We start from the raw sequence: 282,941 nt of genomic DNA on the forward strand, positions 1-282,941 counted from the left end.
CCCTTCTAACCCAAACCACACTGTGATTTTGTGATTCTGTGCACGGCTGTGTTCTCAGTCTACTTGAAGGAAGGTGCCTGTGGGTTCAGTACCAGTGGATATAACACAATATAAGAACTGTTTTTCTGTATCACTGACATTACAGTTGAAATACGAAATGAGCTCCATGTGGCAGCAGCCAAAGAAAAGAAAAAGGGAAAGAAAAAAGAAAGCCACTGTCCAAAAGTTTCAGTTATCCCTTGAAGCTATATTACAACATATACTGCTCTAATTGAATCAGTGTGAGAACTTTTCCCCTCCATTGAGATCAGTGCACATCTCTGTCCACTTTTCCCTGGAGATGCGCACATTTGATGCAAAGATGTGCTGGGGACACCCACACCTAGTATAGGATCTTAACAGTCCCTTTAATGCTTTAACTGCTGAAAAGGCAATGCCAAAATCCATTCTGATTCTCTCCCTCTTCTCTCCCCTTCCTTATAGACTTAGCACCAGGGTATGATGCAGGGAAGGTTTGTCTGGATAAAGTATACTAGGTGTGCTCTGAAGACATGATAGATTAATTGGTCATTTCTAGGGAGCTTGTTGGAATGAATCAATACATGTTAGAAATACTGGAGGAGTCTGTAAAGAGCCATTTGCAAGGCTGATGGTGATGGAGAAGGAATGTGGTCTTGATGCTGGCCAAACTCCCATTCTGTTATCCCTGCATGTACTAGTGCTGTTACACAGCACAGAAAGCAAAAGCACCTAATGCCCAAACACACGTCTGTTCTGTAAGTACTCACATGTGTGAAACAATACGTGATCCACAAAACCATATGGCTCTTGATCAAATACATGGGATCAAGTTGAATTATGAAGACTTTGAAAAGGTCCGCACTTTAAATGTACACGACTCCCTGAAATGTCCAGCTAAGTTTAGTGTAACAATTAAAACCAGACAGATTGTCAGGATGCATAGACCAGGGGTAGAGTTAATTCAGTATGAAAGAAGTGAGTGACTAGGAATGAGAGAGAAGAGCAGAAGCAGCAAGGAGCAGTGGAAAGTCAGAATGATAATAAGGGGGGTTAGGGAGAGCTAGGAATAAAAGGGGGAAAGAAATAAGTGAAATAAAAAGGAGAGAGAAGAAAAGTAAAGAAAGGGATGAGATAGATAGGAAAGGGAAGGAGGGAGGCAAGAAAAACATTGACACTTTATTGTGTAACCATGCAGCTTTCACTTTAGGAGAACAAAGCCTCGAGCTGACTTAGAGGCGACTACTTACATATTGAAAGTATGTAGGAGGGTCTTTCTTTGATGGTTGTATATGTACACCCATATAATTATATAAATAAAATTACAGATATTGCAGTCTTCCTGGGGACCTTGTGCTGTTCCTTGGGATCACAGTTTTCCCCATGCTGCCATGTGCCTGGCAGCAGCAGTGCCCTTCCCATGCTCTGCACTGGGATTTCTAGTTTGGTTTGCTCTGTGTTTCTGTCCTGCCTCCTCAGCGCTGGGAAGGGTGTTTCTGGCTCCCATCTTCTGTGGCACTGGGGAGATGACAACCTGGTACAACCTTGGGGCTTTGCTGCACCATCACTGCTGTTTGCTGTCACTGTTGCCTTGTGTTGATATTCATGGCAACACTTTCATTTTACACTGGCTGATCCAAATTGTATCAAAAGTTTTATTGTTGGATTAGTTGTCCTGAGGTTTTTACATTGTTTTTTTGCCATGTCTGTCCCTCTACATGCAAGCTGCTAGTACAGGGGCATAACTCTTCTAACTTTTGGGGGTTAAAACAGTCGTTGAGTGGTATTTAAATGTATGTACATATGTATGTACGTACATATGCATGTGTCTATCATCTATCTATCTATCTATCTATCTATCTATCTATCTATCTATCTATCTATCTATCTATCATCTATCTATTTATCATCTATCTATCTATCAATAGTTTAACAATGCTGAATACTGATCAGAATCTATCTGCCTCCTGTAAAACAGGCCCTTTCTTATTTTAACGTCATATCTTACCTTTGGCTTGGGATCTGCTGTACCATCAGTTACATATCTTTGACTAATTATACTCATGTCCAATAAACTGTGCTCTGTTCTTGTATGACGGATAACACACTTGGCAAGCAAAAATTGATTTGGCATGATCACCCATCAGGCTTTAGGAAGGCTTGTCTTGGACAGTGATTGATTTGCTGCTGGATGTCTATGGGGGAGTGTACCCATATAGCTGGGCTTACACTGATTGCTAGTTTTGTCTGAGTCATTCCAGCTCCATTTTGCTTTGTCTTACAGGTTCTCCCCAGGGCGTGAGGGTCAGGCTCCTTTAGTTTTCTTCTGTACACGGTAGAGAGCTTCATCTTCTCCAAAGGTATCCTCAGACCCTCCCATGATTACATTTGTCTCTTGTCACTCTAGGGTGGACACCTTTTTGAGGGGTCCCAAGGGATCCATGTGTTTGTAGTTCAGTGATGGACGCATTATTCCCTGGGGCTGTTAGAAATAGCACCTCTAAATTTTGTTAGTGACCTGTGTGCTTTGCTCCTGTGCCCAGCTGGAATTGTTCAAATCACCTTTTCTAGGGTACAAAGTTTTCTAGTTTAAGTGTGGTTCACAGGTTCATTAAACATTGCATAGTTAATCTGTATTTTTTCTGGGGAAGAAATGAAAGGCTTCCAGCCATTGCTGGGCCATTTCTGAATGTCTTTTCTGCTGTTTTGGCTAAAAATCTGAGTTAAATTTTGCTGTTCTCCCTCATCATTTCCCTGTTTCATTTCTCATCATTCTAATAGTCCTGTTATGAAGAAAAGAAACAGAAACATGGATGTTTAACACTTAACAATGTCTTATTGTCTCATTGCTTTTGGAAAAGGGAATGGAAGAGGAAAAACCTCCCATATGGCTATAAACAAACCAGAAGGAAGTGAGTTCACTAGCCACGGGAAAGCACAGCTCTCCTGCAAAGGAGGTTTTGATTTCAGTTGAGGGGAAATGCAGCACTGCCCTGGTGGTGCTGAGCAGTTCTATTCAACTGCAATGCTGAAATGTCAGGAAGCCCCAAGATATACCCTGTGTCCCTTGGGAGCAGTCATGATGAAGATGGTGATGAAAATGGCTCATAGTCTACCAGCGTGAGGTCAATGGCAAATTCCTATTGAGTTCAGTGTTGTGTACTTGGGCTTGATAAGGAGAAAGAAATGCTATATCCTGCCTTTTCAGAGGTGTCATTTTTAGTGTCCACTTGAGTCTGATCTATTCTAGTCCATAGCACCTCCCCAGTTATTGCTTTCCAGCTCTTTAGAGTCTCCTGCCTTGTCCATGTTGTGGGTATTCCTTTATCTTGCCCTCAATGCCTGTCTTGCCTCTGGGCATTATAATGACATAGAAATGCAGTTGGGTCAAGGGCTAGGCATCCCCAAGCCACTGGATATCAAGGTTGTCATCACTAAATATAATTAAATAGTGGAAGTTAGAACTTCTGAGGTGGTTAAAAGGATGGATAGTGTAAAACATTTCCCTGTGTTTTAAGACAAGAACAGAAAAAATGAGAGAAAAATGAACAAACCAACCAGATAAAAGCTGCTTTGAGAGTCTGAGGTGGAATGAAAGCATCATTGGAGATGAAATGGTTAAGCAGCCTCCTCACCCCAGTCTACAAACTTAGTGATCTCTATGAGAACAGCAAATAAACAGCAAATAGCTACATGAGGTAGGGCATTATGGTCATTACTGCCTAACACAGCAAATGAATCATATCCTCAGTTTAGAGCCTCAAGTGGGTATAACACCATCACAGCATGGGCTTTCTTGGGGATATCTGCAATAACTGTCTCAGTGTGACTAGAGAAAGGCGTTGTAATAGATTATTTAATGCCTCAAGTTTGGTAAAGCACAAATATAATTGAGCATCCTAACTTTATTCTCTTCCTCCAGAAGATGGCAAAAGTTAGCTGGACTTAACACAGAGAGATGGACTAAAATGTTTGAGGATTGCTTGTGCTATACTCCAGTTTCAGGTCACCACTTGTTTAATGCTCCAGATGGAAGGGCTGATCCCGAACCCACCGACAGAAGCTTGCTTGGAGCAATCAGCCACCCCACCTCCAGCTTGGCAGCACTGCAGCCACTAATACAGCATATATTTTGGCTAGGACAGAGTGGAGAACTTGCATCTACAGAGGAACCTTGGCTAAAAAAAAGAAAGAATGTATAACCAATATATAGAAAGAAACATTATTTATAGATAGATAGATAGATAGATAGATAGATAGATAGATAGATAGATATAGAAAGAATTGGCAACAAGGATTTTTTTTCCCAGCTCAGCAAGGAACTCTAGAAAAAGGAAAGAAATACAACTAATAAAATCCAAAGAGACACATAATAACCTTTTCTTTCTTGTACAGTTAGTTTATTTTGTTCCTACATTTAGCTGCTCTGGCAGTTTATAGTTTCAACATTAAGAAAATGTGAGAGTACATGAGTAAAGAGATATGCTGAAGTTAAGAGGCTTCCTGCCAACAGAGATGGAGAACTGAGGACTGCTTGTTTAAAGGATGCTCCTGAGGTGGTTCAGCTTAACCCGGTGCTTATCCCATGGTGGAATCCTAATTAGATTCCAAACAAATTTGTCCTCACAATTTCTTAGGGGTTTTGACAGCTGCTGCAGCTCAGTGATAGCTCAGTGATTGCTGCTCTGAGAGGATATGTGCCCATGCCCTTGGAATAGAGCAGTTGGCCAATGAGGAGGACGTTTGACACCCTTGCAAAAGCCAACCCATCAGTAAGCTGTGGTAACAACGCAAGAGCCTATGACAGCTATTATCCTTGTTAAATGTCCTCTAAGAGGAGGTTGACTTATGTCCCTAAGCTCCAACTGTCTTCTTAGATACCTTGCAGCAGGGCAGGACCAGAGGTGCTGCATGATCTCCCACCTGAGCTGCCTGGGTGTTGAGTTTTGAGTTTGGACAAGATGCTGCCATTTGAGCGTGCATTTTCTCCTTCAGACAATGTTCAACCTGTCAGTCACGTTGCTTACCAACCACAGTGGGGTAGTGATTGTAGCTTAGTGATGAGAAAATGTTCCTGTCACAGCTGATTTCTTCTTCAAGGTCATGTCTGTATTATTCAAGTCAACTGGGAGATTTTAAGTGATTCCCTGTCCCTCCACTCCCTGAGAATATGCAAATTTATCAGAACAAAACCTTTGTTGGTATTTTTATTTATTTTGAAGATTTTTTGTATGTCAAGATATTCTGTTTCCCATCCCAAAGCAGGAAAAAATCTTGTTATCTCAAATTTTTTGTCCGATTTGTGTTTTCTGGGTAATACAAATGTGCAGGACTACTGCCAACTGCCTGATTTTAGCAGCATGAGAAGAAATATCAGCCATTGGGAAAGACTGTGCACTGCTTCCATTTGAATGACTCAGCAACATTAATTGTCAAGACCTAACTGGGATCAGGTTGGCAGAGTCCTGCTGCTGAGTTTGAATCCCACCGGCTGCGTCATCAATGGCTTCCCTAGCTGTGCGGCAGAGGAAGCAGTGAGACAATAGGTACAGCGGTAGGAAGCTTTCTAGCCTCACCCCTGCTTCCTCCAGGCAGCAGGGGTATTACCTGCTAGTCCACTCCTCTCTGCTGGGTTCACCTTCCTATAATCCCTCCGCTCCAGCAGCTGTGGTTTGGATAGAGGGAGTCGCATTCATAATCCTGCAGAGACGAGATTGTTCTCGAGGTATGTATTTGCCCCAGTGCACTGCTGCAAGCTCTGAAGAAGCTGTTGCAGCATTAATAGCTCTCCTGCTACCAGATGAAAGGATAGTATTCAGACTTAATAAATCAACAGATGTTAAAGCAACTTCTGCCTTCTCTGTTATAATGCACATCAACAGGAATGTGGTAAAGTGCTTTTTTGTACTGCTTAGAATCTGACATTTCAGCACATCTTGTAAGTGTGCATTAGGAGAGTGGAATGTTGCTATATTTGTACTTGCAGATTTGGAATGAGAACAAAATCTGGAGAGATGCAATGTGCACATGGAATATTTTCCAGAGGGGCTGAGGCAATCCAGCACAGTGCAGCTTGAGCTGTCCTGAAACTTCAGGCTGCAAATGCAGGGAGACAGAGCACATAGTGATTCTGAAATGGAACTGAAACCTGTTGAAACCCGTAGCTGCTTCTCCAAACCCTGCTAAATACAGATGCCACTGTAAAATACAGAATTAAGTGCTCGATTTTTGCAGTTATGCTCAAACCACATTGTTCCTTTATCTTGTCTCTGAGTATCAACCTTAAACAGGGGAGATTGAGATTAGACATTAGGAATAAGTTCTTCACTATGAGTGTGTTGAGGCCTTGGCGCAGGTTGCCCAGAGAAGCTGTGACTGCCCCATCCCTGGCAGTGTTCAAGGCCAGGTTGGATGGGGCTTGGAGCAACCTGCTCTAGTGGAAGGTGTCCCTGCCCATGGCAGGGGGTTGGAACTGGATGAGCTTTAAGGTCCCTTCCAACTCAAACCATTCTATGAGCCTGTGATATCAGTAATGGCCCTCTGTCTGGTCACTTCAGAAGGAAGCCTTTGCTTTGCTTGCAAGTGGTATTTGTATGTATTTATTTACTGCTGAGACCTGGCAGGACTGTGATGCAACACTGTCTGCAGTCATGGTACTGTGCATGAGCACAATTTCTCCCCATGCTTCTATCAACTGTTTTCTGCTATACCCCTTCTTGCCTACCAGCAAAGTCTCTGGAATCACCCCAAGTCTGCAGTCAGCAAAGCTGCTTTCTTGTATTAGGGCAATAATAGGCACTATTAGGCACTAATTTGCCTGACCAGCCTCACCTGGATACTCAACCCCACCCCTACCTAGGAGCCTTTTGTCTCACTCTGGAGGAGTTAGTTTTGCTCTTAAGTTATGTAATAGGAGTGCTGGTCTCCAGCCATGGTTCCAATGTGTGTCTGGCTAAGAACAGAGTTGACATGGACCCCAACATGCAGAATGATGTTGCAACCTGGCCTCAGTCTTGCTTTATCACTATGAATGTGCTCTAGGGACCTGAAGAGGACAAGCATGTTGCGGGAATGGTGAGGAACCAGCAGCTTTGGCTGCATTGCGGCATGGAAGACAGGCTTTGAGAGATAGGCCTGATGTTTAACTTAGCTTTCTTGTGGAAAGAGAGTGCTGTCCTGAGACAAAGAAAAGGTATAAGGTGCAGGAATGCCTTCCTAAGTTTGTGCAAAGAGTGTCAGTGTATCCTAGCAGATGAACATGTATTGCAGAGGCAAAAAGGTAGAATTCTTGTTTGCCTTCCCCTGTTTTCTAGTACTTCTCCTCAATTATCTCGCTTGAATGTTTCTTTACCTTTCTCAATTATCTCGCTTGAATGTTTCTTTACCTTTATAGATTCCCTCCTCTGTTCCTGTCTGGGTTCTGATTTGTCTTTTTCAAGAGCAACATCAGCTTTCAGGTCTCCTCTGCTGCTTTTTCAATCACCTGGGCTTTGCTGGCAGCGTTCTTTCTTTCCAGCCGGGGCTGCCTTTACAGTTAGCGTGCTTTCAAGGAGGTGCAAGATCTTGTTTTCTATCCTTCCCCCTTAGGCTTTTCCCTTTGATGGCAGAAGCTCAACTGAGCCTACAGCTCCCAGGGTGTTTCCATTGCAGTTAAGCCACTTCTCAGGGCACCTTGCCCCATGGCTAAGCTACAGGAGGATATGTTTCTTCCCTTCTACAGTTTGCAGTGCTGCAGTGGGACTGCAGCCAGCCCCAAGTGTTAGCTTAAAGGTGACTAAAAGGAGGTTAAACCAGAAAAGGCTACTGCTACAGGTTAACCATGGACAAAGCGAGAAAGGCTTTGGGTGCTGCTGGAGCCTGGATGTTGTAAGAACGTTTAACTATTTCTTTAAGGAATGGGTGGGTAAGAGCACCTTGTTCCTGGTAACAGAGACTTGGGGTTTACCCCAGAGACAAGGGGTTGCTCTCTTGGTAGACTTGGATATGTAGCACTGAGCACTGTTTTGCAGCTTGAATGTTAAGAAAAGAGCCAGTTAACCAGTTAACCTTGGGTCGTTACTGAGTGCTCACCAGAAAGCAGCTCACCAGCTGCTGTGTCCTGCAATGTCTCTGCCTTTGGACCATTAGGGCACTACAAATGTTGACCTGAAGGAACATAAGAGGGGGCTGTGACCGAGGGACCTTGTGAAGGAACAAAACTACCTGTCTGCATCTCTGCTGTAGTCAGCTATGTGGGAGCTGCTGTCCCAGGGTGTGGAGCTGTTGGACACAGGGCAGTGCCTGGTCCCTCTCAGACATTGCTTTATCATGTCTGTGCTTCTGTTTGTAAAGGTGAATCTGCCTGGGTTGTTCCTGTGCTAATGCGTATCTCACAGGACCACACAGAATTGTTAGTGTTGGAGGGGACCTCTGGAGATCATCCAGTTCAACCGCCTGCCAAGGCAGGAGCACCCAGAGCAGGTGACACAGGAACACATCCAGGCAGGTTTTGAATGTCTCCACAGAGAGGGAGACCCCACGACCCTCCTGGGCAGCCTGTTCCCGTGCTCTGCCACCCTCAGTGTAAAGCTCTTCCTCACGTTGAGGTGAAACTTGTTGTGTTCCAGTTTGTGGCCACTGCTCCTCATCCTGTTGCTGGGCACCACCACTGGAAAGAATCTGGCACCGTCCTGGCACCTGCCTCTGAGATGTTTATGTGCACTGATGAGGCCCCCTCTCAGTTTTTTATTCTATTTGCCTTAAGCTCTCTGAAAAATCATTCTGCTTCCAGACTGTCTGTGCGGCGCTGAGCGTGCTTTCTGGGATGTCCCACACAGTTATTTTGCTATTTAGGCTGGTTTGGAGTGTTGTTTCACACAACGATTCTGTGTCGAGACTTGTGTGTGTTGGCTGAAAAGCTCTGTACACTCAGTTATCCAAACTGTCCTCTGTTCTGCTTTGAAATAGTGACTCTTGGCATCAGAGGACCTTCAGGAGATTTCATACACTCATAGAATTGATCAGATTGGAAAAGACCTTAAAGATCATCAAGTCTGAATGCTCCCCCAGTTCCCACCACTAAACCATGTCACTAACCAACTCTTCTACACGGTTTGTGAACACTTCCAGGGACGACGATTCCACCACGTCCCTGGGCAGCCTGTTCCAATGCCTGACGCCCCTGAAACCAGGGCTCACCGCACATCGGCCCCGGACACCGCTCCTTGGGGCGCAGCACTGCCTCTTCTGTCCGCCAGGTGGCGCCATAGTGCTCGCCTCGGGCTCCTCGTCCGGCCCCAGTCTCCCGATGCTGTAACCTTAAGCCCCTTAAGAGCTTTGCTCCCTCCTACCTCCTTGTATCAACAATGCACAAGGTTCTCCCACTCTGCTTCCCCCTTTTCTTAACTCTGATTTCTTAAGGCCTGTTACACGCAGTCTGCAAGGCTTGTGTCAGCTCTGCAGTGGCTGCGTTAGTCAAACACACAGCAGATGTCAGCGTGGTACAAAACTTGGTGTGTGAATAATGAAAGAAGTTGCAAATGAGAAAGTTAAACAAGAAAGCAGAAGCACAGGGAGCTGCCAAGCTCTGAGGCTGTATTTGTAAAGTGTCTGGTGTAGAGGAACCCTGACTCTGCTTGGAGCTGCCAGACAGCAAAAGTACTCTGAGTCTTAATGTTTCATGAGGTCTGAGGGTGTAAGAGAATCTCAGGAACAGGCAAGTATTGAGGTTGTTGCTCACACGTTGTAGGTACACACTAGTCCAAGGAGCAGGTGTGGTCCTGAGGGCATTGCTGCCAGCTTCAATGGAGCTGAGACTTCAGCAACATCTTTTGTTGGTGAGAAATCAGGTGTTAAGATACAGCACTCATGAATTGCTGCCTCCTGGGTATGTCGTGCTGCCTTTGCCCATTGCTCAGGTCCTCAGACTGCCTGGCATGTTCTCTAAGGGGATTTAAAAGGATCATTTACAAATACCTAATTTAATGCTTACTGCCTTTACTCTGAGTCTGATCTTTTTGGGGTACAGAGGAATCTCAATTTAAATCTCGTGGGAGTGAGTTCCGTAGGTTAATTGTGTGCTGTATGGAAAGAGATTGTGTAATTTAAAATGCTACCCTTCAAATTGTATTGAAATTGTCTTGTATCATAGAAAGGGGCTAACCAGTCAGAGGTGCCAGCAGGGACTTAAACAATATCGGTTAGTGTCAAAACATGTTAAGTATGAACAGGGCTTGGGTTACTATCCACTTACTTTAATGCCCAGACCCTCTCTAGAGTCACCTTAAGTTTCTGTGTGAAGAAGTATTTCCCTTCCTCAGATTGATTTTTCCAAAGTTTCCATTTCCTTGCATATTCTTGTGTTCAGGCATGAAGCCAGTCTCCTATACTGACCTTATTCGTTCCAGGGCATGTTTATATCAAGTCTCCTCTTGCTCACTTCTCTGTCCTGAAAAGCCCTGGTCTTTCAACCTCTATGTTAGTTTTCCCAGCCCTGTATCATTAGCATCTCTGTGAAAGTGAAGTAGCCATTGAGGGCTGGTGTTTTAACCTGAAGCAGGCAGGGCTGTGGTCTCCCTTCCTTCCTAGTACCACTCGGCACTGTACATGCTTGTTTCCCATAAGCTGTAAGAGTAGCTGTACAGTTTCACATAATTACAGCCGTACAGTGCTCACATATCTCAGGTTCTTACAAAGAGCTTTAATGTTTTCACTATCCGATACCTCAGGCATTCAGACACCTTATTGCCATCTGTGACCACAGCTCTGCGTTCCCATGAAGGTTTTCCAAAGCTGTTTGCAGTAATACCCAGGTAGATTTTGCATTTGCACCATTAACTGGGAGCAGTGATGTCTGAAAACAACCAGGCGTTATTACTTTAGTAAAGTACAATTATCTCTTAAAATGCCCAGACTGGCCTGCCCTTTATTTTATCCCCTGTAATTGAAATTTGGCTTGAAGTGTTTCTAACTACAGCCAGTAAATAGAGACAAGCCCCAATCCCTCAGTGTGAACTCATTCACCCATTGTCCAACAATGTCTGCAATGATTTATTTGATGACTGTTGCTTGGCCATGTACAAGATGGGCTGAGCAGTGGAAATTATAATCATTAAGACAAATAGGAGTGCTGATGAAAAAGCAGGTTCAGCTATTGCTGAATGATTTGGGGAGTGTCTGAAGTGACTGTATGTTGGAGGTTGAAATGGGTGTTTCTCAAAGGAATAGGAGAGGACATCAAAATGCGTGTCTTTAAACTAACTGGCATGCAGATTTTGTTAGCCTTATTTAAGGTTATACAACAGGCCAGCTCTCAGATGTCATGGAATTTTGCTTGTGTAATGACTGGGTTTTCTTCCTTCCTGAAGTTTGTCCAGAGAAAGTAGGGAGCAGCTATCAGTGAGCTTACAGTAATGCTCCGAGTAGAGGGTATGGCCAGCACACATGAAAATAAGATAGCATTATTCATTATAAGAAGTGGCAAAATCTGGTCTGTAGATATCACGGCTATTTTTCCACTTATACAGAGTATTGGTCATGTGCCAATAGAAAAAGCTGCCAATTAAAACCTTTATCGAAAGGAAACCCTGTTTGCAGCCTGACAATAAATGTTTTCCTTCCCCTGAAATATGTGCTGAACATCCTTAAAGGAGACTTAGAAGAAGTGGCCGGTGGGGTTTAACATTTTGTAATCACAGGGGTTGATTTGTTAATGCTTTCACACTTTGTTCTTTAATAGATGAGCATTGTTAACTAATATGATTCAGTTAAAATGGTAATTAAACACTGAAAACAAGAGATAATGTACTGCAGTTGGATAAACCTATTAAAAGGGAATAGTATAACTTTAAAATGCCAACAGCATGAATTCTTTGTTGGTTTAAAATTCCTTTGCTGTTCTGCCCCTTTCTTTGTTTCTTTATGCTGCTGTTTTTTCTTGTAACTGAAAACATCAGATGACCACTGGCAATGATTGTGCAGCGGTGCTGCTTCCCAGGATGTGTAGCTGCAGCCTCTAAGCCCAGTGTTACGGCAGCAGTCGGCATCCACGTGGCCGATTGTTTAGCAGACATAATGGTGGTGTATTGATGTATTCCTAAACTTGTTTTTCAGGATCTGGGACTGCCTGCATATCATGAAACTCACTGCTTAACAACAGAAATAAAGCACTTGTCATGCTGCAGCGATGCGTCAGTGCAAAATGGAATTTGCAAGACTAAAGTTTACGCGAGGCAACAACAAAATCCACTGTGCCATTCTGTTGGGCAACAAAGGTGATTTGTTATGCAACATAATGAGGACTTGTGTGTGATAGACGGCAGTGGCACTCAGTTACAGGGCGTTGACATCAACAAGCACATGCAGCAGGCAGATCTAAGAGAATTGCTATACATAGCAGGGAATTCAAAAGCTTTGTTGTTATTACAGGGTGGTTTTTTCCAACTTAAAAACCACAGAGTAAACAAACACTCTGGGGCCAGCCCTGCAGTCCTTTATGGTCTGGGTAGGACCTTCCTCGTTTCCTTTTGGGTTGGTCTGTGTCTTAGACTTCACTGTCAGCATAAGGGCCACAAAGTCAGGGCTCACAGTGTCATGCATTTGTGGCTCTGACACATTTGGCACATCTCCTGCCAGCCCACAGAATGGCAAGGGAAGAGCGAGTGTAGGGGAAGAAGTAAGATGCACTCATGATGCTGTTTACTGCTGCTCAGAAGCCCATGATGCCTAATCCCACACTGGGATTAGCTCCACTGCTGTTGTTAGCACATACACTCCTAAAAGCCAATTATCCTTCCTGTAGAGAGTGAATGCTCATTCACCAATTTTGCAGATATCCTGCCAACAGGTGGGCTGTGCACACAGATGGGAATAGAGCTATGGCTATAAGCAGTGAGATTCACCTGCTTTGTAACATCACCTTTCAAAACAAACCTACCTGCTGCTGTGATTGTGCCTCCTGTTTATGATGACTTTGGCTGCACTCTGCCTCCAGAGTTGGGGCTAGACCCAAAGATCCTGTTTGCTGACATTCCAGTGCTGTCTCACACATGCTTGTGTAACTCACTGTTGGTTATGTGTTCTCCCGGCCCACATGGAATGTTTCCCTTGTTGTTCAGCTGGAAGAGAGAGTCAGGGAGCAATCTCTTCCAGAGAGCTGCAAGCGAGAATCTGCGATCAAGCTTCACTGATAAAGGCATGCAGGAGAAATACGGAATCAAGACTGTGGCCCGTGGTATGCAGAATAGAGGACTAAGCTGCAGTTGTGTTGGTAACCTTTGTCCTGGCACTCTGTGGGCTTGGTTCTGTTTCTTCAGCATGGATGTAACATTGTACCTTATGCATGATAGTCTGGAATGGTCATAATCAAGCAAATAGTTGTATCCCATGACTGCTGTGTTATTCTGGAATTAATGTTTGCTTTTTGCTTCAAACCATGGTCAAGCCTAGTTGGCCAGATCACATTAGGGGAAGCTGGTCCTGTAGAAAAGTCGAAGGCCCTCATTCCCTTGTGTATTGTGCCTTAAGCATCACTCAGTGGCCGGATGTTGGAGTTGTTCTGACTGTGCCAGTGACTCAGCAAGAGCCTGATCTATTACTCAAGCAAGAGCATAACTACTTAGGACAGTTACAAAGGGTAAACTATTCAGTTAGCCACAACCTTGGTCAAGCTACTTTACCTCTCTGTGGCTTACATGGAAATATCATTACTATGAACTTACTCTATGGAGCTTGAGGGTTTAACCAAACAGACTGAAATAGCTAACGAAAAGTTATAAAGCACAAGTTGCTTTAATAATTTAGTGTAATGTTGGGCATGACACATGGGCCAAGGTATTCAAACTAATATGTGATTGAGGAAAAACTTTGCTTTTGGTGCCAAACAGGCACTTTTACTCCATTTCCAGAGGTGCTTCCCCACATTATAAGGCAGATGGGGTTGTTTGGCCATGTTTTACCTGTGTATTCTTTTTTTCCCCTCACAGTCTCTTGAACAATAGGACTCTAGTCCTGAAGGAGATATTTTAGGAGCCACCATGACAGAAATATTTCATGATGATACTGGGGGTTTTTGCATTTAAGAAATGCAATTGCCAACCGAAACAATGAAGTTAAGACTAACCAAATTAATATTGCATCATAAGAAGCAATAAGATTCCATACTGTGAGGATAAGAAGCAAACAAACCAACCCTGCCTTTCATGCAGAAGATGCTATCTTCCATTTGCATAGATATTGTATATGTAATTATAGCCATCCTTAATGTGTGATGCTGTTATTACAGCCCTTGTGATTCTGTAGCATTTGGTAGACCTTATAATGAAAGAGTATAAAAATATCCCAGGGACGCTAGAAGGCATTACAATGACTTTACAGGCAATGACTGTCTTAAAGTAAACCCCACAAGCATCCTTGCTTCTTCACAGGGAAACATCTTGCTGGCATCTGGCAGTACGAGTGACATTTTGCATCAGGAAAATGCTGCTAGTGGGACAGCCTGGATGCTGCATATGGAAGGCTCACAGGTGAGTAAGCCGGATGGCTCACTCTGCAGTGTGAGTGCAGCACGTCCTTGCATTCACAGCACTGCTTCACTCAGCCTCAGGTTGTGAGGAGCCACATGCGAACAGCTGGAGTGACTGATGCTGGGGATTAAAGTAATTTCCTGGGGCTTCCTTAGCCACTCTTTCCCTTTTGCAAGTGAGCACCCACTTTCCAGCACTGCCAGCACCCAGAAACACTTCTGGCAAGCTTGCCCATCCCCAAGATCTCTATGTTAGAATCTCTTTCTTCCTCACTTATTCCTTCACCTCCTGCCCCTGCAGCAGAGGATGCTCCACTACTTTCTCAGCCTCCTTGCCCTGTTCCGTGGAGTTCATAGAATCACAGGACTCTGTGTGGTTGGAAGGGACCTTAAAACTCATCCAGTTCCAACCCCTGCCATGGGCAGGGACATCTTCCACTAGAGGAGGTTGCTGCAAGCCCCATCCAGCCTGGCCTTGAACACTGCCAGAGATGAGGCAGCCACAGCTTCTCTGGGCACTCTGTGCCAGAGCCTCACCACCCTCACAAGGAAGAATTTCTTCCTAATGTCTCATCTCAATCACCCCTCTATTAGTTTAAAACCATTTCTTTTGTCCTAAGTGGGTTCTGTGTTCCCTTTCCAGCACTACTTGAGTCGTGCATAAGATGAAAGAGCAGGTCAGTAATGTTAAGCCGAATGTGAATGTTCTATACGTCTCACATATAAAACTACCCAGAACTTGCACTTTTTCCATCAGCAGCTCACCAGAATATGCATAAGTACAATTGTGTAAAAAAAAAAATTGTTTAGAAGGATTTTCACATGTGAGCATTTAGACTGAGATTTGGTATGGCAGCAGATGGATAGATGGAGTGGTTTAGGCCTTTCAAGGTACTGTATTAGTGTCAGGCTCATCTGGGTCGAGGTGGCATTTGCTCTTTGGCAGTAAACTTGCCATGTGATTGCTCCCTGTGTGGATGTTTTTCATGCAAATGGTGTATCTGTAGTGCTGTAAATCAGTGTTGTGCACTGACTGCACCTGGATAGGCCTTTTCAAAATCTAGGAAATGAGTCCCTGGAAGGATTTCATTTTAACTGTTAAAAGAACTAGAAATTAGTAGATATTCCTTTAATCTGCTTGCAATAGGGACTGCACCATGTGAATGTCGGAGGCAAGATGAGGCTCTCAAGGATTGGCAGGTGACCAACCAACAACTTCAGCTGACCAGACTGGTAGTTTTTGTATTGTAATCTAAACTGAGGTCAAAGCAGGTGTCTTAGAGGTATTGACTAAGTGCTAGGGCTCGATAAGTGCTGTGAGTAAGATGGAACTTTGAATTATGTGCCTTGAAAGTCATAACAGGTCAAATACCTAATGAAAAATTAAAGGGTGAAATTAGTGGGAGCAAGAGAGTTCCCACCAGAGCAATAACCCGGTCCCTGAAAGCAGCCGGCAGCCTCTGCGGAGGCAGTTAGCATACTCTCTTCTCGCAGCTGCCTGCATCCTCTTCTGAGGCTGTGCCTTGCTTAGTCTTTGTTTTGCTTGCTGTCAGCAGAGGCTGATTTGAATGTGGCCTGAGTAAAAACAGTTAGAATCACAGGATCTGCATCAGAGAGAGTTCCGGCTCTGCTTTCAGAAGTGGTCATGCCCATTGCTGACAGCAAATGGTTCTCCGCTAGTAGTCAGTCATCTCACAGCTTGGTCTTACTTTTGTACTTGTTAGCTATAGAGCAAGAAACACTCGGAAATCTGCTGCATTCATAATGTGTGAAGATAACCTACTGACAAGAAGATGTTTGAGAGCTATGTGCCAGTTTTCCAGTAAAGAATTGAAACTAATATTATCACAAATAATTTTGCCCTAATGGCTGCATGAATAAGAAATAGAAGTAAGATGTAGCTGCAACCCAATAGTTCAGGTAGAAATTAACTGGTAATTAATATGAAAAAGTCATTTGCATTATTTTTAAATGCTAAGTATTGGCAATATAATCTCCTCAGTGGCTAAATTAAAGACTACAATACTGCTTTTTCCTCCAAATGATGATATAAGAATATATAAAAGCTTGATTAATGCAGTTAGTTTATAAGACTTGGGCAAGCAAGAAACATGGAACAACGCAAAGCCAATTGCTTCTGGACTTTACAGGTCCATCAGGACATTCTCAGTGCTTATCAGGAAATAACTAAATAGGTCCTGCTCCCTTACAGGCTCAGATAGTGAGGCAAGATCTTTTTCCATAAGCCTTCTTCCAGGAAACTCACCCTCCCCAAGGTGTGTAATGAGACAAAAAAAGCGAGAAGGATACGAGGCAGCACTAGATAATGACCAGAATACAAAGATCCTGGGAAATGATGAGGGAGAGGCAGGGATTGTCAGGAGCTGAGGAATGCTGAACAAGCTGATAAGTGACAACTAGGCGAGATGAAACTGTGGTCAGGACTGCGCAAGTTAGGCCGCGCAGACAAGCTGTCTGCAGGCTGAAAAGCCCAGCTATGGTAGTGGACAGTCAAAGTAAGATTTCTCCACAGCAAGGGCAAGAACTGAGTAAGTCAGACATGTTCCTGAAGTACCTTGGTACTTAGTTTTGCCCTTTCAGGGGATGCTTGGGTGCCACAGCTGTGCTGAGTGCATGGGGAACAGCCTTTATTGGAGATCATTATCTGTGCAGGAATGGCTGATGGAGGGTGGAGGAATAGAAGTATTCTCCATGCTCTATGGGAGGAAATGGGAAGTTTGGATTTAAGAGCTGTCTTAGGGGTACTCAGTAAAGAATTAGAGCCAGCAGTGCCTTTGTTCTCTGGGATTTGTAAGGTGACATATTGGCTCCCTTGGCATAAGTGGTCATACTAGGGTGTCAAAAGGAAGTAGAATCCTTTCAAAGTGTGGTTTAACCTGCACATGCAATAAAAGCTGCTGGCAAAATTGCTGTTCAAAAGGCAGGCATGGAGAGCTATACCTCATGGAAAACCTGTCAATTCTGATGCAGATACAAACTCAAAAGCACCAACAGTCTCTAAGACTTACTGGTAGAGAACACTTTATAAGATCCCAATCGAAACTGCTCCTCCCTGTTCTTTCTCAGCTGCTTATAGGAGTTTCATCATGTCGGCTGTTGATTTATATAGGTGTTAGGATATGTGCCTGAATTTAGATTCTGAAAGGACCACTTAAATGATACAGGAGTAGTGTTTTTTTGGTGCTGAAAGAAACCAACAGGATTTATTCTGTTTTCCTTTAAGAAGGCAGTTAAGTACAACTTGTACACAAGTACATTGGGAAAAGAAGGAAATGGCATGTTTGCCCAAGGGGAAGGGAACCAGCAGCCTGCAAGAAATGCCAAGGAAGCTACTGCTAGCTGGGGTTTGTTCTCTGTTGGTGGAGAGGGAGGGCTTTGCTCATCCAGAGGAATGGGGGGAATGAAGAGCTCTGGCACTGAGCATCCCCAGGAGTGTGGAAAAGGAAGCTCCAGGTGGAGGCTGCTTTGGGTTCCTTTTTTCTGTGACATTGGCTTTCCTGCCCTGTTCAGACCCCTATTTGTGACCAGCACAGCTGTAGGAGAGGGTTTGGAGTTGTTATTGTTCATTGCAACCTATTGCCCCTACCAAGCATTAAAAGTGCCAGGGGCTTGGAACTGAATGGCGTTGAAGGTCCTCTGCAACCCAAACCATTACATGATTCTAGATAGCGGGGTAACATTTAGCATGACTCGGTATTTCATTACCAAGTGCAAAGTCACGGCTGTAAAAGCCCATGCTTGTAAACCCTGGGTGCGGGCCTGGGCGCTGGCCTGGGCGCAGGTAACTTGTCCTCCTGGGGTACCCACAGGTCTGTGTTTGCAAGCAGCGTTCCCCCTTGGCCTAGGGCGCTCAAGGCAGGCAGCAGAGCTTCGGGAAAGTGCTTGGAATACCAGAACGATCTGTCCCGAATCCCTTGTGAGAAGCCGGGAGCCCTGCCGCAGTCCAGTGCAGCGATAACCTGACGGTTTAACTGTGCCTTTCCTCCGGGGCCGCGCCGAGGAGGAGGAGGAGGAGGAGGAACAGAAGGAGGAGGAGGAAGAGGCGGCGGCCGGTCTGTGGGCCGGGCAGGCTGGGCCAGGACGGGACGCTCTGTCGGTGCGAGCCTGCGGGGAGCGCGGTCCCCGCCAGCACAGCGGGTAGGACAGCGGGGCTTGTTTCCTGCGGAGCTCGCTTTTGACCTTCCCCTGATCCCTTCCTGCATTGGGAGCCCCAGGGCGGCTTTCCTTGCTGGCAGAGCGCCGGAGGGCATCTGTTGCCGCGGTGGCAGAGCTGAGCCCAGCCGGCTCCGGGTCCCGGCTCCGGGCTGAGTGGGTTCCGCCGTGATCCGCTCCCCTCTCGCTGATACCTGGGGCTTCTTCATCTGCGCGGAGCTCTTGTCTCACTGCAGTGGATGCTGGTTGAGTGACTTCCCAGCCCTTCTCGATGGTTATTTCTCTCCTCCCCCGAGGCGCTTCTGGGGTCTCTTCCTATTTTCGGAGGGGATGAGAAAGAGGGATTGAGATTGAAAAAGGTCAGATGCTGCTGGTGCATCAGAAAGAAACCAGGGGAAAAGGAACCAAATCCGCGGAGATGGGGCTGCAGAGGCTTAATTTACCAGAAACCAACGGGAACAGGGCCTCCAGCAGGGAAACTTTCAAACCCCAGGGAAGGCAGGCGGCTGCAGGCAGTGGGGAAGTGTGCCTAGCAGCGTGTCTGAGGCCAGCACTCCCTCCTGCCAGCATGTGTCAGACCGTTTAGCGTGTTAATGGGAAGAATTCACCAATTAAACAACATCCCATCTTTTTGCGTTTCCTTCAATGTTTTTCACATGTGCTGTCCTGAACAGTAACATCAAATATTTTTTTTTATGATGTGGAGCATTAATGTTGCCTGTCTTCTGTAGTCTGTTTTCCTCAGCTGTGATTAATCACCCTGTTTTTTTGTTCCAATTAAGCTGCTCACTCAGAGCACTGAGACAATCAGTGTCTCATCATAGGAGCTGGTTTCAGAATTGTCAGTTTGTCTTGGGTTCTTGGTAGACCAGAGGTCTTTTCAGTTTCAGGCTATTGTATTTTACTGGCAGTTGTAAGGGACTTTACTTGAGTCAATGATCTGTTAAAGCATGAGCAGGCTGGGAGGGGGGCTCATAAAAGCAGAGCCCTGATTGCATATGTGCACTTGGGTTTACTTCTCGCATCCTGTAAGAGAGCTCAGACAACTACTGAGGCACTATGGGCTATCCACTGCCCTTGGATGAGAATCTGTATTAAAAGTTTGAATGTGATGTTCCAGTAATAGGTTTTGTACATTAAGCACAGAGATCAGTGAGTTAATCTTTGACATTGTCAGGACGATGCACAATGTTCCCTCGTGAGCTTAGTCCCTTTTGGCAAAAAGAGAGGACAAGTGCTGGAGCTGAGATGCTTGAGAAGGGGAAGAAATAAAGGAGGAACCTAACTGCTTGCAGTTCCCAGGCATGGGAGGAGGCTGGGGCCTCCTGTGTCCTGGTGTGTTTTGCTCTGTGTTCAGCAGTGAATACCCAGAAACAGTAAGGAATAGATCTGATCGCCACGTGCATTATTTTGCAGGAAATTTTGAAGCACAGTACTTTTGCCAACATTTGTGGTATATTTTTTTGGAAGTTTTGGATACTTTTGATTGACAGCTTTGACTCTGCATCAGACTGGCTTTCCTGGTGGGGCTCTGTCACCATCTCCCTGTTGGATGATCAATAGATGTGTCCAGGGTGACTGAACCACAGCTCCAGCAAGACACCCTTTCAAACCTAAGTTTTGGTTGGAAAACAAAGTAGTAGATCTTGTGTTTTTAGCAATAAAACATGAGTCAGTGCCTGCTTTTAATGGAAAGCTTTTTTCAGTATTATTTTCCTTGGAGAAAGCCAGAATTGTCAGTAGAAAAACCTCACGAAGCGAGTGATTTGAGCAGCCCTGGGCAGCAGTTATTGAAATCCAGTGTTCATAGAGGGATGAGAAATGAATGCAGTTGGTCTTGTCTGTTTCTTGCCTTGACAGCATCCAGGAATGAAACATCATCCTGGTGTGGCACTTTCTTCCCTAAGAGTAGGTGGCCTGTAGAAAACCTTACACTTGACTCCAAAAGCCTGCATCGTGTATGTGGGAATACAACCCCCTTTCCTGCCTTGGTAGATTTTGTACTGTTTGTGTACTAGTTACCTGGTTGCTTGGCTAACTGAGCAATGAGTAGCCAGGTTTATTTTCCATGTTTTTTGGGCATATATGAAAGGTTTTTTAGGACCTGGGAGTTCTGCTAGGATGCTGTGTGCTGATTCAAGTGCAAGGAAAAATGTCATGAGCACATTCTAAACTTAATGACTATGGATGCATATTCTGAATAGTAGGTCTTATTCTCTGCCCTGTGTAATATTCTCTAACTTGGTGGTGAATTTCAGCAAAACTTTTCTGGTTCATCCTGCAGGAATCACGTTTAAGCCTGTCAAAGAGTGTGGCTGGGAACCTTTTTTTGCAACATCTAAGCATCAGCAGCCCTGAAAACAGTATCCTTGATAAAATGAACCTCATCTATCAGCCATTGTGTTTTTTTTAATGAGAGCAGTTTGCCACCTGCAGCTCTGTGGTGTGTGTGATTTAATTTTGGAGATATTGTAAATGTGAATAAACAACCTTCTGACCTTCCTCATTTCCATCTTTTGCTTTATTTCCCATTTCCTTCTCTTCCTCTTCATCCTCTCTCACAGTTCTGTGTCCTTGCAGACATTCCTTATTGCTGACTTGAGACATGTTACCAATTGACCATTGTTTCACAGCTATTTCAGACAACAGGAGGAAAGGGCTTGCATGGTGAGACAGGTAGCCTTCAGAGTTTAATGAGCACCCCCAAAATAGCACAGTCAGCTAAGCTCTGAGGGCATCAGTACTCTTGTTCTCACCCTCTGACTCCTGAGATTTTGTGGTGGCTCAGCAGAGCTCAGTGGCAGAACCCTGTGTGTATAGATGGCATCAGCTTCTCCATTTCATGAATAGAATGGACTTGAATAGAGAGCTGTAAACACTGACATCAGAATTCCCCAGTGACACTGTGATCCATGAACTCATCAACAATCCTTGACAAGGTAGGGCTGGGAGAGGTAGGTTTGTTATTATTCTCCATGGAATTTTCTCGGATAGAGGGAATTCGTGTTCAAGGCGTGAATACTCGGTATTATACTCTTTATTAATTACAATCAGTCAAAAGAGCATTGGCACTGAAGCTTCTGTGGGAGGGTTGTTTGTGGACTATTAATTATTTTCAGTCTGCTTGACATGATGTGAAGGATTATTAACATAACCAGTCTTGCAGGTGGTAATAAATTCAACAGGCATTACTCCTATTTCTTAAAGAGGTTGCTTTTCATTGCTAATAATCTTTCACATAGCTTCCCTCTTCGAGCTGACACAAATTCCTTTTAGGGCTCACCTAAACCTTGTAATTTGGCAGGAATTTAGGGTAGTTTATTGAATTCAAAATACAATTGCTCCTCCCGTTACTTAATGTAGTGACCAAAATTAGGGCTTTAGTTTCGTCTTGTAGAAAGTAAAACGTTATTACATTATCTCAACACTGCAAAGTTACCTTCCATTAAATTCTGTGCCTTTCCAATCCATCTTAAGGGGAAGACCATGTCTGTTAAATCACAGGAGAATTTTTGTCTTCTCTTTCAGTTAAACACCTTCCCCCAGCAATATGGCCAGGAGGACCATTGTTTCCATAGAATCATAGAATGGTTGGGGTTGGAAAGGACCTTAAGATCATCTGGTTTCAACCCTCCCACCATGGGCAGGGATGCCTCACACTAAACCATGTCATATTTTCAGTTGTTCCTATATGTTTGCTTTCAATATTGAGTGTAGCAGCCTGAATCATGAAGGTCAATCTGAGAAGGGACTTAATGTTGGTGAAGAGGATGCATGCATTTTGGATCAGTTTGCACTTCTGATCTATCTACAGTCTCCTTTGTTGTATTACTCTCAGCTCTGACATAGTATTGTCAGCATATGCATAAGCATTATGTTGCTTTTATGGCTTTGAAGGGCGTTTTTTTGGTGAATATATATTAGTTTCTTGCTGGAACTAGTATTCAGGTTGAAAGGGAAGGCCAGCTATGTAATCTTACTCATTTTACTGCCTCCATTGCATGTATTGAGGTAATTTCCAAGCATACATTTGCTGTCTGGTACCGTACTATATTGACTACTCAAGTGTCCTTTGGATTCAATGGCTTTTGAAAATGGAGCAATAAAACACAAGTTCATGAGAAAGTAACATAATAATGTGAATACCTATCTATTATATTGATTGAAATCTATGTGTGAGAAAGGTTAGCCTTCTAATAGCCTAAGTAGAGAGCTATTTGTGTGTATCTGTAGGGTCGTGTCCCCTCATGTTACCTTTATTAATAGTAAATATCTTTTTCCTCATTGAGCGGGTATGGTGATGGTATATCTATGGTTAAAGGAGATTAATCTGTTCTTAGTTCAGTTACTCACTTGTCTTGGCATATCAGATAGGTGAGGATCAATTCATATGTTTACAAGTACCCAAGCTGTTTCATGATGATAGCACTACTCTTCTGACAAAAACATACCTTTCACTATCCCACCCTAACAGCCCTTGTATCAGTGTCTTACTCTCCCCAGTCTAAACAAAGCTTTGGTGCTGCTGTTTGTGTTAGTTTTCTCTGTAGACACAATTTTGCTGTTTTTTAAGTTCCACTGCAGTCTGCCTTGTGTTGTTCTTTCAATACAGATGGTTTTGTGGGGCTTGAAAAAAGCTGTCATGAAAAAGATTGTTTATCCTAAGCTGAACTTCAACACAGCCTTAGTGCTTGGTGCAGACTGCAGGGCATACCCTACAAGCAGTGATGGCATGCGTCATCTCCACAGATCCCTAAGTCTTTTTGATTGCAATTAGATAGAAACATGTAGCAATGTAAATAATTGCTTATATCTCTCTTTTCTATGTGCCTACACAATTAAAATGCTGCAGACGAGTAAATATTGAAAAGGAATATCTATTTCTTGGCTTGAGTTTTAACTCAAGTAACATTTCAGTGGCAAAGAAACTTCTGCCATTCATATGTGGTGCAGCAGGTAACAGTGTAAGGTGTAGTTTAAAATGTCAATTATAGAGCACAAAGAGATAACTGAGAGACTCTGGTAATGTCAGTGCACATTACAGGGCTTTGTCAGGAATATGGGTGATGTCAGAAGTCAGCAAAGTGTCCTCTCAACTTTGTTTCTTAAAATACAGACTCAGATGAATTACCTTTGCCCTATAACTAAGCTCTCTAAGTGAAGGAGAGCTTCCTCAGGAGAGCTCAAACCTTAGTTAATACTATAGGGATCTTTCTTACGAATGACCTAAATGGCTTTTATAGTTCTCCTTTTAATTTTTAACCTGCTTGCTTGTTTTCAGGCTTTTCAGCTGCACGCTTTACTTACAGCATTTGTGCTCTGGTTTTGGTGAGTGAGATGGGAACACAGAAATCCCACATTTCATGTTCCCCAGCTGCACAGCCAACATATTATTGTTCCACCTGTGTTGGCAGGGATTTCCTGTTTTAGAAGATTAATTAGACTTGAGTAACTCTGAGTTCCTCTAAAAGAAACGATTTTCCTTTCCTGTATGGCAAGAGAGATTGCAACCTTCTGAGGCTGTAAACTTGTTCATACCTACTGATGAAGCAGTTGGTACCATTTACAGATACCTAACTGGTTTCAATTCTGTTCGGTTACATGGGCATAAATCGGAGTAGCTGCTGTGGCTTCCTTTACCTCTTTTAGAGGTTGTCCTTGTAAGCCAGTTTTCTGTCCAGCTAGAAATTTGCCTCTTGCTCTTACTGTCTCTTCTTTCCAAGTCAAAAGTTGCTATCTGTATCTTACTACACCTCAGAAAACAGCTGCCCTGCTTGACTTGAAAGCTTTAGTTTGGCAAGTGTGCACAAGTGGGGTTTGAACCACAGCCTGGTTTGCATGGCCCTGAATTTTCATGTAGAAGCTGTTTTCACTCCTTTCTGTTTATTCCTTCTCTTTTTTATCCCCCAGTTCAGTGTGTTGAGTGGCTAGCACTTCTGTCTCACCCAGCAACCTTGTCCTGGTGTAGTTCCAAAAGTCAGAGGGTGAGGAAATGGCCTTTTTCCTTGTGAATTTTTCCTCTGACAATTTTTCTCAGTCATGTCTACAGTATTAAGTTCACATATTTCTTACCTTGTTATGAAGTGTGTTTGAACACAGCTTGCTTAGGAGATCTAGATTCTGCCTTTTTACTCATTTTGTTGGGAGATCATTGGAAGGGTGGTCCTGTTTGTTTTGGATATGGACATTTGCGTCCACATACACAGCTTGTCTTTGTCTCCTAGAGGTGCACTGTCAGAACCGCAGCGCAGTTACTCTTGCTCTACCAGTGTCTGAGGAAGCTGAAGGAGCTGGTAGTGACTGTGCCCCTGGTAGGCTCTTCACCTTTCATAGCAGGGTGAGATCGAACTGTGTAAAGAAGGTGGTGCCAAAGCCTGATCCAAAACAGGACCCGGCAGATGGATGAGACACCTGCAAAGTGAAGCAGTGGGGACGTATCTTTTAAACAACGTCTTTGTCACTGACATGGACAGTGGGATCCAGTGCATCCTCAGCAATATGCCAATGACACTAAACTCTGTGGTGCAGTCAACACACTGGAGGTAAAGGATAGGATCCAGAGGGAGCTGGACAGGCTGGAGAAGTGGGACTGTGTGGACCTTACAAAGTTTAGCAAGGCCAAGTGCAAGGTTCTGCACATAGGTCGGGGCAATCCCAAGCACAAACACAGGCTGGGCAGACACTGGGTTGAGAGCAGCCCTGAGGAGAAGGACTTGGGGGTGCTGGCTGATAGGAAGCTCACCATGAGGTGGATTTAGATTAGACATTAGGCAGAAGTTCTTCCTGTGAGGGAGGTGAGGCGCTGGAATAGTAACAGAAGCACATGGCACATGTGAGATGTTCTTATTTTCTTCACCTCTAAAATACAAGTCCCATTGTGGGATATTCTGTTACTACAGTTATTTTGAGGCACTGACAGGGAGGCATAGGCAGGTTGGTTAAGATAAAGTAACTGAACCAGAACCTGCAGCAAGGCTTGGTGAGTTCAAATGTATCATAAGAAGTCAGCCCCATCCCTTGGGATTTCTGCCACAGATATGTAAAGGTTTGTGCATACTTCCTAGAACTAAAACATCAAAAATTATCCTGAGCCATTTAAGCTGCATCTGATAGTGGCTTTTCCCAGTGTAGTTTGATCTGTGCTTTAAACTGGCAACACAGGACAGGTGACATCATCATTTTAAGCAGTCTAAGATGTTTGTTTTTGTTATTGTTTTTTCTTCCCATGTTTTTTATTAATGGTTGGCTTCGGGAAATCAAGATGGGAAGGTCTTTCCATAGCTGGGAACGGCTGGATTTCCTGAGTGCCAGAACTTGCTGCATTATATCTCTGAGCCCAACATGTGGTTACAAGTGAGCATGAAGTCAAGATGCAGTAGGATGGGAAGAGTGCAGAGGCAAGGGTCAAGAAGGTATAAGAGGAAGGAAAAAAAATGAAGGTGATGGTGGATCCTCAAAAATTAATAGGAAATGTGGAGAGAAGGGAAGGAGCTTGAGGGACATTGAGATTTAAATTTTTAATTTAGGCACAAGCTATAAAAATATATTCATATATCTCTGACATGACTTTCTTTGAAGGCAAGCAAGGTTTTCCATGAATAAAACTCTTTGCTCCTCTCTCTGACCTGTCATACTCAATCTTTTAGAAGAGTTCGGATTTAACAGCAGCTGTAAGAAGGTACTGGAGCTGGTCTCCTGATTCTACCCTAGCATCCGGAACCGGCACACCAATTGGTGATTAATAAAAGCTGTAAGAAGCAAGGTGGTCTCCGTGTGCCATGGACACTTAATTTACTGTACGAGCAGCAGAATGAGATGTTGCCCTGTTATATATCTCCTCAAGCCCAGATCTAGCATTGTTGATTCTAGCCTGCTGTTAATTTGAGATTAAGAGAGAAAATAATTCTTAACAGACACTTAGGAAGTACTGTTTGAGAGCTGTAACATTTCTCCTCCTCCTGCTCTGCGTCTAGGTGAAATTTTGGCTAAAACCCAGGCTCTAGTGTGTTTTTTCCACTGTGTACTTCATTTGTCACATGCGGTTTTAAGGACTTGGACTAAAAGCTGTCAGAGCAGCTAAGAAAGCTTTTCTTTTTTAATCTGATGTAACAAAAATCATTTGATACCAATTTTAAACCTCAGACTGACAAAAACTGGAAAAAACAGCTTGACAAATGACCGGCCTCTGCCAAGTACCTTTGGAAAGGCCACACTCAGCCAGTCAGTTTGGAGAAACAATGTGGAAAGAAACAGAGCTAAGCTAGTTCTTTAAGAAGTGTCTCCTTTAATATCATTACAGTGTAGGTTGGGTAGGAAAAACTGAAAGGAAAAAGGTGAATTTGAAACCTTGGAAAATCATAGCCAACTAGATGGAAAAGCTATAAACAGATGGGATGGTTGGAAAAGGGCAAAATGTACAGAACCTGACATGTGCTGAGCACAGATAGATTTGGAAAGACAGTTGAACTCAGCAGGATTGCTCATTTGTCTAAGGTTACATGTGTGAGTATGTGGAATTGATCACTAGAGCCACAGAGTGCAAAGCTAATTGTGACTCTGTGCATTAAAAAGGCAGATTGCTAATTATGATACTCAGCATCTCAGTATCTGTGAAAGAACTTTAGATTTCATTTTAATATTTATTATTACATAACAAAATTATTGTGTAATTAATAGTCATTATCTATTTATTATTTTTGTTATTATTATTTTAGTATATGTCAAAACAAATCAGATTTAGAAAATTTAGGAAAACATTCTGTGAGGGTGGTGAGGTTGACAGAGGTTGCCCAGAGAAGCTGTGGCTGCCCCCTCCCTGGCAGTGCTCAAGGCCAGGCTGGACACAGGGGCTTGGAGCAACCTGCTCTAGTGGAAGGTGTCCCTGCCCATGGCAGGGAGTTGGAACTGGGTGAGCTTTAAGGTCCCTTCCAACCCAAACCATTCTGTGATTGGATGAACTTGAATGAAGCAACTGCAGTAATGCAGAACTGCCAGTGAACTTGCTATGGAGCCATTCATTTGTAGTTTTCTGACTTCAGCAGCCTTAAATCTAACCTTAATGTGTTTGTGTGCCACCATGAGGCACCCTGTTTGTGACAGAACTTCCCTGTGCTCTCTGAAGATCTGTGCTTGGATGCTTGTTAAGAGTTATCTCACTGGGGTGTGATTTCTTCAGAGTTTTCCCAGAAGGATTTCTTTCAAATCCTTTGTTTCAGGGTCAGTGTGCAGTGTGGGACGCCAGTTTGTCCTTTGAAACAACAATCCAGAAGCACCTTTCAGGTATATTTTAGCAGGGTGTGGAAAACCAGTATGATGCTCAAAGACTATTCAGCATGTTTAGTGCTGGAAGGGGCAGGCATCCAGAGGAGTTGTTACTGGCTGCAATGAGAAGCACAAAGTATCTTTCGCTGAGTCTTCCTATGTTGTTGTTTAACTCCAGGTTTACACAGGGCAATCAGCTCCACTTCTTTATCAGATACTAATTAGTGTCTGTTCATATTTTTTCATCTTTGGAGGGAGGTTGTAACCTGATCCTTAACAACTCGAAATAACCAAGTTTTTAATAGATTTCATACGGGCAAACCACTATAGAACTGCGTATCTATTCCCTGAGCTGTTATCGTGGGGAAGGAGAGAAAACAGCCATAGAAAATCATGCTCAGTTTGTCAAGGTATGTTTATGGTAAATGCTAATTTAGCTAAGCATTATTAGTTTTTAGGTTTGCATAAAATTATTAAATCAGGAAGTATAATGGCATAATCTTCAAAAGTAACTATCCTGTAACAGGACCTTGTTTTCCAGATCTATGTGTATTTCTTTTTAACATGTGAAAAGTGGTAGTTTGAGATGTGACTAAGATTAGAAGAGATGAGGTATGCACGTCTCTAATACTTTATTCAGAGGAATATTTAGCATTAGAGTCAAGATTTAAAGGTTAAGTACACATTTTTTAAGTGAAATTATTAAAGCAAAGCACTAATATTAAATCATAATGTTTTCAGAGGTTATTTTGGATATAAAGAAATTGGCATAAGATGGTTTTGAAGTTTACAGGCAGTTATTTCACAAATAGACATTTTCTTTTCCACTAATTCTTCTCTCTCTGACCTCTCGTACTCAATCGTTTATAAGAGTTGCAATTTAGCAGTGGCTGTAAGAAGATATTTGAACTGGTCTCCTCATTCCACCCTATAAGAAGATTTTTTTTTTCTTCTAGTATGGCTGTTCTAAGTATTGGATCCATTTAGTGTTAATGGCACTTGAGAACAAAGATGGTATTCTTAAGGTGCATGAGAGCTGACGCTTCAAACTTTGTGCTCTTGTGAGTCACCCCTTGGGTGACATGGTCTAATGTGAGGTGTCCCTGCCTGTGGCAGGGGGATTGGAACTGGGTGGTCCTTTCCAGCCCTAACTATTCTATGATTCTGTGTTCGATTGACCCTAACTGGAAACTGTACTGGGCAAAAGGAATTTTAAATACAGTTTAATGTAAGGATGTGTTTGAAGTTTTTGTCTAAATGTTTCTGTGTTTGTGCCAGTTGTATGGTGGCATTAGAAAGGCTGTTGGATTTGCATGGAATAGTTAAAGGCAGTGTGTTCTTGTTAATGGCATTACACCATGCTTTTCTTTAGCAGCTCGCTGCAATTTAGGATGCAGATCACTGCAGTTGAAATAGGCTTCCCAAAGATCCCTTCTTGAAGCTCTGTGAGTTACTGTACCATGGTGAGGACACATATCTATGGGTAGACAGGTATGTAGACATTTCCATAATCCAGATGTGTATGGGCTGTTATTGTCATCTGGCCTTGGCCTTCCAGAGTCGTCATTCTCTGTGGGATGAGTGTCCAGACTCCCTGGTCCCTGGCAGGATGTGGTACACAGGACTCATACAGAGAGGGATAGGAGGCTGTACTGCTGCCCAGGGGCTGCTGTAGTCCTGCCAGAACCTGCTGACAACAGCGCCGTGATGGATGTTAGGCTGAGCTCTGTCATTCCTCGCATGCATTAAAAGACAGAAGATCAAATTGCTGTGAAGTTGCAGGGAGGTGTGGATTTCATTGATCTATGCATGTGTGCACTTTGCACACCAATAAAGCCCCTCTTCTTTCTGTCTGCAGCACCATGTCATGCTTTAGCCCACTTGCTGCTGGCGCAGAGGCTGTGGCAGATTCCTGCCTCTTCCCCAGGACCCTGCAGAGATGTCTCTGGGCAGAGCTGGGGGACATGTGTCCTGTTTGCAGATGATGATGGTGGAGGGGAAAAGGAGAGCACAAATGCATTTCTTTTCCTGTCATCCTATTTCTCTGGTGTCTCCAGCATAAGAAGGACTTGTTGGAGCAAGTCCAGAGGAGGCCACAGGGATGATCAGGGGCTGGAGCACCTCCCGTATGAAGACAGGCTGAGAAAATTGGGGCTGTTCAGCCTGGAGAAGAGAAGGCTGCGTGGAGACCCCAGAGTTTCTAATACCCGAAGGGGGCCTACAAGGGTACTGGAGAGGGGCTCTTAATCAGGGACTGTAGTGACAGGAGAAGGGGTGATGGGTTTAAACTTAAACAGGGGAAATTCAGATTAAATATAAGGAAGAAATTCTTCCCTGTGAGGGTGCTGAGGCCCTAGTGCAGGGTGCCCAGAGAAGCTGTGGCTGCCCCATCCCTGGCAGTGTTCAAGGCCAAGCTGGACAGAGGGGCTTGGAGCAACCTGCTCTAGTGGAAAGTGTCCCTGCCCATGGCAGGGTTTGGAGCTGGATGAGCTTTAAGTTCCCTTCCAACCCAGACCAGTCTGGGATTCTATACCTGAGCTTTGGTGCCCTCAGTGCCTTGACCTGAAAAATAAGCAGCTTTTCAGTTGAATATAAGTTCTTGCAAAGTCTAGAAGCCACTGGTACTTCTAAAAGTCCACTTAGTCCTGGCAGTAATGTTCTTAGAAGTCTGGAAATTGGTAGTTTTATTAGTCTTTGACACACACACACACAAAAGTTATTTCACGGAATAGAGAATTAATACTGCAGTGAGTTACTCTTTCTCAGGAAAGCAGCAGTGGCTGGCCAGAGTTTTCCCCAGAGCTGTTTGTGGATGGTTTGGTGTTTCAACAGTTCCTCTTCTCTGAGGGAACCAAAGGCATCATGGAAATATTGTTCAAAACCTTTCATCAAAACACTCCTACTGAGCACTGGCATTCCTGTGATAGCTGTAATGCAATCATTAACTCACTGCTGTGGTACTGGAAACTGTTTTCTGAGCAGGACAGGCTCATTCTGGTCTGGTTTTCGCTTTGTGCCTGTCCTGATCAGCCCAGACAGAAAAACAGACCCACATCAGTTACTGAGGTGTGCACAATAGTTTTTGCCGTGGTGGCCATAATTTCTGTGTCCTTATGCTTTACTGTCTGTGAACAGCCACTGGTACCAGAGCTGCAGTTATTGTACATAGGTGGGAAGCTGACTGCAAGCTGGTGGCCTTGGGGCTGGGAGCTGTGGTATTCAGTACTGCTAACCCGTTCTCAACCAGGTGTGGCAGATGAGGCTGAAAAGGCTGCTGCTGTAAGCAGGGGGAGAGAGGGTTTGGAGGAGGTTGTTCTCTGGTATTAATGCTTTCCATGTATTGCCCAAACAGGAGCACATTTCTCAGTACCTGCAGTTTGTCTCTGGGAGCAATCTTGTTGAAACTTAATAATAAAGCCCGGGGAAACTAACTTCACTTGTAAGGAAGTCTTCCAAAACCTGTATTGGAGCCAAGGGATCAGCAGTGTAACAAGTTGTTAATCTCCTGTTTTTTGGATGTTCTTAGCTTGTGTTATGCCAGAAGACTCCATGTGTGCCATGGCTCATGAATTCCTATCAAAGCCACATTAAAAAAACCCAACCTGCCCCACAACTCTCAGCCTGTGCAGTTAATGGACATTAAAAGAAACAATTTATACTTGGAGAAAGTTGTAGAGAATGCATGACTTCACCTTTCTTAACAGCTCTCTCCAAACTTTTTGCCCAAGCACTTTTCAGAGTGGATTTGGTGTTTTTTCCTGGTAGCTCTTCAGATCCTTGACCCTAGGTCAGGTCTCTCCTACAGAAATCCATTTGGGAAAGTCCAAATTGCAATGGAAAATCCCAGATATTTCCTTTGGTAGCTCTCCTTTGGGACTAATGGTTCTCAGTCTCATGGAGGTGATTCAGGAGCTCATCTCCATCCCAGTGATGTTTTTACTTTTAAGCACATCCCCTTTTGGCTGGTTAGCTCAGAATGGCATTTGTCCCTGTGGTGGAGTGTTGTAGACAGTGAAGGAAAAGGAATTACTGGCATATGCTGTGCAAACAGTGTGCAAGCCTAAAGCAATACTGAATTCCAAGGGGATTTCCTCTTCCAGTTTAAAAAGGACTGTGTCTTCTCAATACTATGTTCTCACACCCTTGGGAAAAACATGTGACAATACATAAACCAAAACTGGGGAGAGGGGACATACTGTTGGCCAATTCATGATGGGAAGCTAGGGGTTCATGTAAAACATCCTTGGTGGTATGAGAAGAACCCAACCTATTTCCAATTGGAATTTGTCATTTGTCCTTACCAGAATTCTAATATTTTTGGGACATAAAGTTACTCCACTGTGTAGGCTTTAAGGCCAGGCAGGGGCTTTCAGAGGACATCTCAGAGTTAGGCTTAATTAGGTAAGTTTCAAGGGTTTTAAGATCTTTATTGGGGGATAGGGGAGGAGGAAGATTCCAGTCAGTGATTGGTAGGGAATCCTAGAGTGGTTTGGGTTGGAAGGGCCCTTAAAGCTCATCCAGTTCCAGCCCCTGCCACAGGCAGTGACACCTTCCACTAGAGCAGGGTGCTCCAAGCCCCTGTGTCCAACTTGGCTTTGAACACTGCCAGGGATGGGGCAGCCACAGCTTCTCTGGGTACCCTGTGCCAGCGCCTCAGCACCCTCACAGGGAAGAACTTCTGCTTAATGTCTCATCTCAGTCTCCCATCTGTCAATTTAAAGCAATTCCCCCTTGTTCTGTCACTACGGTTCTTGTCAAAAGCCCCTCTCCAGGTTTCTTGCAGCACCCTTAGGCACTGGAGCTGCTCGAAGGTCTCCCCTTCAGGAGCCTTCTCTTCTCCAGGCTGAACCAGTCCAGCTCTCTCAGCCTGGCTCCAGAGCAGAGCTGCTCCAGCCCTCGTAAAATCTCCGTGGCCTACTCTGGAAATGCTTCGTTATTTCGAAGCTTTAGGTGCAATGGAACTGAGGAAGTTGTTTTTCCATTATCACAAAGGGAAGCAATACCAGTTAAGCCGAGGCCTGCAGCAGAAACAGTTACTGGAAATGTTTTCATGTTACTTAATACCTTGACATGCATTATTCAACTTGTGTAATGTCAGCTGGGGTGGAGCAGGGAGGAATGGCTTTGCAGAAGAATTTGTTTGCTCCCCCTGGAATATTTTCCTGTTGATAGCTACCTTCTCTGGCAATAAGGTACATTCCAGGAATAATTAAAAAGAAAGAAACCACTCTTCAGCCACATCTTTATGAACTTCTGGAATGTGCTGTCTTGCAGAGTGACCTAACCTTGTCCAGATGGCTAGCCCTTCTCTGAGCAGTGATATCCTGCCAGCCTTTCTTCATTGTAGAACAGAATGGAAGCAAAAGCCATCTATGAGCCCCCTGCAGCAGGACAGCTACAGTAAATGGTAGAACCATTTAAATTGGATGCAGTTCTCAGGGGCATATGCAGCAAACACTCTTCTGAGCAAGCTGCTTAAGCACATGCTTCAGTTTTCCTGATGTGACTAAAGGACTTTCTGAACTGCAGCCAAAAGGGCTGTGTGTTGGGAAAAAGGCAAGAAGAGTTTGACTGTTCATATTAGCAATGTCACAGCGATACAGCAGAAGAGATTGGAGGCAGAGACAGATTGTGAAGCGTGAAGTTAAGCTGGCATCTCTCTGCTTCCCTCTGTGTTTACTTAGCATCCTCACAGACAGTAATTTCATGATTCACCTGCCGAATGATTTGTTTCGCTGACAAAGCTGTGATAAATAGAGACTTGGCATCATTTCCATAGTTGTTGGATCTAAAGGCATATGAGTCATATAAATGAGGCTTTCAGACTTGTTGTGATAGATTGCCAGACAGAGTGGGTGAAATGCACACATATTTTGATCTGGGTAATCAATAGCTGAAAACATTGTTGTAAAAAGCAACTTAGCACGAAGTCTGGAGTTTCCAAATCAGTAAGGCAGGATTAATTTGTTAGTTTTGAAAGTAAGCATAACAATAAGAATACACTTATCCTCACATGCCCCAACTGATCTTCTTTTGGCGTCTACCCAGGTTTTGTAATGTTAGCTGTTGTGGACCGAAAACTGAAGATGATGCATGTGTAGCTCCAAGAAACTGCTTAAAATGTAGTTCCTAGAAATAACACAAGTCTTCCTGATTCAGGATTCAACCCAAGGTTGTGCTGAGTGTTGTGAGATGTGCTAGTACTGTAGATGCACTACTAGAATGCCTCCTGCATTGGCTGCGCACTTTCTGGATGCTTGTCTGAAATGTGTCAGAATGCTGTTTTTTCTGAGGCTGGGACTCAGGGCTCCTGATCATGTGAAGTGAAATTAATAGAGCTGTGAGAGAAAGTGTTTCTGATTGTTTCAGCAGAGCAATGAATATTCTTGATTCTCACTGATTTCAGTGTGTCTTGGTGACTCTGCACTGATCTTAGTGTAGGATAAGAGTTGTGTAACAAAAGGACATTGGTATGATTAGATGTTCATGAATTAGTATTAGAGAAGTTTCTAGAAATTTGAAGCATCCTTAATAAGAAATCTATAAATGCCTTTGGAATGCCTGTCTGCTAGATATATGTATTTTTTATAGTCCTTTTAAAAATAGGAACTCATAAATAGTATTAAAATTGTAGCACACTCACCACAGGGAAGAAGTTAAAATCTGAGATTTTTAAATAAGGAATCCAAAATTAAAGTCCATTTGTAGCTAAGAATTGGTATTTTCAGAGGAGTGATGTTGCATGTAGTCTTGTTTTTCTTGTACTTGCTGATTTTTAACATTTTGCATGAACTTTTTCAGTTTGCCCTATATGTAGGTGTAGACAGATATGGATAGTACCTTTCTAGTAGTGTGTAATAATCGAGGTTGAAGTTATCCTGGTTTTCTATGGGCTAGCGAAGTGTTAATGAAGTATTTCTGTTTTATGGTAGCAGTAATACATCACATTTGCTTTTATCTCTTTCTTTGGTTGGCACATGATATATAACTTGGGCAAGATAAAGAAAGATCTGTTTTTGAGCAAGTCTTTCATGGTCCACAAATGGCACATGACTAAATTCAGAGTGATGTTCCCGTGTACTGAAGGTCACTAAACGTATTTGACTCACAGGGTAACTACGTCCGTGTAATCTGGGGGCTAAAGACTCTGTGTTTTCTGTCTTACAGTGGTTCTATGCACAATGAAGTCTTACTAACTGTGACTTACACCACTGTGACTGAACAATGAACTTCTCTAAGCAAACTTGACATAGCATCAGTTGAAAGTCTTCTGTAAGGCCAAAATGAGAAATAACAGCATATTTCATATCTATAGTAATTAAAAGATGTGATAGACTCAGTATTATTCATGGTCATTATGAATTTTCATGGTTATATCTGTTCTGTGACCAGAATAAGACAGAAAGGCTAACTGGAAGATAAATATGTAAAGAAGGTGGGAGAGAGATGGGCTTCTTTGAATCATTTGAATTCCAGTTCCTGTAATGAATCCCTTCTTAGTCATTGCCTCTGGCTGAGAATAGTAATATACCATTAACCCAAGAGATGTAAAACTGCTGCGCTGTGCTTGGAAGGGTGTCAGAAACTCCTCTGGTAAGGATGAGAAGGTCTTTTATTGCCTTTTTCAATTGCTGGATAGCCTAATCCTAGTAAGCATTATAACAAAATGGAACTACTGAAGTAATTGTGAAGCCTGATGTTTGACTTTCATAATGAACATATGGCAAAGATGAACTGCTAATAGAGCTGTATCAAGGCAGGTACAGCAGCTGTTACACTGGAAGTGCTAACACATTGCAACCTGCTGGACATTGAAGCCTATTTTTAGCAAAAGAATAAATAAGCCGGCTGTGCCCTACTTTTTGTCAAAATGTGTCATGGGATCTTTATATTTGATTAGAAAAGTCAGCAGAAATAACACAGGGGAACTCAGTGCCTCATCTGAAACCTGGCAATTCTGACAATCCAGTGCTGCTTTCTATTACACAAATATGTTAATGCTGGGTATGAGGTGAAGTCCATAAATTGGGCAGCAGAGGTAACAGCTGGTGGGAGATTTGGCTATGTGGTGTGTGAGATTACATGTGGGCACAAGTCCTGGTTCTATTAGGCACTGGCTATTCAAGATGTTTTTGATGAAAAAATTATTTTGTAGTCATGAATAGAACTGGTTTTGCAAAATCTGTGTTAAGAAACTGGAAAAGTTTTAGCTGTGCAGAGATATTATACAGTACAATACAATGATGTACCTTCTAGGTGTAGGTTTACATCGCAGGGTAGGAGAGTTCTGTTCCCAACTCTTACTGCACACTTGCAGCCTCAGTACAGAGGGACTCTCCAATCCCCCAGTCCCAGGTTTAGGGAGCCAGAGAAGCGGTCATACTCTGCAGGATAACTTACAAAGCCAGAGCTCCAGAAGGAGAGATTTGGTGCATTAGGGCCTCTCTCCGATTTGGACCTACTCATGCAGCTTGCCTGGGTGGCCAAAAGGGGAAGGAACTGAGCCCACTCATTCACAGCAGGGCTCTGTCTGCCCTGACGTGTGAATCAGCTGACCTGCTGCCACTTCTGGTGTGTTACAGAGTCAATGGAAGGTCAGGGAGCTTGAGTTCCTCCAGCCTTCTCTTTCAAGTGGCTTTACATCATTGAAGTTAGGCTTAAAACTTTAGGATGAGAGGCCTCTGACTGTAGGAGAGTGGAAGAGTGAAATGCCAGGATGCTGAATATTTGGGTATCAATGCTGCTGGCTATTTGAGGTGCTGCTGTAGGTAAGAGGATGGTTTGCCTTTCTGGCTTCCATACATATGCTGTAAGTTCTCAGAGAACTTTTCCACTGAATTTTACATGTATTAAATAACTTGGTTTAGGAAAGCACTGTTAAAAGCTGCTTGTTCTTGCTGCAGGCTGTAGCTTCATTAGCCGAATTCAGCATCTGTTTTGTCTGACATCTGCATTTGCAGTCTGGTACTGAATGTCACTCAGTCCATTATTTGCTGCTGCCTCCCCCTTCACTGGAGTCAGTGTGAGAAACAAAGAGAAGCTTATTATAGATGTACATGCTGGTGTAAAGGCAGGCAAGGAGAGCAGCATGCTGTACAGAACCACCTTTGAAGGGACTGTTACTCTTCTGAAATTGAGTGTGTTCTGCTGAGTTTTTCACCATGCTGTTATCAGTGCATCCTGAGAGGCCCTAATGGCAATGGCCAGCTTTGATTTCAAAGATTGGTCTAACATCTGCAGATATGGGGACGGTCCAATCCATCAGGCCAGCTTTTATTTATCAGCTGAGACTGTTACAATATCTGGATCATACTATCCACGTACTGTATCTTCTCTATCATATCATTTACTTTTAGTGTACGAAATTCCTTGGGAATATCAGTATTTGCTTTTTGGGAGATTAAATATAGATTTCAATGGTTAAACCTGGTTCTTGTGACTTTTTTCCAAACACATGGCTTGAAAGACTCACACCAAAATTATCTACTTGCTGCTTAACAACGCTTAAATTCCAGGGACTAAAGAGAGGTTCTGTCCCCCAAAATGGTAGCAACCTACTACCTCAGGTAACAGGGGACATGTTTTTCTAGTGTAGATGAAGGGATTTAAAATGGGGCATGAAAGTTGTTTTTTTTTAATTCCAGGTAAGCTATTTTTTGGATGTTATAATTCAAACTGGCTTTTTTGTAGTGACTACTGAGGAGACTGTCATGTTATTTTTTCATACACAAGATGTTCTAAAGCCTTTTATTTGGCAGCATGCTGACAAAGGAATGACCATGCAGTGTAGAATGACCATTATTCTGCCTACCATTGCTCACATAGTTTTGAATATAACTTATTTTTTATTATCATTTTTAAGAAAAGAAATATTCATGAGAGATTCTCATGGTATTCTGTATTCACCACAAAACATTCCTCATCAGCTACACAAAGCTGATTTGAAGATGTTGCCATTGTATCCCAATATCGGGCACTAGCAAGTTGCTATGAGCATTTAAGTCTTGTGAGCAAATATTTCTAATACTCAGCTGTGTTCTGGATTGTTGTCCTTTATTATTTACTAGCTTGAATGTTTTTCAGACCAGCTTTTTCTGCGTTAGGCCAAACATCCTTCACATGGCATTTCCACTTAGATTTTCTTTCTCCCTCCATCCGGGTCCGCTGCCACAGCTCTGTGATGTCCATAGATGCACAGATGACTTGTGTGTTAGCTCCTTCCTTCTGAGCACTCCAGTGACACGGTGCTAAAATAAAGTACACCCAGAATGCTGAAAATGACCCATTTTCAAGTGACCAAGAGTGTGCCCTAGGTGTACAGCTGTTTCACATGCAGACATGACTCAGATACAGCCTTTTTCGACAAAACTCTTGTTATTCTGACAACACATGTAACAATAGCCTGGGGGGCGGGGGGCGGAGAATATGTAGTGGAACATTGGTTGTTTTGTGAAGGGGGGTGGGAAGAGAATCTAAAGGTAAGGAAATTGAAAATTAAAATTACAGTTAAAGCCTTGTTTTTTTTTTCCATTGCCACATGAGGGTATAAGAAAGTTTCTTTAAGATGTTTCAAGATGAGTTCCTTATTCATACTGCACACACCGTCTGTAACTCCATGTGTGATAAGAGCACGAATAGCATGCAAGTTGATTGACTATCACCTGAAATACGTTGATAAGTACTGATTGAGATCTCTTTGCTCCTACTGCTAAATACTGATATTGTATTTGGAGGCATTAAAACACAGAATGGAGAAGAAATTTGAAGTCAGTGATTACAGTCCTACAGAAAAACTCTGTGTGGGCAGATTTCATTAAATGCTATTCATAGATACAGCAGAAATAGTCTATAGAAGACAATTTTTAAGTGCTTGGGGCTTTACACCTGATAGATACTCTAAGGCACTGTTATTAAATAGAGTAGATGGCAGTGCAATAGATAGATTTCCTTTTTAAGTTTCTGGATTGTAGCCCTCAGCTCAGTCTAGTAAATCACCCACATAGTTGACTTACGCTTTACAAAGTCCGCATTGGGTCCTGTAGAACAACAACCTCAAGTTGCAAGATCCAGAGCCAGTAGCTCTTCTCTAAAAAACACATTAGCTATTGTTTCCAGGTACAAACCCATTTGTCATCAGTGAGGCCAACTAGCAAGCCACGATGTGAATACCTAGGCAAGACTATATGGATATTTAATGTCAAACCCACAATTATTAGAATGGTTTGAAAATGGGACGTTTCTGCACTGCTGAATTTCATTAATACCCTATTTTTCAGAAATGTATTTCAGTAACAATGTAAACTTTAAACAAGAGTCAATGTGTTGAACTAAACTTCATTATATAGAACACAATCCATAGAAATGATGTCTTTGTATGATCTGTACAAACAAGATCATAAACAAGTTTCATTTGAAAACTATTGGCTCTTGCTTCCAGGAAGAAGGGAAGTCAAGTGAAGTTACCACAGCGGTATGAAGCAGCAGCAAGACATTCAGAAACAGTGCCTGTGGTACTGAGTGGCCTCAGAAGAACTGGTTAAAAGCAGGAAGGGGAACTGTTAGTTGGTGCACACAACTAGACGGGCTGTGAAGGCGACTGACACACGGTAGGCAAGGCTTCTTATTAACTTCTGCCCTTCCACTGAGATTCACCTAGATGCTGTGTTGTGTGCTCACTCTTAGTGCAAAGAGTGCTGAAAAGAGTGGATAGATCATTGTCCTTCCCATAAACTTCCAGTCAGTCCTTGTTGTAGTGTGTTGGTTTGTTTGTAACAAACACGTAAACATCCCTTAGATGTTTTCTAACAAAGATTTAATGAAGTTTTAGTGCCTTGAGAATCGGGAAGTGAGCTTGATGAGGAAGTAGATTGTCCATCTTTCTATTGTCAGAACTGGAATAACTGGGAAAATGAGCAGAGTGAAATAGAGAAGACTAGTAATACAGCTTGATTATTAGCATAGGGATGTTAAAGTATGCATAATATGATCATACTCTTTGAATGTGGACAGGGATATGCTATGCCTCGCCCTATTTTCATTAAAGGCAGTAGGAATATTTCTGCTGATTTCAGTGGGTGGGGACGGTGCTAGCTGCATGCAAAACCAAACTGTTTCATTACTGGTTACATTCTACATTGTGTTTCTTTGATTGCTTCTTTGAAAAAGCCACCCATTTTTTACACATACCCGTTTCAATGCAATTATTCCTAACAGCTCAGCACCAAGGCTCTTAAAATGAGTCTGTATCACGGAAATCATTGGCAAGGAAATAAGCTGCTCTAATGAGGTCTTCCCTGCTGATTTCCAAAAGCCACTTAGCGAAGTGGCTCTTTGATGAGCCTTTTCCAGCGTGAACAGAACGACTGCCTCTTTCAGTCTCCTAGACCACGCTCAGCCCCCTCTTACCGCTTCAGCCGGGCTGCAGGAGGAGGCGCTGAGGCGCTTACCCCCGCGGTGCCCGGCACTGCGAATGAGGAACGTGGTCCCGGAGCGCTAAAGGAGCGGGTGAAAGCAGATGAGCGGCCGGGGAAACCACGGTCGGTGCTGAGCCCCGCTGGAGCTCGCAAAGGGGGATTCCACCGCTGGCTCCGCGGCCCGGGACTCACCTCCCCAAGGCCGGCTCCGGCCCTCACGGGAAAATGGACCCGGGAGCGCCCAGACGGGGCGGGGACGTGCCGCGCGATTGGCCGGCGCCCGAGGTTTGATACTGAAAGCTGCGAGCGGATTGGTGGCCCGCCTCCAAGGGGGCGGGGCCGGGACCCGCGGGCGAAGCTATCGCCTAGGTAACCCCGGCACCGGGGCCGTGCGCTCGGAGGACGTAGCAGCGCGGCGCGGCCGCTGCCGGTGGCGGCGTGAGGGAGCAGGCTCCCCGCTAGCGCCAGGGCCGCCGCGCTGGCTGCGGGCGGCGGGGGAGACGGCGGCGGCCGCTGCTGCACGGGCAGGTGGGTGCGCGACGGCAGGCGGGCGGGCGCCGCGCTCTGAAGGGGACGGGACGGGACGGGACGGGACGGGACGGGACGGGACGGAGCGGCGGGACACCCGCGGGCGGGCAGGTCTGCTTGGCCGGGAGGGCGAGGTGCGGCGGGGCTTCCCCTCGGCTTGTTTCGGTGCCTCCCCGCCCCGCGGCGCCGAGCTCCGCAGGAAGAGGGAGAGCGCTTCTCGGCTGCCGCCCGTTGCGACACGGGGGTTGCTCAACCCGGACGGGAGGCGCTGCCCTCTTCCCGGCGCGGGGGCAGGTTTCGGCCGGCGGCTGCGGCCGTTTGTCAGCAGTCGTGGGGAGCGCGGGGCCGCCCTTTGTGCGTTGCGCAGCGGGAAGCGACGGTTAACGGCCGCCGCAACAAGTGGGAGCGGGCGACGGGGGGTGAGGGGTTGGGCAGCGGAGGAGCCCGCCCTCACGGCCCTTGGCCATCGCTTTGTGGTCTTTAAGGGGCGTTCAGGTTATTCGATGCCCCCGGCTGTTTCCAGCTGAGTTTCCGAGCGCTGTTTCCGTCCTGAACCGCAGGAATCTGTGTGGAAAAAGTGGTGTTTGTGTGTTTGCAGTTGGCTGCTTGTTCCGTGTGCAGCCCGCGGGGCGTGGAACGCGGGGTGACCGCTTTGGCCCTGTGGTGCCATCGGGTAGTTTCTCAACAGGCAGCAAAGCTCTCCCATAGATGAGGGCTTGTTTCTGTGTAAGGGACTAATGCGTATTAAAAGTTCCTGAAGGAGAAGGGGAGAACTTCATGTCATAATGGCCTGTCCAGCATCAGTGTGTGTGTTGCTGGGTACCTTCTAAAATCCAGAAAGCTTAGTGGGGCTTTTTTTGCCAGAACTTTAAGCATTTACACTTTCCCTGTCATCAGATACATCGATGCGTTTTGTTTGTTTGAAATTGGCATTGTAGCCAAAGTAAGTGTTCTGTATTCTCTAAGTCAGTGCTGCTATTACACTGTTGATATTGGGAATTATTCAGGCTTTGTAAACTCCTGACACTGAGGATTGCTAGGAACCCCAGTCACACGTTATTTATGTTTTCAGGCCTGTAGTTCAGGGTTCAAGGTTACGTGAGTACATGAAGGGTATCACAGAAATTTGACTGGCCTGTGGTCTGTGGCATTAGCTAAGAGACCCCTACAACTACAGGTCTTCAAAGATCAATTAAAAGGTGAAGTAAAACATTATGACACACTTGCTCTTAGGAAAATTGCATATAGAGAAACACTGGACACGCAGATGCTTGGCAAAGGGTTGTGTAGTGGAATGCATTAAGGTGTCTGGGGAATCAATCAGCAGATCACTTGGACACTTCGATCTGGAGGCTTTAGTTCAGTCTGGTGATGGTTTTCCAGGCTTTGGAAGTTTCATGCTAGTGAGCAGTGCTTTTCAGAAGAGTGAAAGAAAGAAAAGGATTATTGGACAGAAACTGTTGGGTAACTGGTTTTCTTTTGCCTTTTTATAAAGGCCTATCAGGGATATCAATAGCATCAAGACTGTTTTGTTATGGATTGACTGGGAAATGTGTTTGAGTGGAGGTTCAGCCTGGAGTTGAGTATTCTTTAAGAGTCTTTTAAAAAGGAACTTCCTCCGTATATGGTCTTCAAGTATTTTTGTTGATGCCTGTTTAAATATCTGCTTTTCTTGAATAAAAATCACTTCCGTTAAGCCAGGTTTCACTTCCTTGGAATATCTGATGTCATACACTTGCTAGTTCTCCAATTGTCTATGGGCCTTTGGCAGAACTCCAAATTCTAGCGTAGGAAAGCCTTAAAAAAAGAAAAAGAAAGGAAAGAAAATCTTTGGTTCTTGTGCTGTAGTAAAGATAGAACGTATCCTGCTCTCCTGCCCGACTTCACTGCTCCTTTCTCTTTCTTGCAAGTTAAACATAGAGTCAGTAGGCTTCTGAAATGTTGTGCATGTTTTAAATAGTTGGCATATGTCTGCAATATGCTCTGTTTCACAAATGTGAAATTTAAACCCCAAATCCTGTGAAAACACAAGCTGCCAGAATGCCATATACAAGAGGAGGGTGCAGGAAGAACACTAACTGGTGTGACTTAGGAGTGGGGTGGAAATGCAAACTGGTGGTGTGTTTCAGTGACCAGAGGCGCAGAGTTCAAGTAGCTGAAGTACTTTTTCATAGGCCTAGGTACACATGGATGCTTTGCTTTTAGCTTTCTAAAAGTTGCCACCAATTAACTTACCTGAAAATCAATATGTGGGTTGCTCGGTTACGGGCTATGGGATTGTATTTAATGCAAAGTCCAGGGAGCTGCTTCTGCTTCAGGTGGACTTTCTGACTTGCTGCTCTTGGCAGCAGCAGACCATGAAGTTCACCCTCTTTCACAGCTGGCAGTTGTTGTGAAAGCCGTGCAGGAGAGAAAAACCTGAAATAAGCATTATTTACAGTTACATAGGAGAATTTGCTTGGTTGGGATTTTTTTAGCGAATGTGTATTTGTACTCGGGTACTCTTGGAGCATGGACACACATAGTGTTCCATACTGCACCTTGCATCTCATTTCATTTGCCTCAGATTATGATGACATTGAATTGTGGAGGGCTAAAACAGCATCAGTGTTAGTGTCTGAGTGCATTAAACAACTTGTTTTGTGGCAGTGTTGTTAATCATCGCAGTCAATCACCATGTGAAAGTTTCAGTATGGTTTGTTTTGATAACTAAATCACATCTGGTGGCAAAAATTATCTTGCATTAGAAATGCAATGTCTTTTAGTAGTTTAGTTTTAGAAATCACGATAGCAACTTTTAAGCTAAAGTTTTGGGTTGGTAAGGTGTATACTTAGGGCTCACAGTTAACAGCAGGTACCAATGTGACGGTTCTGTCAGAAATCACAAAGCAGGGGTTCTGCAAGGTGAAGGTTACATGTATTTATGTAATGCCTGAAGTACCAGTTAGTTTAGGCACAACATTGACTAATCTGTTTTACAGTCGGCCAGTTTTACATGGGTAAATATTTATATCTCAACCTCTGGTGGAACTAAATTCAGGAATGTGGTTCCATTTACATATATTAGAGTGGCAGAGTGAGGTCGTTATGTGCAAATGCTTGTGGATATGTAGCTACCAAAATAATTGAATTTACATATTGGCTTCAGAAGATGAAAGAAACAAATAGTGGCACTGATGTGTCAGAAAAGCTTCCTTTGAGAAGCAGGATTGGAGCAATTATACTGTCTCCCACTAAGAATCCCTTTTTTTTGGGTGGGGAGGGGTATGTATATAGTTTATTTTTTTGGTCTTGGCAGTTCTAGGTAGCCAAAGTTGAATTGTTAGCTACAGAATACAGCCTTTCCTCACTCTAACTGTTTGCACATAGAGGATTCAGGCAGTCTTTGGGTACCATCTTTGCTACTTCCACTTCACTGCTCTGGCTGTAGGGGAGAATGCCCCAAATCTGTTTTAGTTGCATTAAATAGGAGGCAGGCAGGCAGGGAGGGGGGCAGCTGTGAGACTTTCAGTTACTCAGTTTCTTAGAATTGTGAATTAATTGAAGTTGTGAGTAATTTTGTGTCTCTGGAGCTAAATCTACATATGCAAATTATATATTTCTTTTGGGTATTTTAAAAGAGCACAAGACTGATGAGTTCTGTAATTTTTCTCTCGATGCAAAATATACTTAATAAAAACTTGCTACTTAGAGCTTTTTTCTTTTTTTTTTTCTTTCAAAATTGTTGAACTTGCATATGCTTGGTGAGATTGCATTAAATTTTCACTACGAAACTGTATTGTAAAGGGTGCTTTTCTGATTCTAAAATAACTTGCTATTATTTATAGAAGTTATTGTGATGTTTAGAATAGCCTTATGGGTTCTATAACAAAATACCTTTATCAGAGATATCAGCGTCTAGTTTTGTGCTTGTGTAACTTCACTGTACATGTTGTAATACTGAATGGAGTGACTTGACCTGGTGGAATAGGTCTGCTTCTAAAAATAAAGTACATTTAAGAGATGGTGAAGAACTGTGACTATTACACATATAATGGCTAAATAAATACATTCCCCATCCCTTCCATGCCAATTGATTGGGGAAGATATATTCTATAATAGGACACCCCCCCCCCCCCTTGTCCTTGTTGTGGGTTTAATTTTTGGGCCTATGTGTGTTGGTATCTTTCTTCTTTGTGTAAATTCACTGGTAAGAGAGGAGAGGGTTGCAATCCTGTGATTTCCAGTCTCTTTCTGAGACCCAAATGATCAGTGTGTTCTCATGGCTGTCTTTTGGGGTTCACTAGGACAAGGGGGAATGGTTTTAACTTGACAGAGAGGGGAGATTGAGATTAGACATTGGGAAGAAATTCTTCCCTGTGAGGGTGCTGAGGCACTGGCACAGGGTGCCCAGAGAAGCTGTGACTGCCCCATCCCTGGCAGTGTTCAAGGCCAGGTTGGACACAGGGGCTTGGAGCAACCTGCTCTAGTAGAAGGTGTCCCTGCCCATGGCAGGGAGTTGGAACTGGGTGAACTTTAAGGTCCCTTCCAACCCAGACCGGTCCGGGATTCTGTGACTACCAAAGGTTTGGCCTGAAAAGTCTAAGCTTTTCACAATGTGTTTCTGAGGCTTCTGTTCCCAGAATTCTTGGATTCAGAGCAGAAAGCAGAGGCTCTTGTTCATGTGTTAATTTGGAGCGGATGAACATTTTTAGGTGTTGTGGAGTACCTTAGGAACAGCTTGCACTGTTTGCTTTGGCTTTGGGTCATTCCTGTCTTCCCCTTGCCCCCAGGCGCCATATATCCACTGGATTAAAAAAAAAAAAAAAGGACTATGAGAGCATTCAATGGGTTAGTTTATGTACATTTGGAGTTTGTATCAACTCTTTTTGTCAGTTAATAAGAATTAACGAGAATATTGGTGTGTGTTTGCTTTTATGATATAGTACTGTTATGTAGCATTTGCTGGCTTTCAGTGTTTCTTGAAAGCGCTTTGCTGTCTGAATGCAGAGAAGGTGTCTTTAACAAAGCAATGAAATACTTCACAAATAGGCGTAAGACCAGTCAGTTGTTTATGAAAGTTTTTGTGTGGAATGTGCAATAGCTGGCATTCTGTAGGATTGACCTGACATTTTGTAAGAGGCTCACAGTCCTGCTGTCAAGTGGGCTTCTGACAGGTTTAATGTGGAAGACCTGTGTTTGTGTGCAGCTGTAGAGTACTAGAAGCAGTTTAAAAACCAGAGTAGGTAGGTGATATTGTGAAAAGTACCTAGGAAATAGAACAACCAGTAATGTTTGTAGTGCTTTAGGTTCTTGTGGTAGCTATCTATTGAGCAATGTCTTTTTTATCTTGTATAAATAAGGTGCTTGGGAGATGAATTTTGATATAATTGCGTCATTTTATTTCCTAAGAATGAAAGATGATTATTTCAAAATGTGCTATGTTGTTTTCAGTCAACAGTTTGCTGTTCACAAGTATAGGATGGTAATAACAGAAAAACATAAAGCATACCTGATTCAAAAACCTGATTACATTTGTGTTGCTACAAATAACCCCCCCAAAGACTGCTTTCAAGTACTGCAGTATGATGGTTTTCTGTAAGGTAAATGTTGTCAGTAGAAACTCAAAGCTAAGTACAAAGTTACTGTGGTACAAAGAAACACATAAAATGTCATTTTGAAATTGGGCACTGTGTTCTCTTCCTGATTGGCTTCATGCCTGAGAATTCCTTCCTCTGTTGTTGAAAAGCACTTTGGTCCTTATGCCTGTACTTTTTTCCACTTCATGCACCTTTCGGTATTCCTGTGTTTCTACTTTTTTTTTCTTTTCCTTCTTCTTTCTTTCTTATTATAGTCTGTTATTAATGTCTTATTCTTGGCTTATTCATTCTCCCCAGATCCTCCATTATTTCCCTCCCAACCCTCAAAGACATTAAGGACCTGTGTGTTAACCATATAGGAGTTTTCTCTCTGTTAAGTGTTCTGACTGAGTGCTGGTTCTTGGAGGCATAGGCTAGTGTTCCTCGCAGTGCCCTGGAGGGGTCCTGTTGTGAGGATGTGTGTTAGAAATAATTCATGCTTTATGGAGTATAACATTCTGTAAAAGTGAATCTGCAGAATAAGGGACTTTCGGGTGACAGCTGAGGGAGGGAAGGAAACCAGTAGTCATAGACGAGGTCCAGGCTAGGAAATGAGTGGACTGCTATGGCACGGGTTCACCAGAGAGATGAGGGGGTTGGTGTGGTAGAAATTGTGATGTTTGGAGGCCAGCTGTTAGCTCCTGTACATTTCAATACTTGAAGATTGCTGGCAATATCTAGTGTTGAGATGTTGGTTTTGGTGTGTGGTTTGAGTTGTGTTTTTGCTTTTCTTTCCAGATGGACTTAAATGGGTGTTGCTAAGGCAGGCAGGGCCTTTGGGATTCTCACAGAATCACAGAATCACAGAATCCCAAGGGTTGGAAGGGACCTCAAAAGATCATCTAGTCCAACCCCCCTGCAAGAGCAGGGTAACCTACAGTACATCACACAGGAACTTGTCCAGGCGGGCCTTGAATATCTCCAGTGTAGGAGACTCCACAACCCCCCTGGGCAGCCTGTTCCAGTGCTCTGTCACTCTTACAGTAAAGAAGTTCTTCCTGATGTTAACGTGGAACTTCCTATGCTCCAGTTTACACCCATTGCCCCTTGTCCTATCACTGGATATCACTGAAAAAAGCCTAGCTCCATCATCCTGACACCTACCCTTCACATATTTGTAAACATTGATGAGGTCACCCCTCAGTCTCCTCTTCTCCAAGCTAAAGAGACCCAGCTCCCTCAGCCTCTCCTCATAAGGGAGATGTTCCACTCCCTTAATCATCTTTGTGGCTCTGCGCTGGACTCCTTCAAGCAATTCCCTGTCCTTCTTGAACAGAGGGGCCCAAAACTGGACGCAATATTCCAGATGCGGCCTCACCAAGGCTGAGTAGAGGGGGAGGAGAACCTCTCTTGACCTACTAACCACTCCCTTTCTAATGCACCCTAAGATGCCATTTGCCTTCTTGGCCACAAGAGCACATTGCTGGCTCATGGTCATCCTCCTATCCACCAGGACCCCCAGGTCCCTTTCCCCTTCACTACTTTCCAGCAGGTCAACCCCCAACCTGTACTGGTACATGGGGTTGTTCTTCCCCAGATGCAAGACTCTACACTTGCCCTTGTTAAATTTCATCAAGTTTCTCCCCGCCCAACTCTCCAGCCTGTCCAGGTCTCGCTGAATGGCAGCACAGTCCTCTGGTGTGTCAGCCACTCCTCCCAGTTTTGTGTCATCAGCAAACTTGCTGAGGGTGCACTCAGTTCCCTCATCCAGGTCATTGATAAAAATATTAAACAGCACCGGTCCCAGCACCGACCCCTGAGGAACTCCACTAGTCACAGACCTCCAGCTAGATTCTGCGCCATTGACCACAACTCTCTGCCTTCTTCCTTTCAACCAGTTGTGTGGTGCTCTGAAAATCATTTGGGCTTGGAGTATTTGTCTTTCTAGCCTTTAGTGCTGAATTTCTTCCTTTTGTTTCAGCAGATACAGAGAAGGACCTCTGAATTTACAAACTAGTTATCTTTATGCTCTGCTACGGATGCAGTTCAAGATATTAGTGAAGATATTGGTTAATATCTTTGTTGAAGATTGGATGAGGGCATCAAATGCACCCTTAATAAATTCACAAGTGATACCAAGTTGGGTGGGAGTGTTGATCTGCTGGAGGGTAGGAAGGTTCTGCAGAGGGGTCTCTGCTCAGAGCAGGGCAATGAAGCTGGTGAAGGGCCTGGAGCAGAAGTCTGACGAGGAACAGCTGAGGGACCTGGGGGTGTTCAGTCTGGAGAAGGCTCAGGGGGGACCTTATCACTCTGTACAAGTACTTGAAAGGAGGATGGAGCCAGGAGGTGGCTGGTCTCTTTTCCCAAGGAACAAGTGATATGACAAGAGGAAATTGCTTCAGTCAGGTTTAGACTGGATATTAGGAATGGTTTCTTCCCCAGAAGAGTAGTCAGACATTGAAACAGGCTGCCCAAGGCAGTGGTGGAATCACCATCCATGCAAGTGTCCAAAAACTTGTAGACGAGGCCTGTAGTGATATGGTTCAGTGGTGGATTTGGCAGTGCTGGGGTAAAGGTTAGACTTGATAATCTTTAAGGTCTTTTCCAGCCTTCTGGATTCGATGATATTTAAGGAGGATTGTCTGAGTCATAACCAGGGATCCTCTCAGTAAAGAAGAGGTATTTCATACACAGACAGCTGTAGAACAGAGATAGTGCGTATATGTGTATGCAGTCCATAGAGGCATATGAAATAGCCAAATGTCAATCAGACACAGTAGAATGTAGGTCCTGTTACTATTTCATGGAGATCTACAACACAATAATGAGTTTAAACCTAATAAAATAAATATTTGTATATTTAGTTGTAGCTTTATAGCTTGTATATAAGTAGTAGCTTGTATATAAGTTGTAGCTTTACAACTACCTGAAAGGAGGTTGTAGCAAGGTGGCAGTCGGTCTCTTTTCCCAGGTAACAATAATAGAAGGAGAAGAAATGGCCCAGGTTGCACCAGGAGAGGTTTAGACTGGCTATTTGAAACAATTTCTTCCTGGAAGAGTGGTAAGACACTGGAACAGACTGCCAGGGGAAGTGGTGGAGTCACCATTCCTGGGAGGTGTCTAAAAGAGGTGTAGGTAGGTGTGGTGGTGCTTAGGGGCGTGGTTTAGTGCTGGACTTGGCAGTGCTGTGTTCCTGATTGGACTTGATCTGAAGGGTCCTCCTTTCCTGCCAAAATGATTCCGTGATTGTATGATTTTATTCCATTAGTTTTCTTATGTTATGTTTGAATAGAAGTTTCAGGTGCCCCATGGCATTAGGGTTGAGCCATAATATTGGGAGGTGCAGAACCCTCATCTGCACCTGCTGATGTATTTTCAATTATTTACTTGTAGTAATAATGTAAGTGTGAAGAGGTGTGTGTATGTGAGAAAAGCTGTCTTGGTTTTCTTTTCATGGGAGGTCTGTATTTGGGAATCTGTGATAGATGCTGACTGGAAAGCGAGTAGTGGTTTCTGAGCCCTCTTGAGTAAAGAAAAGCATCATTAGTCTGGCAGCTTGTCAGCGGCAAATGGTACATTAATTTTTTGGCACAAAACTGCTAACAAAAAAAAAAGAGACTTTTTGTTGTTAATGATAAAAATGGGGAGAGACGGATTATCTGTTGTCATCAGGCTGATACTGTGCAGCTTCTTTTTAATATCCACATAAGGCAGATACAATGCTTCTGACAGAAGTCCATTTATAGTTTATTGAAAATAAAAGAATACTTTTTAATAAACTGATAAGCTGCATCCATCTACATAACTAAATGTTCATTAAGAAAGAATTTTAGGATTCCAAGCTATGTATAAGCTGTTGCAGAATTTGAGATGTTATTTGAAGATGAGGAGAGATGATCATTAAAATGTGTATTAAGCTGTATGTAATACAGTGAGGCTTCATCCTATGCCAGTTTTACTTCCCCAGCACTACTATCACTTGTAGTGATAGAAGGAAGTAATGTTTTTCATTAACAACATTGACACTTGACTAGATGGTCTCTAGCGATGTTGAATATTTCAGTAAGCTCAACATAATGCTCTAACATTTTTTTTCACCTGAGTAACAATAAAAGCATTTTTCTTTGTTGAATCTTTAGGTGTCAGGATACCATCTTTTAATATGCAATGCGATTCTGCCAAAGTTCCTAAGAGTTCAGCTGACACGAGTATATAAACATTGTTTGTTTTTATATGGTAGTCTGTTTTGATAGCTATAGTAATTCGCGCTTCCTTTGAGTGCTGTAAATAAACCCAGCGTATGAAGAGCTACAGTGATTAAGAAGAGAAAAAAAAAGTATTGCATAAAAAGGGAAGGGCATTTAGTAGGAATTGCATCCTTTGGGAAAAGCAAGACTTGCAAGAATGTGAAGATGTGATTTAAAAAGTTTGAAATAATGTTAAGACCACAATCAAGTCTTTTCCTCATAACGTCTCATCTGAGTTTGTAGTAGATTTATTAAGATTTGCTAACAGCTCTCTGTCTTTGGAAATTGAATGTGCCTATTGGGTGATTTAGTAATTTGTCACTGCAAATAGGCTGGATTACAATCCATTTAGAATCATAGAATAGTTAGGGTTGGAAAGGACCTCAAGATCATCTAGTTCCAACCCCCCTGCCATGGGCAGGGACACCTCACACTAAACCATCCCACACAAGGCTTCATCCAACCTGGCCTTGAACACCGCCAGGGATGGAGCACTCACAACCTCGCTGGGCAACTGATTCCAGTGCCTCACCACCCTAACAGGAAAGAATTTCCTCCTTATATCCAATCTAAACTTCCCCTGTTTAAGTTTTAACCCATTACCCCTTGTCCTGTCACTACAGTCCCTGATGAAGAGTCCCTCCCCAGCATCCCTATAGGCCCCCTTCAGGTACTGGAAGGCTGCTATGAGGTCTCCACGCAGCCTTCTCTTCTCCAGGCTGAACAGCCCCAACTTCCTCAGCCTGTCTTCATACGGGAGGTGCTCCAGTCCCCTGATCATCCTCGTGGCTTCCTCTGGACTTGTTCCAGCAGTTCCATGTCCTTTTTATGTTGAGGACACCAGAACTGCACACAATACTCCAGGTGAGGTCTCACGAGAGCAGAGTAGAGGGGCAGGATCACCTCCTTCGACCTGCTGGTCACGCTCCTTTTGATGCAGCCCAGGATACGGTTGGCTTTCTGGGCTGCGAGCGCACACTGCACCCGGCTCATGTTCATTTTCTCATCGACCAGCACCCCCAAGTCCTTCTCTGCAGGGCCGCTCTGAATCTCTTCTCTGCCCAATCTGTAGCTGTGCCTGGGATTGCTCCAACCCAGGTGTAGGACCTTGCACTTGTCATGGTTGAACTTCATAAGGTTGGCATCATCCCACCTCACAAGCGTGTTGAGGTCCCTCTGAATGGCATCCCTTCCCTCCAGCATATCAACCGGACCACACAGCTTGGTGTCATCGGCAAACTTGCTGAGGGCGCACTCAATCCCACTGCCCATGTCAGCGATGAAGATGTTAAACAAGACCGGTCCCAACACCAGTCCCTGAGGGACACCACTCATTACCGGTCTCCAGCTGGACATTGAGCCACTGACCACAACTCTGTGTGCGGCCATCCAGCCAGTTCTTTATCCACCGAGTGGTCCATCCATCAAATTGATATCTCTCCAATTTAGAGAGAAGGATGTGGTGTGGGACAGTGTCAAACGCTTTGCACAAGTCCAGGTAAATGACATCAACTGCTTTACCCTTATCCATCAGTTCCGTAGCCCCACCACAGAAGGCCACCAAATTGGTCAGTCAGGATTTCCCCTTAGTGAAGCCATGCTGGCTGTCACCAAGCACCTTGTTGTTTTTCATGTGCCTTAGCATGCTGCCCAGGAGAATGTGCTCCAAGATTTTGCCAGGCACAAAGGTGAGACTGACTGGTCTGTAATTCCCTGGGTCTTCCATTTTCCCCTTCTTGAAAATGGGGGTTACATTTCCCTTTTTCCAGTCACCGGGAACTTCACCTGACTGCCATGATTTTTCACATATGATGGCCAGTGGCTTAGCAACTTCATTCGCCAGCTCCTTCAGGACCCGCGGATGGATTCCATCAGGTCCCATGGACTTGTGCGCGTTCAGATTTTTAAGATGGTCTCGAACCAGATCCTCTCCTACAGTGGGCCCAAGGTCTTCATTCTCACAGTCCCTGCGTCTGCCTTCTAAGAACTGGGTGGTGCAGTCAGAGCCTTTGCCAGTGAAGACCGAGGCGAAGAAGTCATTCAGAACCTCAGCCTTCTCCAAATCCTGCGTAGCCAGTTCTCCCGAAAGCTTCCTCAGGGGGCCTGTGTTGTCCCTAGTCTGTTTTTTATTTGCTACGGACCTGTAGAATCCCTTCCTGTTATCCTTAATACCCCTGGCCAAGTTTAATTCTAACTGGGCCTTAGCCTTCCTAACCTGGTCCCTAGCTTCCTGGACAACATCCCTGTACTCTACCCAGGCCACCTGTCCTTGCTTCCACTCTTTATAAGCCTCTTTTCTCATTTGAATTTTCCTCAGCAGCTCATTATCCATCCAAGGAGGTCTCAGTTTGCTATTCAACAAAAAATAACAGAAGTCCTTGCTATGTCCCCTCTTTAAATGAAGAACTTGTCTCTCTGTATGTTTTCTTTTACTCCATTTTGTTTAATTTGAAAGTTTCAACTTTAATTTACTTGGGGGAGAAATACTGCGGGTAAAGCACTGCCTAGAGATTTGTAATTATTAGATCCTCTTTCCAAGTGTGTCATGTGGCTGCTGTTCAAGCTTAAAGAAGATTGGTTGTCATGGTATGTTTTCATCTCTACAGTGTCTTTGCTTGGTAAACTTTTGTTTATGTCCTTGAACATTCATAATGTCAACTGTCATCCCTTGTAGGGCTTTAAAAGATGTGTACATATGGTGCTTAAGGCCATGGTTTAATGGTGGGCTTGGCAGTGCTGGATTAATGTTTGGACTAGACGATCTTAAAGGTCTTTTCCAACCTTAGCAATTCCGTGATTCTCTGCTGGTTTAGAATAAATACAAATGTTTAGCTGGAAAATAGGTTGTAGCAGCTATAGTATTTGAAATGAATAGCAAGCAGGTTACATGTGCTTTGTATTAGAATGGACAAAAAGTAAATGTATTTTTAAGTGGCCCTATTTAAAAAGATCCATTTAAGTGGCCACATATAATCATCTCAGCTGATGCACAGCCTCACTTTGCCTAGTGTCTGTGGGAAATGCTTTTCGTGAAAGAAAACTCTATTATATTACGAAAGGAGAAATTATTCATAAAAAGTAGGTAGAAGCAGACTGTAGCACAGCAGCTAAAGTATTTTAAAAGCATCATATTAAAAAGTTAGAATCTTCTGTGTATTCTTGTCATGGGAATAGAAATCTGAATGATTAACCCCCTTCTATTTATAGCTGTTTTCTCTGAGTTAATATTCCTGTTCCACTTAACTTCTACAGGATTTAAAGAGGCCTTCAGCACTTGGTGCCTCCTTTTGTCTTCCTATCACTACTTGCCAACTTTAAAACACTGCTATATTGCGGCTTAAGAGTGATCTTCTGGGGTTCCTGGCTCAGGAGAATGGGATGTGCAGGCTGGGTATGCTAATGCTGATAAAGCTCAGAAGAGCCAGGCCTAATATATACCAATTGTTATGAATTTTTTCTGCTCTCTTGATGCCAAAAGTTGCTTCTTCATTGCTAATGCAATTGGGGCTTGTTGGCCAGTAAACTAGCCTGCTATTTTTCACTCTGTTTTTTAATTCTATTTGTGGAGTAATAAAGAGTTTCTACCTATGAAATGGTGTTTTCCTTGAAAAACAGGCAGTGTAGTTGGCTAAACCTATTAGGTAAGAGAAGAGTCCTCAGAAATGGCAGCAATCCTGAAATTCTGAGCTCAAGCTTCTACGTTTTGGTGCTGAACAGACCCAGTTAATCAGAAGGAAGATGTCTTGGTGGCAAGTGAAATGGTGTTAAGTGTTATTTAATTTTCTGTTGTTCTGTGATGGACCTTTTTTCCTTTCCTGTGGTTTACTTGTGACAAGTAAAATGGGATTATAGAGGGGCTTTGTTTTCTTTCTGACTTTTCATGGGAGAGAGTTGGGAGGGATTTAAGACAGTTTTGGAGTCTGTCCTCAAGACTTGCACCCCTTGGTGAATCACTGACTGTCAAGTGTGGTGCTGAGAAGTTTTTAACATGGTCAAACTGTTACGGTTTGTCTGAACACTGAAAAAGCCTTTGCTTTCATTTGCAAGAGACACTTTTTGATTTCTGGTTAATATGACCTATTTTAAGAATTACTTTCTTCTGTTCAAATTCTCCTGCTCCAGTGCTCTTCTGTGTGCTCAGGTTTACATACCTTCTATATTATTATTGCTGTTGTTTGACGGTGAAGCAACCTGTTCTGAAACAGAAAGTTGTTCTGATATAGAGAAGTGGCTGTCAAAAGAAAGTCTCTCTGGTAGTTTGCTCTGCAAGAAGGAGGAGCTCATTCTCATTTATGGGGAAAGAGAGCTTTTAGGTACCTATTGCCAGAAACTGGGGTAAATGCTCATTATGAAATCTCATAATTCAGTGGTAGCAGGAAGATAAATGCATTGCCCAGCATGCACCTGCTGCCTCCTCTCCTCAGTCCTTCCACACCATGCCCCTGAGAAAATGTCAGAACATGGGTTATTTTCAGTTCAGCCTTTGTGAGGTTCCTCTTTAGTCTTGTGGTTTTACAGATGTTACAGAGAATGTCAAGAGGGTTGTGTTTTATCCTTTCCATCTTGTTGTTCATGGTTCATTTCAATGACAGGAATTGCTTTGCAATTTGATCACACTGAATATAGAATTGTTCTTAATCTGCTTAGGGCAGTTCTGTTCACCATAGCATCTATGATACTAAGAGTAAGCAGTTGTTCACCTGCCAAGCAGGTTGCTCTCCTTATGGAGGCAGCTTATTCCTCAAGTATTTCTATGTTCTGCCAGTGGTTCTGTCACATAGGGTCATAGCTGTTGCCACTCTTCAGTGAGGAGAATACACATGGCAATGCCCTGAAAAGGATACTTAAATGGAGTCACAGCTCCAAGTACTGTTACAGCTCTGCTCCTTCTCGCAGTGTAGAAGTAAATTTCTCCTTGCAGTGTTCTCTGATGCCACAGAAAGCTTTTACTTCTGTCAGAAATATGTCTGTAGAAAAGACAGTTATTTGATCTAATGAAACCTTTTCATTAATGAAGGAAGCTGACAACTGTCATATAGTCTAAATTACTATGCTGAGCAATGCAGCTGATGAAAGTAGAGGTTTCTGGTTGGTTGTTTTGAGGTTTTTTTGCATCAAGCGCTCTGTAATTTGAGGTGAGGTAACTAAATGCAGTGAAAAACATCTTAATACTATTCATATGGACTTTTAGGTCCAAATCCAGGTTTGAACTGTTGGTTTGTTTGGGTTTTGTGTGTGTGCTCTTGTTTGGTTTTTAACATCCATTAACAGAGCCTAGTAGCTGCATACTTGTTGAATTATTCCTGGGTTTAATACATATAACTTTTGTATAAAGAGGCAGTAATAGGGACAGTCTACGAAGATATTTTGGCATTCCAGCTTTTATTATATTGAATTAAAAATAGCTAGTGAAAGGGATAAAATCATCTTGCTATAAATACAGGTATTAATGCAAAGGATTATTTTGGAACCAGGGAATGTGCTTGTTTAATTTCATGTTAGAAAATTTGGTCTCAAAATCACTCCCAGATCCATTCCATATTATAAACTGTTCATTGATTGTCATTGTACTGCTGATCTTGAATTTGAAGGAGGAATAGGGATATCGTAAAGCTTCTGTAATTCAACCCCCAACTTGTGAATAGGCTTGCTATTAGTTTTCTGTTCAGTTTTGCCTGTTTTTCCCCATCCCTTTCAATGCATTTCAGGTTTGCTGTTGAGTGGCTAATTGGAGCAGGAGAGTGCCTGTCCTTGCTTTCTTCAGCCCCTGCTTCTCTTGCTTCCACAGTCCCCTACTGATACTCATCCTTTCTGTTCTGTAAGACAGTTAATGTTCTTGGAGGGTTTCTGTAACCGCACTGGAAACCTGAATTTATACATTGTGGCATCTAACTTGCAGCCCCTTCCACAACATTCTTGAGTTTGTAGCACCAGAGGATGAGGCAATACCTACCTGAAAGAAGGGGAGGGGGAGGGGGGGGGTGGGAGCAAAAGCAAATTAAGATCTACAGTTTTGTTACATGAAGGAACCTCATAGATTTGCTTTTCAGTAATGGATATAGCTGAAGGTAAACTGCATTTGTTAGATACTTGGAATTTTTCCTTTGGCACAAAAACTGTTCTTAATGACTATTTACAGATAGTATTTACTATATACATGATGTGAGTGATGAAATACCGTTGATATTTATCATGTGGTAATATTTGAAATCAAGCAGCAAGTTGGACCACAGCGTGTCTTTGAAGTACAGTTAGCTGGACACTACTGTGTTTGTTCGTAATCTTTTGCAATCCATGCTTTGGAGTTTGTTTTAATCAGAGGAGCAAAGCCTTTAAACGTATCTGGAGCAGAGTGGGAGGCAGCTTCACAAAATGGCTTATTACAGTTAATTACTGAGAAATTAATTGTTTAGTCTTGCTGTGTAACTCTTTCATGTCTTCTCATTTATATGAAACTAAAGATGCATACAACAAAAAGCAGAAATTGGGAATAAAATAGAAAGAAATTTTCATGGTCTCACCATAGTAGGCATTTAATAGAATGTAAACAGGAAGTTAAACATAAGTTTGTGAAAGTAGTGAAGCAAATAGACCGCACAGAAGAAAGAGAAATCACAAGTAGTCCTATTAATAATATTTCAAATAACTAGATAATTGTGATAGGATCTTTGTAGAGCTGAGATAGAGACTCACTGGTTTATTTCTCTGCTTAAAATGCAAGTGGATGTTTATTAATTTAATAACTTTTGGGTGGAACCAGGAGGTTTTTTTGCAGTATTTTTGCACCTATGACACACTAGTGAATAGAAAATGCAGCAACAGTAAGAGCCCATATTCAGGTATCCTCAGTTGTGGGGAAATGCTGAGTCAGCGTGAGATCTGCAGCTTAAGTCTTTCGGAGTTGAATCCTGTCAGAGGGAAATCGTGGAGAAGGACTTCATGAACTTGAGAGTGCCTGAAAATGGCCTTAAGCTCTTTAAATGAATATTTAGATTAAGACCTTTTTTGGTCAAAAAATGGTAGTGTGGAGGTAATTTTGTTCCTTAACAAGTCCTTGTGTTGTGTGTTATGCCCAATAATTAACTTAGCTTCAAAAGTAGGTTTTAAAAGAAACGTATGGGGCATAATTGTGGTGTGAGACAGGACCAAAAGAACCACTGCCATCTCACAGGGATAGGAATTGCTGTGCTGCTGGCAATCAGTGCCTCCCTCCCCAAGACTTCGGTTTTCAAATACTGCTTTAGATGTAATGAAAATCCATGCAAAACCAAATTAATTTTTTTTTTAATTATTGCTTACAATCTATTTCAGTATTCAGAAAGATGAATTTTAGTAGTGAGACTGCTGAGGGTGTGCAGTGATTGCAGACCAGCTGACTGGCACTTCATGAGATCTTGCTAACATCTCTGTAGATGTCACAGGGGCTTGTGCAGGGTGGTGGATTTGTTTAGACCTGCTTGAACTGCTGCTTGGTGGTTATGCTAGCTCAGCCTCAAGCCTTTGAGCTTCACACTCTGTGTGTGTATGCATGTGCATGCGCATATAGGTATGGATTTCTTGGAGGAGCACTGCTCTGTGACCAGGGCTTCTAACTGTTCATTTCTGTAAGCCAGATCTAGTGAACCAGATTTAGAAAAGCTTCAGCACTGGCCTGAAGGTGCCGGGGATGTGTGGGCCCTAGAGGAGGTGGGACAGCTTACATCTTCGCATGGATGAGTCTGTTCAACCTAAGCTATTCATTTCTTTGTCACCAGTTTTGGAACCAGTTAAGTAATCACTTGTGCCCTAAACTGGAATGGAACTGGAAATGAGCTGGAAAGTGTTACTCATTTGACTCCATGTTTTTGAATCAGTACAAAGCAAATCTAAGCACTTGTTTGTGAGTCATCTCAAATCATACAAACACTGCTGGTTTTATAAAATGGTCACATGCTGCCTAGAACTTTGTGCCTCTTGAACTCTTGAGTACCCTCAGATCTAGTACAATCTCCAGCCCAGAATCTGTTCTAGGATGTTTAGGTGTTCCACCGTTGTCATTGTAAGTTATCAGCACTGGCAGCCAGCACTCTAATACTGAGCGCATTTGCAAAGTCTCCCACTTAGAGAGTCTTAGATAATCTCAATTTCGGTACACTGCACTCAAATCAGGGAATGACTGGTTGCTGAAGAGAATGAGAGGGAGAAATGTGCCATGTATTAGCCTCTTGTTGTTAAGCTTCATTAGCAGTGATGATGTGTTCCCCTTCTGCTTTGCCCAGAGGTATTTCTTTTGAAGGGGGAAGAACAGAATAAAACCAGTTGAATCATTCTGGGAAAACAGCAGTCAGTTATTTTTGTTGAGGTTTCTGTTTGTTGATTCTAAGTCATGTAGGTGATGCCACCTGGAAGTATCTTTGCTCGTTTAGTTGAGGGTCCTTCATGTTCTAATGCCAGTAAGAACCTGACATCTTTTGCTCTTTCGTTGACTATCGTAAGGACAGAAGATTGGCATTTGCCTCGCAACTTCAATCATACTGAGTTCTGAACTACAGCGAGTAGGAGGATTACTGGGCTACTGAACTTTGAGCACCATCAGGATATAGCGCCGAGGGATTCCCCTCCTCCCATGAATTAAATTCATATGTCAGTAACTGACACCCTGTTAGAAATCAGTGTTTTAAAAATAGAGTTGCTGAAAGCTTGCAAGTTCATTTTTAGTATTTTCTTACAGCTCTAAACTGAAAATAATTCAGCAGTGTAACCAAATAACAAAAACATCCAATTTATTCTAAAGCATATTAGTATGTGCTTGTGTGAGTATCAATTTAAGTAGGTCTCTTGGACACTGAAGGGAGTTTCACAGAGGTGGGCCATAGCTTTGTGAGGCTGGCTCTCTGGGTAGAGCAAACATGGCTTTGATAAAGAGTGGTTCATAGAAGTTGAGTAGAGCTCCTGCTCTGAATCACCCACTGGATAAACATAGTTATGATATTGAGATCTTCTTAATGAAGACGTGGCTGAATTTAGCTTCAGATCATGTTTCAAACTGTTGTCCATGTAACTTAATAACACTCCCCTGTATTTTTTAGTTATTCATGAAAATGCTTTGTGGTCTTTGTTTTGTCTGTCTGAAGTCTTTAAACTGACTTGTAGCTCTGACACAGATCTCTCTTTGCAACTCTTTTGGCTTGGAGCTTGGTATTCTGCAGTTTCTGTCTTGGCGTGTTTGGGGTTTTTAGTTTTCTGTGGGTATTTTTACACGATGGGAGCTTGTAGATGTATGCTTGGTTTGGTTAAAAAGATTTTGGATGAGGCAGGTGGGTTTCATAGAGCAACTGTGGTCTGCATTTTCAAGTAACACATTTCAAGCAAGGTTGAGGCTTTTTGTTTAAAGGATGATACTGGTTTTTGACCAACACCTGTGAAATTCAAACACAAGGAAGAGCGCATTGCTGTGTGTGTATAACAGTATGCTGGCTATTATCAGTACATTACTTTGTCTCTTGATATTACTGCAGAAATGCCACCTTTAAAAGGTCAAAACTGGTTTCTGCTGTTGAAGAGACTGTGGGCATTGCATAATTAGGGTGATGCTTACACGTGGTTCCCCTCTTTGGATCAGTCTGCATGTAACACTATGCCACATACAGGAAATAATTTTTTTCAACTCTAGGCTTTTATTTGCATTTTCAGCCTTTGCACTAAGATGTGCAGTATGTGGTAGGTGCATGTTGCTGTGATTCAGGCACATGTATACTGCTGCAAGTTCTTCTTCTCACTGTTGTAATCCATGAGCTTGGTTATAATGGCTTAATTACTGATAGCAAATGTTCTTGAAGAATTTTGAGCTTATTGTTGTTGAAAGTTAAGGCTGAGGAAGGAGGGATAAGAATGTTGTTTTATGTTTGTCAGTGTTCTTCTCCTTTGAATGTGTTAGGTGTATTTACTGATGGTTAGTCCTCCTTATGTCTCAGACATGGTGAAATGGTGAGTTTCTTTATTGCTGAGTGGGTGCTACAACAGCTAATTCAGCTTCACATTCGCTTGTCCAATCTTCAGTACTATTGAGAGCAGGAAATATGCAAGACAGCTTTGAGGATGTGACACAACCCATACAGCTATACCCTAGCTGTATGTTTCTCTATGTGTTGCTGTTCAGAACATCTCCTAGTGCTCTCAGTGCTGGTCCTGTTGACTTCCTCAGTGCATTCTTCCAGAGTAGGAGATTGATTTGTAGAGAGGAAGATACTCAAGAAACTGCTGTGTCATGTCATTCAACCCACTCAAAGTTCCTTACCCTAAAGAGCATGCAGAGTATCCTCTCTAACAAATGGTTTCTTTGTGTGCTCTGGCAGAGTTCACAGAGGAGCCTGTCTCCTGGGTCTAGAAATCGTTACAGGGTAGGAGACCATTGTGCCCCACAATTAACCCAGTAATTTCTGTGTGGCATTTGGCACTGCTGATGAATGATTTTTATTTCCCCCTCCTCCTTGTTTGTTTATTGATTTATGTTTTAATTTCTTTCTGGGTTTCCCTGGCTTATAATTGTTTCTGGTTTACATTAAATACCACACAGGAGTTACAGGCAAAAGTTTCTTGTACATTTTCCCCTTTCTTCCCTTGTGGTACAGTTTGGGTTTTTTTTGTCATGCATTCAGAAGTGTTTCTGTGGACATAAAGAGGGCCACACTGTACAACTGTAGGCTTTACTGTATTGTCACAGGCATTTTGATTGCCACCATTCCTGAATTAGTTTGTAAGGTTGTTAATGTTTGTTTTTCCAAACCAGTTATGATTTGCACAAAAATGATCTCTGTAATAAAGGTGTAATGAAAAGATTCACAAAAAATTATTATGATGCAAAATAAGTTTTCTCATGCAAAAGTTGTAACCTGAAATGGAATAGGGTTTCTATTAGGTTTGTGGTAGTACTTTCTGTAGAATTGGTGTGGGCAAGTGCCCAAGATGGTTTTGTGATGTGTTGTGTTCTTGGCTGAGCTCACAGTCAATAGAGATCCATTGAAGAAGGCCCCAGTGGTAACACCCAAATGACGGTTTTGTCTTTCCCGTGTTCCCCAGAGAGATGCAAGGGGGAAAAGGCATGTGCTCATCAGAGTCCAGTGTGTGTTCATTGCTTGGCATTTGTTTCAAGTCTTTGACTTTTACTCTGCTCCCAGAGTTTATCCTTGTGTGTTTCTTGTACAGTTGGAGTTCTCACTAGCTGTTCATGGTAGTTAGAAGGCCAGCAGAGTGTCTGTTAGCTAGTGTAGTCACCAGCCTCAGAAAAATTTCCCATGCATGCTTTAAAGGTAGAAAGTGAACTAGCATATGAAAGGTTGACCATGATGTGATCTACGGTTATGCGATAACTGTCTCTCATAATCATTGAGAAATGCGGAAGGTTGGTTAGCTAGAAAAATGAAGCTGCACACTGTCAGCCTGTAACGAAGGGTTTTTTCTAATGCTTGAATGTAGCAGTGGGTAGTTAGTCTGTATACATCAGAAATGCCTCAAAGTCTGGAGAGCTAGTCATTCCCCTGTCTATCCTCAGGGTGCAGCTGATTGCAGAGGACCAGCCAGAAGCCTCTTGTCAACGCCATGTCTGAATTGCAGTGGAGATGCAAACCACTGTGAGAACAGAAAAGAAAGACAGAGCTGTAGGAAGCGAGCAGCAGTCTAGCAAGCAAGAGATTGTAGTGAACACCGGAATTGATACACTGTGACAGGAGCTGTTCACAATGTACTAACTTATTAAAGGTCTGCAATTTATGCGCCCTAGATACTTTTCTGGGCTTTATGCATGTGCCTACCCTCAGGTTGAATGCCAGTGCATTGAGCACTGTGCTAAGACATGCTTCTTTTATTTCTCACCAAATTCTGAATAAGGCATGAGAAGCATTAGCTCTCCTTGCCTCACCAGCGTCTCAGAAATGAATAGAGTTTTGGAGGTTGACTGTCTTAAGACTGACAGGACTTCAAGCTTGATAGGAGCCAAGCAGCTATCTCCTGTTTCAGGTCACAGTTTGCACTACGTGCTGTGAAGAGAAAGCAAAGAATGAGACAGAGGGCAGCTCTGAGCAGATGTGGCAGCACTAATACGACTGCTTTCTCCTCTGGTACTTGAGTTATTTCATAAAATGCACTCTTTAGTCTGGAAATCTGACAACATATGTGTTACACATTGTTTGCATTGATGACTTAATAAAGTGGATAGATAGTGTGGTACTATGTACCATAGTACCCTGATAGGAAAGGAATAAGGTCACAGTTGTTTCCAGTGTATCAGTGCTGATATTAGAGAACTAGTATTGGTGCATTTTGCCTGTGATTCCTACATTGCATTTGGAAGGGTTCTCTGTGGTTTGCCAACCTCTGTGGAAGTCATCGTTAGGGTAAGTTTACATCATACATACCAGCAGTGGCGTATCAGCAATTTCAAAGCACCATTGTTTGTTATGTTGGTGCTGGTAGGTTTCCCCTGAAAGATTTCCTATGGATTTAGAATGGTGCGTTAGGCTCCCACCACCTGGTTTGTCATCATGGGACTCGTTAGCCAGATAGCTCTAGAAGGTTGGGATATCTAATCTTTAGTTAAAATCCTGCTTCTGCCCTAGGGCATGGTGCTTCAGACATACTGTGTACCTCCTTTGAGCCCACCTGAGTGCTTCCCCAGGTGGAAGTTCTGCAAGTAGTGCCTATTTGTCTTGTATCTATAGTATAAGGCATTTCACACCTCCTGAGCTCCTGCCTCCTGGCCACTAGGTTTTGGTTCTGGTTTTTCTGACTCCATAAAAGCAAACAGTGACATGGCTGTAGAACGTTAGTGGCAGACTGGTAGTTTAGCATTGGTTATGAAAGATTCACACTGTTCCTTTGTCCTTGTAATTTCTAAATCATGTAAGATTTAGAAATCCTACACATTTTAGAAACCTGCACTCAGTTTTTCCTCTAGTCTTCCCTTTTGGCTGTTGCCTGCTGTAGGCTCTTAGGCTTTAATCATGAGAAGTTTCTGGACTAGTACATACCTTGATGCACCACCAGGCTGTTTTCAACAGGTTGTGCATGGAGCAGTAACTTATTTTTTCCAGACTTAAGCAGATGGGCAGCAACTATTTTTCCCTCAAAGCAGCTGAAGAAACCTAAGTTGTTTCACAGTGCTCTACATACTGATTGCTATAGAGGTTCTGCTCTGCATGGGACAGAGGGAATGACAGCCCTGGTTCCTGATCACCTTGATTCCTACAAGTACAATATGTACGCCTAAGTGTGGCTTAGAAACAGGTTTATGGGAGGAGTGTAGTTACATGCCTTGTGTTTTGTGGCTTTGCCTACAAACCAGTAGGATCAGTGCAAACTGAGAGCACTGCTTTGGTCTCGAGGGTGTTTTAAATATTTTTTGTGTATCTCACTTTGCTGAGAGCCTGGTTTGCAAGGTAGAGCTAAATGGAGATGATGCCTTGGCTTTGTGAAGCTGCTTTGTCCTGTACGTGTGGAGGATGTTGGTAAGAGGAGACCTATCGAACCTTTCTCTTGCTGTTGCACAAGTAGAAATATGAATAGGAAGATGGGATCACTTGTGTCATCAACTCGAATTCTCCACAATAGGACTACCGATGACATTAAACTCTTAAAAACCCCAGAAAGTTTAGCTTACAGCCAAGTCTACAAGAGAAGATGCGTTAGGAGGGTGAAGACAGCTCTATTTCCCTTTCTTTTGTCCGTGGGTCTGACCCAAATTTAAAAATACTTGTAGTAGCTAAAACATGTATTTACTGTGCAATTAATGATTGTGATACCTGTATTGTTAGAATAAGTGGCAACTGCAACATGTTTTTTCCTTTCCTTTTTTTTTCCTCATAACGGAGCATTTAGGGACTTGACATTGATTTGTTCGCTTGTCTAATATTGAGTAATACTGACTTTACTGTTGTTGTACCATTTGAAGAGAATGAAAATGTGGGGTTAATTGGATATTTCTGCCCAAAAAGTTAATGGCACTACTAAATCAACTAGGAATTGCTGATTTTTCTCATTGGGTTAATGACATGTTGTGTTTTACTTTTTTTAGGTCACATTTGGGTCATCTTGTGGAACCTTCTGAGAAAACAAGGGTAATAATAAGAAAACAATGTTTAATGAAAGTATCTTCAGTACACAGTCAGACTGAAACAGGAACAGGTTATCTGGAGTAAGTATTAGAGGGTTTTGGTAGGGTTGGTTGTATTGTTCTTTTTTCCTTTATAAAGTCAGTAGCATGGTTATTAGTCAATTATTCTATTTAACTTTGTTAGAGTTGCATTCAGAAGTAAAAATCAGTGACTCCATACTAGTTTTGTTTGATCAGCTGGTAATGGGTACTCTTTTGGCTCTTATTGAAGCATTTCCTGTCTTAGAAGCAACTGCATCTTATGAAATTTAGATGGGTTTCAGACTCTTCTCTTGGCTCCTGTGTATCCTATGTAGGGTTTTGAACAGGAAGTGGCCTCATATAGATATGATGACATATAACTCCCAATTTACTAGCAAAAGTTAAAGCCCTGGCTGTATCTTCCAGTGTATTTGAAAATTGGTTGGGGCTTTTTTTTTTTTTTTTTGGCTGAAAATTTCCATTCCTGGCATTTTCTATGTGACCTTGATGTTTTTGTTGTCAGTATTTTAATATTTGCCTTGTGTTGTTGTTGCGTCGTCCTTCAGACTAGCATAAGTCTTCAGTTTACTAATCTCAGACCTGTCTTTTCTTCACTGTTGCTAGTTGACTTTTAGCTTTGCTGAACTCTAGGCTGATACTTGTGTATCTCATTTATGATATAAGAAGTTGAACTGCCTAGCTCAGGGACTGTGGATTGCACCTTTTGGTTCTAAACATTGATATACTGATACAATATAAATCTTAGTTTCCTTGTGCATCAGTTGCTTGAGGTAGGTCACCTTGTTTGGATCAGATTGTTGAAACATATCCTTGTAGAGGTTAGAAACTGGGAAAAATCTGCATAATTTTGTTTGATGCAGATTTTGCTCATGCTGTGTGCTATGTCACTGTAATTCTGCATGAGCCATTGGAAATGAGTGAAAAGTATCTGGCCATTAGAACTGAAAGGGTTGGAAACCAGTTTTAGTTTACAAGAAGATTATTTTGACATACAGCTTTATTGCCAAGAGGAAATGACTTTTCTTTGCTTCTTCTTTAAAAAGGGATCTGGGCATGGTGTCATAATTTGGGTAGGAAAAGTCTGAGTAGGTTTCACAGACAAGATAAACTTTTCCTACCTGGTATTTTTTCCAAAGCAGTTTTTAACTGGCAGAATAACACATGTAGATTGATTATTAATTAATTTTTTTTTTTTAAGGTAGGAAATGCATTATTGTAAAGTTTCAATTAAAGATGGATTTAAAGAGGTTGATGTGTGTGTTAGTTCCCTTTTTCTAAGCACTTGAAGCTAATGCTGCAATTTTAAGTCAGCACATGTAAATTTCTATCAGTTCCTGATATAGGCCATAGTCAAGTGGCTGGAAAACCTACTCACAAAAGGTTCTTGTAGCACTGACACTTCAATTCTGACCTCTGAAGTTTTCAGGAACTGCGTTGCATGATGTTATTTGTCTTTTACTCACATACTAGGCTACAGGGTAGAAATACAGGCATCTATCACAATGTCCAAATAAAGTAATACCTATTTGTTGCTTACACACTTCCTTTTGACAAGTTAGTTCTTGAGTCTGATAATCAAGAGACCAAAAAAGATGGGCAATAACATTGAAACTGAGCTCTCCAAACAGATGAAATTAATAATGTCCACTGGAGGCAGCTTTAGTAATTTTCAATAATTATATACATGCTTATATTGGGCATAAAACTTGCTCGTGTGTTCAGTAGCCAGTAAACTTTGTCCCCCGTTTTTGGTTTTTAAGGGACTTGGAGAATTCAGCTACTCAAATTGCTTCTAGTTTGTCCTTTTGGGGGAAATGTTTTTGGATGCTTCATGTTTGTTTTTTTGGATTTGGACATTTGTGAAGAGTTCAATCATTACAAAGTATTTTGCAGTTGCAACCCTTCATTAAAGAGCTAAAAACATGAAAAGAAAGTCTGAATGGTGTCCATATTCACAGATAAAAAGCCAGGTGGAGTTCTCGTGAAGTCTCAAAAGCAGATGTCAAATCTCACAGCTGGGGCAAAGTAACCCCATGCAGCAGTCATCCTGGACTGACTGCTATAGGCAGCTACTAATGGTAGTTCCTAAAGGTAGGAGCTTTGCTGGGAGTCAGGAGGTTGAGTGTGAGCCAGCAGTGAACACTAACCACATAGCAGGCTGCCTCAGCAGGAATACCACCATCAGGACAAGGGAAACGACTGCTCCCTTCCACCCGGTGCCTCTGAAGATGCATCCAGAACATTTCTCTAGTTCTGTGCCCTAAACAACAAGAGGGATGCTCACAAACGGGAGAGAGTCCAGAGGGATGGCTGCTGCTGAGGGGCTGAAGGATGTGACATTTGAGGTGAGGATGTGCATGACCTTTGATTGGGGAAGACAAGGAGAGAAAGATCTTTACCAAGGTTTCCACTGCTTGAAGGAGGATTACAGAGCAGATGTGGCCAGGTGTCTGGGAGAGAAGACCTTCACTGTAAGGGTGCTTAAGCACTGGAGCAGATTTGGTCATGGAGACTTTGGAGTCTCCATCCATGGAGACTTTCAAAATTAACTGTGCAAAGTCCTAAGCAACGTGCTTTAACTTCAGTGTTGAAACCAGTCTTGGGACCAGATGACTCCCAGAGGTCTCTTTCAACCCAAATTAGTCTGTGATTCTTAGATAATGTTAATTATTCTTGGTCCTTCTGGTGAACGGCCAGGACTACTTTTGGTTTTATTACCATTAACTTCATGACAGAAGTACTGATTGAGTGCTGTTTTTAGGATTTTTCTTTTCTACCAAATGGCATTATATTTCAAGCTCTCTTTATAAAAGACATGAAAAAGATGCCTGAAATAAATCTAAATATTTGTGTTAGGCTTAGATTGTTGCTTCTTCAGCAACAATTCCTATTCTTATGTAGCAAATGGCTGTGAATGCCCAGTTCTGAATCTGTAGGGTTTTTCCTTAAAGGGCATTTTTCTAACTTTTAAGTGTCCATGGCATCTCTGTATGTGAGACTTGTGTGATAGCTCTGTGATTTGGTCCATGTGCCCTCCTTGTTGGAGAAAATTTCACTCATTATTTTCCACTGGCTTTAATTATTTCCCTTTTTACCTCTTTCTAGCTGCATACAATGTGTCTGCTGAAGAATAACCCTCTTTCCTAGAGGTTTTGATTGAAATGTCAGAAATAATTGAAAAGAGAATCTTTTAGTCCCTGTGTGAAGAGGTATCTATATATAGGAAAACCTCAATTTCTGCTCTTCACTTTTTTTTATAGTAGAAAGTTCTCTAGCTCATAATTTAGAGATGCAACATTTTAATAGCTGAATGAAGCAGTTGGCTGCTGTGGGAATTTGATAGTCTAGGTCCATTTGTACATGTTGAAAAGAGGGGAAATAGTGACCATTTATATATTTGTCTTGTAAGTAGAATATTTACTTCTCCTGTCCTTCATGTTTATACTAGAACAAGTAGTTACTCTGATTGGTGGAACAGGCAGGAAAATAGCAGAGAGCAGAACTGATACTGATTTACAGATTTGATGGATAAGGGTAAAGCAGTTGATGTCATTACCTGGACTTGTGCAAAGTGTTTGACACTGTCCCACACGACATCCTTCTCTCTAAATGGGAGAGATGTCAATTTGATGGATGGACCACTCGGTGGATGAAGAACTGGCTGGATGACCGCACACAAAGAGTTGTGGTTAATGGCTCGATGTCCGGCTGGAGACCGGTAACGAGTGGTGTCCCTCAGGGATCGGTGTTGGGACCAGTCTTGTTTAACATCTTCATCGCTGACATGGACAGTGGGATTGCGTGCGCCCTCAGCAAGTTTGCCGATGACACCAAGCTGTGTGGTCCGGTTGATACGCTGGAGGGAAGGGATGCCATCCAGAGGGACCTTGACACGCTTGTGAGGTGGGCTGATGCCAACCTTATGAAGTTCAACCACGACAAGTGCAAGGTCCTACACCTGGGTTGGAGCAATCCCAGGCACAGCTACAGACTGGGCGAAGAAGAGACTCAGAGCAACCCTGCGGAGAAGGACTTGGGGGTGCTGGTCGATAAGAAAATGAACATGAGCCGGGTGCAGTGTGCGCTCGCAGCCCAGAAAGCCAACCGTATCCTGGGCTGCATCAAAAGGAGCGTGACCAGCAGGTCGAAGGAGGTGATCCTGCCCCTCTACTCTGCTCTTGTGAGACCTCACCTGGAGTATTGTGTGCAGTTCTGGTGTCCTCAACATAAAAAGGACATGGAACTGCTGGAACAAGTCCAGAGGAGGGCCACGAGGATGATCAGGGGACTGGAGCACCTCCCGTATGAAGACAGGCTGAGGAAGTTGGGGCTGTTCAGCCTGGAGAAGAGAAGGCTGCGTGGGGACCTAATGGCAGCCTTCCAGTACCTGAAGGGGGCCTATAGGGATGCTGGGGAGGGACTCTTCATCAGGGACTGTAGTGACAGGACAAGGGGTAACAGGTTAAAACTTAAACAGGGGAAGTTTAGATTGGATATAAGGAGGAAATCCTTTCCTGTTAGGGTGGTGAGGCACTGGAATGGGTTGCCCAGGGAGGTTGTGAGTGCTCCATCCCTGGCAGTGTTCAAGGCCAGGTTGGATGAAGCCTTGGGTGGGATGGTTTAGTGTGAGGTGTCCCTGCCCATGGCAGGGGGGTTGGAACTAGATGATCTTGAGGTCCTTTCCAACCCTAACTATTCTATGATTCTATTCTATGATTCTATTCTATGATTCTAAGTGGATTGTAATCCAGCCTATTTGCAGTGACAAATTACTAAATCACCCAATAGGCACATTCAATTTCCAAAGACAGAGAGCTGTTAGCAAATCTTACTAAATCTACTACAAACTCAGATGAGACGTTATGAGGAAAAGACTTGATTGTGGTCTTAACATTATTTCAAACTTTTTAAATCACATCTTCACATTCTTGCAAATCTTGCTTTTCCCAAAGGATGCAATTCCTACTAAATGCCCTTCCCTTTTTATGCAATACTTTTTTTTTCTCTTCTTAATCACTGTAGCTGATTCTATGATTTCCTTGTATTTTTGTTACCAAGGTGGGGGGGGAGGGGACGGGATGGGGATGACATGGGATGGGGACAGGGACCCTGCAGTTTACTTAGTACAATAGATCAATCAAAGCACAACCCCAGATTATTAATGTACCTTTTCAGATCCATGGCAGGCACACTGAATAATGGCTTGGGCTGTTACACACACCTTTAGGCTGTAGTTTTACCTATGTTTTTTAAAATGAGCTTAAGACCTGTGAAGTGGCAAACCAGCCCTGGGGCTGGAGAAACTCTCACTTCTCCACCAATCATCTTGTTTCTGTTTACTTCTTCACTTTGCTGGCACGAGCAGTTATGCAGCTTTGTAGAGAACTGACTCACCTGTGTTAAAATGACGTCTTTTTTCAGGGTTAAGCTTCCCTCTGGGTTATGGTTCAGCTCTTTCTCCTCCTTTCCCCTTGAGTCTGACTGTCCAGTCCTCTTTCTTCCCATGTGACATCTCCATTCACCTTTTCCGTTAAACTTGATTTTTCTGTTTGTTTGAAATGTCCATGTGAGAATCTCATTGTTTAAATGCTTAATAGAATATTTTTCTAATGCTACAACTGAACATATCCTAACATTTCACACCAAGCACACAATACCTACAGTGATCTGGATTATCAAAAGTGAATTACCTAGGTTGTGAACTGACCAGCTCTGATCTCCCAAATCTTTAGTCTTGCTGTCCTGCACACTATACAGAATGTATTGGTCTTTGTGTCAGGTTCCTCTCTGCCTGCTGCTATTTAAACTTACCAAAATATCTGAGAAAGCTGTTTACAAATTTTCCTAACAGTGAATGTACCAGCTATGTTCTCACAACCCAGGTGACACAGAATACTCAGCTATTTGACTGGGCTTTTTGCTTCATTTGAGCCTTTCTCGTTGTCTCCCTGACTTTGTTGGTCATGGTGTCAAATTAATCGTTTCTTATATGACAGTGCTTTTCTAATCTACTCTTTTCTTCCATTTCTTTATATTCCATCTCACCCTGACCATGCACAACTAAATTCCAGTCAGCTGAATGTTTTCCGATAGTGGCCCCACCTTCAGTGTGATCCAGTGATCAAATGCTTCTAAAGATCATTTCAGACAGTAGCATTTGAATGTGCATGGAGTTTTTCTTCTCCTTGCAACTCACTTTAACTGCACAATACAAAGAGATAGCCTGACACTCCTTACTTTTATACTTATATTTCAATGTATCTGTATAGTGATTTCAAGACAGCAAAGGATAGTCACAAATTAGTTGTGAGAAGCTGTTATGCTACTTTCTTGCTGTGTGTTCATTATGAATTATGTGCCTGTGAATTGTCTGAAGTCTGTCAGAATTCTGGGACTTGAGTTTTATTTGCTTGGTTCATTATGAATAATCTTTGGAGGGAGCAGGAACTGTGGTTAATTGCCCGAGTCTAAAGTAATAAGGAGTAAGAAAATCCCTTTATCCTCCTTGTTCAAAGTAGTACTGATAAGTGTTCCAAGTCTGCAATAACATTTTATTAGTGTTGCTCTCTACCTGCACACTTGTTAAGCAGGAAAAATTTTCTGAGGACAAGAATCTGATTTACAGCTAGCTTTAAAATGACACTTGCACTGAATCGTAGACCAATGTTTGTAAGAGCTGACAAGAGGTAACTCAACCATCTGTTCAAATCAGGTTGATCAAATCAAATTTCAGTTTGAAACCACTTAACATGTTTGCATTTTGTTTTCCACCTCTCTATGTCCTGCTGAAGTCAATTGCAAATTCAGGTGCTCAGCATTTCTGGAGAACTGGGCCACTTGTGTTTCGAGGCATTAATATCAAAGTAGAAAGTCAGTTCATTGTGGTTTTAGAATCATGGCTTCAGTTATTCAGCATGTAACGGTGAGGGTATAGCAGAGGAATAACACTGCAGAAGATGTAGCTTTAATCAGGGACCATAGAAGAAACCTCAAACTTTTCTTTGTGGCAAATTAGCTGTATTTCAAGAGGAGAATGACAGCATCTAGACTTGAATAGCCAAGTGACCACTCTTGGTCTGAGCACTGTGAAGGAATGACATTTAAATAAGGCCTTCCATGTTTTCTATAGGTAGATATTTTTAGCAACCTAAATAGTGATATTTTTATTCTGATTTCTGGAGGAATCCTGACTAAATGGACACTCAATTTTCCATCCCATAGGGTCAGCTCATGCGGCAGTTGGGAACTGCTGGGAAGTATTTATAGTACCGCATGATCTGTAAAAATAACTTCCCAGGCTACACTGTAGATGTCTTGAATTCTTAAAATCTTTGCTGTTGGAGATACATGACATTCCTGGAGTGGAAAAATCTTCGCTTGTCTAATTTAGGCATGTGTGTTTATGATCAAGCTGTTTGTATTTACCTTCTAAATACAGATTTAAAATAGATTGAAGTTCACCTGTGCAGCTGTCGAAGGCCAGACCTCGAGCAGTTCACTTGTTTTGGACAAAATAGGAATTTCAGAGGCATGGTAAGAAATAACATAGGGAGTAAATTTTAATTGTCAGTGCATTCCATCGTGTCTTTAAAAGAGGGTCACTGTTGATCCTGTGTGAACTGTGAGGTCTAGTGAACAAACAGTTTGGTAGTACACACGTTGCATAGCATAGATGGTTTCTGTTGTTGTGTTAACGCTTTGAACAAACCTAGGCTGCAGTTCCATGTTACACCTAATTTCATCCCTGTGACTGTAGCTGGAGGGTAAGGGCAGTGTTCTCACCCACCCCTGCTTCAGATATGGTGATTGCCTGTCACAGTGGGGCAGGTTGTTCCCTGAGTTAATGGAAAACTAGTAATGTTTGTTCATATTGTTTTTCCACTCTGCTGGGAAGGTGGGGGACAGCCAAGAATGGGGAAAAGCAGAACAGCTTCTGTCTGTAGGCTGCTCTCACAGTGAGCTGCAACTGCATGCAGGAGACAGTGACTTAGGAGACAGTGACTTGTAAGAGTCACGCTATTGTCTGAAATAATCCTGTTGTAGTCAGTATAAATGCAGTGGAAGTCAGCAAAATGGGAATCCCACGCAACACTGAAACTGCTGCCAGTGCATTGACTGCAGAACCATCCTCTTGGATCCGTAAGCTCAGTGGCTGTGAATCTGTAGTTCTACAGAGCCATGAACTGGTATGCTGATCCAAGGTGTTTGACTTCAGAGTCTTTGGAAGAAATAATAACCCACATATAAAGAAGGAGGTGTTTTTACTTAGATTTATTTTTTTACATGCCTTCTAAGTTTCACAGAACATAAACCTTCCTGCATATTCTGCTTCCTTTGCCATCTTTGCTGCTAGATTCTTTTCCCCTACTTGTTCTCTTGCTTGCTCATCTTTTTATAGTACTAGATGTTTACGTAGTTAGGAAAACGATTACAATGATTATATTGTGTTAGGGCTTAGTGTTTCTCCTACTTAGACTACGCGATATGCTGCTGCTGTTTCCTAGAAAATGACTGTGGTCAGATTGTCATCCAGCCTCTTCTGGACAGTAAGATATTGTCTAAACACTGTTCTTGTGTGTCTGGATGGGGTGGCCCTTTTCAACTGCTTTCACTGCTGCAAGACTTTCTCTTTCTTTTAGCCCCTTGACTGCCACATGACAGAGCAAGCAGTAGATAAAGAGCTGTATTGATCACAGTGACAATCATCTTGAATGTGGTGCTTAACAGTTGTAATAACTTATTATATAAAGTAAAAATCTGGATGAGCAGAGTGCTCCTAGTTTGTGCATAATCCAAACAAGCTGGTTTCTGACACGCCCCTTATGTAAATAGTCATAGTTTTAGTGAAAATGAAAATAAATCCAGCTTTGTATTTAACCTGAAGAGCCACAGATACTTGTGTGCCCTCAAAAGGCACCTTTGTTCGACAAAAGTGGTGTTTCTTAAGGAAATGGACTTCTTCATACACAGGTGATTTCTTCCCTGTTCCTTACTGCCCCCGTAACATTTTGCCATTTGGGATAGCATACGTAAGTGTTCATCCTGAGAGAACTGACCACCTTTCAGGGGTAGGTGACATCATTTCAGATGTACAGTATCTCTTCTGAAGACTTGCCTGAAGCCTAGATTTTCTTGGTGCTGTGCAGCAGCCCACGAGAGTAAATGATGTGAGAAATAACAGGGGGTTGGAACTTCCTTCTAACAATGTGCTATGTGGGTGTTTATATTTGCCAGCTTGGAAGCTGGCAATTCCAAGCTTTCACTCGTAAAATTAGTACTCATTTTACTTGTAAAATTAGTATTCTGTTTTGATTATGCTTCAGGATAAGAGTTTGAATGCTGTATTGAAGTTTACTTTGGTATGCTTTTAACAATAGATACACCTCAAAGGAGAAGTGTTAGGGGATTTGTGGTGAGTTCACAAGTAAAGCAGAATTTCTGTTTGAATGTGATAGTGCGAAATTTTGTAATTGGTGCATTATTCAAAATGTTGGTGTTAGAGGAACTTACCTGACACATTAATGCTGGGTGTTGGTAACAATCCATGTGGATTTCTGAGTACTTTTTAATGTCTAAGTTTTTTGTGATGTGATAAATTACTTTCAAAGGGAAGTTTATTGCATTGTTACTCCATGTCTAATTTTATTGCAGTGCCTCCAGGCAGGCTCACTCTCTGAGCATGCTCTTGATCAGTTCTTAATTTTAGGAAAAGCTTCTGAAATCTCTCCCCTGTTTTGCTTTGTTTTTCATACCTTCTTGGTTGGAACTGTTTCATGTCATATATTTGAATTTAATTCCTTTACATGAGCAAGTTAACTACCCAATGCAGGTTGTGAAGCCTTTGTAGCTGGGTGGTTCTGGGCTCTCAGTGCTGCCTTGTCCTTAAGTAGTTGTGGTAGAATTGAGTTTGCCACAAACTGTTCTTGACTGCCTTCTCGGCAAAATGGGCTTAGTAAGAGAACACAACCCCTACTCATAACCACAGCTTCTGAAACCCTGCTGATCTATAGTCTGAAAGATAAGTCTCGTAACTCTTGGGGATGTTGTGAAAGCATAGGTTTTGTTAATTGGTATCTTGTAATCTTCCAGTGGTTCTGCTGGTGACTGACACTTGCTAGAAATGCTGCCTACATTGCTTTTACAGACTGCTTTTGTACTTGAATTGTATAGGCATGTGTCAAGTTCCGTGTTTTGATTAGGGAAAAAAATGAGTGGGATGCAATTCATAGAAGACCATACATAGATTACTTTGACTGTCATCATTATTGAAACCCTTTTAGGAATCAACGAAGTAGCAGCCTGCTTCTAGTAGCCCTTTTTTGTTTGGTTGGTTTTTCCTTTTCTAGTGGTCTCTTTGGTTAGATGATGAGATACACTTCTGTTGGGCAGTAGGGAGGAAGCTACAAGGTCTCTTGGCTTCTGGAGTAAGGCTGCTAGCATTAGAGTCAATTATTCTGTTGCCAGGAGCTGGTAAGTCCTTTAAAACCCTACCCTCCACAACACAACAAGAACAATGAAGAACCCCATGCCTGGGAACACAATAGCTGTTCTCAATAGCTGTTCAGGACTGTGGGCTGTTGGCTGGTCCTTCCTACCTAAAATGTGTGATTATTTTGTGATCAAGGTCACAATACTGAGGAAAGACAGAAAATTAAATACTGTAACTTTAACGTTGATTTCACAGAGGAAATTCTAACCCTCTGCAGGAATCCACAATGAAGAGAAAAATAGCTTAAATCTCTTCTGTGGTGAAACAGTCCTGGTCTGTTGGTGAAGCAGTGTCAAGACAGTGAATGTTTATGGAAGACAACAGTGGCGAAAATCTCTGTGACTTACTGTATGGTTCACTAGATTCCTTCCTTCTGTTTTACGTAGCTGGAACTGTGTTAGTGTGAAGCATTCATTTTGCTTTAGGCATTTAGAATTTTAATTGTCTTTAATCAGGGAATTCTTTCTACCTGTTAAAAGCAAATTAAAGTGATATTTCATGTGTTGCTTAAGTTGCTCAAAATCTGGGTTGCTGTCAGAAGGGATGGTCCTGCCCTGTTCCCAGCTAGGGGTTACTACCACCGCCTTTCTGTGTTCATGCAGCATGCTTCCTGAAAAAGCTGTTTTCAGCTGAAAACTTAGGGGTTTTTTTAGTTAGAGAGAAATACCTGAAATCTCACTTAGATCAGTGCACTGATCTTGCTGACAGAAAGGGCGATACGGTCTTGTATCAATTTTAGTCATTTGTAAACCTGCATCTTAAGGCTCTGGTTACCTGCAGACACAATCTGGAGGCTTGCTTCTGGTTAAAAAACAAGATCCTGCTTCCATTCTTCTCCTTTCAGAGGCTCTGGCACTTTTCAGAACCCACATATGGTTCTGGTGTCACCAATGTAAGAAGGACATGGAACTGTTGGAGCAAGTCCAGAGGGGGCCACGAGGATGATCAGGGGCTGGAGCACCTCCCATACAAAGGCAGGCTGAAAAATTGGGTCTGTTCAGCCCTGGAGAAGAGAAGGCTGCGTGGAGACCTCAGAGCAGCTTCCAGTATCTGAAGGGGGCCTGCAAGGATGCCGGAGGGGGATTCTTCGTCAGGGACTGTAGCAATGAGACAAGGGCTAAAGGGTTTAAACTTAAACAGGGGAGATTTAGATTAGATATAAAGAAGTTCTTTACTGTGAGAGTGGTGAAGCACTGGAACAGGTTGCCCAGAGAAGTTGTCGTTGGCAAACTTGCTGAGGGTGCATTGGATCCCACTGTCCGTTTTGCCAGCAAAGATGTTGAACAGTGCTGGTTCCAACACTGACCCCTGAGAAACATCACTTGTCACTGGTCTCTGCTTGGACGTTGAGCTCTGAGTGCATCCACCCAGCCAATTCGTTATCCAGCGGTCCATCTGGCAAATCCATGCCTCTCCAGTTTAGAGACAAGGATGCCATGCAGGACAGTGTCAAACACCTTGTACACATCCAGATAGATGATGGCAGTCACTCTTCCATAACCACCAACACTGTGGCCCCATCATAGAAGACCACCAAATTTGTTACGCATGTTTTTTCCTTAATGAAGCCCAATCACTCTCTTACTGTCTATGTGCCTTAGCATAGTTTCCAGGAAGATCTGCTCCATGATATTGCAGGGCATGGAGGTGAGACTGACATAGCAGCCAAAACACAGGCAGTTGTGCTGGTTGAGAAATTTTGTTGTGCAGCTTCTTGTTTGTGTCCATTAGAAAGTAAATGCAAAGATCAGTGCTAAATTTTCTTTCTCTTTTTCTCCTTTTGCAGATGTTCTCCTAATCTGTCTTCCATTTCTTGCCATTAGTCTAAGCATCCTTTTCAGAACTGCTGGTATATTAATATATAAAGTGAGTGGGTTTGAGATTAAGCTTGTGTAGGTATATGCATATGCAAGAATCTGAAATACCTATGTCAAAGTTTAGAGTGAATTTTCACTTTACATGGGAAGGGTTGAATGCTATCAATGCTATGTACCCGGGTCCTAGGAAAGCATTTAGTATCAGCCTTTGTTGCTATTAAATTCAAATACTCGTCAGATACTTGAGTAGCCAAGATTAAGTATTGGTTTAATTACTTCCTTCTTCTGTATGAGAAATTGTTTTTTACTGTGACAGTAGGCAAGAGCAGCTATGAGATTAACAGCCAGAAATAGCTTTTTAGTATTATTTTGCTTGTTGGTGTATTTTCCCTTCAGCGGGAAGTTGTTTAAAATGTCTTTGGTATTATTGCTCCCAATGCAGATAGCTTTCTGCCTTTGTTTCAGTTCCTAGATGTGAGTACTGTTAGTGTTAGTCACTACTGCCATTACACATTTTACTGGTTTAGCTCATGACTCATTCTCACACCCGTCTTACGTTGGCAATCAGTGTTATTCCCAGTATAAATACTTGTTCTCGCTTGACCCCTGTCATGTCAGCTACTGGTAGAAACCAGGTGCTGACTGTAAAAGACCCTAACCTGTTTCCTTGAGGAAGGAAATATCAAGTAAGTGCCTGAAAGCAAGAATAGCTTCCAGCATGCTCAGGTTGGCATGGTGATTGCTCTTCCCTTTTTAATCGAAAATGGAAATGGAGTTGTAAAAGCTTCTGATGTCAGTGTTGGAAGTCCGTAATTGCAAACACGTATCTTAGAAGGACTTGATAGCTCTGGTTTTGGTCTCTTGGCTTATAGGGTGTGTAACAGCATTTTGAAGTCTTGCTGCTTTGAACATTTTTAACGCTTGTTGATGTTGCTGAAGTGCAACAATTGCAAATGCTGTGGTAAAACAGCCAAAAGAAGATGACAATAAAGAAGATCTTACCCTGAATGCAAATAGAAATAATGATCAGAGTAACTACGTAGAATGTTTTCCTTGCTCCTATACCTGGTAAAGTACTGCTTTATAACGGTGATACCGCATAGGAATATGTGCGCATCCAAGTGTGAAAGAGCTTTAGTTTTAGATAATCCAAATGATTTTTCCATGACTACTGTTGTCAGTTCCAACAAAATTGCAGGCAAGATTTGAAGAGTAGAAATAGCTGGGTGGAGAAAAATAAATAATATCACATTTAAATAGTGGCTTGTTAAAGATGAACTGATTTGTAATGAGGAACTATGCATTTTCTCTAGGTATTTTTTAGGTAGATGCTGTGTTATTCTTATAGTGTAGTCTGGGTTGCATGGTGGGGTTGAAGTTTATTTCTGTAGACAGTTCAAGAGATCACACACTGCAGAATTTTCTGCACCCATTGCTGAGTGAAGGGATGGATTTGTAAAGATCTAGTAATTAAAAATCTTTTCATAGCTGACTTGTTATTTTCACTAGGTCTGCACCTCTCACCTCCAATTCTTTTTGTTCTGATTCAGTCTGGTGCAGTGTAATGGATTTTTTGGGGGAATGAGGACTTAATGGTGATAAAACCATTCAATTATGATTTATATTATTCAATAATGATGATAATAGGAGCTCCCTAGTTGTTCCTTCTATTGAGGAATATATTTTTCTGTATGTATTTCCCTTTCAAAAAAGTAGAGGTTTTTTGTTTGCCTTTAATGGGATCTTAGTATGTTTTAATCTATATTTTATCTACTACAAGCAAAATACTAAGTGATCCACATATTTAATATGCTAACAGGATGTGCTGGCAGCAGGCACACTTGTGTGGGTCCTCACAACTTTGCCAAGGCTGAATGGAAGGTGTATTTACATGGCAGTTAGAGGTGAGACTGAAGTGTGTTGTCTCATATCTAAAGTAGCTTTGAACTGGCGAGCTGATAGTAGCACAGCTGCGATACCAAAGAGCTGCTTTCAGTATTTAGCTGGGCTCCATTAGAGTTTTTGGGCTTGCTGTTTCACTGGGCCATGGTAAGCTTCAGAGGATTGCAATCCTCCCTACTCAAGCCTTTCTTTACCAGAGATCTTCATCTCCTGAATTTTTCCGATTGGCAAATGAGCAATTTACTGGAAGGATAGAATCCAGAACTGAGGCATATGGGGACTGGGAATATTTTCAAGTGGTGATTTAAATGGTACTACTTGTGTGACCATGATGAACAGTAAAAGCACTTTATAATATGTACAAAATATTAATAGCTTGCTTGTCAATGAAAAGTTATGTTTCAGTAGGAGTTGATTTTTGTGCTGCTGGCATAGTCTGTTATACATTGTAGGGACATTCAGCTTTCCCCTGTACTTGCTTTCCTAATTATTTATTAATTTCATTGGAAGCTGTCTGTATCAAGCAAGGGATTACGGAGAGACTTTCTGAAATACCACTTTTGCGTTTCTTTTGTCAATTAAGGATGACGATGCATATGACGTTGAACTGTTCCATTTAAAAGCCTACCAATTTTAAAGAGGAATAGAACTATTAAATTTAACTCTCTATAAATGAAGCATTAACTCCTCCATATGGAGTTTGGATTTAGTAGCTGGTGGTGTGACTTTTCCCAAACCAAGCTGTTTCCTACTGAAAAAAGCTGGAGAAGGAGGGGAGCAAAACACCTTTGGTATGATGTGGTTGGTCACCTGGAATTTTGTGGTGGGTTCACCTATAGCGCATTATAAAAAGATTTTCTGGTTGCTTGTTTTGGGAAAAAATACTATTAATAAAGTGCTTTAGGGTTGAAAAGCTGTCTTTATAAAAGCATTGAAAAGCATTTATAACGTGTTTTATATATATAAAACATGTATATGTAATTATCTGTAATTATCTGTAATTCAATGGCATGACCAATTTAAGCAATCTTGCCCTGTTTCTAGGAATATCTTTGTATGTTTACCCCCTGTAGAAAAGATTAGCTTTTGACAGTGGATTTTGCCTAGTGCCTTAACAAAGGGGAAAATCCCATGTGTCAGATCTTAAAGCAATGGAGTCAGCAGTAGTGACTGGAGTTCAGAAGGCTGTTGTGTTAATGTGGGGTTTGTTTATTTCCCAATGAGTGAGTTTGAACCTGCTCTATGATGGATTAAGAACAGCAGGCCAGTGTATTGGTTACATCCTGCTTTTTCTGCTGGTGCTGTAATAGGAGAAATACCTTCAGTTAGGCAGAACAAGCCTGACTTCAGAGCAGGGAAGGAATCTAAAAGGGAAATGATAAAAGCTGTAATTAGTGGAGTTGTACATTCTGGCTTATTTTTTTATAAACGGTGATTTCCGTCATCTCCTGACGTCCAACAGGAGTTGCAAAGGTGTTGGGGTAATTTGTAAAGCAATTCTCCAATGAAGACAATAGTATTTTACTACACTCTTCATCCCTTTGTCAGCTGAACAACATTGTATGAAGAGGAAGGTAAATACTTCAGTGACTAGTGACTGAAGGGAAACTGGATCTTTAGAAAGTAGGTAATCAAAAGACTTGGAAGGTCAGAAAAACTAGTGGTAACGTAAAGAGTAAATAAAAATGTCTTGAAATACAAAGAACAAGTAATCAGGAAGCCAGTGTAATGAGTTGAAGTAGGTCACACAAAGGGTTTCCCCCTACCCTGCAGGGGATGTAGTTTACACAGTGGGTTGAATTTATCAGAGATGATCTTGCTTTAAGGGTGAAAGCAAATAGAGATGAATGTCTTTAGAAGAAAAAGTTGCTTTCCAGTAAGCCTTGAACATTATTTTCCTTTTAAGCTGAATATGTCACTCTGGCTACAATAGTGCTTTACCATAAAGGGCTTTTACACTAAATGGAATTAATGAGTAAAACTATGCTTATGTGTTTGCAATAGCAGCATTTGAGACCCCAGACTTGCAAGCTGAGCTGTACAATCAGTCTTATGTAAACCTTCCAAAGGCTTTAAAATGTGTGTCTAATTATAGAAGGTTAAGTATACTGAATTGTAATTTTTTTTTCCCCCTAAGGCCATGTGGTTATGATATTACTGAGATTCCATAATGCCTCCTGCCGTGACAGACAGCCTTGACATCTGGGCAGTGGATTCACAGATTGGCGCTGATGGCTCAATATCTGTGGACTTCCTTTTGCCCACTGGAATCTATATCAACCTGGATGTCCCTCGAGATGCCACCATATCTCAGATTAAACAGGTAATAATACCAAATGGTCCATTAATGTAAAAGTTACCTTCTATTTGGAATGAGTGCTGTTCCTGATTTTTAAGCGCCTTTTGGCAAATGAAGCAATGAATTTGAGTAGGCATAAAAAATGGTGTATTGAAGGCATGTGCGTAGCAGATCGATTAATAAATGTAAGTGTGTCTGGGGGTTTGGAATTTCTTTGGGCAGATGGCAAGGTTTGGAGAAATTACTTCATGCTGAAGGTTACGCTTCAGCTGAGATTATTAATATAGGGCTATTAGAATACTGCATTGCTACATCAAAACTTGTCTTTAGCACATCGCTACTACATTGTACATTGATTTAACAGTTTTCTGATTAGTGTGCAACCAGGAGAAGCTGTGTCTAATTTGATTTTTAATATGGAAGTCACAGATTGTGCTCCTGCTTCTTTTGATTGACACCAAAGATGGGTGCTTTAAAAATCATGTATGCCACTTCTTAAAGGTTTTGTATAAGTGTCTTGTTAGGGTACCACTTAAAAAGTAGGGGAATACTCAAACCAGAGGAAGGGGAGCATGGGAGTAACCACAGATATTAATCTATTGACCTTTCATCAGGTAGTGACCATATGAGGGCATTTAGACATGCTACAGTGGAATTGGGTAGTGGGTGAATTACAACAAGTAATCTGATCTTTAAAGCATAATCAAGTTCTAAAAGAAAATAAAGAAGTGTGATTTCTTTTTCCATTGCATTGCCTGGTAAATAAGTACATTATTTTTCATTCTTATTCAGTCTGACAATAATCTCTTGTTTATAGAGATAATTTTCTTTGTATCAGTAGTAGCTTCATGTACATTCATGTACATGTACATTCATCCACAGTTCGTTGTATTCATTTGAAATGTTGTAGACACTGACGTACTTTTTTTATGCAGTGGGTCACTTGGTATGTGCACTTAGTATGTGCAGTAATGAGAGTGCCACTAGAAATTGAAATGATCCAAGCAAAGAGTTTTGTGCTATACTCATACTTGAAATATTTCTGACTGAAAAAATGCCTTTGTTTTAGTAAAAGGGTAACGTGGGCAACTGCAGGTTAGTTTGTGGGTGGTGGGTAAGATAATGGAATAGCTGACAGTGATTTCAGCTGAGAAAGAATTTAAAAAACAAGTGTGTAAGTGACAGCACAAGGGCTATGATGGAGGCTGTCTGGTTTTCTGATGGTTGACACACTGAAATCTAACATGTTACAAACGTACTGTTCTTTAGCAGTTTTTCAAAGGGAAGGAATGTTGGTTGTAACTGCAGAGCTCTTCCATGGAAATGAGACTATTTGAAAACAGAACAATAAATGATGACTTTGATGGCATACTGGGTTTGTAGCTCTGCTCCCATTTCATTGCTGTGATAAGCCCCAATTTGTGGACTGTAGAATGTGTAACACAAGTAGCCAAGTACTTGAGGGCTGAAGAACTGTTTATTCCTGTAGACTTTCTAATACTACCAGGCCTGTACTTTGGGTGATAGCAAATGGCTGCTTTCAGCAGAAGTCCGTTTCAGGGACTCGCCAGCTTTTTAAATGTTATGGTCATTAAGTGACATAGTAAGTACCAGTAGCCGGAAAATTAAGTTAGACAACTTGGGAGCTAAAACAAAAAGGTACAGATTTTTATATAATGAGCTGTTAGAGAAGAACAGAGAGGCAATGGTAGATTTAGTCTTTCGATACGTTCAAAGTTGGAAGTTTTGCTCTACACCAGAGGTAGTTGCTGGATTCAGCTTCGCTCAGCTAAGCAAGATACACTAGAATGCATTTCTGGAAGGTGGAATTCATTGTACAAACTATGAAATACATGTAGGTATGTTCAGTTTGGCAGAAGGAGTGCAGTTCAGCTCCAGTTGTTTGAGGAGGGTTTTTTTGCCATAGCATTATTGATCCTGCAGTTCCCGTTTCAAAATAAGTTTTGGAAACAAACCCATAAGATGTAAACTTTCAAAATGAGGACAAAACCATTCTCACAGATAAAGATTTTAATAGTATTTAGGCCAGAAGAGCTGTATTTACTTCTGCTTTAGCTTTCTGCTGAGGATTTGATATATTTTACGCATCAAGTTACAGCAAGTAACATTGGTGTTACTTAAGGTGTAATCTGCTACTGACATATTCAGTTCAGTAAAGCATTTAGTGTTGTGTGGGCGACTTGGGTGTCTTAGTGGCCTGTCAGTAATTTATAAATAAATTTACTTCAAGCTTCTCCAGACAACAGGGGAATTTTTATTCAGGAGTTAGTTCCATAGTGGGGACCTGTTGTCTGTGTATTACAGTAATTACTGGAAAAAGAAAGTATAGATGTGTCTTGAGGGGAAAGGATTTTGATAGGAAGCTATAGGAATGGATGTAAGAGAGCGGTGGTGGGGTGGTCAATGTCATGAACATCTGCCTCCAAAATCACTAAGTGCTTTGCTACTGTAGTGACAGCCATAGTCCTGCAGCTTTGCTGCAAATAGGGCTAGATTGGGTCAATACCAAGATAAGCGTCAGGATGAGGGTTAGTGCCCTCTTCTCTTATCACCTCATAGTACTTGCCCCTGTATGTTTTTTACCCTTGGGATACTTGGGCACACAAGTTGCTGCTTAAAAAGAACCTCAAGATACAGACTACAAACAAGACATATATTGTTATATATAGGGCTACAGCAAACATGTTACTCTTATGTTCTTTGGGGAACATGAATGGAAATTAATGTTACCTTCAGTGCCATAAGATATGTGCATGCCTTTGTGTTTTCATTTATTTATTTTCTTTGCAGCTGTTATGGAAGCAGGCACATGCCTATCCACTTTTCCATCTCCTCATGGAGATTGACTCTTACATGTTCTCCTGTGTGAATCAGACTGCTGTGCATGAAGAACTAGAGGATGAAACGCGGAGACTTTGTGATGTTAGACCCTTTCTGCCTGTCCTTAAACTAGTGACAAGGAATTGTGATCCAGGAGAAAAGTTGGATTCCAAAATAGGTGTCCTTATAGGCAAAGGTAATTACATTAAATTTTTTTTCTAGATGAGGGTTAACTTTGTTTTGTATGAGGGTCTCAACTGGGCAGGTAGCAGTGGAAAATAAAACATTCAAAAGTATTTCTCTGTCAGAATTTCATTTTCTCAAACTAAAGCTTGTGTAGTTAAAAAGAATTGAAATACTCGATGAAATGTTTGAAAGCTGTTGAAAGCTACTTTCAGTATTGTATTTCAGTACAGTGTTGTATTACTACATCAGTCAAGAACAAATTTTACCTTATTCAGTGAAGGGAAAATCTATAATATTATTACTAAGCGAAGGAAAGCATAATCCCTGAAAAGTGTTATCATTAATAGCCTAACAGCAAGCAGAGGGAACTTGAACTTATTATGATTTTGTTATACATGGTTTCTGACTTGGTTAACAATGAGATTCTTGGGTTTGCTCTCAATTGTGGCACTGATTTGCAGCACACAATGAAGAGCTATTTTTAAAGGTTTCACAGTAACTTATTCTTTATGTTATTTCAGAATTTTCAGCTTTTCAATCCATTCTGCTGGGTTATACAATCAAGATTGACGGGGTCATGTGAGGTCATACCTCTTGTTTTAAAACAATGAGCCATTGTTAGCTCTTTTATAAAGACTGCAGGTTTTGTTTAGATTTCATCAGCACACTGTCTGCCCATTTGTTAAAACTGACAATGGGAACAGTTAGCCAGTTTAACCATTCACACAGATTCTGACACATTTGGAGAGGTTCAGAAGTTTTCACTGAATCTTCTGCTTGTTATAGACCCAGCTATAACTTGCAGACACTGCTTCTGTACTTTAGCAGTGGAAAAACATGTTCCTATCTCAGTCTCTAAACCCAGTGGTTTGTTCTCAAAAGGTGTTCAGCGCTGTGTATAATCTGGACAATGTCCTTCAAAGTTGAGGAGAAAAGAAACACTTGCAGGCACTATGCTTCCTGAGCTACCAAAGAATCACACCTGTGTGGACTCTCCACTATGTATTCTCTCTCTAAGTATTTTGGGAAAGGAACTTGGATTGATTGGAATTTCATTATGACATTGTGTCATGTTATATATTAAGTCCTGTCATGGTGACTTGAGTAGAAAATGTTAATTACAAGAAAAATTCAAGAATAAATTTATCTATTTTCAGTCCCTCTCCCATCCTTTTCTGTTTTTTAAACAAAAAAGATGTCATTTTTTCTGTAGGATTAAAAAAATATAGTTTGCAGACACTTCTCCTCTGTGGTCTTTAAGATGCATTTGCTGGTCTTTCTTTTCATTGGTTCTATGAGAAGAGACTTTATAGCTTTCCAAATTATCTGAAACTCAGGCTGAGGTTGTCTTTGCCACTTAATAGTACCTAAGAGAAGCTTTGGTTCTTGCGCTTTGAACTAAACTCTCACGCCAGGTTGCATGGGAATTGTGCAAGTAACTTCAAAAGTCCACTGATGTAGAGGACAGTGTAGAGCCCAACTCACTTTTGAGCAGCCATATTGGATGGGATGTCTGAAGAAAACAGCTCCTGTAACCTTAAATTAAAGAAAACAAAGGTTTGAGTGGGGTGCTAAATAGGTGAGCAGTATTTGTACGGGTATGTAGCCTTTTGCTTGCTTGAATTCTTTCAGGTCTCCATGAGTTTGATGCCTTACAAGATCCTGAAGTGCATGACTTCCGAGCTAAAATGCGGAGAATCAGTGAGGAAAAGATTCAGTCGCTTGTGGGTCTCTCCTGGATGGACTGGTTAAAGCACACTTACCCACCAGAACAGGAACCTGCTGTTCCAGAGAGCTTCCAAGATAAGCTCTATAGTGGAAATCTTGTAGTGGCTGTTCATTTTGATAACTGCCAGGTAGGAAAGGTTGTTCATCACATTTCATCTCCTGTTCTTGATTATGAACTGGAACGTCATGTGATTGATCAAGGATGTAAATAAAATAGAGTACTAACATTATGGCGTTTGATTTAAAATGCAGATTCTTTCACCAGGATCTTGAAAGTGAGGATGCGAACCTACAATTGTAAACTGAACTTCTAAAGCCAAGTTACAGTTCTCCTGAAGTCAAAATGTATTTGTATAGTCTATATGCTATATTCTATATATTTTCACATTTGTTTAAATGTAAAACATAATTCAAAGTTGTCAGGACTTTGTTTTTGGCTAGCTGTTACTGTATTGCTTCACTATTGTTCATTTTCAGGCTTGAGGGATGCTGGTGAATTGGGAGACACCATATTAAACACACTTCTGTGTGGTTCATTGTTGAACTACTTTGGGGTTGATCTGCTAATTAGGTTGAGCAATATCATTTAAAGAAAGAGGAATTAGTATTTCCTATGCTAGACATGCATATAGACGAATAAAACATTAGGTGAGACTTAGACTTACCTTCCTGTTTCAGCTAAACAAATCTATAGCTTATTTATAAAATCAAACCCCCTTTAGTTTCCTTCTAAAATGATTTAGCTTAAGTTTCTTGATGTTGAAGTAGCTATGATTCTCCTTGAGGCCAGCATTCCCATTATTCATTTTTACACTGTGTTCTTTTGGATTACAGTGAGGGATCAGCATCGAAAACCTGAAAATCTTGAAAACGTGTAAATATATCAGGCTATATTTTGTGTCCAATTTTGACCAAGGTGCTAGATACTGATTTTCTAATGATTTGGCAGATTTTATGTACAAAGCTCTATTATTTCCAGTAGTACATTTTTAAACTCAAAAAATCTCAAATGGTAAAATAGTGTCTGATTCTGGAAACACTAAATGCAGAGATAAGTCCTTAATTTGGTCACTAGCTGATGCTGGATGCATAGGTGGGTTTATGACAACACCTTTTCCAGTCCTTTTAGCCTAGAGGACTTGTAGTTGTCCAGGAGAGAGAATATTTGTGTGTTTGTTAGCTTTTGATTAAAATGTTGTACATATGTGCATAGGGTAACAGTACAAAAGCAGTGCAAAAGTTCCTGCTGGTGCAGAATGTATTTGCATGCCACTGTAATAGCTGAGGCTGCTGACATTTCAGATGTTTTGAATGTTTCTGCTGCCAGTTCTGACCTTCAAAGCTGTTAACAGCTCAAATCTGTGCTTCTTTTTAGCATAGTAAACTCTCTTCCAGACTTTACTACTTGCCCTGAATACTAGAATCATCCCAGGAGGATTAAATGGGAAGGTGTGGGGACTGTTGTGTCCTTTCAGTAGGAATTCTGCAAGACTGAGAGAAAGGAATACTGAAATCCTTTTTGTCTAGAATGTGTGTGGGGGCTGTAAAAGCTACCTAATTGTCTGTGCAGCAAAAGAGAGAAACTGATCCCCATTGCAGTGATGTGCATTTAAAGACCCACAACTTGGAAGTAAGGCAGCTGTTACAGAGCACCAGCTTCCTGAGAAGAAAAAGTGTCATTCCCTGTATACCCGTTACCAGTTTCGATAGGAGAAGAAACCCTTCACCGTTTGGCAGCTTTCTGGCAGGGGGAAGCTCTTGGGAGGCATGCAGAAACAGAAAAACCTGAGCTAATTCTGCTTGACTTTACAGAGTTAGATCTTTTCATTAGGGCAGCTTGGCTTCTTGCCAGTAAACTTCTATATAAATAAAGCACAGATCAAAAGACTGTGAACCAGACCATACATCACATATTAGTAAATAAAAAAAACATCAAAACAAAAGACTCCTGAAATCAGCCTTTGCTAGTAAGTGTGTGCAGAGCATAATGTAATAAGTTAAAAGGAGATGAAAGATATCACAGATGACCTTTTACATAAGGAAATTTAGCCTTTTTTTTTTTTTTTTAATTTAAAAAAGGAGGTAACTTCTTACCTTTCTAGAATGCATCAGAATCAGAGATACTTTGGCAATAAGTAGATAGCCTCAAAAAGTTAGATTAAAAATGTTCTTTGGAGAGGTTTCCATGTTGTATCCAGAATGCTGCAGGTATTGGCAGCTTCCCCTCTTTTCTTCACTCTTCCAAGTAAGTTGGTGGGTTTGTACATAAGTCACGTTAACATTTTCTTCTGCTTGATTGCAGGAGCAAATTGTTATTTCAAGTGTTATTGCACTAAGACTTCTTTCTGGCCAGAAAGAAGAAAAACCACACCTAGTGTGCTACATAGCTTGAAATGTATGCATGATATCTAATCTCCCTTGTTCACATTCTAAAATATAAGCTTCTAGGTCAGTAACCTGATGTAGAGGTTTTGGAATCAGTTAGGTGAAGTTCTGTGTTCTTAAAACATTTCTCATACTATAAAAGTTTGTGAATTGACCCTTTTGCAGCTTGAAGTGTTAAAAATAGTCTGGTTTTAACAGTTAAGTATTTCTACCTATTTTATTGTGCATGCTACAGTTTAAGTCTTGTACATCTGACTATGACAAGCTTGATAATTGGTATTCCTGTTTGTGTTTTCTTAGGATGTATTTAGTTTTCAGGTGTCTCCTAACATGAATCCCATCAAGCTGAATGAGCTGGCAATCCGAAAACGTTTGACTATCCATGGAAAAGAAGATGAGGAAGTTGATCCTGCTGACTATGTGCTGCAAGTTAGTGGAAGGCTTGAGTATGTTTTTGGTGATCACCCATTAATTCAGTTTCAGGTATGTAAAGCTCTTTGAACTTACCACAATGGTTTTCTGGTGCCTTGGCCAAAATTTGGCTTTGCTTCCTGTGCTACTGGATGCTCAGCTGTGCTGAACAGTAACAGACTTCATCCTCATGTCTGCGGCTCTCTCCAACTGTAAAATACATGTGCACTGTTTCCTTTGTGTCTTTGTAATATATTTGCTTCTTTGACTTGAAAGTTGGCTCAGAAGTAGTCTGCTAGCTGATAACAATTGTTTTCCATGGGGTTTTAGTATATACGCAACTGTGTGATGAACAGGAGTCTTCCTCAGCTGACTCTAGTTGAGTGTTGCACTATAAAGAAGATGTGTGAGCAGGAGATGATTGCCATAGAAGCTGCCGTAAACCGAAAATCATCCAACCTTCCTCTTCCTCTGCCACCAAAAAAAACAAGAACAACAACTGTAAGTTGATGTGGAGAATGTCTAATAGCCAAACAATGACTTGTGGAATATGAATAACAGTGCCTGGGATTTGTGCTACTGCTGCTGGGTTCCAGTGTAGGTCACCTAGGGTCTACTTGGAGCCTCCTGTTCCTTGCAAGAACATTTACATCAGAAATAACAGACCTTGAGGCATTTTGGAAACTTCTTTTCTTTCTTCACCTCATCCACCCTCCTCCTCCTCTCACCATCTCCTTTCCATTGCTATTGATTCTACTTTAAATCACAACCTAGAAGAGTGGGTAGTTCTGCAGGAGTTATTGCAGAGGATCTGGATTCTCCAGCTGCTGTGCAATGTGTAGGCTCCACTAGCTTGGGCCATAGTGGTCTGTGATCTCTTGTATCAGCCCAGATGTCTTGCATGATGTTGCCAATTCAATGATGGCAACTTTGGGGCATATTATACATCCATCTTTTCTTTTAAAATTGTGCTTTCTTTATTGTTAAACCTAATGCCCTTAGAGCACAGATACAACCTACATACTGTCATTCTAAGAAACATGAACAGACTTTGCTCTGTTACGCACTGTATATATTCAGAATGAACAATAAATTTGAAGGGTTATTGTGAATGGTCAGTGAGTGGTACTCATTCCCCCCACCTCTTTTCAGCTGAGTGTTTTTTCTAACCTTTTTCCTCTTTAGGGCATCTTTGTATACTCTTGTGATCATGCTAACCAATTTATTTTTTTGAAAATTTCAACTTTATGTTCTTAATAATATCTCTTTATATGTATTTATGACTTTTTCTTAACATGTTTAGCTTATAAAGTAGGTCTTAATATGTTACATGGATTAAAAATGAGCTTATAACTTTGTTTTTACTTCTCAGAGTGTATGGGATATTTCCAACCCTTTCAAGATTACTCTGTTAAAGGGCAATAAACTAAATACAGAAGAAAATGCCAAAGTAAGTAATTATGGCAAGTGCCAGAAGATGTTCTGTCCATCATTTAAACAATTTTCAATGTCTATTGAACTTAGTCATACAGATTTCAATTCAGCAAAAGCATTTTTAGTTATTCCTAGTTATATCAGTAGTAGTATTTAAAATCTTGCTTTATTGCTCAAGTATTGCTTTATTGTCTAAATAAAGCAATACCTTGCTACGTGCATTAGAACCTTGTCGATAATCATGGGCAGTATGACACAAATTTCACATGGTACTTTTTTAAGATGGTATGTGAAAAGTACTGACATTGGTATGAAATAAGCTTGTTCAAACTAAACTGTCATAAACATCTGACAAACAGATGAAATTCTGCACATTTTTCAGTGGAACTGAAGGTACTTTTGTAGTCCAGAACACAGTCTATGTGTGTGTAAGCAGACTGCGTGCTTTTGTACAATCTGTCTTCTATTTTCTAAACATGCTGAACACAAAAAGCTGCAATATCTCTTCCTGTAAAAATGCACACGGCTGGGCTTCTGACTGGTTTACAGACCACAGGCTGTTAACACGTGGGAATTTATTGCACAACTCCTTTTAGACCTTACAAGACACTTGCCTGTGAGGTAGAGCAAGATTCATTTCCTTTCCTTTGCTTGGCAGTCAGTAAATTACATAGTCAATCATGTAGATTGGGAAGAAATTAAAAAAGCCATTGAAGTTGCTGTTCTGATGGTTTATTCGGAATACTCTGTGGATTTTTTTTTTCCTTCAAAACTGTTGTTGTAACCTCCTTGCATATTAGCAGTACTATGTTTTACTACATAGCTAAATGAGCCATAGTTACAGTTTTACTACCAGAGACACTTTGGCTATGGAAATGGGTGTCTGCAAAAACAGATGTTTCCCTTATATTTGTCCAAACCATTCTTTGGCTAGTTGTTGTAATATCTTAATTCTATGTTCTGTAGACTCTTAAAGCGTTTAAAAGAAAAGGGAAGGGAAAAGGGAAGGTGGATTCCAGAAACAACATAGCTACTGGGTTTTATTTTGGGGGTGGGGTGTCATACTTGGAAAAACTGAGTCTCGGTTACTTTCAGTATGCTTTTAGAGGAAAAAGAAAATACACTTGCAAAGCTTGAGAAGAAACAGGAACAGTGACTATTTTTTTTGGTATCCATGCCTGTGGACACTTGCCTGAATCTTATTTAGTATTCTGAATGCTTTTTTAATCTTGAAAATGTTACAGTCCTGTAGTTACCCAAGAACAAGAGTGCGTGTATTAACTTTGCAAGCTTGTGCATGTTTCCCTGCATGGTCTGTCTATACTATTTGGAATTGTCACTATTGAGATCGCGTTTGTTTCCTAGTTGTGATTCTAAGTCTGTTTAATTCACTGCCATTGTTTAAGTTTCATTGTGCTTTGGATCAAGACAATATCCATCCATTTTTGCTCAAATCACCGACAGGGTTCACAAACACAGTGTTTGTAGTGGGAAACAAAACAGGTGTCAGATGGATAGCACTTCACTAATGTGAGCTGGATTGAGTATCTTTTACTTGATCGCCTATGCTCTTAATAAAGTTAAAAAAAGCTGGGGAAATGTGGTGACATGTAAAGTTATATCAGATAATAGCAAAGAATGATAGTCAAAATGATGCAAATGTGAGCTTAAACCCCTGGTTAAAAAAACAGCAACTCCCACCTCCCCCCCAAACAAGCTAATTTTAGAACATTTACTGTTGCTGGTGTTAAAGCAAAAGCATATACTAGATGTAATTATATTTCCCTAAGATGTCTTTAAGTCAGCAAAAGAACTTGATTATAAATTCAGTTGAATGAATAATAAATCTCCAAATGAATTAATAAAGGACCATCTGGTGAGTTGTTTGAAGAAGGTTATGAACCAACCCATTTTAATCCATTCTCTGACATCAGCCACAGTATTTTGTTTTTGAGGATTATATGGCTGCAATCTTTAATTACAGAGAAATAAAAAAACACTGTAAATATAATGAAAAAGAATGTTTATTGTATGTGTGTATTGTTACGTATAGGCATGCACACATGTGTAGTCTGTATACATTTAGATTTCTTGAAGTAAGGTTACTTTCATGCAATCTGTTTCATGGATGTTTATGTTGCTGTTCTTAACTCGCAGTGATGAAGCTGTGCATTCCAGAAATAGGTAATAGTGATTCTTATGAGTATGGCTGAGTGTCCCTGTCCATGGCAGGGGGGTTGGAACTAGATGATCTTGAGGTCCTTTCCAACCCTAACTATTCTATGATTCTATGACTCAAGTGAATGCAGTTTTTTAAACTGAACTTTTTCTTTCAGTGGTAGTTTGTAAGCTTGGAAATGAAATAGGGATTCTATATATGTAAGTCAATGAGTCAGTTAATAATGGATGTTCCTATGGTACCTGTATCAAAGAGTGTAACCCATAATAGTTTTTCTCCAAGACCTAATGCCTCTGCCTATGCTGTGAAAGCAGTCTCTTGATCAGTAGTAGCAATTGTTCCAGTGAAGTGCAGAATGGGTGTTATTTAGAGACCATCTGTTGATGCTACTAATGCCTCCTCCATGGATTATACGGAGCTGAAGAGAGATTTGCTGTCTAGCATGACTTCATTTAAACTTCATTACAGTTTGCCAGCCACTAGTTTAACTGAGCTAGTTGATGGAGAACTTAGTACTGAGCAGAAGCTGGTGTAGCCAAGTCAGGCATATTGATAGTGGGGCTGCTTCAGTGTTGATCACGCTGTTGCTCCTTTGAAGGAAGGAAAGACAGGCTCTCCTCCAGAGCAGATCTTGTTTGTGTCTTTGGGAATTCAAAGGTGAATTTTTATTTTTTTAAAATCTAAAATTTGAACCAAATTTTAAACATCTCTGCCTTTCCCTTATAGTGCTCAGAAATAATATAGTAGCTCAAAGGGAATGTTGGGAATGCTGTTTGAGGAGCATAAGGAACCTGAAACATCAGGTCATCTTTTCCTCATCCAAACCCCCTGATACTTTGGAAGATCACCTGAAAGAAGCTGAAGTATTTCTCTTTGTTGTTTGCACAGGCAACAGAAAGACCTGTCATTCCGATTGAAACTGTCAAAGAATATGGGTACTTGAAAACATGCAGTTTCCTGTGTACATGTGTTTGTTGAACACAAATGCAGAAACGATCCACACCTTAGCATTGGTCTGAAAAGGGTGTAATTTCATCGCTAATAACTCCAGCTTCTTTCTTTTCTTGCCTTTCTCCTTTCCTGTTCCTTATTTCTATCATTCAAGCTAGCTGATTTTGCTGGTTTCTGGGTGCTAAAGACAAAACAAAATTTCTGGCAATTACGTATATTGTTGTTACTGTTACGGGTGATGTCTGATGTCCGGGTTAGCGATGTTCCCTCTGTGTGTTCTAATAAGCAATTTAAGTAAAAAAAAAAAGATATTGTTTTCTTTGGCTGAAAACCCCCAACCTTTTCTCATTTAGAAGCACAAGTAGGTTCTACGTGGAGGTTTGAATTTGTGTTCAGAAAATTCATCTTTTCCATTCTGCTTAATAGTTTATTTCCTACATTTTTTTTTCTGTGTTAGGTATGTTGTTAGAAGCATTTGTGTATCCATATATTGTATTTATTACTACGAATGAGTTATTAATACTTGTTGTGTGATAATATAAGTAATACAGTACTGAAAAAAATGGTAGCCAGCATTATTTAAACAAATATATTTTGACTTGGCTAGTGACATGCATAGCAAAGTAAAAATAATGTGTTTTCAAGCATTATGGGTTTAAACTGAAACAGGGGAAGTTCGGGTTGGATATAAGGAGGAAGTTCTTTACTGTGAGGGTGGTGAGGCACTGGGATGGGTTGCCCAGGGAAGTTGATGCCCAGAAGTTGGGTTGCCCAGGGAAGATGAATGCTCCCTCCTTGGCAGTGTTCACAAGGCCAGGTTGTATGAAGCCTTGGGTGGGATGGTTTAGTGAGAGGTGTCCCTGCCCATGGCAGGGGGGTTGGAACTAGATGATCTTGAGGTCCTTTCCAACCCTAACCATTCTATGATTCTGTGATTATGTGATTTATTTTAAAACATCAAAATTAGTATTTCTTTTAAGATAGAAATATTGATGAAATGCACATATGTATGTTCTGTATAATATTCTATGCAGAATTCTATAGCTTCTGTGGCCAGTTTAAAATGTCTCATTTCTTTATTGCAGGTTCATGTTAGGGCTGGTCTCTTCCATGGTACAGAGCTCCTTTGTAAAACTATTGTAAGCACAGAAATATCTGGGAGAAGTGACCATGTTTGGAATGAAGTACTGGAGTTTGAAATAAATGTCTGTGATCTTCCAAGAATGGCAAGGCTCTGCTTTGCAGTTTACGCTGTGATGGATAAGGTGAAAACGAAAAAGTCAACCAAGGCAATGAATCCTTCTAAGTACCAAACCATAAGGAAAGCAGGAAAAGTGGTAATTATTTCATCTCATTTTCCTGAGTGTAACTCTGGATTATATTGAAGTGACTGATCAGAAATCTTTCATTGCTTCGCTTTAGTGTTAAAGACTGCAAAATGGAGGGAAAAAAACCCCCACAACCCAATGGACAAAGAAGATATGTAATAAGAATTGCACATCATAATTATTATTTTTAATTTAAAATAAATGTATTTGAATTTTCTAATAATATTGTTTATAGTATAAATATCTTTAAATATAGTTTTATAACTATTTTTATATTTTAAATACATATATTTAAATGTAATTTTTTAATAATTTTCAATGTATTTTTATTAATAATTACTTTACTGTTAGGAAACAAATTCTTTCCTGTGAGGGTGCTGAGGCGCTGGCACAGGGTGCCCAGAGAAGCTGTGGCTGCCCCATCCCTGGCAGTGTTCAAAGCCAAGTTGGACACAGGGGCTTGGAGCAACCTGCTCTAGTGGAAGGTGTCCCTGCCCATGGCAGGGGTTGGAACTGGATGAGCTTTAAGGTCCCTTCCAACCCAAACCAGTCTGGGATTCTGTGATTGATATGAAAAGAAGCTTCTCATGCTTCTCAAACACTGACGAAGGCATGAACATTTTTGTTGCAAGCCAGTTGGCATATGGTTGTTTAAATAGTTGCATTTCAAAAGGTCAGTTTTGTTCTGAACTCTAGATGCGTTCTGCCTGAGGAAAGATGGACGAATTAGCATCTAGGCTCACATTCAGGGAAATGCATGTTTCTATACTCTTAAAATGAAGTCTGAGTAGCACTCAGTGGTACTGGAGTACGTACTGAAAACTATGCATGCGTTAAACTGTTTTTCTGAAAGATATCACCATTTTAAAAAGCCCAGCTCTCTGTCTTGCCTATACTGTAGTGCTTGCTGCATAGTAATGTTCACTGGCATCTTAGTTTCCATGTGACGACTTTTTCCTTTCACAGCACTATCCTGTAGCTTGGGTAAATACCATGGTGTTTGATTATAAAGGACAGTTAAAGAATGGAGAACTGGTACTGCACAGCTGGTCATCATTTCCTGGTGAGGTTTAATATTTGGATTTTAAATACTTATAAGACTTAAGATGTGTAGTATCAAATAGTATTTACTGTATGCTTATCCAATTTTCCTGTCATAATCCCTTTACTCCTTGTGTTTTTTCTGTGGACAAATATGTAATATCTAATCTCTTTCCTGAATATATTGTGTATCAGCAAAGAAAAGGGCAAGAGTCTGCTTGGAAGTAGTATTGTAAAAGTATTTTCCAAATTATGGACTGAAAATCTCATAAAAATAGATTCGTGTTTATATTTAGTGTTATTTACTCTTAACATGCAGTTTGTTTCTTCTGGCTCCCTGTGCTAAGCACCATAAACTAAATAGATAAGGTATATGGTATGTGACAGTATTTGTGTTAGCAAAAAATGTGGTTTAGAATCTGTTTTAAGTCTTCTTTCCCTGACAGATCAGGTTGATTAGTGCGAGTGTCTGAAACCCCGTGTCTCCATTCTGTCCTGAGAAAACCTGCATCAACTTGGCTGTAGTGCTGAAAGAAATCTGCCTTAAAACTCCATTATTTTTTTTCATTCTGTTTGATACAGAGGCAGTGTGTAAACTGATTTACAGAAGCTGCAGATCTTACTGGGATTTAGTTTGGTGTAAGGTTATGTCATCTTCCCTTAATTGACACAGTTATTTTGCAAAGAGAAAATCAGTTTTTCATTAGGTGATAATCCAATGTTTGTGAATGTAGGAGGTATGGGGGGTTTATGCTGGAAATACAATGCATTGCATTCAAAAGTGTTATGCAGGAAAGCATGCTTCTGTCCATTGTATACAGTAAGCAATTGCTTACTGCGTCTTTGGCCTCTCAGATTTTATAATTTGAACGCATGCCTGGCCTATAACATTAATTGTTCTGTCTGATGTTTCAGATGAACTTGAAGAAATGTTGAACCCAATGGGAACTGTCCAGACTAACCCTTACACTGAAAATGCAACAGCTTTGCACATTAAATTTCAAGAATATTCAAAACAGCCTATTAATTACCCTCCCTTTGATAAGGTAAGGTATGACATAGAGAGCAGTCATGCTTATGTGTAAGTAGCTATTTCTCCTTTCTTTTCAGCACTGCCTTTTCCACTCAATTCCCACTTCCTGCCTTTTAGTTAGCATACTAGAGTGTTTTAAACTTGCCCTATGTGAGAGCGCCAGTGCTCTAGCTTCAGGCTTTTTATATAGCATTTTGAAGACCTATGCTTTTAAAAATACACTGTACCTAGTCTCTTGAGGGGCAGAAGCATAATCAGTTTCCCGTATTAGTTATCTTGTAAAAAGCTAAGCTTATCTGCCATTCTGGAAACCTTCAAGCTGTACTTGTCTGTGATTTTAAAGATCTGTTATTTCTTTCTATAAAACATATTTTTCCCACTTTTTGGGACACTTGTTCCTCAATGAGCTAAATGCTTTTAAGCAGACTCAATATTGTACAAAAAGGGATTTCTTAAGGTCTGCTCTTCAACTAGATTTGCCTTGCAGTTTTCTACACGTATGGCTAAGAATGTTTAGAAAAGAAGTGTATGTTTGGAATACATGTGGTAATGTCTGTAGTGTGGACGCCAGATAGCAAGTTATTCACAAACCAGAAAGTAAAGCTAAGACCAGAGAAGTAATAAAATAAGTGTTAAAACATACAGCTCATGTTGCATTATGAAAATGGTGCAACTCATACATGCATTAGTCTGAATTTCGTTTTGGGGAGAGTTAGTAACCACCTAGAGAAAATTGCTTGCTCAAAGGGACATTTTGGGTTTAAAGTTCATCGAAATGAAATTAAATAATAAAATAGGGTTCTTGGTTTGATATTTGCTTGGGGTTTTTTGTTTGCTTTTTTCTTCCTTTTTGGCACAGTACTTGTTCTTGTATTAAAACAGTGTTTGGTGGAAATGCATTAAGAGCTAGAACAGTACTAATTGCATTCTTACTTAGTTGACCAGTTGACTCTTTATATTGGACTTATCTTAGTTTGGTTATTGGTTCATTTGTAAAGCTGTAAGTTTTTGCTCATTGCAGTATATTTATTGAATTTCTACAGGAAAAAATTTGTTTTTATGTGCATATTACAGACATGTTATGTAAAAGTGTGTTTCTTAAGTAATTGCATGGTTGTTCTAGCTCTCTTATTTGTATCTGCAATGCCAAGTTTCAGTACGTTAAAATACTGGGGTGAATAAAGACAAAAGGTTTTACTTGGTTAAGTTACCTGATGTATTGATGTTAAGGTATTGTCTGATGGTCTTCACTGGAACAGGTCACCCAAAGAAGTGGTAAATGCTCCATCCCTGGCAGTGTTCAAGGCCAGGTTGGATGGAGCCTTGGGTGAGATGGTCTATGGTAAGGCATCCCTGCCCATGGCAGAGGGTTTGGAACCGGATGATCTTAAAGTCCTTTTCAACCCAAACCATTCTATGATTCTCTGATCCCTTGTAACTTTGGTTTGGCTGCTGGGTTTAGTTATTTGGTAGCTTTTACCCCCTTCTTGATCCTGAGAAATCTTAAGTATCAGATAAAGAAATAGCCCAGAATACTGTTACAGAGCTGGTAATAAGACATCGGAAGCATTCAACTTTGAGGAAATGTTGTTTTTTTTTTTTTTCTAGTAACTTATGCTACTTGCTGCTCCCTAGAGTTAAGAAACTGTTTTGCAATATCAGTGGGAAAATCAGAGCCCTAAACTCTTTGATAATGCATTCCATTTCTGCAGGTATACTGACATTTGTACTGAAATATGCTTTAAATACTCCAAAAGAGAATATGATACCCAGTCTCTGACAGATTCTTTTGGCGAAGGTCCTGTTGAATCAGGAGTAACCCTGTAGCTGCTTGAGTTGCATCAGCTGAGAATCTGGTTTTCAGAATTGTCTACATGAGACTTGCTTGGTGTGTGACTGCTTCTAGTTTTATCTGTCTGATTGCTTGTTTCTGTCAAGAAAACAGAGAATCAGATGGCAGATCTTTATTTTAAGAAACAGAATGTGCAAAAATGGATTATTCTTTTTGATCATACTATCAATCCACTTGCACTGAACAGCTGTTTAGGGCTAAGTGAGCAGAAGATAATTGAGAAGAAAACTGTTGTCTGGTGCAGGAGCAATGCATTGGGCTGGTAGTTCAGTTGAACAAACCTTAGACTTGTAGAAATTTTCAAAGTTCCTTTGCAAACCGATTAACTAAAAAGCACAAGGAGGCAAGGGTCAAACAGCATTAAGGCACATTGTGGTTTTTACACTGAGGGTGGCAGAGCACTGAACAGGCTGCCCAGGGGGGTTGTGGAGTCTCCCTCTCTTGAGACATTCACCTGGATGCATTCCTGCTCTGGGTGCCCCTGCCTTGGCAGGGGGTTGGACTGGATGGTCTCCAGAGGTCCCTTCCAACCCTAACGATTCCATGTGATTCTGTGAAATATTCCTTCATTTCTATAATATTTGCTTAATTTCTATAATATTTACTTTCCCAGTGCAGTCAGATTTGGTTTTAAATCTAATGTATTTAAAAACATGTCTTTGCAGATACTTGAAAAGGCAGCTGAGATTGCAAGGAGCAGTGACAATGCTGCAATGGCGGTAAGCACCTGCTAAAGACTAGTTAAAAACTACTTTTCTGGGGCTTTTTGGTTTTTATCTTCTACCTCAATTTAGAAATACATCAACTACTCAAATGATGACAGTTCTGCTGGCTCTGTTTTTTTCCATAATTCACTTTGAACTACCTTAACATTCAGGTATATATCCCCTTTTTTCAATATATCTTGGACTTCTTGGCTGTTTTCTGACAGGAAGCACATTGCTTTACATACTCTATGGATTTGGCACACAGCTGTGATTTACATTCGGTCTGAATCTGGAAAACATTCCTAGGTGGAATAAAATATTGCTGGAAAATTGCTCAGTGTTGTTCAGTTACGATGTTTCAAAATAAGCTCTTTTAAAAATACTCATTGAACTGGAAGATGCTGTTTCCTAAATATGGTGTTTCTATCCTGGTTTTGAGGAATTGGATAGTTCTACCTTGAGGAAAAAGATCACCTGCATCCAAAGGTGTTTTGACCAAATACTGAAGATTGCAATTAAAAATGGTTAAAGCACAGCTGGATCCACAGTAACAACTGTATTTTATGTAAGAATCAAGTAGTTAAGTAACATACATGTCAGTTGCAATGCCAAGTGCTTAAAGCACTCAAGAAAATTCAAAACTTATTGCTGCTGCAAACAACTTAGTGGCAAATACTTGGAAATCCTCAACAGCAGCATGCCAGCTTGAGAAGTTTGTACCTTTCAAATGAAAAGATTCAGTATTTCTAGATACAAGAATCATCATATTGTCAAGACTGTTTGGTTTGATACAGAAACAGGCTATGTACCTTATTTTACCAAACAAGCATTGCATTTCAACTAGATTTTTCTGTTCACTGCTAAAGAATTTATACTTAGGTGGTATTTTTACATGAAAATACTTAAAAGCATTTTAGCACAATGCAAGGCTCAGGCATTTATCATGTCTAAAGGAGCTAAACTGAAGTTCTGTGTGCAGCAGATGTGGTTTTACTGTCAGGTGGGATACCCGTGCAAAATGTTGTTTGATGAGAGCTGTTTGTTTCTGCTACCATTTCTTCTGAACTTTGCATTGTTTTTTATTTTCCATTAATGTAAAGACCTTTGGCCTCTCTCTTAAAATTATGTAGAAACTTCTTCAGCTTTGTGAAGATAAAGCTGCCTTTGGTATTTTAAGCTTGCCATATTGTTTTTCAAAGTATGTATTAAAACTAATTTATTCCCTTCAAATACTACTTCCTCACTCAGAAGCAGCAGTTTCTTTTGTCTCCCATTAATTTATGGAATGCTATTGCTGCTGATATTACTGCTTTAATTTCTGCCCTTGCAGTTTGCATAGAGGCATGGCTGGGGACAGAAGGTATTAGCTGAGCCAGTGTGAAGACTCATTCATACAAACTGATTTACAGAATCAGTATTAATATCTGGAAAAGACAGATTTATACATACGTCTCTTAAATTTGCTCACTTGAAAAGCAGAAGGAGAAAGTACATGCATCCTAAATGAAAGTTCTCCACGTTAGAGTAGGAAAATAGAAATATTGCCATCTAGTGTCAATTAACCTCAAAGTTGAGTTACTTCTCTAAAAATTTCTGTACACTGAATTTTGAACCCACTAGTTACACTTCTTTATAGCTTAAAGAAATCTGAAAGAGAGGCACAGTCATTCCCCTGTGTTTCAGGAGTTTTAGTTGATGTTCTTCCTGGCATAGGATTTCTCGTATTTGAGCTAAACTACAGAAATCCTAGTGAATACCTCAAAGCATAATTTATTTTCTATGTTTCTCATTTTCTAGGGTCGAGGTGGTAAGAAGTTTTATGTTGTGCTAAAAGAAATAATGGAAAGAGATCCTTTATCTCAACTCTGTGAAAATGAAATGGATCTTATTTGGACTTTGCGATATGACTGTCGTGAAAATTTTCCACAATCATTGCCAAAACTGCTGCTCTCTTTAAAATGGAACAAACTTGAAGATGTTGCTCAGGTAAGGGAAAAGGCAATGATGCTGGGGAGAAATCCTGGAGTCAAATAATGAGTAAATAGGGTTTCTTTCCCAGGTATGGGCATTTTGAAGTGGTACTGTTGTATAAACCCAAGTTCATTGTATACCTTCTGTGGGATGGACACATAAGCAAGAACTTAATATCAAAAATAAAGGAAAAAAAAAAAACCAAAAACGCATTTCAGAGGTTCTCTGAATGAGGAGGAAAGCACAGCCATGAGTTTATACAGGCTAATTTTAAAATCTTGTGCTCAATTTTGATCTTAAGTGCAAGGAATTTCACAGAATCATTTAGGTTGAAAGGGACCTTTTGAGATGATGTAGTCTAGCCCCTGCACCGCTCGTGCATAGTTGGCTAGAGCAGGAATGTGTCCAACTGAGTGTTGAGTACCTGCACTGATGAAGTAAAATCAAAATCTGAAATAAAGGTTCTTCTAAAAATTTAACCTCAAATATTACAAAATTCCACATCTTGGACTGGGTAATTAAACCTCTTAGAGGCAGACATGATTCTTCAGAGATACAGTACCCACTAGTGGCACAAAATAAAGTACTCTCTTCTCATGGATTATGGACTTTAAGACTGGTGCTGTGACACAAGACTACATTTTCAATGAAACTGTGCCATTTCTTTGCTGTATAGATGCACAAGGTTATTTCACTCTACAGTAAAGAAGTTGCTAGAACTGCCTTTTTCTGTATTTACCCAAATGGAATACAACTCTTGTGACACTTCTTGGGAATAAGTGGAACCTTAATATAGGAAATATTATGTGAGCTTATAAGGAGACAATTCCTGCTTGATAGACTTACTTAAAAGTAATAAAATAACAGATTCATGGGTTTGTATTCAAAGATTTTAATCTGAGTGTGTAAAGAGGAGGCTGGGCGAAACAGTAAATGTCTGGCCAGTGTTCACATGTGCAGTGCTCACTGTTGATCTGCTTATCCTGAAAAATAAGCTTTTGCCCTAGTATTGTTATAGGTAGCATCAATTTCTATTGTAGCTTACTATTCTGACTTTCATCTGTTTCAAGCTAGGTGTAATTGGAAGAAAAGGAAACAACCCTGTGAAAACTTGGTTCCATCTATTCATCATGTGATTTTTTGTAATTATCCAGTCCATCAGAATCTTACTTTGCCTCCAGCATAGTTGATTTCCTATTATTTCCTTCCTACCAGCTAGGTGTATGTTTTGTGAACTTCTAAAATTACATGGAGTTTCATCCTAGCTCAATGTCTGTGCCATGAACACAACACTAACAAAATACAGCACCCACACATTCCTTGTGTTCTCATGTGCAAGAATGCTTTGTTCCTTAGTACATCCATTATATGCTTATGAATTTATTGTTAATTATTAGAAGTTATCTGGAAATATAACCTGTAGGAATAAAGCAGCTGTTTGTTTTCTCATTAAAATATGTGAAGGAAAAGGCATTCTGATTGCTTGCTAGGGGCATTGAAATATGGCCTTTGGAAGCAGAGTTCTGAAGAGTTATTTGGAGTATGGATGTTAGATGACAGCTCACAGCCCTTTAAATTTGGGGATATTAATAAGTATAAAGCATTTTATTTAAACAAATGGCTGAAAACACATAGTCATCTGTCTTGTGGAAGGAATGTAGTATTTATATTTGCTTATCTATAGACAGTAGTGTGGTTTATATTTTATTAGTGGTTTTGGCAGCAAGAATATCCCATTTGAAAAATGAGATCTTACCCTTAAACACACCCAATATTGCAATAATATATGTGTAAGTATTCTCAATGACTTACCTTTTCAGGTCAGTCAAGGCAGTCTCATGAATTTTATGAATTCCAGCATTAGCAAGACACATTGCTTACCTCTCATGAAAATTAAGTCAATATAGTATTAGCTGTATATTGCAGTATTAGTGCTGCTACAGCACGCATGCTATGGCACTAGGAGATTTTTTAAATGCCTGTTGTTAAGTGTAAGTGTTTCAGTAAAAGTCTTGACACATAAGGCAAAAAGTTCAAAGCATCAAAGCCAACCAACCAACCAAACCCACAAAACCCCCAAATCAAGCCAAAATCCAGCCAAACACCAGCTGTTTATAGGAAAAATGAACAGTGTAGCTATATTCCAGTTTCTGTTAATGCAGCTCAAAGGTAGTAAGGTTTTCTCAAATTTTACTCATTTTACTCAAATGGAGTATTTGATTGTAGACCGTCTTTAACCTGTTACTTCAATGTTCCCATAAAGTTATGTACAATGGATTAAAGCACCTTTCTTGTGTGATTTACCATATAAATTCCATCCTAGCTGTTACTGTATTGTAATATTTCAGTGGAATAGTTGCACTGAAGGATTCTGAAGGTGTTTGTCCTTCCTGTTTCTGTAACCTCCTTGCTCAGCGTAGCAGGAGGATGGAAGAACCTGCTAGCAGAACTCACTATTTGTTTTCAAAGCAGGGCTTAGCCATTATTAAAAACAAACAAAACCATTGCTTGTTTTGACTTTCAATCAAGTGACACCATCATTAATGAGAACTAGAGGAATTACAACTAATTTTCTCAAGTACTTGAAATAGCTGCCATAAAAATACTGGCCTGTGTATTATTGTAGACTTGCCTTTTAGGAAAGAAAAAGTAGTGATTTCTGTGTAGAAATACAGAAATATTGGCACTCCAAGGCTAAACTTGAGTTTTCTCTAAACCTTTAGATTGTTGTTGAGAATTCATGTTCCTCGTTTCCTCACAGCTTGTCAGGAGTTGCAAACCATGTGAGAGAAGTGCGCAGTATTTCCTGTGTGCAGCATTTTAACATGGTTGATACTGCAAAGAAATTTTAAGAGCATGAACCATATCTTTTGAACTGTCAAATGTCTTTACAAATGGACTGTGTTATCACTGATATCCATTCACCTGCACTTCTGAGAAGTGTGTGATGTGCCCGGGATGTGGAGCTAGTTGGGATGCATTTCCCTCTTAATTCCAAGGCAGAAGGTGACCAGAGCAGTGGGTATTTGGGGAATTTCCTTGCCTGTTTCGTAGTTTGTTTAGATCATGCTTCTTCTAAGCTAGTATCACTTAACTTTTTCCCATTGTAATAACCTCTGAAATCATTGCAGCAGTCAAAGTGAGAAGGTGTGTAACTTCAAATGAACTTCATAGTTAATGTACATGCTGTAGGCCATGACTTTCAAAATGAAGTAACTGATATATGCAGCATGTCTTTCTCTTGTCTTTTCAGACTGTACTTCAGATTCTCACTCATGATCAGTCATGATTAACAAAATGTTTCTATGTTTTTGCTGGTTCTGCACCTCATTTTAAGTAGGATGTCTAGAAATTCCAGCACATTTGTTTTGAAGTTTCTAGCTGTGTGTCTGCAAGCAGAGCTGCTGCTTGCATTTCCAACATCTGCTTTATTGTATTAAATGTCTGCTCAGTATTTCTTTCACAATTCCCTGTAAGTATCCATGATATGTAAATGTTGGTGGCTGTAGTTCTGCATGACGTTGTTGAACCTTACTATGGATTGAATAGATATTTACTTGTGTATTTCTGTGGCATTATGACATCTATATTTAAAAATACCTTTAATTTTACTTCGTGTAATCTTGCATATGTTCGTACCAGTATTTGCCCATGAAAGCAGTTTGATTCTTTCTCCTGCTTCTGGAACTGTAGCATGGCCACTGGCTTTGCATTTTGAATGATCTGTGCCCATTTCTTGCCTTCTGAATTTCACAAAACTGCACAGATGAACCCGTGCAGAATCTGTCTGGCAGGTGTTTAAACAGTGTTCTGAACATGTCTGTTAAATGCAGGCCGAGGCTATGATGTACGCATATGTGTTTGTCATACTTGAACTGGAAGCATTGTTTGAACTATGTCGTATAGTAGAAATGGAGATTTTTCACTATTGGTGTGAAAAGAATTATTAAATCAGGAGGGAAATAAGAACTTCCTAAGTATTCATATTTTTAAGTTGCTGTTTAAATATGAAGTACCTGTATTATCTAACTTGTAGGAAGGGGTATTTTTATAATGAATTATGAATTGTTCCTACAGAGAAAAAAAACCTTGTTCTGTTAATGCACTGCATTTACTCATTCTGGCTTGTTTATTTGGAGCAATAATGTACTGCTCCAGCCACACCACCATATACATATCATTAGAAATATACTGTCAGTGAGTAGCTTCATTGAAATGTGATAAAACCGGTTGATTTTTGAGGCCTCTATATGTTGTTCATGGTAGTCCAAAATAATACACTGGTGTTTTCTGTATTTTTTCCAGCACATTATTGTCTTCAATATTGGGATTTTTTTTAATATCTAACCCAAATCATCCATTTTGCAGCTACAGCTGATTACTATCCATAGTGCCTGTGGGAAAAGGCTCCATCAGTTGAGGTGGATAAATAGCTTTGGTAAAGGCCTCTCAACAAAACCCTATTCTTAAATAGAAAACTTTTACCATTACCAAAATATTTATATAATTATGAGAACATTTACAAAACATTATCTAAATAGTATTGAAACTCTTTCAAATACATACATATTTGGGGTTACCTTATCGTTATTTACTGTCATTGTGTTTTATGTATGAAGAAATTGATATTTCAGACTATGTATAAATGACACCTGGTGCCAAAACCATAATCTGGATCATTTGAAAGGGTAAGAAGCATGATCAGAAGTGGGCCTATTTTCCCAGAGTTATTTCCTCTCTCCTGACCAGTCTGTAACCTCCTTCTGTTAGTGGGAATGCTTTTATGGGCACTTATACTCACCTATGTTCTTCAACACTTACCTGTAACCTAAGAACCTTCTTTTTAAAACAGCTTCAGGCTCTCCTTCAGATATGGCCCAAACTGCTGCCCAGGGAAGCATTAGAATTGTTGGATTTCAATTATCCAGACCAGTACGTCAGAGAATATGCAGTGGGTTGTCTAAAACAAATGAGGTGAGTGTATTTTATTACTTCAGCATGCATGGACATCTGCAGTGAAAAACTTCATTCTGTTTGTTTATAGGGAAAAAAAAAAAACCAAAAAGAAAGATTTAAGCACACTGCCTGCCAGGAATAGATGGCCAAATAAAGCAGACTAATTTCTAGATAAGCATGTTGGCAGCCAAATAAAGCCATATTCTGACATCGTGTATTCAGTGATTATTATATTCTATGTTGCTGAGAGAACAGCAGTGTGCCTTTGTCCCATGGAGGGTCATTTCTTCATCCCTTCATCCAACCCTTCCTTGGACTAAAGGAGAGCAAAATAGTGTGAGATCTTTCTAAGAACAAAGGACAAAAATATTGCAATGTTCTAATACTATAAAAATTGCCATCCAGCTACCTCATATCCTGTCAGAGATTCACTGTCTCATGTCATACAAATGTAAGCTGTAGTGTATAATAAATAAAACAGAGAATTACTGATTGTTTTGTTCTTCACTGTAGCCTTTGTTATCTGCAGTTCTTTATCACATATAATTTTGCTGTTTATGGTAATGTAGGACAAATCTGTATAACAGTAGCATTTGCAGCATTACTGCCTATTTCCTGTCCTTGAATTCTAAATTGTCTGTGGTGAATAGTTTAATGATTAATTCTTCTAATGGTCAAGGCTAGACTTCTTGGGGTAAATAAAACCCAAGAGTATTTTGACTTCTTTAGAATGCAAGCGAGCAATTTAGCTGCTGGGCTATCCTAAATAATACTGAATTGTTACATCTGGAGTTACTTTGAGAATTCTTAAGTTCTGGCTCTGAAGCAAAACCATGTTCAGTTGGGTGTCAGAAATCAATTTTCAACATCATTAAAAAGTCTAATGAAGGCAGCTGATAAAAACTGTAACCTAAAGGTGATCCTATTAGCAGAAATAAAATAATACATGAACTTAAATCAAACACCACATCATAATTGAAAATCTTTTTAAGTTACTGAAGTTTTTCAGGCTAAGATGAAGTGAATGAAAATTCAGCGTTTGCATCTCTGAAGTCTTCAAGTGATGGGCAGAAGAATTTTGTCTCTTTTTCCTTCTGTCTTAGGCAGAGAACTTGAATTCTGCAGGCCTTTTTGAAAAGATACTCAAACGTAAAAAGTAAAGGAACGTTCACATTTGTACTAGAGTAGTGTAATTGTCAAGTCTGAGAGGTTTTTTTGGGGAGAACAATACAAGATTTAATAGCAAATTATTGGAAATATTTTTATAATATCAGAATATTACTTGAAATGGTTAGTTAGCACAGAGGCCCTATAAAGCTATGTTTATGTGGCTAAATACTTAAATGTGCTCTTGTAGGAGTAATTCGGGCACTGTTTGGTTTCTCAGAGATGATGTATGTATTTTTTCCTTAACCTTTATGTTGTGGGTAGAAATAAAAAAATCCAACACAACCAAAACGAAACCAACAGACAAAACCCAAACAAAATTTTTGGCTCAATGTATCACTTTGTAGGTGCATCTTAATAAATTAACACCTATTAGTTCACAGGTAGTAACTTTTACAGACACAATAATTGAATTGCTTTCAGCAGAATTAATGCTCTGCTCCCCCTTCTTTGTAAGCCGATTGACTTTGATAGGTATATGTAATTATTACCAGCTCTTGTCCATGCCCACTGTAGGTAACTGCTAGCTTCCTCTTTCTGTGGTTCCACAAGTCCAGCTCCTCAGTCCGAGGTTTGAGTGTTCAAAGGCAGCCAGTGTCCAGTCTGAAATAATCTGAATTAGTGAGTTTCCTAGGTACTTAACCTAGCACTGAGGCTTAGATCTTGGTCTTGTATAAGCCTGTGACAGAACACCAGGTTTTCACTTCCAGTTTTCAAAGCCAAAAGACACTGTTGGAGGTATAACTTGCTGATGAATTCATCAGTCTGGCACTTGCACTAACTTACGTGTTATTGTCCCTCTCCATGCAATTGAAAAATTGGGAGATTGTTGCTATTGAAACAAAACTGTTGGATTTGTCCTTTGCATCTCAGTTTCTGGAATATCGTTCATCTAGTTACTCTGTTACTAACTGCTTTTATGTACCTCATTCTAGTGATGAAGAGCTCTCTCAGTATCTCCTTCAACTCGTGCAAGTCCTGAAATATGAACCTTTTCTTGATTGTGCGCTCTCCAGATTTCTCTTAGAGAGAGCACTTGCTAATAGAAGGATAGGACAGATGTTGTTTTGGCATCTAAGGTAGGAGTTTTTCCCTTACATCCTTCCAAAACTATGGAGCCTGACTGGACTTCTGAATGTGATTGCTTGAGGATTTTTCTAACTGAGCTGTTACTGTAGTCCCCTACAAGTCCTCTTTATGTTTCTTTACCTTTGGCATTTATAGATTGGAGCATGCCTATGACTGAGAATATATTACAGTGATTTGTAATCTACTGTTTGATGAAAGTATTCCCAACTGCATTCAGCTGTAACTCTCTGATAAGTTAGGTTTGCATATAACCTTAGTGTTTGTTTTGGCTGCGTGTGCAGTAGAAGTGCAATATTTATACCTCTCAGTTGAGCAGAATTTGTATTACCATTGACAGCCTAACTAGATAAAAGCAGTTCTCTGTGTAGCTGCTACTTTTGGTGACCGGTTCCCTGAAAGGGAGCCACCTTGCGGAATGAACCATAGCTAGATTCTGACTTCTAAGTACAATTTGCTTAATGTTTCTAAATAAAAAGAAGAAGTACTACATGAAAATATTTTAAGGATAATTGGCTCTGGTATAAGGTTCAGTGGCTTATTTCAAAGTGTTCCCCCTGGGGCAAACTTGGGGTTTTCAGTTAGAAAGATTTCAGAACACGTAGTTTAGCGTCAGCCCTGACTGTCAGTATCACCTTCTGTGACTTGTAAGTACTGCTGTCTTGAATAAAAGGGGTTCCTGAAAACAAATATCCAGTCACTACCTGTTAACATTACTGTCTCCAAAGCAGTCCTATACCTTGCAACAAGGGACATGCACTGAAACTAGCCAGTCCTCATAGTCTTCAGCACATAAATGTTCTGTTATTTCGTTAGAAATCTGACTTTTTGTTTTCTCTGCATGCCCATGCGGTGTTTTGCTGTTTATTTCTTTGTTGGTTTTTTGTTTGTTGATATGGGTTTTTTTCATTACTGTAATGATTTGAAGAATGCCAATCTGTAAGTGCTGAGGTCTGATGAGCGGCTTTTCCTCTTACAGGTCAGAGGTGCACATACCTGCCGTTTCAGTACAGTTTGGTTTGATACTTGAAGCTTACTGCCGAGGAAGTGTTGCTCATATGAAAGTACTTGCTAAACAGGTATAGACTTCCCTTCTTTGAACGTTGACTTATCCTAGCTTGTAACTGAGACAATTGTTCCATTGCTTCTGTGGGGCATATTGGTTTCCTTGGCAAAATCCATCTGTTGGGGAGCGGGGAAGAGCATGGGTGAGACAGAGGAATAAAAGAGAAACCAGATGGATGATGGAGTGTCCTCCCTGGTACAGAAAGCAGCTAGTGCTGTGGGGCCTCGGAGGTAGGGAGCTGGCTTTATAGTGTTCCAAGTTGTGTGAGGTACTTTGAGCAGCCTGCTTGTATTCTGGACAGAGCAGAAGGCTGTCTGGGTTATTAACCGAAGAAGTGTTTCTGTGCACTGGAGACTTGTGACCTTTTTACCCCAGTAAGGGTAGCTTGCTCATGAGAAACTATTACTTTTCCATCTAAACTTTGCCTAGATGACTCCTGAACTGCTTCCTGCAGCTTTGGCTTTTGTTGAAAGCTGATGCAAAACCCTGTGAAGTTGTAGTATAATATAATATTCCTTGGAAATAAAGGTGTTGAAGCAAACCAAATACATGTTTTAGTGATAATATAACATGGTTCAGGACATGACATAAACATATGCTATTTACAGAAAACAAACAAAAAGAAAAGAGATGGTTGCTGTTAAATACCCTAGTACACGTGAGAGGAGTGCAAGTGTATCAGCAGATCATTAAGAAACACTCACAAATTACTTTTGAAGTCTCTAATGCAGTTTTAGCAGTGAATTTAGATTACGATAGTAAAAATCTTTTAAAAACAATCTCTGCTTGGAATCAATGTATTTGCTGTATCAGACCACAGAGACTCACTCAGTAGGTACTTGTCTGATGAGTGTTGTTTCTAACTGCTTTGATACTGTCTGTGTTGAAGCTATGCTTTGAGAGGCATATGGGACAGGAATGTGCTGTTGTGCTCTTTATTACTGCAGTTCACAGGACATTGAGAGACCATCTCTTAGACATGTGTGCTTACTAGTATTGTCAAAATCATACAAAGATTAGGTGATGAAATGCTTGGAGCAATAGACCTAAGGTCACTAAAGTTTTTGTGCACTTCACAGGAAACCAATGTCAGTACAATCAAAGAAGGGGCAAAAAAATTCCCAACTGTGCAAACAAGGAAGAAATTCAAAGTAGAAATACTTCAAAAAGTTCCTGTTTGTACAGCACAGGTTCCATTTTGTTCCCTTGTCACTGATGTTTGTACAGCTCCTAGAATAGTGGAAAAGCAGAGTGCTTTTGGTTTTGACAGATGGCTGACCTGGCAGGTCTCCACTGCCTCAGCTTTATAATCAAACTGCATACAATTTCCACAGCATCCTGCCTGACAGAGGTCATTCTGTCTGTAGAAGTGGTAAGTTTTGACTCAGCACCTTGTAAGTTAGACTGAAGCTTCCTTGTATAGAAATCAACTTTTGTAATTATTAAATTGATGCTGTTTGCTAGAAAACGTGTATTACTGAGCATGTTAACTGTGGCTAGTGCAAATACAGCTGATTGTTCTAACTACTATTTTACATATATCTAACAAGTTGCTTAGATGTAGATGCAATGCATGAGTTGTATTTGTTGTATGTGCTGTCGAGGTTTGTTACTGAAGGGCTTTTCTCTCTTAGTGTTATGTACATTCACATCATTAGTTGACTTGTTTCCTTAGAAATTATGTACCAGTAGAAAGCTTTCCAAAACAGAAGGGGGGAAAAAAGGGTTAAGTCCCACCTGCATGATTACAAGAAATTGTTTTGCCTTTTTACATGTGTTTAAGGTAACAGTATGGCTTAGATGAGACACTATGATTTGGAACGTCTTAATTGATTAGAGCACTTGCCTTATGTCTACCTTCAGCAGGATTTTAATGAGCGAACGTTTAAGACTGCTCTGTACAGGTTAGGATGTGTAGTTATGCATGTGAAAATTGTCTGCAAGTGGTCACAGGGCCATGTCATGTATGCAACTAACAGGATGCGTGCAATGAAGTATCCACATCCATAGCTCACCACAAGTAATGTTTGATTTTTAAAAGTGTGAAGCGCTCAATATTTCTGTCAACTTCACTATGGATAGAGGCACCTATGTTAAGGGCTTTGCTAAATTAGTGGGCAAAAATTGTATCTTGAAGAAGGACTTTGTGTAAATATACACTACAATGCCTCATTCATCTTTTTTGAAATGTCAAGTCATACTTTAAAAGGTGACTCAAAGCTTGAGAGCTTTCACCCATCAATGTCTTCGTTACTTAAGAAAATGGAATTTCTGGGGCAGGAGTTGCTTGGGAGAGGCTGTCTTAATAGCCATCTATTATTTCCACTTTGAAAAAATTGTGGAATTGTTTAACACTACCTTTTGTTTTGAAATGGGATTTTGCATTGTATTACGTGTAAAATCAGAGCAATGCCTTTTAAAGATAAAATATCTTTCAGGTGGAAGCCCTTAATAAAATGAAGACTTTGAATAGTTTAATTAAGCTGAATGCCATGAAGCAAAGCAAAGCGAAAGGAAAAGATGCAATGCAGACGTGTTTGAAACAAAATGCTTACAGAGAAGCACTTTCTGACCTCCAGTCTCCTCTGAATCCTTCTGTTATACTGTCAGAACTACAGTAAGTTAAGAATGAAGGAATAAAATTCCACTGTGGCTTTTTCATGGGAACAGTAAAACAGAAATGTGCATGTGCTGTAACTTCTTTTGGCTGCATTGTTCAGCAGATATGCTGTCATAAGGAACTTCTTGTATAGTGAGAGAAGACCTGCAGTTGGGAATCTGCCTAAGGTTAAGTTATCAGTTAAGTTTAAAGGTTTTTGCGGTCCACCTTGAAACTTAATAGTCTCTTAGTTAATGCATTACCATAGCTAAACAGAATTAAATATAAGCCTAAAAATGAGTTAGAGATCATTCCTAGCTTCTGTTTATAACAGTAAGCACGAAAAACATTAAAACTTTTAACAGCACTTAAAGTTTAAAAGTTGATGGGAAAGGATATAAAGAAAACTATTTTCTCTGAAGATGGTAGTGTTTAATTAAAGCATTAGATATACATATGTCAATCACAGTATCTAATACATTCCATCTATAACAATATGTTTGTAACTTGGTAAGCACTGAGCATAATAGCAGAATGAAAGCAGAGGTAACATTTCAGTGCTTCCAGACTGGAAATCTATGTGTTCTGTTGTGTTTGCACAATGTCTGGACATTTTCAGCTGAATTATTGGACTAAAACTTTTGTTGTATTTTTTCTAGTGTTGAGAAATGTAGATATATGGATTCTAAAATGAAGCCTCTATGGATAGTGTACAACAACAAGATGTTTGGAGGAGATCTTGTAGGGATCATCTTTAAAAATGGTGATGGTAAGCAGTGCTAAAAACTTTAAACTTTTCCTGTCTTCATTCCTACACTTGCACTTAAGCTTGTTGCTCTGTATTGCTGTAAAACAAATATGGTTTACCCTAACGTAATGAAGCATCATCTTCTGACTGGGTTTCAAAGCATACACATGATCAGTGATGGTAATATAATTATGGTTAATCCCAACTTCACTTTTAGTGTTGATGAGTATTTTGAGATTGCTTTTTCTGAAGGCTTTATAAACATAAGGAAGTTTGTCTACAGCACATTGAGAGATTGAAGTAGCAGTTTCAACCTCTCATTATAGATCTGCGGCAGGACATGTTGACGCTCCAGATTTTGCGTTTGATGGACATACTTTGGAAAGAAGCTGGTCTGGATCTTCGGTAAGGATCTCCTGAGGGCAGGTTTATTTGGATGGAGAGTCTGCTTTTAGCAGTAAAGTTCTTTCATTTTCTAAATATCTTCCCTACTGTTCCCTTTCTATGCATCCATATGACTGTCCAGAGGTTTCACTTGTCATTGCCAGGGTGAACAGCCTATAGGAAGCAGTTACCGTAACTAATTAGGTGGCTTCTCTTGGCATTTAAGTTCTTAGATGGCCCACATTACAGCAGAACTTAGCCATGAAAAGGAATAATGGAAGAAATGAAGTGAAACTTTGGGATTTTTGTTTATTATCAAGCAGAATCGTTTTCCTGGTGTGCCACATCTCTTGCCATTTATCTAAGTTGCCACACTGATTATAAATTCCACTGTTTTCTTATATAGTTTAGTGTTTTCACTGTTTGAAAATCATCTAGATAAAAAGCATTGTATGAGGTCAGGAAATAATTCCTGAGTTAAGCATCCAGCAAGCAGCTTTTGTGTCTTTTGTTTGTTTGCCTGTGTTTGTGACCTTTACAAACAGAGCTGTTTCATAAACTCCTCATGTAACAAACTTAACTGTTAGTGGTCACTGATTTTCCAGGCATATGCAAAAACGGGGACTTAGTTATGGTAGAAATTGCAACTCTGAAGTTCTAAGACACATATGCAAGTGAGGTACAAACACAGATCTACTGGCCAAAAGTTAGCAGCTGAGGATTGCACCTGGAATACACCATCACAATTCTCTAATGGGTAGACCTAATAGGCAAAACCCTCTCTAGAAATCAGTCAGCTTTAAGTACTGGTAATCTGGGGATGGGGGAGTAGGAGACTTGAGATTCTTTATAATAGAATTTCACTGTCTGGTTAAGATTTACCAGAATTGTGGAATGCAAATACAGGTTCTTTTTAACACTTTCTCATTTCTCTGGGCCTTTTTCCTTAAGGACATGTATAGTTTGTGCTGCCATGGCCACACATGTCCAAAAAAATTTTATACTTGCAGTCCGTTTCCTACCAGATTTAACAGCAGAATGTCCATCTTATATTAATTACATGCAGGCTTAATGAAGATGAGGGTCCTGGGAGAGAATTATCAATCTGTGGGCCTTTTGTGGTTTTTCTGTGGCGAGGAAAGGCATGTTGGTTATTTTGGGGGATACTCTTCCAGCCAAATCTATGCACCACTTCTAGCCAAAACAATTTTCAGGTTCTAATTTCTCTTCAGAGAAGTAGTTCTAAAGAAGATACTGGGTATCAGATTATTATAAACCATTTGGAGGCCATAAATGCAATTTTGTATGCCTGTGAAAGAGCTATAATCCTTTGTGTTTAATTTTTAAGTGTTGTTTATAAAGCTAGAAGTACTTATTTAAATATTATGTGAAATATTCCATTTAAATTGTTTGAGCTCTTTTAAAATGTCTGTGCTTCAAGCATAATAGTGGGAGTTTCCTAAGGCACAAAACATCAGCTTGCACAGAGAAGTAAAACTATAATCTTGTTACTTATGCTGCTTATGGAAAGATTCCTTTGAGTGAAGTATGGGATGGGGGAGGAATGTGAACAATAGTTTCTGGAAGTATGTGTTTGTGATGAGGTGGCTGAGCATGTGTTAAGTTGAACATTGATTTGAGGAAACTAGGTAATTTATGTCGTTATAAATAGACTGTAAGGAGACTGCAGCGTTTAGCAGCAAGGACTACCTCTGGCAGCTGTGGAATCCCAGATGAGGCATTCTTTGCTCGCTGCCTTCCAGAAGCTTAGTTTGTGGTTGCAGCCAGGGCCACACACTGTGCCTAGCAAACAGGAATAGCGATCAGGAGTCATCAAATATGCTTTTCCTGACTAAGGCATTTTTCTAAACTCAACAAAGGAAAACCACAAATGGTCTCTGATGTCCAAGATTTTTCTTAAAACTCAGAATTAAAAAAAGGAGCAAGGGGAAGTTCCTAGTGAGAACTGAAGTTCTATAATTGGCCTCTTCCATTTATTTACTTAACTGGGAGCATCTTCCTTCCATTCATCCTCTTGTAGTTATGATGAGAACATAAAATTCTAGGACTGAAGCAGGGCTACATTTTGATGTCTGTCAAAGAGAGATTAATCAGGCAGCTGCCAACGGAAGGCTCTGAAATGGCCTGAATTGAAAACAGAATTGGACAGAACAGCACTCTGAATGCCTGGAGCATGAGGACACAGCTAGGAGGGTAGGACACTGTGATGTTCACGTTTACAGTCTTTGTGCCTCTTGGGAAGAGGTAACTCCAAAATCTGTGGGTTAACAGCAGCGGTTCTGTAGACATGTTCGTGAATTGGGACTTGCTGGCTTCTTGGTTAAGAGGCATGGTATCAGATAAATAAGTGCTTTCCTGAGAAATACAATTTTATATGTCCATATAAAGACTGGAGTATTTTTTTCTTGCCCTCTATCATCCTTTGAGGCTATAGTTTCTCTGAAGTTGCTTCCCTTTTGCCTTTGTGGATTTTGTGCTTTTCAACTGTTTTCCACTATAGAAAGTCTGGTAGCTTATGCAAGTGTGGTCCAGGGGTTCTCTCTTCTTTCACCAGAGTAAGAGCAGAAGCACTTTTGTCTGCATCTCTCTGCCAATCAATAATATCTTGCCACAAGCAAATAATGCTGCTGCTACAAAGTATGGATCAAATGGCAACCAATATGCGGCCATCGAGGAGTTTGGGATAGGATCAGTTTCCTTATAATTGCACTGCAATCTACAGTCAGTTATTCAGTAGTAATTTAAAATGAAATCTTAGCCTAGTCTGTGCCTAAAGCAAGCATGATATTCCCAGTGTGGTTTCTCAGCTCTGGAGAGGAACACCAAATACATATCAGTTTTGAGGTCTCCAAAGCTGAAGAAGAAGTGTATGTTTGTTTGCTTGTTTGTTTGTTTAACTGTTAAGTGATTTGTCTCATGGGTGAACTGGCCTATTCCACATAAGGTGTGCTTCGTTGTCTCAGTCCCATATGTGCATTCTGACTACAGAGCAGAACAAGACCAGGGTTTGTATCAGGGAAATATGCAGGAGGATGCAGCAGTGTACTCCAGTAGCTCCTTCATCCAGGGCTGTCACTGGATGGACCGTGCAGTGCACAACTGAATAAAGCTTCTCATGGAAATTGCATCTGCTTTTCCTACAGACCCAGCCAGCAGACAGCAACAACTGTCACCCCAGCGGAGCACTGCACTGTCATTTAGAGAAGTCTGGCTCAGGGTCAGTTTACCTTGGATGTCTGTCAGTCAAGTACCAGACAGAAATGAGAAAACCAAAAGAGCATATTCTTTAATTAATCCCCATACCTATTAATTTCTAACACAAACTATTTCCTGAAAATTGAGCAGGAAAGAATTGACATTAGTAAGTGTGTGCAGCCAAACTTCCACACTTCTTTCTGTAGCTTACGTCTAGTTGTTTCTTGTTCTTTAAGTATAGGCAGTTACGAAACAAACTCACTAAATAAAATGGTATTTTTATTGAGGTTACATCTGCAGAGTGACAAAATAAGACTTTCGGAGGTTCAAACCCATGAAAAGTTACAACTGTTCAAGTTATGTTGCTTTAAAAAACTCTGTGTCTGAAGTCATGTGTACAGATATACTCGATAGATTGTCATTCTCCAACACTTGTTTCTATGAGGAATGTTTAAATACTACAAATACCTGTCACAGCAGAGGAGCATAACATCTGTGGGGTCTGCAGTGTTGCACCTCTTGGAAGAGTAATCCTTGCATCAAAAAGCGTATCTGCAGCTTTACCTATGTGACAGCATTGAAACTGTGTTAAGGGAGAACTTAGCAAGTAACAGAACAAAAGAAAATCTGAAGTTTGAGGAGTCTGATCTATGGTGAGTGACCTTTGTTGTCAGAGATTGTCAAGGTATTTAGTACTTGATTACTTTATGGACAGATAAGAGTGACTTCTCCAGACTAGTCTTTGATTTCACAGCTTATTGAGTTCAATGCTTATAATGAGTTTTCATCTTTACCTCCCGTAATGTCTGTCAAGTCTGATGTTAAGCGACTGTACATAAATGAAATCAGAGCTCATAAACATATTGAAAAATGCATTTGTTACAAATCTAAAAATGACATTATTTTTAAACCATTGGCCTTGAAGTTACAGAGAATGTGTTAATAAATTACCAGAACTTGGTGAAGGATTTGGAAATATACTGCTTTGGAGAATTAAACTCTGGAAATAAAGAACAGTATTAAATGGAATGATGCACATTTTCTGTCCTGCTCAGGACTGCTGTGTTGATCTGCCTGTGGTCTTTACCGGCATTAAAAAGCAGGGAGCATATCCTGCTGACAGATGTTGAAGTCAGAAAGACCAGGATGAGATGGAAAGGGCCCAGAGGATTTGTCCCTAACTTGACTCCTGTCAAACTGTCTCTCTGACAAGGATGTTTTTTCCTCCAGTTGTAAGCACACAGTCCTCAAGGGGCTGAAGGCTTTCATCATTGCTTGCTTTTGAAGGGGAAGTTGTTGGACATGTGCCCAGTTAAGCTGCAAGTAGGGTGGGTTGAAATGCCATGGAAGAAGGCCAGCATGCACTTTAACCTGGCAATATTTGGCTTACATTTGTCGTGTCGTGATAAGGATGGGCAGTGCTTCCTTGTATCGTGGACGCTGGTGTTCGGTAATTACAGATCCCTTCTGTTCATTGTGAGAGCCCTTTGGTCTAGACTGTTGGGGTTTTTAATTGGGAAATAGATTAGAATAGAAATAGGAAGAAAGTTCCAAATCTGCACTTCTCTTTTTTTATTATTATTAGGTTTTAATTTTTGTTTCAAAGTTGTATGTTCTGAATCCCCTGTTGAATCTAGTTTTCAGTTCGTTTTGTTGCCAGTAGAGAAGAAACCCCAGCTATATGGTTATTCCTACTTGTGCCCCTTCAATTGCGTGGTATTACTTAGGCAGAGAAACTGTTCAGCTATCTAATAGCTATTATGCCAAAAAGTTCCAATTATTTTCACCTGGAATGTTATTTACTTTTCCTTTATGACTTGGGATAATAGGCTCTGTCAGCTAAAAGATGTGGTTCTGCTTTGTAGCAATCAGTATCTGCTTTATACATGAATACTGATTAAACTCCACCAGCAGTGCTTTTTGTGTATATATACACATATATATATGTGTGTGTATTTATATGTAAGTATGGATGCATATATACCCCACACAAATTTTAATGTCCTGCAATTTTTCATACAGCTTTGTAAGTTAGTGAGTGCTAGTCTATACCTTGTGTACTGCAATTAGTTTTGCATGGGTAGCCGTTCTTTTCTATGTGGATCCATGACCAAAATAGAGGCAATACTCTGGACACCTCCATTTGGGATGTAATGCCTTTGAAGAGTTGCTTTACTTTCCCATTGCAGACATGGAGCTCCCATCCAAGTTCCCATTCCATTTAGCATTTTAAGCATCTGCAGTGAGGAAATGTTTTGGAAACAACTACACTTAACTGTTTAGACACATCTCTCTTTAAGTGTGTCTTAATGCAATGATATTGTTGTAGATACTTTTACAAGACATGGTGTATGAATACACAGGGATATTCTTGCAAACCAGGCAGGTTAAAAGATGCATTCCTACTTTTCATTAGGTTTCTATGCTTAAAATAAGTAAGAGTTGGAAAATACTATTTTATGTTTATATTTAAATGGATTTCTAGCATTTTACATAAACTAGGAAGAACGGGGAGAAAAGAGATGCTCTTTTCTATTTACACAAATGATTTTGTCTAGAGTGAACGTAACTGCTTAGCCAGTAGAATAACAAATGAAAACAAAGGGCTCCCTCTATGGTTTCTCCTATCAAAGTACAACTGTGTTATCTAGGAAAAGGGAAAAATAAGGGTTATTTATAATTTCTTTTTTTTTTATATTAAAAAAATATAAAAAATAGGGAAAAATAATATTTTAAATGTATTGCTGGTATTTTAACTTTGCAAGCAATGTCTGTATATTAACCTTAGAGAGTTTAATGGTCAAGTTAGCCGAAGTATTCAGCCTGCAATGTATGTTGACACACTAAAGAAACGCGCTTGCTGTTCCTGTTTTTAACATGAATCTGTGTTTCCTTTCAGGATATTGCCTTATGGCTGTTTAGCAACTGGAGATCACTCAGGCCTTATTGAGGCTGTGTCTAGTTCAGAAACCATTGCTGACATTCAGTTAAATAGCAGCAACGTTGCTGCTGCCGCTGCCTTCAACAAAGATGCTCTCTTGAACTGGCTGAAGGAATACAATTTAGGGTAATTTCTACAGTTATTTTCTCATTTATAGTTTAAGCCACAAAATTCCTTTAAGTTTCTATTTCAATGTCAAGGAATATGTGGTGCTTCTGGCAAGTGTTACTAGTTATTCTTCTAGTGTGCAAAATTCTGACTCTAATCCATGGTGCCCTTGGGATTCCAACAGCAACCCAGCTTAAATGTGGTGGCATTTTGACTGCATGTTGTTGAGTAAGTTATACTAGATTTGGCAAAACAAACAAACCCAAGGAAACTACATGGGTCACAAACCTTGGTGTTGTTGCCTTTCATATTTGCATTTCTCCTGTTCTTCCTAGCTACTTCTTACAGTGTTTTCTCTCAAATACGTCTAGGTTTACCTCATCCTAATGGGCACTTGGTTTAAACAAGCAAAAATCCTTTTTGAGGTCCAGGAATGACACAAATTACCAGTCTTGTGCACTAATGTTGGTTGTCTTTGTGGTTTTAGAGATGACCTGGATCGAGCCATTGAAGAATTTACCCTGTCCTGTGCTGGCTACTGTGTAGCTACGTATGTACTGGGGATTGGTGACAGACACAGTGACAATATTATGGTCAGGAAAAATGGTCAGGTAAAAAAATCTCTTCTGTAGGTAGAATAATTACAGTATCTCTGTTGTGAGATTTATATTTATCTATAAGAATTATATTGAACTTTTGATTTCTTCAGTGTCTCAGTAAAATTAACTTGTCTGATTTTACGTAAATTATTCTGCCTATAAAACCAGCAAGGACTTTAAAGGGAGAGTTTTAGGGACACTGCAGTATTAAAGTTTTTACCTACTAAAAGACAGCTTGAAATGTCCTTATCTTTGCTTCTGAAATGGGAGCCCGGCTGCAGGTTCCCTGAGATTAACTTAAGTTCTACTAACTTTGCTCCTGGCTTTATGTGGGAAGCCCTTGGATATGATGATGTTGAGTCTTGTGGGCTCGTCACTGGGCTCATTTTTTATCTGATATTAGCACAGGATATTTCTTGGCAGATGTCAAAAGCTTAAACCTGAGATAATCTTTTGCACATTTATTTGGTTGGTCATAAGAGCCTGGATGTTATCACTGACTTTAAATAAGTCTTGAAATGTTTAAAATTAAATACTCCCAATGGGTTGAAACTGTGGGTTCTGAAGAGTAGCATTATTCATTAGCTGTTCTTGATACCAGCATCCTGCAGAGATATCGGAAAAGTGAAACATCTCACTGTATAAATTAATTTCATTTCTGGTTTTTAGCTCTTTCATATAGATTTTGGGCATATCCTTGGAAACTTCAAGTCCAAGTTTGGAATTAAAAGGGAACGGGTACCTTTCATACTCACCTATGATTTCATTCATGTTATTCAACAAGGCAAAACAGGGAACACTGAAAAATTTGGTCGGTGAGTATTATTTTGATTTCTTCCTTTTGTAACTGAGATGATCTCTGGTGATAATTTCCAGCGCACCAGGAGCCTATCTGGGTTTGTTTTGCTCATTTGTACTTGCATGGAAGTGTGCTAACATGCATTTAAAACACTATCTACTCCTCTGCTTGAGCTTGAATATACACACGAATTACTTCATACATCAGAAACTGCAGCTCTGCAGTGAGAAGATACAGTTCCTTTTATCTTCGCCAGCAGGAGATGGCAGACTCTTCTGGGCTCATCTTTTTTTTTTTTTACCTTCAGCAGCACCAGGCAGGAGGGAGGGATTCCACGGATTATTGTTCAAGTGAGATAAAGCACTGGAATTAAGCAGGCTCCCTTCTGCCCTTTCTGTCTGTCAGTTCACATTCATTGTGCTGATCGAGCATGCCCTGACTTAGATGCTTAGGTGTATAGAGCCTCCTGCTCCCAGTCCAATGCTTTGGCATGCCCCTTCCCACCTCAGGATACAGTGCTGCAGTGGACCGTGAAAGCACATGACAAGGGAAGCTGCCTTCTGTGATTCTACCTGCTGTGGGAGATCTGTCTTTTTCCCTTCTGTATCATTCTCACCAATGACAGGAGGGGTGTTCTGAATGTTTTACTCTCACTTTTTTCTGTTTTCAAAGGGAGAATTTTTTGACAGAGATGTGAAATTACATACTTAAATATGTAAGATAAATCTTACAGCTACTTCTGGTAGCAGAAGCTGTACATATAGTTGTAATGGTTTGTCTATGAAAAGAGCTGCCAGTGACCCATGTCTCTTCTGAAAACTAAAGAAATCAACCTGTAGCTCCACTTTTAAAGCCATGATGTAAAGGCTGTTAAGTGACTTGTGCTGTTGCAAGAGCTGTGGACTGTGGAGTACTTTAAATGGCAGTAGGATGCCACTTTCACTTGAAAAATGCTTCAGAAGAGATTTTATTCTTTGAATTATTTGTCATCATCTTAGTCTGAAGGGTTCTTCCCATTTTCTGTGGAAATTTAGAGGTTAAATGCTGGACAATGGCACATTTGGGGACACTAAGAAAGGTCTTAAGTGCCTGTGTGATAGGTCTTCATGCCAGATCTGGCAGTGAGTTCAATTTTGACCACATCTGCAGGAAAGAATTACCTTACAGAGACAGTCTGGATTGGTAGGGACTGCTATAGAGTTGTTGTTCTTCACTGTGTAGGATCATGAGGGTGTTTCACTTAACATTCTGGGAGAGGTGGGACGCCAGCATTATCTTTGCCATTTTTTGCTTTTTCTGAAGAATGGTTGTTTGTTTTAAAGCTTTTGGCCTCTTGTATTGATGTTCTAACGGCTCCTTGGAGGGCATGGGGTATATCTAGGGGAATGCATTGAAGATTCTGTAGATATCTGTGTCCTTTCTGTTACTGTGTTCCTACAATATGTGTGTTAGACCAGGTAGCACTTTTTGGAAATCATTATATACATTTGTCAGCTGTGTAAGTTTTCATGTGTTGTCTTGATCGCATGTGCTTGTGATTGAACGTGAAGGTTCCGCCAGTATTGTGAAGAAGCATACTTGATTCTGCGAAAACATGGAAACCTATTTATTACACTCTTTGCACTGATGTTAACTGCAGGGCTTCCAGAGCTAACCTCTGTCAAGGACATCCAGTATCTCAAGGTAAAGTATGATTTACAGCTCAGTGGGACTTTGCAGTATGTCAGTTTTGATACTAAGATGAATACATTTTAATTGTTTTCCATTTCTGTCAAGATTTCCACATAGTTCCCAAAGCTTTCTTTTTGAGCTCTGTAGAACAAGGCCTGTAGTCAGTCCCAGCAGTCAAGGGAAACTGTGAATACATGTTCCTCTTAACTGTTCTATAGTGAGTTCAGCATCCCTTCATCTTAAATGTAGTTACCTCAGGGGTGTTCTATGTCTTGGCCTATGCACAAGAACAGACCTGCAAAGAGAAAAATTATCTGCTTAATTCTTATTTAGTTTTGTCTTTAAACCCAGAAAATACCTCTAATACATTGCTCAATGAATAATAGGTGAAAAAGTGTCAGAATAGGAAAAAAACAGAATGTTGTTTGTGTTGCAAGGTGGAGGCAGCGTTAACTGTAGTTTGTAAAATTCCTAACAGTACTTGTTTTGCTGTCATCTCAGGACTCTCTCGCTTTAGGGAAGAGTGAGGAAGAAGCACTAAAACAATTTAAGCAAAAGTTTGATGAAGCACTCCGGGAAAGTTGGACTACTAAAGTGAACTGGATGGCTCACACTGTTCGGAAAGACTACAGATCCTAGAAGGTTTTTTCATTTGCACTAAGCTGGATGTTCCCTTGATAAGTGTTTTTTAAAAGGGATCTGTAGCATGGACCAATGGAACCTATTTTAAATAAGAAAGACAACAAAACAATGAGAAGTAAGATCCTACAAATAGTGAACATCCTGGATAATCAGTTCCTGCTGACTTTGCACGCTGAGAGCTACTAGGCATTTTTAAAACTTCTTTGGTACTTTATGGAGGTGTAAATATTTGTTTTTATATGTTAGGGTAATGTACTCTAACAGCCTCAGGAGGTTTGGAGACCTCTGACAGAATTTTCTTTGTTTAAAGTTGGGACTTTGAGAGAAAATTTTTTTTATATATATCCTAATCTGGCTAAAATTGACCATATTGTGTATATTTTTCATATGAACTCTGCCTTACTGGCACAGATGCATTAAGTTACTGTAAATAGCAACCACAGTATCATTGTACTACAGGGAGCTGCTTAATGTCTTATACTGCTGCCGAAAGAAGAGTAGATATTGGTAAGATGGGGAGGCAGACATGGGGAGACCTCTGGAAATGATGCGGGGTCCAGATGTTCAGGATTGCATGATCTTGTTCCTTTGACATAACATACACAAACAAAGCCCTTCTGTAAGGGGAAAGTAAGGCCAGACATGCCTGGGAGACCCTCATTGGTAACAGTCTCCCATTTGCCTCTGGGGCTTTGCTTTCAACCCCTTACAATGCACATTAACTTCAGGTTCAGCGAGAAGCTCCTTACAGCCTTACACTGAAATTGATATTTCAGACTAGTTGTGCCATACAAACATATTGATGTAGGTATGGAAAATTTTCATCAAATATACTATACACAGTGTTTTATCAGAGTATGCATACCAAAAACCCCAAGTGTTTGGAAAAGCAAGTGTTTATGGGAAAACATCGTACCCTAAAACACCAATGAGACATCATTAATCTTTTCTTTCTGTATTTATTAAAGGCTTGCAGTAATGTTGCTTTACAAGATATATATGTTGAAGATGGTTGCTGAAGAAACTGGATTTGTTTTAATTTATTTAGTGAGGTACCAGGCTTTTAGGTGCTTAAATGGAGAGCAGATTTGTTATGTGCAATAGGGAACTGCTGGTTAAGAGATGTAACATACTGTTTCTGAACATCAGCAAGATCAACTTTACTGCTTGTTCTCCAAGGAACACTGGTAGCTCTCAATTCCTGTTGCCATTTGAAAGAGAATTAAACATATATATTTCCTTTTGACTAAACAGTTGTTTTGCATAGAAATGTTGGTTTATGTAGGAATTTAATTAAAGGCGGTTTTACTTTGTTGAGAGTGATTTATTTTTGTCATTGTTTGGGGGTTTTGTTGTTTCTTTTCAAGGTCAAGAACCTTTTTGGAGCCAGGGCACCATTTTATGTAGTGGTTTGATTCTCTTGTCCCTCACCCTTTGGGTGAGTCTAACTGAAAAGACCTCTGCTTCTACAATATTGCAAAAGTAACATGTGCTTTATGGTTTTTAGTTATTTTTGGTAATAAGATAGTAGCACTTGAAGTGTGCCATGTCCCCCTTCTAATTTATTTTTACTTTTAAAGCTGATTGGAGGAAGGGTACAAAGAAACTACTCTGCATGTGACAACTTTGGGAAAAGTAATTTCATCCTCAGCTAATTCACAGCACACAAATTTGCATATGTGTCCATTCTTGGATGTGTGATGTTTTCTGTCAGACAGCGTACTAGAGTGTCTCTGCTATGTTGTCTTGTTGAGGGAGACATACCCTTCTCCCTGGAACTTGGCACATTCATCTTTGTTGTGTGTGCAAGGTCTGGGACAGGAGGGAGCGTGACAGCTTCTTACATCCGAGGCTAAGGCAGGTCAGCACTGTGTTCCACTCAACTTCATGTGAGACTGGGAACAAGTCGTTAAGGCTGTGCCTTTGATTCCCATCTGCAAAACTAGCAAGTAGCATTGCCTCCAGCCACAGAAACACCTTCCATCAGTTACCACCGGGATGTTGCACAGAGTAAAGATGCTTTGGACATGAGTCCATTAATTAATTCTTTATTTGCCTCCCATATCCAGCCATAGTGTTAAAAATTGGCAGTTTATTTGGTCTGAGTGGGATCACATTTTTTTCCTTCCTCTGAGCCATTATTTTAGACCATTATTTGCAGAATTCAGAAGGCATCAGGTGGTCAGATTATAATGTGAGAGGGTTTTTTAAGGATTTTGTTCCTAATGGTGAGTAGAAACAACATGATTTTAAGTATGGAAGCTGTGGAAAGGATGTAGTTTTACGCTGCTGTAGAAGAGAAATGTAAGCTAGGATTTTGGTACAAAACTCTGTCACTTCAGAGATGGTCTTGTGTCACATTTATTATTCTTTTCCAAGTTTGCTTCTAACCTGGTCTGAACGTTCCCATGGGAAAAGTGACTTGTCTTAAACCAGCTCTGCTTCTCCAGCCTTCATTACATTCGACAGGGAAAAAGGCACCTAGACTGCTTTGAAAACAAACTGGGAATATGCAGTGTGTATATTGTATAAATGTCTTCTGGTTTTCTTCTGACTGCATGATTACTGGATGGGTTTCCTTGCTTTACCTTGTATCACCTGATTTGTGGCGAATGGTGACAACTGCTGTTCTTGCACTCCTGTGTGACCTGTCCTTGGTTTCCAAGGAGAGCACTCCCACGATTTGCCCCTCAGCAGTGGAGCTGCTTCCCTTCCCTTTGATGCTCCTATCAGTTTCAATGACAGTGGTGTGTTGTTTGTTAAGTCATTCACATTTTAGCAAATGCCTTTGTCAGAGCCTATTCATATATTTAATACAGCAGAGTCCATTATTACTCTTTAATTTCCTAGAGCTATTGAAATCAGATAATTAAATAGCACAGGCTCTTAGTAATTAATATGTCAGGTGATGATCATAGTTTTATTCTGTAGGAATGATTCCAAGCCTAAATCTTTTAAGTATGTAATCAGTAATTCTATTTTTACTCTTTCACAATATATTGGGTTAATATAATTCTGTGTCTGAGCTGGCTTCTGAAACGAAATCCTGTGCTCACATAATGCATTCCAGGTTTTGGCAAGTTTTCTTAAAATAATTCAAAAAGTAACTTGTCTGGCACAATGCTGCTGAGTGATGAGGGAGTAGATTCGACCCGATGTAAATTGACTCTTAGTAGGTGCTGCCATATGTGATGGCGGTGCTGTGTTGCTGTTGGACCTCACAGTTTGCATATGGCTCTGGCTTGCTTGATGGGCAGCCTGCCTCCTTCTGGCTTGGTTCACAAGGTAACAGTCAGACTAAGCTCAAGGCAGGAGTTTTATTGCCTGACCACAGTACCACTGGCTACTGATGGCTTTAATGAGCTGGGTGTGCATGCTACTAGTACTTTTGTGCCTTTCCAACTTGACCCAGGTGAGGAACTTGCCATCTTGTCCTCTAGCAAACCACAAAGGAAAGTTCTACATCAAATGCTGGTAGAACTTTACATGTTATGTCAGCTCTGGAACACCTGACTGAAAGCCAGCTCAACTCTGTAACCTATTTTAGCAGGTTTCCTGTATTGGACTGTCAGATGTAAAATAATACTGCTGTGATGAGCTAGTCCTTCATCTTTTCAGTCTGGCATCTTGAGATTCCTCAGGTGAAGTTTCCCCAGGGATTGTTTGAAGAAGGATGGGATGGGTATGTATTTTTTAAAGTACATACCCATCCCATGGCTTACTCTTTGACAACCTGTGAAGGATCATGGTTTAAGAACAGCAGTCAGAGAAATGTAAAAGGTTAATTCTGATTTGCCAGACATCGTTTGGCTTTTATGAAGCAGACGGGAGGAAGCGACAGTCAAGCTCCATGGAAACATGGTTTCTGAGGGATTATAGCCCTTGTAGCCAAGGATGTTTGTTAGATCTGCTATACGGCTTTAGAAGTCTGTGTTTGGGCAGGAAGCCTGGACGCTTGCTGGGAGTGTCCAGAACCACTGAAGTCTGAGCAGAAGCAAGGAACTTGTTAGTGGTTTGTTCCTATTTGTGAATCCTGCCCAAGGTTTTTTCCTGCGTACCTTACCTAATGGGCATTCTCTGGATGCACGTTTGTGATCTGACCACCTGCTCCACATGGACAAAGCAGCTGTACCTCCTTGCATAAGGTGCATCAAACATTTGACTGACATGCCACAAAGGGTGCTGAGCAGTATCACTCAGGATACTCTGCATTGTAGGAATGTTATACACATGGCTCTGAATTCCTCCTGTTGAAACTGTTCCATAGGGGGTATGGGAGGAAGCCAAGACAAGAATGGATGACGTAGCTCAGTTAGAGTACTCTCTAGGGATAGAAAAAACCCGCTGTATTCCAGTCCCTTTACCAAACATTAACTGGAACAAAAATGGAACATCTCCAAAGGGGGAGCAGGAAAGACAGAGGGAGTCCTTTCCCTTATGGACCAGTGGCTTGGGAACACAGGAAAAGGAGTGATGAAACCGATCTAAACTTCCCAGCCTGTATTCTGCCTGCCTAAATAAAAGAACCCTTAATGGCTATGTGAGACAAAGTTTGTTTTGCCTATTCCCTAACATTAGCAAGGAATTCATCCTGCATACAGAATTGTACCAGCTGACAAGGGAGGAAGCGATGCATGCTGCTGGGTTTGGGGTAATCTGCTCCAGAGGCTACTTCTGCCCTTAATCTGTCTTTAGGAACTCCATAAGGTAAGTTGTCTTGTGTATGCCTGGACCTTAATGCCACCCACTGTGTATTGGCTAGTCACAGTGCTGCTCTCCTGAACCTCACTGAGCAAGTCCTTCTGGGCTCTGTGGAGGGAATGGAGGCAGAGGTGTGGGTTCCACTGGTATGCTTAAACCGTGAATACTGTTGTATTTGGAGCTGTACTACACAGATCTTAAACCCAAAGAAGGTTTAAACACCTTGTGAGCTGTGATTGTTACTGTTCCTTTCAAGGAGAAACACTGAATTGTAAGTTAGGATTCGAAGTCTGTAAAAGTTCAGAAATTGTGGAAGGGAATTTAGAAGTGTTCTGCAATTCTTGTGGCCAGGATAACCTTTAGAAGCCCCCTCCCCCATCAAACTGCATACCCAGGCTAGTAAATTTAAAAATAAATAACAAGTTCAGTATTCCAGACCACAAACAACACTGAAACATAGCTAGGCACTACAAAAAAGTGTAATCACCCAGGGGTTCTGCTTTTAAATTCACTTTCTCTTTTGCAGCTCAATGGGATAATCTTGTCTCCTTAAGAGGAAAAAGAAAACTCTTTGAAAATCTTTCTGAGATGATTCCCTGTTCTTCATAGCTGAGAAACTTCTAGCTCCTACTTACATATGTTTGTTTGCAGAGTTTATGCTAGTTAAATTGGTGAACGTGCATCTGTTGCATACGGCAGGTATGAACTACAGTATGGTTGTAACCGCTGCATATAGAGCGTACAGGACAAGGATCCAGTCACCCTGAATGGACCCAAGCTTCAGCATTTTGGATGTAGTCAGGTACCCACAGGGCATCCACAGTAAATCTTTAATCACCTCTACGTACTTGACTTCCTGCAGATAGCATCTCCTGTGTCATAGTGATCAAGCAGGCTGTGGGCAATGAAGCTGCGTTCTGAGTGCAGAGTCTCGCACTTTGGGCAGACGAGGATTTCACATTTCGGACACATTTTCCCAGAGTGAGGCTGCCTTAAAGAACATATTTCTTCCCTCGCTGCCTTCAGCTTTTTGGAACTTTTCCTGTGTAAACATCTTCTCTTGTCTTCAAGAAGCTGACTTCTTCCCTGAGGGCTAGAACAGCCAGAAACAAAGGCTATAAGTTTAACCTACACAGACTTCCCGGATGAATGAGATCAGCAGAAGCAATTAGTGTGTGATTTATGAGCCCTTCCTGAGGCTTTCCCCGTGACATGCTAGGAGCAGGTGCAGTGTGTGGTCACCTGCAGAAAACAGGAATGGACAGAAAATGGAGAGTTGTGGCTCTGGTGGTGAGATGGCAGTGACAAACCATTAGTTTCAGAACACAGAATTATTAAAAGGATTGTCACCATTTAAACAAAACCATAAGAAAACGGTGAGATACCTAGCTTGGTAAGTGCTTTCTACTCAGTTCTTTAATATGTTGGTGATGGTGAAACAAGCCTTGTGTGTTTGCATGAAGACAGATTTCATACAGCTTTATGTATCTAAATTACAGGCTCTGATATAGCAGAGCTCACGCTATCATAAATGTTCTTTTTCCTCTTTCATGCACTAATAATTGTGCTGGCTAGTAGAAAACCCCTATATTATGCTATCCTTGAACAGAGATGGAAAGACAGCAAAGGAAGCACTCTTGATAGAATTATGCCATTATATTTTATATGAAACAGTACACCAAAATCAAGACACTAACCTACATAATCCCTTACAGAAGCTCACAAATCAGTGCTGAACTGCAGAGATTGTATGATTTCACCACTGTGAAAGTTCTTTGGACCCTGATGCCTTGAATGTTTTAAAAAATCCCTGCCATGCAATTGGTCTGTGGAAATATACCCAATAAAGCCTGAAGGCTGACTCTCCATTAATGTGAGAGTACCATGGGAGGAGGATGCTACATCACTGTTTTGATATGTTTTCTTTTTTAGATCAAACTGGGGAAAATCCATATTCATCACTTTCTAATAAGGATCAAGTCCCAGAAAGCATGACTTGACTGCTTCAGCTGCATTTGTCTGCCTCCCGCATGCACGCTTCAGTGAAATTATGCACAATGGAGAAAATTCACAGCTGTAATTTACTGACTCCTTGGGTGCTTGACTGTTACCAGTCCAGTTCCTCAGCAGCAGGATAAAACCCAAAGCAAAACCCTTGGTATTAGTTGTTCTCCAATTGGATCAGTCTGAGTGAAGAATCTTGCTTTCAGGATCATTTCTGGCTAGTCTATATTAATCTTACATCAAGCTTGTAACCAGCTGCTGTGGCTATCGAGCTTAATGTAGTTAGCTGAGTAATTGTTGAGACTTGCATGCACTTCCTGCTAAGACAGTAATTTCATGATAATTATCAAAGGCAGACTCTTTGGAGATGTGTACAGAAAACAGCTCTTCTAATGGATGAGAAAAGACTCTTTTTAGAAGCCAGTCCTGATCTTAGCATGATGTATATGCTACATAATATCAAGTACAAAGACCCAAGAAAGGAATTTCAAATCCCGTAAGACTGATGATGATAACTCAGAGCTAATACGTGCACAAAGCAGTAAACTCAAACTCATTTTTGCCTCTTTGCTAATGTTGGTTAAAGAAGGAATGGTTTTGCATTGCTTGGCTTTTTCTATCTATAAAGCAGTAAGCGTAAAGGCACTGTTATAGGAACATAAGCAATAATTATGCTCTGATTCAAGGAACTTAGAAGCATTAACTTTGAAGAGTGATTTTGGCTGCTGCCCATACATTGCCAGTGTCTCTTACAGGCTGGAGGTAAGGATATTGGCACAACAAAAACTGCAGCAATGTGACCCCTAGAAGCGGTGTCCTGGGTTGTCACAACTGGCAGTGCTTGTGTGTATGTGGAGGAATAGAGATGCTGCCCCTCCAGTTCTCTTGCTGGGTGGAAGTATAGGGAAATGGTTGCCAGATGAACATGCAGACTGCATGTTCGGAGACCTTCATTTCATATTTCTGGCAGTGACTTGCTTTTTTAGGTCAAGTTGTTTAATTAGCCTGTAACTGTTTCCTTCTTTGTGAAACAATCAACAGAGTAGAACTAAGAGAGGTGTCTGTGGCTCTTTGAAAGGCGCTCTGGAAAGAATTAAAAATGTTTTGGTTAACAATGTATACAAAATATAATCTCAGATGTACTTACAGTTTATTCTTAGGAGACCCAGAGAAGAGGCTCAGTCCAGAAAATCTCCTCTTGAATAGTCGCTCTCGCTTTTTTCGGCTGTGCTTCCCATCTCCTATGCTTTCTTCTGTGAGTTCCTTCTTTCCTTTGTGCCAGCTCATTTTATCTGTCATGGCAACAGCACCTGCTTAGATGAAAGCAGAAATCTGAGTAGCTTTTCAAAAGTCCCTCCTGTACTGCATTAGACCTGGAGAAGTCTGGACCTGTTACTCCACAGACCTGTAAGTGTCCTGGTTACACAGAAGAGATCAGCTGCTTTCCATGAGATGGAGTAAATACCTGCTTGGAAAAATCCAGCAGACCCAAGGTGACTCTGGGTATTCTTACTCAACCACTATTCCACGTAATTATGGAAAGTAGGTTTGGACTTTAAATATAATAAATATTTCCCTCTACGCACTCTCTTTCATGATAAGGCTTGTTGCTGAAAAGCAAGAGAGGAGGCAGCTCGTTTGATAAAAGCAAAGAGCCAGGAGCTAATGAAACAGCTTTGTGCAGAGAACAGAAGCAGCGAAACAGATGTGAGATGGAACAAACACTGCAAAGCAAAAACCAGAACCCTGAAAAGATAAAGAACCAACTGGGGATTTTAGTTAAGGCTTGGAAATTGTTTCCTTTTTCTTTTGCTAGAGCAGTTGATTAGTCTGCATTTCCGTGTTGCATTGCTTTGTCTCCAAGAATTATCCCTTTGGCCTCTCTGATTGAATTAGTCTCTCTGCTGTGCTTTTAATACTTGGTAATTGCATTAACTTTTGGTTGCTTGACTTGGAGGGTTGCATTCAGCCCCTCCTATTGCCTGGAAGCACTTGTCTCTTCCTACCTGTTCAAAATGTCTTCCACAAATCATCTAACACCAGTCATGCAAAGTCTGTAGGTTTAAAACCAGAATGAAACCATTTTGGACTATGCACTTTTCTGATTTTACTCTTCATCTCCATCCCCCATCCATCCCTCGTCTTCCCCCCTCCTCTCCCATACTCAACCTTCCCTGTTTTAAGGACAACAGTTCTTAACCAGTTCTTACAGTGTGATACACACAGGCAGAAGGGACTCACTGTGCAAATTCTTTGCAGGATTGACACCCTGAAGCAGGGTGTGTTTAACTGTATTGTAATACAGTTGTGTTGTAATCATTTACCAAAATTAGACTTTTACACACATTAAGAAGAGACTATAACTGTCTTGAAGGAACATGCTACTTGTGCTTGGTAGTGAGACATCCAGCTTTTTAACAGAACCCAGGTAAACTGAACCTCTTTCTTCTACAGAAATGGCAGATCAGACTGCGAAAGCAACAGTTAACTGCAAACAGTTAACTGACCTTTAAGAGGAAACTGTCACTAAAGAATTACTATGCTATTAAGGAATGAATAAAAGTTGCAAGTGAAAGAAAATTGCACACCTCACAATTATAGACTCCAGTTTTTAATCTGTGACAAAATAACATGCAAGTTTGTGACCTGTTTCAGGCACACAGCGGTGCTGAGGTGAAGCTTTGCAGAACAGACCAATCCATGGCTAATAAAGTCAGCAACTGGGGAGGCAGGAATCTTTCTTACATCTGAGAAGTGAGCTTCAAAGGCTTCTCACTGCAGGATCTTTCAGTACTAATTCCACTCATCTAAAAGATCAAGAGAGGAAAATGTAACACTGAAAGTACAGGTGTAAGTATGTGGGAACTGGTGACAAAGAACCAAAGATAAATGGAAGGGGTCTTTTCTAAAGCCTTTTAGTCATTAATTATTTAGAAATTGTAACTTGGATATATATTGTAGAGTATTTAATTTTTAACTATGAAGCTGGCTGGCTATGTTGAGTTTCCAGTGTAATTAACTCTAATGATGTAGGAGGAATCCCTTCTATACTTCATTTAAATGTGTTACCAGATCACAAGATTTGAATAACCAGTATTTAAATAATGTGTTTCTTTGCCATGCTTTTCTTCTTTGCTTAAATCTTGTCAAACTTGACTACTATTACTTTCAAGATACCAGTCGATTGTCCTCACCTTTCGTACTTAGCAACAGAACAGTGTTTTTGTGATTTGTGAGCCAAAGTAACCCGTAATGCTGTTACTGTTGCTAGCCCTGCGATAGGAATCCTACTTGTAGATCTGGGAGAAAATACACTTCCTTCAGATGAAGATCACGTGGCAGCAGGGGACAGCACTTTCAGGAACTTCAGTGTTGTGTCTTTAGCTTGTCTCTAGTTAATTATAAGCAAGGTCTAGTACCTGCAGGACTTCAGATGTCAAACCCGATTTGCACTGATGCTTGCTGTTGACTGCTTTCATTCCTAAGCTACCTGAGCAGTGTACTGGTGTCTCTGTAACTGCCTTCACATTTACAAACAGCATTTCAGGACATAGTATTATGGATGGATGGGGCAAAAAAACCCCAACAAAACCCCACAACAGTTGATGGATGAGATAGTTTTTCCTACCCATGTCTGGCAGGTTAAAGATGAAGGAGGCTATTTTCCAGAAACAGAGTGTTTCCACAGCCATCCCCCCAGCTGCAGCAGCCCTGACCCAGCTGATATCCTCATGGTAAAAGAACCGAACAGAGCAAGAGGTAAAACCTTTGTGGCAGGGACTGCCATGCAAACACACAGGGCGAGAGATGCCAGACAGGAAAGGAGGTCTGGAGAAGTGAGATGACACGACTAGCAAGCTGGGAAATATTTCTCAAGGTAGTCCCAGGATGCAGCTTTCCTGGTCCAGTCCTGTGTCCTAATTCAATAGAATTTAAACTGTTTGAACAAATTCTGATCTTTTTTTTTTTTTTTTCTTTTTTCCACCACAAGGTGTCTCTGCATCTCTTCCTACACCAAAGGCTTTGGTAGCCTTTAATGGCAAATTGACATAGGGCTAAAGGAAAATGTGCCCCAGCTAGATATGGACTTTTTACAGGATCATGCGCATTCTTGGATTGGAATGGTGATGCCTTGATTAGCTGGTAGGAAATTATTCTTTAGCAAGGAAAGCCGTAGTACAATTATGTTATTTCATTTGGGTTTGAGAGCTCTCCTGTGTCTGATCAAAGTAAGCTGTGCCTATGTGACATGGTGTATTGATCTAGCCTAAACTCATTCTGCACTATGTTCACAATGTTTGAAACATCATCCTTACATTGGCACATTTTTGCTAAAGCAGGCAATATCTGTCTGCCATTCTACCTTTACACTTATGTGGGTACTTTCTGCTGTTCTTCAGTCAGAATAGAGCTGGCATGAAGTCAGCATAAACACTGCATCTCATGCTCTAGATAGTTTGTATATTAAAACTGCTTCATGATGGATTTGAGGTTTTCCAGTTTTGGATTTCTTTTGAGTCTTACAAGCTTTGGTCTAGCATCACTGTTCCTTCTTCCACCGTCCATACAGTAGGGACAGGAAGTCAGACCACAGAAGGGGCTGGAAGGTCTAAGACAGCAGATCCTTCTGTCCAAGGAGCTCTTGGCCACACATGACTCTTCACCTCCTCAGTATTTTGGGTTTGAGGACTAAGATGACATACCTGGTGGCAGGTGATCCCAATGTTAGGCTTAACTCTGTGAGTGGGTGTTGGTGTGGCTGTATGCTAAAGGAGTATCAAACATATCTTTGTCTAGGATATCTGAAAAGTAAACTGTCCTCAGAAGAGTTGTAGAGGAATTCCAGATGACAAGTGCTAAGTGGTCTCTAGATGGATAAATCTTAAAGCTTGTCTGGAATCTTATTGTCATTAGGGCATGACAATTGGTTTAAAATCCAGCTTTTTTTTTGTTTGTAGAGAAGATCCAGTCTGAAGTGGTTTTTACTTCCATCAGGTAAAGTTTCCCAGGACCAGGCTGTTATGAGTGCAGTATGTGAGCAAGCCCTTAGTAATGTGGTCAAATGTAAAAAAACTGAGGCTCAAAGTGATATTTATTTCTTCATGCAAGTAATTAGGTTCAGTAGAAGAGACAGATTCACCCTCTGGTGGCAGTAGGTATGATGAGTCTTCAATGCAGCGAGCAAGCTCCCAGGCACCAGAGGGAGAAGAAAGCGGTAGATGTTTCTGTGATTAAGTTACTCTGAGGTGTTCCACTGTTCACAAGGGACTGGCTCCCTTCAGAGCTCGTAGCCAGGGGCTTGCATCTGAATCCAGCTGGTATAGCATCCGAGCCTGGATTTAGGCAATAACCGAGTGTCCTAATGCCTGTACCACTGCTGTGGGTGTTTTCACAGTCCTGGTTCCTTTCTTTCTCCATGAAAATTTTCAGCTTGTTAATACTAAGTTTAGAAATCAGGACTGATGTGTTGCTCACCCCTAGTACCTGTATCTTTTACTGTCGCTTTGAGGAACATCTCTTTTCTTTCCACATACAGAAAACAGATTCAGTCTCATGATACCAAGGTACTTCATCCCCAACAGGCACCCCAAGATCTGAGGTCTAGATGCTTACAAAAACTCCTCCTCTTCTGGGTAAGCCCTCCCCTTACGTGGGCAGACACCTGGTTTCAAAAGCTTTTGCTACCTGTCACTGAAATTGATGGAAAGTTAGTGAAGGCAGTGACTGGTGCAGTGTTCCATTTTTGATGTAAAAAGACAAGTTATCACAAGTAATAACATTATTCCTCAAACTGTTATGTGAATGGTGGGCTGCACAAATGTTTTCATGCTGTCCTTATTATTGTTTTTTCTTTATTCCCAGATCCAGGCCATGGATGACATTACCCAGTATGAGAATACTTTTCGTTTGTTCATGATTCTGGAACAACTTCTTCCAAATAGACAGAAGAAATGTTCTGCTTCAGAAGAAGTTTTGATCTGTACAGGAACACAGGGGGTGGACAAAGAGAGTGCTAATGTTAATGAAAGGGATTCAGGGGTGATATTAGATGACTGGACCTAGCTTGGTTGGACAGAACTTGGAGCAACATGCTCTAGTGGAAGGTGTCCCTGCCCGTGGCAGGGGGCTGGAACTGGATGATCTTTAAGGTCTCTTCCAACCCAAACCATTCTAGTATTCTATGAATCATGCAAGAAGCAATGGCTGATCTAGTAGCTTGTCTGCCTCTGGACTAGCTCTACATTGTGGGAAGGAATTACAATCTGGACAATTTGCTTTTTGTCATTCTCAGGTCCTCACCTGTGACAGCACAGATTAAACTGCAACAACACCTCTTGTGATTTTATTCCTCTTTTCTTCTTTCTCTTCCCTTTTTTCTTTCTACAGAGGAGAGGGAGACTGAAGGTGGTTACAGACACATATAAAGGTTTTCATCTCCATAACCACCTTCAAGCCTCCTAGCTGGAACGATCCCGGCTCCTGTAACCACACCCAGCGAGACAGTCCCTGCTCCACAGGGTCAGCAGCGGGATGCGGGAGGCTCCGTCTGCCTGAGTCACTCTAGGACCTTCTGCCTGGCGTGAGGCTGGGGAGGGGGTACCCCCGTGCCCTGCCTCTACTTCCTACCCTGTGATGTGAGGCACAGGCATGCTCAGTAGCCGGTGCCTACCCCTCCTAGCTCAGCAACAGTGCCTACAACACTAGGAGACCGCTGGCAGCAAGAGCGGAGCCGGAAAGCCATCTTTGCTGGAGAGGGAGGCAGCAGCCCCTGCGCCGCTAGGCAGCCGCTCCACTGCCCATCATGTGAGTACCGGGGGGGCCCTGCCCCACGGCCCGGCCCCAGGCGGGACGCTCAGGGCGGCCGTGGGGACGGGAGCGTTGATGTGCAGCCGCGGGCGTTACCCTGTTGCTGCCGCAGGCGAGGGGGGATTAACTTTTGGGATCCGGCATTGGTTTGGTGCCCGTGGGACGTGCGGCGGGGTGGGGTGACGGGATGGAAACGGGAATACCGGTGTCTGAGGCTGCCGTTCCTTGCGGATGGCATCCGTGCAGCTGCAGACTCCGAGCAAGGAGTTCCAGGGCGTGGGGCTTGGCTTCAGCCGGCCGGAGTCTGTGGCGAGCAGCACCCAAGTGTAAGCCACCTGCTCCCGCTGGTAACCTGGGGCTCGGTCCACTGTTCCTCCAGCTGCCAGGCAGCAGTGGAGGGGATTACTGACACATTTCTAACTCGGATTAATACTCAAAAGGAAACGCTGGGGCAGGATCCTCAACAGGTTTGAGTCAGGATTGTTCCATGGCCTGAGTCACTCCGTGCTGCTGATCCACAGCTGTTTATTTTCACAGTTTAATGCAATGTTCTCTCTCAAATACTAGCTGTCTGATCCATTCAGCCTCACCATCTCCAGTGCCAATGGCTTCCTGTCAGCAGCGCTTGATAATAGTCTGCTCCTTCTTGTTTGCATCTCTTCAAATATCTCTTCCAAGTCTTTACATTCAGCATGAATGACAACATTAACATTCTCTGCTAGGCAGTAATGAACCCCCCAAAGACATTTTGAAACCAGAAGTGTGTGGAGGTAAGTAGGAACTGGTCGTCCCCCTGTTCATTCACAAAAGAATTCAGGTCACTAAATGCATCCTTTTACTAGTGTCTCAATTCACTGCTCATTCCCAGTGACTCCTAAGGGACAGTCAGGAATATGTCTAAACCAGTCACTCCTCTATGGTGTGTGGGCCCAAATACCTGCTGATATTGGATGGTCTTGGAAGGACTGCAGCTTAGCTAATTCAGACAAGATGAGGAGTGGAAACAGTCCTGGCAATCTACAATTAAATGACTTTAAAAATATTTCCAGTAACCGTTTGTCTTCATGAGGAGATTCTGCAATCACATATTCTGAAATGTTGTCTTTGTTCTTGAATGCTACTTCCTATATAATAATCTTAGGCAAAAAGCTTCTGTCCGTGTTTGCTAAAATGTTTCGCAAGGAAGGAATTCTTTGGAAGTGAAAAAAATTGCTATCTAAAAGAAGATTCCTCATGTAAATACTGAACTCCATCTAGCAAAAGCCAGTTCAATGTAAGCTTCTGTTGCCTAGTTCTGTTGCTATCAAGAGCCAGATGATGACATCAAATACTTTTATTTGTATGTGAGCTGTTCTTCAGTGATTAATAGGAGAGTTTGCTGCTGCAGTATTACACAACCTAAGCTGTTCAGACACAAAACAGCACCTTGGATAATGTTTAACTTAACCTGTGTATATTTCAGTCTTGGTGTACATAGGTGTTCATGAGAGCATTTGTAAATAAAGCAGAAAGGGTGATGCTAGTGTAAGTCATTCATAATTCTTCTGTAGGGAACTTGCAGCAGACTTCTGACAAAAATTAGAAGCAAAAGGGAAGGCGTTTTATGTCTGTTTTGGCAATACAGACTTTCAGTCTGATAATGGAAACAAAGCCAAGACAAATAAGCAGCTTGTCATTGGCAGTTGGCTTCTGTCTCACTGCCAGATACTGTAATGAAAACTTTTTTAACATCTGCATGAATATCATGTCCCAGTAGCTTCGGAGTTACTGATGAGCACCAGAGATAAATGTGTATTAGCTACTGACTTTTAGCAGCAGCTACAGTTTGTAGTTCACTGGAATATAAAAGCTATTTGCTAGTGAGCACCAAAGACACTGTAGAGGTTACCTCTGCTATAGAGTATGGCAAGCATGGACTCGTGCATGTACACAGACATGCACATGAGACACAATGCCGTGTCTTCAGCTGGTGTGAACTAGTGTCAGTAAGGGTCAAATGGCAGCTCCGTATATCCTGGTGTGTTATCCCCTAAAGCAGCTTGCAGGGAAGAGAGTACAAGGAAACAGTGGGTATGCAGTGGTATTGTCAGAATGCTTTTCCAGTTTCCAGGGATTTAAGGCTCAGGGAGTGTCTAAACCTGAGGAGAGTTCTTTGTATTCCATGACTCCCAGTGTTGTCCTTCCAGGAAGATGTCCAGTTGTTCCATTTGCAGTGTCCTGTGGCAAGGAGCTTCATAGCTGGACCATGGAGGGCTATGAAAGCTGCTTCTTGTTGGATTTGAGCTGGCAGACAGCAGCTTCTTTCTGATCGTACTCTTGTACTGGGAATCAGAGACCAGTGTTCCTTATTCACCACCTTCTCTGTGATTCATGATTGTGCATCAGACCAACACTGATTTACATCAGGTGGGAATCTGTCCCTATGGTCTCTATTACAGTGAGTAAAATCCAAGGCAGATTAGATGCGTTCATGTAACAGACATCTTTTACCTTGCTTCAAGCAGAGAAAAGGAAGCTGTGGCAGAAGAAATATAAATGAAAGGAGGAGGGTATAATAGGGACCTAAAGCCAGAACACAGAATGGTTGACCCATGCCAGTGCAGCTGGGAAGATGGAGACAACCAAGGCCAGGCTGGATGTGGTTCTGAGAAACCTGATCTAGTGGAAGATGTCCCTGCTCATTGCAGGGGGTTGGACAGGATGAGCTCTGAAGGTCCCCTCCAACCCAAACTAATTTATGATTCTATGATTGTTCCAGCTGTAAGGGAGAGCCCACAAACTTACTTGGAGGAGATATCAGGAGCAGTGAAGGGAGATGAGTAAAAAATGGTGCTCAAAACTGAGGCACTTAAAGGCTTTGTTCCTCTCTGGAAAACAGACTAACAGCAGCAGGTGAGGTATATGGTTTTGTTTCTTTTACAATGGTCACATCTCAATAGGTAATTATATATAATAGAAGCTCATGGCATCATGTCATCTGTTGTTTACAGGCAGGTCAGTGACCAGACTGCAGGGTGCCTTTAATTACATTAATCCAATACAAATGTGCTCTATTGCAGGGTACAACTTTTGTGAGACAAGCAGCAAAGCAAACCACCTGGCTCTCCCTGGGGCAGGATTGCCTCGCTCTGTCTCATTCCTCGGGTACCAGCTAGACCTTCCTAAAATACCCCATGCCTTCTGCCTGTTTTAGAGCAGCAAGGAGTACAATCCTGGAGGGGCTGAATGGGACTGAAGTGGTTGCACCAGCTGTAATGAGGCTGTTCTGGTTGAATGTCTATTCAGTTTCTTTGAAAAGAGTGGCATAGCTGTGGCCTCCTGCTGTTAGTAGAACAGTACTCAGCCCTCCTTTTGCTGGCATAATTTTATGATACTGCAGAATCTCCCTACCCTGTCCTTCTCTTGTACGGAACAGCAGAGACATACCAATTTAGTACAGGTCTCTTCACAGTCCTGATCCACTTCTTTTAGGGAATTTAGTGGCTTACAAAAGTCCACACAGCCATTGCATATCCTAGCGAAGTATAACCAGCATGAAATGGAGGGGTAAATGTTCTAGGTGATGCAGCCATTCCAGGATGGTAAAGGGTTCGTGTACCCTTAGAAATATATTCCAAAGAGCTTTGGAAATCCATGGTGGCAGGAAGATTTGAGTCCACTGGAGCTCTTCAGGTTTTACATCTTTTGGCCAGCTGCATCATACTGGGATGATGCCACAAAGAAGGAATCTTCTTCATGTATGGCATTAGAAATAAATGCTTTCAGTTCACATTAAATGCTTTCAGTTCATGTTAAGTGTTATTCCTGATACACTCATCACTTGAAATAAGGGTGGCCCAAGCAGGTCATAAATCTTTTGGATATTTGGTTGAGGAGTGTATGAAAGTGTAGAAATCAAACTGAATGGTGTCAGGAGGACCTCAGCTAAGAAAATCCCAGAATGAGAGCAATTGGGAATTACATGTGCCAAGTACAGACAACTGAATATGCGTCATGATAAATCAGTCTTCAAAATAGGCTAATATGTCGTAGATGGAACTCAAATCTATTTAGTTTGGTGGTCTCATTCCTTGTGACTTAGTGCTTATTCATTCTGCTATGTGTCAGCTGTAGCTTGTTCCTGTTAACTTCCAGGCATTTTGCATAGATAGTTCCAGCTGTGGAGTAACTTACAGGACACTTAAAGTGGCTGCAGTGGAAGCTGACTTGTCTGCCAAAGGAGCATTTCCCCTTTTTAGATGGTATTTACATAATTAATGCCTTCCTGAAAAATCAATACTTATAGAATACCAGGCAAACCCATGTTTGTGTGCATGTGTGTGGACAAGCATGTGTGAGGAAAGGAGAGCAATGTATTAAACCTGTTCTCCCCCTCCTTCTGCCACCATTCATAGGATGCAGAACACATGGATGATTCTCGCTGGCAGCCTTTAGCCAGACGTTTATGGTGCCTTGGAAAGGACAGTACAGACTGTGCCAAATCAGGTCAAATTGACTGAACTGCTCATTTTAAGCAATTATGACTTAGAGAATATCCTCTCACCTATATCATTCAGTACTCTACTGTCATTCATAGCCATTGCCAGCAATTAACTGGACTGGTGTTTTTTAATGATGCAGTTCCTTTTTTCCCTCATGTCTGTACTTGAGCCCCCTAAACTCTGTTCCATTATGAACTGACCAACCACCAAATGACTGCAAGGTGGGTTGTTTTTTCCTAACTGCTCAGATATGATAACCTTATGTTTTTCTCTGTATAAAGTAACTCACTGAACTAGATCTGTCTGTACATTTGCAAGGTTTTTTGTCAGTTGCAGTTACATTGTAGCTTCTGTACTGGGTGAAATAAGTTCCTGACCCATTGATCTGAATGGCCTGACCAAGTTCCTTGACATCTTCAGCTGCAAAATTTAAAGAATATGCAGGAACAAAAAAAAAAAAAAAAAAAAAAAAGAAACAAAAACAACCAACCAACCAACCAAAAAAAAAAACCAACAAAAAACCCAAACCAAACAACGGAAGTATTTCAATTTCAGAGTAAACTAGAAAGAAATCTAATTTATTAGCTGTTAACTTACCCCTGATGGACTCAGTATCACAGGGTCCAAAGAGGACTCAATTCTAGAAAATAGAAATTCTCCCATGAAGACATTTTAGAAGATAAAGATCCACATTGTTTCAGGAATTGTGTTTTGTTCGTTTGGTTTTTAAAGTACATTCTCATTTACCACAGCGCTCTCTAAATGTAAACCATTAAATGTATTTGAATCAAGGGCTGTCACTGGCTATTTATACATCAGGGCTGTAGTTTGTCTGTGTTCTCTAAGTATCAGACTGTTGACAGCTTGGTTTGTGAGGAGTCAGTGCTGTGAACTTCACTGGAGTTTTTATTATCAAACATGTCAATACCATGCAGAATTGAGACAGCCTTTGCAAAAAGCTGGAAACAGAAAAACTGATGGGCAGTGGGAATATACCAGAGGCTGTCATTTGTCCTGCTTCCTGATGCGAGAGTCTAAGAAGGAAAGGAAGTGTCCACAGAGCTTATAAAACTCCTTACATGGTCTAGAAGAGTTGGAGGGAGAAAATATACAATGGTAAGTGCTGCACTGAGCTGTTGTTAGTGCCTCATACTGGATAAATGCTGATTTCCCTTTAAGATGCTCACACCAGATCCAGATGGGTATTTATACATTTAACTTTAAAATTTTTGACTGGAAAATTAAAAAGCAAATCTCACTGTCACATGCAGCAGACCGGAAGAGGTAGGAGTTGCTGGTAGTAGACAAGGTTACCAAGGAATGGTGTGCTAAGACTTGAGTTGTAACCCACTGCTACAGAGTTGTGGCTTTTACAGCTCAGTTTGTAGTTTCTGGAAAAGGTGGGTTTAATCCCTGGTTTGTCTAGCAAGATGGTGGCTGCTGACTTAGCAGCAAAACTGTATTGCTTCAGGGATGGTTGTGGAGGTGGATCCTTCATCTGTGGAGACATACAGGAAAGCTCTATGGGCATGCTTGGCAGAGAGTGCTCCTTATGCCCATGATGGTGGCAGGTACCTCTTGGTTTTGGACTTCAGAAGAAGGACAGTTCCTTAGCCCAGCATCTTTGCTGCCTCTCCAGAGCTCCTTTCCCAGCCTAGATTTCATGTACCACTGGAGAAAAGGTGAGAAGCAAGCTTTTCCAGTGAGTCTTGTGAACTGCAGTTCTTGTTGGAATCAGTCTCTGAACCTTTGAAGTGAGCAATGCATCCAAAGTACTCAGCTCTACTGAAACACTCTTGCCTGTATAATTGACAGTGTGGATCTATGAAGGAAAGCACTTGGGAACTGGCTCCATAGGCATCTCCTCTGCACCCACATAAAGGCAGGGGTGCTGGCTCTGTGAGCTGGGGGGATATTGTAAGGCACTAGTTGCCCTTTTAGACACTGAGCCTGAGTTGGGCAACGTGCCAGCATTTCAGAAATATATGGGTCCTGGTAAAGCTTCCCTAGAAACTATGAAAATCATTAATTATCCCTAAACCCACTTGTTATCTACTTCAGGAGTTTAATGGTTAGAAATTACATTCGTTCATTTGAATTCACATACAAAAATAGCTCCTCTTTATCATGCTAGTGAATCTGGCCCTACTCGGGGCCTTAATTACAATGTACTGCAGTAAGGCAAAGCACACTGCTGCCTGAAAGCATAAACCTGATCTGCTGTTATCCACCAGCTGTTGGCACAGGCTATTACACGGGACAGTGTCCTGTATGTTATTTTGGAGTTTAGAGAGGAATTTTAAGACCGGATATTTCTTATTGCTCTCAGTGATCCTGAACAACACTGGTTATAAAAGATGAAAACCTCTCCCTCTAGCTCTTTCTCATACGCACACACACTCCTTAGGTTGGTCTGTGGAAAAACTTCCTGAAGTCCTGCTAGGTTTGCCAATAGCTCTAATAAAGAATGGTTCCTCCTTCTTTTGCCTTCATCACCAGTAGTATCCATTTCCAGTGTGTGCACAGGGAGAATAGCTGTACGCAACAGTTGTCACCCATGGTGACAAATCAGATGGGGAAAGTGGAAAGGAAGCAAAGAAACAAAAAGCTTTAATCAACGACAGCAAAACCAAAGTTGTCATCTACCCTCAAAGGCATAGAGCACTTTGTGCCATCACTGACTGGCATGGCACTTTGTGCTGCCAAACATCCTGAGTGGAATCAAATCTTACAAAGCAGCTACCACGAGATAACTGGGCTTGCCTGTTGCTAAAAATGCAAAGATTCATAAACAGGCATCAGATTGAGCATCAAAAAGCAAAACTAACAGAACGACCTTGCATCCCTTGTATAGGGCAAGAGTGGTGGATGCTGCAGGCCTGATTTGCTAGGGCTGGTTCTGGCAAAGTACTCCTATTTACAGGGGACAGTTGTGCACAAATATGGCTTGCTTAGTTTACCATCACGAGTGCACTGAGTGACAAAACAGTCCTTCCAGAAGGCTTTGGGGATTGGTTTGCTTCCTACACTTCAAAAGCTGACTGAGATTTGATGATGACTTGTAGTCCATCAACTTACCAGAGAATCTCAAGGCAGAATTCTCTGAGCTGGTGTCAGTGCTGTGGTTGACAGCCTTTCTGCTGATTGGGATCTAGGGAGGGCTCAGCTTGAGAGCAGGTACTGCCAGGATGAATCAGCAGATATCTTCCTGGAAGCAGTTGACAGTCTGGGTATCCCAAGTGTTTAGCAGAGATCCCACCAGGCTATAAAAGTCTGCTTCTGAAATGTTTGACTACTTCTTTCCAGCAAGGAGCTGTACAGTCATTCCCTGACAGCTGTGATGCTGTCTCCCACACACACATGAAGTTCACACCATGACATTTTTCAGCAACTTTGTTTACTAGATGATATAAACACAGAAATATTTCAAGTCACTTAACACTTTGATGCTTTTCTCTTTGCATTGAGCATTTTAGGGAGGCTAGGAGAAGGGAATGGAAAGGCAGATATGCCCCATGTGACTTGGCATGTTGACACTGATCTGCACATTTTTCATGTCTCAATTGCCTTGTATACATCAAGTAACATGGTCTTTTGTATTTCATCTTCACAACTGGTCTGTGGCTACAGTAGCAATGTTTAAGTAACGACCCTTGCATCAGCATGTTCATTGGCTTTGTTGTGACAATCAGTTTTATGCAGTTATCTCCTGGGGCAAATGAGCAGATTTGATGTTTGAAGTTCTGTGAAGAGACTGAAATGTTTTAGCAGTAGGATGAACTCCCAGCAGAACCTATAGCTGACAGGTGCTTTTCTTGTTTAACCCCCACCTGGAAAAGCCAGTTCTGAACTATGCAAGCTGGTATTTTTCTTGTTGCTGACTTCCAGATAGCTGTTTGTTGAAGATCTTCACCATCACAGGTTTAGAAATAAAGCCCGTTTTCTGTTCTGAGCCCCCTCTCCCAGCCTTTCCATGAGCAGTCTGGATTTTGTCGTGCAGAAAGAAGGCATTTGGGCTTAGACTAAAACATAACAAATACAGAATCAAAGGCATTTGGATGGAGGAAAAAGCTCAAGAAATCAGTGTTTATGGATGAATTGAAAGGGAGCCTGCATCTTGGGGAGGGGAGCACTGTACCCAGAGAGAAGAGCAGAGTTTCTCTCTTGGAAATACCCTCATTCCTGTGCACTGTCAGTGAATAAGAAGTACCAGGATTTCTGAGTAACTTGCTCTAACCTTGGAGGAATCTGTAGCAAAGAATTGGAGGAATTCTTGTAGAAAGTAAGAGAACTCCAGAAAGCTTCTGGGTGATCGAACTGAACAGTTGCTAGTACTGAAGTTTCTTAGAAAAGAAAGTCCTACCCAGCAAAGAGGAAAGGAGTCCAAGAGGTCAGATCTGTTTAGGATCCTGAATCCAAAATCCTCAGAGGCAACTCGGCTACTGGCTCTAGATCAGGCTCAGATCAAAGCTAAAGTGTTCTGTTGAAGGCACTTCCACTCTGCAGTGCTGCAGTAGCACTGAATAACGTGAATGAAAATATTAAAAAAGTAGAAGAAAATGTAGTTCAGAAGGTAACTCCCAGTGAATTAAGCCTTACATACTTGGAGTGAACCTGAAAAATCCCCAAATATTGTAAAACATTTAACAAAACATAACCAGTGACTAGCCAAATATTGGTTTAATATAAAACTGCAACTTTTTCTTCTTTTAGTTTGGTGATTGTGCTTGTCTCTGGATTTGTTCTAGCATTGCTTGCACCTGTCTGTAGGACTGGGTCTGGTTTACAGTGAAGGCAGCTCTTCCCCCAGCCTGGGACCAGAGCAGTTGTGCTTCAGTGTTTGGATATATAAAACCATTTGTCAAACTCCCCTAGCTGAAAGAATTTTTTTCTCAGAGGCTTATGTTTATTCCTATAACCTTTGTTGCAGGTTGCCTATGAGGAGAGGCTGAGAGTGCTGGGGTTGTTCAGCCTGGAGAAGATGCCAGGGAGACCTTATTACAGCCTTTCAGTTATTAAAAGAGGCCTATAAGAAAGATGGGTGGAAACTTTTTAGCAGGGTCTGTTGCGACAGGACGAGGGGTGATGGTTTTAAACTAAAAGGGGATATTCAGGCTGGACGTGAGGAAGAAATTTCTTACAATGAAGGTGGTAAAATCCTGGCATAGGTTGCCCAGAGAGGTGGTGGATGCACCATCCCTGGAGACATTCAAGGTGAGGCTGGATGTGGTTCTGGGTTGAACCATATCTAGTTGAAGATGTCCCTGCAGGATGTTGGAAAAGATGACCATATGATTCTATGATTATGCATGTAGGTAGCAAAGGAAGGTACTTGATAAAGATTTCTTTATATCTTAAAAAAATTGTCACCCAGGATTTAGGATAAAATTCCACAAAATAAGAAACTCCTATTTGAAGGGTGGTGGTGAAGTATTGTGAGTAACAGATAGGGGATAGAAACTTGGTGAGTGTGTGGGGAAGAGGAGACAAGTACAGGTGTTTATGCTTGCATCCTGCTGCACAGAGCCAGTGCTGTCTCCTGAGAGCACAGTCACATCATGGGCTCCAGCGGGTTGTGTCTTCAGCGATGACTCATGCGCTGAATCCAGTTTCTGTTGTTCTCACCATGGTCCCTTGTTAACCTGCAGATGGTCTATCTCAAAGTCTACCTTCCCCTGCCACTTCCCAGTGGTGAATGTGACTTGGTTGCCTGTACTTGAGATTTCTCACTTCCTGAGATGGCTTGATTACAGATTGATGACAGATACACCAACCAGCAAGCATCGACTATAGCTCCAAGTGACACTCAGCTTGTAGCCTAAATTCCCATGGAGATAGCTTTTCTATCTGTACTGGATGGCAGCATGTTTTCTTGGACTCTAGTAGCAGAACCATTCCAAAAAAGCTATCAGTGGTGACAGGAGACACGATTGCAGTAATTTCCTTGTGTTTTCACATAAACAAAGGGAATCCCTCTGCTCTGAGGTACAATTTTCTTTAATTTGGTTAGAGAAGAATAATTTTCATCTGTTCTTCTTCGCTCTCTCTTTCAGAGAATAAACTAGGCAAACTTGGCTTCATTCTTTCATAACAGAGAAGACTGGTTGTAGGCTGAGGTCAGAAGAAAATTAATTTAGAATAAGTTAGGAGTTTGGGATGGAAGAGATTGCTTCAGCTTTCTTTTTACGGAGAGGTTGAATGAAGAGGACACAAGGATAGACTGGGATGTGCAACCCACTGCAACATTAGACATCACTATTGCACAGAGAAGGAAATTAGTGCTGTGTCTGTCCTCCTGTCTTCAAAACGGAACAAAGAAGATAACTGTAGTTGGCTCTCCTTTTCTTTAAAAAGAAAAAGACGAAGACCCAAGGACTTTGTTATCTTAAATTACTAGATCTCTGTCCAAGCAATGGGGGGTGTTTGGAACTGGGAATTCTTCATAGTTACTGCCATAACCAAAACAGGGTTTTTCTTGAGAAGCCTTTACTTTTCCAGAATGTAGTAAAAGAAGTGAAAAAAAAAAAAAAAAAGAAAGTAGAACTTTCTATTTCCAAGTACAACACAGATTTTATATGGAACTTGCTTTTGGGCATTTTCAGATAAATGCTCAAGATGCTTAACTCAGAGATCAAAAAATCAAGTAAGCTGACCTTACAAAGATTATGAGAGAAGATGTTAATACTCTGTGAGAAGTGTGAGGTTTCTAGGTGAGAATAGATTCAGCCCAGGAAAGAACACCTCTGCCTAGAAGCATGCAGATTTTGTTCAAATTGTCAGTGTTTTTAATGACAGCTGCTTTCTGCAAATGTGCATAGAGAATGCCCAATTTACATGTTTCCCTGATGCTGTGCAAGAGCTATTTTGCATATGAGCATTTCAACGCAAGGCGTCTTCTATTTGACAACTCAGTGTTTTGCTCTGTCTTTAGCAATACAGTCCTGAGAAGCTGGTGGGTTTTGCCTATGTGTGCATTAAATGGGTTGTTTTGGGAAATTTAGTTTGTTTATTTTTCAGACTATCTGCAAAGGAGAAGTTGTCTGACAAAGTGTTGGAATTCAGCCTCTCATTTCTGGGGCTTCATCTCCAGTCCACTGAGGTGGCTCTTGTCCCAGTTCAGGAAATCTCGCTTTGAAGAGTACGCAATTCTTTCCAGTAGTTCTTTACATAGGATGTGTTATTGGTGTTTATCTTCTCTATGCAGAGATACCCTCCATAGCAAATTTAATGACAAAAAACCAGTAACAACTATTTGAAGTCGTGTTTATAGCATCAGAGTAGAGAATACATTTCATACAGGAGTAGTGTGACTGTACAGGAACTAACCCCGGTCATAAAGCTCAGGTATGGACTGTGTAATGCCATATTAAGTAGAAAAGGATGCACCCAGCGTCTTTCTTGTTCCTTCTTATCCCCAGTCTATAGTATACATGTAAATAAAGCAAACTGATTGTTGGAATATGATAGTAGTCCTTTATCAGCCATACACAATTGGCTGAAATCAAGAGAAATGTGTAAATGCCCCCTAGGCCCTGGGTGTCTTATGTCTGGTACACCAGCCCAGAACAACATGGATCAGGCAAACAGGCAGTGATTTGAAAGTTCAAGTGACTGAACCAAGGATAATTGTTTTAATAGGCTAGAACCAATGAATATAGCCCTCTGTGTTTTAAAGACTGGTTTTGGCAACCTCAGCACTGCATAGATTTACACAATATAAACATTGACAAACGAACCAAAGAAAAAATAAAATCCTGTTGAAAAACTAAGACAAATATAGCCACTGTGTATATTTTATGGATTTTTTTTCCCCTTCAGAATTGGGAAATGTTAATGGGAATTAAAAGAGAACATCCTGGTTTACACTGAGGTCGCATAAGTGAGTAAAAATTGTAGTTCTCTTATGTGCTTTTGATTATCCCATAGCTTTAATGATTGTCCCTTTGCTTATGTCGTCTAAATTTTCTCACGGAATTGAGTTAGTGTGGGATTGTGTCTCCACCACAGTGCTCCAGGTGTTGATGTTTTAAAAGAAGCTGAGACTTCTGCCCTCTTCCTGAAAGTTTCTGCTCTCGGAGTGCTAGGAAATAAGCCACCCTGCAACAACCTTTATTCACTGGCTGCAAAGGTGCCTTCAGGGTGGTGGCTTCTTCTATTTAATTGCTCTTTGTAACCCCTGCAAGTGTGCTTGGTCTTGGGGTGATACATACAGTTGGAAGTACCAGTGAAGTGGTGAGCAAAACAGAGGAGCAACAGGTTGTAACAGCATGATGTTGGTAGAGGGAAAGATGTTCTGCTCCAACATAGAGTGGGTTACTGGGGCAATACATAACCATTTCTACCTTGCTCTTTATTTTCTGCTTCTTTCCTCGCCTTTGATCTATGACTAATTCTGACTATCTTTGACTGTCTTTGCTCTCCTGTAACTGCTCTGCTTCACAAAACATTTTGTGGAGTGAATTTGTTTCCAACAGTGTGTGCACAATGTCTATCTCTTACATTTTTTTCATCAGAGGTCCCATCTTGTTCCATCAAGAATAAACTTTTCTGGCTTGCTTCTAATTTGAAATTTGATTTCTTAAGTGTTTAAAAATTAAAAGAAGAAGAAAAAAACCAGTCATGCTGTGACAGGAAGGGAACAGAAGCTATGGACTGGGGAAAATATCTGTTCACTAGAAAAGATCTTTGAAGAAAGAAAAATAAATTCCCTATGGAAAGATCAAAGCACATAGAGTTAATGGATTATGACAAAAAAATACCTGGAGAAAATATTAGGTTCAAACATAAAAGAGAGAAATAGGAAAGAGTGAGGGGTTTTTTGTTGGAGATAAAGGATAGTTAGATGGCTAGCTAAGTACTTCAGATTACACGATGTAGCTAAAGGGTTATTAGCAGGAATAGGCATTTCTTTCTTTGTGTCTGACACAGCCTCCACCTATGTGGTGTTGAAGTAGCCTTGGAGTTGCAGTCCTGAATTCCTCTTCTATTGCAGTGCTCTGTGCTGCTGACTAGAGCCTAATTCACTCTAGAGTGAAACTAGACCCTCTCAGACTGATGCAAGACTGACTGTAATAACTCTTAATAATAAATTAATACATCTTTCTTATTTAATAATAAATTAATAAAATAATATATCTTACTAACTCAGTAATTGTAATAACTCTTAAAGTCACTTTAATAGCCTTGTTAGGTTCTACAAGGCTAAAAAATATATGGTCTTTATCAAAGAAAAGAAAAAGGCAGAAACCCTTCTGGTGAGCAAGGGAATGGCCATGGGTGAACTCTGGAAAACTTATGTTCAGGTTATTGTTCTCAAAGATCATCTGTACTGGTCCAGGTATCTATGTGCCTTCTTCATTGCTGCAGTGTTTGATGCCTTACAATCATACCAAGATAGAAACTAATAAATACAGCTTAAGGCACAAAGACAGATCCTCAAAGATTGCACTCACAGTGGCATACACATCTTACTATACGGGATGTGGGAATCAGACATTTGAAATGCCTCTCAAGAAGCTGGAATCGGATAACTTTGTCCAAGGCTACACTGGGCTTGTGTGGCTTAGCAGAAGCTGCACCTCACTTGTCCCATTTAGATATCCATCCTTTCTCCAGTCCCACCACAAAGCAGAAGTGCCAGGGGACTTGTGCCAGTGCTTTCATGCACCAGGATGTTCACCTGTACAAACTACAAAGTAAGAGCTGGATATACTGAGAGATAGATACTCATCCACCCAGAACTATCGGTAGGTGTTGCTGTTTGCCAATCTGGTTTATTTCTGTATGCGTTTGAGCAGTTGCATCTCCATAAAACTGCTGGTTGTTTCCTGTATTGAAAGTGATGTCTACAGTGAGTGAGATCAAATTTTTGTTACTTGCCCTTCTTAGCAACCCCCACTTGCCCTGCTTTGGGTCAGTTTCTTATTTGCCTTTTCACAGTTCTTAATAAACAATCCCCTCTTGTCTTCCTGTCTACAGAAGTTTACTTTGAAAAAGGCAGTAGATTCGTATAGTGACTGGAGACATGAAAAGGTGGCATATGTGGGACTCCTGTATTGATGATCTGATGGAGAGCTGATCAGTACTGGAGCGCAATACTGTGGCTGTGACTGTATGCTATGACAGAGGTGGTGTTACCAGATGGGGTGAAGGAAGGATGAAGGCCCTGGTTAATCCTAGTCTCCCAGACCTCTCTCATCTGCACTGCCTGTGCTTTGTGAGTGCTTCTTTTTGCCGTATGATTTGTCTTTAACTTCCAAGAAGTGGCTGAACTGATGGAGGAACTGTGTTCCTTCCAGTTCAAAGGCAACTTCAAATATATTTAACTTAATTAAAAATATAACTGTGTTTCCTTTTGTTAAACAGCTTCACTTTAAACTAGAAATTCCCTTGCCTTCTTTTATAGCAGCTGCAAGAGCAGCAGTCTTCTCTCTTGTCTGTCCCCATTACCAGAAAGAACTATGTAAAGGAATATATTCTAGTGGGTGCATAGTCCAGAAGAAGTAGAGCAGCATGAGTACAAAACACTGCTGCTGTCTATTCTCTTAGAGTTGTGCCTGCCTTTCAAGACTTGGGTGGTGTGGTCAGAGCATTTGCCAGTGAAGACTGAGGCAAAGAAGTGATTAAGAACCTCAGCCTTCTCCAAATCTAGGGTAGCCAGTTCTCCTGATAGCTTCCGGAGAGGGCCCACGTTGTCCCTAGTCTGTCTTTTATTTGCAATGTACCTATAGAATCCCTTCCTGTTATCTTTAACATCCCTAGCCAAGTTTAATTCTAACTGGGCTTTAGCTTTCCTAACCTGGTCCCTAGCTTCCTCGACAACATCCCTGTATTCTTCCCAGGCCACCTGTCCTTGCTTCCACCTTTTATAAGCCCCTTTTTAGCTCTGAAGTTTCCTCAGCAGCTCCTTATCCTTATCAGACCAAGGAGGTCTCCTGGCCCTCCTGCTGCACTTCCTTCTAGTTGGGATGCAACATTCCTGAGCTTGCAGTAGGTGATCCTTGAATATCAACCAACAGTCTTGCCCCACCCTGCCCTCTAGGGCTATATCCCATGGAACCTTACTAAGCAGGTTCCTGAAGAGGCTGAAGTCCAGGGCAGTGAGCTTGACGCACGCTCTTCTCACTGTCCTGAGGATCTTGAATTCAACCATCTCATGATCACAAAGTTTCCCAAAGCTATGTGTAGCTTTTCTTTTAAATATTGTCAATTTTACCACCAGTCATTTCCATTTCAGTGCTGAAGTATAGACGGTGACAACATACAAAAGCTTGTTATAGTATGGTACTGCTATCAGACTTCACAGCAGTCTTCCAGCATCTGAAGGGGGTCTTACAAGGATGCTGGAGAGGGACTTTTCATCAGCAACTGTAGAACAAGGGGCAGTCGGTTCAAACTTGAACAGGGGAAGTTCAGGTTAGACATAAACAAGATATTCTTTACTGTGAGGGTGGCGAGGTGCTAGCAGAGGTTGCCCAAGGAAGTGGTAAATGCTCCATCCTCGGGAGTGTTCAAGGCCAGGTTGCACAGAGCCCTGGGTGAGATGGTTTCGTGTGAGGTGTCCCTGCCCGTGGCAGGGGGGCTGGAATGAGTGGATCTTAAGGTCCTATCCAACCCTAACTATTCTATGATTCTATGATGATGGCAACTCAGGCAATTAGCCATACCAATTTCTTCTCTTCAGAGCTTGGAAGAAAACATATGGAATTAGTGAGCAACAAACCTCAGTTTTCATTTGAAAAAGGAAATAGAAAATGATTCATTCTAAACCCATACGCTCCAAAGGATGAAGATTTAAATTATTAGCAACATATCTAACCATGACGGGTGCTGACACCTTCATCTCTTATTTTTATTGCCATGGATTTTCTTCACATGCAGTGAGAATTTACACTACAGGAAGTGTTAATGGTTTCACGCTTCCTACCCATTTTTAGCTGCCTAATTTATGGAAAGCCATTACAAAGTGAGTCACTGCTTTCATAGGATTACTGTGGCTGAGACAGAGCTTTGGGTGTTCCTTTAATTTCCATATTTGCTTGAAAGGATCAACAGATCCACATTAAAGCTGTTAGTGTTTGATATTACAGAATTCAGAGTCTCTGCTCTACTTGATCATGGACAAATATTGCAAGATTGTCCCTATAAGCTAATAAACAAGAAAGAGATCTTCCTGCATTACAGATGCTGTGAATCAAGGTGTCTCGTTGTGCATCCTTTTGGATGGGATTTAAATACTCAGAAAGACAACAGACAGAAGCAACACTAGGAAACTCACTGTAAAGGACTAATCATCCTGCTCTAGCTATTGAACAAGCACATTTACTCTCTTGGTCTTAACAGGTTTTGGTTAGAGATTGACAAGTCACAAAAATATCAGTCAAGCCTAAGGATCAAGGTTTGCCCCTCACAGTAAATGAACCACGGGTTGAAATGAATTTGGACTGTCTGTATTATAAATTCAACAGGAGAAACGCAGTGTGTAAAGTACTCAAGTGCTGAATAAGATGTAGATTTCGTATCTACATATCTACTCCTTGTACTAAAGAATTTGGAAAGATTTGTTCAGGTTAGGAAGTCGTCTCCAGCAGGCAGTAACAGGGAAAGTCTACAGGAAATCTTGATTTTTATAAATTTTTTTTTACTCATTTACTCTCTATAAACCCCTTGACCTGTCACAAAAGGCATGTGTGGCCTGTTGTGAGTCTTTCACCCAATCAGAATCTCTTAAATATCTATGTGGGTTTTTTCTACTAGAGATTTTTTGTTCAGGCTTACCGCTAGAGGCTGTTTATTTCAATTATGGTTAGGTTTCTTAATTAAGGAGCCCAGATCTCATTGCACAGCACGTAGCAGGTAGTACAACCATCCATCTGTAGCTTCCAAGTTTGCCTTGCTGGGAAGTATGTTGTGCAGTTGAGTCAGTGTGGACCTGTGGCTGGGTTAACTTTGAGCTGTCCTACAGAAATGATGACATTTGGGTCTGTAGATCTGTAGATAATAACACAGTGAAGCATAATGAGTTCTCTGTTTTCCATTTGAGAGTCTGTGTGGGATGAAACTGGAGAAATTATGTTACAAGTAATTTATTCCTTAGGGTTCCTTTTGTCTCCCCAGTTTCTTTCAATTCTGTCAGCTTCATTTTTTGTCACACCAATTACTCTGGCTTAAGAAATTACAAAGCTCTTCATAATAGCGCTTGAAGATTGGTATGTTTGGTGTATAAATTCTGAGGCAGACCTTCAGCTGCTACAAAGTGAAATAACTGAAGCCACAACCTTTTCTTGTCAGCTAAAGATCTATTGTATGAGCTATCCACCTTTTTTTTTTTTTCTGAGGTTTTTTAAAGCACTCAAAAGATTTTTAAAACAAAAGGAAGGAAGTAGAATAGTGAATGATATGCATAAGGTTGGGAAGCAGTAAGTTACTGATGGCTTGTTAAATGGGAAGTTATAGAAACTCGGTATGTATGTATGTATGTGCATGTCTCTGTGTACCCACATGTGTAAACTCTTGAAAGAGGTGTTAGGAAATAAATCCCATATGACCCTTAAAATCTATCATCAAACTGATCACATGAGATCAGTTAATAAATAATGTAGGCAAGTACAATAAGACATTCTTTGACTACATCCCTGGCATTGTTTAAGGCCAGGTTGGACGAAGCCTTGGGTGATATGGTTTAGTGTGAGGTGTCCCTGCCCATGGCAGGGGGGCTGGAACTGGATGACCTTAAGGTCCTTTCCAACCCTAACTGTTCTAGGATTCTACTGTTTTGCAATGTGAGCCTGTGGTGAAAACAGAAGCCTTTTGGAACTGACTTTTATAAGAAGGTTCAAAGTACTTCAGGTATTTAGAATTAAACTTTTCCATCACAATCTTCCAGTAGGATTTTCTTAATGGTGCTGTGTTTGGACTACATCTTCTTATTCACTGGCTATGCATGTTGCCTTTAGGCAAAAAAAAAAAAAAAAAAGAAAAAGTTTTAAATTTTATTCTGAACTGAAATCAATAAAAGCATTTGTGGTAGATGCTTTTATTTGTACTTTCAAAGCACCCCACATTTATGTGTTTTTATTTCATTGAGGGCAGGTGAGTGACTGAATGCTGAAGAAATGAAGAAAAGCAGCAACATCCTTTGAAAGATGAATGATAGCTGCTCATTTGTTATACCACTTCTGTGTAAAATAAACAGTGTCTTCCTCTACTGGAGAGCCACTGATATGACTGAGGCATAACACATTTGAATAACAGCAGCAAAAGCAGAGGCTACAAAGGTCTCTACATGGAAGGCTTTTAAATGATGCTGGCTTTGGCCTGCCTTTCCAATGACATGCAGTCTGTGTGATTGCCTGTCTGCTGGGCTGCTGAACTTGATGCAGTGGTAAAGACAAACACCTAAAAGCTGTTGGGAAGTCAGTGGCTAGGGGGAGATGAGGCCCAAATTGTTGTTTCTAGCTGAGGAAAAGTTGTAAGAGAAGCTCATGAGCTATTGGTTACTGTGGTTGGCTGTGTGCAAGAATAGTCCAGACCTCACTACACCAGCAAATATTCTAATGCTCACTAGAAGGCAAAAGGGTGAAGAAGAGCTGGTGGATGTGGCAGGAACTGGAAGAATTACAAGGTAGCAAGACTTGGAAGTTGGTAATAGAAGTAAGCTGCAGGTATTTTGGTGATGGAGCAATTTAGGATCTGAAACCTTGCTTTATTGGTTTGGTTCCTCATGGAACAGTTCATAATATAGTCTGCAAAAGTTGCTTTTTAGTGAATGACATCATAAAACAAGGAATAATGGAGTATTTCTGAATATTGCTGATGTTTTAGACCAGTAGAAGGGATAAGACCTAGTCTTGGTGTCAGTAAAACCTCACTGGGGCCCTAACCACAGAAAAGGATGAAATTATATGCAAAGTGAAAAAGTAGGATAATATACCATAAGTGTTTGTTCTATAAATAAATAAGCCAGTGGATTGAATATTTGTCCTGCTTTGATACATTTTGTTTCCAAGCAAGCTAATGTACAAATTATAAAACCAAAGCAAGCCATTACTAAAACACTTCTTTCGGCATCTTTACTGAAATCTGTTTCATTGTGTGGTGTGTAACACAGGGAAACTTGTGAGTCCAATCGATATCTTCAAAGTAGTAACTGACAAGTCAATGAAAGCAAGAATTAGTAGACTCAGACCTACCTGCTCTTTCTTTCATTTGACTCAGTACATTCATTTATCATTAGACATTCTGTAAAGTGTCCCTATTTAATGGATGCAGTCAGAATAGTTTAATACCTACTTTTATTTACTGCTTCTTATAACTGCATCAAGCAAAAATGTTCTTTCCTTTGGGACATTGACAGTTGTCTTCAACTGTACCACAGCGCATCTAATATGGTAAGATGGAGCTATATCCTACTATTAAAAGTCCCTTGGACATTGCCAGATATATTGTGGAGTTGTGACAGTTATATTTTTACTATAATTACTTCCTTAAGATGATGAGAGGGCTGCAATCACTGCAGTTTTTTCAGTCTAAGCTAAACCAGATATATGTGATTCCGGCATATTCACATGAAGGAGTGCTCTGAATTTACATGATTAGGAGGCTCTTCAGCTTAAATGCAATTCATCAAGGCATTACTCACAAGTAAAATACCTGTGTCAGATTGGCCACTTTTCCTTTAAGATGGTGGAGAGTAATCTTAATGAATTCAAGAGAAATCTCTGAACTACTTGCACATGCCACCAGGTAGATAGGTAAATAATGTCTCTAGTTCCAGATGTAAAACTGCATGTGCAAGCTAGAAGCCTGAGTTGAATTTTATCTCATTAAATGTTAGTTAAAATCTTAATAAGAAAAAGTGCTTAGTATTGGAAGGTTCTTTATTGTTGCAGTATCATTTTATAAAGATTGTATATAGAAGTATGCAGCAGGTTCTCTGGAATATTGCCACAAAACATAGTTATGTGATCTCGAGGTATCAATAACCACTTACAAACTGTTCTCATGTGCTACGTTCAAGCTTCTTGCAGAAGTATTGGTATTAATCCACATATGCACAGATGGTGCATTACATATGATGGCTGCTGGTAATCATGTGAATGCAACACGATTGTCAGAACTAGTAAGAACTTGTATTTAAATTTACAAAGCTGTGGTACTGTGCATTAACTCAAATGCTTTGATGTTTCTGAGGTCCTGCAGGAAACATACTGGAGAGAAACTCTGAGTCTGGTACGTTTTTATCCAGAGAAAATTATAGCAGGAAGCAAGAGTGGAGTCAAAAACTAGACAGGTGCTGCTTTGAGAAAGGAATTTAAAGTATCGGTTTTGGTCATGTTTCCTTCCCTATGTAAGCACAAAGTAAAAAATAAGCTTGCTTTAATAATGCATGGTTGGATGAGTGTTGGCGAGATGGTGATAACAAATTGTTAGTTACTGGAAAGAGTATGCTGTTCATTTGACTCATGAAAGACTTAAGAATCTCTGTTAAAGTTTATATAAAGAGTATATGAGCACAATAAATAGAAAGAAAAACTTTAAAATTAGCAAGATGAGACTGTCAACAAAGTTGGCTTTTTCTGCAAGTTACAGATTAAGTTTCATTTACTTGGATAACTTGGATGTAGCAGTGTGGTGAGATTAGCATAATCACTGAACATATATGTTATCCTAAATTTGATTTGGCAGTTGTTGATAAAAATCGCAATTAAATCAAATAGATGTTGAGTTTGGGTTTTTTGTTTCAAATGAACTGCATCTTGGTACACTAAAGGCCAAAATGCCATTAAATTCTGACTTCTTGTGTTGTGTAGCTCTATGATTTCACAGGTCACTTTTTTTTAAGTCATTATATGTTTGTTTGAATCACATCAAACATTGGTTTGTTGATGTTCAGGTTTTTATTTGCAATCTAGACTTCATTTTAACCATTTGAATTTAAAACCCACTAATATTAGGCAGTTATGCTTTTGTTAGCTAGATTGCACAGTAATCTAATGTCTAGCATCTTCTCCCTGAGCTCTGATGGTCACTGGTTTCGAGGTTTTGAGATACACACGCATTTTCACGCATACCTATATGTGGAATTACTTTTAAAGCCTGCATAATGATGTCTTGCACTAGTAACTTTTATGTTTTTCAAGTGAATCAATACTTCACAGTTTATTATGTTTTTGACTTTTCAATTTGCAGTTGCCTATGAGAAGTCTGAGCATCTAACTATTTTTTTTTTTGAAAAGGCATTTGAAAGTCATCTCTGAGAATCGTTATTCAGTGGATTACTCACAAGCCGTTAGTTATTTTTACTTGAAATCTGATGGAAAACATGAAATGCGGTCTCTTCATTTAGGCTGGATTAATTCTGTCATTTTTTCTTCAGTTTGAACACTGGAATCAGGATTCAAAATCTGTTTTCCCAATAACATTGCATTTTATCTTTCTGATAATATTTGTCTCAGTTAACTCATTTAAATAGTCACAGACAAATTTTAATGTTTTTGTAAGTATATTATTAAATGTTTTTAGGAAGTTAGCCGATTCTGAATCAACCTGGTTTTAAAGAGAACAAGCAATGAAAGAACTCTGCTGTGATCTGAACAGTTCCCTTCATAGGTTAAAATGTACTTTGCAAAAGGTTTTGTAGACACTTCTTGCAGAGTCAGTGTGATTTCTACCAAACTTAGCAAGAAAAATTACTTCTGTTCCTGTACTGAATTGCTGTGTAGATGTTCAGTAACTCTAGGACTTCTTTGATAAAATAAAAAGCTTGTTGCTAAGGTTTTCATGGCTCCAGGATTCTTCATATTCACAACTCTTTCTTTTGTAGATATTCTGGTCCCTCAGCTGATTCATGATTGAGGGACCAATACTACAGATAAAGTTGGCCAGTCCCCTCTTAGGGACCCTCAGACTAAATAGTACAAAGCATACTTGCAGGGATTAATGGCTCTTGACTGGTGCCCTTGGAGCTTTGCTTGAGTTAAAAGTGCTAAATGAACCATTAAAATGTCTGGTACAAATATTGTTGGGGGGAAAAAGCCAGACAAGGCTGAGGCAGACAAACCTGTTTCAGATCTGAAGCAGAAGTCAGTCCTGCCTGGAGATAAGGGAATGGTCAAGATGAACTCCTGAGGCCTTTTCCAGATAATGTTTCCATTTTCCACTATTCTGTCAGGAACATAAAAAGTAAAACCTCAGTCAAAAGCATGTCTCCTGCCAGCAATACTCCCAATTATGTAAAAATATGTTGGTCGTATTGGGAATTGACAGACCATGTGTGGTTATGCCATACATCCCTTTTCCTTAGTTCCCAAAATTTTTATAATCGGTCCAAAGCCTAAGGATTTCATACTGCTATCTAAATAAAATCTATTTTCATTATTGGCTAATGAATTATTATGAATGGCTAACAGGGTATTCAGGGAATAATACCTCATTGGTATGAAATGCTTAATGCCATGGTCAACTGTGCATCTAACACAGCAGTCTTCTTCCTAGGCTTACACATCTCTCTGTAAGAATAAGGCATGACTTATAACTGTAGCCTTTTAAAGTGCTTATAATTTATGAAGTTTTGCTGTGTTCATTGACCATGTGAGTTTATCTAGAAGCGCAGTGATTCTGGGGCTTTGCATTGTCAGGTCACTAATCTCCATCCTGCACTCAGCCTATCAGCCAGATGAGAATGACTCACTCTCTGCAAACCTCCTGTTGCTTAGTAGCTGTTTGTAATGTGAAAAAGAGTTGGGAAAGTAGCGGTGAGGTAAGAGGAAAAGGGCTGGGAGTCAGAGTGTTCCTGGCTGCCTAAAAGGAACTTGTGAATTGAAGGTATTATTTGACCTTGTAATTGGTGAGGAATTTTTCTGTTTCCTCACAGATACAAGGTACATGAATTTACATGTTCTGCCCCTCGCTATTCTCTGCAGTATCTAGGAAAGTTAGTCATGCTGTGGGCCTTTATTTTATGCATTTATTTATTTATCACCTTGGTACCACTTTCTCTTTTAATAGTATCTCTTTGTTACCTAGGGAACTGGTTACAGCACTGCACATTTCTTCCTCTGTTTTTGGTGCGTCATTGTGCTCCCGTATGCCATACACAAGGTTTCCAATAGTGTATGAGGAACTGTATGTCTGCAGCCTGTTGTGCCAGGCCTGCATTACAGCACTGGCACCAGCATGATGACTCAAATAAAAGATGATGGAGGAGCAAAAGAGGAATAATAATTAAAAAAAAAAAGAAAGAAGAAAAAAGAAAAAAGAAAAATAATAGCTCTGTCAGTGCATTGAATCTTGCCATAGGTAGGCTGAATTTCTTGTGGATAGGTGGATTTAATTCCCAGTATTTAGTTGGGATAGCTGTAGAAAGTTGCTTAGCTTTTTAATGGAAATAAACTGCATGAACAATATTTGCTTCTAAAATGAAGCATCCCAGTCCTAATAGCAGGAGGTAATACTTGGCCCTTCAAGGGATGTAACACAGATGGAAAAACTGTGAGAGACTGAAGAGTAGCTTTGAGGGCAGGAAATGTTAGCTATGGGAATGCTTCAGTGATCTGACTTCTTCTTTGTTGATATAAACAGGCCTCTGTGGTTGATTGTGAATGGATTGCTTTGTCCAAACTATGATTCTCTGCAATTTCTTCTCACTTGAATAACATATGGACAGTTCAAATTTTTATTAAGTCTTTGACTTTTAACAGGTTTAAATCTCAAACATTTCTCCTCAATCCTACTGACTTGTTTTCAAAAAGGAGATGAGCAACAAGTGGTTAGCTCTGATGTATAATTAACTTCCATGTTTCAGATGAATGGTAAGCAAAATAGCAATACTCACTCAGCAGACATGGAAGAGAGTGTTTCTATTCATCTAGAGAACCCCAAGGGCTGCTGATAATGATGCAGCTCACAACATGATTTACACCAAAGTGGCTAAGCATTTTACAGATAGTGAAAGGTAGTCTCTTGAGTGTAACAAGACTAAAAGATAGAACCAAAATAAACTGGTATTATTGGAATTAGTAGAAGTTTATGGATTTATGTTGTGGGGGAGGGAAGCAAAATTCAGTTTCTGGACTGTAGCAATTTGTGAACGTGCAAGTGTGCACAACGTTGATTTAAATACCTCAACTAAATTAGAAAATCAGATGCCATATCTCAGCCTTGATCCATGGAGTATGTTTGTAAACTTCTGAAATCACAGTAGAGGTCTTTAAATCTCTGGTTTTGTTGTACTGAAAATGTTCTGATGGTTTCTAATTTTGGGCTTTTTTTTTTTTTTTTCTTTTCCCATTCAATGAGAGTTTGAAATGAGAAGTTCCCTTTTATTGCTCAATATATTTGATTGGTTAACTGGAATTTGATTCAGTAATTGATGGATGTTGAAACTGGGGAGAAAATATGTTGCATATGAATCCTAAAACTGCGGGGAGGTGGAGCACCTGTGATAAGGATATGGTCATTTGCAAATGGTACCTGTGTTTCATAGAAGTGCTGCAAGAACTGAATATGACAGTTGTGAGAAATAAGGATACAAGATTGGCTTTCTATACAGATATTTTTGCTATTCTCTCTTAACACTTGCACATACTGTGTGACTGCTTTTTAAGTAATGAATAGGTGGGATAAAATTTTCACTGTAGTTGTCTTGGCCAAGTAGTTAGAGAATATTTAAGCTTAATAAGCCTCCTGATAATTAAGCTTTAATATTAGTAAGGATGGTAATCACCCTATAATATTCAGTTGTGATGAAACTGCCACTGCGTAGATGTAAATAGCAAGGCTACATGAACAGTTGTTTTGTTGTTGCTGGGACTTTTTTAATTAAGAAAAAAACAAAAGCAAAAACCATGTTAACAGTATATTTCTTTCTAAAGTGCAATAAGAATACTGGAAAGAAATTTACACGCAAATGCAGAGCCCCCAAGCCTCCTCAGTTTTAATTCGGGTCTCTCGAAAGACAGACACAAAAAACATCCTTGATCCAAAAAAATATTACTTAAAAGGATGGAAAGCACATCAGTCTTGTAATTCCTTTGGGAGTCTTGCTAGCTCCTCTGTATCAGAGTTAACTTTTAACTGACTGCCACCAGCAACAAATTACAGCAGTTCCTTCTGCACATGAGTCAGTGAGTAATGGATGGCTGAGTCAAACTCTGCCCTGATCCTTCCCTCCCACTCCCTGCCCAGCTGCTGCCTGTTTACTCCTTTGGGTACAGCCCATGATCCTGGAAGCCTACAGGGACAGTTAGAAATAGTGGATGCCTGTACAACATAGGTGAAGTCTAACCACAACATACCACGTCAGCATGAATTTCAAGTACATCAGCTCCTGTTCAGAAACAGGACTTGAGACTTTGCTTAAAGCTGACCATTTCCATTGAACTATGTCCTCAATGATTGCTCTAGAGGTTGAAAACAGAGATCTGTAATCTGGACTGTGTGGAACACCAGGACGTTTAACATCACATGTACTCTAGCTTCAGAATCCTGAATTTTTGAAACATTTCTCTAGCAACGTATTTGGTATTTATATCTTTCCCCTATAGTTTCAGTACCAGATTGTGTTTCTTCTTTTTCTTTCAAGATGGAGAGGAAAATGACAGCAATGATTCTGACTGCATTTTCAGTGCTTTATTCTTGAGTTGTTTCAGACATATTCCACTAAGGCACTGAGTGAAGCTTTGTTGTGTTAGGCCTCTTCTCTCCCACAGGCTGGTACACTTTCTGCTTTAATCCAGCACTGTTTCAGCTTGCAGTCAGGTTTCTCTTTCCCTAATTTCAGATCAGTAACTTAGCACAAGAAAAATCAAGTCTTTGTGTTTTTTAGGATTTCAGGATTTGATTTCTCTACTGAATCTCTCTGTTGTTGTTTTTATGCCCAGTAAAAGCACTCTCCTATTTATAAACTAAAATTCCTTTAGAAAAGTTTGCTAGGGAGAAAAATGCAGCTCTTCCTCTGATGGATGGTCTTTGTGTTATTTTTCCAGGTGTGTAAAGTAACCCAGTGTGCAAGGCAGGGCTGTAGTAACTGAAGAAAGACGGCTACTAGTACACCCCTCCATGGGACTCATGGAGCATAAAAAACTTTATATTAACAAAATCCTGGTCTTTCTTGTAACAGTATGTTCATTTACCTACACCTTTGACTCTATTTACAATTGGCAACCCATGCTGAGATTTAATCTATATTCGACTAACTCGAAATAGTAACCATTTTGTGACAAAAACATATCACAGAACTGATTTTTGTGCCAGTTTAGCTCACATCATAACCTGGACACTTGAAGTTAACAGATAGAGAAATGTCAAAAAGTAAACTAATGAAAAAAAAGCAGCTTGTATTCTCTCAGCTAATGGAGAGAAATTACTGTAAGAGCCCAAAACCTGTTATTTGGAGTCCTTTAGCTGTGAAAAAATAGATGACATTTGATCAGAGATTACCCAGATCTGGAGCTAGCCCCGTGCAGAGTTTTCTTAGGGGAAATGTCCCCTGCTGATCTAAGAAGGGCAGTGAAGTCCTCCTGCTTCAAGGGCAGCTCCTTGCTGGCAGCACGTTGGCAGAAGTCCTACATGCATCAAGGTGCAGTGAGTCTGTCCCATAGGCTAACCAGCACTTTTGGGCGCTCAATAATACTGGGACTCTTCCTTCCTTCTTGAGCTGCTCCTGGAGGCACCTTATCTGCTGCTCTGCTCCTCTGGGAAGAGATGGGGAACACTCAGCACTACCACTGCTTTTGGAGAGGCAAGTGCTGTGGCGTAAAAATCAAAACCTCTGTCACAGTATGTTAGAGCCCAGATTTGGCTCTTCTAGTCTGGGTCAACACAATTCCTGACTGCAGTTAGCAGACTGAGCTCTTTTAAATGGATCAGATAGGTGAGAGTTTATAATAGTGACTGTCTACTTGACTATTTGCTTCATTAGTTCCTTGCATTTTTGTTAAACCTTTCTTCTGTCCAGTTAAATGTGAAGATGAGACTGGTCAACTGGGATCTGAAGACATGGTAGTATTCATTTGTATGTGCAGGCTCTCTTCTGGATAATTGATCCCTTAATATGAGCATATGTTAGATGGTTGCCTTCTGTAATGTAGTTCTGTGGTTTTAATTTGTGAACATGAAATTTGTATACCAACACCCTGAGTCATCTAACCCTTAATTATTCTCCAAGCAAATTCATAGACTACTCTGCAAAGTGTGGTAAGTAGTTAACGCATGAATCAATAGCCCTATATTGTGTTGACTCTATCTTAAGCCACAGTCTTTGCAAAAGATAACAGCAAGGGGAAAGAAGGGTCTAAAAATATCTGTGGTGTTGATATTTCAGAACAGGAATCCTGCCTGTTTCTAACAGAAATTCCACCTGAGGCCCTGCGACTGGTTGTTGTGAAAACTACAATTTAGAAGAATTATGGAAATAATGCAACTCTTCCTGGCAAATTCTTATGTTTGTCACAAAAATCATTTGGCCGAATTAATTGGCTTGATTTAGAATTCAGGTGCTTTGGGCCTTATAAGTAATACTCATTTGGCTTGAACGGAAGATACTGGAGAGGATAAATCAGTCAGTCATTACTGGAATAACAAATGATGATCAAATTAAAGATGATGTCTTAAGGTTCCTCTCTTCTTCCTCTGTGTGCATATTTAGCACACCAGATGGTTAATGCAGTCATAATAAACTGGTGGGAATACTTAATTAAATGTGCTCCTAGGGCATTAAATGTAGGGTATTATTCTTTGGCTTATGATCAGAGTAAATATTTTGTTAATAGGGGAGTCCTTGTAGAATATTGCTAGTAGTACATGAAAATCACATTTTGGAACAGGAATGTGTTCAAAGCAGAACTTTTCTTCACAAAATTAAGACATCTCAAGTGCTAATTCTTTTTATCTGTGAGGGTTTTTTTCCACCACCAATTCACTATTGGTCATTACTACCCAATTATTACAAATAGCCTGAGAAATCATTCTAAAATTGATAGTCATAGAATGGAATGGATCTAAGTTAAAGTCTGTAGGCATTTAATTCGCAATAGTAACATTTTCATTGCATACTGAAGGGCTCAGATGGAACACCAAAAAGCACAGTTAAGATCATAATTTTTGTTAGGGCAGTGATTGTTCCCTGGTAGGGAAGGAAGCCCATGTGCTCTTGTTGGGAGTTAATTCTGCTCCCTCTGTGACATTCCAGAGGACTGAGAACATCTTTCCATGGTCTGAAAATCCTGGCATCCCAGGTAGGCAAACATCTACTAACCCAGCAGCGATACCCATGTGTCAATAACCTTTCCACCCTAACCAGTTTTATATCATTACTTTCTTTACTCCCACAAAGCAGCTTTTTGCCATGTTAAGGCAAGATTAGTACAATGAAACCAAGGATAAACTTGGTCTATTAAATAGGCTAGTTAATAACTGAAGGGGAGGAAGATGTGCTAGAAATACATACAATCAGTAGGCAGCAGAACTGAAAAGCAAACTGAGTGCATCTATCTTGGAATTGGGTGGGTCATGCTCTCCAGCCAGGGTTTTCTTTTGACGACTACTCATCTTAGAGGCAGAGAACATGATTATCTAGTTGTAAGAAGCCCAAGAACTTAGTTCTGAAGGACACTTATTTATGGGGGTGTTAGAAGTAAACTCTTTTCTCCAAACCTCTCCTGACAGAATTAGTGTGTGGTTTTGAAAGAGTAACGAGACCTGCCATTTGACACTACCCCATCTCACAATGGGAAAAGCAAAAGCTTGGGTAGGTGGTGTTGGGATGGATAACTAATGTCTCTTGATTTATGGACACATACATGTATCTATATATTCCCAAACAGAAACACGATTGTGTGCACACAGCTGGTGGGCCTGTACTATAAGTCTGTATAGTTAAGCACACAAGTTTGGATTTCTTAGAGAAATGGCATGTAGATAAGCTAGCACAGAATGTTAGTCTGCACTCTTTGGTTAGACTGGATTTTGTTAGGACTGTGTCAAACTGCATGAAGACAAACTGATTGTTAAGAAAGCTTTTTTGTTAGTGTTGGCTAAGTTGACCTACTGCAGCAATAAAATCGTAGGTGGTAGGATCCAGTTAACAGAAAACTGGGAACTAGCAAATCCCTCCAGAAAGCAGAATACTAAGTATGATCAGTAAAAATACCCCATGGCAAACTAACAGCAAACCCCCACTGCCATACAGCTTCTTATTTCCTTAGAGATCCTCCCTGCCTCAATGTTTTCAGATGCATCTAAATTCACAGGTGAACACTCTCTGCACCAGGGACAATGTGAGAGTGGTTTGTTTCTACAGTTCCTGTTAGGTTCAGGATCTTCAATGACATCTGTAGTCATTACAGTCATGTATGAATTTGCAGTTGTAGCTAATTTTTTACAATTGTCTTAGAGTTAAATCTCAAGAGTACAGAGCTATGGAAGTGTTATTTTTGTGTGTGTGTGTGTGAGGTGTTTAGGTTTTTTAATGCCCTTGGAACCACAGAATGCCAAACCCTGCTTAAGCAGTGAAGCCCAGATAGGTAGATGCCTTTTGAAGTGTCTTAAATATAGTGCATAAGTTTTGTTACAACAGTAAATATTTACTATATAAATATGGTATCTGGACAGTAAAAAAAAGAGAGAGAGGAAGACAGGCAGTGCAACTTAATGTTTTATTTAAACAACAGGTAAAGGATTTGAGGAAAGAGGAATTAAACTGGGATTTGTAGAAAGCTGCCTCCCTCATTTCACTTTTTACAGGGATCATTAGTTAAATCCTGTGCTGCTTTGATGCACTTGTGCTGCTCCCACCCCTGAGCTTTGCCAGTTGAGACCAGCTAAAGCTGTCTGATGTAATTCTCACATTCTTCATGCTGTAACCTTTAACTGTATGGTTCTCATTATTTAAGTCTGAGGGATAGAAAATAACTCCTGCTATCAGAAATTGGTTTTGAGCTTTGATTTGGAGTCAGTAGCTGAAGAACTGAGGGACAGAGAGGTGGAAATGAAGAGGCCTGTGCTGCTTTGCCACAGGCTTTCTCTTTCACTGAGCAAGTCACTTCATTACCCTGTACCTGCTTCCCAGCCATATGCAGGGATAATAGCTTTTCCTTAGCTTATTGCAGTGTTCTTAGGATAAAGACTTTGAAGGGATTAGGTCCTGTAGCTGGAGGCTTTAAAAAGCCCTTAGGGTGGACAAAACAAGTTGCTGAAAGCAGCTATCAAGGTCCAAATGTAAACTGTACCAAAGTCACAGTGGTGGCCTGGCATCCTCCCTTCCCTAGCCTGATTAACACCAAAAAATTCTCCTACATAGCTCACACACATGAACAAAACTGTAAGTGTGTGTCAGGCAGTTTCCTAAACCATCAGATACACAGTCATCCTTAATGTTCTTTCAGCCAGCGCTGAAATGGAAAACTAACACTGGCTATCTCCAGTTACCTCTTAGAGTTGCAGTTCCCTTTAACTAAGAGTTAAATAGTAAATTGCTTCCAAAATATCCAGGTGAGATACGAAATCTTAGTCATGATTCTGACCCACCAGTTTCCGGCCCAGCAAGTAACCAGAAGAACGGAGGATGTGTGAGTCAGCTGAGACTATTTTACTGAATTGCTAGGACAGTCCCAAAGATTTCTTTCAAAGTGGCTGTGTACATACACAGATCCAGCTCCTGCTGTCAGTCAGCCAGATTGCTCATGTGTGAAATGAAGCAAAATCTGGCATGGAGGCGAGTGAGAATATAACTCATGTTACATAGACAGTGACCCAACTGCCCAGGCTCTAAGTGTTTCATACAGTTGTACTGAAGTAAGTGTACTTGTCACTCTCCCAGAGTGTTCCCCAAAGAATATTTGCTAGGGATTTATACCCTTTAATAATAATCGAGCTTTATTCCCCTGTCAAATATAATTTGACCTGTTCTTGGGAGTAAAGATTCTCACCATCAGTGGTAACTTTTTTTCCTTTTCCTAAAAACAAAACAGAAAAACCCTACATAAAAGTGCACAAGTGTGTCGGCCTGATGGTTAGGGGCCCAGTGATGGCGCTTTTATATGGATTTTGCATTCTTTCGTAGCTCAGCGTCAGCCCATGAGCAATTGGACTTTGAAGTTGTGATGCTTCAAGTATTTCAAAAGCAAGCCTTTCTAAAATAGTGCCAGTGTTCTGCATAAATTTCTTTCAATAATTCTTCTGAGGAATTATAAGCTGAGATAGCACAGTACAGAGGCAATAATAGAATGAAGTAAATGTAGGTTAGACTTTTGTTCTAGCATTTTTGCACTAAGATATCCCAGGGAATACTGGTGTTTTCCAGGGATGTAGGCTTTCAATTCCCTTCTTTACTAGAAAACTCAGGTTCAAAGACAAACTCTTAACAGATGCCTTGTGTGCCTAGAGCCACATTAGCTCACTGAGGTACTGCCTTCTGCTGCTGACAGCCAGGATGCTTTCTACAGAGCTCTAACACTTGTAGGGCTGAGCCAGAAGCATGGAGACCCCTCTTGTTTTGATCTAAAGTGCCTTAGGAAGTTGGGAGAAGTGGTGATGCAGGTGTCTTTGCGTTTGTTTTGTCTGTTTTGGATATTATATGCTATCTCATGAGAAGAGAGGGCTCATTCCTTGTTGACCTGCAACAGCTGCTGGTGGCATTAAAGTCACATGCTTAAGGCCTGACTTCCTAGAACTGGTGCTGTCCCCTCTGCAGCACATCTTGAATCTCCTCGGGTGAGCACTCTTCATTGCTCTGACCCCCAGGGCTGCAAGCGAGGCAGCTGCTGTTGCTGTGTAAGGAGAGCACAACTCCAGAGACAAAAGTAGCTCTGCACTGCAGTCAGCACCCAGCTCTGGTTTCTCTTCTATTAGATTTTATGTAATTAATTCAGATGGGTATGTTAATCACAAGCTTGCTGTGCCTTAGCATTAAGATAGCCATTTCTCTTTGGCAGTTACAGTAACTCCTGCTGGATGGTCAGGGCAGCTGTACAAACACTGATTTTTTCAGTCCATTCCTCCATTACACAGGGAGCAGAGAAGCCCCAGGAAATACAGCTGAAACCAAATTAGGTGGCAGCAAGGATATCGAAAGACAACAAACTGGGAAGTACCTACTTCGTGCCAAATCATTTTAAGGACAGCTTGGGAGGTGCACAAAATAAAGAATTAAAATTACTAGGTAGCGAAGGGATAAGGCAGAGCACTGAACTTTTGTCATGTAGCTGTGGCCAAGAACACCACTGCGCTTACAAGCTATGCTTACGAGTGAAAACACTAGTGCCCAGGAAAAACACTTCTCATGTGCTTTCCTTCTGTAGTCTAGGATGCTAACAGCACATTGCTCAAGAAGGGAGCTCTGTTAACATTCGTAGTAGTGAACAGTGTGACACAATGTTTTCATAGGAAAAAGATCTGCTGTGTTGGATGGGAAACAGCCTATTTAATGCAAATAAATTTTACCATTTCAATTTTAGCTCTGCTGTTGTACCAGGAACTCCCTCTGAATTTGTTAATGCTCCAGGGACATCTTGTTTAGCAGTGTTTGAGTCTGATATATATTATAGTCAGATTTTTATCCTTTGTGAAAATAGTGTAAACTCAGAAAAAATCCTGTTGGGATCCTGGCCCGTGGCCCTTCAATGGAGTAATTCCATTGCAGGTAGCAGCAGCATCTGTTTTTTTACGTTTTTAACATGGGCTGTGAGGTCCTCAAAGGATGAGCAATCTGTGTACAGCTCAGGTTTTTCTATTTCATCTGAAGCTTGATAATGACATTCTTACCTACAGTTAAAAAAGAAGTGTAAGATACAGCACTGCTCTGTGTCTGCAGACAGCTGCTCCATCACAAACCCTCAGCAAGTCGGCTAACACCACCAAGCTGTGCGGTGTGATCAACACGCTCGAGGGAAGGGATGGTATCCAGAGGGACCTGGACAGGCTGGAGAGGTGGGACTGTGCAAACCTCATGAAGTTCAACAAGGCCCAGTGCAAAGTCCTGTACATGGGTCGGAGCAATTCCAAGCACAAACACAGGCTGGGCAGACACTGGATGGACAGCAGCTCAGAGGAGAAGAACTTGGTGATAAGAAGCTCACCATGACCTAGCAGTGTGTGCTTGAGCTCAGAAACCACCCGTGTGCTGGGCTGCATCCCCAGAGCGTAAGGATCAGGTCAAGTGAGGGGATTCTCCCACTCTACTGCACTCTAATGATACCCCCCCTGCAGTCCTGTGTCCAGCTCTGGAGCAACAACACAAAAGGGACGTGCAGCTGCTGGAGCGAGTCCAGAGGAGGCCACGGAAGTGCTGTGAGGGCTGAAGCAGCTCTGCTCTGGAGCCAGGCTGAGAGACCTGGGCTGGTTCAGCCTGGAGAAGAGAAGGCTTCTGAAGAGGAGACCTTAGAGCAGCTCCAGTGCCTAAGGGGGCTACAAGAAACCTGGAGAGGGGCTTTGGACAAGGGCCTGTAGGGACAGGACAAGGGGGAAATTACAGCTCAAAGGAAGCACACAAAGCAGCAACAACATAAAAATAATTTTAGACTCTCAGAGAAACAATCACTTTCTTGGGGTCAGCATTAGACACTTACCTTAATGAATTTATAACTCAGAATCTTTCCAAATCTGAAAGGGTCAGCTCCATATATTCCTATTAAATAAAAAAATAATAATAATAAAAAGTGTTTTATAAGCAAGATAAAAAATTACTTAGAAAATATAAATCAAATCAATTCAATAATGCAATACAAGCCCAATAATGTAAAAAAAATATTCCACAAAGCACGCACCCGGAAGCTCATTTTCCATGTAAGTGATTCTGTGAAATACAAAATGAAAGGAAATGCAAGAAATTGAGGGACCTGAACAGGCTGGAAAGGGGGACCCTGCGAACCTCACAGCGTTCAACAAGGCCAAGTACAAGGTCCTGCACATGGGTCAGGACAATCCCAAGCACAAACACAGGCTGGGGGAGACTGGATGGAGCAGTCCTGATAAGAAGGACTTGGGTGTGTTGGGTGACAAAGAAGCTCTCCATGCCCCTGCTTCAGTGTGTGCTTGAGCCCAGAATCCCCCCATGTGCTGTGCTGCATCCCCAGAGTGTGAGCAGCAGGTCAAGGGAGGGGATTCTCCCCCTCTACTGTGCTCTGGTAAGACCCCCCCTGAAGTCCTGATCCAGCTCTGGGGCAACAGCACAAGAGGGACATGGAGCTGTTGGAGCGAGTCCAGAGGAAGCCACAAAGATGCTGTGAGGGCTGGAGCAGCCTGGAGAAGAGAATGCTCCTGAAGGGGAGACCTTCGAGCAGCTCCCAGTGCTTAAAGGGGCAACAGGAAACCTGGAGAGGGGCTTTGGAAAAGGGCCTGTAGGGACAGGACAATGGGAATGGCTTTAACCTGACAGAGGGGAGACTGAGATGAGACATTAGGAAGAAATTGTTCCCTGTGAGGGTGCTGAGGCACTGGCACAGGGTGCCCAGAGAAGCTGTGGCTGCCCTATCGCTGACAGTGTTTAAGATGAGGTTGGACACAGGGGCTTGGAGCAACCTGCTCTAGTGGAAGGTGTCCTTGCCCATGGCAGGGGGCTGGAACTGGATGAGCTTTAAGGTCCCTTCCAACAGAAACCATTCTATATTACTGGAAGTCCATGAGGGTCTGCATTATCTGTAGAGACCTTGGCCCACCCGTGATACTGCCAAACTGAATTTTGTAGTTTAAGGTACCTCTGTGGAACTAACTTTAGTGACCCATAGTGCTTTGATAGTGTATTAATGAGGCCGTAATTCCAGCATCATTAATCAGACCCCAGGATGTCAAAGGGAATGATTCACAGAGAAAGGCTGTGTTCTTTCAGTCTGTCACTGGGGGAAAGCTTTGGTAATGCATGAGTGGGATTTGTGATACTTTTCAGTTCATGTGCTTAGGGATTTCCTTTGCAGCTTCAGGAAGGGGTTTATTTCTCTGCAGGAAGTACTGATAGGGGTCCCTTAAAAGGAAAGGTAAGGTTTCACAGGTTAAAGTGTGGGTATGAAGAATGACTGGCTAAGATTGAGGGACCCTGTTCTTGCTGCAGGGTGAGTTGTCTGTACAAGCTCATGCACTGAGACAGACCAGATCTGTTGTTGGATTTTAAGGGACTTTCGTTTTGCCTTTTGTTTAAGAGCAGGCTGGGGAAAGCCAGTGTTGATGCTTAAGAAAAGGGCTGATGTGGAGTTGATCAGGGCTCTATTCACAGTATTGCTGCAAATATTCATCCAGGGTCCATGGCAGATGCTTGAGCCTGGCCAGCTGCTCTGGTAGGGCATTTTGGTGACCACAGGTGGAGTGGTTAAACATTGGCTGGATGCCTGAGGTGACTACCCCCTGCTGTGTGCAGTTCTCACCCCCACTTCCTTCTCTATTTCTTTCTCCTCTTCTTTTGTTCATCTTCATTTGGTTAGCTTCCAGCCAAACACCAAGGAGCAGGGGAGTGTGTCATTCCACACACTGAGGAGGAAGGCAGGATCACAGCCCTGACCCCTGTAGACCAACAAAAAATACCCAAAAGAGAGCCTGTTTCCTTAGTGGGACATAAGCTCTGCCCTGCTAGTCGGGCCTGTGATCAGTTTGGCCATTGGCCTCATTTAGGGTAGATAACCTGAAATACTTGATGTTCAAAAGGCAGCATGGGAGGGGAAGAGTTTGATGTGGTCCTATCAAAAAATGGTGTGAAAAATAATTGCAGCATGGGAGGGAATGGGACGCTAGGAATAGAAATGTCTCACTAGTGGGCTGTGAGACAATGGAAAACTTTTAAGAGACAGGTGCTTTTGACTTGTTCCAGAAAAGGGATAGTAAACAAGTGAAGATGGTTTCAGTCACTTTTTATGTTCTCTGGTTTTGATCTAGGTCTGCTTCAGCTCCTACCCAAGGTCCCACCAGTGCTGGGGCTGGAGGGCCACCTCCTGCTACCAAACGGCTGCAGCAGACACAAGCCCAGGTGGATGAAGTAAGTGGCTCCGGGTGATTTTTTGCTCACTATAAGGGTGCTGATGTGGGTTTGGTTTGTGTGTCTGTTTTTTTCTGGAAGATATGTTTCTTCCCTAGGGATCCAGTAATTTCTGCTCATTTGAAGGGAGTGAATCTAGGAAATAAGATTGTATGGTATTTATGAGGATGGCATTTATGAGGAGGCAGACTGCACAAGAGATATTCTGCATATGAACATCCTTGTACCGGTAACACTCCTGCAGAATAAACATGGGCATTGTGCCAGTTCAGAAATTCATCCTAGTCAGTCAGAAGGAAAAGTAATAGTGGAACCAGCTCTTTTAACCTGTTTCTGCATTCCTGAAGGTTAGATGCTAATCTCCCAGACTGTTTCACAGGGACAGACCATCAGTTTCTCACAGATTCAAGCCATGAGAATTGTACAGTTGAAGATGCTCTCATGTGTGGGTTTCTTTGGGAATTGTGATAATTAATCAACTGGTTTATGGCGCTTATCTGATCTGTTAAGCTTTGACCTTCCAATTAAATCTTTCCTGTTTTCTTTCATGTCGTGTAGGTAGATAACCTGTAGGTGGCACCACACACCACAACACTACACCCCTCTTGCTACTCTGCTCCAGGCGATGTTGCGCACAGCACTTCAGACCCAAATCAGAAACTCGACATCTCGATGAGGGCATTGATTAGCAGAAAACCTTTGGTCTTCGTAAAATGACTGCATTTTTAATGTTATATCAATGATGATATAGTATTTCAACTATATCCATGTTGGGTTTTCCCCTCTGATTTCTCTAGGCATCCTAAACCTTATTTTCTAAGGCCCAGATCTTGGCTTTAGTCTAGACAAACATTTATTTCTGTAAAATAAATGCAGGCTCATCTGAACAAGTGCTCATTGCAGCCAGGTTAAAATCAATAAATAGTTCTGGGTGTAAAAAAAAAAAAAAAAAAAAAAAGGACAGGATGGGTAGGAAATGTTACAGTGTTTTGTTTCAGCATTTTCAAATAGTTTGAATTTTTCACTATGAAACATAGTACCAAGACAACATTCAGCTCAATACTAGCTAAGAAATGAAAACAAAAGTTTCTTTCATTTGATATGAAATTAAATTCTTGGAAAGTTTTGATTTGGAAAAGTAAGAAAGAAAATTTGTGTTGACCAAAACATTTGATTTTGGTCTAGGTTTGGTAGACAAGTGAAACAGATGTTTTGAGGTTTGGAACAGCATTTAACCCTGTGCCAGTCCTTTCAAAGATTCTTTCACTACCAGCTTCATCTCACCATGTTTAATTCATGTTTTTTGGGTTTTTTTTTAATAACTCTGGGGTTTTGCAGGTAATAGTTAAATTACATTAAATACAAACCACATGGACTTCCTTATTACAGAGTGTGAGAAGTAACAGCCCAGCAATTGTATTCGCTGTTACAATAAGTGGACACTACTAAGTCTGGTATACTGTCTAACATTTACACTGGGGATGAATTTGTAAAGGAATGCTACTTAGAGTTATTGCCTTGCTAGAAAGAGACTTTTTGACCCAACATATAAGATATATGCATGAAAAGGCCTTACCTATTGTGTACTGGCTGTGCATACATTTCTGCTGAGGCTGTGAAATGAGGAGGCATGAGCTCCCTGCTACAATTCAGGCTGAATTTTCGCAGGTAATAGTTTCTCCTCCTGCACTTTGAAGCAGGACTTCAAATTATGGCTGGGAAGTCATCTTGTTTGAGAAAGAACTGCAGAATGAGTAAATTCTTTGGTCAGGAAATGCATACAGTTCCCTGCAGAATGGCCTTTATCTAGCCAATTTCTTTAGTTCAGGTAAGGAAGTTATATTGAAAGTATAGAGAAAATAATGGCTTGGTCTTAGTGATGACAATTTGGATGTCAACCAAATCGTAGTGCAGAGGTCTCCACCAATTTTCTGTATTTATAGTGAAGTGGCTGGTTGTAGGCTAAAAGAAATCTAAAGCTCTAATGAAACTAATTACAGTATTTCATAATGTCCCTTTATTTTTTTACCTTTAAAAGCATCTGAGCACATTCTAGCTGTGCTTATTTTGTTCTCACTGTGTCTGTTTCCATAGGTATGGTTTTTGAAGCACTGTCCAGGTAACTGCCATCACATGCCATAATAACAAATGGCTGGTTTCAGTCCGTTATGTGACATTACAGAGTGTGAACATATGGGTGACCTTCAGCTTTACTGTGTGTAATGTAACATGAGGCTGTGTCTTTGCAGGTGGTAGACATCATGAGAATGAACGTGGACAAGGTGCTAGAAAGAGACCAGATGCTGTCAGAGCTTGACAACCGAGCAGATGCATTGCAAGCAGGTGCCTCACAGTTTGAAACCAGTGCAGCCAAACTGAAGAGAAAATATTGGTGGAAAAATTGCAAGGTAAGGAATAGAAAATCTTGTTAAAAATCACTTAATGGCATACATTTCTTCCACTTGCATTTAATGGGACTCTGCTTGCAGGATGGCATCTCTAAGTGGTCTCTTCCTGTACATGGCAGAAAGAGATGCCTTGCCCTTTAGGCTCTAGGATAATAAGTCAAGGAATTTTGATCTTTACCAGAACATATTATTTCAATAATTCTGTAGTATATAAAATGTAGATACAAATTCTGATGTTTCAGTCAGTGCCTGCAGATAGGGATGGGAAAACAGTCTATGTTAATTCATGTCAGCTTTCTGTGTGAACTGCAAAACCTGAATAGATACAGTGAATTCTGGTAGTGGGAGAAAAGAAGCCTTTTTCCTTCTGGGAGGATCATCAGCCTCTTGATCTTTCTTTAAGATGGTAAACTACAAAAAAATTAGTTATTTTCACAGAGTGCTGTGAGAATTGAGGAAATTACAGCCCCTTTTGAAAAGTGGCAGATTAGAATAGAGGACTTTAATCAACCAGCTGTCTCCTCTGCAAAGTCTCATCTTTCCCACTAGCAGAGGGAACTTCACTCTCCTTTGCTTTTTCAGACCTCAGGATTTGTGTTTTCTAGACCTGGAAACTTCAGCTCTTTTTACTTATATAAGACCCCATATTCTTGCTTCTTTCTACTTGTGCACCACCAACATGAATGCTAGGCCAAAAATTCACCTTCATTTCCATTTCTCTTCAATACTAACTTTGCTGCTGACCATTCATGTCCACCCGAATAAAACCCCCTGTTCCCAAAGGAGAATCCCACAGGTATCCCTCACCAGCCTGTCGCCTGCTTCATCTCTTCAACCCACAGTGCTATGAAATGTAAAGCAAAACAAAGTATTCTGGGTTAACTACATGCACGACATGCCAGAAATAAGTGGCTGTAGGTTAGAAATTCAACTGATCAGTTCCTCTGGGCCATTTCTAGCTGTTGCCCAGGTTCTCTGTCTCACAGTGCAGGAAGCAGGGCTTTTGGGAGCTACAAACAGATTTTGAGGTAGGTTCACCCATGCTGACTGCAGTCACCACAATGATCTACACTACACTAGACTTTCAAAGGTAGCCTCATTTTCCCTTTGTCATTGTCCCTTCCTGCTTTACCTTGACAAACAGACTCCCCTTGTCCTTCTCCTGGCTCTGAAATCACCTCTGGAGTTCTTTGGCTTCAGAGGTTTACTTTTGAAATGGACAAGGTTGGTCACTGCATCTTAGCTGATGGACAAGCTTGGACAAGAGGTTATGTCCATTGATGGTGGTCAGCTGTTCCTGAAATATACCCTAAATTTGGGCCCTGAACAATTCTGTTCCAGCAAGTCTTTGGAAGAATTAAAAGTGCAAGGAATGACCCACTAAGTAAAAGCAAAAAACCTGAGGGGTTAATGTCTTTCATTTGAAAACCTGACTTTCTCTTTCTTTTTTCTTGCAACTTTCTTTTTATAGATGATGATCATCCTTGGTGTAGTATGCGCAGTCATTCTCATTATAATTATAAGTGAGTAGTTCATTTCTCTTTTGTTTATGATCTCAATAGCTCTGTGACATGTGAAGTACTGATTTATTTTAAAAAGACAGAAAAAATTGATATAAAATATTTAAAGTGATTGATTTGTCAAATTCCCCTGTAGTGTCATGTTGTTATAGTGAGAATTACTGCAAACTCTCTAGGCAATATATGGGTGGAATTTATTGACAATTAATTTATTTTACATTAGCATGTTACATAACTTTCCCTTGGATTAAAGACTGTCCCTTTTAAAATGATAATACAACTTTTTATGCAGTTTCAGATATCTTCCTTTCATTACAATCAGTGCTACAGTCCTGATGCTTTTTAGTGAGAACAGTAATGCTTGAGTTACTTCATGCCTATAAAAAGAGGGTGAAGGCCCAAGGGCAAATGGGCATCTGATGAATTCTTTTTGAAGTATGCAGGTGGAATTTGAGATGTTGGTGCCTCTGAAAATCCCTTTGCACCTTGAATACTTAAATATTGCTAAAAGATGGTGCAAAGTCTTACTGATTTCTTGTCTTGAAGGACCATCTCATTCCACGTGTTGGTTATAGGAAAGATAACATATGAATGAATAATAGCAGTCGTGCTGGTTGGGACCCAGGGATCTTGTAATGACAGGAACTGAACAATTTCTTTACGTAACCGCTGTGTTAGCAACAGCTGTTATGTGACATAACTGTAATATGGCATTAACTCCTAAATGGAGATTTCTTGAGTTAGACAATCCAGCTAGTAGTAACCCAGAAGAGATTCTCCAGGAGGCTAAACTGTGGATGTGAATTAATTCCCAGCTCTCAAATTACATGCCTTATAGTCAGCATGTTTCCATTTTCCTCTTTAGCTTCTATAAAGAAGGCTTATAGAATCACCTGTAAACATGACTAAAAGGATCGAGGTACATGTGGCAGTTTATTAGTCTTATGAATGCTGGCACCAGAGTGACCCAGAATAATTCTAGGGTTTCGTAACACTGATACAGCAAGAATGGGAAATGGCTGGTTATTAATTAACTATATTAACTGGATACTCAAGGCAGCTGGCTTCAAGGGAAAGATGGGCCTTTGTTCTGCAGTCTAGTGCAGCAGCCTGGGAAGACAGATGTGCAGCTATTGAACTGACTGCTGTGTACATATGCATCATTGAGCATTATGTGTGTTTTAACAAGAAAGTAAAAAGCAAACAAGATAGCTCAGAATTTCTCTTTAGAAGTTAAGACTGAAATGATATATCAATAATAACATTGTCTCCTTCTTAGTTTTAAAAGTTGGATGCCTGTCCTGGGAAGCTTAGAAACAGAGCAGGATTGACATGGGTTAGGTTGGGTTCAGATTATTTAACTTGAGTGTCATCAGGGTATCAAACTTGAGTGTCACTTCATCAAACCCAGGTCATGGCTCACCATAGTGACATCTAGTGCAAGTTTAGTGAGATTTAAATGCATTTGGATCTTAAATTATTTTTTCAGTCTATTCTATTTTTTTCAGCTCCTTCTGTAGTGGTGCCTAAAGGTTGCAGCTTCAGGAAGGACCCTGTGTATTGAACTCAATGATGTATTTATTTACAATAGCTCTCGAGCATATGTTTAAATCCTGTTGACATCAAGCATCCAAGTGCTGTCCCAGACAAGGCTTGCATGGCTTCTCCAGTCACTGATTGGAATGGGAACAAGACTATACCTTGTAGGGGTGGCTAGAATAATAAATTGGGTAGTTCCTCACAGCAACAAGCTACCATGGGTGGTGAAATGGCCCAAGCCAGGCTTCCTACCATCCTGGTAGTGGGGCCCTTAAAAGCAAGGCTAGCTCCCTGGTGAAGGAAGAGTTACAACATGTTGGACTGCAGGTATTGCTGGAGCTGTCATCACCCTCAGTCCTTGTTTGAGCTGCAATCTCTCCTGCTTTCTACTCCAGTTTGCCCTCTGAATTCCTTTTGTCACAGGAGTATCCCCATTCCAGCTAGGAAGGCATGCTATGTGCTCATGGCAAAGACGTGCTAAAAGTGTTTGCCATTCTGTGACAGCACACTCTTCTGTGAGATAAAGCACAACAGTAACTCTGTAATAACTATTGGTTTATGTCTTTTTTTTCCCTTCTGCTTCCTTTCCCAGTTTATTTCTCCACTTGAAAAAGCAGAGAAGGAAGACTTGGCACAACTCTGTTCATATCAACCAACGATATCAGTATTCCTTTGTTGAAATCCGCTTTTTAATTCCCGGTGTCTTGGGATTTTTGCTTGTAATAACCCATAAGCATTCAGTGTGGTGTGTTTTGGAATTCTGTTGTTTCCACAAGAAACTGTACCAGCTAAATACTGCCAAGTAGTTCCATACACTGTCTTATCACTGTGTCTTAAAATGTGTAAGCACTGACCTTCAGAAACTGTAGTATATGAAAAAGCATCCTAAACATCTCAGAATCAGGGAATGCAGCTATGGGGTAGCTCCTGCTTAAAGGGACACTGTCAGGTGAATTGGACCCAAACCTGAGGTTACAGCAAATGTTAGGGACAAAATTCTCAGTCTGAGCACCTAAAGTTGGATGGCAAAGCCCCCAGTCAGATGTAACTTTTTGAGATAGTATCTGCTACTCCCATTGAAGGGAGTGGTACTTACAAGTTTTCATGTAAGACATCTTATTTCAACTTAGCCAACCAAACCACAGGTTTTTGAGATTAATTTTATGATCCAAGTCTAAAAACGTTGCCTGCAGAAAATAAATAGGACTGGATGATCATCTTTTATGGATTTCACTATTTTCCTAATGGCGTGTTCTGTGCAGCCAGGTTGGCCTCAATATGAAAGCCAGAAGGAAAATTGCATGACACCCGAGAAAGCATTAGCTAGCACAACCTTGAAAAAGCCAAATGAAATGCAAAAATGGAGGTAGAGGCATCATAAATAATCAAGATAAAGACTCCTCTAAAAACTGAAGGTGCTGTTTGTCAGACTTCATGGGACTCTTGAATGCAAATTCCCAACAATTACAGCCCTAACTTTAAAGCACACGAGCAACTTTTGGTGATGTCTGTGGCTTCCCAGCACAATGGGAGGAAGCCGCCTCTGGACCATTTTGCAGTAATGGTCCCCACTGTGAGGACCATGCAAAAATTAGGAAGGAGAAGTATTGATTAAATAGAGAGAACAGTAGAGAGAGGCCAAGAAAGGGAAGGGTGCCTAGCAAAGCTTTCCTGGTGAAGAGGAAGGCAGAGAAACACTGTTCAAAAATGGTGTTCACAGGCTTTTAAAAAAAATAATTTAATTTGTATGTGTGTGTGTATAGTTCGTAAACTGTAGTGTTGTGTTTGTAAAGTGCTCAGCCAAGCTATTTTTCATACTCAGTTTAAACTAACATTTGATGTAATTATGAGAAATGACCTATTGAGAGAAGGTTCTTGTATGCTATTGTAGGGTTTCTCTGAAATGTTCAATTCCTTGTTTTTTTCTTTTTTAAATACTGAATAGTTTAATCATAATTAACCAAACTAAAAATGAATTATGAAATTTTAAGCCAGGAAACTCTGAGTCTATTTAGTATAAATGGTGATAATAGTAGTGAAAATATTCCCACTGTGGAGCACCTCTCTTGACATAGTCTTAGATTGAGAAGTCAGAGACCCAGACCGGTTCTTTGCTTACAAATTGTGCTGAAGTAGAATTTTGCTGAGAGAAGAAGCAAGGATTAGTTGAAAGGTTCCAGTAGCACTTTTCCCCCTATATATTTATTGCTTCATATTCACATGTGCAATTCATAACATTAAGTAGTAAGTGGCCAGAGGCTTAGTGAATCTTAACTTTCAAAGTTACTAATGTGCTACTGGACTCTGTTCACTTCAGTCCTTCAGCTGAGTACATACACAATTCTAAAATCTTGTATTTCACACAGAAAACTCTGCTCTCACGAAAGGCTTGGCTCCGTGAGGTGCCACAGATGAATGCTATCTCTAATTGCATCTTTGCTGGCAAAGGAATTAGCCGTCCAACTTCAGGCCCCTTTTGGCTAGCTGACAGGGAAGAATTATCTCCTAAGAGTGAGACCCTGCCACTGATACCCGTGTTGAGCATGGCTTGATTCTCACAGGGGTTTTCTATGGAACTGCTGAAAGGACTCATGAGATGAAGATAGCTTTCACTGGAGGTGGTACAATCGGTAAGGTTATATGCTGATACAGATCCTTAACACAGTGCCTTCTCCTATGAGTCTGAACTGACTACTTAACTGCTACAGCTGCAGATACACATCAAAAAGTTTGAATCCTCTAGCTACAAAGATGTAAAGTTTCCAAATGAAACAGCTATAAGGATGCAAAGCTTACATCCTGATAACCTATCTCAAGTAAGTTAATAATCTAAGTGGAAGCTGTAGGGAAGAGTGGAGAAAAAAACCTGCTGGTTGTGGAATGTGTAATTATTCTCCCTCAAAACAGTAACTAATGGCGATGACTGCTAAATGTTGGTGAGAATTTGCAAGGAAGAGTTTAGTCAAGAAACCTAGCTTTCAGTGAGTTGTAAAATGTTCCTCTGTGTGCTAATGAAGTACGCTAAATTAATGTGTTTAACTCTTCAGTTGTTTGTATATTGTGTACTCGTGAATGCTCAGTGTTTGCTAGTTGTGCTGTGCTGGTTGGCTGCAATCAGGTAAGATGAGCCACATACCATTTCCAATTCAGCCCAGGAAGCATGAACAAGTATGTCCTTCCCTGATGCACAGACTCAAAATCGAACTGCTACTGCAGAAGATTAGCTCTTCTGTAAGGATAACATGGTAATATAGGACTGTTCAGGGTCATAGATTGTGCAACACCATCACATATAGGTAGACTTGAACAGAGCACAATCTATTTAAGCACAGTTGGAGATCTTATTTGTGTTGAAGCCAGGATTGATTGCTTTCCTCTCACTGCCTCTACATTTAAAATGTCCATGCAGTTACTACTGCCTACTTGTAATAGTAAATTTCCCATGAAAATATGAACTTGTTCTTTTTTTCATGAGCATTAACTAGAATTTAAATCACTGGGTAGAATTTCAACTACTACTCCTCAGCACTATCTCCTGCAGAGGCTTTTACCTTGGACTGATAAAAAGGCACCTAAGGACTTCCTTTTACCCACTCCTCAGCAAACCCTCAGGGGACTGCGAGGTTGACTGCTTTCTGACTGCCATCATGGGTACTGAACTGAAGACTTCTCTGACTCGAAATAGGGACTTGCTAGCTTTTGCCAGCGTTAGACATTGTTTGTGGCTTGTATATTCTATCCTTATAAGTGCTTCCTCTTCCTGGGATTTCTAGGCTACAGCTGTACAGCTAGGATGCCACTGAGAAACAGCATAGCTGAAATGGAATGGTTAGGAGCTGGTCTGTGCTTGTACCACAGCTGTTTGGCTTGCCAGTGAGTGCTTCTGAGGTTGAAGAAGTGTTATTTGCATCCACTATTCACTGACTAGTAAGGTCCTGCTCTGGCATTACACCTGCTTCTTTCTAATTTAGATCACCTTGCAATATCCTAAATGTGGCTTCAAGCCTAAAAACACTGGTACACAGAACTTGGCAGGAGGAGTAAGTGTGGAAGCCCGAACAGGGCACTTGACCTGATTTTCTCTTGACAACATTACGTAATAGCACAGTCAATCCAACATAGTCCAACATAATCCAATATTATTAGAAGGAGGAGGGGAGAATCTGATAAAGATTATGAATGTAACCTAGGATCTGTAAGACAAGAAGTGGTTTAGAAATGTAGTCAGATTGATTATTTAAAGCTGGCACTTGAATTCTTTTGGAACCTGCATGAGATTAGTTGGAACAGATTCAGGCAAATAAAATACTTGGCTTTTTTATTTTAAAACGGTGATCTGCAATAAGTGATTTAAATACTTAAAATGATAGAAGAACAGGACAACATTAACTGTGCAAGGAATTAACTAGAACAGCCACAATCTACTATGTTTTGTCCGGGTAGCAAGACCTTTTGAAATTCTGTTTCTATGTCTTATTTCTGTCAGTGCTCTCCATAGGGCTTCACAAAACTTTAAGAACAGCTGAGCCATTCTTGTCTGGATACAGTGGATGTTATTTCTTAAGGAAAGATTTATAAGTTGACATTTGTGTTAGAGCATACCTGTTAAGTGGTGGTATCTGCTTCTCAGAAGTGCATCTACCATGGGAGACTCAAATTTCAGGAACTTCCAGAAGCTCAGATGTTACTCAGCTCTTTTTCATGCTTTTACAGAGTGAGGTTTTTCTGTTTACTATGGAAGGTTATCCACCCAGAGAGAAGTATCTATAATCTGTTACTTTTTTTATGACAGTGCCTTGATCACACATGTTGGTGCTAGACCTTTGCAAAGAAACTAGAGAGTGTGATCCAGAATTTAGGTATCAACCCTGCTCCTCCTGCCCTTTAAACATGGAAGAGGGCTAAACCAGTAGCCATATAAGGCACTGGGCTTACACCCAATGTGCACACTGAGTGTTGGAGAAAGGCCTCGAAGAGACCAAAGTCTCTTTGTGTCCTGACCTGAACTTTCAACCCACAACAGATCATAACCTTTGGGCCTGATGTGTAGTCAGAAGAGTGAGATATTCTTCCAGGTAGTTCTTCCTCTCACCTGATTTAGGTCCCTTTTGCTAGATGAGATGCATTTGAGCATGTGTTTCTTCATGCAAGAGAAGGTGCAAGCACCTTTAAATTACCTTTAAAGGCAAAACCAAAAAGGCTGAATAATGTAGCTTGGAAACACATGAATTGTATCTGGGGAAATGATTGGCTGTAGATTTCTCAGATGGTGGTATTATTTTCAGGCGGGATACTAAATTTGGATGTTTGAAACAATAAAATCAGAACCTCACATCAATTGTTCTTTCTTCATCTGTTCTCCTTCAGAAATACTTCTATATTCTACTTCAAGAAAGGATTTTGTGTTGCTCTTCAGCAAATTTTCCTTCCCTATTTCATTAATTTATGTCTCCATTGATGTGTTCAGAAGCTCTTTTTCTCCATTGAGAACCAGAACACTGTCTGTTTTTTAACACATGCATAGAGATCTGAGCCACCCAAGGAGTTTACCTTTCTTCCTGATGCACTGACATTTAAAAGCTACATCTTACAATAAAGCAGAAAAACTGTGGCAGTCCAGTTACGTGCAGTTTTGGTGGAGTAAACACTTGATTATTCAACAATGAGTCATTTCTGCAGTAACCTCATTCTGTCATGACTGTATCACATCTACTAACTCTCCAAAGCAAAAAATCATAACCTGCACTGGTTGAAAACAGCATGGTTTAAAACAGCCTCGTGGTTCATATGTAACACTCTATTCAGCCAAAGAAGCCATGTGCTTTAAGTTTAAAAGGGCAAAGTATTTGTTTTCAAAGAGAAAATGTTATGGAGAACAACCAAGATAATTATGGAAAAAGCTTCTCCGTTCTTTAGCTCTTCTCACAGTGTCCAGCTTCTCCATTATTCTTCCAGACTCTTCATCCTGTTAAGAAAGCCTTTGTGGTTTTGGGATGTAGAGCACTTGGAACATAGCATATTGGGGCTAGGGCTGTCCTGCTGCCCCCTGAATTGACTCCCTGCCTTCTGCCATATTGTTATTGTTGACCTCAATCAGAGCTCAGGCACACCTTAGTGGAGCAGAACCTCCTCCCCATAATGCCCTGCTGTCCTTAAACCAGCCTCCACTGATGGGATGAGAACACTGGAGGCAGAATATGGCTCCTGGATCCTAATCTGTTTCAAAATGATATGATATAAAAGAAGGGTCCTGACTGCTACACAACAGCATTTTCGCTGTTACATTTCTTGTAACAGTAATTCCATAAAATTCACAGAAAAAAGAGAGGAAATAGCAAATAAGGATTGTGTGATAATGACAAGATAGTAAATTGGGAAATGGTTTAGATGAAATGTAGCCAGTGTTCAGTAAACTTCTCTTCATAAGTGGCTACCCCTAAGAGCACCTTTTGTATGTTAAAACTAAGCAGTACTAGCCTATTGAAGCGCATATAGACTACCACTTAAAATGAACTATGACAAACAGTAGTTGAATTTACTGCCTTCGCTTTTTTTTTTCTTGAAAATGCAGAAGAAATATGCAAGAAGAATGATCTAGTGTGTTTTGCAGAGAGTACCAGTTGGGGTGTAGCCTCCAAAGACATGCTGCTGTTGTCACCTGCAGATCAAGGACTTAACTTAAATGAGGGTTCCAGGGTGCCTGGTGCAGTAAAGATACACACTGAATACCTACTTTGTTGTATAGCATTTTGGTCTCAGTAATGAAATCTTTTTGACACAGCATAAGTATTTGCTTACCCTTGTTCCACTCTAATATCTATGCTTGTCCACTAATGAATGGTCCAAGGAGAGGATAGAAAATCACTTTGCTGAATCTGAATTATATTTCTGTCATGTATATATGAACATGTGGTGGTGGTCTGAGTTTTTGTAAGGAAAAGAGTTTAGAGGAATTAAGAAAAGAGTTTAAAGGAATTACAATCAATATTGTCAATCATCCTTTGAAATTACTTTCTCCCCCTTATAAGCTGCAGGTTTGTTTATAGTAAAGGTAAATAATGGCAGCTGATGTTGTTTTCTTTGTAAGATCAACGTGTGAGATACTGCATATAATGGAGCTACAAATTCATGATGTACGATGCATAATTGATTTCAGAAGTTCAGCTACTAATATTTATAGTATTGACCTGAAAAGTTGCAACAATTTCTCCATTAGTCACGAAAGTGTAGGCTAGACCTGAAAATTCAGTGGTCATTGTGATTACTGTGCTGCTAGCAAGCTACAGTATACTAAATAATGCAAGTTTAGCATTTCCTGAAACTTAAAGGGAAAAGAAATTCTGAATAAAATAGGAATGTATAGTAAAGGCCATGGGTATACAGTTTAACCATTATTTATTTAAATGTTATTTATTTGTTAAACAATTAGTGGCTCTACAAATAGTCAAATAATTAGCTTCCAAAACCTATTTATTGGTGAAAGAATATTTTGTCCTTATTAGAAATGCTGATTTAAATCTATATCCCATTTGTTTTTTTCCTCAGATTAGAAATAAAATTCTAATGTAGCTAAGACACAGTCACACGTTTGCACAATAAAATGTTACTGAAAGCCCACTACTCGTCATGAAAAACATCACTACTTTGTCTTGCCAGTAAGAAGTCCTCCCTCCCCCGACCACATACATGGTAAAATATTAGTCACATTATGTATATCAGCACCACTGAAAGATTTTAAATTGGTACCTCCTACTCAAGAGTGGGGTTTAAAAACATCCTTTGTCTATTGCAAAAATACATTTTGAGGGGGAAACACCAACTGTTGTAGAGGTTAAATTTTTATTTGACAACTCCTATTCTTTTTTTCTCCCCCTTCCTGAAAAAAGTGTTTATCTGCGTAGACAAGCATTTGCCATTTGGGTGGTATATTCTTTTTCCAAGTATGAGAAAGATAAAACACAGCCAGTATGTACTGTGAGCAACCTTCAGTTTGTTTTGCAGCATAAAAAGTTCTCTTAGTGGCAACATATGAACTCTTACTATAAACTTGTTTTAGTCATGGCAGGAAATGAGTTTGTAGTCAGCTAATTAGTATTTTCCTTAACAACTGATGCTTGAGCCTTAACACAGGAAAGCAGCCTCTGGAGGTACTGGCTAATCAACTCAGCACTGTAGAGTTAAAACGGATAGATGGTTGCGAATTTCACACTCTCCAGCCCAGAGTAAAGAGCAAAGCATGCCCTGTTCTGCAGTTCTGTATGTGTTTAAGCATATAGAGATTTTCCAGTCTCTGTTTAAAAAGAACCACCCTCGTTTATCCTTACTAAATCCAGGCCTGATATGGAATCTGTGCCATGTTCTAATTCAGGAGAGGAAAAGCCTTTCCTTTGAATGACAGAAAAATTAGGTTGGAAAGGACCCCTGGGGCTTATCTAGTCCAATTTTCTGCCCAAAGCAGGACCCCCTTTGAGGTTGGATCAGGTTGCACAGGGTTTGTCTTGATGAGTTTTGTGGTGATTCTACAGTGAATTCTGCCATTGGATACATTCTCTGCCCTACTAAGACTGATAAAAGAAAGTGCAGTATGCACCTGCATAAGCGTGTGTGGTTTGTTTTGCCCACCCCCCCACCCCCACCCCCCCTTTTTTTTTTTGGTGCACTGATCTGATTAGAATCAAATTCAGATCCAGTGGGAGTACATAGAACCCTTATTTTTCAAAGAGCTTCTAGTGACAAAGAAATTACTTTCTTCCCTGTCTACACTGGACTAAACCACATCTGATCACATTGAGGATATCAGTGCATTGCCACCCCTGTATGTGAAGCCTGCTCCTCAGTCACTGAAGCTGAGGATAGGCATGGGATCAGATTCAGGACATCTGGTAAAGTTTAGTTCTGTACTGTCTGAGGTTAGTGACAAAATCTGTATTGGCTACTGAGTTAATAGATGGGCACCAAAGAAAGAAGAGGACTTACTGAGATTACTATTTTTCCTCCAAGTCACCTTAGCAATGCCACCCCTATTTCAAATGCTGCTGCAATGGTGATGCAAAACAAAATCCTTTCTTCTACCTCTTTCCCTTTAATTCTGCAAGCTGAACTTCTACTAGGAATAACCAGAAATAAGTTTTCAGTTGCCTTTTTAAAAACTAAACTCCAAACCAAATCTTTAACTGCATCCCTTTAAAGGCCAAACAGTAGTGTTATGCTGTGTAGTAATTCACTCAGAAAGGATCTGAAAAATCTGTGTTGAGAACAGCATCTCTCACCTCATAGACTCAACTGTACTGAGCAAGAAATTGGGATCTGTGCCTCTACAGAAAACATTCCATTTGTGTCTTATTAGAGCCTACCTGTGGAGGAAAAATTGTGTTGTGCAGGAAAAATCATGTTGTGGAGGCCAGGAAATTTCTTGAAGTGCTTTACCTGGAGGTCAGTGGAATTCCATTCATAAATGATGAGTGCATGCTTTTCGATGCTGAAATTGTGATGACTTACAAAGTTTGATATTGCTGTACTTTTCTGTGGACAGTGATTTTTTTTTTTTTTGAAGTGGTGAACATATTTTCCAAGAATATTGTACACATTTGTAATATGTATGTTTGTGCCAATAAATCTTGTTTTAAGAAGTTGCTTTTTGTATCATTTCTTTTCCCAATACACACAGTTAAGGACAATTAAGCAGCTTCAGCTTTCATTCCTTTCTGTGTTGTGCTAAAGACTTCTGGAAATTAAGATTTTTCTAATTCACAATGAGTTTTTATATATTCAGTCTAATAGAAAAGAAAAAAAAACACATTTCTGTTGTATAAACAACAATTAACTCTGTACAAAAAGGGGGAGACAGTCATTAAAGAAATGTGAAGAGAAGCAGATGGGAGAATGCCTTCAGTGAATTTGACCTTAACTTTCTTAATGGTAGTATATGTATTTTCCTATTAATAGGGCACAGTTAACTCAGGGAACTCATTGCCACTAGATAGTTTATAAATCTCATGTACTTTGGACACATTTTTTAAGTGAGGAAAGAAGGATTCTCTGTGAGAAGGCTGCAGACTGTCTTGCAGGGTCATCTTCTGCCTTAACTTGAAACAGCTGATGCTGATCACTCATGTGATGGCTAAACAGGGCATGCTAACTGTTACCATCATTAATTCTAATAAGTAATTAAGCTTTTTGAAGGGACAAAAGTTGAAAGCTGTTTTTCTCTCCCTTCTAGTGACTACACCTACATTTTATAACACATAAACATTGCAGTAGCTCCTGGGGCACTCTGCACCTTCATACATGTGGAGCATTATCCAACAGCTCTTCTAATTTTCTTGCAAATCATGTTGGCATATATAAAGGGCACAGTATCATCTCTTCCCCACCCAAACACACCAAAACCAGGTAATGTCAAGATGTCTTTTGCAGTGCTTTTTTAGTAAAACTATAGGGTTTTTTTCCCTTGGTAACACTTAGCATAGGTGGCAATAAATTGAGGGCACTTTGAGTCTGTAAGGAGGAGCTGGGAAAAAGCAATCCTTTGATGTCATACAGTGCATGTTCTGCTCTAGGTGAAATAGCAAATAAGGACTAAGTGACAGGGCAAATTAGGTAGATTGGTGCACATGGATGTAATATGGAAAAACACAGGAAACTAGTCAAAGCCAAAATAAGGCTTATGCTAATAATTAAGAGAGCACAATAGGCTAATACTCCACTAGCACTCTCCTAATCACGTTGCATAGTTAGCTCAGATTTGTTGAAACAAAATGTTCCAATTTCTGACTTTGAGCTTATAAAGAATTCTGGCAAATGATAAAACCAAGGGAAAATGAAATTAGGTGTAATGTAATGGACATATTAATGTGGATATGGCAGAATGAGTAATTATATAGAAAAATCTAAATTCTTTTTGTATGCTGTTCAGATAGCAGATTTGCAATTTGGAAGTTCAGGGAGCAAAAGGAAGGACTGCTTAGGGGTCACTAAGTTACGTTAGGTGAAGAGCTCTGGCACTTGCATATGGTTTGGAAAGTTTAGAGAAAATAGTTCAAAGACAAAACAAATCTTGAAGTGACTGTCTATATGCTTTGTGAGCTGAGGTACATGGAGGTAAGTGAATAAGATGCTTTTAAGTGCTCCTGAGAGATCTAAAATTTCAAAGATCTCTCGCATGACTAAAGATGATCAGAACCACAACTGCAGAAGAAAAGTAGGTAATACTGAGACTGCCAGAGCTCTGTATGACAGAGCACTAGGCTGTGAGGATGACTGTTATAAAACCCTTTTTTTGCTTTCCTGTGTGTTTCAAATCCAGGGAGCATTACCTTGTAACACCACCTGTGGTTTGGGCAGCCACCATCAAAACTTGTTACTGCTATGTGGTAGACCTATAAAATACATTTTACTATGGGAACTTCCTGGTACCAAGTGCACTGAGTTATAGCACTTCTAATGCAGCTTTTAGAGTGATTTTGCAGAAATAACATGACCTCATCAATGTTTACAAATATGTAAAGGGTAGGTGTCAGGATGATGGAGCTAGGCTTTTTTCAGTGATATCCAGTGATAGGACAAGGGGCAATGGGTGTAAACTGGAGCATAGGAAGTTCCACGTTAACATTAGGAAGAACTTCTTTACTGTAAGAGTGACAGAGCACTGGAACAGGTTGCCCAGGGGGGTTGTGGAGTCTCCTACACTGGAGATATTCAAGGCCCGCCTGGACAAGTTCCTGTGTGATGTACTGTAGGTTACCCTGCTCTTGCAGGGGGGTTGGACTAGATGATCTTTTGAGGTCCCTTCCAACCCTTGGGATTCTGTGATTCTGTGATTCTCCCTTAGTAGCTGACCAATCTGATTATATTTTAAGAGCTCTCAGCTGAACTGCTTTACTAAGGCAAGTAAGCCTGGGCTTTCTACCTTCTGTTAGCCATAAGGCAGCTTTGCTCTGTTGAATGTAGATAATTAAACTTCTAGTGCTTGTCTAACTAGTAGGTTGTTCTTTTTACTAGGAAATGTACTATACAGCATCATGTTGTTTGTGTTTTCTCTCAGTTAGCCTAGAAAACACCTGCTCCATTGTCTAGCTTCAGCTGGAGCCTGGAATGACTTCCCAATAGCATTCAGTGCATGCCTCTGATATAATCTCTAGTAAGCCATGACAGTGCACTGAAAGCGCTAGGTAGATCAAGTGTGTTGCTAGCATCATATAGCCCTGCACCAACCAAGGCTTTGTTAAACTTCCTTCCTAATGATCCAAGAGAGCTACAGAGGAGAGAAACCCACACATTCTCCCTAGTCATGTCAAATGACCAGGGCAGTGGGGAGGAGTTCCTGTTCTCAGCTTAGAATCCAATGAGTTCAATTGGGAATAGGATGCAGAAAGCAAACATCTACATCTCTAACACCACAAGGAATGCTAGGGTTAATAGCACTTGAGGAGCTGGGAAAGTAAACCGGTTTTATATAGCTTTTTAGACAAAGGAAGCCTTGAAATATGGGGTGATTACAATGTATGGATTGCACTGGGAACAAACAATTCCATCTCCTTTCAAACCACTTTGAAGATACCTACAAGTTCGATCTTTTTTATTGCTAGGCTTAAAACTGTTTTGCTTAGCTTTGCCATCCTTCCACTTGCTTATCAGGCACCATTTGATAGCCATAAGCACTCTTGCCTCTCTTCAGTCCTCTAGAAAGCTTGATCTGAACTTCATTCTTGAGCTGCCTAGAAAACCCTTTCTAATATCCTGCTCACTATCTGGGAACAATGTATAGTCCTTACTCTTTTGTTTGCTATTTTTCTTCAGTTTGACTAGCCTGTGTCCTCAGTCATCCTTCATCCTGACAGTCCATCTCTGTCCATTTGCCAATTCTATCACTTATGACCAGAGCAGCCATCAGTGTTCTGGTTCAAGTAAAGACTGGCCAAATGCTGTATGTGGTGGCACAAACATTTTGTTGTCTGTGTTAAAGGAACACTCTAAGACTATATTAGTTTTTCTCACAACTGCATTTACCCTCCCACCTCCCACAGCAGTCATCCTAAAAATCATGTGCTACACTTGCTGCTTTTTTTAAATCTTTTTCTCTTACCTCTATAGATTAGGACCAAAAAAATGACCATTTGTGAAACAACAGTAAGCAATATCCTCAAGGATTAATTTGATCCAAATTCTCCTGCCTCTACCACCAAAACAAATGCTATTGATGCCTCCAATGCCTAGCCAAAGAGACAGCTAGTTGGCCTGGGACACTGCTTGTGGCAGAAAATCAACTAATAGTTTCATTTCAGAGTTCTTTGTTTTACTCAAAAGTCCCAAAGTTTGAGTAACCTTTTTTCCCCCAGAGGTATATGAGCATACCGACAGCCAAACTCTTGCTTATGGTACTCACCAGCTTAAGCATTTTTGACTACTCGGTCATCACTGTTTTCTGAATGCAAATGCAAGTTGAAAATGCTATTTTTGAGATGCCAGCCCACATACTCTTCTGCAGCTGAGCCTAGAACTTGAAGCCCTACGGAGTGAGAAAGCCAGGCTGGCTGTATAAAACAACACTGATGCATTTTGGTGGTGCTGTGTCCATTATGAGCTTCCATTGGCTATGGCTTATCAGCTCTTGCATAGGATTCTGAAATGTCTTCTGATGCTATTAAGACAATGCTGTCTTACAGGTATCCCTGTGTCTGGATTTTATTAAAAAGTGGTCCTTGGGCAGTTAGATGATTAATACATGATTAAGTGCATTCTTTAGCCTTGTATAGCTGTACAACACATTACACTCACATGATCTGTGTGTGAAAAAAGCAGCAAAAAGGCATATAGGGAGCCCTTCAGCATATAACCTGTGTGCTCCTGTCTGACCCAGACATGAGGGAATCAAACCTTACCCACCTAAACTAGCAGCTTCTATTCCTAATAATCTTCTCTTTGCAGACCACAGCAGAATCTGTGGGAGCTTCCAGCAGAGATTTGCAGAACTGCTCTGTCCTCCTGAAAATGTGTTGACAAGATACTTACTAAGTATCTGCAGCACCAGAAAGCAAGTTGTCTTTTAAACTTTGTTTCCCTTTAAATAAATAAACATTGAAAAAGAAATCTGGTATTGCTTTTAAAAATGCTTTACTGGAAAGGAATAAAAATAAATAAGACACATGTTCAGGTTTTAGCAGCCAACAGTGCAGTGCCCAAGAGTCAGTCTGTACTGAACTCAGGAGACATCTGGCTAGCCAAGCTGTGACCACTCCATGGTAGCCAACACAAGCGGCATTGCCCTGCGACAGCATGGGCAGAGTCAGTCACTGCTGATCGTCCTAGGGAATTTGTTTCACAAATGTTGCTCTCAAATGCAAAGCAAATATGGTCACAATTTGTCTGCACAGGATTAAACTGCATTGTCCACCCCTTGGGTTAGCTGTTCTGACACTGGCAATTATTTTAACAGCTCTTCAGATCTCTTTTTCTTTTCCCGTACATCAGTTACTTCAGCCTAGGCTTCAAATTTCTCAAGCATTCTCTAACTTAATGGCATTTTTCTTTGTGGTTTTGGCACTGTCTCAGTCTCTCTCTTCACTTCATCCCACCTGTTCCCTGTTTAATGGTGCTGAATGAAATACTGTTCCCTTTCTTGTGTACAACAGCTATGTCTTTTCAAGTAATTTCATGTAACTCTTATATTCCCTTATTTCTCTATGGACAAAAAAAATCAGACTAGTGTGTCTAGCCAAAATGGTTGCACACTTTGACTAAGCCATCAAGGACTTTGTATTCTCCTGGTACTTCCAGGGTTGCCTCCTACATATTGGCATCCTCTGTTTTGGCGTTGCTCAGGGTGACTGATTACACTGGCTCATTTGTCCTTAAGAAACTCTTTCAACTGTTGTTTAAAACCCAAGTACATAATATAAATGCACCTTTGTCTTACAAGTAAAGGCTAAAAGTTTCTCACATTTTAGGTCTTTTTAGGTACTCTTGGAAGCATTGGAAAACACCATATCAATGTGGAGAAGTACCTGCCGATCTTTTCTTGGAACACCTCTTAAGTCAGGAACCAATATGAAGTGTGTTGCCTGCAGCTGTCTGTACAAAGGCTCCTGTGTCATGTGCTGCATGGAAGTGACCTCACCAGTTGAACAGAGCTACTGAACCAGTTACAGATGTAGTCTGACAGTCACAGAACAAACATGACTCATTTAAGAACATTCCCTACCTTTCCTTTTAATAACTGGTTTCACCAAAGTCTGTAAACTAGAACTGAAGAGAGAACAAAGTGTTCTTCAGTCAGCTCTGCACCCTGCTGTCACATGCCACTTACTCCACTGCAGAAGCATTGATACAACAGTCCTTTCACAATTACATCTTTCCTGATGTCTGAGCTCTCACAATGTAGCCACCCATAGCAGCAGATACTGACAGATACTGACATGGCAATACTAACAATACTGACACCAGTGCTAATGAGTGAACAGTTCCATGTCCTGGATTTAAACCAAAAAAGCTTTAAAATACAAAATGTTGGTGTGCTGAGGAGAGATCATCATCTGTGATGATAATGATGATGATTGTTGAGATGATAACAGGGTTCTGCAAATAAGGAGATTTGTGTCTAGTTTGACCAAGCCATTAAGGACTTCACACCCGAGAGTGCTCAACTTCAATATTTGGTTTTCTTAACAAGGGGCTAAGAAATTAATTCCTGCTACTCCTTTGTTTCTCCATTTCATGGTATATCAATAACCACCTTGGTAAAGCTCTTCTTGATAAAGTAGATAATAGAAATTATGTCAGGATAAAAGTTGCAAATTGGAACTTTATTTGTGAAATATTTTTGGTACTGTAAAATCTCAGCTCCACTGATGCCAAAAGCAACAACAAAATCCTGGTTATACAAGTGGAACTGAGGCTTCATCTCAGATTAAGCTATTACAGCACGCAACTAGCATCTTAGTTTTCTGAATGTGCAGTACACTAGTCCTCATGCTAGCTCTTCTCCTATTTTTTCAATTTGATTGTAGTGGACTGATTTTACATAATTTACTTGCTGTGGCATCCTAAGTTGAAACAATGTAATACACTGATTTCACTAGGAATGGCAGTGTCTACATGGGCACAGTTCATTTTTCCAGTATATTTTATCAGTGGTCTCCCTATACAATTCTATGTACTGTAATCCAACTGATTTGCAGTAACTCAGTAAGAATTTAAAGATGCTCCATCTCAAGATTTGAGGCATGGTTACTTGTAATGGCCTCATGACATACTGTAGAGTGCCATGTCTCTGGTGTTGAGCCCTGGTAATTAGAGTCCAAGCTCTAATGATCATGTTTGCCGTGAGGTAATAGCTTTTACATAGTGACACAATGAACTTTGCATTTTAGAGCTTGAGAAGAGATCTTGTCTCAGTAGACAGTCAATGTATGGCAAGAAAAGTTAATTTGTTGGTTATTAGGTTCCAGTGAAGTATAAAATCTGTCATTTTAAAAACTCATTTTTTTTGGTTTGCTTTCTGAAGTGCCTTGAAGTGTAGCACATGCATGCTTTCTGACTAGGCCAAAACACCTCAAATTCTGCTGGTGTTCAGACCTATCTTGTTCGTTGTAAAGGTAAAGGCAAGGAAAGGTTTAAATTGGCCTGAGTAATCTGTAAATTCTTTGACTCACGGGTAAGGATAAACTTATGGCTTGGTCTTATAATCAGTTTTTAGTTTTGGTAAAGCTGCTTAAATGCCACAGTAGGTAACTTACTATATGCTATGGGAAAAGGGAGAGGGTAGACACAGGGACTGTGAGAATTAAGACCTTGGGCCCACTGTAGGAGAGGATCTGGTTCGAGACCATCTTAAAAATCTGAATGTGCACAAGTCCATAGGACCCAATGAAATCCATCCGCGGGTCCTGAAGGAGCTGGCGAATGATGTTGATAAGCTACTGGCCATCATATTTGAAAAATCATGGCAGTCAGGTGAAGTTCCAGGCAACTGGAAAAAGGGAAATGTAACCCCCGTTTTCAAGAAGGGGAAAACGGAAGACCCGGGGAATTACAGACCAGTCAGTGGTCACAGACCACCTCTGTGCCTGGCAAAATCTTGGAGCACATTCTCCTGGAGGACATGCTAAGGTACATGAAAAACAACAAGGTGCTTGGTGACAGCCAGCATGGCTTCACTAAGGGGAAATCCTGCTTGACCAATTTGGTGGCCTTCTATGGTGGGGCTACCGAACTGATGGCTGCATCAAAAGGAGCGTGACCAGCAGGTCGAAGGAGGTGGTCCTGCCCCTCTACTCTGCTCTTGTGAGACCTCACCTGGAGTATTGTGTGCAGTTCTGGTGTCCTCAACATAAAAAGGACATGGAACTGCTGGAACAAGTCCAGAGGAGGCCACGAGGATGATCAGGGGACTGGAGCACCTCCTGTATGAAGACAGGCTGAGAAAGTTGGGGCTGTTCAGCCTGGAGAAGAGAAGGCTGCGTGGAGACCTCATAGCAGCCTTCCAGTATCTGAAGGGGGCCTATAGGGATGGGAGGGACTCTTCATCAGGGACTGTAGTGACAGGACAAGGGGTAACGGGTTAAAACTTAAACAGGGGAAGTTTAGATTGGATAAAAGGCGGAAGTACCTTCCTGTTAGGGTGGTGAGGCACTGGAATAGGTTGCCCAGGGAGGTTGTGAATGCTCTATCCCTGGCAGTGTTCAAGGCCAGGTTGGATGAAGCCTTGGGTGAGATGGTTTAGTGTGAGGTGTCCCTGTCCATGGCAGGGGGGTTGGAACTAGATGATCTTAAGGTCCTTTCCAACCCTAACTATTCTATGATTCTATGACTTGCTGGTGACACCAATCCAAACTCAGCAGCTAAACCTCTCTGTCGTATTCCTTTAACCATGTCCTTTACATTTGCCTTCTATTCTTCAAGAAGAGATGTACACATGCCTTGGACTATTTCAGGCTAGAAGAGCAGAGATGCTAAAACTTAGCAATTAATTTTGGTTGCTTAAGTATATGAGCCTAATGTTTAAATAGAAGCTGTTAAGCTTATTTAAAACCCAGGTTCCTTTTATCACTCTTTCTGAGTTGGCTAACTCTTGCTAGTGAACCCCAGACAGAACCACATGCAAACTAACAAAGTATAGATTTTTTCTGCAGAGGGAAATTATCCTTTTCCTAGTAGTCACACGAACACATAAGGAAATACTTCAGCAAACTTGTTAGGCATCACCACTCAGGAGGATACTAGCTGCAAGGACTGCAGTTGAGACCAGCCTGCCCAAACCTGCTGTGCTAACCAGCCAGAGGAATGCTTTGGCAGCACAGGTGAAGTGCTTCAGTGCTGGCTGAGCTCCTTGAGTGGGCTCTGCAGCCACATTCAGCTCTGTACCTGTCAGGGAGTTTCCACTATTTTAAAACTGGCTTGAATGTGCCTTCATAAGCTGTTCCTACAATGCAGATGTACTCTAAAGCTGCCCCAATTCACTGTTTTCCTTGCACTGTATTCATTTAGAAAAGAACAAGAGCACTATTACTGCATGAGAGGAATCAGCCTCCCTAACTAAGCACTGATTTCTTCATTGTTAAGTGAAGCCAGTAAAACCTACTAACATTATTAACAACAATAGATGGTTAGTAATGCACAGTGAAAGAGCAGGAGTGGAGACACAAAAAAATCATTGGAAATTACCCAGATTGATCAAAGGGCTGAGGGGCAGCTGGATATGTTTTTCAGAGTCACCGGGGGAAAAAAAATATCCTGATGCTTACTGAGTTTTCTACCCAGACACCAAGGAACCATGAGCCCTACAGCATATTTATAATTGCCTACAGGAGGCATATCTCATGGCTCTGCCTTACTGGCAAGGTAAGATTTCTTTCAACCTTTTGTTTTGCTCTAACTACCCCATTATGAATTCCTACTTCCTTTTTTATGCCCTTTAACCTTTCTCCTTTAAGGAATATAAGGTTTGGGGTTCTGGTTGGTTTGGGTTTTTTGTGTGGTTTTTTTTTCCCTTTTGACTGAATTAAATTGCTTGCTTGTTTAATTACTTTTATTTTGTAGTTACACAACAGGAGCATTGAATTCCCAAGTTCTCTTACTGCTAACAGAGTATCACATGTTACAAGAGGATAGAATGTGTCTCATTATGATAATGTCTACTGTATTTTACTGGTTAAGGCTTATATGATCACTTTGATTCTGTCTGCTTGTTTGCCTCTCCCCATTCACTTGACAATTTAAAATTTATTGGCCACTATTTATAAATGTGACGGATTGGATGAAGTCCTAAGGATATTTCAGCTACACAAAAATTACGTATTTCGGAGACCAGGTAGATGAGAAAGTCATTCTAGAGCTGCACCAAGGAAAGGGCTGTAGTTAAGACCACACTAATTCAACACCAGGAAATCCACAAAGATGAAAAAGACTCTACCCTCTTTGTTTTGGTTACTGTTTTCTTTGGAGTAAGGTGCCAAAGCTGTTTAATTCAAAGGCAGTTATCCTAACTGAATTTGCATAAATCCTCCACTCCTTGGTGTTGTGCATTAATGGCAAGGTGCCAAGTGAGCTGTCATTTCTCTTTAAATTACAAAAGAAAGGAATTTCTGAATGCTTATCATAAATTTCTAATACTTTTATGGACACCATCTGTGACAATTTACTGATTTATTTAGTCTTAAAGGTACTTCTGGACTGTCTGAAAGACTCTTTAAAATCCTAACTTTGTTTTCTAGTAGTGTGGCCAGGTACATCAGGCTTCTCTTTCTGAAGCAAACTCAGTCATATATACTCTCCCCTGAAAACAAAACCTGCCTTCCACTGACTTCAGCAGCAGCAAAATTCTGTTAAAACAGCTCATGTGTGAACTAATGCTGGAAAACTGATTGAGGCAGAACAGTACTGGGAAACTCATTCTGAAAATGAAATGTTTTTAAGATATACTCTTCAGAAATGTCGAGGCTTTTTCTCATTTAAAACCTGGCTCTTCCTTCCTCACCAATATGATCTATAATTAGTATTCTTACTAGAAGGAATCCCTGATTGTCTGGCTTAAGTTATGCTTATGATTGCAATGAGGAGAGATGTAGGTGTGTTGGAACAGATTCTAGCTAGTCTGCTGCTTACCATCCAATTTCTTACAAATGTTTCTGCTATAATCTGTTAATGTTATATTTCTTCAAAATGAGAACAAATTAACAAAGAAGTGTGCCTCTAGATTCCTAGTAGCTAAGATCAGCAGGATGACTCCATGACACAAGGACTGTGAATTTACCTAAGAACAAGAAAGACTCCATCTCCAATCCCATGCCAAGACGTAGTCTAACATTTTGTGTAATGACTACTTAATCAAAATTGCATAAATGCTCACTGGTGGAGAAGCCAGTACCCAGATCTTGTCTCTCTGCCCTTATTTTAAAGGAAGGTCTACCTCTCATTCCATTTTTGTAAGTTTGGTAACACTTCACTCAGACAAGTCTGAAAGGAAATCATAAATGTGATGTAGGTCAGTAAACTGACTCTGGTCAGTAAATACAGAGTTTAAAACAATACCAAGAGTGTGCATGAGAATCAGTGGTTGTGGGTAGTCAAGGGTTGGGATACACTGTGTCACAGGCTCAGCATAAGGTCAGAGGCCTGGCTGCTTAGATGTGTGTTAAGGAACTCAAGTGTCTCAAGGACAGTTGCTATGTCTCCATGTTTAATCGAGAAAGTAGTGTGCCTCAGGTATGAGAAGCTGTGGAAATGTTAATTCTGCTAATCGCCTTTAAAAGAGCTTTCCCCTGCCCCGTCCATGCCGTGTGTGGCCTCGAAAGTGTACTCTCCCACAAAGGGATCATTCAGTTGTTTAACAGGCAGGAAAAAACTCAGAAAGCTTTCTGACAGATGAACACATTGAACTGGCTCACAGAGGGGACAAGTAGAAGAGTGAGCAAAAGGCAGGCTCAAGAGCACATAACCTAAGTACATGGTAGCAAGGTGGTAGTGGTGGCAGGGATAGGGTGAAGAGTAGCACTGCCTTCCACTTAATGAAAGCAAAATGTTAGATCAGCTCAGAAACCTTGTGATAGGCCTTAGACCCTCACTGGAACCCAGAACATGTTCTTCCATCCTGGTTTGTTTAGGGTTTTGTGCTCCTGCAATTGTGATGTTATCCAACCAAAATCTTTATTCATGGGATGTTTTCAGTCAAATCAGTTTCCTAACCTGGCTAACAGGACTGCTGCATAATCTCCAACTTGGTGGAGCAAGAAGGACTTTTCCTTTTGGTGGATATGTAAGGTCTTTGATCACCTTAGGCAGACTGTGAAATAACAAAACTAGCACTCTCTGAGTTATACAGGAAGCTTAAAACCCCTTTTCAGCACTGAGGCTTCCATTTCAGGCTCTCTTTGGCCTTCTATGAGGCTGACTGCAGAAAATGAGTTGCAAATACACACTGAACAGCAGGACCACATCCCTTGGCAGTGTTCACAGCCAGGCTGGACGGCGGTTTGAGCAACCTGGTCTAGTGAAATGTGTCCCTGCCTATGGCAGGGTGTTGAAATTGGATGATCTTCAGGGCCTCTTCCAACCCAAACCATTCTAGGAATCTATAATCTCAGACCTCTATTGCTCAGAGCTGTATTTTGCTTCTGAAATCATGTCAATGGACTTGGGGATCAGAACACACAGCTACAGTGATGAGACACACCCTTCCTATTTGTGTCCTTCCAGTCATTTTAAAACAATAAATCAGGGCTCTTTTATGTGTCACTTTTCAAGATATTTGGAACTTGAAGTTGCCAACAGAATCTGAATTTAATTAACTAGAAAAGTATAAGAGTGGGTACAAAATGAAAAACTACATTCCCCAGAACTCTTGAGGAAACATTTTCTGGCTGGGGACAGCCATACACCTTTGCAAAGGACTTGGGAGCTGCACCTTTTTTCAAGAACTTGCTGCTTGAGTTAGAGATCTTTACCATGTTTCTTACGTTCCTTTACATTGTATGCATATTGCTATCCTTCTTCTGGTAGCTCATTCCTAATCTTTGTAATGCTTTTAGAAAAACCTTCTCATATATTCACAGGTAATGAGGAAAGTGGGTTTTTTCCTTCCCTCATCCTCTGTCGGTACAGAGAGTAACAGTGATGCCTTTTGCTCATTAGCAAAAAAGCCTTTCCGGATCTTTGCAACAATCAATGACTGTTAGTGTCACTGTAAATGATGATTAATTAGACTTAGGAAATGAAGAATTAAACGTGGGCTCCAGCTGCAAAATATTGATTTTTTTTTCCTTTTTTTTAACAATACACAGTTCCATCAGTGCTCTGGCAAAACTTATAATGGGTAATGCCTGTGAGTAGACAAGTCAATAGGGAAGCATAGTAACTCGAACAAGATGAGCCCTGTAGCGAACAGTAGTGAACCCAAGCAAGCAATCCTCAGGTAGTTTTTCAGGAAGTCTCAAATTATAGTGGTGTTTTTTTTTCCCTCCCCACATTGAAGGACTTGATTCATTCCTTCCCCCCCCCCCCCCCAGTGTGCTGGTTTTGGTTGAGGTCGAGTTACTTCATAGCTAGCATGGGGTGATGTTTTGGATTTGTGCTGGTAACAGCGTTGGTCACACAAGGATGGTTTAGTGAACAGTGCTTGCACAGAGCCAAGCCCTTTTCTGCTCCTTACCCTACCAGCTAGCAGGCTAAGGGTGCACAAGGAATTGAGAGGGGACACAGCTGGGACAGCTGAACCCAAAGTACGCAGCAATATCTCATACAGTGTCTCATGCTCAGCATGTACAGCTGGGAGAAGGAGAAACGGAGGATGTTTGGAGTGATGGTGTTTGTCTTCCCAAGGGATCATTACACATGATGGAGCCCTGCTGTCCTGGAGATGGCTGAACTTCCCAGCCTGACGGTAAGCAGTAGCGAATGCATTATTTCTTTAGTTTTGCTTGTGCATGGCTTTTTCTTTACCTACTAAACTGTCTTTATTACAACCTACGGGTTTTCCCACTTTTACTCTCCCAAATCTCTCACCCATCCTGGGGCAGACTGACTAAGTGGCTTGCATGGTGCTTAGTTGCTGGCTGGAGTTAAACCACGACACCTAAAAATTTTGATACTGTCAATATGTTGCTGCTTATCAGAACTGACTGAAATGCTTTTGTTAAGCAAAACTAGCAAAAAGGTCTAGTTCTACCAATTAATCTTTTGTGATTTCAGAAAGCTACTATGCTGGAAAAATAACTAGGCAAGGAAGAGATTCAATAGCATGTAGAAACTGCATATTAGCAGTGCAGTTTGGGCAATCCTAGTTGTGCAGTTAAAAGAAAAATGCAAGGCCCAAACCTGCCTGCTTGTGATTGCCCCCTAGTGAAGAAGGCCTGCTCTCTTCCATGGCGGTGTTTCATACAGACTGGTATTTGCCTTGTAAAATGGAATGAGGAAGCAAGGCAGAATTTAAAGCAGGATAGTGCCCTGGCTCACCAACCAAAAGCCACTTTGGAGGAATGTCAGTGTTATATGGTGAGATGTGGTGTGTTATGTGGTGAAACAGATGTATTGTAATGGACTTGCCTTATACATGAATGATTTGTTCTCACCATGCTCCGAGAGTTGAATACAAAAAAAGAATCAAAGCTGGAAAAAACCCACAACCGTCTTAATGTTTCTGTTCTTTAAAACTTTTTGAGTACATCCACACAAACATATTTTACTCATTCTGCTATTAAAACCCTTATGTTATAGCTACTGATAGAGTTACCTTGAATCAAAACAATTTTGTCCTGTAGCATTTTGGGACCATTTTCCTTTGCTTTGTTTCTCAGAAGATGCACCATTGGATCAGTAGTAACATTGACTCCTCTAGCAGCCATGTGCCTGCCCTCTTGCCATTTCATATTGGTGTTGCCTGGAGTAACTTGTATGTATACACGACCACAACTTTCAGAAAACTGTCACAATAGAAAAATTTGGACTCAACTGGTTCAAGATGTGTAAATCACATTTTGAGTAACACTCTTTCCCCTGATTTTGGGTCTATTAAATAGAAAGCTATAAACAATAAAGGTGGCAGGAATAGAACTTAAAAATTATTCCTGTAAGTTCTACCAAATTAACGTTTTAGTATCCCTTCAAAATAAGCAGAACTCAAATGATGCCTCTGGTAGTTACTAGGATGGAAAAGGTACTGTCTTGTTTCTGGTGGTGGTGATCACTGTCTGCCTGCTACAACTGGGACACTCCAGTGATGATTAATGTGTGTCCTGTTCTGTTTGTTTTGGAAACTCATGCAGCTCTAGTGCAGTGCCATAGGTTGACTCCAGCTCCTCATGCAGTCTGAGGTGGTGGGGAGGCACACTCAAAGTTTTGCCTTGGTTGAAGTGCTTTACTTCAAATCTGTGGTAAGAAGTACAGCCATTAGCACACAGCCAGGGCTTTTCTGGCACCTAACATGAAAAACAACATCCAGTGAGAATCAAGAATGTCATTCTACCTCCTACCAACCCTAAAGCAGAGAACTTAAAACAGAAATGATGGAATTTTGGATGTGAAGTCCTAACAGCAACAGCAAGTTGCCCAAACTACACTGAGAATATCTAATCAGGATTAGCCTTTAAAATAGATGCCTCAGAGGAGTGCAAACTTAGAATGGGATACTGGTAAGCTGACTTGTGCATTGCAACAAATCCAGTTGCAGGATCCGGTCCTAATGCTTCCACTGCCCACCCCCTTTGCAGGAGTTAAATACTCCACAGTACTTTACTCAGAGGCTGTTTCTGTAACACTCATAGCTTAAATATCTATGTACCTAATGGACTTATCCCTAACACTGCTCTAAGGGAGGGAAGTGGCATTAACCTCATTTTGCAGATAAACAGTGGAAGCCATGATGGCTGCACTGCATTACATCCTGTGGAGCAATGGCACATATGTAGTATGTGTAAAGATGCTGTTATGGCAAATAGCTGTATTCACAGCAAGACTGACAGAGTTTTGGTATGTCTTCTGTTCCTGCCTTGCACAGGAACATTTATCATAACTTATCATTAATTTCCCAGCTATGGATTGCTTTGCTCAGCCTTGGAAGATGTGGAGACTAGAACAGTGCCACTCAACACACTGAACTCTTTAACAGCAGAGCCCAGGTTCTCTCTCACCACAACCTCGGATGGCACAGGGGCCCAAGCAAAAACCTGTGTGACCAACATCACAGACAATTTTTTATTATTTCACTCTATGATGGGAAATGTCAATATTCTTTGAATGTTTTGCTGAAACAGAAGGGGGGATTTCTTCCCCCCTCCCCCCCCCATAAATACAAAAACCTGGGGTTTTATACATTTGGAAGGGCAAGTAGCAATATAATTAACATATCAGGCACTAGTTTTTCCATATGTGAACAGCACATACCTTGAATGCCTTGGGAACTCTTTTTACGTTTAGCCATTTCTGAAGTTATTCAAACTGATGCTAACTGACGGTGCCGGACAAAGGTGAAGCTCTACGCTCGCCTGTCCTGCCCTTTGGTTTGTGACCTGGCAACCTCCGACCAGCGCACAGGGTCAGTTTCGAAACTCCAGGGAGTGCACCCAGCCGGGCGGCAACACCAGGAAGCGGGTTACGGGCGCCTGTCTCTTATGTAAGCGTACCGACCCGCCGGCAGGGCGCTCTCCACAGGCTCCAGCTGGTGCCTCCACCCCGCAGCCAGCGCCTCAGTATCCTCTCAGCGGGGCCGCCAGGCTCTCCCGACCGGGCCGCTTTCCCTCTCCCCGCGCCTCGTGCTGTCGCCAGGCCCGACAGCGGCGGCGCTCGGGAGCCCCTTCCCGCAGCGGCCTTTCCCTGCAGGGAAGCGTGGAGGGGAGCTTCCTGCCTTTCTCGGATGGCGCTAGGCGGGACCCCGACCTCCCTCGCCTCCACCGAGGAGGCCCGGGAGCTGCTGCCTGCTCCATCCGCTTCCCCACCTCAGCGGGTCCGTGCGCGCGCCCCCGCAGCCAACGGCCGCCCGCGCGCCGGCCCGCCGGGCGCGCGCGCTGACGTCACGGGCGGCTCCTCTTGGGCGGGGAGGAGCCGCTTCCCGGAGGCGTGATGTAACCTCTGCCTTCGGCGGTCCTAAGGCCCGGCGGAGGAGCGCGGCGCGGCGCGGCCGCTGCGGGGGGCAGCGCGGAGCGGCGGGGCGGTGAGCGCTCTGGCGGCGGCGGAGCATTCGCGGCGGGGGAAGGGAAGGGACGGGACGGGAGGGGCGGGGCGGTCTCGCAGGCGATCGTGGCTGTCGGTGGAAACATGGTGCCACACGTGAGGCTTATGTAAAGTGAGCGGCTCCCGGCCCCGCCAATGGGGGAGGTGCGCGGCCCGCCCCCGCCCGCGTCCCCCGCGCGCGTCACGCGCCCGCGGCCAATGGCCGCTCGGGTGGGGCGGGCTCTGCGGGTCCAGTCACGTTTCTGCCTGTATGAAGTCGGTGCCGGGCTACGTCGGGCGGAGTGGACGTGGTGTGCGCGGTGAGTCCGGGTGCGCCGGGCGCTGGCCCCGCGGCGGTGCCGGTGCATGGGGGAGGCTGTGGGCGCTCCGGTGGCGGCGGGAGCGGGCGGCAGCCGCGGTGGGGGGGGGGTGTGCGTGCACAGAGGGGCACCGTCTCCTTCCCCCGCCCGCTGGGCCGAGGTTACGTAACCCCCGCGCGCCGGGGCTCTCCCGTTGCTGGGGAGACGGGACGGGGCCACCGGCGGGGCGGGGCACGGAGGGGGTCCGGCAGCGCGGTGCCCCCCCTCACCCCCCGGGGTCGCTGAGGCTCGGTGGGGAGCGTGGCAGCGGGGGGGGCTTCGGCACTCACACACACACACACACACACACACACACACACCCCCCTCGGACCGAGCGGGGCACCGGCTCCGCGCTCTCTCCTCGGACCGGGCCGCGCGGGGCGGGTGGCACGGCCCGGCCCGGCCCGTCTCTGATCGGGAGGGGGTGTCCGGAGGCACAGATATCCCCACGCAGCTCACGGGGCAGCGGGGGGGCTGCGAGGGACGATTCTGCAGCGCCTGCCCTTTCACGGCCCGTGGGGGGCCGCGCCGGGGCTCTGAGAGGCGGCGGTACCCCCGGATCAGGGAGGGAGCGGGGCGGCAGTGGCAGTGCGTACGCCGTGGCGGCCAGGTCGGTGTGGAGCCAGAGTGCGGCGGGGCGGCTGCAACCTTCCGGCCAGTGTGTGTGGGGCGGCCGGTGGCGGCGGGCCCGCTCCCCGGGCGCTGCCCGGGTCTCCGCTCCAGCGGCGAAAGGTCAGCGCCGGGGTTCGGAGGGAGCGGGAGTAGGCGTGGGGAGCACCTTTGGGAACACACGTGTTCCGGCCCGGTGAGCGCGGCCTGTGGTCTCTCTTGTAGGGACAGCGCTGTACGCAGCGGGCTGGGGGGGCTTTGCGCGTGTGTGGAGCTGTGTGACAGGCAGTAGCCGCATCTCGGTGAGATACTGGGGTGCGTGAGCTACAGGTAGAACGGGCAACAGGTGCTGTGGGTTTTTGCTTTGGGTGTAGGTCTAAGGACACTCTGTTCCTTGAGACGGTGTGGTTGTGCTGCTGTTGACATTAATTGCATGTTATTACTTGCGTGATTGCAAAACAGTTTATGTAAGTACAGTTTCATGCAAATAGATGAGCGGCGTGGTAACAGTCAGGCTGACACTTTAAAGCCAACTTTCTGTAATAGGTTGGGATAGGTGTATGGCGTTTCTCTGTGTAACGCAGGAGCTCAAAAAGTCCCCAGAGAGGTCAGTATGAGTTGTCTGGTACTTGGAAATTGTATTCTGGTGAAACAGCAGTTTGGCTGAGGCAGAGCATGTGAAGGATTTTCAAGAAGCATTTTCATGTTTCTACACTGTGAGGTTTCTTTGGTTTTTTTATGTTCAGATGTAAGACCCTGAGTTTCACAGTGTTGTACATCTGGGACTGAATAGCTGCCACTGATGTATTTACAGGTAATGGGGAAAAGGTGGAGCTTCTGTAATGATTCCAGAGGTATGATTGTCTGGTCGAGTCAAAAGTAAAAAATTGATATAGTTTAGTGAGGAAGTGTTTCAAGTTGTAAGTGTTGTTTTAAGCACTGTTTACAGGTGGCAGTTAATGTTAGTTATCGTTTGTCGAAACAGCAGCTATCTTTTGGAGCTGGCTTTTGCTTTTGTCAAGGTAAAACTTGAATGAATCACAATGATGATCTACTTGAATGCAAGTGGTTAGTTTTGGTAATATAGGGTTGTTGGTAAAGCTTAAGTATGTCAAGCTGAAACGAGGGCCTCAGTGGTGCCGCTCCATTCCACAAATGCGTCCTGTTGCATATTAGATTGTTTGAGGGCATAGCATTTGGTGAAATGCAAATTTTTCCCACCTTCTAGGGTGTCTCAGTGTCTGTATGTGTCCTTGATCTTCTCAGTCTTGGGCAGTGTATATGCACTTTACACAGTGGATCTTAAATGCAAAATCGGAGCAGGGCCTAGAATTTGCTTCACATCAGGGAGAGTGTCCCTGCTGGACTTTAACATCAAGTTACTTCTTGCTTATGGTTGTGTGTGTTTGTGTGCTCTTGTGATGTTTGGTTTTGCCCTTTTTTACTGAAACTTGCATTACTTCTGCAAAGTGAGGAAGTTTCACTCTGTCCTTGCCTCATCCGAGGCTTGCCGCTAGCTTTGTGATTAGGACACTGTCCTGAGGTGTGGAGTTCTTGTTCTGGACTGTGGAGGTTGGTTACCTTGCTGGGAGAACGTGTAACAGGAAAGCCAGGGCCTGCGGCCTAGAGTAGAAGAAAAAGGTAACATGATTCCGTTTTGGTGGGGGTTTGGCCCTCTCAAGTGTTTATTTCAAGGTAGAGGGGAGAATGCTTTAGTTGGGTGATTGGCATAATGTCCAACACTGTGCAGTGAAGGAGCATGATCTGTCCTGCCTTGTGAAGAGGTGTAATTTGGCTTGATCTAGTCCAGAAGGTAAAGGAATGGAAGGCAGGATTTTGGCTCTTTTGCACTTCCTTCAGATTCAGTGAATTTTCTGGTTTAATTTATGAGCCCAAGACTGTGTGGTTTTGCTGGGCTTTTTGTTTATTTGCCACTTGGTAGGACTTGTTGTAGGCTTCCTCTGTTCATTTTAACACATGAATGCTATCTGTGAAAATCTAATCCTCCTTTTTACAGCTTACTCTTACTCCTTTTGGGTTTCCAGAGAGGCATTAAAGAGACAGCATACCGTGGCAACTGTTGGTGTAATATCTCTCTTCTCTTTGGGTTTTGGGGTTTTTTTTCCCAGTCAGGAGATTAAAATACATAACAACTCAGTTTATCAAATAAATTTACTTGAACCTGTCCCAGGATAATGCATTTTTATAGTAATAAATTTCCTCTGTGAAGAATTACGTTTTTGAGTAACTTAGTTTTTTACTTTTATGATGGAGTTTAGCCATAGTGTGAGAGTAGAGTGAAGTTGGGAAGGTGATTGGAAATAGAGTTCTGGATTTTTCTTTTACCTCAGACTTTGTTATGACCAGGAAGTGTTTGTTTTAGATACAGACTGATAAACCAGTTTTCTTTTTCCTGGGTTCCTGCCACACCCTTATTTCTCCAACAACTTTACAAGTATTAAAAACGTCCTTTACTGCAGGAGAACTTTTTTAACCCCTTGAAGTATAAGCACATCCTACGAGTTACTGTAGGATGAGGTATATTTGGTATGGTTTAAAAGCAGGTAGGTTACCAGTAGCCAGTAGAACAAGTAAATTATCACTTGTCTAGATCAACTGTAGTGTTTTATCTATAGGGTTGCTATGGTTGGCCCATGTTAAAAGGGAACATCATGTTCTTAGCAAGGTGTTGTGAAATACTTGGCAGGAATGTCCTGTAGACACTGTTCCGTGCTCATAACATTACCACATCATAATTAGTAGATAATCAGGTGTTTGAAAAGCAATTTGTGTGTCCAGTTCTGGTACCATGGCCTAGAATTCCTCTATGAGGATGGTGGATTACGGAGATTAACTGGGTTGTCTTTCTGCATTTGTACTTTCCACATCCACTTGTATGCCTGTTGTCCAAATCTTAAAGTGTTTCAGTATGTATGATGGTAACCTGGGCTTTGCAAGCACTGAACAGCAAATGAGTTAGTATCTGTAGTATTCTTTGTGATGTAGTTTTATCATACTGAAGGGCTTTGATGTGCACTTTGGGGATGAGGCTGGATGCAGGTAGTAGTTGTCTTGAAAGTTATGCCATTGATATTTAGCGTGCAAGGTGTCTGTCCTCTCTTCTGCTTTAACCGCTGCCTTAAACTTAACCGCTGCTCTAGCAGGCGCCAGGCTGCTAACACTGCATGTGTTGTTGATAGTAAGCCAAACCTTTTGCTCCACCTTCTGATGCTTAGAGGGGTTGTTGAGGGGTTGTTTTCTTATTAGCTACAAGTGAGATGAAACATACTTCACCAAATGAATTGAAGGCATGGGAAAAGAGAATGCAGCAGCCAAAAGCACACTTTACAGGCTAATGTTATGTGACTTGTTGCTGTGATTTCTTGTGGCCCTAGGCAGAGGAGCCCAACATGAAGAAGGGTCAGATGGTTTGGGTATGTCTGCAAAGGCTGTGGAGAGGCTCTGAAGCCATTATTTAGAGCACTTTGCTGACAGTGAGCCAGCAGCCATATGTAGTAGGAAAGCACCCGAACACATGGGTATCCACATGCCCGAGCATACGCACAGTGATCTGGTACTTCAGTAAGTGGCTTAGTATATTGCCAGACATGCTTGTGCAGCATGCTGGTACTCTGCCTGCCAGCAGTGCTGGAACATGGGCAGATCAGGCTTCAGTGCTTTTGGTTGGTATTTCTAAGGTTATCATTTAAGTGCAGATAGCGTCTTTGTGTCTAAATGCCTGCACTGGGATTGTACCAATCCAGCACAGAGTTCTGTTACTTGGTCCTCTCTCTGAGTTCCTGAGGGACAGCAGCAGCAATGTACTGTTTAATGCAAGTTCCTTAAGGCTGAGGTTCCAAAGAGCATATTTTCCCTGCTTATCCACAAACGCAAGTGAAGTTATGAGAATTTTTTTTGTGTGAGTGAAGCTGTTGTAAGGACAGGAAAAGCTTTTGTACAGATGTTTTCAGCTGCAGCTGAAGTAGTGTGTGGTAGTCCTAGAGGAGCCTTCTAGTGTCTGTGTTTTGGTTTGGTAGTTGAATTTCAGTAACTTTGCTTTTAGAACACAAAAAGAAGCAAAGTTAAATTAATATACCTTGAGATGGTATAATTATGGAGTATGACTCGTTTTTCCTTCATTTTCTCCCAATAGAGGCAAAAGTTATTAGGGATGCTGAAGGGGTCCAGAATCTATGTGCCATTAACATGATAAGTGGACAAAAACCCACAGAGAGCATGTTTACTGGGGTAAGAGTGTAAGGTTATTCTGCAGATGGTCTGAGCAAGGCTGCAGAAGTTCAGTGCAAGCGGTACCAATGTTTATCCTGGAAAGATGTGACAGCGGGGAAGAGAGCTCATTAGTACATCAAGCTGGCAGGGAAAGACTTTGGGGGTTTGCTTCCAGCTGGTTTTGAGTTTACTGTGGTAATTCTTAATGCTGTCATTTTTCTCATGGACAGAATATAGATCTCCTTGTATAGATGGCTTTCAAAAGGCGAACCAAAGCTGTACTGCCTTTCAGACATCCAGTCCTCAACCAGAGGCACTTCACTGTGAAATAACACCTGTAATTTTTTGTAATTTAAGCTTAAAGGGACAAGATGAAGTGGTGAGGATGTCCAGTACTTCTTTTGTTGGTTTGAGTTCCTGTCCTCCTTATTCCTTGCGGCTTTTGTATCTTCGTATGGCTTTTGTGTTTGACCTTACTACACGTACTTTGTGTTTCTGCTGCTTAGTTTCTTTAATTGTACAAAGATCTTCAGTATATAAAGCACTTCACCGATTTCTTTGCATCTCTACCAAGGTTTCCTCTGTGACTCTTGATTTCAGTACTGATACAGCCAACTCGTAGGACAAGTACATGATGTTTCTGAGGTTGTCTCACTCTGTGGAGTATATTACTGATGCAGTATGCTCTATTAGCAATAGCGAATTTATTTGGCATAAAGTCTGCCAGAATGGGACTTCATTCTGACTGAAAGTTTTAACTGGGTATGAGCTGCAGCAGTGTCTAAAGAGCAGCATTACCCTGGAACTTGTGTAAATCAAATAACTCATGGTGAAAATCTGACCTTTTTTAAGGGAGGAGAGCAGTAGACGTGCAAACATACTGCTTAGTGGAGATGTGAGCAGATATTAAAGTAGAAATATAGTGTAGTAGATACTTTAGAGAGAGTTGACGTGCAAATATTAGAGTTCTGACTACAGATCTCCTGCTTAATAATTTCTCCAGTTCCATTCAGGAAAAGAATAGCATTCTGTCTTTAGGAAGAAAATCAAATGTCTTTTTAGATGCACACTCCATACAAAGATGTTTAGCTCACCTTTTAAGAAGGTACCTGTTGTAAGACTGGAAGGAAGGATGCCTGGAGACTGGCTGTAGGGCAGCTCAGGGTCACTGTTTTTAGCTTCTTCACAAGATACCTTGGCACAGGCAGCAGTCATTTTGTCTGTCAGAGATGTATGTATGTGCTCACTGTTTTTCTTAATGACAAATACCAGACCTGCTGGCAGTTAAGCTTAGCTCTGGGCCATGGTTTATTATTCAAGGTGAAAAAAATCAACTTGAGAAAGACAGTTTCTGGTGGCTTTTGGGGATGGTCAGTCCGCATCCAGTGTGGAGACCTGAGCACAGGTGGTGGGCTGAAGAAGGAGTAATTACCTGAAATGGTTAAAATAAGCTTTGTTTCTGCTCTGGCAGAAAAGAGCAATTTCTGTTGGAGGATTGATTCTGAGTGCTTTGGGGGTGGAAAGGGGAGGAGAGATTACTTTAGTACTTGGCTGCTTATAGCTGCAGGAAAGCAAACGATGAGTCAGGAGCTGGCCCAGGTTAGTCAGCAGAGCACAGATGAGATTGACCCTCCATGAGGTGAATTTGGTAAGTTCGGCAATGTGCTGGTACCATGCTGTTCATAGTAAAACCAAGCTGACTTTGTCCTCTGACCTCAGGCCAACTTTTTGCTATTAGTGACTTCATGGGGAGAATAAGCAGCTTTAAAACCAACACAACTAGTCTAAAACTAGAAGGAAACTAAGTAAGAGTGGCGCCATGGGTGCTTCAGGAAGAGAAGTGACTGGTGACATGTGCTTGGGTTCATGTAGGAACCATCACCTGAGGACTGAGGGATTGGTTTTTTTCCTGTTTGGACCTCTGGGACATAGCTATGGAAGTTTCTTTCTGTGATGGATGTTTTAAGATTATAATCTGTGGAAGAAGAAATTCTAATTCAAATACGTAATTCCAAATCTTATATTAGACAATACTCATTCTTCAGCTAAGATGATCTCACATGAGTGCTTGATTTTGAAATGTACTGTGTTGATATTTGTATTATCTAAACAATGTTCTAACAATAAATGAAGATCATGGAGATGGAATTTTGGGGGGGTTCCTATGTTTATTAAGTAAACAGAATTTGGTGAATAGCTCTTCCGTGTGTTTCTTAAGGAACCAATTTAGAAGTTATGTTGCCATAATAGTTAACATTTTAATCAGTAAAATTTCATGGAATCATAGACTGTTTTGGGTCGGAAGGGACTGTAAAGCTCATCCCTTTCCAGCCGGCTGCCACAGGCAGGGACGCCTTCCACTAGAGCAGGTTGCTCCAAGCCCCTGCGTCCAACCTGGCCTTGAACACTGCCAGGGATGGGGCAGCCACAGCTTCTCTGGGCACCTTGTGCCAGCGCCTCAGTACCCTCACAGGGAACAACTTCTTCCTAATGTCTCATCTCAGTCTCCCCTCTGTCAGGTTAAAGCCATTCCCATTGTCCTGTCCCTACAGGCCCTTTTCCAAAGCCCCTCTCCAGGTTTCTTGTAGCCCCTTTAAGCACTGGGAGCTGCTCTAAGGTCTCCTCTTCAGGAGCCTTCTCTTCTCCAGGCTGAACTAGCCCAGCTCTCTCAGCCTGGCTCCAGAGCAGCTGCTCCAGCCCTCACAGCATCTCCATGGCCTCCTCTGGACTTGCTCCCACAGCTCCATGTCCCTCTTGTGTTGTTGCCCTAGAGCTGGATCAGGACTGCAGGGGGGGTCTCACCAGAGCACAGTAGAGGGGGAGAATCCCCTCCCTTGACCTGCTGCTCACACTCTGGGGATGCAGCACAGCACTTGGGGGGTTTCTGGGCTCAAGCACACCCTGAAGCCGGGGCATGGGGAGCTTCTTTGTCACCCAAAACCCCCAAGTCTCCCCCAGCCTTTGTTTGTGCTTGGGATTGTCCCGACCCATGTGCAGGACCTTGTACTTGGCCTTGTTGAACTCTGTGAGGTTCACAGGGTCCCCTTTTCCAGCCTGTCCAGGTCCCTCAATTTCTTGCATTTTCTTTCGTTTTGTATTTCACAGAATCACTTACATGGAAAATGAGCTTCCGGGTGCGTGCTTTGTGGAATATATTTTTTTTTTTACATTATTGGGCTTGTATTGCATTATTGAATTGATTTGATTTATATTTTCTAAGTAATTTTTATCTTGCTTATAAAACACTTTTTTTTTTTTTTTATTTAATAGGAATATATGGTGCTGACCCTTTCAGATTTGGAAAGATTCTGAGTTATAAATTCATTAAGGTGAGTGTCTAATGCTGACCCCAAGAAAGTGATTGTTTCTCTGAGAGTCTGAAATGATTTTTATGTTGTTGCTGCTTTGTGTGCTTCCTTTGAGCTGTAATTTCAGAATACTAGAAAATAAAATGATAATCAGAGCATTATATTTTTAAAGACCTGTTACATGAATCATGAAAGCACTTGTCAATTATGTGGCTTCCTAAATGGTTAGGAAAGTGAAATTTAATGTAGTATACAATATCACATTTGATATCTGCAGTATTTGCTGTGCAGAAGTTTATTAATCAACTTCTAGTCTTTCTAGTGTTCTTGTAGGTGTGTTAAGGAATTTTAAGGTCATAGCTTCCAGCAGTATTTCGTGGTCTGCTTTCTAGTGGGCTCATACTATTCTAATCTCTGTTTGAGAAGTTGAACATAAGGCATTGGAGATACTGGCGGATGCATGTGTTCAATGTGTGAGAAGCTGATGACCAAAAAAAAGCTTATTGCAACTCAGGTGGTGTGTATGGTACTTGACAGCAGACTAGACAGTCAGAGTTATGGAAATATTTGGAAAATGAAGAAAAATTGATGGTTATCAGAGCAAAAAATGGAAACAGCTGAGAGCGTAAAGGAGAATGATGGCAGCATGTCATGTGTGATGCAAAGAACATTTATCCAAGTTGTTTTATGTGATCTGATGATGGGACAGTGTTGACCCAAGACAGGAAAGAGAAGGATAGCAGTACTGTAATATTGCAAAACCGGTGAAATTGTAACTGGGATTTTTGAGGATTAATGCAACAGTTTTGGATTAATCTAAATGATAAAAAAACCCCAAACAACTAGCTCTTTTTCTAGGTCTAAGAAGTGTGATCTGAATAGGTTTTTAAAACTCACAACTTTCTCTCTTCAGGTGTGACTTCAGGTCTATACAGAAAATTAACTTGGTTGGGATCCCACAATACAGGTGTGTTCCCTGAAGCAGGTTGTTCATTCTTTTCTAATAATAGAAGTCTTCTGTGTTTAGAATAGATATATCTTGGTATCAAAGGAAATGTCCCAAGTACTGTAGTCTTTGTATACTGGTCAGATACTCCTGTCAAAAAGACCTTCTTGAGGTGCCATACATAGGTGAACTCTTTTAGTTCTTTGGGATTTGGGCATATGTATGCGTTTCCTCTAATAAATAATAGAAAATGAGAAGATAGGATTTACCTGCCTCTAATTCTACTCAAACTGATAAAGTGCCTGGTGTCCATTTCTTGTATTAAGTTTGACATAAAAATGTTTTTGGTGTAGATTTGTCTTAGCTTTCAGTTAAATGGTAAAAAGGCTTATCATGACAATTTTGAGTAGCTTATAAGGACATTGTTTCTTAATGTGTTCCTAAATGTGTTAACTAGATGAAACTAAAATGATACAAATTAAAATTGCTTATACTGCTATTGTGAATATCCCCTTTCAACCTAGACTTTGGTAAACAGTTTTAGTTTGTTTGTTAAATTGTCATGATGGTAGTCATGAAACTGCTGTAGTCATCAAAGTGCTGTGTCACTTCATGAATAGTCAAGCAAGACCTTGTGGCTGATTTCATTGAACATCTTGATTAGTGAAAACAGAAACCTAACTCCATTAAGGAAATACAGATTACCGGGAGATGAGCTAGTGTGAGGGAATTGGAAAAGCTGTCTTTAAACTGGGATTTAACTAGTGCTGAAAGACATCCCACTTTTTCAGTGTCCAAGCTAAAATTTGCTATATCTGCAAGTGGCAGAGCAATTTCTGATGCTTCTCATGGTCAGAGATACAGAGCTTATAACTTAAATTCTGTTTTATGACTTTTGATAGAGGCGAAGCGTTTGAAAAAACTACTGTACCCAGATTTGTATTGTAATGTGAGACTTGTAGAACTCAAATTACAATGTTATGCAGAATGGAATGTTGTGAATAAATTCTTCCCTAAGTCTGGCCAACACAAATGTACTTTTAACAGTTGGTAGACATGCAGCATTTTAAATTCAGGCCTGGTACCATGGGCTGTTTTCCAAAATGGTTGGCTTGGGATTTAACACTGTGCCAAATCTTTGTTCCAAACATTCTTGTTGCATATTCAAATGATGCACTTAAAGTGATGTAATTGTTAGACACCCAATTGTTGCACTAGATTTAATAGAAGAGCTTTAAGATATTCTTTTTCCTGTTGAAATTCCCAGTGTCTTTCCTGGCAAACTGTTTTTATTAGGAAGAATAATAGTGTTGATGAATTGTTAGTACAGACTTCTGAATTGAAGGAAACACTACTTTTTTAAACTGTGAGGGTGGGTGAGCACTGCAACAGATTGCCCAGAGAGGCTGTGGATATATCCATCTTGGAGATAATCAAAAGATTGGTACCCTAACCAAGCTTCTTAAGCACATGGAGCTCCTGTTGACTACATCAAGCATTTTGCTCTCTCTACTGGAGAGGCTGTCCCTTCCTTCGTAGTGGCCGCGTCAGCCCATACAGACTATGTATGTACTGTGCTTGTACATAGTATGTATGATACCATACTGACAATGAATTGAAAGAGGTATTTTATCTAGTGTAGAAGCTTGTTTTATTTTAAAACTCTGTAAGATCTTATTTTAGATTAAAAGTGTTTGAAATGCAAATTTGTATCTGGATGACAGTTTAATGTGTAACCAACATTTATCTACATAGGCATGGCATAACTGTGAGCATCAATCTGGTATCTGTTTGAAGAGGACACTGTTGGGGGGCCCAGGTATTTCTTTTATATTTTATAGTTATAGAGGTCTCCGGACTGTAATGGTGAAAGGTTTCCAGTAGAAGAGGATGAGACAAGAATTAAGTGCATGTGGGAGACTCTGGACCTAGGCACCTCATGCTTTTGATGCTAGCTGGGAGGGAGCTTGATAAACACTTTCACCAACTTCCCATAGAAAAAACAGGTAAGAAATATGCATAATTGTTCCAGTCCATGTTAGTAGAAAGATACTTCCACTCCCACCCGCTAGAGCTTATGCAGAAAATACATTGTTCTGTGTTGGGTTTAGAACTGTGATTTCAGTCATGTATACACTCATTCGGAACTATTTTTGTTGCTAAAAACTGGGAGTTTACTTATTTGAATCTAAAACATTTTTAGCCTAAACTTGTACTTACTCTCAAATACAGGTTTAAGTTTCTTCACTACAGAAACAATGTGATTGCAAGCATCCCTACCAGGAATGCAGGGTGCTTGTGCTCACCTCTTTCTTCAGTATAGGTGCTGCTATAAATTCAGGGTGTTATTTTTTCTTATAAGTCTGAGAATCTTTCCACGTCCCACCTCCCTAGAAAATGTCCTAATGAAGGCTTCTTTTAATTGTTCTGTCTCTTGGCATAAAAGAGGAAGCTGTTAGTGTTATCGGTGGTGAAGCTCTACAGTGAGACAAGTTGCTTTTGGGATTTTCGTTTGTTTTTCAACGCTTTTTCCAAACGTTTTGCTACTACCGAGTGTTTAATTATTGTCTAATTGCACAGGGAGAATGCATTCATTGTAGATGTTACTTTTCAATTTTCTCTAAAACTGCATGACATTATTAAATCCTTGCTAGTTATTTGTTATACAAATGAGAAAACTTACGGTTTTGCAAAACAACCATCTAGAAGACATGTGGAAACTCTTGTTTTTAAGATCTTATGGAAAATTGAGTCCTGACTATTAGGAAGGTCTTCTGTTAGTGTTAGTACACTTAAGAGCCTCCAAATACATCTACAGTATAGACATAAACTGTGGTATCCCTCTTGCTTCAATTGGGGATATTGTAAGTTCATATTAGTTGCAAATTTAGACTTAAATCTTCATATGTTTTCCTGTTAGTTCTTGAATTTGATTATTTTAATAATGAATTTTTTTGTTGTTCATTTGTTAAATACCAATGCTGTACATGATATGTTTTGTGTGAAAAGAAATCTGGAAAAAAAATCTGTTCTCTGAATGTGGTCAGGTCTCTGCTGGAACAGGATTTCTGGGTTTAAATGCCAAAGTTTCAGAAGAAATTTCTCTCGTTAGTGTTCTACAGACCTTCTTAGGAGGATTTTTCAAAAGCATAAACCCATTATTTCTTCAAGTGTTTGTCCATACATATTGTGGTGTGTTTTTCTGGGAACGCTAAACTTCAGGCTGTTTTCATTGTCTTACTGCAGGATAATAGAGCTACTGTAGCTAATGAATAAGCAGAAATTTTCTGCCCATCTAACCTGGCATATTAATGCCTCCATTTGTCCTTAGGGTTCAGTGGAATTATATTGCCTTTCTCATACACTGCATCAGGATCTTAGAGTTCTGTCTTAGTCAGAATGACTTGGGGAGGCTTGCTCTGTGTAGAAGACACAAAACCAATTTTTTTTTTGTGAGCCAGTTGCCTTAAAATCAAGCATAACTGGTGTCCATTTAAGATTAAAACGCTTTTATTTGCAGAGTCAAATTAGACACTATTCCTTAAAAGATCTAGAAAGATGGAGCAGAAAATGAAGAACAAACTGGCTTAACTTACTTCTCCCAAGATCAAGGCCAGAAGAGCATTTCCTCTGTTTCCATGTGACTGTCTGCACTTGTTTACTGTATTTGGTATGAGATTGGTATCTTCCTCAAACTATAGTAATGGGTGAGAACTAAGGCTGGGAAATCATGCTAGCTTTTACCTTTCCATTCTCATTTGGTTATTGATTTGAAGGTAGTTTTCAAATATGTAAGTGGGATGAATATGTGCAATTTATTATGCCATTTTGACTGAGATTACTTTCAACGCTAATTAATCTCGCTGGGATGACTGACCCTCTGTGTTCCTGAAATGTTTTATTGTGCTTGCGAATGCATGCAGATGTTCTGCTTAAGGTCTTCTCTGCCTGAGAGCAGAGTCTAGCCAGATGAATCAGTTCTTACCTAAAATTACAGGCATAGAGCATGGCGTAGGGTAATTGCAAGTCTGTTCTGTTTTGTTTTTTTTTCCACAGTATTTCCAATCTCCTGAAAAATCTCTGCAAATTTATGACATATATTAATGTTGCTACTTTGGAGCTCTTGTTTTAAAAACAGTCTTTGTCCTTATTTCCCTACAAGCTGTTGGGAGTCTCTCATAATGTTTTTCCTGTTCACTCCTATTTATTCTTCCTGTATCACTTACTTTGGTGTGTGCCTCTGGCACTGAAGCTTTTGAGATTTTGAACCAGAAAATACTTTGTGCAAGAAAGCCTTTCAGTGACATTAATCTTCCAGTGCTGTCCAAGAACACCATTCCACCTCAAGGAGTCGAGTCAGTTCTTCTTGAAAGATACCTTTAAAAGGTCCAATTTGTATTTTCTCCGTTAACCAAGATAGTAGTTTTTGTTTCTGGCACCGTTGTCCTCAGGCTCCAAATCATACTACTGTAATGCAGTTATGTAGGAATCACATAGACACATACTGTGGGCAATGCTGCAGAAGCTCTGACATGTTACTAGCTGGAGACAGAAGTAAAGTAACTTAAATGTTTCCTGACACAAGTTTCTGCAAGGTATCAAGAGGAAGAAGATTCACATTGTATCTGCTATAGGCCAATATCCATTTCTGTTGGTGATTCACTTAATTTGAACTCATTGCTTACAATAAAAATAATTTGAAAACCCCTGCAATCTTTACTGTCATTGAAATTATTCAACTCTTGTTCAAGGAGGCACAGGAAATTCTTTCAAAGTTATTGTGCAGTCTATATATGTATATTGGGAACAATTATCTTCCAGCAAAACAGTGCACCTAAAGAGCAGTATTGAAGTTTCCTATAGATCCCTGGCAGAAGCTAGACTAGCTGTGAGGGAAAAAAGAGAGGAGACAAGACAACGGATAATATTTGGAGGTGGAAGAAATTACTCATCAGTGGTTTAACAGCTCAGGATTTCAAACCGTAAGATTCTACATGCTAGTTAGGGCACAACTTCATTGACTCTTAAACTTCCAAAAAAATTAAGAAGCCCCAAAGAAAAGACTTGGGGGAAATAATTTTCCAAGGGCAGGCTGATCTTAAAAGGTACTTGCAGACAGCTCTTGAGCCTGAAGATACTATGGCATATGTAATATGCTTTGAGTTTGAAATTCAGAAGAGGTTTCTCACAGTTAAAGACTGAAATACAAAATCTTTGCATTCAGACTAGGAAAGCTGTAATACAGTCATTGCTCTTCCCATAAATACCACAGTTTTCCTGATGTAGGTGTTAACTGTAATAGTGAGGGTGGTGAGGCACTGGACCAGGTTGCCCAAGGAAGTGGTGAGTGCTCCATCCCTGGTAGTGTTCAAGGCCAGGTTGGACAGAGCCTTGGGTGACATGGTTTAGTGTGAGGTGTCCCTGCCCGTGGCAGGGGGCTGGAGCTGGATGATCTTATGGTCCTTTCCAACCCTAACTATTCTATGAATACTGGGGTAATTCTTTTTAAGGAATTTAGGGCTACCCTAAGAGTCTGCTCATGCTTATGGATCTATCAGTAATGATTTATACAGTTTTCTTTAAGGGATTTAAGTATAGCAGCCTTAATCTGATTGGTTGGTTGATTGCTTTGGGTTTGTTGGGTTTTTTTTGGTTGTTGGTTTTTTTGTTTTGTTTTGTTGTTTTTAAGAGAGTGCTGTTTTCCCGCCCGCTACCTCTGAAGAAGTCTTGTAACATGGTGTACTAGCAGCTCGTGTTTTTTCAGTTAGGCAGTGTGCTTTTTCTCTTGTATCTAAAGCTCTTCATAAATACCATTTGGTCAGAAGAATAGGAGGAACCGCCTACCTTGGGTACGGAATAAAATACGAGTCGTGTCTAGTTTGACCTTAATTCCTACATGTCAGACCTCCTTTTCAGGTGATGCTGTGGCTGGCTTTTTTCCAAAAGCTTCATTTTAGTCACAGTGGGGTTGAGTAATTTTGGTGCAGGTATTTGAAATGAACAAATTGCTGTAGATGATCTCCAGAGTTACCTTTAACCAGCGCTGAGATGGTAAAAAGCCTTAATTGCTAGCTGAGTAGTTTGCTGGAGTACCTTTACTCACTGAATCCTCTGTAGAACTTTACAACCTCTGAGTTGCCCTCTGAGGCATCATCGTACAGATAATAGATGAGAAGTAGCTGCTTGAGTGGCTTCAGTTAATGAACCAGATAGATGCTCATACTTCTGCAATACCTGAAGTAGTGATAAGAGCTTTTCCTGGGTTAGAATGGATTAACACTTTTAGAAATTGCTCCCTACCTTTGCAGTAACAGGAGGTTTGTCTTGTGCTGTCCACATAGGTATTTCCAGTGCCACCTTCTGTATTCACTCTCCTGGATCCTTTTGACATTTTCAGTCACTCTCAAACAAAATGAGTTATGATTAATACTGCATTGTTAAGCACTGGCTGTGATACTGGAGGTAGTAGCATGGATACCACTGACCAGTCAGGCTCATGCTGAGCATGTGTGGCCAGAGGGGACTCTAAACAGGGAATAAACCTCATTAAAATGTCTAGCTAAGTAAGGCAAGTGAAAGTGTGAGCTTTATCTACCGGAGAGATTAAATCCAAGATGAGCTGTCTGATCTAGTTAATCATTGGTCACCTGAGTATGTGCCGTTCTAAAATAGTAGTGGAGTTTCATCTAAGAGTAAATACTGTTTTACTGCCTGTTCTTGTTATGTAATTTTTAAAACAGAAGAGGTTTAGTCCAGAAAAAACCTACTCAAGTGTGATTTACTGCCTGCATGCTACTGTTCAATGCAGCAGTGCAACAGGATGCCCATTCAGTCTGGATTAGAGTACTTGAAGTCAATACATGCAGAAGTGAAATGTCAGTGTATTTTACTCTATACAAAAGAGGTTTTGCTTATTAGCTAAATGAAGTACTAGTGAATAATCTTGTAAAGGAGAAAAAACCCCACTATTTATATATATTCGTATACCATTGCTGGTAGCTTAAATGAATATCCTCACACGACACTTCCTCTTTCAAGTGGCAGGCGATACCTTGCATATTAATTTGGCCAAATGAGGAGATGATTAGTATTTTTTTCTGAAAAACTCAAAATAAATGTAAAATGTCTGGAAAAACAGCAGTTAGGAGGGTAAGAAAAGAGTTTCAGTGTTTTTTCTTGGGGGGAGGGGAGTTGAATCATAGTGTGTTTTAAATGAATATTAAGTTCATGTTTTCTCTTACAGGCTTCCTAATAAATGAATGCATTAGATGTGTGTGTTTAAAAGGGAGATGCTGCAGTTAATATTAGCATATCTTAGTTGCAGATTTCTTCATTAACTTTGTTATTCCAGTCAGATTTATTAGTCAACAGTTGTAATATTTAATATTTTAAGGGAACAAAGAGGAAGGAACAAACATGGTTCTGCTGTTTTAAGCGCAACCCCTTTTTTCCTGATGCTGAATTACATTGTTCAGAGAATCTCAATTTATGGTTTTACAGTATTGTCTCTCGTTGCTGACATAGATGAGGAAATGACTCAGATTAAATATATTTTATTCATAAAGTTGAATTGCTTTCGAGTACTTCTTTATCTCTTCAATATTAATCTGTTCCTAATTCATTTCAGTATCCAAGCTAGTTTTGAGCCTGGTGCATTAGAATTGGCTTTTAAAGTAGGGATTTTTGTTTGTTTAGTTTTAAGCTTACTTTTCTAAACAATGCAGAGGGTTTTTTATTCTATATATCCCCCTCCCCCCAAATGGTGGTAATCAGTAGATAAAGTTCTCAGCCTTTTCTGCAGGATTTCTGTTGTTGATAAATAGGTAGGTTTGCTTACTCAGTTTCCCTGACCAGTCTACCTACTTATGATGCTCTTGTACAGAAATATATGTGAAGAATTGGAGAAAATGGCAGAAATGATCCTAAAAGAAAAACCAAAGCAATGCATTTAAAAACCAAACAAAAAACCCCAGACCGGCCAACCTCCAAACCAAGCAAGCATTCCTCTCATGTCTGAATGGAATCTTTTTGTTCATCAGGGTAAACTGGAAAACCAGGGGAATGGCTTCACTGACAATAATAGCTATTGGCCAAATCCAGGCAGTAAAATTGTCAAGTGTTAAGTAGGAGAATAGAAAAGAAGTGAATATTTAAAGTTTTAAGGATTTTTTTCATGTTTATTCCACTTATTCTTTCTAGTAAAAGCCCACCCAAAAAGAGGAAATGCCTTTTGTACAACAAAACATTGTTAGGTGTGCAGTTGTGTTAAAGTTACTTTTCACTGTGCAAATGCTGAATATACTAACCATGAATGTCGCCATTTTGATTTCATCAGTCAATGGGAATTATAGTTTGTCAGCAAACAAAGAAAATAATGTTGTTTTTTCTTCCTTCCCTTCCTCCTCAGATTTGTTGGTCACTTCCAAGCACCATTTGTAGAGAGAGAAAATTCTGAATATGGCTTGATTTGCTCTTGGTCTTGGCAGTGTTTCTAATGAGCGTCCCATGGACTCTGTCAAGTTCAGGGGGTTCTACTCTAGCACTGAGGAGGAGAACCCTGAGCAGCAGCCTGGTATCAGTGAAAACGTTTCTTCGTCATTCTCTTTAAGAGAGCAACAGAAAATGAGTGATTATTCTGGACTTGCCAATAACCATAGCCAGATGATTGCTGAACATTCAGACATTCAGACAAAGCCTGAACACTCTCATGAAGTTCTTCAGGAAGATATTGAAATGAGCAGTGGATCCAGTGGCAATGACTTCAGTGGAAATGACACAAATGAAAACTACTCGAGTGGGCATGATTCTCATGGCCATGAATCTGATGAAAATGGGAAAGATTCAGCAATGCTTATGGAATCTTCAGACTGTCATAAAAGGTAGTAGCTAATATTAAATAAATGTCAGTTTTGTTTTTGTCACCAAAGACTTTTTCAATTTGAATCTAACTTCTGAATAATAACTACAGTGTTAAGTGTATCCTGTTCAGATTGAAGCTGAGTGTTTTAGTTAACTTCTGCTTTTGAATGATGTAAATCGTGTAATGTGTTACAATTTGTAAAGATAAGGTCTCTAGTGTTCTGGCCCAGATAAATTCTAGTCTTCTCATCATTGTGTGTTTAATTTGCCTTATTTATGGATTTTTCTTGTAAAGTTCTAGAATTGTTTATCAAAAAGTGTCAGGCTGTTCTTATGTGTAAGGATGCAACTGTGCTATTTTCATCTTTTAATTAGCTTAATGTACAGAGCAAAGCTACAGGAATAACAACCTTCTTAGGCAAATAGGTAACAGTTATAGTTTCCAGTTGTTGCACTAAGCAGAAGTTTTCAAAGTATTTTTTTATTCTAAATAGTCATTAATAGGAAATTGTGAAGTTATAATGAACAGAAAGTTTTGTTAGGTTTACCAATATTAATCTTTCTTTCCTTATTCTAGTTCAAGCTCAAATGCATTTAGTCTGATGATTGCAAACTCTGAACACAATCAGTCTAGCAGTGGATGCAGGTAAATTAATATGCATATATTTTTCAGTAATTTGCATGTATATAACAGCATTGTGTTTTATTTTTTTGTTTTGTCTGAAACTGGAGGAGTACACAAAAAGTCCTGTCCTATCCTTGATTCTTTTCCTGTCCATAATCAGTAGCAGGTCCTAATAACCTCTTGGTTGAATTAGAGTTTTTTGTTGCTGTTCCGTGCAAGTTGTGCACCTTTCAAGTCATCTTACTTTGTATTTGGTAGCTTACATCTTACTTTTGATTTGGTAGCTTAACTCAGAAATTTTAGTTTTATGGTTCACTTGCTTCAACTGTAGTGGGGTTTTTTGAAGCTTTTCTTTAAATTTTCTGCTAATTAGAATTTAGTCTGAAGCCCTTGCCTGGGGACAGTCTAGAAGTGTTTCAACATCAGAATTCATCCCGACAGTTGGATGTGTTCTGATGTCCAGCAGCCATATCAGCTGCCTCTTCTGTGTTCCATTCGCCAGGATTCAAGCCTCAAGTCTGTAATGACAAACCAACATCAGCTACAGGAATCTTTCTGTGTGAATTGTGCTTCTGACCTTGATATCCTTGAGAAACTTGATAGCATTGAAGGCTCAAATCTGAGCACTTCAGAGTGCCCTACTGTATTTGTTGGGTTTTTTAAGTCAGCTTCTGATCAGGAGAACAAAACTAATCCTGAGTAGATCAAGGATATCTAGGTATATATGGTGTGCTGATGTTAAGACCCCTATCTATGTGTGCTTACCTGAAAGTGTTTCTATCTGATGCAGTTCCTGGAGAAGTGGTAAATTGCAATTACCCCTTTGCACCATTTGGTGCTTGATGAACTTAGTTTCTGTGTCTCCCTGCAGGCAGCTGGAGATCTAGTTCCAGGCTATATTTTCTATTGGAAATTGTATTCTAGAGTTCATGCTGCTTAGTATGAGAAACAGTGTGAACCAAAAACATTTCTTAATCTTCCTTTGCCATTGGTTCTATTTTCTTCATGGCAAGATTTTGGGGGGTGTGGGGTGGTGGTGAAGGTTACTTATTACAGGTTGTCTTATGTCTCTTTGTTTTAAATTTGATTAATAGCTCTCTGCTCAGAAATAAATACAAATCTAGATGGTGCAGTGTTTTCCCCACTGTTGGGCACAGTGCTAGAGGGTTAAAGGGCAGATCATCTTTTGGGAATGGGAGACTGAGCGTATCTAGAGAATGATCTTTAAAGGAAAGACTAAAATAGGCTGATAAGCTATAGGTTTAGTCTTTGATTCTAAAACTACAGGGCTTTGGATTACATATTGGCACCAACCAGCTACTTAAACTGATATCTGTAGGTACTTCCGCAGTTCACTGTCAGCATAAAGATAGGAGCTTCCCATTTTGTTTTGCAGAACTTATTCTGTCCTTTGCAAGTCTTGCCTTCCATTTCTTTGGCTACTGTGCCTGACAGCATTGATCCTTGATAAAACATTTTTGTGTTGTATAACTTATTGTCCAAGGAGGCCTACCCTCTCTATTTGCTGCTGCTGTATGTGAATTTACAAAGGTTTCTTTTCCTGTAAAAATAAGTCTGACTGCTCTCATAAAGCATACTCAGCGAGCACAAAACCAGCAGCATGCTGAGTTGTTTCATAATCTTTTTCCTCTCTTTTCTTCTCTACTGCCAGCATAGAGGGTTCTTCTATTAACAAGGACCCGTTTGATTGCATCAGTCCAAACTGTCAAGCCACGTTGTAGATGTGATTTTAATATACCGCATGAACACAATGTTTCCCAAGGGAGTACTGTACTCTTTTGTCTTATTCTTTACTATTTGTTAGTACAAAATGACCACTGCTTAAATGAATGGTAGGCTTCTTGTATGTTTCAGTGTAAGCAGGAACAATGTGTGTTCTCCAGTACCAGCCAGCTCTCCAAGCTTTTTTAGTCAGATGATTGATATACCTGAAGGACTTTAGCAAACTTCCAGGACAATGTTCAGAAATCCTCCTGAAAATTACCTGGGAGCTTGAAACCACTTTGTTGGGCACTTGCAGTGCAGTTGCCAAGTCTATTGTTTCTACAGGGTTTCTTAAGAGTAACAAGTGCTACCAGCCATGACAATCAGGTGGTAAGAAAGGCCTTCCTTTTGATGGCAGAAAGTTTATTTTCACAAAGGTTTAAGAAAAGCTCTAGAATGCTGCTGCTAATTGTGACTGATTAGCTTTTGAAATACATTAAAAAGAGAAAGTCAAAGTTGGGTTGGGTTTTTTTTTCCTTTTAACTGCTTTGTACCCACATGCCATCTTTTGTCATCCTTCCTTTCCCTTCCCTTAGCTCCTTTTCTCTTCCTTTTTGATTTTGCCAGCATCTCTTAATGGAGAGAGATATCAAGATATGCAGGAAGGTGATAATTTTCTGACATTGGAACTGATAATCTCTGTAGTTTGGCCTTCTGCATTGAGATGGCACTTCCAGATATGCACCTGAGAAATGTGAATGTAATTGCTGTCTCCAGCCTCCTGATTTTTTACCCTGTTGTATATTTAGTCAAGTTTCTTTATGTATTTTCAATGTATTGCCATGCCTAACCGGGATACATTGTTCCAAGGATTTCTCCATTTGTTCTGTTAACTTGGTGCTCTCCCATTGCCATTCCCTTTTCAGGGACCTTTCTTACTAGACCCTGCTTGAACAGGAGGTGAAGACTTGAACAGACCTCCTGCTTCTCTCCTTTGAAGTCCATAAACATTTCTATGAGTTTGAGTTTGAAATGAATTAATATCCCTAAAAAGAAAATTAAGAAAAGTTAAATTATCTGTGTTTGGATGTATATAATATAAAGAGTACATTTTATAGTAACACTTCAGATGGTGGTAAATAATTTAATTTTAAGTGATTCTAGCTAATTTAGGAGTTACATTAAGTTCTGAATGTTGAAACTAATTACTGGAAAATTCTATGTGACTATCTGTACAAATTTAGGTATATGACAGGTGTCAGAGCATATTTGAGTGTCTGTGAGGATGGTGTGTCTCTTCAAGCATTCAAATGACATTTTATTGTTTTCTTCAAATTTACAGTAGTGAGCAGTCCACTAAAGCCAAAACACAGAAGGAATTGCTGAAAACGTTACAAGAGCTGAAAGCTCACCTTCCTTCTGAAAAGAGAATTAAAGGCAAATCTAGTGTCCTTACAACGTTGAAATACGCCCTTAAAAGCATTAAGCAAGTTAAAGGTAAACAAGTATGATACTACCTAGATAATACCAACCTGGATAAAATTAAACATTTAAAATAGGAATTTAAATGTGGTTTTCTGTAAAGCTAAGTTTATTCTGTTTGAAAACTTCTGTAAATAAATGCTTTCCTGGTGTTCCCATTTGTTGACTCTGTTAACTTGTGTTCCTTTGGGAGTTAAAGCTTGATATTTTGCTCTGTTTATAAAATTAATTTGAAAACGATTTAGAAGTTCATACTGTTTGAACTGTCACAGACCAATATGCATTATCACGCACATATGGGTGAATGGAGATGGGTAAATTTATTTGGGTTACTGATGAGGAAGCTGTACTATGGTAAAACTTACTTGGAGTAGTACCTAGATTTCCTAACTATTTGGGCTTATGCTAAAGAAGATTCTGGGGCTGTAACACTTCCAGGCTGGATGTTTATTGATAAGATTCTAAATTCTGAATATAAGTTGTTCCATGTTCTCATGTAGCCAATGAGGAGTATTACCAATTGTTGATGATTAATGAATCCCAGCCTGCTGGACTAAATGTGTCATCTTACACAGTGGAAGAAGTTGAGACTATAACCTCAGAATACATCATGAAAAATGCGGTGAGTATGGTGACACAAGTCTATAGTGTACACCGAATATGTTTTCTAGAACTGGAATTCTCAAGCATGTCATCTTTTTACATGGTAAGAATTGGTAGTTAGGCCAGTAAGCTGAAGAAGGTAGCATTTGCCTTCCAAAAACTGAGCCTTTGCAGGCTTTCCCAGTAGCACTTTGATCTAAGCTTTTTCCCACGGGTGTGTTTGTGTCCTATGTATGTTTGTGCTATGATGATCAATATAGGTTTTAGCAGTAAAATGGTAGTCTGATTAATTTTATTTTTGGTAGTTATTATTTATTTTCCACCTTCCCATTGTTTCAGGGAAGCCTCTGCCTTAATGTATGAAATTCTAAAATAGGTAAAATAATGGCATGGTGGAGGATGCTCCCTAGCTTGAAATAGGTGGGTTTTGTTGTAACTATGAATAGTAAAGGTTGCCCACAAGGTAAAATAAATAGGAAGTCTAAAGTGCAGCTGCAAACTTGAGCTAAATTATCATTGCTCAATTGATCTAAAGCATCTGAGTTGTGAAACCAGTATCCTGATGACAGCTCTTGAGTCTGTGTATAATGTTAGTGGATAGAGCACTAATAGTTATGACGCAGGAAGCTCTTCTTGACGCAAGAAGAGAAACAATGTGAAATGATACAAGTGGATTATGTGTGTGGTTGTGTGGGACTTTTTCTGTTTTATTTTTTTCCCCCACCTGACTACTCATTATTTTATCAAGTGGCTTAGAGCACTTTGTTTCATTTTGCAGTGATGGACAATCAGAAACAGCCTTTCACAAGCCAGTTGAATTTTATAAATGTAAAAGTATGCCTGTGACAGGCACAAAAGGAATGTGCAGTTTTATGGCTGGAGACTCTTTAATTCTTAGTATGTAAATTGATTCTATGTCATTAAACTTTAGGCAGTAATATTTAGGGTTTGTAACCTGTTATGATGCTTGTGAAATAATGTGTAGTTCAAAAAGCAGATGGTCTGTGTCTATTTCATAAGCAGATGAATTTTATTGCTCCCTAAACAGATGTGGTTTAACACTATTTCCTTAATTTTAATTTTAAACTTATTAATGCTTTTCTATCTTAAGTGTTTTTCTAAGAAATACATAGTGGATTGATGAATTTTTTTAAACTGTCTAATCTGATCTATTTTTTGGTTTTAGGATATGTTTGCTGTAGCTGTTTCTTTGATTACTGGGAAAATTTTGTACATCTCAGATCAAGCTGCTTCTATTCTCCGCTGTAAGAGGGGTTATTTTAAAAATGCCAAATTTGTGGAGTTCTTGGCACCTCAGGACGTCAGTGTGTTCTATACTTCTACTACCCCATACAGATTGCCATCGTGGAATATTTGTAATAGAGCTGGTGAGTGATCTCAACAGCAGATATTTCTCTGACCACCTTTGTCGTGCAAATGCCAATACTTGAACAGATTTTTAGTCCTTCCATCCCCCTCCATCACTTTATGAGGGTATAACACAGATACTAATGAGAACATTTCTGAGCAGTACTAGATGTATAATATACTTTAAATAAGCAAGGCTGGTCCATTGGCTAAAAGTCCTCTGACTGTCACTGTTTATTGGTTCTCATGATACGTTCGTCCGAATGATGAATGAAAACAAAGTAGGCATTCATTCTGGATAGTGAGTTTGCTTTCCCCTTAGCAATCAAATAACCGCAGTTTTTCTTTAAAATACCTTTTTTTCAAATATAGTGGGTATAATACTCTGCCTCCTTCTTTTTCAAATGGTTATAATCTGAATATTGGACATCTTGATTACAGTGTACCAAGATGTCCTTTAGCTACCATCACTGTGCATTCACTGAGTGTTCTCATTTCTTTATTATTTTAGCCTTAGAAAAATGTTAATGGTGAAGGATCAGATGTATTAGAGCATTTGATGTTTGTCTGTGGGAGAACTGGCTTGCTAGTACAGATACAGCTCTTGAGTTGAGAAATAGCTGCCAGCGGTTTTAACCAAACACTTGAAATTCAAGGTCTGTTCTAAATGTTTGAAATTCCAATCCATTATATGCTAAGTCCATTAAGTGAAGTCAGAGTGCGAACCACATTTAAGCAGAAAAAACAGTTGGCAATAAATATAAACTAAATAATAATAAACTGAATAATACATGCATAAAGCAGGTTGAAAGGGACCTTGTGAGGTCTCTAGTCCGACCTCTGGCTCATGGTCAATGGTGAATTTTGGCCATGTAATCCTAATTACAGATATTATTCAGTTATGCAAATCATGTTTTGAAACATTTTCTGTAGTTCTATTATGTTTGTATATAGCTTCAAATTTCAAAACTCTGCAATAAGTGGAATTGTATACACTATCCCATGTGTCAGCTGCCAAAAAGTATAATACTGAAAGTATTCCACACTGAGGCCTTTAAAGACTGGAGCTTGCTTTGCAAAAGCATCTGTGGCTAGTCTGGAAAAGGAAGGTTATAGGCTTAAAAGGTGAGAGGAAGTCTTTGTGAAAAATACTTTATTTGGGGGATAGGGAGTGGTAAGACAATTTGGTGATCTGCCTGTCCTAATGCCTTTCTAGGAAAAAAGGTCAAATTTGAAGGTCCCAGATAGTCATACTCTTTTGGTCAATGTTATAAACTACAATGAAAAAGTTGATTAGAGTGAACAGCTCAAACTGGAGAACTGTTTAGGTATTAAACCTTCTGCCAAAAACATAAGCAGGCAGCTGTGATTCACACACAAGCCTCAGAATCTGAATGGTGTTTTGATTTAGTTGCTTGCAAAGAACATTGTTTAGCAGATACATATGGAGACTTCAGGGAACCATAAACTTTTTGAAGAATTCACTCTGTATCCATTCTTATTTCAAATACCATAATTTAATAATAATTTCTAAATTGCTATGAAATATGTTTAATATTTCCAGAGTCTTCCACCCAGGATTGCATGGAAGAGAAATCTTTTTTCTGTCGCATCAGGTAAGACAACAATACTCTCAAGCTTAGTGTTGCGTTATGAAACCATGCATTACAAGAGTATTTGGCTTTCGTAAGAACTGTATTTTATGCAAGTTTTTTCCTATTACATAATGTGAACATAAGGCAGAACATATGCATGTGCTCTAGTTGATTAACTCCTCAAAGCAGCAGGGAAAACTGCAACATGATTTCAGGAAGTTGCATTTTAGAAGTTAATCAGTATGAACATTGACCTTTGCGCACTGTAAAGAAAGCTGATAGGCTGTCTCTTCCCACTGTGGGAAGTCTTCAGTTGATGTTAATACAACTGTTCTGCTACAGAGGCTCTTCATTCTAGAAGTCTGGTGTCTAATCTTACATTTATCTCAAGTGTCCCGTAGAGAAAGATAGGTGAGAGTAACTTGTCTCTTTTGTCGTCACTAGATCATACAGCTCCTTTGGGTTTGCTTTTCTTCCTTCCTCTCCTGCCCTCACTACCCTTTAGTTGCTTTTATTTAGCAAATGCTGCAACTTACTCAGTGTTTGGTTTTGGTTTTCTTTGTGCAATTTGATTTCTTGCTGTTTATTGCCTCTCTGGTAGCATTTCCGAAAACAAATTGTGGATCCGTTTCTAAAAAAAAAAAAAAAAAGAATTGTGGATCTATCACTTAATCACTTCTGGTAAAGTAAATAAATACTTAGCATTGAGGTGTGAGTCAATTTTAAACAAATAGAGACAATGCACTGCTCCAGAGCATTGGATTGGATGTACTATAAAAGTGCTGCTGGTGTTTTTGAAGACTTTATTCTTTGTCCAGCTGACACTGGTTTCAGAAGCTTTCGTTTTATGAAGTTCTGCTGTTACAAACTTCTTGCAACGGGTTTTTCATTGTCATTGTGTAAATGGTTGTCATTTTCATTACTATGCCTTGGATTCTTAAGTAAAAAACTGTTGCTATGTGTAAGAATTTCTGAGTCTTCATTCTTTTTAAATTGAGAGAAATGTTGAGTAAAAGGTCTTTACTTGATGGGATATGGCAGTATTCATAAAATACAGCTATACATTCATCCCTCTGAAGGGTATAATGTCACCAATTAGGATTATTGGATCAACACAACAAGTCTATCATAGGAGGTGGGGTTTTATTTTTCTATCAAATATCCATATAAAACAGTTGTTCATCTTGTTCTTTCAGGTAGTAGAGAGGACAGTGTGTGCTTTACAGCAGTTCGTATGCAAAGGGTGCCATCAGACTTAGCTTCTCTTCAACCAAAAAAATAAGTTGGGAAGTTAAGAGCTTGGGTGCTATTTTAGGAGCTATCATGCAGTTCCTTGTATCATGAGGGAATTACAATAGATAAATAAGAACTTTGTTTCATATAACATGAGTCTGTTGAAATAATTAACTCTGTTTAATTCTTAGTGCAGGAAAGGAGCGTGAAAATGAGATATGCTATCACCCATTTCGGATGACTCCTTACCTTATCAAAGTGCAAGATCCAGAAATAGCAGAGGAGCAGCTTTGCTGTGTGTTGCTTGCAGAAAAAGTACATTCTGGTTATGAAGGTAATCCTTTGAATGTACAAAGACTAGTTTGGTTTCCTGATAGTAAGAATTGTTCTGTGTTCTGCTACAGGGATTTCCACAACTGAATTTCAGCCTAAGAAAGCCAAGTGTATGAGTTTTTCTCAGTGAGCTCAAGTGTTATTAAAGTGAAAGATAATTGGTTCTGTTCTCTGCCCTATAGCTGAGGGGTGATGAGCTAACAAGCTGCTTTCCTTTATGCTTTTAGACTGACTTGATACTTTATTCAGTATTTAATAGACATATGTACCTTAAAGTATTTTATGTATGGGAAAAAAAAGAACCCTCCTTGTTAATCTGCTTTTATTTTTCTCTCAGCACCCAGAATTCCTCCTGACAAAAGAATTTTTACCACTACACACACCCCGACCTGTTTGTTCCAGGATGTAGATGAAAGGTAACTTAGAAAAAATATTATTTTTCTGTGTACCAATAAGTAAGGTATCCAGCATCTTTACAGGTATTTTTAGGATTTAATGGAGACGTCTGTGTGGGGTTGAAAAGTTGTGACTACTGAAGAGTGCTTAACCCAAGAAAAGTAGATCCTCCATTTTTTCCCGGAGTATGAAAACACGTTACTCTTTTTATTTATTCCACTTATTTAAGTGGAAAACTATTTGCCTGCTGACAACTGGTTGCATTGTCCTTCCATCTGGGACATAAATTTAATGACTGAAACCTATGGTCAGGAAAGTTCCCATGCTAACAATCATTACCTGTATGATTCTTAGTTTGTTTCCTTTTAAAGTTTGATCCAAGTAATGATAATAAACAGTATGTTGCTGTCACTTTCTGCTGCCCCAGATACAACCAGCAGTGTCTTTCAAATGAAACATCAGGTCTTAAATAATAATAATAATAATTAAAAAAAGAGATATTCTGTGTTCTCAGTTCAGACTGCCATCTTCATAATTCTTGCTGTTGTCTGTACGCAAAACCTGTTCAAATTCTGCTGGCTGAAGGCTTCACATTGCTTTGACAATCAGGGGAGCTGCTTAGGGTAACTGTTCACATTTCAGAGTAGCACCAAATATGCTGCCTGTGATCATAAGGCATACAGAGAGAGGCTCAGGAAACTAAGTTGTAAAGCAAGCTTTCCTTTAGTCTTCTGGATTGCTTTTGACTGGGGCCTGTCAGAGGATATTTAGGTGACAGAAGTGAGGTTTATGGAAAGGACAGAAGATACTCCTTCAGAGTTCATAATGTACTTGTCTGAGGAGGAGACAGTAATCTCAACAAGCGTGTAAGGACAGGGGTGTACTTGGAATATTGTAGTGTTTGAAGACAAGAATTCACTTGTTCCCAAGTTGAAAACCCAAGCTACCTCTTCTATTTCTTTCTCTTCCTTTTTCCTTTATTTCCCTTCATCTTCTCTTGTTTTACTTAAGATTTTCTTCATGATCATTTCTGTTGTACTGTGAGAAGTAATTTTGATTTTTTTAAATGCTTAGTGAAAACTAAGTTGGCTGCAGTAGTAACATCTGACTTCTGAGATTTCCCCTACTCCGCTTGTCTTTAAGCATTCTAAGGATGCTAACATTTTGTTTGTATGTCTAGATGGGAAGGATGCCTGCCGTCAGAGTAGCAGTAGAATGGACAGTACAGATTTCTGTGGCATCTTTTGAGGGGGAATCTTCTTGTTCTGAAGATATGTGCTGTTCTTGGCCAAATCTTTAACTGCAGCAAAAGACAGAAAGGTTGGGAGAAAGGAGGTTATTGGGAAATTTGGCTAAGCTGCAATCAATAAGGTAAAAAAGATTACCCTGGCTTCTGAGACAGTTTATCTGCGGGGAGGTCAGGTACATCAGTATTACTGCAGCGGGCATGCATTTTACTGAACAAGAATTGGAAAAGGTAGCTATTTTTGTCTTCATTAGTAATCTCCAATGGCTGATCAGTGAGGATAAGTTTGGACTTTAAGGTACAGCTATTTTTGGCTAACGTGCACAGGCATTATGGCTTAGTGTGAGCAGTTCTGGAGTATAGAAGCCAATGCAGTGGTGACAAGCTGTTTCTCCGGGGTATGATTTATGCAGTCTCTCTAAACAGCTTGAATTGACAAAAGAACTACTTATTTCTGTATAGTTTTGTCCTTTGCACATTCTTTTCTCTCTCCCTCATTGCCACAGAAGTTCCAAGCCAACTGTGACTTTGCAGGGTGGATATACATTTTCAAATAGGCTAATGGCACAATGTAACGTTTCCCTTCTTCCATGCACCCCCATCTCATTTATTTCCAGTACTCACTTAACAGAAGTGGCATGATGACTCAGTGGAGAGCTTTGCCCTTATTCTTGGGCTTTGGTGGAGCAAATATGGTAAATCCCTTCTCAGTAGTTACTATGGAAGCTTCTTTACTGTTAGTCTGGTGTTAGCATCTTTTCTCAAATGCCATTTTTGAACACTCACCATGAGGGTCAATTAAATAATGGTCTCATATTAGGACTTTGCTTCATTCATTGCTCTGTAGTTGATGTTGCTTTTAATTATTTAACTCCTGAGAGCACTGGCAGCCAGATAAATGTTTACCACGATACACATATGCAGTTTATTCATGAGTTCTTCAGGGCTGTGTGGAATAGACAAAACAATAGATCCTTAGAGAAAGCAGAGTTTAATATTTAAAAATATGACTGAACACCTGGTGTTGAGTGAGATTTGTTCATAATACAGCACTGAAACTGTTGCCTGAGTTGCATAAAATCAAGTTAATTTTGTAATCAGTATGTGCTCATGGGTTGGAAAAATGCCTGTTTGTCCTAACTCAGCAAGTGGATTTCTGCACAGAATATGTTAAGCAAAAATAAATCCTTTCTTGAAATTAAACAGATCATTCCTATATATATTTGTCCTTTAAATGTGTTTGACATTTGCCGTGTATAAGAAGTTCTGTATAGTTCACAATGGAGTGATCTTGGTAAATGAATTTAAAGCAGCTTCCCCTTTAACTTGTAATAAAAATATAGAGAGACTTCTTATTCATGTTGTTTTGACACTTTAAGTATCATTTAAACGTACTATAAAACACAAACTGAAATTGCTGCCTGTCCTCATCAGCAGTTCTTATGCCATATGTGCATTTGCAGTCATAAAATGAGTTCATTAACCTAAACTCTGAATTATTTTTAATTACTCATTATGAGGAAATAATGATGCTGAAATACTGCCTCTAGTAGATAAAAATTTAACTATTCTCCATTACCACATTATACAATCACAGAAATACTGGTTGGAAGGGACTGCTGGAGGTCTATGTGCCATTCTTCTGCTTGAAATGAAGCTGTTGCCCAGTTTAAGGTTAGGTCAGCCATGAGCTTGTCTGAGTAATGCTTGGAAATCTCCAAGGATTGCACTGTCTGTATGGGGAAACTGCTCCTAAGTTGCACTACTCAGTTAAAAATCTTTTTCTGACATCCAGCATAAGCTTTCCAGGCTTCAGTCTGAGGCCATTGCCCATGGTTTTATTGTGTGGCACCACCAGGATAATTTAAAGCCATCTTTGAAACTCTTGTTTCCAGTAGTTACGGGAAGCTCCTGGATCATCCCTTAGTCTCCTCTTAGTTGGAACACGTGAACCCAGCTCAGTCTTTACTCATGGGTCTTCTATTTGAGATCACTGACTCTTCCAGTTATTTCCATAGAAATTTAAAAATGCATAGGGTGGTTTTTCCCCATAGAAATTACTGAATTTGCATAATTCGTTATAACCAGGCTAATAAATATTAGTTTAAAATTTGACTATTTTTAGGATAAGTGTTCTGTTGCAAACGAATGAAGAGTTTGCCAGGCTGTCATAAAGCAGGTGGCAAAGAATAGGAACAGTGTCAAACAAAACCTTCTGTTTTCTTTTGCTTCTTACAACGTTTGGTGAAATCCTAACTGAAGTCGTTCAGAGTTGACTGGTATTTTAAACTCCTCTAGTGGCACAACTTTTTGTATGTGGATTGAACTTGGCAGTATATTTAAATGACTGTTTTGGTGAGTTTTATGCCAGTTTCAGCTTTGTAAAGTTGCCACTTGAGGTGATCCACAAGACTTAAAAGAGTCATTATTTAACTAATTGTTTCAATAATAAGGCATTAGTTGTTATATCCGTATTTTCCCCCCGAGTACCTCTGCCTCTTTGCCGGAAGGGTATGTTTAATGTTTTGGGGAACTGATGTAGTTCCAGTGGGTTATTGGAAGTGCAACATGGAAGGCCTTTGTCCTCCAATGCTTTTGAGTTGCAGCACAAGACAGCTGCAGTGTACCACAGACACAGGATCCAAGTTCTTCATTCAAGGTATTAAGATACCAGAGTGTCTTTCTGCTCCTGGGCCTTTGTCAGTGAATGGGACTTGGGGGAAAGGTAGACAGTGTTTTGGGTTTACAAGATTATTTGTTGGAATCTAGCAGCTTCTCAAACATGACTGAGCAATATTGACTTAATCCATCATCTTTCTTCCAAAGCACATTTTGGGGGGGTAGCTTTCAGAGTAAGATGCAAACAGATGTTACATGAACTTTCACTCTTTCTCCTTCATATGAATGGTTTAAGTGATCAGTGAAAATTATTTAATCACATAAATTAGTCTTTCCACATCAGTGTAATTGGCCTTCGGTAATATGCAGGAATACTTCTAATTCTCTAATTAGTAAGTTTGCTTCCTTGCAACTCCTTTATGAGCCGGATTCTCAACCTGCCTGTGAGAAAGCTGACTTAGGACTCAAGAAAAAGACCCTGTTGCTAGTTCAGCTATAGCAGTCCTGTGGTCCTTAGCCTTGGCTTGCAGCCCATTGATTGGAGTACTGTTTACCTTCATGAGAGCTTTATGAGATTGAACTTTATTAATGCTCTTTTAAAATTGGGGTACTTATCCTCTAGAGCTAGGCAGCCTAGGAAAGACACAATTGCTGTAGCAGACTCCTTGGTTTGATCTTACTACATTGTTATGTTCAGTTATGAAAAAAACCACCCCACAAACAAACCAAACATCCCTTGTTCTAAGAGTACTACTGCTGTTAAGTTGGCACTTCTGTTTTATCAATTTAAACTGAAAATTATTCGTTCCCTTAATAAGAAAAAGTGCAAAAAAAACCCCTTAAAATGGAAACATCTGTATGATTAAGTATACATTTATTCCACTTGATTGCTTATGTTTTTTTCTTTTTCTTTCCCCAGAGCAGTACCTCTGTTGGGATACCTACCTCAGGACTTAATAGGAACGCCAGTCTTGGTGCATCTTCACCCAAATGACAGACCCTTAATGCTAGCAATTCACAAAAAAAGTATGTAATCCCTTACTGTGGCAGACTTTTTCATTCTAAAAGCTATAACATAATGACTACAAAGACCTTAGCAGTTAGGAGATGAAAACTAATTCTTGCTATCATTATTTTTTTGCAAGAAAAGCCTGAATTCTTTACAAGTTGATGCTTAATGCAAATAGATGAAAATGAGAAGCCGCTTAATTTTGTTTGATATGAAACATGTGTGTCTGCATTGACTGTAAATGAGTATTTCATAAAGAAAATTTTCTTCAGAATGTAATGATAGAAGTTATCGTGCTTTAAATGATACTCTTTCTTATTTCATAGATTAGAAAATAAGAGCTGTTCTGGCAATGTTGATTTGATAAAATTGGGAAATGTAAAGCTATTTCTTCAGTCATCTTTAGCTTCTTGTGTTCTGAAGGTGATTTTCTTGACATAGTCCCGTAAGTTTGAAGCTCTGCTTATTCTCATAGCCCAGCATTTCTATATGCATAGACCGATCTGGTGCTTTTTCCTTCAAATGTCAGCTTCCTCCTTCCAATTCATTGTAAATAGCTGAACCTGTGCAAATATTAAATCTGAAATTTCTTTTGTAATCCTTCATTACAGTACTTCAGTATGGAGGACAGCCTTTTGACTACTCACCTATCAGGTTTTGCACTAGAAATGGAGACTACATAACCATGGACACGAGCTGGTCCAGTTTCATCAACCCTTGGAGTCGAAAAGTTTCATTTATTATTGGAAGACACAAAGTTAGGACGTAAGTCAACAAATTGTTGGAGCTTCAAGGTTATTTAATCTTAGTATTTTCCCTCCCTTTGGGTTTACATAGTGATCCTTAAGGAAGACATAATGGATTTTTGGGGAAGGGGGTGGAATCACACATACAAATTGCTTCCTTTTTAAATTTGGGTTTGAGATATAGTAACTTTTAAAAAGAAATTTGAAGCCCTTCAAACTCTGCCAATACTGTCCAAAATGGCTTCAGAATAGGAAAGTGATGCTCAAAGGGATGAATAGTATGTATTTTATCAGGTTCAAAGGTTATAGATGCAATGGAATAACCATCAGATTTTGTTTCTATAGATAGCAAATTGAAATTGTGGTGTCTCTGTGATTGAAGTACATGTATGTATAATGAGCTGGGATATATTTGGTTTATGCAGGGGTCCCTTAAATGAAGATGTTTTTGCTGCTCCCAACTATACAGAGGATAGAATACTTCATCCCAGTGTTCAGGAAATCACTGAGCAAATATATCGGCTATTATTACAGGTACACCATGTGCTTTAACGTTAGTGTTTTCACTTCCGTCTGAAGAAAGGGTATTTATCTGTGTGACGTTTGTTTAGCTGTCTGCTACTGTACTGGAATTTCTGGCCACAATCCTGGAAATTACTTATACTCGTGAATACCACACAACACATAAAGTATGTTACAGTTCCATTTGGTATTTTAAGTTATTTATGGAGCTGTGGAGTCCTCACAAAAAACCCCAAACCGAACAAACCCACAAAACAAAAACAAATAAAACAACCAACCACCCCCCCCCAAAAAAAAAAACCAACAAACCAACCCAAATCTCAAGTAAATGATTTTTTTCCTCACATAGAATTACTGGTGACAGTGTCAGTTTTGTATAAAGCTAGTGTACTGAGGTGTGTGTATGTGTCTATATATATGTGTATATATATATATTTTGTTGTTAACAGCCTGTACACAACAGTGGATCCAGTGGCTATGGAAGTCTAGGTAGCAACGGTTCACATGAACACTTAATGAGTGTGGCATCTTCCAGTGACAGTACAGGAAATAATAATGAAGAGACTCATAAGGATAAACTGGTAGGTTTGGTTTTCCTTATGCAAATAGGTGGCACTTACATTACAGTAAAAGTAGTGGGTTTTTTACTTTTAGCGTAACTCCTTCAAATTAGGGGTGGAAGGAAGTATGAAGAAAAGATCATTTTTTTTTTTTTTGTTTAACTTGGAAAAAAACTTTCTGCATAAGCATTTCTGGTATTGAAGTCTCAGGGTCCTGAAGCATAGTTGTAGCTGTAAAAGTGGGTGTGTATAAGGAACTTAAACCTGTACAGTGTGTTAAGTTATTCTAATGTCTGTTACGTTATATGCTGTGTTTCTGGAAAAACCAGCTAGGTATTTGGAAGCAGCTTCTTTTGGGAAGGGAAGTCTATTACTACTGTTTTCTAAATGCAACTAAGAATGCAGTAATAATACCTAATTAATGTAATGAACTATCTAATTAATAAATGAAACTAAGAAATGCAGTAATACCTGCATAACCAAGCGATAGCTTGACATTGACCACTTTTCATGTTGCAAAAATACACTGTATAATATGGAAAGAAAGAAATGTAATGGAATAAAATTCTTTTTGAACTTAGAACTTTACCATAGGTTGGGCCATTGTTATGCTTATCTGATAGTGAGGTGCAACTCTTAAAATTCCATTAGTCTGATCAAAACAGCAGTGTTAAATTTATGCCTGTACTTAAAAGAACTATTTCATAGGCAAAGTAAATCAGACAGACAGTAATGTACTTAAAAGGTGCAGTTCCTTTTCAGTTCCTGCATCAACATGAACATCTCTAGTCACTTTGGCTTTCCTATTGTTCTTCCCAAAGTTGTTGTAGCTCACTGAGTTGTACTTCATTCTGAAAGCCAAAGTTTTCCTTTACTTCATTATACTGCTTATAGGCCAGTATTTCTGCTGCTGTGATAAGCCATGGCAGACTACTCTTACCAAGGTGGTCACTTTTCCTGCCCTTCAGTCCTTAAACACTAGTGGCTTAAGCAAAGGAATTCTCTAGGTTTCTTTAACAGATACCTTATTACATTTCAGAGCTGTGCAGAATAAGAACGTTCAAGGAGATCTTGGTTTTGAGGAAAATAGAAACCTCTCTTTCCCTCACTATATCCACAGATAGTGAAGACTATTAAAGCATTATTCTGTCAGATCTTGTCAGTGCTTGGTTAAACTTTAAGCACAGTAAGTTCTCAGAGCAGTATGTTGTTTGCCAAGTGATACAGTATTTTCCTTTTTTCTGCAGTCTTTTTTGCAATGTATCTTTGTATTAAAATCCAGAGTAATTGTGCACAAGCCCCACACATTTCTTTTATCCAAAGTTCTGCTGTTGCACAATACAGTTATATACATTGGGACCTCTCCTGTGATCAGAGTGATTGTAAGATGGAGATTAAGTAGGGTTACATTTTGTCTACTGGGGAATTGCTATGCATGATGTTTTATGTCAGACTTTAGTAATAACTCTTTTTAATGACCTGCTTTCAGGAGGTTTGCCAAGATGCCCGTAAGGTCAAAAATAAAGGACAACATATTTTCACTGACAATAAAGCAAAACTGGAATATAAGAGAGAGCCTTTTCCAGGTAAGATATTAGCAATTTAATTATTAGTCTGTTGCACTGGTGCCTTGCATAATATGACAGTAGGAGGTTTTCTCTAGTTTAGTTCTAATCAATGTGGATTTTTTATCAATTTAAATTATACTGTGTCTCTTCGCTGTCTTCAGGAAAATGTGTTCAGCTGTGTCTGAATAGGGTGTATATGGTATATGTCTGATAATGGTATACCCACAGTTAAGGCGTGTCCTAAAGCTGTTGTTATGAAGTACCTTGATTGCAGCTCATCTTAGCTCTATTAGTGCACAAACCTCTATTTGATTTACAGTGGTTAACTTGCGACCTGGTAAGAAATACACATAAATGAGAACTTTCACTGCTGCTTTTAGGGGAATTTGTAAGGATTTAAATGCCATTATTGCATAATGGCAATGTATCTTTTCACAGAAAAACAAAATGGTCCTGGTGGTCAGGTGAAGGATGTAGTGGGAAAGGATACTGCAGTAACAGCTGCTCCTAAAAATGCAACTACTGAAGAGCTGGCTTGGAAAGAACAACCTGTATATTCTTACCAGCAGATTAGCTGTTTGGACAGTGTCATCAGGTAAGCAAACAGTGTGTAAATTAGTCTTGACCTCTAGACTTAAGACTTGCATATCTAATATTGTTAAATCATTGTATTTTAGGTACTTGGAAAGTTGTAATGTGCCTGGTACAGCAAAAAGAAAATCTGAACCTTCGTCAAGTGTTGCCTCACTGAATTCTGGAGTTCATGAACAAAAACCAGCTGCTATACAGCCCTTGGGAGGTATCTGTATCACAGGTTTTTCCTGATAGGTTTTTGTTAGCAGCCAGTTGGATGTTACTTCATTGCAGAATAATGACAAGTGTAGCTTAGGCATGACCTCGTAGCCATTTCCTTAGCCTTAGATGTTGGTGTCCTAACTTGTATCATGCAAGTTTTCCCTACAGTCAAAATAGCAAATAGGTGATTGAACATCTGGTTTGTAGATGCAAAAGCTTATTTTATACTGTACAAAATACAGCAGGATTTGAGTTTTAGCACTTGAATCTTTATCAAATGTAAAAAGTAGGTTCCACAGTTGGGTTACTTATAATAACAATCAGCTGAAGAACCTGGCAGCTAATTCATTGCAACCACGACATCTTTATTTCTTTTAATAGATCCTGCTGTGTTGAAGGCATCTGGTAAACCAAGTGGTCCCCCAGTGGTGGGTGCTCACTTAACATCTTTGGCTTTACCTGGCAAGCCTGAAAGTGTTGTGTCTCTCACAAGTCAATGCAGCTACAGTAGCACCATTGTTCATGTTGGAGATAAAAAACCACAACCTGAATTAGGTATGATTTTTGCTATTTGAGTTTCTTCAAAATGATGATTGCTAGCAAGTTTAAAGTTTAGGCGTGTGAACAGCTAGTATCTGCTTGTGACTTGTATTTTCTTACTGCTAAAATGTTCCAATGGAAATGGAATAAATGGGAAGGGAATTTGTATCTTAAACTTACAGCAAAATTATATCAGAAATGCAATAGCTTAAAAATGCATATGCAGAGCTTTGATTACTTTATCTTAGTTTATGTTTTTCTCATATTTCTGTAGAAATGATAGAAGATGGTCCAAGTGGAGCAGAACTCTTAGATGGCCAGCTTCTTGCCCCTCCATCCACCTCTGCACATGTAAATCAAGAAAAGGAGCAATTTAAAAAGCTGGGACTTACAAAGGAAGTCCTTGCAGTGCATACACAAAAAGAGGAGCAGAGCTTCTTGAATAAATTTAAAGAAATCAAGAGATTTAATATATTCCAGTCCCACTGCAACTACTACTTACATGATAAACCGAAAGGACGACCTGGTGAACGGGGTATGGCAATGTTGTTTCAATGATAAAACCTGTATTTATATAGGAAGCAAATCCTGTTGAGAAGGCATTTCCATTTTTAGGTGCACAGTGGGGGCACTGTGAGTAGTGACAGTTGCGTGCTATTTTTAAATTCTTTCTGGTAAGTCTTGCTTGAAGACTGAGAGTGGATTATTGCTTTTAATGTAATACCTGACACTTTGGTAACTAAGGTTTTGATTTTTATCTGTTCGCTATACTATTGCTATACTGTCATGCATCTACTTTCAAGGGACGAAAAAAACATGCTTTAGCATGTTTGCTGCATCTATGCTTATATTCCTTTATTTCCTTTTCTTTCTGTCTTTTTTTCAGGCTCATATTTTTGTTTTCAGCCCCTTTGCTGTATATCCAGTTTCCCACATTCCACTCTTGTGTAGTTGGTGAAACAATCCAATAATTGTTTGGTTGCCTTTAAGTTAATAATGTGATCAGTGGGATGGAAATGGCACAAGCTAGCTCTAATAGTGAAATTGTTTTGCTTGTTAGGACCAGGAACTCTGGATGGCATTTTCAGAAGTGCTTGATACTGATCTGACTTTGTTCCCATTTCAGTCCTGACTTGACTTGGAACAGCAGTCAGACACTGCTAAGTGGTTTTGTGCAGGTTCTTATCTCTCATTTTTTATTTAAATAGTTAGGCAAGTCCTTGATTAAGGAAACCTGTTCTGAAACACGTTAGGCCCTTTGTGTTCTTTATACTTGAGAAACTTTCAGCCTATTCAAATAAGCTTTTAGTCAAACTAAAAGTTGGAGCAGCTTTTAGTGCCAGAGGTATTTTATGGATTTCCTCATGTCTGTAATCAGATGATCTGACAGCCTTCACCTAGGGAAGAGTCGGTTGGTGCAGACTTCTCCTAAAATAAGGTTATAAAAATAGCATGCTTTTCTTTCCCCTCAGGCAATTACTTTGTGTACTTTCTCTCCTTCTGCCTTATTTCCCCCTCACCTCTTCAATTACAGACCTGCATAACCCTAAGTCTCTAAAAGTGCTTACAGTGGAGTCCCATATTGCTTTCATTGTAATTGCTGGAGTAATTACAAGTTTGCCTCTTTGGGAGCCACTGTTTTGCAGCTTTGTGCTGTTTGGGTGACACACATTTGAGCCTGAATTGATCCACTGCTGCTTTCTTCTTCCGTGGTGTGTCAGCATGGTTTTCATTGCCCAGTCAGCTTGGCTCATGTGCTGGAAGTTAAAAGTGAACCTGGCCCCTTCACAAAAGCTTCCATTTGGGTAGGCTAAGTCCAGAACTGCAGTTCTGTGCAAGTACTAGGGATAACAAATCTGAAGGGAATCCATCAGATTCCAAATAGGATTCTTCCTGACTTTTGGGGGTTTTTTTGCAGGTGGCCGTGGACAAAGAAGTGCCACTTCTGGAATTGATCAGACTTGGAAGAAAAGTGGAAAGAACAGGAAATCAAAGCGCATTAAACCACAGGAGTCTTCTGACAGTACAACCTCTGGAACTAAATTCCCCCATCGGTTCCCTCTTCAAGGTTTAAATACTACTGCTTGGTCACCATCAGACACTTCACAAGCAAGCTATTCAGCAGTGTCTTTTCCCACTGTTATGCCTGCATATCCACTTCCTGTTTTTCCAGCAGCAGGGACTGTGCCACCAGCTCCTGAGACTTCACTCTCTGGTCTTAATCAGTTGCCGGACTCTGGAAATACTTGCCCTACGCAACCATCCCAGTTCTCTGCACCCCTCATGACGCCTGTTGTAGCTCTTGTGCTCCCCAACTATGTCTACCCAGAGATGAACAATAACTTACCTCAAACACTTTACCACAGCCAACCCAACTTCCCTGCCCATTCCACCTTCTCTTCACAGACAGTATTTCCAACACAGCCACCATTTGCTACACCAAGCCCTTTCCCGCAACAGGCTTTTTTCCCAACACAGCCATTCCATTATAATCCTCCAGCAGAGGGTGAAAAGGCTCCTGTCACTGAGCCACGAAATGAGCCATCCCGTTCCTGCACTCCACAGTCTGTGGGTCCTCAAGACCAGGCTTCACCACCTCTGTTCCAGTCAAGGTGCAGTTCTCCTCTGAATCTTCTACAGTTAGAAGAAACCACAAAAACTGCTGAAAGTGGAGCTCCTGCAGGTTTACATGGAGCTTTAAGTGAGGAAGGAGCCAGAGGCAAAATCATGACAACTGATAACTGTAGTGGAAAGGGATCCTTACCAGTAAGTGCGCCGATGGGTTGTGGGTTATTTTTTCAAGTCTTAATATTCTTGTACATATCCAAAATTGTTAATATGTGCAGATGCCTAAAATGGGTTTCCTCCCACATTTTTCCATCTGTGCTACATTAGTTTCAATCCTTTCACTTGTGGGACCTATTTTGTAATGATAAGACAGTCATCAGTTGATATAATTCCAGGAGATGGACTCACAGTTATAGTTGGTAAATTCAAACTTAAGCAGACTGAATAAAACATGAAATCCAATCATTGCAATAGTCTTAAAACCACCTTGTTCTTGTTGTTCTAAAGTTACACTACAACGCTTGGAAATAAATCCTGAAACAGTTTTGTTCCTCTCTTTTATTACATATGAATATGTATTAGTGCATTGGAAAGTACTGAAATAGATTTAATGCAACATGATCATATTATTTTTATCAAAAAGTTTTGTGCTAGTGAATTTGTCTGGAGGCAGCAAGCAGTCTCTTAAGTGCTCTGAAAGAAGCTGGTATTATTTAAAATAACATTGCATCTTTGCTTACAAACAAGCAACCAAAGTAAAGGTAGAATTAACTATTACTTGCTTGATTTTTGTTTTATTTGGTACGCTGGAACTACGCAAAGCTATTTGGTAACTTCAGGCTTTTAATTTTTTAATTCTTATTTCCTGTCTCATTCAAATTTTTGGTGTATCAGTTTAACAAATAAACTTTCAAAACTTCCGATGGAGTAATGCGTACATAAAGGTTTCTATGACAGAAATATATAGACTAATATTAGTGCTTTCTAAAGACACCCTCTTTGTAACCATTAAAGTCACTGAATGGATGGAGTTGCAACCTTAACCTCTTAGACTGGCTCCTTCCTCCTCCTTTTCTTGTGCTGTGGTTTGTAACTGGTCTCTGCATCTAACGGTGCAGTTACAAAGCAGAAGTTGGATTTGCTGCTGATAAAAGGAAAACAGGCACTGGAAGGGGGTGGCTTATAATTTAGACATGTCTGAGTTCTAGTGTAAGTAATTGGTAAAATGCATTGTTAAACTTTTCTCCCTGGTTAGTTTCCAGATTATTTATTTAATCGATATATTATTGATATTGACTCTTAAGAGGGACACATGAAGGGAGAACAGAGAAAAAACTGATGCTGTTGTATCTATGTTTGTCTAAAGAAGCTTCCAAACTTGATACAGTGCAAAAACTTGTCACACTCTGGTATTACATGATGCCACTTCGGAGAAATTTTGAGGGATATATGCATGCAGTGCCATGTTTGGACTGATGTATTCTGCATGCAACATAACATCTCTGAAATCTTATCTCTAAAAGGACTTCTGACTTGTGCTGTGGTATAACAGTGCATCTGTGACAGTGTGTAACTTGCAGCATGCTCTGAGATGCCTCTGCTGGATTAAAAGAAGCTCGGTAACAAAACTTAATAGTAACGATTTTGCTGGCAAATTCTTCTGAATTTCCTCAACTGTTAGTTCCTATTTAAAAGTCTGCAAAATGTGACTTCCTGTATCTTCCTTATCACTTGCTGGACAACGGGCATTTTTTTAGGACTGTGTTAAGGTTAAAGCTAGTTCTTTCCATTATTATGTACTTTGTTAAATTCTGCCAACCTTCATTTCTAATACTTCAAACTGAATTGCAGTGATGTTTTGCTTACTTATGTTAGAAATCAGTGTAGTTAATGCTCTTTCCCTTAAAAACATACAAATAAATAATCCTGCCAAGCAAGCTTGCATCTGGGAATACCTTCTTTTTCATCTTGCATTAAGAGGAGTAACAGTAATGGACTGTTGATACAAATCTCCTTGAGGTAGACTATAATAGGAGCAACTGCTAGTATATCTTAGATGGCTTGGGTAAAATGTGAGTTGTCTAGAACAGAAGGGGCTGTAAAAACTGAATAACAAATACCTTCCCTGCTTCCTTGCTAAACCATATATATATATGAACATATATATATATTATTTGTAAGAGAAATTGACTTATCTCAATCTAACAAAGCAGCCACTGTCTACCTATCAGTTTACTTCATTATTCCTAGTTGGTCTTGGTGTATGTTGTTGGTGTTGGTTGCCTTTCTTTGAATAACTGCATAAGCATAGCAGAATTTAAAGTGAAATGGATTAATACTAAATGTAAATGACTAGTAATGAATTAGCCTTGTGTTTTGGGTTTTTTTGGGGGGGGGGCTTTTGGGTTTTGTTGGGGTTTTTTTGCTTGTTTGTTTTTTGTTTTGGTTTTTTTGGTTGGTTGGTTGGGTTTTTTTAACATTTTTCCTCCCTCTCCTTCTTATCCTTAGGCTGAATCTCCAATGGACGCTCAAAATAGTGATGAACTCTCCATGTCTAGTGTCCTGCTTGACATTTTACTTCAAGAAGATGCATGTTCAGGCACTGGTTCAGCTTCTTCAGGGAGTGCTGTATCTGCAGCTGCTGAGTCTCTGGGGTCTGGATCCAATGGCTGTGGCATGTCAGGGAGCAGAACAGGTAACACTGGCAGTGAATACTCTCAGCATTTTGGCCAGCAGGTCTTAGTGAGCAGCAGGTTGAGGATAGGGATTCTGCCTCTGTACCCTGCTCTGGTGAGGCACCCCTGCAGTCCTGCTCCCAGCTCTGGGAGCAACAGAAGAGGGGTGTGGAGCTGTTGGAGCAAAAAGGAGGCCATAGAGATGCTCTGAGGGCTGGAGCATCTTCGCTGTGGAGATAGACTGAGAGGGCTGGTCTTGGATGATGTCTTGGAGCAACTTGGTCTGGTGGAACGTGACCATGTAGCAGCAGGGGATGGAACTAGATCAGCTTTAAGGTCCCTTCCAACCCAAACCAGTCTGGGATTCTATGATTGTGTGGTTTTGGGGGGAGTTTGAACGTTGCAAGCACCACTAGAACATGAAGTGCTTTATGTAAAAATTTTTATCGTCTTTAATCCTCATTGCATAGTTAATTCTTGATTTCTTTTTTTATTACACAATTAAACATTAATTAATAAATGTTAATGTTAATAAATAAAACATTAATTAATCAAACAGTTTTTCTGTTATACTTGATTTACAGTATAGAATCTTTTTAAAGTTTGTGTAAAATAGAAATTAAGATGATCTATAGGTTGACAGGAAAATGAAAATACTGTACTCCATGTTTGATATCAGGTTTTTAATGTGAGCCAATTATTCTGCTGAAATTTAATGGAGACTTAACTGGAGAATTTGGCTTTTAAAAATATTGATGCAGTTGCCTAGGAGCGGAAGCTCCCTCTGTTAGAAAATAAATGAAATAAAGTAGTGGCTGTACTTACACTTTCAGTTCTTTTTTAATCTTTTCTGTTCTGAAAAGCATTCAAATGATCTACTTGACAATTTATAATGTAAACTTGAAATTTCTTTTTAAAGGTAGTAGTGAAACTAGTCATACCAGCAAATACTTCGGGAGTATTGATTCCTCAGAAAACCATCATAAAACCAAGATGAAGGCAGAGATAGACGAAAGTGAGCACTTCATTAAGTATGTTCTTCAGGATCCTATATGGCTTTTGATGGCAAACACGGATGACACTGTTATGATGACTTACCAGATACCTTCACGGTAATTCCTGTACTGTAGTCCTTCATGAACTGTGTATTTGTTGGGGTGAGCAGGGTGTTCAGAAGGCAAGATATATATATGAACCTCTGCTTCAGTAGAAGTAAATAGGTTTTAATGTTTAAATGGGTATTATGAAGAATTCTTGCTTCCTTTTTATCCTTTTATGTACTATACAAGAAGTTCTCAAAAAGTAAAAATTATTTGCTTGGGCTTACCTGTATTTTTAGATCAAATCAGTTCAGTTGAAATTAACTGTGTATATGTTTTGAAGCTGTTCTATGTTAGTGTTTTGTAACTACTTGCCTAGAAATTCTTGTAGTCATTAGATCCTCACAAGAGTGCTTAGGTCTAATGATGGTCTGTAGCATGGAAACTCTGTAATCCCTGTCCCTGTGATGCCATGTTCAGTGGCATGATGCTTTCTCTACCTTTTGTTTCCAAGTTGGTAATTTCCACGTGTTCATTCTTTTCCATTCCCATTCTAATGGGACAAGGAAGTAGAAGGTGGAAATCATAAGGTTTCTAATTGAAAATGTTTATTAAAAAATGTTCCCTGCTTCAGTAGGTATGAGCAGATACAGGGAAAGGGGGGGGGGGTGACAAGTCTGCAGGTGTTTTTACATCTTCATTGCATTTTTTGGGAGCTGTGAGTGGTGTTTTGAAAACAATAGGAAATAAAGACAGGTCCTTTGAAAGGGGAGGAAAACAAGCTTTGAAAATACAGAAGCAGGGGGGTGATGTGGAAAAAATAGAAGAGAACATGGGACTTTAGAATTTTTCTTTAGATTTTAAAAATACCTTGGTGTTTTCTAGTTTTTGTAGCTTTAAGGGTTGACAGCTATAGGTGGGAATTCCAGCAGTAAGAGTAGCAAAGCCTGCCAAAGAGAACATTATGTAAACCAGGATATTGTGATAAAGAGTTAAGCTTGCTGTCAGAGGGTAATGTCGAAGTGTAAAGCCAGCTGTTCTGAGGGATGCTGTAAGGAACAGAAATACTACTGAGTTTCTTAGAACTTGTTATCTTTCTGTTGTCATCCTTTATAGAGGTGTACAGCTGGTAAGTGTTTGGAGTGGTGTGGGCTTTTATGTTTCTGAATCAAGGAGGGCACTGAGGGGAGAGAGAACGTGGGCTGCTGAAATAGAGCAGTATTTTTCTAAGCCTTTTCCTCTCAGTCCTGAAGTTTAATCCATTCTTTGTAGCCTTCTTAATCATAACTTACTACTTCTGCTTAACTATCTTGTATGTGTATCTATGGTCTGTTTTGGGGGTCTCTGCCCCATGAAGAGGAACTTGGAACTTAGTGCAGCAGAGGAAAACTGGAGTTCTTGGTGGTTTCACCAGTGGTACTCCCTGAATAGCTCTAAGGAAACCGATTTTCCTAATGGGATTTGAAAAGACAATGAGCCAGCAGAAATGCATTAAGATGTCTTCAAATGCAGGAAGCTGCAGAAATAACCATGCTTATTTTTCTTCCTTTATAAGATTTGTAACCTTAACAATCCAGAACAAAAATAGTCTTAAAAATGTTAGTATTTGACTATGTAGCCTTATATAGACATAAACCCCAGAAACTGAAGCTCAATATCTAAATACATTTTATTTTAGAGATTTGGAAACAGTTTTAAAAGAAGATAAGCAGAAATTAAAGCAAATGCAGAAACTGCAGCCAAAGTTTACAGAAGAACAAAAAAGAGAGCTGATTGAAGTTCATCCGTGGATCCAGCAAGGGGGACTGCCAAAAACTGTTGCTAATTCCGTAAGTTTAAATGAGTTAGTTACTTTTGCATGTGTGATAGTGCTTAAGTTATTAACTGCCTATGTTAGACTTTTCCATTCCTGTTGCTGTGAAAGCTTGGTCAATTAGACAGATTAAAAACTTCATCCAGATGTCCATGCAGTGGTTTTTGGCTTGATTCAATTTACCATAAGACATCTTTCCAATGGGAAATTGCAAGCAGAGATGAATATAAGAAAGTTTTGTCCTACTTCTTAATTTGTCTCTATTTGAAATCTTTTACCAACACAGCCAGAAACTTCACTATGTAAAAATCTCTATTTTTGTGTGCAGAAATTGATGCCCATTGCTTTCTAGAAAGCCCAAAATTAATGGGAGTACCCTATTCCTTTTTTCCATCAGGTTTTTCTCTCACACAGGATCATCTCTTGCCTTGATTCTCTAAGTGGATTAATGGCTTGAAAAGCAACAAAGGAAAAAGCCCCAACAAAACAAAAACCCAAAGCATCTTTGCACTTTTATTTGTTGTCTATATATTTTACTTAGTCACACACCAATACCTGGTTGCATTCTCCTCTCCCTAAGCTTTCCATGACTTGTAGCTTTTTTGGACATACATTATCAAATGTAGAGGCTCTCTTTGCACATAACTATTTCAAAAGTCAGTGTAACAGCTGCAGTGGAATCCTAATCCTGATGTTAGATGTTACCGCAACATTAATACTTCAGAATGCAACTTGTGTAAGCATACAGTTGCTTCAGTCTTTTACGCACTGCAACTGACATGAACATATTACTGCAAGGTTAAGCAATTGGTGGAAAAGGTGACTGGAAATGCATGGAAAATGTCAGCATTGCAAGTGATGTATGATATAACTGCTTCCAGTAGAGTTCTCAAGTACTTGTATTGATTGTTATATGTTATAGAATGACTGTGTGGGGGAAAGCTGGAGAGAGGAATATATCTGATAGTTGTAGCATGGATGTAAATGTTCCCTTGGAATCAGGGATCAAATGTAAATGAACAGTTGTTTGCAAAAGTTTGGGGGATTTTTTCTTTGTGATTTATGGATGTTTCTGTAACTTTGTCTTTTATAGGAATGTATTTTTTGTGAGGACAATATACAGAGCAATTTTTATACATCGTATGATGAAGAAATCCATGAAATGGACCTCAATGAGATGATTGAAGACAGTGGGGAAAACAATTTGGTTTCCCTGAGTCAAGTCAGTGAAGAACAAACATAGCCTTTGAGCCTGTTGTTTTCAAAGCTGCTTCAAAACTACAGTGATGATCCATAGTGGTTTTAATCTTGTACCCAGCAAGATGAATCCAGTTCATAGATACAAATGTGTTTTTCATGCTCTAGAAGAGTCATTTGTGAACGAATCTCTTTTTAAATGGTGGCAATCTCTTCCCAGTAAGGACATCGTTGAAGATGGTATAGCTTTTCTTTAAAAAAAAGACAGACTGGTATTTTGCACTTACATGCCTGAAGTATTTCTTTACAAACTATAGAAACCTTCATTGATGCCTACTGTTTTTTGTAGAGTGGGTTAATGAGTACTGAAAATCCCCTTACATACATGCGGGTCTTCAAATCTCTTTTTGGTAATGATTCAACGCTAAAAGTTGTTCTAGCAATTTTGCTTAGTGGCTCTTTAGCATTGTTCTTAATACTTGAAGTGGTCCAGCATTGTAGAAGAAATAACATTCAAGCAGATTAATTCACATTTGCCCTTCTCATACCAGTTGATCCCATCCTCTGTTTCCTATAGTTTTGAATGTAGGAACCTTTTCTGTCTCAGAAATGTTGAACTAAATTCGTAAGATGGTCTTGGGTTAAAATATTCACGTGAATGTGTAAGTACAGATGAGTGCTGACAACTTTGTAGCCTTTTATTTAAATGGACGCTGCAATACTATGAACTGTTTATTACCTTGAAGCATCATTTTGAGAATTTATACAGAAGACATCTTTATGCTTAAAGATTTTAGTAACTAAGACCACAGAGGATGAGTGTGTATGCTCCAGTGACTGGTAGACAAAGCTTGGTATGACTTTAACATGTATTTCTGATTTATTGTGTCAGGAGGCTGGCCATCAGTTTTCTGTGTGTGGCTAAACAAACATCAAATTTATATGTGGCAAGAGAAGATTAGACGTTTCTTGTCATTTGGAGATAGTTCTTATAAAAAAGAAGTGATTTTGAGAATAGCGTTGACTTTCACAATATTTGAATTGCATAATCTGAAACTTAGTGTGGCTGGAATCCTTTGCTGTCAAGGATTTAATTTTAATGCCTCTGAGATTGTATTGACTTGAATATGTGTACTTTATGTTCTTGTGCTGTTTTTAAGTGTTGGATGTGGGAAGAGAACACAAAAGAACAACTATATATTGGTCAGTGGACATTCAGTTGCATTACTGCTAAATGTCAGCTCTAGGCCTGGGAAGGAACAACATACAGAAATTCACTTAATTTTGATATGTTTGTCTTAAAATATTTTTCATGGAAAGCGTTTCCTTTTTTATTCAGATAACATTTCTATTAGCTGAAATTTGAGGTTATTTTCATCGTATAAGACTATTTCTCTGTGCATACAAAAAGAATGTGGCGATAGATCTGACACCACCAAACCATGCAGAAGTGACCGGTATTCGCTTAGAGGGAGAAATAATTTGTGCAAAGTGATCAGTTATTAATTGGACAGTGTCATCAGGAAATTTGCATTGGGATCAGGTTGTGCAGATAGCTGAGTGTGAGCTTGTGAAACAAGTAGAATTACAGCTGAAAACATAAGTATCTCAAATGTAGTGTGAAACACTACCCAGCGAGATCTGATTCCCATCTGTAATAGCTTAGCAAGGTCAAATTTAAATATCTGTAAATATAAACTGAATGAGAAAGTTTGAAATGTTGGTGTTCAAGTCCAGTGTATTAAATGTTTTAATCTTAAATGGAACAGTGCAGCTATACCAACATAGTAACCATATTCCATTTTTACATGTAAACACAAATAGTTTTAATTGGACCAGGGTTTGGGGAAAATGAAAGCTTTATATAAGGAGCGCATCATAATTATACCAATTACTTTCAGGGACTTCTCAACCACTTTGAACCTGTTTGCTTTAGCATGCTTTTTTCTGGCTTTGTTTTGGTTACTTTCAATTCGTTCTCATTTCTCTTTTTTTCTTTTTTTGAGTTTTTTTTTTTTTTTGTTGTTGTTTTGGGTTTTTTTCTTTTTCAATGACCATCTTGTAACCATAACTTAGTGGAAGGAAGAGAAAAGTATATTTAGAGCATTTTGTGGATGTGCTTACTTAAGGACTTAATCTTGCATCCTTGAAGTGTTTGCATTTACAGGGTGGTATTAAAATATTTTCCTGTAACTTTAAATCTACATGCCTCCATTTATAGATAAGATTCTGAAGCTGTAATTTTTCCAAACTGTTGTAAGATGATTTATTTGTGATGACATTTTGTCAACATGTCAACAATGTTTTTCTGTACACTGTGCAATATATTTTGGTTTTGCCACTTGTGACTAATTTTTATGACTTTGCTTTTTAGAAAACTGGTAAATAAAACAGATATATTTTTAGTTGCCTTTTTGTTTCTTGAGGCCTCTACTCCATGTAAGAAGCAAAAATATATACATGGCAGGTAGTATATGAACTGTTCAAACTGAAGAACGTGCAGGCTGCTGAGTTAGTTGTGGTTATTGTGCTGAAGTAAAATTGTTGCCGGCTTGTCTGACCTGTAAGTTCAGTGGTCAAGTCGAAGACTGAATCTTTAAAATGACTAGTTGTTTTGAAAACATGTACAGGTTTACTGCTTTGAAGAGTGGAGAAGGTGAGTGGCTTGAAGGTTTCTGTTTTCTCACTTGAGTACTTATGTAGTTACAGCAGTGATGCTGTGTTGGAACACCCCCCAGTTTAGGAGGTACTCAGGTTGAGACTCTCGTTAGGTCTTTTTCTCTGTGCCATGAGTGGTTTCTGGTTTTGTAAACCAGAACAAGTAATGCAAACCCTAGTTTGGTCATGAGGAACCCAGATGTTTCTGTGAGCAGCAAAATGAAGATGTTTCTGGACCGCAAAACAGTTCACCACACAGGTGAATTACCTTCACGCCAAGGGCAGAATTGTAGTGTTGTGTACTCTGTTGCTGAGACATGCAATTTTAAAGCATGCTGGTTCAACACATCATCCAGGTCCATTTGAAGTCTTCTGATTGGCCGTAAATACATGAACAGTTCTGCGTATGTGAAGCCTGAAAATGCTTGTGTCCTAATAGCACCTTTGTTCCTTGCTTAGCCAAACTTGCAGAGGAGAGATGTGTTGATGAAGCAGTTTACAGAACTACATCTTAGCGCTGTGCACATACACAAGGTATCTGCAGCTCAGAGAAGGCATTGGGCTAGCATTTGGATGCAAGTTCTGACAATGGATCTGTAATGTTGGGAGAAGTGAAGTGCTGCTGCTACAATAAATTACCAGGTAATGTTTCACAGTTAGTTCTGCTTCTAAGACTAAGAGTTAAGTGTGGCTACAGGTATTCATGTGCTCCTCCTTGGTGTGACACGCCTGTCAGCACCCCAGCATAATGGATGGCTTGGTTTACACTGCAGGACTGTTGGGAGCAGGCTTTGTCATCGAATTTCTCCCACCTCAGTAGCCCCTAGGTGTCACTGGTGTCCTGCAGTCATATTTGGCAGGTTTTTGCCACCTTTTTTCCTCTCTTCAGGTTCTTGTATTTTGAGGGTGTTGAGTTTGCTATGATGTTGCTTGAAGTAAGGAACTGTGGCTTGAATTTCAAATAAGGATGATAACATTTGTAATGAAGAGCCATTGGCCCGATGACGGAATGCAAATGTAAACTTTCTGCTTGGAAAAGGGAAATGGATTGCTGAAAAGCATCAGCTTTTAGTCCATTTAACACGTGAAATGTTCAACTGCCGCAATCACGTGGCAACAACAAAGGATTCCCATATCATGTAAAGAACCAGGAAGCTCTGCCGGTGTCTTTAGCTGTGTGTACATAAAAAGATGGTTACCAAACTTCTTTGAAGGTTCCTAAAGCTTTGGATGTAGTCAGGCAGGGTATTTAATATTCTTTTCATAATTACTTTGCATTGCATGAGCAGTGAATTTAAATGAGATCAACTATAAAGGCCTGATTATGAAAGCACTTGGAAAGAAGGTTGTTTTGTCAGTCCTATCAGTCCACCTAAAATTCCTTCCCTGTATGTACTCTGCCATTATGAGTGATGTTTAAGTCTTAAATGAAAAGAATGGAAGTTTCTGGGATTTCTGGTTTGGATTTTTAAGGAAAATCCATTTTTTGGGTTTTTTTTTTTTTTAAGAAGTTTGGTACTCTGTTAGCTGACAGATTAGCAAAATAAAGGTGTCTGTATCCTCATGTGATTGAGCCCTTTATAGTCTTGAATCGGTTTCACAGCAGAATGGTACAAATGGAACTGGACTGCATACTGTAAACGGCTTTGCAGATTGCACTTAGTGACAGAATGAGTTTGCAGTGATTTACGACTGCCTTTGTCACCTAATTTAGCGTTCATAGGCCTGTGAAGTTTATTGTGTTAACTTTTGCTCATTAGGCTGACAACAGCAGCTTCACAGGTAGAGTCTTTTTGAAAGTATTTGACAGGGTCAAAGGGCTCAAATGCTCAGGAAGCTGTTGAAGAGCGGTGCTGCCCATAGGGTCTTCTGAGGGCATAAATTGAAGTAATGCAGAGGAGGGTCAAGATGGCTTGGCCACTGTAATGTAAATCCTTTGAGTCGGAATGAGCCTGCAGTAAATTAGGTCAGGAAGTCCAGAACTGCCTCTAATATGTTTTAAGAAGGGTCTGTAAATGGAGGTGGTATTTATCACCTAACTGGTTTATACAGTCTGACTTGCTCATTCAAGCAGTTCCAAAGAGGACTTTTGAAACTCTTAAGATGTAAAATTTGGGGAGGTTTTGATTGGGAGTGAGAGAAAAGTCTGTATTATTTGTCCTGCAGGGCTGTTTCCAGGAGTATGGATGCTAACAGCCTCCTCCAAGCCTCGCAGACTTTATAGTAATGACTAGAAGCTGATTGCCAAACCTTACTGAGAATGAATTGCTGTAATGAAAGGTATCCACAGCCTTCCAAGCATCTTGTGTTGCCATACCTCTAAGCCTGTTAGATAAGACTGGGGCTGAGCTGAGATACCTGGGTTATATATAGCAGGTGACAGTTTGCTGCTCTGGAAACATTTGCGTTGTTGCACTCTAGTTTGTGACTTTCCTGAAAGAATTGGAGGAAGAGGGTAACAACACAAGTCCAAAGGACACTGCCTCTTTAAAATTGCTTACCACTGTGTCTTAAAAATAGCTTTATCAACAGCAAAACTGTGTTTTCTCTTTCTCTAGGTGAGCTATAGCAGTTCCTTGTCAGAGGGAGAACTTGAGAAAGAGATGAAAATGAATATCTATTGAGTCATGTGAATATTCGGACCTTTAGGAACAGTTTAGTTGAATGGAGATGGGGAGTTGTTAAAATACAGACACTAAAGGAAGGCACAGGGTTAAATCTGCCTCTGTGATGTCTGTGGCCATAACAGACAAGAAAGTTGTCAAAACAGGAAAGGTTGGAATTGCCCTAAATCTACAGAAAAAGAACAAAGAGAAAAAAATACAGGAGGACAGAGGAAAAAGTGATGCTTGGAGCTTTTGTTTGCAGAGCCCAGTCCCATGGGGGCTTTGTTTCCCCAGGTTCTCTGCTTAGCTATGTTCCTGAATTGACAGTCTCTGATGTCTCTGGACCCTAGAAGTAATGTTTAGTAACTGATGTAAAAATGATGTGTCCAGACACCAGATTTTGGTGTCTTTTGAAAAGCAAACCCCAAAGTAGTAACTGGGCCACTTGCATTTATGGCTTTATTCAGAGCAAAGTATGAAATAACTTTGTCTGAAGAGTTTCTTGATGTTCAGTGTTCTCTAAAAACAAGCCCAGTAAGAACAAAGCATGTAAAATATGATACTCTTGTTTCAGGGGAAGGACAGGGGAAGTGGAAGCCTTTCCGCTTCTGAAGGTACGTGGTTTGTATTTCTCACTGCTCAGATGCCATGGTTACAAGCACTACAGCAAACAAACCAGTAGTAGCAGGTAGGCTCCCTTGCTGCTTCCCAGCAGTTCTGATTTTCTGCCCATTAGTAAGAATCTAACAGGAAATGGAGTGAGGCTGAACACACTGATATGTTTCAGCGATATAAAATGTCAAAATCTTCTAATTTGGGCCAGAGAGACAGATCCTTCCTATTACGTTGTAATGTTCTGCTGCATTTTGAGGGGTTAATGTGTGGTAAGCAACAGTTTTTGCTTTGGTTCCTCATCAGCAAGAAATGGAGGGAAACGAATGCCACACACTTAGCTGGAGAATTCCCCACCAACTGATAGGTTTTCCCAGAAGTGGCAAAACGAACTGGGATCCACAGTTCAATCCCTTACTTCTTGCTTGGCCAACCATCGCTGTTTTTCTTGGTGCAAGGACCTGCTTGTTATGGGTGATCCAATGTGTTGAATGACTTACTTAGTGACTGCCTGTATATACTGTATTGTAAAAACAACTAACAGAAGGCTTGCCAGACTAAAGAGTCTAAAGTGTACAAGATGTAAAAGTAATGGGCATGGCATCTAGTGTATACAAGGAGAGAGGTGGAACTTGAGAATTCACTTGGTGTTGCCAGCACTGTGGTGCTCGATTACCCCAAAGCAGTCAGCATGGAAGTGTGCTAGTTGGGAGGAAAAGGGGATGAACAAGAAGCCCACAACTAAACTAAACCAAACCAAACCAAACCATACTATGCTTGAATGCATTTTTTTTCTTTCCTGATCTACTTATTTTACATGACACTGTTTGTTTGTTTGCATATTTCATTTGCCATCTGGCCTATGTTGTCTGTATCTGTTACCTTTACATGCACATGTGGCCATGCTAGACTGGCCAAGGAGAACTCAGCTCTGAAGTGTTCAGGGTCAAATGGGACTTACAAAAACCTATTTGGGTGACCAAATAGAACAAGAAGATGGAGCGCATGTATCTGTCATTCGCCCTAGATACATCAACACTTGGAATTTATGCAAAACCTTAGCATTTCAACCAGTACCTGAGTTTCAGAATGTTCCAGTCATAGACTTCAGAACATAAATTTTAAGCAGGTGGTGGGGGTTAGCTGAATTGGCCAGTTAGGCAATAAAATCTCTACCTTGAGTCAGTATAATATTGGTTTTGTTGCATCTTTTAAGCTTTGACAAATAAAATCATTCCCAAGGTGTTAAAGCAGCAGATAGGCAGATATTACTACTTGGTCCTCCCTGGAAATGCAAAAAGCAGAGAGGTAAGAATCTGGTTGGTGTGCTTTGGGGTTGTCTTTATTGTTGTCAGTTTTCTGGTTTTAAAAGGGGCTCAAGGAGTAGATGATGATTTTGCAAATAGAGGAGCACTGCTTCTGGAATGGAACGGGGTGGGAACAGACTCTTCAGTAATCCCAGAGCATCAGGATCTTGGGTTTTTGCATTGTATTTTGAAGACTCCCTTTTTGTCAGTGGAGTTTTGTAGCCTTGAAGCGATGCTCTGGTTTGGCGTTGGCTGAAAGGATGTGAATCATTGTTCCTGCTTCCTGCAGCAACTGAAAGTGCAGTCTGCCCTGCTGCTAACTGAGTCATCCTGACTGGCTCTGCTCCATGGCAGCCATCATGGGCACTGCTGGGCAGCTCAGTGCTGCTGGTAACAGACTGCAGCAGAAAAGCAGCTGCAAAGACTTGTTGGTTGGCTTGGTTGTCCCTGTTGTCTGCATGACAGTGGTGCTCTGGGCAGCTGCTCCTGTGCGTTGTCTCTGAATTGGAGAGGCATGGGTTTGGTGGATGGACTGCTCAGTAGATAAGGTATTTGGCTGACAAATCAAAGTGTTATGGTCAATGGCTCAAGGTCCAAGTAGATACCGGTGATGAGTGGTGTTCCTCAGAGGATGTTATTGGGACCAGCTCTGTTCAACGTGTTCGTCAGTGTCATGGACAGTGGGATCAGTGCACCCTCAGCAAGTTTGCTGATGACGCTAGGCTGTGTGGTGTGGTCAAACACGCTGGAGGGAAGGGATAGGATACAGAGGGGCCTGGACAGGCTGGAGAGGTAGGACCGTATGAACCTCGTCGAGTTCAACAGTGCCAAGTGCAAGGTCCTGCACCTGGATCTGCCCCTGTTTAAGATGATGAGAGGGAGATTGAGATCAGAAATTAGGCAGAAGCTCTTCCCTGTGAGGGTGCTGAGGCGCTGGCACAGGGTGCCCAGAGAAGCTGTGGCTGCCCCATCCCTGGCAGTGTTCAAGGCCAGGTTGGACACAGGGGCTTGGAGCAACCTGCTCTAGTGGAAGGTGTCCCTGCCTGTGGCAGGGGTTGGAGCTGGATGAGCTTTAAGGTCCCTTCCAACCCAAACCAGTCTGGGATTCTGTAATCTGCATGGGGCACATAAGGTACAATGTGGGAATAGTTGTGCCATCTGGGTCTTAACCGTCTTTTGGGTACCAGCCACATTGAGGACTTTGCAAGTTACGTGTTACTTCAGATAAAGCTTTCTGTGAGCTAGGGGCCATTCTGGGCACTCTGCACAGGCATCCCAGAGCTCCTGATAAGCACACCATTCTTACTTGTAGGTTGCTGTCACAGACTTCACTGAGAACCTGTATTGGCTTACGAAGAAACTGCCTGTTCAGTGGAGGGGTCAGCGAGTGGGGAGGCTTGAGAGTAGCAGCTACTCAGCAGAGACTTGCTCCAGAATCCTAGATTTGGTAAGAAGCTGTGTGCTCCCTTTGGATGAGGGAAGTCATTTACATTTGTTCTCTGACCAGTTCATCCACTGCTGTGAAGGATGGACAGAACCTGGAACAGGCCCAGATGTGTATATGGTGGTCTTGGACTCCTGGTTCTCTGCAGGTGTCTGCTGGGAGTCTGTTGAGCAGGAAAGGAGTTTGTGTATGTTGTTTTATGGAAAGGAGCAATATGTGGGTAGGTACCACCCATGTTTGGGGGTCTGCTGTGAGTAATGAAAGCATCCTTGTTTTATGAGGCTGGTCATAAGCACCAGGTAGCATTTGCATGCCCAAAGGAGGCAAATTCACTAGAAACTTGGGTGATTTGGGCCTTGGTGAAGTATACGGTTGGAAAAGTTTGATGGGGCTGATAATACAGTTGATGTCTCTTCTAGGCTTTTTCTTTTCCTCCCTTTCTCTGTGGAACACAGGTTGCAAAGGCCATTACATGGTGATAGTGGAAGGGGTTTTATAGTGACTTTGCTTAGCACAGGTTGGTTCTGTTGAACTCAGTTTAGGTTAAGGAGAATGAAATTCTACAGTTTTACTAGTGTGTGTCTCTGCCATGGATGGTCCAAACCTCGAAACGCAGCAGGACTTCCCCAGGCAGCCACTAGAAGCTGAATCCCAGTTGGAAAAACACATCGGAGTGGATAAGCTGACTCTGGGTGTTGCCCAGTAATTTCCCTTTCCTCTCAATGAGCACATCGTTCTAAGGATGCTTGAAAGTATGCCTCTTTGGTGATTTTAGCTTAGGCTGCTTTACTTTGTGCATGTAAGCTTGGACTTGTCTTGGAGCTTTGCAGAGTTCAGCTGGGAGTGAATGAACCTGGGCAATTTCTGAAGCTATGTCTGCAGATGCCCTATGTCTCAGATGCAAAGAAAATGACTCACCTTGCTTCCAACCTGTATTTTAGTCTGAGATCAATGTGAAAGCTAAAAAAAACAAACCCCAATTAAGGTTATTTTATACTTAAGGCCAGAAGAGATCAGGTGATATAATTGCTTGTATGTTGTTGTTTTACTAAGTAGGGCTTTTTTGTAGCCAAAGCAACTTGTATTTGCAGTGTGTTTCTTGACCCAGTGACAGTAAGAGAAAGGAAATTCGTGGCTTCTTCCAGTATCTAATTTCCATCTTTTTCCTTCTCATTTCAAACAGCTTGGACCTGCTACATAGCTCTTGGCATTTAAGGCTCTGTTTTATTGGATTAAAAGACTTTTTGAACCCATGACTTCCTCAGCTGGTAAGTGAGCAATATAACATGTATAACATAACAGATGCACTATAACAAATCAAATAACCCTCACTCATCATCTTGTTAAACTAAATTAAGCTACAAGTGTCTTGCTGCAAGGTATATTTTTGTGTTTGCATGCTTTCTGCACTACCTTTGAGTTTGTATTTTTTCTTAACCTTCTTAAAATGCAGTGCAATGAAATGCTAATGTTGTATAGGAAGCTAAAAATCCCATGCAAGGAGGGAGACTGTTTTTTCTGCTCTTCTTTAACTTAGTTCATTTAGAAGCCTGAGAAGCTTAAAGAGCACAGTTTAGTGACCCTGTCTATTCAGATAACCATGGAGTCAGGAAGTCTCTGTAAGAAAAAGTGTAAATGCAATTTGGAACCAGGCATCTCATGCCAGAAAATGAAAACCTGTCTCAGGAAGCAGAAGGAGGATAGGCTTCTGGTTAAGACACATGGATTAGTAGGTGGCTTGGATCCTTGAGTTTTGCATGTGCTTGTTCAAACCATTGTGCCCATCTGTGGAGCAAGAAGATGTTCTCCCAGGTCCTATCCATACTTTCTGTAGCAAAAATTCCCCTCATGCTGTCTGTGCATCCCCTAAACCTGCTGCTGAGGGATGGCCTAATTTGGGTTTTTATTATTCTGTTTGTTTCATTTAAATAGAGACTGAAATATGTATTTATTTGGAGAGGAAAGCTCTGTAGAGAGCATGATACTTGAGTAGAGCAGATGTAGAGTACATGATACTTGCTAGTGGGAGATGAAGACCTAAGTTGATTTGGACAGTCTGAAAGCTTGATTCTTGCCTCCTGGCCTGAGGGCTCCAACAAAAGAGCTGGTATGTGTTGGCAAGAGGTTAGGAGAAGGTTTGGACCATAAATACTACCAGGTGACCTGGTATAACAAGGAGCAGTTTTCTCCTGCAACAGGTGGGTGAGTGACATGCACAGAGAGGGGAAAGTGAGCCCTTCTTTCTATTATTCTGCTGCTGCATATCAAATGAGTCCTCCTGTTAGCATGCTGTTCCTCTCCTCTTTTACAAGGTGGTGCACTGTCAGATCAGATAGTCTGTATTACTTTGGAATGGAAAAGAATAAAGGCAGTTTCTATAAAGGAGGACTTAAAAAGGCTTCGCTGCTTTTTCATCAGAGCTGCTGGAAACCTTCCTTTTTCTCCCCATTGCCCCTTCCCCAGTCCCACCTCCAGAATGCTCACCTCTTCCTGCCTTTGTCAGGGAGGTGTCAGATTTGACACCTTTGCAGTAAGGTACAGAAATGCAAATGGAGAAATCCAGCAACACCTCATCAGGGGATGTAAACTTTCTGTGAACCTAATTTGTGGATTAAAACCCCCCAAAACCAAGCAGCCATACTGCTAACACATTTCTAAAATGCTTTATTGACGAAGGTGGTCATGGCCACACATGTTCATAGTCCCTCTGCCCACTTCTTTCTGCAGCAGTGGGGATGAGATGTGGAGGGAGCTGTGAGGGTTACCCCAGGTGTGATAAGAACAGCACCATCAGCAATACACACAGGAATGGGAAAGGGAGCAGGGAAAGGGGAAGGCAAACTTCAGCGCTGGTTCTCCAGGGCAAATACAGAAGTTAAGCAACACATCTGCAGTACTGCTTAGCAGAGGTGGTTTTGTTGCCACCAAACATGAATGTCACCCCACATTCACTGCTGAACCAAAGCTGGCACATCTTATGTTGACTCTTGGCTGTGTTTCTGTCACTAAAGTGTCAGGATTTGCACTTGCTTCCACAGGAGTGCCACAGAAGAGCCCTAACCCCAGGGGCTTTCAACTCATGGAAATTAAGCCAAGCTGCCTCTGGTGTTCCTGCAGAAGGGCTGGAGTGGCTGCACCAGTGCAGGATCAACCCTGCACATCACAGCCAAAGCCAGCCAACTCAGACAACTATGTGTAGCCCAATGCTGCTGTGCATGAGTGCAGTTGTGAGCCACACGCAAGGCTGTGGATGCTGCTGTTGTGTTAAGGAAACAGCCTCTGGTTTTACCTCCCTCTCGAGAGCACCTTATACAAGGAGGCATTTTCTAGCTGTGAAAAAGCGAAAGACTCTGTTAGTGTAGCAGTGTGACACACAGGAATGTGTGATTCCTTTGGTGTGATTACAGTGAGGTACTGCTATCTGGGCTAATTGTGGAGAGGGAAGTATCAAGCAATATGTGATAAATGGGGCAAGTAGCTTTAAGAGCAGAAACCTGGTCTTCTTCTGGAGCTAGAGCGGTCCAAGAAGAGGTCACCTTGTGTGTAGGGTGTTACTTTTAGTGCAAGTGTCCCAGGGTCCTCCTTCATTTACACTACAAACTCCTAACCTCCCTCCCTAAACCAGAAAGGTCACTACAGCAACTCTGGCCTCCCCCTGCTCGACTGGGTTTTGCTGTTCTTCCCCCAGTTCAAAGGGAATTTAGCAGAAAAGGGGATGGGAACCAACATATCTGATGGCCACCTCTGAATAAGAACACTTTAAAGAAAATTACAAAGGAGAGGTCTTAACAATATCTTAGTTTCCATTTTTATTGTTCCAGAGGGTTGTTAACAAAACAGAGTTACAGGTCTAGTCCCTTGGTAGTTGGGTTGCTTCCTTTCTTGCTTGTCCTGTGTTTGGGAACTTCCATGTATTAAGCAACTTCGCAATCCTTTTTTTCTTTACAATGTCAGCTCTCTGCAAGGTATCATCACAGCATATATAAGCTGGCACCCTCCAAAAAGCAGGAACAGGGGAAATGTCAAACTCCACATACAAAAATGTTGAGGGTCCCCTGCCTAGCCCCCAAGAAACATGTCTTTCAACACTTCACAAATCCACTGCACATTCTATTTCACTTTGTATTCAAAACAAAACCAACCAGAAATACCCAAACTTCTAACAACCAAAATAAACCCCCAACCTCTGTGAAGCTATGCCCCAGGGCTTAACTTCCTAAGTTAAGGCTGTGTAGATGCATGAGCAACACCTTCAGAGGGAAGATCAAGTACAGTAGGTTTGAGACTGGCATCCAGATAAGGTAGCCCAGAAAACCCCATGGCCTTAAATCCCCCTTCCAGTGTGACCTTGCTCACTGCAGCAAGGTAAGTGTCTTCAAGGATTAAATAAAAGCAACATTTGAATTTGAATAGTTGAGTTAACAATGCTTAGTACAGGAATTAAGTGCTTAATTGCCAGCATTGTTACATTTGTTAGTAGGTAATAGGAAACTGTACGTTTAAACCAGTTAGAAGTATATCAGACTGCAGAACACCTGGCATCAGTTGTGAATTCAGTATTTTTTATTAAAGATTAAAAATAAAAACCATTTGACACCCCAATATACAAAAAGTCACAATAAACTCAATTGTGCTAAAAGCAAAATGTGCATAAAGACACTCATCTCTAAAAGGCACCCTGCCACCGGTATCTTTTATGTTTGCCTAATTCCACCAGGTCTCTAAGTTCCGCCTCCTTCACTGAAGGTGGGACTCTAGGCTGCTACCAAGGACAGATGCTAACCACACCAACCCCTTTCAGGGGTCTTTGCTATCACTAGAACACTTAAAACTGTGCATGCAGACCCAAGCTTCTCATGGAGTTAACCATCATGATTTAAGATGCACAAGGACTTTTTCTTAAGAAAAAGGCAGTGATTTCAGGGCCACTTATAAGGGCCAAGAAACAGGGTTATAAAATAACTGCTGTGTATCCACCAAAGAGCTTTGCTACTAAAGACCAACTCCCTTACCCCGCCCCTCCCCCAGCCTCATAAAAACAACCCCTAAAGTTACAAAACGCCACACACGCACACGGTTGAAATGTTAACGCGTTTAGCTATTAGCCTGTCAGGGCCTGACAGTGTAAGAGTGCCGCTGATGCAGTCCCGAAGTGCAGCGATGCCCGCCGGCAGTCCCCCGCGCTGCTCAGAGCGCCATGGGGAAGCACGGTGCCCGGCGGCTCTCCCCGCTAGGTAGGTCTGCGCCGATTCCTGGGTACCCTTCCCTTACCAAGGTCTCCACATGGATTTGGGTAAGCAAGGCGAAGGCAGGCCACGCGTCTGGGAAGCATCCAGTCCATCAGTGGAGGTCTGGCCCGGCTCGGCTTCCGCCTCGTCCGAGTCGGAGCAGGTCTCTTCGCTGGGAGAGGGCGAGGGTGCCAGGGCAGGGAGGGCCGGGGCCAGCGCCTCGGTGCCGAGCCAGGGGCTGAGCGCGGTGGGATCTGCCCCAAGGTCCGTGACCGAGTCCGGGCAGCCGCCGTCGCTGAGGGGCATGGACTCCAGCAGGTGGTTCAGCAGCTCGGCCGCCGTGGTGGCGTCGATGCCGGGGCAGCTGGACACGAAGGTGTGCACCTCGTGCATGCACTGGATGTAGCCGGCAGCGAACCGCTCGCTCGCCTCACGGTGCAGCCGCCCGCCCTCTGCGCGCCGCGGGAGACAGAGAAGGGAGCAGCGTGAGGCCGGGCCGGGCCGGGCCGGGCCCCACCGCCGCCCCGCCGGCACTCACCGAGCGAGCGGCGCTCCAGCACGGCCTGCACCCGCCGCACCGTCAGCTCCAGCACCTCCGCGTTCTCCAGCTTCGTCTGAAACTGCGCCGGGGCGCCGCGGCCGTCAGCACGGCCCCGCCGCCCCGCACCGGCCCAGCCGCCCCGCCGCCCCGCCTCACCTCGCTGTCGGCCAGCAGCGACCGCAGCTCCTGCAGGCTCTCGTTGATCCGCGCCCGGCGCTTCTTCTCCACCAGCGGCTTCCTTGTCTGCGGGGACAACAGCGCCGTCAGCCCGCCCGCCCGCCCTGCAGCCCCCGCCGCCCGCCCGCCGCCGCCGCCGCCGCCGCCGCTCACCTTCCTATCGGCCCTGTCCTGCGGAGGGCGGCCCTTGCCGTGCCGGAACGAGGGCGCCATGGCTCGGCTCTGCCCCGCTGCGCTCCCCGCCCCGCCGCGCCGCCCTACTTATACCCTGCGCGCTGCTGCTCGGGGCGCCCATTGGCCGCTCCGCGCTACCACTGCCGCAGCGTGGGCCGAACGGGCCAATGGCAGGCGGCTGCTTTGTCTGCTCCGGGGTGGGGGGCGCCGTGCGCGCTGCCCGCCGGCGCTATGGGGTCTGGCCCGGGTGCTGCTCGCCCCTGGAGAGGGGCCGTTACTTCTCCAACGGGGCAGCTCCCTCGAAGCGCTGCGGCATGGCAGCGCCTTCCCCCCTCCCGCAACACCCCATCTCTCCGCCATGCATGGGCCCAGAGCGGGGGGGAGCCCTGAGTGTGCTCCTGTCTGTCCATCGGCTCGCTACCGGCAGCGGTCGTGGCTGCGGGCGGGGATGAGCGGGTGTCAGCAACAGTTTAGGGCTGAGAGAGACCGGGCTGAGCCCTAAGCTGGTGGTGGGTCCGGTCTTGCTGTCCTGTCCCCGTCCGGTGGATGGGAGTCTTCGCAAGGGGCAGGGTGCGGTCTGGGCGCTCGTTCCGGGCCCCGCGGCAGGGCCGGGCAGGACCCTGGCTGGGCGGTCCGTGCCGCCCCTCGTCGGCTCGCAGCCCCCCGCCTCCCGTGCGGCTGAAAGCGGCGTGCAGGCAGCTTTGTGCGGGTAACTTGATGCTGATGGCAGTTGGCAGCTGCGGTTCCCCAGCAGGCTGAGGCACATAAAAGAGCTAGGGCTCATCCCCGAGGAGAGCGACAGGTGTTGGCTCCCGCTCCTTTGTTTCCCTCCCTTTATTCTCCTCGCTAATGCAGGTCATATTTTTACGGCCCGAGGAAACGGGAGACGCGTCCCCCGGCTTCAATCGGCATCGCCGGCGCGGGGCTGCTGGCTGTGCCTCGCTGTACGTGTCCGGCATAGCTCCCCGCTCGCTCCCGCTCTGACGCTCCGTTCCAAAGCACGGAAACCCCCTGGGTCCGGTGGTGCTGCGGTTTTCCTTGCGGAGGGGTCTGGGTGCACTCGCAGCGGTGCCCGGAATCCCCATCCCTATTGCTTTGTTGGCCCGTATGTGTCGGTTGGTGCCTGAGTCGTACCGCGTGGTCCGGCGGGTAATGGCATGTGCGCTGGGGCAGGTCGGGGTTGCTCTTTAGTCCCGCTATAACTTAATGCTGCTCTTCAGCTTCAAAGCACTGTGCGTGCGATATGCTGATCTATGTCGGATAAAAGAGCAAAGCGGGATAGAGATGTTCAGCGCTGTCTTTCTGCAGAGGAGCACAGCAGAGAATACGCTGGAGCACCTCTGCTACAGAGACAGGCTGAGCGAGCTCCAGAGTTCAGCCTGGAGAAGAGGCTCTTAGAGCTGCTTACAGCAGCTTCCAGTGCCTAAAGTGGCTACAAGAAACCTGGAGAGCAGCTTTTGACAAGGGTCTGTAGGGACAGGACAAGGGGAATGGCTTTAACCTGCCAGAGATGAGCTCTTAGGCAGAAGCTCTTCCCTGTGAGGGTGCTGGGGCCCTGGCACAGGGTGCCCAGAGAAGCTGTGGCTGCCCCATCCCTGGCAGTGTTCAAGGCCAGGTTGGACACAGGGGCTTGGAGCAACCTGCTCTAGTGGCAGGTGTCCCTGCCTGTGGCAGGGGGGTGGAACTGGATGAGCTTTAATGTCCTCTAAAGCATTCTATAGTAAAGCCAGCACGTGGGTTATCTTGGCTGGAGACCTCAGCTCAGGCCACTCTGCTTCTTGGGTCACCATGGATGGGAGATTTTATTTTCAGAAAGGTGCTTCTGTTACGTTTCTTCTCTTTATTTTAAACAACAATTATCAGATTTTGGCAGAGTTTGCTCTGTAGATGACATTTCTTCGCACCAGGCAGGAGCAGAATGGGATGTACCTGGGGCTGGATGACTAAATCTGCCCTTCCGCTTCTTACGCACCCAGCACTCTGTGTAATGCAATGTGGAAACTGGCTTTTCCTTTTCATTAATACCATTAACACCGACTAAGCAGAAATGCTGTTTAAGCCAAGCCAGGTACATAACAGCTGTGTCTTTAAGCAAGTAGGCACACCTGTGATTGCTTTTTGTGTATAGTTTCTTCATAGTTAGCCTAAATGGAAAGGAGGAAGACAATTGTAGGGGTGCAAATGACAGCAAAGTAATGGGTGTCACGATTCTGAAGGAGCCAGCTTTGTTCTGAAGGTCAGCAGACGTGTACAAACACACATATGTTTATAAAGTGTACAGTTACACTGAATATATGTGACCACATAGTAACAGGTGAACTCCAAGAGGTGGGAGCTTGCTCTCTGCAGGGAAATCTTACCCTTTCCTAGCATGGGTAATCGGGGATGCTTAAACAGTGGGTTTCACACTGGTGTGAACTGCTGATTTAGAGCAGAGACATTGCACTGCTGTGGCTGCAGATGCAGTCCCCAAACCTGTCAGGCCTCTTTACTGCAGTTGTTTGTGCTGGTTGTGTTTCAGGTCTAACTTAGGTTGGAGCTGCTGCAGTGTTAGCCTAGGAAAGAAGCTCCTGAATTCACCTCAGGCATGGGTCAGGTGTGCCAGGACTCTGCAGCGTCTCTTTCTGTGTTTCCTTTGGAAAGCGGTAGGTAAAGTGTGTTGACAAATGCTGGAGCCGTTTGTGCTGGCCATGAAAAATGGACGTGCCATAAACATGAGGGCATTACTAGAGCTGCTGTTCTGGAGGAGGGAGTCAATGAGGGCTGTCTGCTCTAGCCCACGGGGATAACGTGACGTTTTGGTGCTACTTTAAACAAGCTCCACCTTATCAGGTGAAGCGAGTGATGGTAACCTCATGCATTTTTAATGGAAATGTCAACTGTGATCTCAAAAAGGAAAATGTTCCTTAGACACCTTGTCTAAAACCTCAGTGCTTTCCTGCTGCATGGTGGCTCTTGAAGGAGATTTTGGCAAACCCATTGACTTATCTGTCTCATTCTTTCCAGTTTAACCCATCCCGCTGTCTGCTGGTGGGGAGGTGTATGGGCACTGCTTTCTCCTCAATGGAAGGTGGGAGTTTAACCCGTGCTAGAGCAGGGAGCTCTGTCCTGCCAGGGGCTGGTGCTTCCCCACTTGGTGCAGATTACAATTTAGCCGAGGGGCAGCTTAGTTTTAGCAGAGGTAATGGGACTGGTGCCTTGCTGCATTGGTGCTGCAAGTCCATGCATGGAGCATGCAGCATATAATTACAGGGTTTAAGTCTGTACTGATCATGTATGATCAGTAATGCAGCTGTGGTGACGGTGGCAAAGGCAACATCCTGCAGCCTCAGCTGCTTGCATGTGCTTTGGAGGCCCAGGTAAGTGGCAAATCCTTATGAGATGGGGGTGTCTGCTGAGGAAAGCCTTAAATGCTTCTGTTAGAGCCACCAGGTGCATTTGAAAGGTCTCCAGCTACTAGAAGATCATCCCCAAAAACATAATATGACTCCACAGGCAAGTGTGCTGCCATCCATGTTCTTGGGCCCGAGTCAGTAGTACTTAACCGAGTCTCTCCACGGATAATATAATCAGAGCACGGGATAAAGACATGATGAGCATGGACAAGGTCCATTGGGGATGCTTGAGTAGTTTCTTTCATGAGCAGTACAACATCTGTTGTCGTTGGAGGCACAAGTTCCTGTCAGAGACGCATCACCCTTATAAATATTAATGGTGCATAGTGATGGTGGTGGGTGTGAACTGTGGCGGATGTGAGGTTAATGGGTGAATCGCTCCATAGGCATCGGTTTGCTGTCATACTTACTTCCACGCTAACAAACACAAGCTGTTTAGGTGGCAGAGCCAAGAGCTATATTCCCTTTCCTCTCCTTTCCCTGGGGTCCCTTCACTGATGAAATGTGTACTGTAATTAGTCTCCTGCCTTGCCTCTGACGAACATCATTCCCACTTGGAGAGCCGAGGTGGAGGGGAGCATGCCTGGAGCTGCAAGAGCTGAGCGCTGTTGGTGATAAACTGAGTGAATGCGGAGAGCTGTTTGGAGCAGTTTGCAGCATTCCCCATCAGCTTGATCGTAGTTGCCTTTAGTGCTATCGATTTCTCTGCTGTTAGAAGCAGATGTTGGAGAGGAAAACTGGGTTGAATACCACCACTGAGCTGCTCTTGAGCATAACTCTCTTTGTTACTGCAAATGGTGTTTGCTGCCTTGAGCGCTGAGTTTCTGTTGCCTCTTTCAAAAGCCATCCTTTTTTATTTATCAGCAGACTTGGCAGCAGTGCTGGTGTTCATCAGCTGGGGCATAGAACAGTTCCTGCCAGCCCCAGCACTAATGAGTAGCATTCAAAGGGGTCTTGTGTCCATTCACAGAAGAGCCCCAAGACCGGTTTTGCCTCCTGTGAAGGCTCAGGTTCCCCTTTGACTGAGAGGATGGGCTCTGCCCTCTGCCATTTCAGGGGTACTTGTGGTGATATTCAAATGCAACACACGGTGAGGGCTGTGCTGAGCAAGTAGTGAGGCCAGCAGTGAGTGATGGATGGGTGTTGTGCACTGGGGGCTTCCCCCAGCAAACCCCATGTGCTGCTTCTATTGCCTTGCCATTCTTTCCCTTCAGCCTGTTGGGCTCTAGTGGAGATACATCTAAACCCATATATCAGTGCACACTGCTTCAGCTTGTACCATTAACCTGTTGTTTGTATCCATGGCAGGGTCCTGTGTCTTGTGAGCTTAGAGGCTGTCACTTGGTCACACTGTGCTTGTGGAGGTTATTTCAGGGAGGTGAGAACAGCTATCTGAAGCAAGCACAGAGGCTTTCTTCAGCTGGATAAAACCCCCACCATGATCTGCCCGTGGTGCTTCAAGGAGCAGTTTTGTGGTGTTTCCAGGGAAACTTGTGTTTGATTTCTCTGCTGTTTTTTGTTGTTGAACGGTATCCTAATTATGGGGCTGACTTCATCAAGGCTTTATCCTATCTTTGTAACAGTGATGTGTGTGTATCACTGCTCCTCCTCTGCAAGATACTTTTATTAGTTCCCAAAAGACTTAGAGGCAACCTCATTACGGTTCTTCAGAGAGGAGCTGAACCCCTCGAACACGCTCCTGGCTAAGGCTGGAAGCTTTGAGTGTGTGCCCTTCAGAACGTATTCCTCCTGACCTGCAGTGCGTGGCCCGGGTACCTCCCAGTCTGCCCCTCTGGCAGTGACGCCCCGGGTTTGTTGGCAGGACACAGGTTTTGCTGTTATCAGATGAACATGTACATAAGCAGGCTCTGAACTTTGCTCCTTGTGTTTTGTGACATGCTCTGGAAAACGCCTGCTCTCACAGCCTCTCACGGGCTTGCATTCCTGCTTGCAAATAACCTGTGTGGAGGTGGGGGAAGAAACTGACCCTGTGCTCACAGGGAGATGCTTGTGAGATCCTCTTTAGCAGTGACAGAATCTGTTTTATGGTCAGTTTTGATCGACATCAGTCCTTTCTAAATCAAAAGGGGAAGTAATGGAGTCACCATCTCTGGAAGTGTTCAATGAGGCCCTCAGTACCATGGATTAGTGGTGGCCTTGGCAGTGCTGGGGTATGGTTGGGCTTGATGTTCTTAAAGGTCTTTTCCAACCGGGCTGATTCTATGATCCTATGATGTTTTACAGGTAGAGACCAATCCCCTTTACTTGAGAGTCCCAACACCCATTTTTGTGTTTTGTGTAAATACTGGGGTTGACCCTATTGCAAGAGATACCTCTGACTGCACGGATGTGTTTCCTGGAGGTATCCATGGACAACCTGGGGCATGACCACAGTAACAGGTATTCATGGGTCTTGTCTTAACCATGCTACATGCTGGGCTGATTGTTTCTCCAAGGTGGTGACACTTTATAACCCAGACTCCTTCTGATGGTATGGAAAAGGACCCTTCCGAGGACTTGGTCTATTGTGTATTATGGAAGAGGAGGTCTTCAACTACTCTAAGTTTAGAGTGGATTTAGCCTTGCAGTCCTGCACAGCTTATTTACTTGGCACACTGCTCAGTGATTTATGTTTGTGGTTGAGTTCCTTAATCCACTGCAGAAGCTTCTTACATCAGTCTTGGTAAGGAGCCATCGTTTAGGGTGATGCTGGAAGGAACTGATAGGAAGCTTAGTGAGCAGACTTGAGAGTGCTGTCGTTCACTTCCTCTCAGTATGTGTTTGCCCTTTGTTCTGGAGAAACTTAGCACAGTTGAAGAGGAACTTAATGTTTTGGAATACTTGGACTAAGAAGTAGCTCTGGAATTTCAGCATGGAGAAACGTGATCTCTACAAGGTGCTTCTTCAGAGCTTTCTGATACAGACAATGCACAGTTGAACCCAGTCAGCCGCAGAGCAAGGGTCAGGCTGCCTCTGGCTGGAAACCCACTCCGCTGCCTCCAGTTCAACTGGGAGACCAGTGTGGAGCTGGGAAGTCAATCCCGGTAGATAGTTTGAGCTACTTGCGGGTGTCCAAAATGGAGCGGAAACAAAAGCATTCAAAGACATTGCAATCAATGGGTAGATATACTCTGTCTGGACGGGGCCAGTGAATTTTACCTGCCTGGCTCTCCTGTTCCCAAAGGCTTGATGGGTTCCCAAGACTCATGGCTTGCAGAGGAGAACATAATTCCTCTGCTTGGGCAGTCATTTTCCTTTATGTCTTTTCCTAGCGGGATAGATGTGTTTAATTCACCTCCAGCAGCTGAGGGGTAGAGACGGAAGGGACCTTCAGAGGGCTGAAGAGAAGGTGCTGTGTATCCAAAATCACTAAGAAACAATTACCATTCCCATGATGATGCCTGTGTCAGTAGGAACAGAGCATTGTAGTCAGCTGATGTGACCAGACACATGAGCAAAAAGCCCTGGAAAGAGCGATGGAATAATGGGAAGTCAGGAACATCACGCGGGTTCTTATTTATGCTATGCAGGGTGACCTAAAAGATTAAAAATAGAGCTAGTTCATATAAAATAATAGTGTTTTTTTTTATAGAGAACTAAAAATGCATTGTATTTTGGGGCTTGGTTGTGATTTCCTAAGCTCTGGAGAAGGGGCAGCACTGTCCTCTGCAGAATGGTGTTTGGAGCCTATTAGGAAGAGGTTCATTGACTTGATGAAGTCAGGATCCAATTTAACTGGGCTCTGAAATGGCTAGTTTGGGGGCTAGGGGGGAAGAAGCCATTTTATTGGCTTCTGGGGACTGCTTGATGTTCTCCAAGCTCTAGTAAAAGTTTCTTAGCACAGCCCTAGCTTCTGTATCCTGGCAGTTAACACACAAAGCAAACCCAAAGCTTGCACACGCACAGACAGGGACTTCTTGGGCAAAGTGGTAGGACTAGATCAACTGGAGGCATGTTGCTGTGTCAAATAAAATCCCAGTGATATTCAGCCTAAAACTGTAATTAGAGGGCAGCTCTGACAGAAGACACACAGACTGAAGATGCAGGCAGCTCTGGTACGCTGACTAAGCTCCTCTTCTTGCTTTCCTTCCCTCCAGCCCCTTCCAGAAGTGTGGTATGTGGTATGCCAGGGCTGCATGGGAGCAGGGGTGGCTGGTCCTATCCCAGCAAGCTCATTGACAACTGTACAATCTAAACTCTGTGGGTTAAAGTAGGGCAATAAAAGGTGGGAGAGCAGGTATTTGAGGAGCTGCTTGTCCCTGGTTAACTGTTTGGTGGGCAACAAGGAATTCAGAGAGCAAGAGCGCTGGGTTGTGGCTGGTGACTTCCTAAGCACATTTGTATTACAAGGGGAATGTGCTGGAGAAAGTGCAGAAGGTGGCCCTTGCTTCTGGTGGTCTGTAAAGCACCCCCGGCTTATAGGGGTTATATAGCACAAACTTTGTTAGGGATGTGGCATCAGGCCATAGCAGGGAAATCACTGAAGTTTGACTTTAGGGCCACCTCTAGCTCTTGCTCTGCTGGCTGTCTGCTGATGCTTCCCTTAGCTTTGTTCTCGGAGGTGTTCTGGCACGGCTGTGCTAGACTTCAGGATCTGAGAAGAAGTCAGCTTGTCAGCCCCACGCCTCTGTGGATGGATCAAACCATTCGCTGCAAGATGCAGGCTCAAGCAGTTGGGCAACACCAAACACACAGTTGCAGAGCCCACTTCTGTCTCTGGCACCTGTAATTAGAGACAAGCCCGGAAGGAGAAACAAGGCTGATTCCTTGAAGAGCTCACCTGGAGGATCAGGAGGGACGGAGTAGATGGTTTTGGTACAAGCGCTGAGGTAGGCTGAAGCTAGGTGGAGTCAACCCCCAGGCTTGACCCTGGATGTCAGTGTAAGCAGATCCTCTGGGGACTTTCGTTATGGAACGTATGGGCATAACTGCAAGTCCCTACCTGTCAGTGCTTGAGAGTCACAGAGCCCAGAAGAGGCAGGTAGGGCTGAGCTGCCTCCTGCAGCTGCCTGGTGAGAGCCTTGGCCTCACCTCAACAAGAATGGAGAACTCTTCATCAGGGACTGTAGTGATAGGACAAGAGGTTTGAAATGAAACAGGGGCAGTTCAGGTTAGATATAAGGAAGAAGTCCTTTACTGCGAGGGTGGTGAGGCACTGGAACAGGTTGCCTGAAGAAGTGGTAAATGCTCCACCCCTGGCAGTGTTCAAGGCCAGGTTGGATGTGGCTTGGAGCAACCTGCTGTAGTGGAAGGCATCCCTGCCCATGGCAGGGGGTTGGAACTGGATGATCTTAAGGTCCTTTCCAACCCAAACCATTCTATGATTATAACTCTTGCCTCGGACAGGGCAGGGACCTGCAGCAGTGACAGGGGTGTGAGACTACTGCAGAGCAAGGCACCAGTGACCATGGGCGGCAGAGCAGCAATGCCGGATCGAATGTGCCCCTGCTGGGCAGAGGACCAACAGGTCACAGCATCCTCCAGGAGAGAGTCCTGAGAGATGCTCAAGCTGTTTATCGTGAAGCAGGAAGGCAGCTTTTTGGGCTCTTCTGTTTGAGCAGGATGTATGCTTGCCCCACTGCCTGCCAGCTCTTCCTTCTTGTGAACAGTAAGCCCAGGAGGGCAGGAGATGATCCACGGTAGCAGTAGATGACTACTGAGCATGTTTCTGCCTGGTGCTGTGGTTGCAGCCCCTGTTCTGGGCATGTCACGTGCTGTGGCATCCTCAACTCCTTCAGTTTCTCACCTTTCTCCTTTCCATCTCTCCTGGACAGCTTTGCACCCACTGGGGCTGGGTCAGGCAGATGCATGGAGGTTCTAGTCTTGCCCTTCTGCTGCTCTTCCTCAATCAGCTGGTTCCTTAGCATTCTATATAGTGCCAAAAGCATGTGGTGGTTCTTGGGAAAACTCTTCTGGTGATGAATGTAATGCAAAGAGCAGCCAGAGGAGCTGTCACACGTTCCCGTTGGCTGTCGTGTGGCTTGTGTTTAGCAAGTGCTGCGAGTACCAGAGCGTGTGGTGTCCTTCAGTGTCTCCTCACAGCTCTGCTGACACAGTCATCCCTCCAAATCCCTTCCTGTTTTCCAGGATTTTCTTTTCTAGGAAAGGTTCCTTTATTCTGGTGACTGTTTTGGGTTTACGTACTTGTTTTTTCCTTATGGCTTCATACAGAAGGGAGGAGTTGCAAAGAGCTCCAAGAAGGAACCTATGCATCTACCATCTAAACATAGTGTCTGAGTCTTAAGTCTCTTGAAAGGAAGGCCTAACAAATATGTGTTTACCAGGAAGCTGCCTGTAAATGGTCAGTAAGAGGCATTATATGGATGTATCTGCAGCCCTCACGATCTCTGGAACTGATTTAAGGCTTCAGACAGGCTCTCACCCATTCTGGACCAAGACCCATCTTGTAAGGGTGGGCACGCACAATGCTCATGAGCAGTACTGCTTCCACCGGGATAGGTCCTGCTTTTTCTGTCCTAGTCTCTTGGTGAGCTCAGTCGGCCCTGCATCAAGAAGGAACCTTACTTTACGTCTTTCAGTCCAAGCAAACCCACCTCTTGGGACTGTGAAAGCACAGAGGGACGGAGAATGTGGGCTGTGGGTTGTGTTCAGGGAGAGAATGATTGTTTCAGGTCCTACTTTGAGCCCTGCTTTTGTTCTTGTTGTGTTGAGCCTCCCAGGAAAAGGCTTTATGATGTTTGTGTTCAGGCCTGTGTGGGGCCTGAACTGATTTGCTCTGGTGCCATCTGTCTCCTTGTTGTCTCAATAGAGTTCTTTGCACAGAATTCATCTGAACGAGGAAGTGATCTTGAAAGCTTATGGTTTAAATCAGTTTCCAGCTCCCTTCCCAAACTAAGCCACTACCTGAGGCTCCCCAAGGCCAGAGGGGCCCCATCATAGTGTGTGGGAAGCCCCTGGGGAGGGCAGGAGAAACATCAGTTGCTTCTTTAGTAGGCTGCTGTCCCAGGGCTGACACCCTGGACCCACGTTTTGTATTTGAGCAGCTCATCACTGGGTGATGGAACAACACTTGACAATGCTATTGCTCTCTATTACACATGATCAAGGCTCCCTTTTCACGCTAGACTGGGCAATGCTTCACTGCACCGCCTTTTCCTGGTCCTGCTGGATAGAAATTGCCTGTGTAAGATGACCCAGCATCAAGCTGCTTCTGAGCTCCAGGAATACTGAGTGCTGGACGATGGACGAGACTCTGGATTTGTGCTGATGACAAGTGTGGTCATGTCCAATTCTGGGACCCTGGGGTGAGGTGGGTTGTGAGAACGTGGAGGGGTCCTGTAGGGAGCTACCTACATGGTCAGGACCTGAGGAAGGTGAGTGTGTTTGGTCTGGTCAAGGGGAGGCAGAGGGGAATCCAGCAGCATCCCACAGCTACTGGAAGAGCAGTTACAGAGTTGGTTCCCATCGGTGGCAGATACTAAACCAAGGGGCAGTAGCCACACAGTGCAGCTTGCAAGGTTCAGATCAGATGTTGGGAAGCCCTCTCTGCCACAGGAGTGGGGCAGCACTGGGACACTTTGCCCGGAGGGATCAGGGAATCTCCTTCCCTGGTGGCTTTTGAGGCTCAGTTAGACATAGCCACAGTCACAACCTGATCCTCTGGTGGTGAGGGCTGTGCTTCAAGGGGGTTTGGAGTAGGGACCTCCACAGGCTCCCAACAGATGTGTTGGTTCCTCCGTTCATTCTGGTCAGGCTGCCAGCATGCTGCCAGGGCTGTCACTGGGAATTTCTGGATCTAAATATCTGCTGCTTTTTGTTTGACACAGTAACTTAGATTTAGGTGGAAGCTGTCTGCTCCGGCTTACTCGGGTAGGATGGTCCCAATAGGAAGAGTATTGGTTCAGGAGTGTGGTAGGTGTGGAAAGGAGTCACTTTTACCCCCTGACAAGGAGGTGGATGTGAGGAGAGGGAGCTGCTTGAGCAGCTGGAATTCCATTTGAACCCACTAGTAATTTGGAATAGAAGCAAGTCAAAACTTGCTGTGGCAGCAGAAGGCCTCTTGTTGTGTGTGTGCAGGAGACCCTGGGGTTGTAATAAGCTGCCTCTTTCACACTGTGCAATACAAGCAGCCAGTGAAAGAGAAGAGGGGTGACGTGGAGCTCTCTTTAGTTTCTTGTGTGATGCACTGTGAGCCTTCAGGAGAAAGTCTCCTTCCACACTTCCCAGCCCGCAAGCTCTTCTGTGAGTGATGAAGCTTGATTCCCCGTGGCTTTGTGTTCTGTTGGCCCCTCTCTGTGTCCATCCTTGGTTCCTGTGCATCCTGTTGCAGAACCTCACCTTGGCCCAGATGCCCACATTGACAGAGTTTACAGGAACTTCATTTCCTCATGAAAAGCTTTTTTCCTCAGAAAAGTTTGGTTTTCCTTCCTTTGACAAACTAAATGAGGATAGAGAGCTGAATGTCACTGGGGGAGGACTGACAGGCTCCGGAAGAGACAGCGGCTTGCAGGGAGATTGCTTCCTTAGGGAAGGAGAGGGAAACAGTGAGTCCAGGGAACCCGCCAGTTTACCCACAGCTTCTTATCTGCAGATGCTGAACTTAATAATCACAAATGTGTCATCACTGTGGAAGTCATAGTTAAGCTCAGCATTCACTGTCAGCATAACTGTGTGAACCATCTTCCTTCCTTGCTGTGTCTTGAGATGCAGCCTGTTTTACAGACCCTCTGCCAAGTTATTCCATTTCAATGCGGTTGGAATCAGGTTTGTAACATGCACCTCAGACACAGTAAATGCATGTCGTTCCCAGAGCCTGCCTTGTTTCTGTGTATGGATGAGATCAACGCAACAAGCCAAGCGTGAGGATAACAACAGTTGAGCCCTCGGTGTCCCCTGGCTGTGCTGCGAGCGGCTGGTGACATTCCAGCTTTTCCAGGAAGACTGGTAACATCTTCCCATTTCTCTCTGAAAATCCGGGTTGCCGGAAGAGGCTTGTCCTCTCCTCAGTTGCACCCCTTCTGCCTAAGCATGCTTCCACAGCAGAGCCTTGTCCTCGGGAGTTAAAGGGTGCCGCTGAGGATGTCCCGAGGATGCGGCATGAGGGGCACCCGTGGGAGAGCCCCGTGGCTGTTCATGAGCTGTTGTGGGATCTGGGATGTGTTTGTCTGGACAGACAGAGACTCCCTTTGCCAGGATAAGGCTGTAGCTCAGCAGGAGGCTTTTCTGGCAGATGCTGTCCGGTTCTAATTGGCCTTTGGTTGGCCTCCAGCACTTGTTTGTTTGTTTGTTTTTCCCAGTCATCTCGCTCATAAGACACAGGCAACTTGTCCAGTCTCTGTCCTGAGCTGCCTGTTTCAGGTGTTATCTGTGTTGTTGCTGATATAACCACCCCATAAGGAAAAGAGGGATAATTCCCATCTTCCCTCTTAATGCCTGTCCTCTTTAAAAGCCCTTAAGGAAGAAAGCTGGGTTTGTAATATGGCTCTGGAGGAGCTGAGGTGCAGAGAGAAAATCACCTGGTCTGTATTTGTTCCCCACATGCTGTTATTGTGAAGCATAGGGATGTGCTCTTCTTGTCTGCTGGACCTCAAACACCTGAGGCATCCCAGACTGGTTTGGGTTGGAAGGGACCTTAAAGCTCACCCGGTTCCACCCCCTGCCATGGGCAGGGACACCTTCCACTAGAGCAGGTTGCTCCAAGCCCCTGTGTCCAACCTGGCCTTGAGCACTGCCAGGGATGGGGCAGCCACAGCTCCTCTGGGCACCCTGTGCCAGCGCCTCAGCACCCTCACAGGGAAGGACTTCTGCCTTAGAACTAATCTAAACTTCCCCTGTTTAAGTTTTAACCCGTTACCCCTTGTCCTGTCACTACAGTCCCTGATGAAGAGTCCCTCCCCAGCATCCCTATAGGCCCCCTTCAGGTACTGGAAGGCTGCTATGAGGTCTCCACGCAGCCTTCTCTTTTCCAGGCTGAACAGCCCCAACTTCCTCAGCCTGTCTTCATACAGGAGGTGCTCCAGTCCCCTGATCATCCTCGTGGCCCTCCTCTGGACTTGTTCCAACAGCTCCATGAATGATTGTGGCCGGAGAGCTGAGGGAAGTGAGGGTGTCTGGAAGGGACTCTTTGGGGTGAGGACGAGAGTGATCTCTTCCAGGTTATATTCCGTAGAGACTCGGGCTACTGTGCACGCTGTTTCCAAAAGGACTGATAGTCTAAACCCGTGCTTCCTGCAGTATGCGGGAGGTGAGGCTTAGAGGAGCACATGGTCTGCTGCTGGCTGGTCCGTGCACTGCCTTACTTTGAGTGACACAGGGCCAGGAGGAGCTGTGTTGTCTGCCCACAAGCTCTCAAGTACTGCACCTTGTTGTTGCAGGAGATGACAAGAGGAGGAGCAAAGCAGAGGTAACCCGCTGCCTCCAGAGACACGCAGCGGATCCTGAGATCAGACTCCATCACCAGGTCATGGGCCCCTTGTGAGCCTCATGTTTCTATCAGCCACATCCTGCATCTCTCTGGAGATCACACCAAGTAGGTGAACTTTAGAAGTGTGACGTGAATGTACTGCTGCCTTTATGCTCTGATTGAGTGACCCTTTGCTTGCAAGCGTACCAGTGATGCTTGTGAAGCCGTATCCTCTATCAGGGCTTCCTTACTGCTGGATTCTTTTGTCAGAGCACTAACAACTGGACGTCTTGTCTTCTGTCTCGCAGCAGCCGCCTCTGTTGTTGGATGGTTTGTCAGCTGCTGTCTGATGTCCATCCTGCCATTCCTTCCCCTCTTCCAAAAGAGCCATTGCATTAAAGCAGCAGTCACACCTCTGTGTGTACGATGCCATTGATAAATTCCAGTCTGGCTCAAGCAGAAGGCACGGGCTTGAGACAGCCCTTTTGAAGGTGATCTCTCCCTGCCAGCTGGCTCAGGGGTATGTTGTGTATTAAAGTTCCTTGATCTCTCTGCTGATTTGGACACCGTTGACTGGGATGTCCTCGTGGAATGCTCTGAGCAGGTGGTGCATCTGGCTGGGGCTGCTTCAGGTCGATTCGGATCATATCTTGTGGAGAGCTGCTCATTTGCACATTCCATTCCTTCCAATGGATTTCTCTCTGCTTCGTGGCTTTCTGAGGTGACCCTCTCATTTTAGTGCCTATTGATCTATTCTGGCCAAGCTGATTTAGGCATACACTTGCTTCTGGCTGTCTGCAGGCACTGCCTACACCGCCTGCTCCTTTCCCCAGCCTGTCACTTCAGCAAAGTAGGGCGTATTTGCAGCTTTGTTGAGGGTATGTCAGTGCAAGCAGTGTTAGCCTTGGTGGATCGGTGCCCTGAGATACCTGAGAGATGCCCAGCCTGTCTTAGGAAGGGAAGAGTGAGTATCTTCCCTGCGTACATTGCTCCAGATGTGTACACCTGGCTACTGCCACTTTGTCTGCCATAGTGCCAAAGCTCAGTGGTGCTGTCAGCTGGTGACTGAGTTGTTACACCAGGCCCTGCCTCTGCTGCTGAAAATCCTCTAGGGACATTAGCCCTTAGGGTCACTGTCTGATAGGGAAGTGCCAGCCGTTCTAAAGGCTCACTTATCGCTGCTTGCTGGTACAGTGCCGGGGGGAGTTTTTGACTCCCCATAATATTTGGATGCTGTTTTCTGCTTTGCCACTTTAGTGGTATAACATTGCAAGGATTGACAGACCGGTATACACCTTTGGGCTTTAGATGTGTGTAAGAGCTGTGGTTGAAGAAAACAGCCCTTTTCTGAGTACAGCAAACAGAAATTACTTGGGCTTGAGTAGGCCTGTTTTATAGATAGGACTTTCGTTCTTTCATTTGGAAATACTGTTATTTAAATGCTTCCATAGACTGGAAAAGTGAGGTGGAGAAATGAGTGGACTTCCTCAAGTCACACAGCAAACAGCTGGCAGATGTAGTAACAACCCAGCCCTCTGTTGCCCTACCCACATGAGTGCATTGCCACTGTACTTTTCCTTCTTGACACATGGCCCATGATATCCCTTTATCTATATCCCATTCCCTTGTTCTTTCTTCCTTTACAGCCTGTGGGGCGAGGTGGAGGGGGAATGGATTTCCACAAGCTGGGCTGCTGAGCTCCATCTGGAACATAAAGCTCCACAACTCACCTTTCTTGCAGCCAACATTGCACTCCAGGATTTCAGCCCATGAGCCAGCCATTAACAGGAGTAAATTTGGTAGGTATATTCTTACTATCTCCACTACTGGGCTAAAAATCCACTGTCTCCCAAAGGTGGCAAATGCTGCCCTTGTGCCTGCACTATGCAAACCCTCGTGACTCAAAACAGTGATTTCCGGATGAAAGCCTAGAGGATTCTTCTGTATGGGCTACACATTGTACCTGAGCTGTATCACAAAAGAGGTGATCCTAGCCCATCTGTTGTTATATTCCTGTCTGGAATTCACCAATAGCAGTGTAATAAAAGCCAACAGACAGGCTGGCTGCTGGGCTTGGCTTTGAAGTGGGAGCATTTGGGTTTGGGTGCTGCACAGCCCCTGCTCGCCAGGGCCAGAGCTGGGAGGAAACAAAGAGATGCCTTTTGTGTCCCCACTGCAGGACCTGCTGCAGCGGATCTCAGTCCCTGTCACACAATAGGGAGCCCCACACCGCAGTGGCACAAGTCTGTGGATCCTCAATGATTCCACCCTCCATGGAACCACTTTGTTGAGGTTTTTTCTTCAGTTCGTCCCATTTTTATCCTTGGTGAAAGCTGTCTTCCAGGTACACGCTGGAACCAGTGGATGCTCTTGAAACCCCCATGCATCAGCTCTGGCTTTAAATTAGCTGTCGCTCCATGGAAATCTGGGCAGCGTCCATCACGCCTCCCAGGGAGATGTGTTTGGCAGCTTTACTTCTCGGTCTTTTACCTGGGGTGTCCCTGAGCCTGGCTTCGCTAAATTTAGCAGAGATTCGTGTGGGTTAAGTGCCGTGCGCTGGGATTTAGCAGAATCCAGCCTGCTCAGAGCAAACTTGGGCCATTTCTCCTTATTTCTTTTCATTTCACTTAAGCAATGTAATACATAAAGGCCGGTCCCATGATGGTGTGAAGCCAGGAAAGGGTCTGGAGCTTGGCATAATTGCCTTTTGCATTTGATTCTGAGTGCAAAGGAGGATGGGGGAGAAACCCATCATTCAAACAGCTTGTGAGTTTGCTCTGCAGAGCTCTTTCGGGTATGATTTCAGGGCTTTACTGGGCTTTGGCAAATAATAAGTAGAAGGAAGAGATGCAGCTTTCAGAGAAGAAAATACCCATAGGCATCAGCATTTTGGTAACTCCTTCCCAGAGAACCTGATAAAATCCCCTGTGCCCTTCCTTTTCAGAGCCCATC

General features: G+C 41.4%; 4 protein-coding genes across 14 annotated transcripts; 3 read left to right on the top strand and 1 right to left on the bottom strand.

The window, feature by feature from the left end:
• The first annotated feature begins 18,619 nt into the window (after positions 1–18,619).
• Positions 18,620–124,679, top strand: PIK3CB (phosphatidylinositol-4,5-bisphosphate 3-kinase catalytic subunit beta). 4 transcript variants are annotated; one of them, XM_065675444.1, is made up of 24 exons: positions 18,620–18,676; positions 64,746–64,865; positions 81,172–81,357; positions 84,145–84,370; positions 85,993–86,216; positions 88,774–88,956; positions 89,215–89,385; positions 90,257–90,334; positions 94,534–94,785; positions 95,743–95,839; positions 96,733–96,863; positions 99,368–99,421; positions 101,207–101,395; positions 106,233–106,354; positions 108,439–108,582; positions 109,569–109,668; positions 112,094–112,272; positions 112,914–113,023; positions 113,329–113,407; positions 119,502–119,669; positions 120,139–120,262; positions 120,920–121,065; positions 122,600–122,732; positions 123,222–124,679. In XM_065675444.1, exons 3-24 carry the CDS (start codon positions 81,205–81,207, stop codon positions 123,357–123,359), a joined length of 3,201 nt encoding a protein of 1,066 aa, XP_065531516.1. In that variant the 5' UTR covers positions 18,620–18,676; positions 64,746–64,865; positions 81,172–81,204; the 3' UTR covers positions 123,360–124,679. The 4 variants fall into 4 exon arrangements, with proteins under 4 accessions (XP_065531516.1, XP_065531517.1, XP_065531515.1 ...); XM_065675445.1 differs by lacking the exon at positions 18,620–18,676 and adding an exon at positions 39,426–39,558; XM_065675443.1 differs by lacking the exon at positions 18,620–18,676 and adding an exon at positions 40,737–40,893.
• Positions 124,680–136,656: 11,977 nt separating this feature from the next.
• Positions 136,657–188,408, top strand: VAMP2 (vesicle associated membrane protein 2). 2 transcript variants are annotated; one of them, XM_065675449.1, is made up of 5 exons: positions 136,657–136,871; positions 173,213–173,312; positions 175,562–175,720; positions 177,192–177,243; positions 188,126–188,408. In XM_065675449.1, coding segments are annotated over exons 1-5 (474 nt in total). In that variant the 5' UTR covers positions 136,657–136,869; the 3' UTR covers positions 188,287–188,408. The 2 variants fall into 2 exon arrangements, with proteins under 2 accessions (XP_065531521.1, XP_065531522.1); XM_065675450.1 differs by lacking the exon at positions 188,126–188,408 and adding an exon at positions 179,372–179,472.
• Positions 188,409–201,471: 13,063 nt separating this feature from the next.
• Positions 201,472–253,889, top strand: PER2 (period circadian regulator 2). Of its 7 annotated transcripts, none has more exons than XM_065675452.1 (26): positions 201,472–201,652; positions 213,384–213,442; positions 214,335–214,388; positions 216,123–216,373; positions 222,775–223,246; positions 223,804–223,872; positions 226,919–227,073; positions 227,559–227,680; positions 228,848–229,049; positions 230,594–230,645; positions 232,049–232,191; positions 232,528–232,606; positions 237,371–237,477; positions 238,072–238,225; positions 238,632–238,740; positions 239,178–239,309; positions 240,778–240,874; positions 241,295–241,451; positions 241,534–241,655; positions 242,033–242,206; positions 242,466–242,726; positions 244,110–244,957; positions 247,268–247,454; positions 248,354–248,546; positions 250,153–250,303; positions 251,381–253,889. In XM_065675452.1, exons 5-26 carry the CDS (start codon positions 222,873–222,875, stop codon positions 251,528–251,530), a joined length of 4,038 nt encoding a protein of 1,345 aa, XP_065531524.1. In that variant the 5' UTR covers positions 201,472–201,652; positions 213,384–213,442; positions 214,335–214,388; positions 216,123–216,373; positions 222,775–222,872; the 3' UTR covers positions 251,531–253,889. The 7 variants fall into 7 exon arrangements, with proteins under 7 accessions (XP_065531524.1, XP_065531525.1, XP_065531523.1 ...); XM_065675453.1 differs by lacking the exon at positions 201,472–201,652 and adding an exon at positions 204,850–204,916; XM_065675451.1 differs by lacking the exon at positions 201,472–201,652 and adding an exon at positions 205,142–205,235.
• A 10,007-nt stretch (positions 253,890–263,896) lies between these two features.
• Positions 263,897–266,316, bottom strand: LOC136011008 (transcription cofactor HES-6-like). The gene is made up of 4 exons (XM_065672698.1): positions 266,211–266,316; positions 266,037–266,123; positions 265,878–265,959; positions 263,897–265,791 (listed from the first exon to the last, which is right to left on the bottom strand). The coding sequence occupies exons 1-4, from the start codon at positions 266,268–266,270 to the stop codon at positions 265,379–265,381; spliced, it is 642 nt and encodes a 213-aa protein (XP_065528770.1). The 5' UTR covers positions 266,271–266,316; the 3' UTR covers positions 263,897–265,378.
• Between the last annotated feature and the right edge of the window lie 16,625 nt (positions 266,317–282,941).

Source organism: Lathamus discolor, chromosome 3 (genome assembly GCF_037157495.1).
Source record: "Lathamus discolor isolate bLatDis1 chromosome 3, bLatDis1.hap1, whole genome shotgun sequence".
Classification (NCBI taxonomy): domain Eukaryota; kingdom Metazoa; phylum Chordata; class Aves; order Psittaciformes; family Psittacidae; genus Lathamus; species Lathamus discolor.

Bases quoted from the DNA above. Each gene is read 5' to 3' on its own strand.
- PIK3CB (XM_065675444.1), top strand. From the start codon at position 81,205: ATGCCTCCTGCCGTGACAGACAGCCTTGACATCTGGGCAGTGGATTCA. The intron at 96,864-99,367 runs GTAAGGTATGAC...ATGTCTTTGCAG, and splicing joins ATTACCCTCCCTTTGATAAG to ATACTTGAAAAGGCAGCTGA. The intron at 113,024-113,328 runs GTAAGCAGTGCT...CTCTCATTATAG, and splicing joins CATCTTTAAAAATGGTGATG to ATCTGCGGCAGGACATGTTG.
- PER2 (XM_065675452.1), top strand. From the start codon at position 222,873: ATGGACTCTGTCAAGTTCAGGGGGTTCTACTCTAGCACTGAGGAGGAG. The intron at 223,247-223,803 runs GTAGTAGCTAAT...TCCTTATTCTAG, and splicing joins TCTTCAGACTGTCATAAAAG to TTCAAGCTCAAATGCATTTA. The intron at 244,958-247,267 runs GTAAGTGCGCCG...TCTTATCCTTAG, and splicing joins GTGGAAAGGGATCCTTACCA to GCTGAATCTCCAATGGACGC.
- LOC136011008 (XM_065672698.1), bottom strand. From the start codon at position 266,270: ATGGCGCCCTCGTTCCGGCACGGCAAGGGCCGCCCTCCGCAGGACAGG. The intron at 265,960-266,036 runs GTGAGGCGGGGC...GCCCCGGCGCAG, and splicing joins CGCTGCTGGCCGACAGCGAG to TTTCAGACGAAGCTGGAGAA. The intron at 265,792-265,877 runs GTGAGTGCCGGC...CGCGGCGCGCAG, and splicing joins GCTGGAGCGCCGCTCGCTCG to AGGGCGGGCGGCTGCACCGT.
- VAMP2 (XM_065675449.1), top strand. The intron at 173,313-175,561 runs GTAAGTGGCTCC...GTGTCTTTGCAG, and splicing joins CACAAGCCCAGGTGGATGAA to GTGGTAGACATCATGAGAAT. The intron at 177,244-188,125 runs GTGAGTAGTTCA...GTGTCTTATTAG, and splicing joins CATTCTCATTATAATTATAA to AGCCTACCTGTGGAGGAAAA.